General features: G+C 49.2%; 6 protein-coding genes and 1 long non-coding RNA gene across 18 annotated transcripts in view; 2 read left to right on the top strand and 5 right to left on the bottom strand.

Annotated features, from left to right (window-relative positions):
* The window catches only part of FLCN (folliculin), a 43,607-nt gene extending 4,593 nt beyond the window's left edge, over nucleotides 1-39,014 (bottom strand). Inside the window, exons 1-14 of one of the 4 annotated variants that reach the window (XR_014775797.1) lie at nucleotides 38,728-39,014; nucleotides 35,528-35,640; nucleotides 32,200-32,470; nucleotides 30,601-30,747; nucleotides 29,158-29,379; nucleotides 28,196-28,356; nucleotides 26,420-26,511; nucleotides 24,551-24,741; nucleotides 21,063-21,176; nucleotides 20,425-20,548; nucleotides 19,364-19,495; nucleotides 19,174-19,279; nucleotides 17,803-18,026; nucleotides 1,906-2,153 (exon numbers count right to left, since the gene is read on the bottom strand). Coding sequence is in view for 3 of the 4 variants with exons in the window: in XM_084763772.1 (XP_084619898.1) it covers nucleotides 17,825-18,026; nucleotides 19,174-19,279; nucleotides 19,364-19,495; nucleotides 20,425-20,548; nucleotides 21,063-21,176; nucleotides 24,551-24,741; nucleotides 26,420-26,511; nucleotides 28,196-28,356; nucleotides 29,158-29,379; nucleotides 30,601-30,747; nucleotides 32,200-32,448 (1,740 nt within the window). In the remaining variant the exon portion in view is untranslated. Of the gene's footprint in view, nucleotides 1-1,905; nucleotides 2,154-17,512; nucleotides 18,027-19,173; nucleotides 19,280-19,363; nucleotides 19,496-20,424; nucleotides 20,549-21,062; nucleotides 21,177-24,550; nucleotides 24,742-26,419; nucleotides 26,512-28,195; nucleotides 28,357-29,157; nucleotides 29,380-30,600; nucleotides 30,748-32,199; nucleotides 32,471-35,527; nucleotides 35,641-36,240; nucleotides 36,873-38,727 lie in introns of those variants that run through there. The other 3 variants (XM_084763772.1, XM_084763770.1, XM_084763771.1) reach the window with 3 other exon arrangements.
* A 4,354-nt stretch (nucleotides 39,015-43,368) lies between these two features.
* On the bottom strand, nucleotides 43,369-80,041 carry COPS3 (COP9 signalosome subunit 3). 3 transcript variants are annotated; one of them, XM_084763774.1, is made up of 12 exons: nucleotides 79,925-80,041; nucleotides 65,355-65,484; nucleotides 61,442-61,554; nucleotides 61,295-61,344; nucleotides 58,978-59,070; nucleotides 56,981-57,160; nucleotides 55,195-55,335; nucleotides 52,786-52,959; nucleotides 49,205-49,291; nucleotides 45,623-45,736; nucleotides 43,992-44,072; nucleotides 43,369-43,682 (listed from the first exon to the last, which is right to left on the bottom strand). In XM_084763774.1, exons 2-12 carry the CDS (start codon nucleotides 65,477-65,479, stop codon nucleotides 43,629-43,631), a joined length of 1,212 nt encoding a protein of 403 aa, XP_084619900.1. In that variant the 5' UTR covers nucleotides 65,480-65,484; nucleotides 79,925-80,041; the 3' UTR covers nucleotides 43,369-43,628. The 3 variants fall into 3 exon arrangements, with proteins under 3 accessions (XP_084619900.1, XP_084619899.1, XP_084619901.1); XM_084763773.1 differs by lacking the exon at nucleotides 79,925-80,041 and adding an exon at nucleotides 69,143-69,300; XM_084763775.1 differs by lacking the exons at nucleotides 65,355-65,484; nucleotides 79,925-80,041 and adding an exon at nucleotides 69,143-69,282.
* Nucleotides 80,024-102,492, top strand: NT5M (5',3'-nucleotidase, mitochondrial; the record flags this gene model as incomplete). Its single annotated transcript, XM_084763778.1, has 5 exons — nucleotides 80,024-80,437; nucleotides 85,144-85,244; nucleotides 94,794-94,854; nucleotides 100,513-100,627; nucleotides 101,750-102,492. The coding sequence occupies 5 exons, from the start codon at nucleotides 80,024-80,026 to the stop codon at nucleotides 101,890-101,892; spliced, it is 834 nt and encodes a 277-aa protein (XP_084619904.1). The 3' UTR covers nucleotides 101,893-102,492.
* Nucleotides 102,493-124,445: 21,953 nt separating this feature from the next.
* On the bottom strand, nucleotides 124,446-171,150 carry LOC311587242. Its single transcript, XR_014775801.1, has 3 exons — nucleotides 171,003-171,150; nucleotides 168,567-168,687; nucleotides 124,446-126,054 (listed from the first exon to the last, which is right to left on the bottom strand). It is a non-coding gene; the product is annotated as an uncharacterized lncRNA (long non-coding RNA).
* Nucleotides 171,151-171,236: 86 nt separating this feature from the next.
* Nucleotides 171,237-186,699, top strand: MED9 (mediator complex subunit 9). Of its 2 annotated transcripts, XM_084763792.1 has the most exons (3): nucleotides 171,237-171,496; nucleotides 179,446-179,556; nucleotides 185,085-186,699. In XM_084763792.1, exons 1-3 carry the CDS (start codon nucleotides 171,285-171,287, stop codon nucleotides 185,299-185,301), a joined length of 540 nt encoding a protein of 179 aa, XP_084619918.1. In that variant the 5' UTR covers nucleotides 171,237-171,284; the 3' UTR covers nucleotides 185,302-186,699. The 2 variants fall into 2 exon arrangements, with proteins under 2 accessions (XP_084619918.1, XP_084619919.1); XM_084763793.1 differs by lacking the exon at nucleotides 179,446-179,556 and having other exon boundaries at nucleotides 171,240-171,496.
* Nucleotides 186,700-187,628: 929 nt separating this feature from the next.
* Nucleotides 187,629-192,522, bottom strand: RASD1 (ras related dexamethasone induced 1). Of its 2 annotated transcripts, none has more exons than XM_084763776.1 (2): nucleotides 188,956-191,605; nucleotides 187,629-188,843 (listed from the first exon to the last, which is right to left on the bottom strand). In XM_084763776.1, the coding sequence occupies exons 1-2, from the start codon at nucleotides 189,239-189,241 to the stop codon at nucleotides 188,287-188,289; spliced, it is 843 nt and encodes a 280-aa protein (XP_084619902.1). In that variant the 5' UTR covers nucleotides 189,242-191,605; the 3' UTR covers nucleotides 187,629-188,286. The 2 variants fall into 2 exon arrangements, with proteins under 2 accessions (XP_084619902.1, XP_084619903.1); XM_084763777.1 differs by having other exon boundaries at nucleotides 188,510-188,769; nucleotides 188,956-192,522.
* A 2,992-nt stretch (nucleotides 192,523-195,514) lies between these two features.
* PEMT (phosphatidylethanolamine N-methyltransferase) lies at nucleotides 195,515-281,296 on the bottom strand. 5 transcript variants are annotated; one of them, XM_084763780.1, is made up of 7 exons: nucleotides 271,053-271,269; nucleotides 259,365-259,472; nucleotides 209,425-209,540; nucleotides 201,983-202,128; nucleotides 198,863-198,974; nucleotides 196,115-196,189; nucleotides 195,515-195,773 (listed from the first exon to the last, which is right to left on the bottom strand). In XM_084763780.1, the coding sequence occupies exons 1-7, from the start codon at nucleotides 271,146-271,148 to the stop codon at nucleotides 195,716-195,718; spliced, it is 711 nt and encodes a 236-aa protein (XP_084619906.1). In that variant the 5' UTR covers nucleotides 271,149-271,269; the 3' UTR covers nucleotides 195,515-195,715. The 5 variants fall into 5 exon arrangements, with proteins under 5 accessions (XP_084619906.1, XP_084619908.1, XP_084619905.1 ...); XM_084763782.1 differs by lacking the exons at nucleotides 198,863-198,974; nucleotides 271,053-271,269 and adding an exon at nucleotides 281,159-281,296; XM_084763779.1 differs by lacking the exon at nucleotides 198,863-198,974 and having other exon boundaries at nucleotides 271,053-271,271.
* Nucleotides 281,297-282,852: the final 1,556 nt, after the last annotated feature.

Below are 282,852 nucleotides of genomic sequence, written 5' to 3'. Positions count from 1 at the left end.
GATCCCCTAGAACAGGAATTATACAGTTGTGAGCTACCATGTGGTGCTGGGAATTGAACCCAGGTCCTCTGGAAGAGCAGCCAGTGCTCTTAACCCCTGAGCCATCTCTCCAGTCCAGTTTTTAAAGTTTATAATTGAGAGAAGTTTATATATAAAAGTTAAAATGGCTAAATGTAACCACAGATGTCTAACTCTCACAATACTTCCCTTTTTCTTGGTCCTGTTAAAAATGTGTCCACCTACCCCCCACACATACACACACACACACACACACACCACCACAACACCCCCATTCTAAATCATAGGTCTCTTCCAAGCTCTTTCTAAAATGTAAACTTACTTTCTCTCAGGATCTGTAAGACCATTGCAGGGGGTGGTACTAAAAGAAAAAAAAAACTGCTCCAAGAAGAAAGAAGTTAGCTTAAAACTTATAACAAAAGGCCGGGCAGTGGTAGGGCACGCCTTTAATCCCAGCACCTGGAGTTCGAGGCCAGCCTAGGAGTCCAGGACAGCCAAGGCTACACAGAGAAACTCTGTCTCGAAAAACAAAACATTATATTTTGTGGGCTGGAGAGATGGCTCAGAGGTTAAGGGTACTGTTGTTCTGGAGGTCCTGAGTTCAATTCCCAGCAACCACATGGTGGCTCACAGCCATCTATAATGTGATCTGATGCCCTCTTCTGGTAAATAAATAAATAAATAATTTTTTTTATTATATTTTGCTGGACATGGTGGCACAGGCCGTTAATCCCAGCACTCAGGAGGCAGAGGCAAGCAGATCTCATAAGTTTGAGGCCAGCCTGGTCTACAGAGCCAGTTCTGGGACAGCCAGGGTAACACAGAGAAACCCTGTGTCCAAAAACGTGTGTGTGTGTGTGTGTAGACCAGCCTGGTCTACAAAGCAAGTCCAGGACAGTCAAAGCTACACAGAGAAACCCTGTCTCAAAAAACAAAGCAAAAAAGACTAAAAGAAAAAAAAAAAAATCAATCATTCCTAAGTCCCATCTACTAGATATATAAAATAAAAGGATCAAGAAAATGAGGTTCCCATTCTCAACACTGACTATAACTACTGTTTAATTAAAAATTATAATTTTTAAAAGTTATTTATTATTATGTATACAGTGCTGCCTGCATGTACATTTGCAGGCCAGAAGAAGGCATCAAATCACATTATAGATGGTTGTGAGCCACCATGTGGTTGTTGGGAATTGAACTCAGGACCTCCAGAAGAACAGTCAGTGCCCTTAACCTCTGAGCCATCTCTCCATCTCAAAAACTTTTTGTTTGTTTGGGGGTTTTTTGTTTTTGTTTTTTGAGACAGGGTCTTAGCCTTGGCTGTCCTGGGCTCGCTTTGTAGACCAGGCTGGCCTCGAACTCACAGCGATCTGCTTGCCTCTGCCTCCTGAGTGCTGGAATTAATGTCTTAAAGATTTTTAATGTAAAATAATATTCAAGGTCTGGAGAGATGGCTCAGAGGTTAAGAGCACTGGCTGCTCTTTCAGAAGTCCTGAGTTCAATTCCCAGCAAACCACATGGTGGCTCACAACCATCTATAATGTGACCTACTACCCTTTTCTGGCATGCAAGCATACATGGTGGGGCACTGCATACATAATAAATAAATAAATTAAATAAATAAATATTCAAAATTAGGCATATTTTTAAAGTAGTTATTTTTTTTAAAGGTGAATGCTTGAATAAAATGGGTACATTTTAGACAGGCGTGGTGGCACACACCTTTAATCCTAGCACTCGGGAGGCAGAGGCACGTGGATCACTGTGAGTTCAAGGCCAGCCTGGTCTACAAAGCGAGTCCAGGACAGCCAAGGCTACACAGAGAAACCCTGGCGGGGGGGGGGGGGGGGGGGGGGGGGAGAAGGGTACATTTTACAATACACTTACATAGCAGGGCATCCCTAGGCTCAGGTAATCCACGTTCCCTTGCTGGGACACAGAGGCTAGCCTCGCTGCAGGGTGAGATGCAGGAAATAGGAGCTGCCAGAGGCCTGCGGCTCCTGTCCTGGCTGACCAGGAAAATCTCCCGCCACTCATCTCTGGTGAAGACGACGTACGCCACACGTCTCACACAACAGGAGGATGGATTCTGTGGCCAAGTGGAGGATCGTAGAGTGCACCCTCACCCTGAAGATCTAAGACAGAGAGACAAAGAGTGATTACCCGGCCCTTGATGGCTCCCACACTGACACACACCGATGCTATGCACAGACGAACCTGCACCGAAGCTGGCCCCTGATTGATATGGGGCCTTCAGGTATTTCAATTGGCTATGCCCTTTACCCTGGCTTTCAATCCTTCCTCGTAAACCAGGGGTGTGGTGTACATCGTTAATCCCAGGACTCAGGAGGCAGAGGCAGGTGTATCTCTCTGAGTCCGAGGCCAGCCTGGTCTACATAGTAAATTCCAGGACAGCCAAGGGCTATTTAGGGAGACCCTGTCTTTAAAAAAAAAAAAAAAACTACCTGTAGCAAAAGCTGGTCCCAGTGTCCATGGACTATTCAAAGTAGGCTGGCAGATTTGCTGTTATCAAACTCAAAGCTTCATTTAATTATTTAGGGCATCCAAGTGATATCCTTGGAAGATTGCTAGGCAATCCTATGAAAATGGCTGACTTAGCCGGGTGTGGTGGTGCACACCCTTAATCCCAGCACTCGGGAGGCAGAGGCAGGTGGATCTCTGTGAGTTCTAGGCCAGCCTAGTCTACAAAGCAAGTCCAGGACAGCCAGCCAAGGCTACACAGAGAAACTCTGTCTTGAAAAAAAAAGAAAGAAAGAAAGAGAAAGAAAGAAAGAAAGAAAGAAAGAAAGAAAATGGCTGACTTGACTGACAGAAGCTTCCTGGTGCTTGTCCCTCACGCAGGAATCTGATGTAACAAAGAGCTAATTACAGTCACCTGTCCTTCCACAGAGCTCTGGTGCATGGTCCAGCCATTTAACCTTACTAAACAAAACTTATGTCATCTCAATGTAAAAATAAAACATTTTTTTTTCTCGTTAACTTCTTAATGTTCCCTACAAAGGTGCAGAGTTACCACCCACCTTCCATAATACAGGCAAGAGTGCGCGTTACTACCAAGTGACTGGTTCATGCTCCAGGTCTCTTTGTCACTTGATAAGTTTCGCTGTGGCCCTTTGGAACGGTCCCTTTTCCGAGCCACTCTAAGGGCTGCCTTTTCTACATTGCCCCTTTGGTCAGCTGGAAGCAATTTAGAGAGCTCTGCACCCCAACCCACTCCAAGCAGTTAGGGTGACCTGTTTAGAAGGGACTAATAGGCCATGTACCAACCGAATCGCCATCCCAGGATTGTTTTCAGGGCTCAGAACCAAACAGCTGGGGCGAAGCCGACTCACCAGCTCTCAAAACAAAACCTTAAGGCTTTCTCAGATCAGCTGAACATCCTTCAGGACCGACTCAGTTCTTGGCTGCTGCAGTACTCCAGAATTAAAGACTTGACCTGACTACTGCCTAGCTCGGGGTCTGTGCCGTCCTCCACAATGCTGCTTCTGCACCAACAACGCCGATCTGGTTTTAGATGGGGCCCACAGGCTCAGGGACCAGACAAATCCAACCACCAGCTTCCTCCTCTGTTCCGGCTTTTGGTTCTTTCCGCCCCAGGCCCCTCCGCTCTTTACCCTGTCTCTTAGATGTTTTCCTTATGAAACACACCTCCCTTAAAATGCCCAGACCTCTCCCCGTACCCAAACAATGGCTCTCACCCCACAACAGCTGTTTGTTCCTGACACATCTACAAAAAGACTTTTTTAGACACTACAGGAAAAACCCTGCCTGCAAGTGACCTTCACTCCTTTCACCTCAGACCGGAAACAGTTGTTTCCTTTGACCGCCTATTTTCCCCCTGGGCCCCTCCCTTTGATGCTCCCCAGCTCTGCTGCTTCCGCCAGCTCTCTTCTGCTGCAGCATCATGGTGGTGGGACTGGTCACTGTTACCCTGAACGGACAGACCTGGAAGGAAAAATTTCTCCCTCCTACCATCCCCTCTTTTTTTCCACAATCTTGAACACAGAGCTATTGCTTCCCCCTCCCCCGACCCCACCCCCACCTCCCGTTCTGTCCTGACTCACCCCTGCCAATTACCGACGGCCCTTCAAGACGCAATACAAATGAGCCCCTCCCCTATATGGGTACACTTATCTATAGACACCCACTTCCTCCCACCCCCTCGTTCTGTCCCTCTCACTCCACCCCCCTTCCCTCCATCTTTCCGGCAAGCCCTGTTTCACCTGGTAACCAACTCATCTGTTTTTGGCCCTCTACCAATTATGTCTCCAGGAACGCATGACGGCCATCGCAGGATCCATGCAGAACCCATCAAGTTAAAACTCAGTTCCTGGCAAGTGGACCAAAGGACCTGCCTCTTCAACAGATTTACCCTCCCCCCCCCCCCCCCCGGAAGTGCCGCTCCAGGTGGCAGCCGTCCTCAGCTCAAAACAACTAAGAAAGAGACGATGTCTCTGCCCCTTTTTTTTATGTTTTTGGGGTCTGGAATGATAGAATTCCCAGCCACAGAAAAACACAAACCCCACTGCTGTCCGTCAACCACAACCCCACAACTCAACAGCCCTGGCAAAGTCACTAAAGATAATACAACTCTGTTGGGGAAACAGCCCCAAGAGGTCATTGCGGTCTGCACGTACCCTCCACTGCTGCATCAGCATCCTCCGACCGAAGCCCCTGGCCCACCCCAGTAAGAGCCTGACTCCCCTTCGGACCTCCTCATTCCTGCAGGAGAGAGGCTGGCCCTGTGTGTGTTCATAAACACAGCCTCCTCTGTGGAGGTCAGAGGCTGGTCTCTTTCCTGTCTTTTGTCTCTTTACTCTGCCCCACCAAAATCTAACACACAGACCTCCTGCTGGCATTACATTATAGCTCAAACCCAGGAAAGCTGGTCCCGCAATGATCTCTAGGAGCTCACACTCAGCCCTATAGCAGCCTGCTTACAGGAGCCCCCTTCTCCCACCACCTCTACTCCCCGGGGACTGCACCGCTTGGTGTGGACCCAGTCCACCCAGCTCTCAGCCCTCCTCAGGCTTTCCTCCTCCTCCATCTCCATCCTTTCAGACACCCATCGAACTATGGAGGCACTTTCTGCTAGGGACCCCATAGTGCTCTACCAGGGACCCCATAGCCACCATGCTTTGCCGACGATCCAGAGGGAGTAATAACAACCAAAGAACAGAACATCCGCCCAGCAAAGACAAGACCAGATATCAACATCTAGAAACACCTCAATAACCCTGACTCCAGATGCTTAGACCTCAGTGCAAAACACAAACATAGGTCGGGAGTGGTGGCGCACGCCTTTAATCCCAGGACTCCAGAGACAGAGGCAGGCGGATCACTGTGAATTCCAGGGCAGCCTGGTCTACAAAGCAAGTCCAGGACAGTCAAGGCTACCCAGATAAACCCTGTCTCAAAAAACCATAAAATTAAACCACAAACATAACCAGTCAAGACAAATATGCTTCCACCAGAACTCTGCATCCTGTCTGAGCGCTATGGATTAGAGAAAGTCCATGACGCCATAGAAACAAACAATACAAAGAGTCACTGAAAACGATAGGAAAAAAAAAGGTCCAAACTAATAAAATTAGAGATGACAAGGGACATTAAAACAGATACTGAGGAAGCTGGGCATGGTGGCACACGCCTTTAATCCCAGCATTCAGGAGGCAGAGGCAGGTGGATTGCTGTGAGTTCAAGGCGAGCCTGGTCTACAAAGTAAGTCCAGGACAGCCAAGGCTACACAGAGAAATCCTGTCTTGAAAAAACAAAAACAAAACAAAACAAAAAACCAACCAAACAAAAATAACAAATCCGGAGGGAATCTAGAGAATCATAAGAACATAATTTTTAAATCTATAACCAAACGAAAATCCAAAAGAAATGAATGGATTTCTTTATAAAACCTACTAAGGTTAAATCAAGATCAAACAAGCAATTTAAGCAGACCCATAACACCTAATGAATGAAAGCAGTATTTTAAAGTCTCCCAAGCCAAAAAAAAAAAAAAAAAAGGCCAGGGCCAGATGGATTCAGTGCAGAATTTTACCAGACCTAAGAATTGAAGGAACATTTTTCCTAATTCTTACAAGGCCACTAGTACCCTGGTATTTAAACCACAGGAATATCTAACAAAGAAAGAAAATTACAGACCATTTCCCTTATGAACACAGATGCCAAAATTCTCAATAGAATACTTGCAAGCAGAATCCAAGAACACATCAAAAAGATTGCCCACCATGGTAAGTTTGCTTCATGGCAGACATGCAGGATAGTTTGACATACAAAAATCAATAAATGTAGCTCACTGCATAAACAGACGAAAATCAAAAACCACAGGATCATCTCATTAGATGCAAAAACAGCCTCTGACAAAATCCCAACTCCCTTCATGACAGAAATCCTGGAGAGACTGGGGATAAGAGGTCATTTCCCAACGTAACCAAGGCAATTTACAGCAAGCCCTCTGCCAACATCAACCCAAATGGAGACAAACTCAAAGCGTTTCCGTTAAAATCAGAAGCAAGACAGGGACGTCCACTCTCCATGCCTATTCAATACAGCGCTGGAAGTCTTAGCTAAGGCAATAAGACAACTCAAGGAGGGCTGGAGAGGTGGCTCAGAGGTTAAGAGCACTGGCTGCTCTTCCAGAGGTCATGAGTTCAATTCCCAGCAACCACATGGTGGCTCACAACCATCTGTAATGAGATCTGGTGCCCTCTTCTGGCCTGCAGGCATACATGGAGGTAGAACACTGTATACATACATAATTAATAAATCTTTTTAAAAATCTGAGGTTGATAAGTGACAACCTCAGAACAGCATGAAGGTCCCAGCTGTGTATTGTATTTTCAGATTTCAACCAAAACTTACTAGACCTGGAAGCAAAAGGAAAATGTGGCCCATAAATGGAGAAAGTGCCAAGAAAACTTTTCTCTGCCCAGGTAGATTTAACAAAGATTTCAGAAAGTAAGTTCATATTACCCTCTCAGAATTTAAGAAAAAATATAATAGCACTGAGCTGACATTTTTCTGGGTGTCCAGACAGTCCTTGACTTAGGATGGCACTACATCCTGAAGCAAATATTACTAAAAATATTCCAAGGCAGAAACATTGAGCACTCTTAACCTACCGAACACCACAGGCTAAACAGGCCCAGAGCACTCCCACCGGCCCGGATGTGTGCAAAGAGCACATGGGTCTAACTTTTTGTGTAAACATTGAGAGCTGCCCCGAGCAAGCATCTGGACTGTTACGTGTCCTGGGCCATGGGGAAAGCAGAACCACAGTCAAGCAAAGGTCACTCAAATGACGTCTAGCCATAAGAGGTCTACATTTCCTTGTTCATTGCAGTACTTTTCCTAACAGCCAAGACATCAGAACAGTCTTGGCACCCATCAACAGACACCTAGTTACTTAATGTATTGGCTGACCTCATCAATAAAGTTATGATTCCTATCAATTAGCCAACAGAAATTAATCAGTCTGAAATGCAGGGAAAACGCATGAGGACACACAGATCAGTGACCTGGCAGGACAAATGTCAGAGTCACAGCACACACGTAATGAGGGACACTCCGGAAAGATAAGAAGGACAGAAAACTAAAAACAGTTTGATGAGAAACAAACTTACAGATTCAAAAAGCTCTGTACTCAAAGCAGGCCCATCAAAGAGAGATCATCCCTAGACATACTGTGTGTGTGGTATGGGCATGTGTGTGTGTGTGTGTGTGTGTGTGTGTGTGTGTGTATGTGTGTGTGTGTGTATGTTGTATACTCTGTGCGTGTGTGTGTGGTGTGTACTCTGTGTGTGTGTGTGGTGTGGTGGGTGGGGTGTGTGGTGTGTAGTGTGTGTGTGTGTATGTGGTGTGGTGGGTGGGGTGTGTGGTGTGTAGTGTGTGTGTGTGTGGTGTGGTGGGTGGGGTGTGTGGTGTGTAGTGTGTGTGTGTGTGTATGTGGTGTGGTGGGTGGGGTGTGTGGTGTGTAGTGTGTGTGTGTGTGTGTGTGTGGTGTGGTGGGTGGGGTGTGTGGTGTGTAGTGTGTGTGTATGTGTGTGTGTGGTGTGGTGTGGTGGGTGGGGTGTGTGGTATGTAGTGTGTGTGTGTGTGTGTGTGTGTGTGTGTGTGGTGTGGTGGGTGGGGTGGGTGGTGTGTAGTGTGTGTGTGTGTGTGTGTGGTGTGGTGTGGTGGGTGGGGTGTGTGGTGTGTAGTGTGTGTGTGGTGTGGTGGGTGGGGTGTGTGGTGTGTAGTGTGTGTGTGGTGTGGTGGGTGGGGTGTGTGGTGTGTAGTGTGTGTGTGGTGTGGTGGGTGGGGTGTGTGGTGTGTAGTGTGTGTGTGGTGTGGTGGGTGGGGTGTGTGGTGTGTAGTGTGTGCATACACATGGAGAGCAGAGATCTGAGTCTTTCCCAATTGCTCTCCACTTAAAATAAAATTGTATTACCTTTTAGCCTGGGCAAAAAAAAAAAAAAAAAAAAAAAGTGCCTGGGCTAAGCTGTAGAGATGGCTACTCTTCCAAAGGACCAGGGGTCAATTCCCAGCAACCACATGGCAGCTCACAACTGTCTGTAACTCCAAGATCAGACACCCTCACACAGACATGCAGGCAAAATACCAACGCACATAAAATTTAAGTGCCTGGGCCATCTGCATCATGGCACATGTGGGCCCTGGGCATGAATATCAGGGCATCAGGTTGACAGCAGGCTCTCCTGTCTCATCTGTGGAGACCTTTCCCTGGTCCTCCCCGCTTATATTCTGAGACAAGGTTTCTCTCCGAACCTGGACCTTGGCAGGTTAGGCTAGACAGCCTGTCCAGTGAGCTCAAGAGAGCCATCCTTCTCCACAGTGCTGGGGTTACAGATTTTCACCGCCACACCCATCGTTAATACAGGTGCTGGGCATCCAAACTGAGGTCCTCATGTTTGCACGGCAAGCACTTTAACTATGAGTCACCTCCCTGGCTCCAGATGGAGCGAACACTCCAAGAGTCAGCAAGGCGTGCACAGGTGAGCACAGGTGACAACAGAAAACATTCTGTGACTCCTTTGGAGTTTGTTTCCTGCCGCTTTGCAGGAATGGTTGATCATTTCTAGCTTTCTGGTGACTTTTTTTTGGGGGGGGGGAGGGACGTCTCATGTATACCTTATCTACTACAAAAAGAGACCGTTTGCCTTCTTTTCCTGTTTTCCCTTAATTTCTGTCTCTTGTCTGACAGCTCTAGCTAGAGTTCCAAGCATTATATTGAAAAGAAATGGGGCTAGGAATACCCTGTCCTGATATTAATGGGATTTTCTCCAATTAGCATATTGTTGCTTGTGGTCAACAGGAAGGAATTCATGCATTGGACTGTGAGCCTAGCCAACTACCCAGGGCTGGGAAGGTCATAGGCCCGAGGGAAGGACCTACTTACTGCTGATTTCCTAAGCCAATATAATTTCTGTTTTCTAGAAACCTCTATCGACAGAGGAGTGAAGCTCTCACCCTTTATTACCCCCCCTCCATTTTTTTAACAGATGAAGATGATTACAGTGATCCACAGCTGATCACACTGCACAGCATTAGTGACTGTGGGGACGGCATCATCAGCTCTCCAGATCCGGCGGCAAGCACTCTTGCCCATACCCCAACTGGAACATCTGCACTGTGGCCCCTACACCTAAGGCTAAGCATTATGGAAGAGGGTGTGGAGACCGTGTGAGCCTGGAGCTCAGGATACCCGATGTTAGACAGCGTGCCCCAGACAAGACAGGGGAGATGCACCCATGGACCCTCAGCCATGACCTGAACAAGACCAACAGAAAGATGAGAGCGTGAAATGCAAGCCAGCTGTGGTGGTGCATGCTTTTAATCCCGGCAGAGGCAGAGGCTCTCTGTGGGTTCGGAGGCCAGCCTGGTCTATAAAGTGAGTTTAGGATAGCTAGGGCTATTACACAGAGAAACCCTGTCTTGAAAAACAAAAAATAAAATAAAATAAAATAAAAACAAAAATGTAGCTGATACAATTATAAAAATAAATCTTTAAAAAACATTATTTTGGCTCACAGTTCTAGAGGCTGGGAAGACCCAGGGTAAAACAGAAGCTTCTGGAAAAGGCCCCTGTTACGGTGGAACCAGAGCAGCAAGTAGGTCCACATGGAAGAAGACAGACTTGGGAATCCAGACTCCCTTCTCTAACAGCTTGCTTTTGAAAACTCCCTTAAAGCATCCCTTCTTGCCGGGCATGGTGGCTCACACCTTTAATCCCAGCACTTGGGAGGCAGAGGCAGGCAGATCGCTGTGAGTTCAAGGCCAGCCTGGTCTACAAAGTGAGTCCAGGATAGCCAAAGCTAACACAGAGAGACCCTGTCTTGAAAAAAACAAAAACAAAACCAAAAGACAAACAAACAAACAAAAAACCCTTCACTGCCCAAAGACTTCACACACTGAAAGGACCTCCAAGGACACAAGATATCCCAAGACCAAGTTCTCGGCACAAGGGAGACTGATTTACCCTGAAGGGACAAAGGCAAGGACTGAGGGACACAGGAGATAGAGGACAGAGATAGAGACAAGGGGGTAGAGGACACGGGACTGCATCTGGACAGAGACAGATGTAGCCTGTAGGCAAATAGCTGTTTATAAAGGAAAAAGGGACCCGCCACACCCCCATCCCCACACCCCCCTCTCCCGTGTTAGGATAAGGTGTTTAATTCTGATTTGACAGGATAATTAGGTGAGCCTAAAAGGGGGCTTTTGATTGCTCAGCTTCAGTACGTCCAATAGCTGGACCTTCATAGTCAGCCTCAGAGGGAAGAAGTGGCCAAATAAAGGAATAGACCTTTGTGGCTAGCTTTAAGAATGTAACCTAGTGGAGCTGGAGAGATGGCTCAGAGGTTAAGGGCATTGACTGCTCTTCCAAAGGTCCTGAGTTCAATTCCCAGCAACCATATGATGGTTCACAACCATCTATAATGAGGATCTGGTGCCCTCTTCTGGCCCGCAGGTGTACATGCAAGCTAGACACAGTATACATAATAAATAAATAAATAAATAAATAAGAGATGGTTCAGTGGCTAAGAGTTTGACCTGCTCTTGCAGAAGACCATAGTTCAATTCCTAGAACCCACATCAGGTGGCTCACAAATACCTGAAGCTGCTGCTCCTAGGAGAGCTGATGTCTCTGACTCCCATGGGTGCTTACACTTATGCACACATACCAACAAATGTACACACAGTTAAACAATAAGAAAATAAAATCTTAAAATAATTAAAAAACAAGAAAATAAAATCTTTTTTGTTTTTTGTTTTTTCGAGACAGGGTTTCTCTGTGTAGCCTTGACTGTCCTGGACTCACTTTTGTAGACCAAGCTGGCCTCGAACTCACAGTGATCCACCTGCTTCTGCCTCCCAGAGTGCTGGGACTACAGGCGTGTGCCACCCAGGTCCTGCTATGACACTCAGGTTAAGAACAGCTTTCCTAAACAGCACTAGGCTGAAACATGGACTCTGAGGGGACACTTACTGTGTGACACTATTCTTTTTTGTTTTGTTTTGTTTTGTTTTGTTTTTCGAGACAAGGTCTCTCTGTGTAGCCTTAGCTGTCCTGGACTCGCTTTGTAGACCAGGCTGGCCTTGAACTCACAGAGAGTTCGAGGAGCCTGCCTCTGACTCCTGAGTGCTGGGATTAAAGGCGTGTGCCACCACGCCCGGCTGGTGACATTATTCTTGGGGGGGAGATACAAACATTTACTCAGCCCAAATACGTAACTGACAACAGGTCCAAGTATGGCTACCACCCAAGGCCATCCACTGGATACCATGCAGGGTGAAGCAGTGAGTTTTACTTATGGAGTTGCTTATGGAATATGGATGAAAGGTTCCTTACAGTAGCAGAAATGACTCAAAGTCAGCTGCATCGCCAAAGCCCAGCCCAGCATGGAAGACAGCTCACAAAAGCCAGAGCCTGGAGCACACTGCACAGCCTGCAGGCAGCTTAACACAAGCCCCCACAGCTGCTGGGGAGGCAGGAGCCTAGTGAGTCTGGTCGGCTCCGGGACTACCGGAAGCTACTCAGTGTTTACTGCTCACAGAGCATGCCTGCAGGATGGAACTTCTCTGTACACCTATTATTTCACCTCCCTGTATAAACATCCCATCTTAATGAGCTTTTCCCTTAAAACATCCTGTTTTGCTTCCTTTTAACATCCTGTCTTAAAATATTCTGCAGTTTGGAGCCAGAGAGATGGCTCAACAGTTTATAAGCACTGGCTGCTCCAAAAGACCTGGGTTCAATTCCCAGCAACTACACGGTGCTCACGACTGTCTACAACTTCAGCTCCAGGAGATCTGATGCGCAGGAGAGGATGTATGGTGAAAAAAAAAAATGCTGATGAGAAAAAAAAAATAAAGATTTAAAAAAAGATTTATTGGTTTTTATTTGTTTGTTTGTATATATTAGTGTTCTATCTGCATGTACACCTGCAGGCCAGAAGAGGGCAATGGAGGGCACAGATGGTTGTGAGCCACCAAGTGGTTGCTGGGAATTGAACTCAGGACCTCTGGAAGAGCAGACAGTGCTCTTAACTGCTGAGCCATCTTTCTGGCCCCATTTTAATTTTTATTATTTTATTTTTTTCATTTTTATTTGTATTGGTGTTTTGCCTGCACGTCTGTGTGAAAGGGCCAGATCCTTTGGAACTGGAGTTCTAAGTAGTTCTGAGCTGCCATGTGGGTGCTGAGAATTGAACTTGGGTCCTTTGGAAGGGCAGCCAGTGCTCTCCAGCCCCTCAAAAATTTTTCTTTTCAGCTGGGTGTGGTGGCGCACGCCTTTAATCCCAGCACTCGGGAGGCAGAGGCAGGTGGATCTCTGTGAGTTTGAGGCCAGCCTGGTCTACAAAGTGAGTCCAGGACAGCCAAGGCTACACAGAGAAACCCTGTATCAAAAAAAAATTTTTTAAATAAAAAAGAGCATCCAGGCATGATGGCACACACCTTTAATCTCAGCACTTGGGAGGCAGACACAGACAGATTGCTGAGTTCAAGGCCAGCATGATCTACAAACTAAGTCCAAGACAGCCAAGGATACACAGAGAAACCCTATTCTAGAAACATTAAAATAAAATAAAATAAAGAAGTTAGGTTCCAAGCAGAGCCAGGCAGTGGTGGCACATGCCTTTAGTGCCAGCATTCTGGAAGGGGAGGCAGGCGGATCTCTGAGTTTGAGACTAGCCTGGTCTACAGAGTTGAGTTCCAGGACAGATAATGAGACCCTGTCTCAATAAAGAAAGGAGAGAGAGAGGGGGGGGGGCAAAGCAAAACATTTTAGTTCCTTTAAAATATCCAAGTCTCAGAGCTGGAGAGATGGCTCCATGGGTAGGAGCACTGGCTGCTCTTTCATAGAACCCAGGCTCAATTCCCAGCAATTGTGAATGACAGCCCACAATTATCTGTAAGTTCAGTTCCTGGGGTCTAACCCCCTCACATAGACACATACACGGGCATGAACATAAAATTAAAACAAATAAAGTTATATATTTAAAAAGTCTGAACTGGGCGTGGTAGTGCATACCTTTAATCCCAGCACTCAGGAAGCAGAGGCAGGCGGATTGCTGAGTTCGAGGCTAGCCTGATCTACAAAGCGAGTCCAGGACAGCCAAGGCTACACAGAGAAACCCTGTCTTAAAAATCAAGGGCTGGAGAGATAGCTCAGCAGTTAAGAGCCCTGCCTGCTCTTCCAGAGGTCCTGAGTTCAATTCCCAGCAACCACATGGTGGCTCACAACCATCTATAATGTGATCTGATGCCCTCTTCTGGCCTATCGGTTTACATGTAGGCAGAACACCGTATACATAATAATGAATAAATAAATCTTAAAAAAAAAAAAGAAAAACAAAAACAAAAAACAAAACAAGTAAAAAAGAAAAAAGAAAAAGATCCACCTGTCCCTGCCTCCCAAGTGCTGGCATTAAAGGCGTGTGCCACTATACCCAGCCTAAGAAAAATCTCGGGGTTGGAGAGATGGCTCAGTGGTTGGGAGCACTGCCTGCTCTTCCAGAGGACCCTGGTTCAATTCCCAGCACCCACATGGCAGCTCACAGCTGTCTGTAACTCCAAGACCTGACACTCCTATACCAACACATGCACATAAATTAAAATTAAGTAAAATATTTTTTAAAAAAGTTCAGACTCTCTTAACTGTGGGCTCCTGTAAAAATCAACGGTTAAATACTTTCTTACTTCAAGAGGGAAGAACTAGGGCACAGTCACAACCTGAATAAAGCAAAACCAAACTCCAACCCAATGTCCAACATCTGGAATTCAGTGATCACCTGGGCTCCTCCAAAGCACTGGGTCACTTCTCAGCCCTGCCACCTTGCAGCACACACAGCTTGGGTTTCTGAGCTCAGGCCAGCTCTACTGCCTGCTACTGTCCTGGCCGTAGCCAGTACTGGCATCTCCAAAATGCTGGGGACCCTTGTTGCAACTGGGTTGCACTTTTATCAGTAGCCTCCCCTCGGATAACTCTAGCTTGTGTCAAGTTGACATAAAACTAGCCAGCACATACACGTTCTGATTGCTGAGTCAATCTTTAAGAATGAGACTTTCCAGGACTTGGGAGGCAGAGGCAGGCAGATCACTGTGAGTTCGAGGCCAGCCTGGTCTCCAAAGTGAGTCCAGGAATAGTCAAGGCTACACAGAGAAACCCTGTCTCAAAAAAACAAAAAAACAAAAATAAAGAGACTGTCACTTAGGAAGGCAGAGGCAGGCGAATGTCTGTGAGTTCGAGGCCAGCCTGTTCTATAAAGTGAGTCCAGGACAGCCAGGGACACACACATAGAAGCCCTGTCTCACCCCCCCCCCAAAAAAAACAACAAAAACAAAGAATCAGACTGTTTTCAAGGGGCAGGTCTACAGTGGATCACACTTAGCATCCTGTCCTTTGTCCCTACTGATGGGGCAGGTCTTACTCTCTGATGGGAACACAGGGTACATTCCTTCCTGTGAAGTGAATGCAGACCTACCTGGGGTTGAGTTCCTACTTACTAAGGGGCTCAGCAGCTGAACCGGCAGACAATCAGAGGCTTTGTTTGAACATAGGTCAGCGGTTCAGGGAATGCTACACTCGGGGAGAGAAGACCGCCTCATATCCAAAGCTGAAGTAACACACAGATGTCACAGATGTCACTTTGCCTCATCTATCCAGCACTCCCTAGGCCAGCATGACTTCCTACTGTGAGCTGGCTGGAGCAACTCCCTGTTCCAAGACTGCTCTCTCACACTGGTGCTTTAGACACCTCTTCCTCTCATCTGCCTTGGTCAGCCATTTCCTGAAACAGGGCAACATTAGACAAATGGGTCTTACTCTGTAGCGCAGCCTGGCTTACTGTGTGACCTATGCTGGCCTCAGCTCCCAAGTGTGGGGATTGCAGGACTGAGCTATCTGCTTAGTCAGTCAATCATGGCCCACATACACAACCCAAGCATGTAATTTTCTACCGTTCAGTGTCCGAATCCATCAGAATCTACAGGTGGACCCTACGATGCCTTCCTCAGCCCCTACTGGCACACAGTGGTACACAGTCCACACAGCTGCAGCTCCTTGATGGAAACGAGTTGATTAATAGCATCAAACTTAAAAACATGTAGGCAGGCCGGGCGTGGTGGCACACGCCTTTAATCCCAGCACTCGGGAGGCAGAGGCGGGCGGATCGCTGTGAGTTCGAGGCCAGCCTGGTCTACAAAGTGAGTCCAGGACAGCCAAGGCTAACACAGAGAGACCCTGTCTCGAAAAATCAAAAACAAAACAAAACAAAACAAAACAGAACAAAAACATGTAGTCAGGGGCTGGAAAGATGGCTCAGAGGTTAAGAGCACTGTCTGCTCTTCCAGAGGTCCTGAGCTCAATTCCCAGCAACCACATGGTGACTCACAACCATCTATAATGTGATCTGATGCCCTCTTCTGGCATTCAGGTGTACATGCAAATAGAGCACTCATAATTAATAAATAAATAAACAAACAAACAAAGTCTTTAATTTAGGGGGCTAGAGAGAGGGCTCAGAGGTTAAGAACACTGGCCGTTCTTCCAAAGGACCTGAGTTCAATTCCCAGCAACCACATGGTGGCTCACAACCATCTATAATGAGATCTGGTGCCTTCTTCTGGCATGCAGGCATACATGTAGGCAGAACAGTGTATACATAATAAATAAATAAATAAATAAATAAATAAATAAATCTTTTTAAAAAACCAACACATTCACTGGGTTGGGCATGATGGCATACACCTTTAATCCCAGCACTAGGGAGGCAGAGGCAGGCGGAGTACTCTGAGTTCAAAACCAGCCTGGTCTACAAATTGAGTCCAGGACAGCCAGGGCTACAGAGAAATCCTGTCTCAAAAAACAAACAAATAAACAAACAAAGAAAACAACAACAAAAAAACAAACGAAAGCCAAAAACAAACCTAAAACCCAAAGATGTAGTCGGCAATTTACAAAAATAGATTTATTACATTTCAATGTTCTTGCAACTGTACAAAGATCAAGACACATAAACTTAGTCTTCATGTTAAATATAAACAAACACCAAAAATATAAAAACAAACCCAGAAAGCTTTCAGGAAATCCAAGCCGTGTCCTTATTAAACCTGCAATGGTGGAATACGATCTGTCTTTTTTGTTGCTGTGTTGTTGGGGTTTTGTGTGTGTGTGTGTGTGTGTGTGTGTGTGTGTGTGTGTGTGTGTGTTTCTCTGTGTAGCCCTGGCTATCCTGGACTCGCTTTGTAGACCAGGCTGGTCTCGAACTCACAGCGCTCTCCTGCCTCTGCCTCCCGAGTGCTGGGATTAAAGGCGTGCGCCACCACACGCCCAGCACAGATGATCTGTTTTAAGACAGTCATGATCTACAGTCACTGGTTAATGCTGTAGCTACAATAGGGAAGAGAGCAATGTAAAGTTATGATAGCTCAGTTCTGTAACCTCAGCACTTGGGAAGCTGAGGCAGGAGGATTGCTGCGAGTCTGCAACTGGCATAGGCCACGCTCTGAGTTCTAAACCAGGTGTAATAAAACAGAATACAGAATACAGAATAAAACCCTGACTCAAAAACTAAAACAGGAGCCGGGCGTGGTGGAGCACACCTTTAATCCTAGCACTTGGGAGGCAGAAGCAGGCAGATCGCTGTGAGGCCAGCTTAGTCTACAAAGCGAGTCCAGGACAGCCAAGGCTACACAGAGAAACCTGTCTCAAAAAAACAAAAACAAAAACAAAAAACCCAAAACAAAAAAACCAACCCCTCCCCCCAAAAACAAACAAGAAACCTAAAACAAAACAAAACAAAACAAAACAAAACAAAACCAAAAACCCAGCCATGAACTTGATGCAGCTGCCAGCTGGCAAGCTGAGCAGAGGCCATGGGTGTGCACATGACCTGATGTCATCACGCCGAAGATAAGCAAGCTAGGATGCTTGCTGCCTTCCATGGTGGGCAGGGTTGTCCTAACACTGCCAGGACACGCTGCAGCAGGAACAACCTCAGAGGCAGGCCGACCTGACTCCCCTCAGTTCCCGGCCTGTATCCTCAAGAGGCATAGAGCACAGCTTGCCAGTCCCTGACTGGGCAGTGGGATGCAGAGGGACCACTGTCTTTTGTCCCCTATATTTCAACAGCTATGGGACGACAGAGCCTCACAAGAGGGCAAAGCCAAGCCCAGAAGCCTTCATTCCTCCAACAGTCAGAAAGCCAAGGGCGGTGTCCCGCACAGGCATGGGATGCCCAGTACCTTCCACAAGGTGCTGTCGGAGTCAGGTCCGCGCCTCTGAGGCCGTGGGGCTGCGGACTGTGGACATGAGGTGGGACTTGTAGGTTTTGCTCAGGCCAGTCATCCAGAACTTGAGCAGCTTGACGTTGTCCTCCTCTGACGCACCTAGGACGCTCAGCAGCCTCTGTGTGTCCTCCTTGGGACGACTGTCCACCTTGGTGAATTTAAACAGGACTTTGACTTTGCTGCAGAAAACAAAACCAACACTTAGACCTGGAGCCCAATAGACAAGCTCTACCCATGGGGCCCAAATTCCAGACCAGCGAGAGCTCTGCAGGCCCCGCTGGAGTTCCTCCACACAGAAGAAGGGCGCGGGGCTGCAGCATGGCCATGCTTAGGGCCTCACCTGAAGAAGGCCAGGCTATCACCATGGCGAAAGAAAACAATGTCCCACAGTCCCAGCTACTCAGGGGGCTGAAATGGGGGGTGGAGTGGGGGTTGGGTTGGGGGGGATTCCTTGAGCTCAGGAGTTCAAGGCCAGCTTGGGTAAGACGGGAGAACAACCTTCTCAGAAAAGGAGAGAAATGAAGAAATGCTGCTCCTCGTTTTGCTGCATTACTCGAAACCAGGAAAATGTTCAACTAGTTCAGTTAATGTGATAAAACTACTATTAAGGCTTAAGGCACAGGAAACAAGTAATGTTCATTTATAAAGCCGTAAGAGCGGCTGTCCGGCCGCACCAACTGAGCGTGTGCCTAGGTCGGCCGCCTAGTACCCTCCCGCCCTCCAAAACTAAAAGGGAATTAAGGAATTAAGAAAAGCTCTGTGGTTTCCATGCTCCTCTTTCACTTGCCCAGCATCAAACCTCAGCAGCTACTCCACCTGCTAGGACACAGGGTCCAGGGCAAGACATAGCAGATCATTTCCCAAGTCACCAAACTCCTGGGTAGCAGGGCTGGTGTCTGAACTCCACTCTCACAGGCTCCTATAGGTCACAGCCTGGCCTCTTTTGTTTGTTTTGTTTTGTTTTGTTTTTCCAGACAGGGTTTCTCGGTCTGCCTTGGAATTCTCTCTCTCTGTAGACCAGACTGGCCTAGAACTCACAGAGATCCACATCCTTTTGTCTCCTAAGTGCTGGGATTAAAGGTGTGTGTTACCGCTGCCTGGTACCTGGCCTCTTTAACAAACATCTGATTTTTGGCATGAGAGAACACTGACAGAGCTGTCCCCACCACACTCCTACAAATACACACATACCCACATACACACGCTCACACACACTCACTCACACATACACTCCCACACAAAGATACAGATACACACAATCATACTCATACACACACACACACACACACACACACACACAGCTGTCAAGGCAAGGCTGGGGCTTACTTCATCCACTCCTCCTTGAGACAGATGAGGCACTGGTCCACCACATCCACAGACAGGTTCTGGTTGGTCAGAGCTGCTTCGATCTTATTCAGGATGGTGGGCCCAACTGGGGATATGAACACTGGTGAGGAAGTGCTTTGGTGGCCCCAGCCCCACCCCTGTGAATGGGGACAGCGGCAGCAGCACCCACCTCTGTCTGCGGCCACAGGACTCCCACTGGTCACCACAAACTCATACTTGCTGAGGGACTGGTCATCCTCGCCCCCAGATGGGTGGAGGTTTGAGCGCGTGGCCGGGAGCACCTCCACAACAACTGCGAACTCTGTAGCAACAAGCGCACACTATCTTGTAAAGTGTTCCCGGACCCAATTGCAAGCCCCGCCCCCCAGGCATACACTGTCAGGGACAGGCCTCCCGTGAATGAAGATGCTTAATGCCTTTTGCAGCTTATCCATTAATTGAGTAAAGGGCTAATTCTCACCTCAGCTAAATTAGGAATAACTTTTACACTACAACTTAAGTTCATTCGTTCAAAGCAACCATCTGTGAAGGGTTCCACTATTACTCTATCCTTTATCAGTGGTTCTCAGCCTGTGGGGTGCGACCCCGTGGGATACAACAACTCTTTCACGAGGATTGCCTAAGACCATCAGAAAACACATATTTCTATTACGATTCATAACTATCAAAATTAGAGTTATGAAGTAACAATGAAAATAATTTTATGGCCGGGCGTGGTGGTGCACGCCTTTAATCCCAGCACTCGGGAGGCAGAGGCAGGCAGATCACTGTGAGTTTTAGGCTAGCCTGGTCTACAAAGTGAGTCCAAGACAGGCAAGACAGAGAACCCCTGTCTTGAAAAATCTAAAAAAAAAAAAAAAAAAAAAAGAAAGAAAGAAAAAGAAAAAGAAAAGGATTTCATGGTTGGGGAGGTCACCATAAGAGGAACTGTATTAAAGGGTGGCAGCATTAGGAGGGTTGAGAACCAGTCCTGTAGGTGGACACTGCCTTGAGGGTTCAGTGGCCACACAGACACACAGCTAGTGGCATGGGGACTTGACAGCCAACGCCTCTGCAGACTAGCGCCATGCAAACACAAGGCATTGCTCCAAGGGCTTAGTTCACCCCCAACCGGCCCATCTGGGACTGTCGTGCCCTAAAACTTGTGATTTGGATCTAGGTACACCCCCAGGCTGGATATAGGAGCCTTTCAGGGCAGCAGCCGGGACACATGTCAAAGCAGGTACTTGCCTGAGGCCAGCACATGAGCAGGGACGGTCACGGAAGGGCTGAGGCCCAGGAAGTTGCAGCGATAGGCCTCTTCATACTGGCCGCTGTATGGGATGATTCGGACACAGCCAACAGGCAGCATGGTCTGTGGAGAACAGGGCAGCTCAGAAAACACTACGAAGCGCCCTCTGCTCCTCAGCCTCCCTCCTTAGTGCGTCCCTGGTCCCTCAGTCCACATGTGGTCTCCCACCAGGATGCCCCCAGTTTTTCTGGCCCTGGCTCTCAGTCACATAGCAGTGCTGACATGCGCTGTCTCTTCCAGTCTCCTTGCCGGCTCAGATGCTCACTGCACAGAGAGGCACTTGTGAGTTCTGGCAGGCAGCAGGCTGTGAGTTGCTCCTACACCAGCACCCCAACTTGAGAACAGCCAGGCAGGATCAAGTGGCAGCATTTGCCCAGGTAACTTCTCAGAAGAATTTCCAGATGAAGGAAGGGGAGACAGTGTAGTTGTCAGTAGTGACAATACAGGTTCCTTCCACGGGAGCCCTGATGCCTGACCATTTTCACCAGGCAAAGAAAATTGATTTCTGGGGCTCTGCACTGGTACCCCTGATATTTTGCCCCAAGTCAAACATTAGCACATAGGGAAAGGGTCTCACCCGGAGGACTTCAAACGCTGAATGGACAAGGTTCACATCTCTGCTTTTCCAGATCACCTGATTTCCCATGAGGACATGCCAGGCCAACATGCGAAAAGATGGGGCACCCAAGACCTGAAATACAGAACACAGTTCCTTATGCATCATATGGGAGCCAATCAAAACTGTATGGTCGGAGACTATAATCTCCTTACAAAAGAAGATCAGAGTCAGCAAAGGGAAAGTCACTTTGCTTCCTAGGGAAATGGTGACCTGCCCAAGGCTGACAGAGGACCAGAGAAGCAGCCAGATTCCAAAGGTCTTAACATACCCCCCCCCCAACTCTACTTTGAAAAACATGAAGCAAGCCGAGCGAGTGGTGGTGGTACACACTTTTAATTCCAGCACTCAGGAGGCAGAGGTAGGTGGATCTCTGTGAGTTCGAGGTCAGCCTGGTCTACAGTGAGAGCTCCAGGGCAGCCAGGGTTATACTGAAGCAAATAGGTGTTTACCTTTTGTAGCTGTCACCCTCTCTAGACACGCTGTCCTGCTGGAGTGTTTGGAACTGACATCTGCCTCACCTGGCTGCACCAGGAAGAATGAGGACTCTGTCTCCACCACCAGGTGCACCCTCGTCCTGGCGCTCGCCCAGGCCAGCTGCCTGGGGACCTTGTTTAGAGCTACAGTTCCTCAGCTGCTGAGGCCTTCAAAGGATCAGGCCCGCTTTCTGGTTGTGGTATCTTTGTACTTTAATCCAAAACTCTCTCCTCTCTGCCTGCCACGCACTCCTGCAACCCTGACAGGTGGAGCCTGTTGTTTCTTGGGGCCAAACACTGACTCTGAAACAAACAAAACTAACAAAAATAGGCCACAGTACGGTATCTTACAGAACTCATGGCTGCCAAGTACTTCTGCCTGCAGTAGGAACTGCAATTCCTGCTTCTGTAACCTCATGAAGAATTAGCAAAACCAACTCAGCTCAGCACCAGGGAACAACTGTCTCCCAAACAGAAACCCTAGGGCTCAAGGCATTTGCCTGGGGATCGAACTTAGTCTTTATGGTTGTCAGCAGGCTCTCTACCCAGGGGGCCATCTCACTAGCCTCTCCACTAGCCAAAATGGAAATAATTTTTGGCTGGTCAAATTAATACTCATTTTAAAAAAGGGGGGGGGGGTTTGGGAAGAGTGAGAGAGATGACCCAGCAGGTTGAGAGAGGCTTTGCCATGAAAGCCTGGCAACCTGAGGTCAGCGTCCACACAGAACCTGCATAAAAAAACTGGCCTCTGAAGCCGGCCGTGGTGGCACATGTCCTTAATCCCAGCACACGGGAGGTAGAGGCAAGTGGATCGCTGTGAGTTCGAGGCCAGCCTGGTCTACAAAACAAGTCCAGGACAGCCAAGGCTACACAGAGAAATCCTGTCTAAAAAATCAAAACAAAACAAAACAAAAAGCAGGAAAAGTGTTTGCAGGCAGCGCCACAGCTCTCTAATGCCAGGGCCTCTGAGCTCCAGCCAAGGGAGAAGGGGATAAGTAAGGAGGTGCCCATAGCATGGCCTCTTCTTTCTTTCAGAGCTGAGGAGTGAACCCAGGGACACTGAGCTAAATCCTCAACCCCCACATCATGGCTTTTACAAAGCCGACTGCCGGCAAATCCAACAGAGGTAAAACACCCAGGAAACAACCAGCTACAAACGCCGCTCGCAAGAGTGCGCCCTCTACTGGAGAGGTGAAGAAACCTCACTGTTTCAAGCCAGGCACTGAGGTACTCCATGAAATCAGATGCTGTCACAAGTCCACTGAACTCATTCACAAGCTCCCCTTCCAACATCTGGTGCAAGAAATTGCTCAGGACGTTAAAACAGATCTGCACTTCCAGAGTGCAGCTATTGGTGTTTTGCAGGAGGCAAGTGAAGCCTATCTGGTTTGGCCTTTCTGACGGTACTAACCTGTGTGCTATCCATGCCAAACATGTTAACAATTATGCCAAAAGATACCCAGCCAGCATGCCACATACGCACAGAACGTGCTTAAGAGTCCACTATGAGGGGAAACATTTCATTCTCAAATGATTTTTCTTTCTCTCTTCTTCCTATTAGCTGTAGTTCTGAATGTCAGATATTTTTCCCATGGGGTCAAAAGGTACATAAGTATGGTTGTGAGAAATCAGGTATTGGCAGTTTCTCCATTTTCATTTGTGGGTGAATTTTTAATATAAATGCAACGTGTAAAGCATCAATGCAAGCAAAATGTTTCACTGAACACATTTCAACAGTTCAACTTTATACCAATTATAAATAAGCCTGTTAAAATTTTCTGGACAATGCCAGCATTTAGATTTATTTTTGTTTTGTTTTTCCTCTGTGTAGCCTTGGCTGTCCTGGACTCACTTTGTAGACTATGCTGGCCCCAAATTCACAGACGTCTACCTGCCTCCGTTTCCTGAGCTCTGGGATTACAGGCATGTGCCACCATGCCTGGCTTTGGCTTTTTTGGTTTTTCGAGACAAGGTTTCTTGCTTTGTAGATCAGGCTGGCCTTGAACTCACAGGGATACACCTGCCTCTGCCTCCAGAGTGCTGGGGGTTTTTTTTTTTTTGAAGGTTTATTTACTATTCATGCAGTGTTCTGCCTATATGTATACCTGCAGGCCAGAAGGCGGCACTAGATCTCATTATAGATGGTTGTGAGCCATCATGTGGTTGCTGGGAATTGAACTCAGGACAGAGCTCTTAACCTCTGAGCTGTCTCTCCAGCCCTTTGGATTTTTTTTTTTCTCAAATAAGTAAATCCCAGCACTTGGGAGGCAGAAGCAGGCAGATTGCTGTGAGTTTGAGGCCAGCCTGATTTACAAAGCAAGTCTAGGAAAGTGAAGGCTATACAGAGAAACCACCTCCCCAAAAAGTAAGTAAATTTCTTATTGCAGCATTTTTAATCATATAGCAGATTCCATCCATTCACTACACTTTTCTGACTTGTCCTACATGCAAGTCCATGTTGTCTGTCATCTGTGCTGTTCCTGTAAATACATTAATTATACATACACACACATACATATACACATATATATTTAATAATTGTATTTATATATGGCAAAGCATGGGGGCACATGCTTGTTATCCTACAGCTGGAAAGGCTCGGGAGGCAGATCCCTGGGGTACACAAGCCAGCCAACTAGCATATTTGACAAATCTCGGGCCAGTTAGGGACACTGTCTTAAAATATAATGTCAGCAGCACCCATAAGACTGACAATCTGGCCTCTGCACACATGCGTACAGGAACATGCACCCATGTATGTGAACATGTATGAGAACGCACAAAAGCACTGCCTATCCCGTCACTGAAAGGGTGCTGCTGCTGCAGTAAAGGCAGCCGGACATCCGCCCTGCCCTCAGCCACACGCCCACTGAGAAATGCCCAGTGTTACCCCTGCCTGTGGACGTGGAAGCTCACCTGGAGGTAAAGGTGTACTGGGCTCTTCACAGTTAGGACTGCGTCCTGTCTGCTTACCTGTCTCATGTGTCGAAGGGACTTGAAGACAGAAAGCTTTGGGGACTTCCAGCTCCCACAGGCTGAGAGAACGGCCGACTCCGTTGGGCAGCTGGGCAGCTCTCGCCCTTCAGCAGCATCGGGCATAGCAGGGGCTTTCTCCTCCTCCTCAGCCTCAGAATTGTCCCAACTTTCTGATTCTTCCTCTAAGTCTACAGGACAGGTACAGACAAACAGGTGCTACAGCCTACTTCTGTGACCATTTCTGCCTCAGGCACCACCAGCTACACACACCACTAATTCCTGCTGTATCCCAGAGAGGCCTGGTGACTGTGTCCTGGTGACTATGTGCTACTGACTGGGCATCTGGGGGTGGAGGGAGTTAGAGTTTGTCAGAAGAGACATTTAAAAAAAAAAAAGATTTATTTATTTATTTATTATGTATACAGTGCTCCGCCTGCTTGTACCCCTGCAGGCCAGAAGAGGGCATCAGATCACATTGTAGATGGTTCTGAGCCACCATGTGGGTACTGGGAATTGAACCTGGGTCCTTTGGAAGAGCAGTCAGTGCTCTTAACCGCTGAGCCATCTCTCCTTCCCCAGAAGAGACATCTTAGAAGCTCTTCCTGAAAGATGCTGGCCCTTCTCCACTGCCGGACATCTCGGTTATGCCGTGCAGAAAGCACACATGTATCGGCACTGCTCTGCCAGGGGCCAGTCCTTGTGCTCCACACTATTTCCTCCCATCTCCCCCGACCCAGACAAGACACAGACGTTTTGGTTCCGCTAGTCCTCACAGTGGAGCCTCACGGTAACCTCTGCTGCGTGCGCCCTAAGTGCAGAGCCGGATTCGAAGCCAGTGCTCCCTGACTCGGAAGCACACCTGAGCAGCCCACACTCAGATTCACCGCGACACGACTCAGCTTAAATATGGCTGAGACCCGTTTACGCCTCCACATCTCACTCTTCTCCCAGCAGGCACATCCTCCCAAGACCTGACTCTGACCGCCTCTGCAGAGCCTTCATATTTGTGAGCCACACTATGCTAAAACGTTCTATGACTGACTGATCCACGGGGACTGGAAAGCGACCCCAAGGTTCACACACTTTTGAGTGTGTCTTGCTTTCGAGACCTCACTCCTGAGTCTCTTCACCCCTGAGTACACAAAGACGTGCCAAGTGAGTGCTCAGCTAGTGACAACCTGGAAAGAGCTCCAGCTGCTCACGGGGGAGGAGTGGGTGGCCCTGTTAGTGACAAACTGTGTGCCATGTACACAAGCGACCACTGCGTTTCCACCTCTCAGCCGTAGGGGAGGGGAGGAGGGAGAACGGGACAGGACTATGAACTCCAGAACTCATAATCTCTATGGGAGCCTAGTCAGAGTTGAGGGCTGCAGCCCTGCACTGGGACCACCCTAGGAAGTCAAGTGCATAGGATTCTAAAGCCGAGGGGTAGAGATTCTAATCACGGTGTAGGGATGATGTCGTCCAGTGATTTCCTCTGAACTAAAACACTCCCTCTAAGGAGCAGAAGAGAAGCTCATGAGATACAAGTCTCAGGAAGTTCCTGAAACAAACAAGGTTCCCAAGGCTTTTCTCCAAGGTTAGAGAGGCAAAAAACAATTGCCGAGAAGACCCGCTGAGCAGAGCTGCCTGCAGGGGGCCCTCCAACCTGCTGAACCACCACAGGCAAGTCCTGCAGGGAGCTCCAGGGATCCCCAAGCCACTCGGGAACGGGCCACCAAGGTACCACCAAGGAAGATGAGACAGAATCGTAACAAAATCACCAAGAGCATGGGATTGGTTGTCACAAAGGCCATGGTGCTCACTCACACCCACTCACTGTGGCAGTCACAAGCCAGGGGCCCAGCGGAGCTAAGAGAGCCTTACCAGCAAGCTTCTCCATCTGGACCAGGGTATCCTCTGTGGGCGCACCTTCCAAGAGCTTTTCTGTCAGCCGGCTACCACATGCCTTCAGGAGCCTGGAGACGGATACAGTGCCAGCCATGAGGTGTCCCTGCCAAAGGGGAAACTGAACCCGAGGCTTACTGAGCCTTTGGCTCAACCCCAGCTCACAGAAAACGGCTTACACAAGCATACGTGGGGCACCCCCCAGCGCCCACCGCCGAGGACACCTTCTGCAACACATGAGCTTGCTCCTCCACTACAGGGGATGAGGAAGATAGGGCAGGGGAGCCTGAAGGAATGGGCCATTTAGTCCCAATTCAGAAGCCAACTCTGGACAGAAGGGGACACTGAACATAAGGAGGACACCAGGCCACACCTTAGTTCTGCTGGGTGAGATAACATCCTTATGGCTACATAATAGGTGGAAAAACACAACCCAAAACACTCTAGATAATTCTCAAAGGAAGAAACTACAAATGGCCAAGGAGCATGTGAGAAAAAAGTATTCAACATTTTTTATTCATTTTTTTTTATTATTCACATTACATCTCGATTGTAATCCCCTCGCTCTTATCTTCCTGTTCCCACCCCTCGCTTCCTCTTCTGCCCTATTCCCCTCCCCTGGACCTCTGACAGGTACTGTCCTCCTGCCCCACCGTCTGACCACAGCCTGTCAGGTCTCATCTGGGTAGCCTGCTTCCCTTTCCTCTGTGTGCCCATATGGCCTCTCTGCCAAGGGGCAGCAATCAAATCTCAGGCACCAGTTCATGTCCGAGGCAGTAACACCCTTAACTGTCAGGGAAACATAAACTAAAACTACCTTGAGATTCTGTTTCACCTCACTGAGCATGACTATCACCAAGAAAACCAAGGGCGGGGCTAAAGGCACAGCCCAGCAGTTAACGGCATTTGTAGCTTTTACAGAGGACCCAGGTTCAGGTCCCAGTACCCACACAGTGGCTCACAACCATCTGTAACTGCAGTTCCATAGGACCCAACTCCTAACCTCCACAGGCACCAGGCATACACGTAGTGTGTGTGTGTGTGTGTGTGTGTGTGTGTATATATATATATATATATATATATGTAGGCAAAACACTCATACACATATAATAAATCCAAAAACAAAACAAAACAAGGACAACAAATGCCGGCGAGGATGAGGGCGACAGGGTGAGCATGCTAACTGGTGCAGCCACCTTGGAAATCAGTGGGGCTGGTTCCTCCGCGATGATACCACTCCCCAGCATTCCCTGAAGGACTCTGAACGCCACACCAGAGCTCCTGCCATATCCCCAACGACTGCTGCACTAGTCACAGTGGCTAAGGAACAGACCCAGCCTAGATGCCCAGCAGTAACAGCAAATGCTAGAGGGGGAAGAAGTACATCCCTGCTAAGCTCAGGTCCTCTGGGCTCTGCAGGTTCCATGTCCCTAGACTACTTACTCAGTTTGGGGAACAGGAGCTCCCCGCTCACAGCACACCTGTCCATCAGGCCTTCACTCCAGACACCAGCTGACTGCTCCCCACCAGCAATACCTCCCAGACCCGAGCCCAAGGCGCCAGCTACCGGCTCAGGAGAGGCCTGTGCCGGAAACCTGCCGCCATCGCAGTTTGGTGGTCCTTGTTCAGACAGGAGAGGGGGCCTCTGAGTCACAGCGGACACAGAGGTGCACACCAGCCAGCCCCACCGGGAGGCAGGTGGTGACCCTGGGTTGTTCTAATGGCTGATGGGTGCCGAGACCCAGGATTCATTACCAGGCGAAGGAGGTGTGCAGACACGCCCACAAGTTGTCGTCACTGGTCAAGGAGGTCAGAGAGCGAGCAGCGTTGCCGTTCCTCTGGTGCAGGAAGGGTGTGAAGGCGGTGTTCATCCTCTGGGCACGCTGTGGACATCCAAACTGCTCTGCCTCAAACACCTGCACGCGAAGGGTGGAGAAGTGGGCCTCTTCAGTGGTGACTACCACCCCGTCTCCTCAGAGTCCCCCCACTCTGCTTTCCTGGCTCGGAACACACAGCCCATGCCAGCAGCCCGACTGACCGAGAGGGATCAGTGCGTTCTTCTCCTCCCGTCTCTTAGCCTACGTGGATTCTCAGACTCCCGCTGGGTCTTCCCACCATTCCCGCAGGCGGGAGATGGACACAAGACCACATCACGTGTCACCCCCTCCCCCCGCCCCCCTGTACCCTCCAGCCTCATTCTAACACGGTACAGCTGCCCCGCCTATCAAGACGAATGATGAACAAACAGCCTCCTCATCTACTGCGCATGCTCAGAGCATGGACGAGAAAAACAGGCCCCGGAATCTAGGGGTCTGTGACCAAAGCATGCCCGTGCCTATCAGCATGCCCTTTTACAGCTGGAGGGGGTGCCCTACTTGGAAGAGGGGGGCTAGACAAGACTAGCAGACAGCTTGGGTCCTGAAGGGCAAAAGGAGTAAAGAAGCCAAGCCAAGAGGCCAGAGGTTGAACAGCTGTTAACACGACAGGCTGGAGGAGTGTCGGAAAGGGGGGGGAGGGGGGGCGGGGGGGAGCAGGGGGGGGCACAGGTTGGTTAGAGGGCGACACTACAACTCAGGCCCCATAGCAGAGGCAGCGCCAAGAGGACCGTTGCTGCTTGGGCACTCAACACCCATGCGCGCCCCGCCCCCCCACCCCCCACCCCGCCCCCACTCCCCACCCCGCCCCCACTTCCCGCCCCGCCTCACTTCAAGCATCACCTTGAGGGCCTTGCCCTGGAGCTCACAGATGATCCCACGGATCTTCCCCAGCAGGAAGGGCCAGGAGTTGATGAGGTAGATTCGGTCCATCATGATGGCGATGATGCTGTACCAGCGCTGGAAGCCTCTGGCCAGGCTGTCTTTGATGAAAAAGGTGTGGCTGAACACAAAGCCATGTTGTTCATCACCAAAGAAGATGGGGCCTTCACGACCGGGGCATACCTTTGGAGGGAGCCACAGTAACTTTAGCGGAAGTCCTAACTGTACCTCAAGCCTCTTGGGGGCATCTTTTCCTGGTTTTGGTGGTGCTAGGGTGAGGGCTCGGGGCTGGGACAGAGCAGGCCAATGTCTGTCCTATCACTGGGCTGCACGAAATGTTCTAACTAGCTCTTCTGGACAGACTGGAGAGCCAGCAGATGCAATGGCTAACGCTGGGCCTGCGCAGTAAAACCGCACACTATTTTAAATCACAAGAATGTGGTGTGTAAAAAAAAAAAAAAAAGAATGTGGTGTGTGGGTGTGTGTGTGGGGTTACATATACAATGCAGGTGCTTGTGGAGGCAAAAGGTGCTCAATGCCCCGGATTTGGAGTCACAGGAAGCCATGAGGCAGCCAGTGTGGGTGTAAGGACTGAACTTAGGTCGTCTATAATGGCAATACACGGTCTCAAATGCTGAGCCATCCGCAGTCCCAGCACACCCTATTTCTGGAGAGTTCTTTGGTCTTCCCCTTTGCTGAACTTTGACTACTGTGCATGTGCCATCTGGCTGCTGCTAAGCATAGAACAGGAAATAGAAAGAGGTGGAAAGCAACAGTGAGAACACACAGCATGAGGTCCAGCGACCGTATGAGGTGGAGAGGGGCCATGAGCTCAGAAGCTGGTCTACATGCCGGTGTGACAGATCAAACCTAAGAGCGGAGACCTAATCTCCACAGCAGAAGTTGAGGAGCAAACTACTCTTTTTTGTTGTAGTTTTTGAACCTTTATTTTTATTTTCTGCTTATGAGTGTTTGCATGCAGTGTCCACAGAGGCCAGAAGAAAGGGTTGGATCCCCTGGGACTAGAGCTATAGACAGTTGTGAACCAACATGTGTGTGCTGGGATTGAACTCTGGTCTCTGCAAGGGCAGCAAGTGCTATTAACCACTGGGCCATCTCTCTGATGCATTCTTCAGAAGGTTCTAAGCAGAGTGGCTGTTGCTACAACATCGGGTGATCCTTGGTGCAACGAACTACACAGCCTAGGAGCTGCCATATCTTAGAAAAAAAGTGAGAAGTCAGCACCTATGAAGACAGGCAGAGTCCACAAGGACTCCCTCTTCAAGCTCTAACCCTTGCAGCCATCCTTACACTGCAGTGACAAGGGAGCCCCTTGCTTTCTACAAACAGCACTAGCCTTATATTCCTGTGCAGTTCCCACAGGCAGCCTGACCCCGGCCTTACCTCACAGCTCAGGCTCCGGACACAGGCCTGGCGGACAATGCTGAAGAGCTGCGGGTGGTTGGGGTGCTGGTGGCTGACATACTTAATAGAGGTTTCTTTGTCATGACTGATATAGCCTGGGTGCCCCACAGCAAGTGACCGGCAGCCCTGCACATGAAGAAAGACAGGAAATCTCTTAGCAGGTGACAAATCCAAACGCAGAAAACATGATCCTTCTTAATTAAAAAAAAAAAAATATATATATATATATATATTTATTTATTTATTATGTATACAAAGCGAGTCCAGGACAGTCAAGGCTACACAGAGAAACCCTGTCTCAAAAAACCAAAAAAAAAAAAAAAAAAAAAAAAAAAACCCTCTTAAATTTATACTTATCTAGATTGTAGTAGGAAGGAAACCAGGCCCCAGGGCTGAAAAGGCTATTGATAGCGCGCAATGACAGCTGGACCTTGGAGATTTACTAGTAGGTATAATGAGTTTTCCACTGCTTCTCTCAGCCAGTCCTGGCTGTGGCCCGAGAAGGGACTCTCAGGAGGAAGGCCCACTACTTTACTAGATAGCTGAGGCTTCCATGAGGAGACGCTGGACTCAGGGGACACAGCCACGACACTCTCCTCAGTCTTGCTGCCCATCATGAAGCAGGCCTCTCTGCTGGACCAGAATAAACTGCAGGCAAATTTGCAAGGGAACCTGAGCACGGGCAAGACAGGCTACAACTGCATCAGTGAGAGACTTCAGAGTGCCAGTGTAGCAAGCCGAGAACCCACCACCCTGACTTCCTGTTAGGAGTGGAAGTGGGGCAGGCAGGTGAGCCCTAAGCCCCCCCTCTGGAGCTGTCACACGCAGAGGCTGTGTACCCTGCAGGGGTCCCCACCTGGGACTACACCAGGTAGGCAATGAGGCAGGACCCTCCCCAGGAGACCCTCCGGGACCCTATACATCCCGGGCCTGCCCTTTAAGACAGTTCCTTCCTTAATCCCAGCACTCGGGAGGCAGAGGCAGGCGGATCTCTGTGAGTTCAAGGCCAGCCTGGTTACAAAGTGAGTCCAGGACAGCCAAGGTTACACAGAGAGACCCTGTCTCAGAAAACAAGAACAAACAAACAAACAAACAAACAAGACAGTTCCTTCTCTCTCACTCCTACCCAGGCCTAAACAGTCTTCCACATTTGTTCCTCTACCCAGTCTTGGTCCCTTACTTTCCCACAACGAAGGACTTCCTCGAGTGATGTCTGCGTCTCAGCAGAACCATGTGAATAACACTTGATGTCTGTCACCCCAGCCGCACCTGGAGCCCGGTGGCCAACCCCGGCAGTGCCTACATGACACTGCCCCTTCACCCCAACAAGGAGGTAATGTGCTCTTGAACTGAAGCAAGGTTCACTAGGACCCACAGAGAGGGGCTCCACTGGGAACCCAGAAAATGGGACAAGAGCCTGGGCCATATCAGCACTGAATAGGTTAAAAGGGCTGGTGCTGGGATGATGAGAAAACTGCTCTCAGGACCTGGGGTGAGGGTGGGGGGTGGAGGGCCTCCCATGTTCCCCCTCCCCCACCTCTCACAGAAAACCATCTCATGGTCCCAAAGGATACTTGCCTCACACATGTCCGATTTCTTGGGTCCCGGGCTGCTGGAGTCGGTGCTGGCACCCTCGGCTGGGCTGTGGGCACGGACCCGGCTGCTCATCTGGATGCCGCCCTCCTCTTCCTCAGCCTGCTCAACCTGGCCAGGACTGTCTCCACTTCCAGCACCCTGGGGCAGTGGAGCGTGCAGAACTTCCGTGCAGAAGAGTGTACGGGGGCCATGGAGCTCGCAGAAGTGGCAGAGAGCGACAATGGCATTCATGGTGCTTGGGAGTGCCAGAGGCCTGTAGGGCAGAGACACTTATATGTGGGTCCGCTCCTGTCCCATGCTGTGAAATCATGCCAAGGACTCTGACGTACTGAGGCTGCAAAGGCAGGCCTGATGGGCTTCTGCTTGGCAGAGGGACGGCCCCACCCGCCGGCACTGCTGAGCACCCAGTGTGTAACAGGCGCCACAAGAAGGGCAGGAGATGGGGCTGGAGAGATAGACGGCTCAGAGGTTAAGAGCACTGACTGCTCTTCCAGAGGACTGGGGTTCAATTCCCAGCACCCACATGGCAGCTCACAACTGTCTGTAACTCCAATATCTGACACCCACAGACATACATGCAGGCAAAACACAAATGCACATAAAATAAAAATAAATAAATTATTAAAAAAGAAAAAAAAAGGGCAGGAGATACACAAGTGGGACAGAAAGCTAGACAAGAGGAAGAAAAATATGAATAAATTACCACACAGAAAGTACTTGATGGGACTGCAACAGGTCCAGGAAGCAAACGCGTATTTGTAGGTGCCATTGGAACGACACTAAGAAACAGGACAGGCACCAAGGAGGGCCCTGCATCCATCATCTCCCACCTGCCAGGCAAGGTCTGAGTGCTGGGATGCTGGGATGCTTGGGATGCTTGGGATGGGTAGGTGGGGCTCATCTACAGAGATAAACACATCTCATTTCTGCACAGGGAGACTTGGCATGAGGCACTGCAGCACACACAGGAAACTCTGAGAGGAGGTAGGGTCAGAGGAGGGGTTGCCTACCTAGCTCCTGGTGGAGTGAAGGGAGCAGAGTTTGCCGGCCAAGCAAGTGGGCGGGGCCTGAGGGGGTTCAGAGATGGGCAGACCTGAGGGCAGAGGCTGATCTTGTGAACTCTTTGGCCACAGCCGGGCCCCTGTTTGCTTTAGAAATGGCAAGGCTTGCAGGGCTCTGGTGAAGGCAAGCAAGCTCTGATCTTCATCTCTGAAGACTCTTGTGCAGAAGCCAGAAGGTGGTGGATGCCAGGCCCACTGCCCACTGAAGAGAGACGGGGCACTGGCGGGAGACAGTGGTGACAGGTGGGGAGGCCAAACAGTACCAACGTTTCAAAAAAAGAAAAAAGAGTAGCAGACTCTACTGGAGGGAAGAGAGAATGTGGATCATAAAGGAAGGACCAGGGCTGGAGAGATGGCTCAGGGGTTAAGAGCACTGGCTGCTCTTCCAGAGGTCCTGAGTTCAATTCCCAGCACCCACATGGTAGCCCCCAACCATCTACTATGGGACCTGATGCCCTCTTCTGTCACGTAAACATATATGCAAATAGGGCATTCATATACATAAATAAATCTTTAAAAAGGACCAGGAAAAAAAGGAGGGGCAGGTGGAGGGCAGAGGCTCGGGTAGAGTCTGCAGAGATGGTTTCACCTTCATGTAGAACTGAGGGGAGCAGCCAGGGCCTGAGACACGGACAATGGGACTTCCAAAGATCACAGAGATGGTGACAGAAGCTCCATCTAAGCCATCCTGCTGCACCGCACAATACTTTATTTAGTAAGGAGAGAAACAACGTCACTCAGCCTTGAGAGAAAGGCAATCAATCCTACAACCCGCTGTAGCCTGGACAGAAGAAAACCAGGAAGAAGACATGGGACAAGCTCTGGCCGACCCACTCGAGAGATCTGGGCAAGCTGGACTTAGCCCAGTGAGGTGGTCAGAGTCTGAGGGAGACAGTTTCAGTTGGGTCATGACAGAGCTGAGGTGGATGATGGAGAAGGCTGTGGGAGTGCCCAACACCACAGAACTTCCACATGCCTAGAGAGTTAAATGTTATGTCTTAAGTATTTTATCTCAATGTTTATTTTTTATTGATTTTTCAGAGTTTCTCTGTGTAGCCCTGGCTGTCCTGGAACTCGCTCTGTAGACCAGGCTGGCCTCAACCTCATACAGCTTTGCCTGCCTCTGCCTCCCCAGTGCTGGGATTAAAGGCACGCACCACTACTGCCCAGTTTAATCACAATTTTTCAAGAGGAATAGCCAGGCATGATGGCACACGCCACAGAGGCAGAGGCCAGCAGTCTACAGAGCAAGTTCTAGGCTGGCCAGAGTTAAGACTAAAACAAACAAGAGACGGCTCAGAGGTTAAGAGCACTGGCTGCTCTTCCAGAGGTCCTTTCAATTCCCAGCAACCACATGGTGGCTCACAACCATCTATAGTGAGATCTGGTGCCCTCTTCTGGCCTGCAGGTGTATGTGCAGGCAGAGCACTGTATACATAATACCTAATCAATCTTTAAAAAAAAAAAAAAAAAGACTAAAACAAACAAACAAAAAAAAACAAAAAAACTCCCCAAACTGACCACCCGCAGAGCCATGTGAGGGTCACCTGACTAGCAATCGTGATTTCTAGAGGAGAAAGGCAAGAGTAGGTGCTGCTGCTCCAGTGGAAGGGGCAGGCCAAACCTGAAAGGGCTCTGGTGTCTGGGAAGTCCCAGCTGTGGGGCAGGCAGCTGCAGCCAGCTTGGGTGGCTACGGGGCACATGCTCCCTTCTTTACAGCTAACCAGAAAAGGTATAGCTGTAGCCTGCATACCTGACCCATGGACACTGCTGACGATACTGGCTAGCTGGCAAGAGGTTACAGTGGCTGGAGGGTTAGGGCGACCCTGTATTCGTCACACCCAGCATAGCCACAGTCATATGTGACGACTCAAGCTTTAAACTAACCAGAGGTAGCTGGGACGGTGGCCCACGTCTGTAATCCCAGCCCTTGGGAGGAGAATCAGCCAGCTTTAGCTGCACAGAATGTTCCAAGCCTGCCTGGGCTACATGATACATGAGGCACTGTCTCATAAACAGAGAACAGCCCATGGCGGAGGAGGAGATGAAGCAACCAATAACAGGATAAAGAGGCTGGGGAAAGAAGGGCATCAGGACCCAAGACAAAAATATGCATCCTGGGAAAGGGGCCGCATCCTCTATGTGGGAGGGACACACAAGGATGAGAAATACGCATCCTTCTGGCAAAGCATGCATGGGAAAGCAGCCCGTAGCCACGGGTCACCCAGGCATGGCGCATCAGTACCAACCTTTCGCTTAACGGATCACAATTCCACCATCCTGTTTAGACCAGAACATGTACAATTCCTGGCGGGTGAGTCAGGCGCGGCGACTGCACTCGAATTCAAAGACCTGCTGTTTTCTAGAGAAAGAAAAGAAAAATCAGACCTAATTCTGAGAACTGAAGTCTCCGTACAATGTATAAACACCTGAGCAAAGCCGGGCGTGGTGGTGCACACCTTTAATCCCAGCACTCGGGAGGCAGAGGCAGATGGATCTCTGAGTTCAAGGCCAGCCTGGTCAAAGTGAGTCCAGGACAGCCAAGGCTACACAGAGAAATCCTGTCTCAAAAACCAAAAATCTGAGCAGCTGACAGCCAACTTCAAATCAGGGCACTGGCAAAAGGAGCTGGAGACTGACCAGCTGGTATGCTTTGGATTTTTAGGAAAAAATGATTTAAGGTGGGCATGGTGGTGCACGCCTTTGAGCCTAGCACTTGTGGAGGCAGAGGCAGGTGGCTCTCTGTGAGATCTAAGCCAGCCAGCCAAGGCTACAGAGAGAAACCCTGTCTCAAAACACACACACACACACACACACACACACACACACACACACACACACACACACACTCACACTGTTGATGTGTGTGTGGGAGAGGTGGAGGGAGAGAAAGAAAAGGCAGGTGCACGGATCCCAGGACACGCTCTTGAGAGTCAGGAGACAGCCCGCATGTTGGACTTGCCTTTCCCCTCACTGCGTCAAGGTCCTCTTGTTCCTGCCACACGGTGGGTGTACTCAAGAGCTTCCCCAGCATTTCTGTCTCTGCCTCCTCTTGATGCAGGACTGCTGGGTTTTTTTTTTTACACGGGCTCCAGGGATGGGACCCAGGCTGCCAGCTGGGCCATCACACTGGCTAGGCTTTGGATCCTGTGCGTCCCCTCAATAAGGAAATCATATATTCAAGACTCGGTCCCCAGCGGGTGGTGCTGTTAGGCGTGGTGGTATCTTCTGAAGATGACTGGAGAGATGTCGGATCACCTGCCTCGTGCCCTTGAAGGGAGCACTGGAAGCCTGGCCTTGGTCCTCGCTTCTCAGCTGTCATGACGTATGAAGATGCGCACCACCAGGCACCCCTCACCATGTTATGCCACCAGCTCACAAACAAAAATACAATGAAGCAAATGAGTCCTTCCTTTAAGTAGATTATTTCAGGTTTGTTTTTTCACGACAGGAAGCTGACTAACACACTTGGGGGGTTCTGAATGGCTTAGGACCTCTATCTCCCATCAAATAGTAGCTGGGAGTAAGTTGACTGGGATTAAGTACCTGAAGCCTTCGGGTCTTTTTTTTTTTTTTTGGTTTTTCGAGACAGGGTTTCTCTGTGTAGCCTTGGCTGTCCTGGACTCACTTTGTAGACCAGGCTGGCCTCGAACTCACAGCGATCCGCCCGCCTCTGCCTCCCGAGTGCTGGGATTAAAGGCGTGCACCACCACGCCCAGCCTGCCTTCCGGTCTTATTACGTAGCCTTGGCTGGCCTGGAACTCATTACATAGACGAGGCTAGCCTTGATCTGCCTGCCTCCCGTGTGCTGAGGTGAAACGCATGCACCCCATGTCCAACTTCAAAAACATTTTTTGAATATTTTATTTTTTTGCCTGTACATATGCCTGTGTACCATGTGCATGCAGTTCCCGTGGAGGCCAGAAGGAGGCGACAGACCTCCTGGGATTGAAGTTATTGGCCATCGTTCGCCACCATGTGGATGCTGGGAATCAATCTAGAGCGCTCTGGAAGGGCAGCCAGTGCTCTTAACCAGCCAGTCATCTCTCCAGACCCCTGAACAGTTTTGGGGTTCAAATTTCCCATGCTTCCAGAAGCTGGCTATAAGGAGATCGATTTGTCAGCATGCCTGCCATGCCACTTTACCATACAGACCACACCCTTAGATTCTCTCTCCCAGTCTCAACTGTAGGGGAAACTGGAAAGAGGGTCACAACGCATCAGGAGCACACAGGATGTGTCCAACAAGAGGCTTGACCATTTGGATCACTCATGACAGGCAGCCACTCAGAGACAGTAAAGGAACCCTAGATGCCCCGAGTTCTCTAGTCACAGAGAAACCTACGAGTGACGTGGTGCCTGGGCCTTTAATCCTTATCAGCTTCCCCTCTGGGAATCCTCCTGGGCACGGACGGACGAACAGGCTCCTCAGACTGTGTTGCACGTGGATGGCACCTGAATACTGGGTCAGGAAGAGCCCAGTTCTCCAGTGGCTCCCCAATTCCAGTGGCTCCCACATTTTTACTGAGCTGGTTCCTGTGAATGTGCCTAACTACCCCCTCCCCGTAACTTTTAGCAACCGAAGGCCGGCTCTTCATCATTACACTTTCTTTAAGAGGCAGGCTGCACATGTATGCCACTTGCCCACACCACAGGCCTGGCAAACAATGCCCACACCATTCTTCCCTGGTTTTATCTCCTGTCTCTTACTTAGTTTCTCACAGCACCAGGCCACTAAGAGTGAGTGCCTTGTAGGCAAACAAGGGGTTACAAGGATCTCCACTGAAGTCAGCAGCAGCAACTGTCACTGTCTCCCACAGTAACATCAAGGCTCCCAGCTGCCACCCAGGCTAGTACAGAGTGGGTAAGAAATTCAGCAACAGACTTTACCTCCAACTCAGAACCACTCCCCACACTACGACTGCCAACGTCAGTAGGATGTCCTTTATAGCGCGCTCAGTCACTTGACACTAGCAGAGCAAACAGTGGTGTCACGTGCCACTGTTTAATGACAATTATAACCCAGCACCTCCAGCACTACACTGGCTGTAGCCTTTCGGTGCTGCAACGTGAGTGGTACCAGCACCACCCACACACACACACCGCCCTCCCCGAAGCTGGAAAGCCAGTTCGCAGTACTTAGCCCCCTACTGCCCAGGGCTACTACTTGTGACCTCCTGGCTAATGCCAGGGATAAATATTCCTTCCAGGGTAAGAGGTCGAGTTATCCAGCTATAGCAGAGAGAAGTGAGGTGTCCTGCAAGCCCCTGCCCTGCCATGTCCTCTGACGGCCGTCCTGCTAGAAAACGAGGGTGGACTGCCAGGAGACGCTGTCACCAGTGAAACTAAAGCAATGTCCCCGACCAGGGGTGGGGTAGAACCTGTCATCTCCCTTTCCCCGGTGTTTACCACCCTCGCCTTCCATTCAGCCCCATGGCCCAACACCAACCCAACTCGAGTGCTCGCCGTCTCCCGGACGCTGGACCGGAACCCGCTCGCGACCGCCGGAGCCCGCGAGGCTGTTACAGCCGCTCTGCCCCTCGCCGAGCGCTCGCTCGCCCGGTCCGCAGGCCCGCACCAAGCCCCAGCGCGTGACCCAGCCGGACCGAACCATCCGCAAGGCAGGCGGAGGGCAGAGAGCGCCAGCGACCAGCCCGAGTGAGCGGCGCCGCCTCCACGTGCAGGCGGCCAGGATGCGCCGAGCGACGCTGGGCCGCGTTGTGCTCCCACCGCCCGCCCCGCGCCAAAGGCCCAAACCCCCACGGCCACGCGTGCCCCTCGGAGCCGCTTGTCTCCCCGCGGAGAAGCGTAGATGGTTCCGGCCGCCGAGAGAGGCCATTCTACGGGGGTGACGTCAAGATTAACATTTCGAAATAGTCAGAGAGAATTAGTCAGCCTATTCCCCAGTCTCTACAGAAGAGGAAAGACAGTTGGAGAAATTTCCTCTGGACGCTGTGAGTTCTCCTGGCTCCACTCCTCGCCGGTTAAGTTGCCGATTAGAGCCAGCTCTTCCCCTTCGTGAGAAGTGGAAGATGCGGAGAGTTCCTAGGGACGCCGGACCGCGCATGTGCGCGGCTCAGCCACGGTCTGAGCTCAGCCTACTTTAGCAAACCAGCTTTCAAAACAGTTCAGGGTAGCCTGGCGGTGGTGCTGCGTGCCTTTATCCCCAGCACTAAGGAGGCAGAGACAGGTGGAACTCGCTGTGATTTCGAGGTGTACAAAGCGAGTCCAGGACAGCCAAGGCTACACAGAGAAACCCTGTCTCGAAAAAAACAAACCGAAACAAAAAAGCTCAGGGTTTGTGTTTGTATTGTTTGGCTACTTAAAACTGAACTTTAAAGCCATTTGTGCATAGCATGGGCTCTTCCTACGAAGATGAGACTACAGCTCTGGCCTTCCTGCGGCTTGGCCTTGTAGCCAGTGCTGCCAGTAGTGCGCAGTGGCCAGCCTCGGTCCAGAATGTAGCTATGAGGAGGTAGGGACGCTTCAGGTGGTCTGAGTGGAAGTAATTGGTATTTGTTTTTTTTTCACATCGCGGGGATCTGACTTATTTCTCCACATTTCAGCCTTCATGTTTTGGAGAGGGAGCAGGAGGAAAAAAAAATGGCATTGTGAACTTGTGTCTTGTACCTTTGTTTACTGCCTGGTGAAGATTAAGGAGTGCAGGGGGCTGGAGAGATGGCTTGGTGGTTAGGACACAGTCCTCTCTTTCAGAGGTCCTGAGTTCAATTCTTAGCTAACACATGGTGATAGTGGCTCACAACCACCTAGACTGGGATCTGATGCCCTCTTCTGGCGTGCAGGTGTACATGCAGGCAGAGCACTCCTATACATAAATTTTTTAAGTGCAGGGTAGAGTTACAATGTTAGGGTGCCTTGTTTGCTTGTTTGTTTGTTTGTTTGTTTTAACCGATCCGATTACAGCTAGTGGATTCTTGTCGAACCCTCCTCCAAGAATGGAATAAGCAGACAGCACAGTAAGAAAGGAGATTACATGTCAGTTTGGGGTTAACAATCTTAAACAGGATAAGACAACTTTGAGTCGTTTTTTGCTCAACTTCATTTGAGGCTGGCAGATCTTTTGTGAGTTCAAGGCCAGCCTGGTCTATAAAGTAATTCCAGGGCAGTCAGGGCTACGTAGAGAAACCGTCTCAAACACAAAACGAAACAACGAAGGGGGCTGGAGAGGTGGCTCAGTGGTGACGAGCACTGGCTGCTCTTCCAAAGGACCTAGGTTCAGTTCCCAGCACCCACATAGCAGCTCATAACTGTTTGTAATTGCAGTTCCAGGGGATCTGACACCTTCACACAGGCAGAACACTGATGTAAATACAAACAAATCACTTAGAAACAAACAAACCATCCCCAAATACGGCTCGATACACAAACAAAAGATAAATTCCCTTTAAATATGTCCTCGCTCTTTCCAAAATCCAGGTATACACAAACCTAAGATGCTAGCTACAAGCAATGCTAACCGAAGAGAATCTGAGTCAACTGTCAGTGTGGGTCCACTTTACAGGACGTTGAGAGTTCCATTTAAAAAACAAAACAAAACATTTTTACACTTAGGTGTGTGCATGTGCAAACATGCCGCTGTATGAGTGTGGCAGTCAGTGAACACACTCTTTCCTACCATGTGGGTTCTCAGATTGAACTCAGGTATCTTGACACGGAGGCAGCCCACTAGTTACAGGGCTTCCTTAAAAAAACCAGCCCACATTTATTATTTACTCTGTGTGTGTGTGTGTGTGCGCGCATGCATGTGCAGGTCATGACAACTAATGGGTGTCCGTTCTCTCCGTGTGTGGGATGAACTGAACTCAGGTAAGGAGCTTGGGGGGCAAATGCTTTTACCTGCTGAGCTTTTTCATTGGCCCTAAGTTTTTAAAATAATGGAAATGCAAACTGGGGTCCAGTTCAGTGCTAGGGTCCTTGCCTAGCTTTCGGGAGACCTTGGGTTCTATGCCCAGGACTAATAATGAATAAATAACAAAGATGCCATTGGCCACACAACTTCAGACATCTGGAAAGAATACTAATGAGCCAAGTGTGGTGACACATGCCTTTAATCCTAGAACATAGGAGACAGAGGCAAGATTTATGGCTCACAGGGTATTTCCCAAACAGCCAGGGTGACATAATGAGACCTTGACTCAAAAAAACATGCTAATGAAAAAAATACAAATGACGACGTGTCCTGGGGGAGGCACCTGACAGATGAACGTGTTCTTCAGAAGGCCGGCTGCAGGAGTCAGTGCTCTGTCTGTGTGGGTCCTGTGGTTTGAACTCGGTCCATCATGCTAGTCCAGAAGTACCTTTACCCACCGAGTCAGTTCAATGGCCTTATAGATATTCCTTTTTAAAGGATTTATTCATTATTTATACAGCTTTCTGGCCCCATGTGTGCCTGCAGGCTGAAAGAGCGCACCAGGTCTCACTATAGATGGTTGTGAGCCACCATGTGGTTCCTGAAATTGAACTCAGGACCTTTGTAAGAACAGACAGTGCTCTTAACCTCTGCGCCATCTCTCTAGCACTCACCCTACCCTTATAGGTATTTATAAAGAAAAAACAAATGTGTGTGTGTGTTTAGTGCTGGGGATGGAATCCAGGGCTTTATGCATGCTAGGTGAATGTTCTATCGTTGAGCTGCACCATAGCCTATAGAGAAATTATTGTACTTTCTCATTATTTAGCGAATACATTTCTATAATCAAAGCTATAAAATAACATTTAATAGTATTACTTCTGAGTGGGCATGGTGGCGCACACCTTTAATCCTAAGCACTCGGGAGGCAGAGGCAGATGGATCGCTGTGACAAAGTGAGTCCAGGACAGCCAAGACTCCAACAGAGAAATCCTGTCTCAGAAAAACAAGACAAACCAAACAAACAAACAAAAGTATTACTTCTGTATAAATCAAAGAGTTAACATGTATAGACCAATATGGTATATGTTTTTAAGCCTTTTATTGTATGGCATATGTAGGCATGCATGCACCACAGCACTCGTGTGGAGGACAGCTCTGGAGAGGCAGTTCTCCTTTTCCACTCTTCTGAGGGGTTAAAGCCACGGAACTAAGCTCAGGTAGTCAGACTACAGAGTGCTATCTGCTGAGCTACCCCATCAGTCTGAGAAACCGTTGTTAAAGACCACATGTGTGTGCTGCATGTGTATGTGTGTCCCTGTGGACATGTGTGGAAGCCCAAGGAAGATGCTGCGTATCTGTCTCCTCCATCTCTCTCTACTTTACCCTCCTGAGGTATTTGGCTGAAGCTTAAGCTCACCACTTTTGATTAGGTTGGTTGGCCAGTGAGCTCCTGGGAACCACTTGGTGTTCGCTGTGGTTACAGGGACATACAACAGTGCCCAGATTTTTACATGGATGCTGGGAATTTAAGCTTAGGTCTTTATGCTTGCTCTTATCCATTAAGCCGTGACCCTGTCCCTTAAAGACCAAATTTCCTGTGCTTTGATCTGACCACACTCTACCAATGCTCCCCACCACTGTAGAGGGTACTCAGTGACTTGCGGCCCAAAGTTTAATGGGCCTAGGAACAAAATCTGCAACAGTGCAGAGTACCTGAAGATGTTTCAGAAAGAAAGGGGGTGCCTACATGCCAAGCCTGAGCACCTGAGCACTTTCCAGACCCACAAGGTAGGATAACACTCTAGTACATAGGTATACACGATAAAATATAATTTAAAAAGAAAACTTAGAGCCAGGCAGTGGTGGTGCACACCTTTAATCCCAGAACTTGGGAAGCAGAGGCAAGAAAATCTGAATTCTAGAACAGCCAGGACTAAGCAAAAAACAAAAATCCTGTGTCAAAAATCAAAACAAAAAAATTAGAAATGGGAGGAAGTCTCAAGGTCGCAGAACTTATGCACATCAGGGATAGGAAGTGTTGAAGGAGACGCTCAGCACCCTAGTTTACAGAGCACTGCCACAGGGACACAGGAGCGCTCGTGCCTTGCTGTGGCTCTCACCGTTCTGCCGGCTACTGATCTCTATCACAATGAATGGACCACTGAAACCACTGCAGAGGGGAAAGAAAGGAGGGAACACACCTTGACATTCAAGGGATTAAAACAAAAGGTAACTTTTAATGCAATAATAACAATAATCTGAGGATAAATAAATCCACAACAGACTCTAAAGTTTGATTTTCTTCTTCTTTGTAGAGAATGGTTTTTTTGAAAGCAATAGGACTGAAGATGTTAAAACTGTATTTCTGAGCGTCCAGGTGGAACCGGTGTGGAGCCCGCATGGTAACTTCCTGCTGCCCTCTTCACACTCGCCAGGCCAAGATGACAGTTCTGTGACCTCAGGATAAGCGTTAAGTTTCAAGAGTAGCTGGAGGGCTTGTTTCCTGAGTCGTCTTCTTGTGAGCCCATACTCTGTGAGGGGAAGGGAAAGTGCTGTGTTTGTAATGGACTCTGTCAAGAGGACTCTGGGGAGAGCAGGCATGCCAGCTACCCGGCCTGGCTCTGCAGGAAGGCCCCACAGAACAACAGGCACCCGGGCCTTCCCTAAGCACACCTCAGACAGTTCCTGAGCACATCTCAACAAGCTGTCTCTGAGAATTTATGGCTACTGGTTTCAACAATAACGAGCAACTGTACATTTAATAAACGAACCAAGTTCTTGTGCCTGATGCAATATCCCCAACTCTCTTCCACCCATTTCAAATGAGAACTGTGTTTTACCTTTTGAACAAACTGGGGGTTCACTGTGATCTCCTGGTCCATGGCCTTCAGCCGCTCATCCAGCTCTATGCATTTTAGCATCTGTACAAGAACCATATCCCCATGTAAGTGGCTTCGGTCAGTCATACCTGTGACTGATTATTAGTAGGAAGCTAGAGACTCATCCTTGATCGGGAACCCCTCTACTAAGGAGTTCTGAAGTCAAAATATTTGGATTCAAGAGTAAATACACAAGCCATGTGGTGCATGCCTTTTATCTCAGCACTCCAGAGGCAGAGACAGGTGGATCTCTGTGAGTTCAAGCTAGCCTGGTCTACAGAACAAGTTCCAGGACAGCCATCTACACAGAGAAACCCTGTCTCAAAAACAAGACAAGGCCCAGGGGTGGCTGCGGCACATGGCTGTTATCCTAGCACTCAGGGAGGCAGAGGCAGTCGGATCTCTGTGAGTTCAAGGCCAGCCTGGTCTAAAAATGGAGTCTAGGACAGCCAAGGCTACACAGAGAGACCTTGTCTTGAAAAACCTAAATAAATAAATAAATAAATAAATAAATAAATAAATAAATAGATAAATAAATAGACCTTGTCTCGGAAAACCTAAATAAGTAAGTAAGTAAGTAAGTAAATCAAAGCATGTACTGTACACTACTCCAGAGGTGAAACAGTACTTGCAGTCAAACCCAGGGCAGCATCCTCATCACTGAAACCAATATATGTGTATACTTATTTATTTAGTGTGTTTGTCTATTTGTGCACACATGCAAGCACAAGCATATGTGAACTTCTAAGTGTCAGATTTTCTCCTTCAACTATGTAGGTCCCAGGAATTGAACTCCAGTCCTCAGGCTTGGCAGTGTGATGCCTTTACCTGCTGAGCCATCTTGTTAGTCCCCAAACTAAGGTAGCATTTTAGGTGACACTTTTTGTTATTGTTTTGTTTTTCAAGACAGGGTCTCTCTGTGTAGCCTCGGCTGTCCTGGACTCACTTTGTAGACCAGGCTGGTCTCAAACTCACAATCTGCCTGCCTCTGCCTCCTGAGTGCTGGGATTAAAGGCGTGCACCACCACACCTGGCGATTTTGGTGTTTTCAGACAGTCTTACTACTATGTAGTCCACCCAGGTTGGCCTCAGACTCAAGTCATTTGCCTCCCAAGCACCGGGATTGAAAGAACAGGCAACCACACAAGCCAGATGAACCAATTCATTATCAGAACCCGAAGCAAGACTCAAGAGCGGTGGGCCTGCGCACACATGGCTGTGGCCACACTGTCGACATGGCACTCCTCCTCTAGATGCCCAGGATACTGCTGCTGCTGGCATGGGAGATGCCTTCTAGTCTCCCACCCAGATGCCCACAGAAACAAGTCCACAGGCTGGCAGTTGAGCACAAGGAGACTACTACTAGAGCCTTTGACTGATTTTGGAGTTAAAAGTAGGTTTAGGTAATCCACTTGGGAAATCTAACCTCCCATTTAGTGCAGCCATCCAATCATTCTAGAAGAGTTTCCAGCAGCCCCTTTTGTGCTCACCAGCTGGGAACTACTTTAAACAGACAATCCTGGAGCACAGGAACATTTCCAGTACAGCAGCTCAATCACCTGTCAAGTGCCCAAGCCAAGTACCATGCTCACCTCCTGATCAATGTTATGAAGCATAGCTGGGTTATTATATTTTTCAGGGTTATCATGGAAACTGACCATACCGTCCTTTTGGTTAATACTTGCAAAAATTTCTCCATCTTCTATCTAAAAAAAAGAAAAGAGAAAGAAGGAATTAAAAAGAAGGAAATCATGAAAATTTAGCCCTGAACTCTGTAGACCAGTGGGTGGATATAAGCAAAGGTCTAAAGCAATGCTTAAGTCTTGCTGTATTGTTCACACACACCTCAAATGTGTGATTCTTCTGCCTCAGACACTGGAATCTGGGATCACAGGCCTGGCTACTAAAACAAACCAAACTAAAACAAACAACAACAATAAAAGGATGTTTTACAAAAAACGGATGTTTTGAATGTAGAGGGTAACTCTTGCAACTCTTGCATCTAGAGTTATGGGGGACTGTGAGCTACTGTGTGGGTGCCAAGACTCAAAGCCAGGTCCTTTGAAAGAGCAAATCTTCTTTACCTCTGAGCCATTTCTCCAGCTCAACTACATAAGTATTATCTATATATTCAGATATAAATGCTATATGCTATCATTATAGAGGCCAGTGAACCCACTGATGTGTTATCTACCTTAAAACCTCACACTTTCCCTCCCTCCCTATATTTATTGAGCTAGGGTCTCACTATGTAGCCCTGGCTGGCTTGGAACTAATCTTCTAGACCTGAATACCCTCATGCATGCAGAGATCTGCCTGCCTCTACCAGCCCTGGGAATAAAGTTATGCCCACCACCTCTGGATGTCTTTTCTTTATTTGGTTTTCTTTGAGTTTTCTTTGGAATCTGGCTTTAGCTTCTGCTTCAGCCTCTCAAGAGCTGGAATTATAACCACACGATGCCTCCATGCTGGTTTAACTTTTTTTCCCCCCTGAGAAGCGGTTTCTCAGTGCAGCTTTGGTTGTCCTGAACTCACTCTGTAGACCAGTATGGCCTAGAACTCACAGCGATCCACCTGCCTCTGGATCTCCAGTGCTGGGATTAAAGGCGTGCGCTGCCACAGCCCAGCTTTCTACTGCATTTTACTACAATTTGTTTTTCGTCAGTGGAAATTATGTTCTCTTTTTCTGGCAAACCCTTTCTACTACTGCTGGTTTCAAAATAATTTCACGGTCTGTCACTGTTCTATTTGTACTAGTGATTGGGGACTTATCTTACACAACCACATCCTGACCATCAGTTATAACAGCAGTAGCAAACACAGGACACAGATGGCTACATTTGTCCCTAAAAATTGTTCCATGATGATTATTTTGTTTTGAAAGAAGATATTCTATAGGCTGGGCTGACCCACAGCCCACTAGGAAACTACCACAACTAGAATACATAGCAATCCCCCTGCTTCAAGCTCCTGGTTGCCAGGACTACAGCAACAGCCACTCCGCCTCGATTTCCAGTGTAACTAATGTTTAGCCCACTTGTGAGCAATGGAACTGAGCTGCCTAAAATGGCCATTTCTTGCCTTGGAAGGGACAACAGATGATGTTAATGAGATAGCAGCTCCAGCCCAAAGCATACTAACTAGAATTCAGAGTTCTCTCACTATATATGTTATTGCAGACTCAAATTCTGTCTAGACTATGCTTCACAACATCACTTGTTTTAACAACCAGAATAGAAAGTGATCTAAAAGGCCAAACAGTCAGAATAGAAAGGTACAGTATAACACTACAGCCTGAAAATGGATGAACTAAAAATACATCTTACGTGCGTGGCTCTTAAAAAGGATGCAGTATAAACACAGCTAAACAAGTTGTTAGAATTCAGGGAGTAATAAAAAAAATGCAAAAAAATGTAAAAAAAAGCCAGGGAGTCACTGAACCTTCTTTCCAGGGACCCAGCTGGAAGCAAATACAAAGAAGTGCTGTCATGTTCTGTCCCTTCACGGATATCTGCATCTTCTGAAAATGTATGTGGTGGTTCAGTGGTTAAGAGCACTGTTAAGAGGCTGTTCTTCCAGAAAACCCAGGTTCAATGCCCAGAACCCACATGGTGGTTCACAATAGTATGTTTGTTTGTTTGTTTTGGTTTTTTGATACAGGGTTTCTCTTGTGTAGCCTTGGCTGTCCTAGACTTGCTTTGTAGACCAGGCTGGCCTTGAACTCACAGCGATCCGCCTGCCTTTGCCTCCCGAGTGCTGGGATTAAAGTCGTGCACCACCACACCCAGCTGACTCACAATAGTTTAATTGCAGTCCAAAGGGATCCAAAGCCCATTTTTGGCTTCCGGGAGGCGCTGCATGCATGTGCTGCAGGCAAAACATCCACATACAAAATAATAAATTGAAAAACAGAGAAAAAGTGTGCAGTGGAATACCTATTTAAGTGCACCTTTTTGCACATTACCTAGTGAAATGGTGACTTAAGAACCTCACCTCAGTCAGGCAGTGGTGGCACTCACCTTTAATCCCAGCACTCGGGAGGCAGAGGCAGGCGGATCGCTGTGAGTTCAAGGCCAGCCTGATGTACAAAGTGAGTCCAGGACAGCCAAGACTACACAGAGAAACCCTGTCTAAAAAAAAAAAAAAAAGAGCCTCGCCTCATCAACCTGTCACCCCATGGCTACGCAATGCTGTCTTTCTTTAAGGTTGGCTTTCTTTATATATGTATGTCTCCATGTGTGCCTTGAAGGCCAGCTAGAGTTGCAGGCAGTATGAGGCGCTAGACATGGGTGCTGAAAACTGAATTCAGTTCCTCTAGAAGAGCAAAGCACTCTTAACCATTGAGCCATTATCTCTAGCCCTAAATCTATGCTTTAAGCTGGTACCAAGTGTGCCAAAGTTTGTCCTATCACTTTGTAAGTGCTATTCCACGTGCAGCATACTGATACTGCCCACAATAAGATAATAAGGCTTGGAACTTGACTCAGAATGTAAGTCAACAACTTCAGAGCACACTGGTTCAGCTACCCGCCCCTCCTTTTTTTTTCCCATAAGACCTTGACTTTGAGGGTTGTTTCAGCATACATACTGAACAGTGGAATGAATGGTCCTATCATAGATCAACATAATAGCTCTACTTTATGCTTTGTATATGTGAAATAGTTTGGGGATCTTTCAAGTGACTTAATACAATAAACAGGGAACATTAACTGAGTACAACAATGATATATACTCGGCTGTTTGAGTGTCCTCAAGGACTCACTGTGACTGAAAACTTTATCTACAAGGTGGCACTATTTGGAGAGTAGCAACCTTAGGAGGCGAGGCCAGTGGGGAGATCGTGGGGTTACCGTCAGCGGGAGCTGCTCCTACATGTTCCTGTCATGATGTGCCACCATCACCCAAGGCCAGACAAACTAGACCACTTCATATCAGAACCAAAACGTGAGCTAAACCATTGTTTTCTCTTTGTAAAGCTGCTTGTCTCGTGTATTTCTCTTTGTAAAGTAGCCATGACTGGGAACTCTGACTACACATAAAGAAACAGACCAAAATGTCAATAGGGATTGACTCTGAATGTTTGCTTTTTTTAAACCTTACTTTTTCCGTAATGAACACCCTCCGCTTTTATAAAAACAAAACCCCACCTGTTAAAAATTAAAAAACACACTTACCATGTGTAGAACATATTTTTCTGCCTCCTGAGGTCCAGACAGCTGCACACGACTTGCCATATCTTGTAATGATAGTGTTAAAAAGGTCTGAAAGTCAGAAGTAAATTAATAACACTGGATGTGTTCAGCATTCTTTCCATTGCTACATAAAATAAAATTTTCTTTGTGAAAATGGCTTGGTGGTTGACAAAATTGCTCACCGAGTAAAAGTGACTGCAGCCAAGTCTGACAACCCAAGATCCATCCCTATACCTGAATGGTGGAAGGGGACAACTGGTTCCCATGTGGTGGTCTCTGCTCTACACCAATGTGCACAAGCACACACACGTGTGTGCACAATCTTCTCCCCCCCCCCAAACTAATGAAACCAAAGGTCTCAGCTCTCACCTTCTAGAGGAGTAATGAGAAATAGTTAATTCCCTATACATCGTGGCACTTTCGTAAGGAAGAAAAAGGTCAAGTCTCAGAAGTCAGAAGTCAAATCAAGGGCTACGCAAATGTAGAAAAGGAAACCAAAGGGACATCCACCATAGGGAAAATGCTCATTCTGTTATCATTAGGAAAACCTAAGTAAAACTATATTAAGATTGCACTTTCCACTGGGGCACAGCTAGTGGGATAGTGCTTGCAGTAAGTACCTATGATACACACTTAGGCTGCCATAGAGAGGTTCAGAACACACTGAGGAAAAGAAGTGGAGAGAACAGCATGCCTCTGATTACAAATAATTGTCTTCACAAACACACACAGAAGAGACATGAGAAGAATCTAACGTCCAGCCAGGATTGCTTGAACACACCTTTAGTCCCAGCACTTGGGAGGATGAGACAGATGGGTATCTCTGTGAGTTCAAGGCTAGCCTGGTCTGACTGGCAAGTTCTAGGCTAGAGAGAGCTATACAATGAGACCCCATCTCAAAAACCAACCAACCAACCAACCAATATCCAAACACTGACAGAAAACAACCCCTCTACAATGGATGTAGCAACGAGCTCTGTCCCTGGCCACCTTAGGACAGAGCTCCCATCACAAACATTAATACAATACAAGGTCTATATACTGAGGCGTCTATGAACAGCCTCTTTCATATCTTGACTAAAAACACATTTTACTATATTGCTACCTCAAAAGTACAAGCTGGTAACTAGTGCAAAATGTCAAACTGGGGCTGGAGAGATAGCTCAGCAGTTAAGAGCACTGGCTGCTTTTCCAGAGGACCCAGATTCAATTCCTAGAACCCACGTGACAGTTCACAACTGTCTGTAACTCCAGTTCCAGGGGATCTGACACCATCACACAGATGTATAACACCAATTCACATTAGATAAATGAAAATAAAATTTTTAAATGTTAAAGTGTGGCTGTTGATTTTCACAGCAATGCCTGCTTATGTTAGATTGATCTCACTATGTAGCCCTGGCTAGTCTGGAACTCTCCATGTATACTGGGCTGGCCTTGAACTTATGAGATCTGCTTACCTCTGCCTTCCTAATGCTGGGATGGCAGGCATGTGCTACCATACCCAACCACATTAGTTCTGAAATTGACTTGTCTAGGTGACAGGTTACATTTATTTTAGAACTTTTCTGAGTTGCTTTTCTTCGTTACATTCTTCATTTTCCTCTTACAAATGAACTTCTTACCAATTCTTTGCTCATTTCCTTTTGAGTCAGGAAGTGGTCATCATTCTAGACTACTGGGAGGGGCTCCTCTTGCTGACAGCTCCTCACTCCTCTTCTCTTTATAGACCCCATGTTCCCAACGGCGTGTCCACCTCCACCCATCCAATTCCCTACTCTGCTTCTTTAGCATCCATCATCACTTCCTGCTGTCAGATGGGCATCCTGGCTGCACCCTGATTTTGCTTCTACACTTTTCCTAGCATCAACTACTGATGATGTGGATCCCCATGTAATGAGAATTTTGGTGTTTTTTAAAAACCCAGTTATGAGCTGGGTGTAGTGGCGCACACCTTTAATCCCAGCACTCGGGAGACAGAGGCAAGTGGATCGATGTGAGTTCATGGCCAGCCTGGTCTACAAAGTGAGTTCAGGACAGCCAAGGCTACACAGAGAAACCCTGTCTTGGAAAATAAAAAAACAAAAAACAGAACAAAACCCCAGTTATGTTATGTGACTATGTTTTGTTTAATCCCAGGTGTGGGGTATGGGGCTGCTTCAGATTGACCACAGCTGCTATGACTGTCATGTGCTCTAGGAGGGGCATGATTTTTGCCAGCTGCAGGTAGTTTCTGCAAGTAAGTGATGCTTGGAATTCTGGCAACTTTTCAGAGGGGATAAATGCCAGAACCTCAAGAGGGGCCGGGAGTGCTCTGAAGAGAGACTGTTGCTGGTTGCTGTTGTTGAGGTTTGTCAAGTGGTCATGTGCAAAGAGAAGAAGAAATTGAATATCCTGACAATGAAGGTCAAACTTGCCCCCAAGGAACCTGATGCCCCTTACTTAGCAGGAAGTAGTCTAAAGAGGATTATGCCCTCTTTCCCCCCAACCTTTCTCAACTACTTAGTGTTAGGGGATTGGAAGGGATTAAAGCACAGAAGGGTGGTAGATGTAAGAACCCAATACTAACAAAGTAGCCCCCCAAAAGCACAGCCACATCCCCATCATCTCACCAGTGGTCACTGCCAGGCTGTTAGCAGATTCTTACCCAAAAGCCAAGTTCTATATAAGTCTCTTTTCGTAAAATTCCTATTACTTGCAGCATACACTTTAATAGTCCTGGCTGACCTGGACTCATTTTTGTGTGGTCTCAAACTTAAAGATCTGCCTGCCTCTGCCTCCCCGAGTGCTGGGACTGCAGGCATGCGCCATTGCACCTGCCTGTAGCATACATTTTCTAAATGAGATTTAAATTTATGTTTCTTTTCACAGTTCAAACCCTTAACAAAAAGTATATTTCTTCTTTTTTTCTTGAGTCAGAGTCTTGCTACACTGCTTGGACTAGCCTCAAAAAGTCCTCCGTCAGCGTATAGATGTCTAGGACTATATGCATACATTTTTATCATCAGAAACCTTGAACGAGAAAATGAAGCACAAGACTTGGTAGCGCACACCTGTAACTCCAGCCCTCTGGAGGATCAGGAGCTTGAGATCCGCTTGGGCAACATAGCAAGATGTGGTCTAAACAAAAACTTCCTTACCTCCTACAACTTAAGCACACGTGGCTCTCTAACTCTGGCCTAGATGGTAATGTCAGAACTCTTACGTCTCAGCAGAGAGCAGCACAGGCCGAGAAGTTCAAGGCCGGCCATCACTAGGCACCCACCACGCCCCACTTGGACCTGGTGACCCCTTCAGGGCTACGTCTCTGCCTCCCATGTAGCCGTATCTCCTACCTTTCCTCCTCTTCACCCGCTCCTCTTCTCAAATACCCTGCTCTAGCCCTGAAAAGACCAAAAGGTATCAATCAAACTCTTTCTAAGAACCCAGCTGCAACAGATTCTCCCTTAGTGTAGAAATCCTGCCATACTTTTTACCCTGTACCTGCTTCCTCTGTGCTCAAGAGGAAAAGAAAGGGAAGCTAGGTCCAAGAACGGCCGAGCTGCCCGCGGGCAGCACCTCACCTTTGTTAGCCGCTGAATGTTCTTCTTATACAGAGAAGAAAGGCACTGCTTCACCAGGCCCATGTTGTTATCGCGAGTGAAGGTCTCACTGTGCTTGTTCACCAGGTTCCGGAGTTCCGACGGGTTATTGGTTGAATAAACTTGTGCTAATTCATGGTAAGCGTTGCTGAGAGGCTAAAGGATTAAGGTGAGAAAAAAATTATAGCAGTGTATTTTGAGAAAGTACATTGCATATTATCATAGTTACACTTTATCCAAAGCAAATGCCTGGTTTTTAAGACCAAGGACAGAAATTCACTATGGAGTAATTTATATCAATAATTTAGTGAAGACACACGTCTTTTCTCTATCGGTGGTTGTTTCCTCTACCAGGGAAAATGGGACAATTTTAATTTCCATTTAGGAACCGGGCAGAGAGCCAAATGAATGTGAAAGGGCCTGAGCACCACCACCAGGCAGAAGCTGGCTGAAATGCACCTCTGACTAGTCTTGTTCCTAACATCCACGCTGGAAGTTACTAAGTCTTAGAGGTCATGTCTCTGAGCTATGAAGACAATCACCTTAAGAGTGTACTACCCCTACAGCAGGTCTACTGTCTGCCTGGGGACCACCAGGAAGAGCTGAGGAGCTTTCTATGGTGTCCTGAGGATGGCTGCCCTAAACAGATCTCACTCATCCCTTTCCCATGCGGCACTTTTAACTACCTCCCCGTCATGGGGGTACTAGGTAGCCTAGAGTATTGAAAGCCACGAGGGGCTCTCAGGCAAAGCTCAGGTGGCCACTTACTAACAAATAATAAGACATGAAACTTACAACCCCAGCCAGGCAGTGGTGGCACACACCTTTAATCCCAGCACTTGAGAGGCAGAGGCAGGTGGATCACTATGAGTTCAAGGCTAGCCTGGTCTACAAAGCAAGTCCAGGACAGTCAAGGCCTCACAGAGAAACCCTGTCTCAAAAAACAACAACAATGACAAAAACAAAACAAACAAAAAACCAACAACCCAGACTTACAGCCCTAAAATTCTGGGGGTACTTTCATTTTTCTCTGTGTAGCCCTGGTTGTCCTGGAACTCACTCTGTAGACCAGGCTACCCTCAAACTCAGAGATCTGCCTGCCTCTGCCTCCTGAGTACTGGAATTAAGGATGTTCACTACAACTAGGTATTAAAATTTTGAGTTTTTGATAGTCACATTATTATAAACTTTTGCAACTGCTCAACTTAAAAGTCATGATTATATGCTATTTATTTTGCAGTGCTGGGGACTGAACCTAGGGCCCTGAGCATAATTCATTTATGCATATGCACCCATATGCATCCAAATATCAGAGGTCTATCTTAATTGTAATTTCTCAGGAGCTGTCCATCTGTGGTTTTTTTGTTTCTTTGTTTGTTTTTGGCTTTTGAGACAGGGTTTCTTTGCGTAGCCCTGACTGTCCTGGGGCTCACTCTATAGACCAGGCCAAGCCCGAACTCACAGGTCTGCCTGCTACTGTCTCCCGAGTGCTGGAATTAAAGATGTGCTCAGCTAACACCACCTAGCTTCATCCACCTGTGTTTTGTTGTTGTTGTTGTTGCTGTTGTTTTCTTTTTTCGGTTTTTTGAGACAGGGTTTCTCTGTGTAGCTTGGTTGTCCTGGACTCCCTTTGTAGACCAGGCTCGCCTAGAACTCACAGCGATCCACCTGCCTCTGCGTCCCAAGTGCTGGAATTAAAGGCGTGCGCCACCACGCCCAGCCCCATCCACCTGTTTTTTGACACAAAATGTCTCAGCAGGACCTAAGGTTGGTGAGCCCCAGGATCCACTTGTTTTCATTCACTTTGCTCAGCCTTCCATATGGGGTTCTAGGAATCAAACTCAAGCAAGCATTTATCAACTAAGCTACCTGCCCAGCCCTCTTTCTATATGTACTTAATACAAACAACAACAACGAAAAACTTCATTATGTTGTGTTTTAAATGTTGTCCAAAGTCTGGCTGCCAAGGAGAACGAGAACAAGACCGCAGTCAAGTAGAGCTTCAGTAAGACACCCCTACAAGTGAATTAGTAAAGTTCAACCAAATCAGAACTGTTTCCAATAATTTGACTAAAATGTAATAAAGAATTCAACAACAACAACAACAACATTCATCCCCTACAAGAGCTTAAACACCTACAGTCCGAGTACCAGAGCAAGGGCTGGCAACCGGCTTGTGAGAAACAGCTCCTAACGAGGCTAGCAGGACGCATACAAACTAGAACTAGAGACTCTGACTGACCCACACTCCTGGACTCTCCTCACACTTCCTAATCTGAAGTAGCTGGGAAAGCTAAGCCACTATAAAATAAAATTACAAGACTGTATTGTTACAATGTCTTTACATACAAATAAATACAAAATGTAAGACAATCAGTTTTAAATACTTACCTTAATAAATCTACCCACAATTTGAGACGTGTATTTAGGCAGCTGTTGTACTTTGCCCAGTAATATCAAAGATACTAAAATATACTTTTTATATGCCTCCAGCATGATGTGACTGACTGCCATGGCAGGAGTAGTTATAGCCTGAGCAAGAGAAAAGTGAGGGGTGTGAAGATATTGTACAGCGTAGCAGGGAATACACACTGACCACACGTATCACTTTAATGTCCATTTTAATCAATATGCTCTATTTATTTACAGTGCGTGGGAGCCTATGCACACACCAGTGACTATCTGGAGTCGAAGAAAACATCCGTGTGAGTGGCTCTCTCTCTCCACCATGTGGGTTCCTAGAATCAAACTCCAGTCAAGAGGCCAGGCAATGCCTTTACCTGCTGAACCATTATTTTATGTTTTTATAAAATGGGGGGGGGGGGGCATGACCAATCCTCCACTACCACCTGGTGTGTTTCCTGCAGTTGGGGAGATAGCAGAGGTCAGCTCATCCCATGTGCAATGGAGAAGCCTCACTCTGGGGAAACTATCTTGCTCATGGTATCTCCCCTGCCAGGTAAGCATATAACACTTCTGTTTGTTTTTCTTTTTCCAGACAGTGTAGCTTTGGACCCATTTTGTAGACCTGGCCTCAAACTCACAGCAATCTGCCTGCTTCTCCCTTCCTGAGTGCACCACTAAACCCAGTGTTAGTTTTTGAGATAAACACTTGCTGTATAGGCCATGGCTACCCTGAACTCAAGAAGTGCCTACTGGGCTCCTGAGTATACGTCAGCATCCGCGGCTTGTGGCAGTTTATTGAAATATAACTCAGAGCACAAAATTTACACCTTTCAAGTATATACATTCAGCAATTTCCACTACATTTACTGGTTTGCAATACTATTATCATTATCTAATTTCCAGAACATTTCAATTCCTCCAAAAGAAACCCCTATGCACAAAACAGCCATTTTTCACTTTTTCTCCCACAACCTCAGGCAAACATACAGTACTTTCTGTCTCTGGACACTTGTATAAATGGCATCCTAAATATGTGAGCTCCTGTGACCAGTTGTTAAGGTAAAGCCTTAACAATCATTCCAATCCTGACATCAGTACCTCCCTTCTTTATGGCTGAAATGATCCCACTGTGTGCACACACTGTTATCCATTCCTCAGCTGCTGAGTGCTCTGGGCTGCTCCCACCTTTTGGTTCTACCTGTTTTTATGTAGATGGTGCTTTTATTTCTCTTTAGTATATTCTTAGGAGTAGAATTGCTAAGCCACGTGTTTAATGATGTAATTGTGTTGTGTTTGGTTTTTAGTGCTGGGACTCAACCTAAGACCAAGTCAGGCAGCAGGTTACCAAGAAGAGACTTGATACCCTATGAACATATACAGGGGGAGGTAATCCCCCTCAGGAACAGTCATAGGGGAGGGGAATAAGGGGAAAATGGGAAGGAGGGAAGAATGGGAGGATACAAGGGATGGGATAACCATTGAGATGTAACAAGAATAAATTAATAAAGGAGAAAAAAAAAAAAAAAGAACGAGTCAGGCAAACACTGCACTGCACCCCAGATCTTGAGCTTTTTCTTAACTCTTCTCCAAAGAGACTGTTGTTTTCAGTCCTATTTGCAGTTATGAGGGCTCTAAATCCCCACATCCTTGCTAACACTCACTGTCCCTGCCCATCTTTTGATCCTAGCTCTCCTAGGAACTTGTAACACTCTGTGACTGTTTGGATCACACACGTTCAGAACCACATCACAGCTGTAGAAAACTGGATTACCTGCTCATAAAAGTAGAGTGCCCTTTCGAAGTTCTTCAGCCCCGTGTAGATCATCCCTCCATAATAGTAGTAGCACAGGAAGTGTTTTGCATCATAGGCTCCGTTCTCTTTACAGATATCCATCATATCCACATCAAGATACGGAAGGGCAGGTTTAAAGCACTTCGCTAGTAAACAAAGCTGTAAACAATTTTGTATTAAATCAATTTGAATTTCACTATAGCAGGTTTTAGAAAAAAATTCAGATTAAAAAAATTTAAGACAGTACTATTTTGCTTTACAGTTGATTAATAACACAATATTAGCACATTATTCCATCTCTTCTAGAATAAGAGCATCTCCTGCTGGGTGTGGTCACTGACACCTGTAACCCTTGCCACTCAGGCTGCTGAAGCAGGACTGCTGCAAGTTCAAGGCCAGCCTGGCCATGGAGTAAGATTCTATAAAAACACAGGGAGATTTAAAAAAAAAAAAAAAAGGATAAAAATAAACCAAAGTAAAAATACAAATACTAAGGTGTCCACCCACCACTCAGGAGTCTCTGGATGAGTGAACAGATGTGTCCATTTACAACTCACTGGACTACTGAAACAAAACAGACCAGCACTAGGCAGGGCACGGTGGTGAACACCTTTAATCTTAGCACTGGGGGGTGATGCAGGTGGATCTGAGTTCTAAGCCTGCCTCGTTTTCAGAGCTGATTCCAGAACACTCAGGGCTACACAAAGAAACTCTGTCTTGAGGGAAAAACAAAACAAAAAATATAAATCAGACTAGGATGGTGAGCTCAAAAGTGAAGTTTTTTGTTTTTTGTTTTTTAAAGTGAATCCTTTCTCAAACTGAAACTTTCAGGTAAGTATAAAAAAAGTGTTAAAGTACAGACAGCAAGCACACAGGTAAATAATGAATTTAAACAGCACAACAGTGGAGATATTGGTAGATTCCTTGAACAGCTGATTTTGAAAAATTAGGTATAACCAGGCATTGTGGTGGAACACATCTTTTATTTCAGCACTTGTAGGCAGAGGCAGGCAGATCTCTTTGAGTTTGAGGCCAGCCTGGTCTACAGAGTAAGTTCTAGGACAGTTAGGGATTAAGTCCAGAAGTATTGTCTCAAAGAAACAAACAAACAACAATAATAATGAAGTAAAATAAAAATTAAGCACATGCTATCACTGTCACAAAAGCACTTTGAAAGACGAAAGATGTAAGACAAGAACAGGTATCCAACGTAGTCCATGTCACCAACACTGCACAGTCTAGCTCAGGCACGGCCTGCTCACAGTACAGAACACTATGCAGTGTAATACACATCACAGATTCATCGCCAAGAGGCATTACATAGGAAAAAGCAAGATACACAAAAATTCACATGTTACTGGGATTTGTGGGCTTTCTCTTTCCTCCCCTGGCTCCCCAGACATGGTTTCTCTGTGTAACAGCTCTGGCTGTTCTGTACTCTTTGTAGACCAGGCTGGCCTTGAACTCACAGTGATCCGCCTGCCTCTGCCTCTCGAGTGCTGGGATTAAAGGCATGCACCACCATGCCCGGCTTTTTTTTTTTTTAATTAAGAGAAAGTGTGCATATATAGTTGCTTTTATATGTAAACTGTCTTTAGAAGAGAGGCACAAAAAGGACTAATGTGGGTTTTCTCTGAAGAGCAGCACTGTTGCTGGCAACAGTGGCAGGGAGGCCTCATCATATATCTCCCCCTTTGGGGAATCTTTTGGATTTTGAGCTACTTACCATAAGAGAAATAAGTAAATAAATAAATGAATGTTTTGAAATATAAAAAGTTACCTGTATTTTTACTCTTGCATCATAATTTAACAGAAAATGACTTAAATTAAAAAAAAATTGCTACAACCATTACAAAGACCCCATTTAAGCCCCACCCTGTATCTCAGCCTGTATACACCCATTTATCTTGTGGACTAAGCCCATGAACAGCCGTACACCTCTGAGCGGGTGTGACTCCCATACTTTGGCTGCGTACCTGGCAGAGATCAGCGTGTACTGAGGTCAGCTGGTTTGTGTTCATCTGCATCTTGTCTATGGCTTGCTTAAGGATGCCAATTCCTCGAAGGGGCTGTCAGAAATGACATCTCTTTCAGATAAGTTCTCAAAGTTGGCAGCACATTGGATCTTATGTTGTCACTTACAAATAAAAAACAACACTAATTGATAGGTTCCTTACATAGCAATAAGGTTTCCATACTATGTCAGGAAATGTCTGCCTCTATTCAGACAGAAAGTGTTTTAATATGTTTCTTGGAATACTTAGATAATTTCAGTATCATACTTTAAATCAAAACCTTTCCCCTCTTTTACAATGACTCTGAAAAATAAGCTATGCTGCTTTCTTGAGGCTAGGGAGATGGCTCAGCTGGTAAAATGTCTGCCATGTAATCACCAGGATCCGAGTTCAGTCTCCAGAACCCATGTACAAGTGGATGTGGCAGTTAGCCCCAAAATTGCAGCACTGAAGAGCCAGAGATAGAGGATCTCTATGCTTGCTGGCTAGCCAGTCTAGGCAACAGAGCTAAATACATAGCTATTTAGCATGTCCCTAATAGTTAAACAAAGACAACCTTTCCATATAGTTTACCATAGATTAGTGGAGTAGCTTAGAAGCTAAACTTGTGGATGATGGTGCTGGGATGTTTTTCATAGTGGGGTATTCACCCTAAAGAACAAATTACCACCGAATCTATAAGCACATATCAGGTGCAGTTTCCTGCCCCCAGTTATAAAAGGCAGTACTCAGGCTCAAGTGAGGGACAATACTGGTCAGAAGACGAGGCTATAAAACACCTACTTATTTCTATGGCCTTTCAATAAAGAGACATGGTAACAGTTCTCTTCTCCTCAACTCAGGAAGAGACTGTAGCATCTCCCACCACAAGACAGGGCGTCATGTTTAACCTTGAACTCATGAACCTCCTGCCTCTATCTTCCAAGTGCTAGAATTACTATTCAGCTGTGTGTGTGTGTGTGTGTGTGTGTGTGTGTGTTTCTGCCTGCATGGATGTCTATGCATCACATGAGTGGCTGGTGTCCTCAGCCAGTGCGCCTAATCACTGAGCCAAGTCTTCAGCCCCATAGCTTTCTCCCTATCCACACCACCCCCAGGTTTTTGGAGACAGGGTTTCTCTGTGTAGCCTTGACTGTCCTGGACTCACTTTGTAGACCAGGTTGGCCTTGAACTCACAGGGATCTGCCTGCCTCTGCCTCTCAAGTGCTGGGATTAAAGGCGTGCGCCACCACGCCTGGCACTAGCTCCATAGCTTTTAACCAAACTGTTTAGTGCTCCTACAGAATGCCCAAGGCTCCTTCTGCCTTCAGTCTACAGCTTGAAAGTTCATTTCCCAATCAAAAAAACAAAACAAAACAAATACCCAAGTTAAAATTTGTGTCATCATCATCAAAGGCAAAGTCTAAGAACCTTTCCAGGTGGAAGAGAACAAAAGAGAAATAGCAGTGTATCCACCTCTGCGCTGACACCTGCTTTTCTAGAGAACACTGACTGACTATCTGGCCAGAGTCTGTGGTTTCGTGAGAGCATTTGCTCAGCATCCATTTCCAGATGCCAACTATCTCCACAGCGGTCTACAAGTGAATGCCTAGAAAGCACCCACTGGGGGCTAGACAAATGGCTCAGTGCATAAGAGAACTGCCTGTTCTTCCAAAGGACCCAGGTTCAATTCCCAGCACCCACATGGCAGCTCACAACTGACTGTAACTCCAAGATCTGACACTCTCATACTAAGGCACATTAAAATTAAATAATATATATATATAAAAAGAAAGAAAGGAAGCACCCACTGAAGTATTTAGGATAAGGAACAAATATCTACATTGACTTTCCAATGGTGGGAGAGAGAATAAACAAAGCTAACACTAACACTTGGAGTAAGTTAAGAGTGCACAAAAAGTCTTTATATTATCCTTTCAGCATTTCATAAGATGAAAATCATCATAATTAAAAGCTAAAAGGAAAAAACAAGAAATAGCATCATTATAATACAAAGGACACTAATTGGTAGTTTTGTATTTTTTTTCTTTCCTTTAGTGCTGGGCATGGAACCAAGTACCTCATACATGCCAAGCAACTGCTCTACCACTGAGCCACACCTCCAGCCCAGACTTGCAGTTTTAAAACTAACCATGGCTGCCAGTTGCCTCCCTGGGCCTCACATTAGGCAAAGGCTGCTCGCAAGGAAGCACACACATCTAAGAACTGGGATATAGAGTACTATATTAGCTCATGAGTCAAGCATACATTTTAACAGAACTTGAATAACATTTCTTACCTGTTTCCTTTCCACAAGTGCATTTGTTAGCTGATGGCATAGCCCAGCAACTAGATGTAACAACAACAAAAACAATAACAAAATATTAAAAATATAAACACTGCAAAGGAAAAACACATTCAGGAAGAGAGAGTATTATTAGCTTACATGTGTCTGTTGCATATCGAATGTGCTCGCCATTACAAGTACTAATGAAAAGCTGAACCTGTGAGAATAGTGTTTCGAAGTCAGGAACACTGGGCATCGAAAACTTCACAAACCTAGGAACAGGAGAAAAAGAATCAAATTACCTTACATTTCATATAGTAAAGAATAGAAACAACTTAAGCTTGCTGTCTACCCTGCCTCTGGGAAATTAAGCGCCGCAGCGCCAGAGAATTGGCTTGGTGGTCAAGAGCACTTGTTACCCTTGCAGAACCTACATGGTGGCTCCTAACTGTAACTTCATTTTTAGGGGATCTGAACTAATCTTTTGATCTCCATAGGAACCAAGTAAGAATATGAGGTAATATGTATATGCAAGCCGAACACTCATACACAATAAAAATAAAATAAACATCTTTTTAAAAAAACAAAGAGATGGCTTAGAGGTTTAAGAGCATTGGCTCTTCTTCCAAAGCTATTGAGTTCAATTCCAGCAACCACATGGTGGCTCACAACCATCTGTAATGAGAGCTGGTGCTGTCTGCTGGCCTGCTGGCTCACATGCAGGCAGAATACTATAAAACAATAAATATTTTTACAAAACCGAAAAGCAAAGATATAAGCCTGGCATGGTGGTGCACACCTTTAATCCCAGCACTTGGGAGGCAGAGGCAGGTGGATCTCTGTGAGTTCAAGGCCAGGCTGGTCTACAAAGTGAGTCCAGGACAGCCAAGGATACACAGAGAAACCCTGTCTCAAAAAAAAAAAAAAAAAAAAAAAAAAAAAAGAAACAAACGAACAAAAGAACTGGTTTCTCAGGACTGATGAAGCACTCAGGAGATTAAGCCAGGCCTTATAACCTGAGTTTGTGAGTTTGATCCCCACAAGTAACATGGTAGAAGGAAAACAATTCTAGCAAGTTGTCTTCTGGCCTCTAATCATGTGGGATATGTGTGCACCTCCTCCACATACAAACAAAATAAATATAATAACTAAGATTTAAAAATCTGTTGCTTTTCCTGTTTTAGGTAGAATGCACTCAAGTAAGGCAAACAGGGCGGTGTGGTGGGAGGCAAGGAAGCAGCTCAGGTTCAAGATGCTGTGGCTAGCTAGTTGGCTGTTGTTTCTATCTGGAATATTGAAAAAACTAGCTGACAGGCAAAATATGAAAGGAGGGGCAGACATAATAGGGAACACTGAGATGACCCATCTTGAGTAAGTGGGCAGACAGTGCCATCAGCTACCATGAGACTTTTAAGCAGGCTTGCAGAGAATTTCAGGAGAGAAAGCTGCCACCATTAGGACATTGCATTAAAGCAAACTTCATAACCTCTTAAAAACAATAACTACTGAAATTAACCTCCAGAAAAATGGTAGATTCTCCCACATCTTTTAGTTTGCCTACTTTCATCTATACCAGTGGTCCTCAATCTGTGGTTCTCCACCCCTCTGACAAACCTCTAGCTCCAAAAATACTTACATTATGATTCATAACAGTAGAAAATAAGAGTTATAAACTAGCAACAAAAATAATTTTATGTGTCACAACATAAAGAACTGTACTAGCCGAGCAGTGGTGGCGCACGCCTTTAATACTAGCACTTGGGAGGCAGAGGCAGGTGGATCTTCGTGAGTTCGAGGCCAGCCTGAACTACAGAGCGAGTTCCAGGACAGCCAGAACTGTTACACAGAGAAATCCTGTCTCAGAAAAAGAAAGAAAGAAAGAGAACCATATTAAAGGGTCACAGCATCAGGAAGGTTGAGAACCGCTGATCTATACAGCACTAGTTAACAATGTCACTTTACACTTTGTCATTATTAAGATGTGCCAGAAACAATGTCACAGTAGTCAATGAAGTGATGTGATTTCCACTTTATAAAAAGCAGCAGTTCAGGGCTCCACATTCTGTGCAAGAACGTGGATTTAAATGAGGCTTCAGACACACGTTCAGGGTCTTTCCACACAATATTTGCATATAACTAACTTACAATGGTAAGATACTATACAGTATCAAAATGTTTCCATAGTTACAGGTATTCACACTTAGGGAGGCTAAGAAGATGGTGAGTTCAGGACCTGCCTGTGTTGAATAATGAGATCCTGTCTCAGAGGGAAAAAGAGAAAAGCTTTATGGGCCAGGGAGCGGCTCACAGGGTAAGGGTGTTTACAGCCAAGGCTGATAACTGGGGCTTGATCCCTGAAACCCCGCATGGTGGGGAAGAACCAGCTCTCCCATGTTGTCTTTGACCTCCGCATATGCATGCAAACACACACAAATAAATACACGTAAAAGGTATGTTTTCACATACATCTTATTTGATATATGCATATGTGAGTTTATGTGTATACAAAATATGCACACTACCTGCTCTTTTTTGTATCAGTAAGAAAAAAATACAACTTTGTCTTAGAATTCCTAGTGACTGGGGCCAGATGTTTATTATTTTAAATGCCATGACAACATCCCCATTTATATATACAACAGCAAAACAAATTCTGCAAGACACTGTTACAAAGAACTGCAGTTACAATAGATTTGAAAATCTGTATCAGACACAAGACATGTAACTCACTGTAGCCCACCCTACCCTATTCTATCACTCTACATATTTTCTTTCTAAGTTAGAAAACATGGGCAAGCCTCTGGATAACATGAATTAATACTGAGAGAAATGCAAATTATAATGTCTAGTTATTTTTTAAAAGAAATTTCCAAGGGGCAAGATGGTTCAGAGATCAAGAACACTTGCTGTTCATGCCGAGGACCTGAGTTCAGTTCCCATCACCCTCGTCAGGTGGCTCACAGCTGTCTGTAACCGGAGCTCCTCTTCTGTCCTCTCAGAGTGTCCCCACAACAAGTACACATAAGTTAAAAAATTAAACCAGCCTGGTCCAGGACACCCAGGGCTACACAGAGAAACTCTGCCTTCAAAAACAAAGACAAGGGGCTGGAGAGATAGCTCAGTGGCTAAGAGCGCTGCCTGCTCTTCCAAAGGTCCTGAGTTCAATTCCCAGGAACCACGTGGTGGCTCACAACCATCTATAATGAGATCTGATGCCCTCTTCTGACCTACAGGTATTCATGCAGGCAGAACACTGTATATGTAATAATCAATACATAAATCTTTAAAACAAACAAACCAAAGACAAAACAAAACAACTTAAAGAAAAATGGAAATTTGTATAAAAACAAACAACGAATTAAGATGATAAAACTGAGAGCTGGAATGGTCACTGAGCAGTTAAGAGATCCTATCCCCACTGCTAGGCTCCCAGCACTCACATGGTGACTCACAACCACTAATAACTTGAGTTTCAGGGAGAATCCAACACCTTCTTCTGACTTTTTTGCACCAGGAATGCTTGAGGTACACATCCATACATGCAAGCAAAAAACACATACATAGCCGGGCGGTGGTGGCACACACCTTTAATCCCAGCACTTGGGCGGCAGAGGGAGGAGGATCGCTGTGAGTTCGAGGCCAGCCTGGTCTACAAAGCAAGTCCAGGGCAGTTAAGGATACACAGAGAAATCCTGCCTCAAAAAACAAAAAACAAACAAACAAACAAAAAAAACCCAAACAAACAAACAAACAAAACCCCCACAGATATATAAAATCAATAAGTCTTTCAAAAAAATGATAAAACTGGAGTCTGGTGTAGTGGTACACACCTTAACTCCAGCACTCAGAGGCAGAAGCAGGTGGACCACTTTAGTTTGAGGCCAACCTGGTCTACAAAATGAGTTTCATGAGGGCTACAGAGAGATCCTGTCTCCAAACAAACAAAAAGCATGAATTGAACAAAATGTAATAATAAGCAATGATTTGCTGGAAAACACATACACAAACAGGCACCCTAGAAAGCACTGACTACAACAAGCACAAAACTATGAAAGAAAAAAAAGCCCCTTACAAAACAGCAAGGACGCCCAAGGAATGTTCTTGAACATCTAGAGCCCCAAGCACAGTGTCCAAGTGGGACAAGTTCTTCGCAAGGAGTTCTCCGCTCTTGTTGATCAGTTCACAGAGCTGGGTCATTTGCCCTGCAAAACAGAACAACACTAGCATTCAGTTAGGGCACTAACCAAACTAAAGAACTCTAGCCAGACATCCCTCTCAAAGCTGAAGTTTTAAAGATGATCTGTTTTGTCTTCCTGTAAGACTAGGAACAGAACAAGCAACTTGCTCACACCTCAACGCTGGTTAGAGAAAACATTAGACCTCCAATTCCCTCTGGTCCCCAGAAAGCATCTCCAGTTCCTAAAGCCAGAAGTACACGTATTACTGTCACCACCTTTCTCATAACCAGCAGTACTTACTTTTATTCTGTAAGTTTCTCAGCTCTACTCCTTTCCCTTCCATGTCTTTTTTAAAAAATATTTTTATTACATTTACTTATTCTTTTCTTTTCTTTTCTTTTTGGTTTTTTGAGACAGGGTTTCTCTGTGTAGCTTTGGCTGTCCTGGACTCACTTTGTAGACTAGGCTGGCCTTGAACTCACAGCGATCCACCTGCCTCTGCCTCCCGGGTGCTGGGATTAAAGGCGTGCGCCACCAAAGCCTGGCTCCCTTCCATGTCTTAATCTGGAACTCTATCATTTCTTGTATGGACTGCATACAAGAAATGGTATGCCTACTTAGATTATTATTCCAAATCCTACTTCATATTGTGTAGAGGAATTTTAATTCAGAACTTGGCTGCTCTGGCAAGAGATCACTTCTAAAAAACCTTCTAGATCTGTGTGATCGGGCTGGAATGCAAACATGCCTTTAATCTAGGAGACAAAGGTAAGCAGATCAAGGCCAGCCTGGGATAGAGCAAGTTTCAGGTAAAGAAAAGCTGAGGTCCAGGCATGGTGGTACTTGCCTTTAATCCTAAGTAATAAAGGTAAAGTTAATTTGTAGAAGAAAGCATCCATGTTTTAAAGTGATGTTTAATTGAATGGCAGAAAATATGACAAATCTGAGAAAGACTTGACAGAATAGGATACACCAAACTCTCACAAGAACTCGAGAGGAAAGGGAAGCTACTGAAGGGGCAGTGTAGAGAGAGAGGAGGCAGTTTCACAGTAACAGTCATAGTCATGTTGCAGAGAGCGAACTCAGGTGAAGACCAAGTGAGAGCCAGAGAATGAGAAGGAGCCAGAAGACTAGAAAAGACTGCTGGAGTTAGTCAGAGGCCAAGCAGTGCAATTCAGGGGCAGACTGAATAAGTCAGCTGGGAGAGACGTTTGAGCCAGAACAGCTGAGTTGAACCAGCCAGCCCCAGAAGCTGAAAACATTCTAAGCCCAGTTTAGAGTGTACGTAGGCTAGAAGCATCCAGGACTGGGCCCAGGTTAGTAGACAAGAAGCAGAAATCCTCCTAGACAACAAATGAAACAGGCGAGTAAAAGTTCTTTTACAATAGTGTGCAAATTCAGTCAAACTACACCGAAGGCTTTGAGAAATCCAAAGACTTCAGCTCAGTTTCCAGAGCTCAGCTGGTTTCTACAGCTTCTCGAGCCGTGGCTCCTACTATCCCCCACAATCCACTCTGGTCACACCAAGCAGAGAAAAATCAATATTCCACATCCTCTCTGTTTGTGCCTCTTAAAAAAATAATGTATTTAATTTTATGTGCATGGGTGTGGGGGCAAGGGTGTCAGATCCCTTGGAACTGGAATCAGACAGATGTGAACTGCCATGTGGGTGCTGGGAACTGAACCCGAGTCCTTGGGAAGAGCAGACAGTGCTGTTAACCACTGAGCCATCTTTCCAGCCCCCTTTTCTGCTTCTATATATATGGTCTTCTATAGGCTACCTGACTTCCTTCAATTCAACCATCAGTTTAGTCCCTCTGAGCCCTCACCATATTCCATTCCCCATGATTAAACTATGTGCCCTCATTGCACAACAAGGGGTTATGGTAGCCAGGTAATTCAAAGTAAGGGACTAAAATGCCTAGCAACGGCTTGTTGAATTAATCTCCAAACTGTTGAAAACAAAAAACAAAAAAACAAATCCCACTTAATATTATGGCTGAGTATGGTGACAAATCCAAGAACTTTAATGCAAGCACTCAGGAGGCAAAGGCAGGTGGGTCTCTGTAAATTCCAGGCTAGCCCAGATTACATGGTAAGACTTGTCTCCAAAGCAAACAAAAAGCACGAGTTTGTGTTTATGGACAAGCCAATGCTACCAACGAACGCCTTCCGTATCCTCCTAGAGACAGTCTACATGTACAGAGATGCTCACCCGTGTACACACGCAGCCCTTCTCTTCACTCACACAGACGTGTGTCCTGTACACTATTAAGCATCTTTCTTTCTGCTATTTAACGATGACCTCAGACTCCCTTCAGTTCATAAAGAAAAAATATATGCACTTTTCTTTCTACAGCTGTATAGGAGCCTTTTTGTATGGTTGTGTTATAATTAACTTTATTGTATTTGTTAATTGTGTGTGCATGAAGTGAAGGTGCCCGAGGAGACCAAAGACACTGGGTTTTGGAACCTCTAAAGCTGGTGATACAGGTGATTGGGAGTCCACTAGCAATGCTGGGAACTCAACGCAGGTCCTCTGGAAGACCAGTGTTTGCCGAGCTGTTCTCCAGCCCCACTTAATTAACTTAGAGATGGGGGTCTCAGAGATGTGTAGTGAAGGCTGGCCTGGAACTCACCTACCTCTGCCTCCAGAGTACTGGGATTAAAGGAGTACTCTGCCACATTTACATTTTTCTTAACTTTAATCCTGCTTGTGTGGTCTATTGTGATCTATTAAAAACAAACAAACAAAAAAAAAAAACCCTACAAAACTCACAGGTATGTAAATGTCGTGTGAGCTTAATTTTATCAATAATAAGGAAAACGAGAATTACTATTTATTGTGCATGGTTTCATCATTTAAGCTGTAAGATAAGTAGGTGAACATCGCCCTTGACACACCTGATATCTTTTACAAATGAAAATGTGAGCCAGACCCCACGGAACTTGCAGGAGATGTCAACAGTAGCTTGTAGCCTATCCGTACTTCCTGTATTCCCATGAGAAGCATTGTCGCAAGCATTTTTTACTCTATTAGGAGAAATATTCTGGCTCAAGATTATGTGTGCTCAAGAGATGAATGAAACAGACAGTATGTAAATTAAAGGGAACATAAAGTAACAATTCTACGTCCTAGAAATGGATTCGGACAAGTGAAAGCTCCCTTGAACTTGGGTACGACCAAAATAGGGGCGGAGGATTCCGAGCCTTTGCTGCCAGCCAGCTAAGGCTCAAGCCTTCCAGCCAAGGAGCCCAGAAAAGATTCCCCCCCCCCCAACCCCGCTAGAGAGGCCGGGGGGGGGGGGGGAGGTGGCCAGATGGATAGGGTGCTAAACCAATCACCGAAAACAAGGGGTGGTCAAGGGACCAATGGGCGCTCGAGAGTGCTCCTAGCGGAAGTCACGCCCCCAAACTGTCAAGCAGCGCACGGTGGCAGGGGCCCGAACGGGGGAGGGGGTGCGGGGGGAGGGGAAGGAAAGTCCTCAGAGCCCGAGACAGGGCAAGGCGACGGCAGGGACTACGGCGCCCGACAGCACGAGCAGTGCTCCTCGCAGCCGGGCGCGCCTCCCTAACCACCGGGCCCGAGCAGGTCCAGGAGGAGAGGCTAGAGCTAAGGGCGGTCCCAACATCCGCACCGGCACCAAGGCATGCAGGTCCAGCCCTGTGGCCCAGGCCTCACCTTGAGCTGAAAGCTGTCGGACACTATTCACGAACTGCTCCAGGGCAGACGCCATGTTTCCCCGCCGGTGGCCCAAGCAACAGAGGTAGCTCGCGCGGGAAAAGGCGGCCGCTCTAGGAGGAGGGGCCCGGTGACCCACCTAAGCCTAGGGAGGCTACGTCACTTCCTCCAGCCAAGCACCGCGAGATCTCACCTGGCTCAGGGCCCCTCCTGTCTCCATGGAAACAGTTCCGCTAATCGCCGGAAATTAGTTTCCCTTCGTCTTTCACAGTGTGGTTCTTGTGAAATCTCGTCTCACATTAAATGGAAATAATGAAGAGAGGAAAGAGTAATATTTAAGCATAATATTTCTGGGCCCAGTTTTGCTAAGAATGGCCTAACATTTTTTTTCACCTAGTCGAACTTTCCCCCCCCCACATATTTCGGACACGGCTCCATTGTCACTTCCAGAAGCAAGGAGAATAACTGATTTTGGAAGGAGGGAAACTCATTTCTCGAGTTTCAGAGGAATTCTGGCTTTTATCTAACCACCAGAAATCCTAAGGTCAAGGTTGTGCTCATTTCTGAACATACGCACTGCCTGAAGACCTAACAGATTGGTGCCGGGAAGTCACCCAAATCAAAAGTATAACATTTAAGAAGGTTTTGAATTCTCCTAAAGCTGAAAATCAAACCTCCCGCAATTCCCCGGAGTTCTGGCTTCTCCATGTCTAGGCTGCCAGCGATTTTTCTTCTTCCATTTTTTACATTTAATTTTTTTTAAATGACCCCTCATCATCTGTCTGTAAGCAGCAGTTGCTTGGGTTAAATTTTCCACAAACTTCTCCCACTGAAGCAAACAAGCAATCTAAGGCTAAGGGGTTCCGATAAATAGCCCTGCACATTTTTGAGTTCTTGTTTGGCTAGGAACCAATTTCTGTCTTACTTTGGGTTTCTATTGCTGTAGCAAAGATGCGGAAAATGCTAACTTTATATCTTCATAAAATGAACGAAAGTGAGACTGTGACTTGAAATGCAATAGGGATCCATGGTGTAAGTGTTATAGGTCCGAGGAGCAAAATGTTAGTAATCTGCTTCAGTCTGCCTACCTGTGATGTCACTGCTTACCTGCCACGGGGGCGTGGCCCTGCCCTATATAAAAGACAGGCCCTCCACCTGGCGCTCTGAGAGGTATCCTGGCAGACTGGAGCCAAGGAACACCACCAAGTCACATGGCACAACAAACCTCCCACGAGATTTACTGGGAGAGAGTCAAGAGGGTGGCTGCCTCTGCTTGTGAGAAGCAACAGGGAACTGAGCAGGGGACAGGGCTATGTAGATCGTCTTAGGGGAGGAGCTTTCCAGGGTGGGGGGATTGGTGAATTTCAAGCCACGCCCAGAGATTGGTGGGATTTTGTGCTCAGGGAATGATGGGTTTTTGGACTGAGGGGTGGGTGGGTTTTGGTAGGTTTTGTAGCCTGCAAGTGAGCTCAGACCTTTTACCCAACACAGGGTCTTGGTTATACCCAAAATAAAAACCAATTTTGTGGCCATTCTTCCACCTCCAATCTTTTGGATGTAGGATTGTTGTGTGACAAAACTTTTCCTGGGAAGATGCTGTGCCCACAGTGTCCCCAGATACAGAGTCCATAACAGACCAAAAAGTATGGATACCACCAAAGTCCAACTATGTAGAATCAATGAGTTTTATTGGGGTTATTTACACAAGTGTAGGTGAGGAGTTACTTACAGGTGCAGAAATGACTAAAAGACAGCTGCTTCGCCAAAGCCTACCCCAGTATCGGCGATGGCTCACAAAAGTTGGAACCTGGCGCACACTGCACAGTCTGCAGGCAGCTCAACAGGCTGGATAGCATCCTTTCTAGCTGACTAAACCTCTTTCAGGCGGCTTGGCTGGTTTCTGCTTCTTCCAGACAGCTGGTCTGGCCTTAGAGTCTTCTTTTCAGCTTGGTCGCATACAAGTCTTTACTGCTTACTCAGCAAGAGAGGGGCCTAGTGAATCCAGTTTGAGATGTTTACCTTCCTATTTAAGAAGCTTCCTTGAGGGCTAAAGAGATGGCTCAGAGGTTAAGAGTACTGTCTGCTCTTCTAGAGGGCCTGAGTTCAATTCCCAGCAACCACATGGCGGCTCATAACCATCTACAATGTAATCTGATGCCCTCTTCTGGCATGTGGGTGTACATGAGACACAACACTGTATACATTCTTAAAAAAAGAAAAAGAAAAAAAAAAAAAAGAAAAAGAAAAAGAACAGAAGCTTCCTTGCGGGATGGACTGTTTCATCCTTGAAAGAAGCTGTTATAGGTTCCTGAGTTACAGTCGGAGGTGGCAACTCCCTTTGGAGGAGTGCTGCTTTACCTTTATCCTTCCAAGTGGTCCATGAAGGACAGCTCCAGAAGGGGCAGTAACATCAGTGTGGGAAGGCATATCAGACATAACTAGAATTCCTCACACACATACTTACCATTAAACCTGTACGCTGGTTCCCAGTATAGACCCACACATGATTCACTGTAAGTTGAGCAGGTATTACTTATGGCATCACACAAGTTTGGGGTCAATAACTTGGACTTGGTTAGTCTGGTCCCTCTGGATTGTTTCCATGCTTCTATCTACTTCTCAATGGGGGACACTGTGGGCTGAAACGGGTATATTGGTCTTCCCAGTTGGTAGATGGAATAGGTGTTCTTATGCCTTCGGGCCCCTAAGACCTTTTCTTGGCAGGTGAAATGGATGTGATAGAGTCATGTCACTTGCTATAGATAGAGTCACATGACCTCCCTGGTCATGTGAATAGTACAGACTGCATGAGACAGACTTAAGCCTGGAAATTAAGGCTCAGATGGGTTGCGACCAATAGCGATGAATTATCCTGCCCACAAGAGGAAAAAGAACACAAGGAGAAGCCATTTGCCACTCTCTAGTTGACTAGCGCAGCCTCTGCCAATCTTTTGGTAAAGATTAAGGCAAGGATCACTGTCCCGGGTGTTGTCAGGGATTAGGGATGCTGTTTGTTTTGGAACGATGTTTTTGGTTTCTCAAGACAGGGTTTCTCTGCATAACCCTGGCTGTTCTGAACTCCCTCTATAGACCAGGCCAGCCTTGAACTCATGGAAATCCACCTGTCTTACCTCCCGAGTGCTGGGATTATAGGCCGCCAACACCCAGCTTCCCCACACAGTTTTTGTCCTGCTGTGGCTTCATTTATTCCATCTCCCCAGAGCTCTGCGGACAGCTGGTGGTGTGTGCACAGCTTCCAGGTGATCTTCAGTCCCTTTGCCACCAATTGTGCCACCCCTACCCCCGACCACAAACAGCCCATTATAGATCCCTTACCAATTGAGGACCCAAGGCTGGGTATAATTTCCTTTAGAGGCTTTGAGCCTTCTCTTTGGTAGTAGGGAAAGGCCTCTACCAAGCCAGAGAAAGCACACTCAAAGAGTAACATATGTGGAGGCACAGACTGGGGGACGCTCAGTGAAGTCCACAACTATGTTTTCAAGTGGAGCTCCTCTAACACTTTGTACCCTACAAGAGACCTTAGGACCCCAATACAGGTTATCTCCGACACACATCTCACATTGTCTGTATACCACCTGGGCTATGCTGGAGAGTTGGAATGTCAGCCCACTGGGGCTGCAAGAGCTGTCCAGCTGAGGTGGGTCTTCTGGTGCAACTCTGGCCTCAAGAATTGCTACTTAGCCATTCCCAAGTTCCCACCATCCACCTGGGAGATAGCTCACACTTTCACTCTTAAACTGAATGTTCACGCTGTGAGTCACTAGACTCCCAACTTGCCAATGGCCTAGGAGTCAGTACATAGGGCAGAGCTAATGGTCCTATCGTCCCCTTGAAGGCTGCAAGCTTCACTTCTCAGTCTTTATAGTTTTCCCCCTTGATGCACCCCAAAGCATACAGCTGTCACCTGTTCAGGTGGCATACAGCATATAAGGGTTCAATAATTTCCTCTTATGCTAGTTTTGTTTTTGTTTTTTAAGTACTTATTGCATCTTTTTTTTAAAGATGTTTTTGTTTGTTTTTGAGACAGGGTCTCACATTGCAGCCCTGGTTGTCCTGGAACTTACTATGTAGACAAGGCAGATCTCAAAGTCACAGAAGCCTGCCTGCCTCTGCCTGAGTGCACGAGTCAAAGGTGTGCATCACCACTCCTGGCTTGAGTTCATGGATTTCTTTTTTTTTTTTGGTTTTTTGAGACAGGATTTCCGTGTATAACAGCCCTGCCTGTCCTAGAATTCTGTTTGTAGACCAGGCTGGCCTCAAACTCACAGAGATGTGCCTGCCTCTGCCTTCGAGTTCAAGGACTTCTTGGCTGTAGTTTGTCTTTTTCTTCCTGAGCTGGTTAGATGCTTTTTGTTCTACAAAGCCTCATGTAGGCAGAGGGCAGAGGGCATATTTAAGAGCTCATGTATGTAAGCACACACACACACACACACACACACACACACACACACACACACACACCAGCTGCCAGGAGCAGGGCTGAGGTCAGTGAGGCGAGTTCTGCTGTTTGTGCTCAGGCTCTCTTTGGTAGAAATATTACCTCAGTGATGGAATTCAAGTGGACCATGGTACCCTGAAAGATAGTCTCCATCTTCCACAAAACTGCCACCATCAGGGAAGTACTCAGCACGCAGGGTCCTTGAGAGTTAAGTCCATTTGGTTAGAAAATTCCTCATCCATGACTTTGACATAGTCATGGTCCTGCTGGTCTAGACCAACAAACACTAGGGCCTTGGGGTGTGAGGTCCACACTGCTTCTGGGTTAATGTGCAGGTTCTCATGCATTTGCTGGTATTTGATCACCCAGGCATGACTTAGCCAGTATTGCCCCTTGTACTAATGTCAGCACTGAGTGTGGCCCTAAGAGTATTAATTCTTTCCCCATAATCAGGTTGTCAGTCTCTGACACTAAGGTGGCAATGGCAGTGAGTGCCTGGAGCCAGGTGGCCAGCCTTGGGCAATGGAGTTGCTTGGAAAGGAATGCCACTGGACAATGCCAGGACATCAACATTTGGATCAGGACCCCGTCCCTAATGGCAGCATGCTGGTGCATGCATGAGAGTGTGGACAGGTCTGATGTCCCAAGGCCAGGCTATTGGTGAGGGCTTTCCAGATCTCTTCAAAAGCCTTCTTGTTGTCTTTGTTCCCTTGGCAGAGAGTCTTGCTGTCCTCCTTTGTGGCCTCATAAAGTCATGTTGACAAGACAAGAAATTAGGTATTCAGAAGTTACAGAACCCCGAGGCCCTGAGGAACTCCCAAACCTAGCATTGGGTTTTGAAACAGGGTAACCAGATAGCCTGCTTTCTCTCTGGGCTGAGTCAGTACTCTTCTTGGGAGAGGTGAAAACCAAGGCATTTGACTTTTTCTTGACCGATTTCGGTCTTATTTCCTTTTCAACCACGTAGCTACCGCTCACAGCAGGGTAATAAGAGGTTGCACTCATTTCCTATGATCCTCCTGCACCTATCTGGCCAGCAGTAGTTACCTACATACTGGAGCAGTGGTCAGCCACCTTGGGCTGCTGGGAAAGCTGCTAAATCAGATGCCAACTCACTGCCAAAAATGCTCCAAGAATCTCTGAGCCCTTGAGGTAGTTTAGTCTATGTTAACTAGCCCCTGCCACCATTTTCAGAATTCTTCTACTGTAAGGTAGATTGGTGAAGATTGGTTGGCTCTTAGGGACTATGTGGATACAGAAAAGGGTGGGTTTTTTTCCCCTTTTGGTTTTTCATGACAAGGTTTCTCTGCATAGCCTTGGCTGTACTGGACTCACTTTGTAGACCAGGCTGGCCTCACACTCACAGGGATTCACCTGCCTCTGCCTCCCTGAGTGCCCAGCTGAAAAGGGCATTCTTAAGGTCCAGCCATGTGATGAATACGAGCTGTGGTGGGGATGAGACCCAGGAGAGGGTAGGGGTTATGGACAGCTGGGTGGAGGGTAACAGTGGCCTTGTTTACTGCTCGCAGGTCCTGACCTGGCTGACAAGCATCTGTTCCTGTTTATAGCCAGGCAGGAGAGTTGGGTTCCCGGATGACTGGCAGGGTCAGAGGATTCATAATTAGAGCAAAAGTCTCAAGACCCAAACAAACGTGGCGTTTCAGAAAAGAACATGCCACCTCCATTTTTGCTAGAATATAGTCTGCGAGGGAAAGCTTGCTTCTCTGTAGCATGTGTAATACTCTTAGATTTGTCCAGCTTTTAACAAGCAACACATTTGGTAATGTATGCAGGTTCACTGCAATGGCTTCAAAGGGCAAATAGTTAATCCTAGAGGAGGAGGCAAGAGCAGTGTGGTGCTGGTGGGAGCCCCCCCCAAACCCTACTTCTCCTCAGAAATGTGTCTGGGAAACCAGACTCGGCACTTACAGACCACATAGATAAGATCAATGAGAGTTCAGGCTCCTGCGCACAAAGAAGTCTTGGCCCCAAATCAAGGCAGGGTTAGGGTTTATAAAATAAAAAAAAAAAATCACAATTACATCCTCCCAGAGGCAGGCAGGTGGGCCAAAAGCCTTAAAGGTTTCAGCTCAATTGATTAAAACAATTTGTTTGATGTTGTACACAAGGGGCTGGGGAGTGGGTGGGTGAGCCAAAATTAGGACAAAATCAAGTTACTATGGGCAGCTCAATATGAGATGCTGAAGTGTTTGAATGTGACAGATACACGTCCTCCCTCAGACTTCCAGCCATCCCTAGGTTACTGTTAATACCAGTACAATGTAATTGCCATCAATAGTTTATGCTGTATGCTGTAAGGGAAAAGCACACATATGTCCACTACAAATGAAATTTTTATTTGCTTACTATTTATTTCTTTGGTCATTTGTTTTTGAGAACATGTCTCACAATGTAGCCCCTGCTGTCATGGATTTGTCGACTGGGCTGGCCTTAAACTGACTGAGCTCAGCCTGCCTGTGCTCTGTTTCCGAAGTGCTTGGCATTAAAGGCTTGTGCCACCATGCCTGTCTCAGAAGATTTTTTTTGGGGGGGGAGGGTTTTCAGACAGGGTTTCTCTGTGTAGCCTTGGCTGTCCTGGACTCACTTTGTAGAACAGGCTAGCCTCGAACTCACAGAGATCTGCTTGCCTCTGCCTCCTGAGTGCTGGGATTACAGGTGTGCGCCACCATGCCCGGCTTCAGAAGAAAAATTTAAAGAATATTTTGGATCTATGGTTAATTGATTCTTCAAATGCAAAAACCTGGTGGTACCAGAGCCAGTAGTACCTCAAAACACAGGGACAAAGAAGTGAGTCCTGTGACATTCTTAAGTCATTAGAGCCAGCCTTGTGTGAAACAATCCTATTCTGGACCCTTAAGCCAAAACATGTGACCCAACAGATTCCCCTTGTAATAGTCCACTGAAGGTACACACAGTCACTCTGATTAAGCCAAATAAAAGTGTGTGTGAGTTCTTTATCAGCCAGCAGCCAAGAATGTCTCAAAGTTTCTTGGTGCCACAGAGCTCAGGAGTGCAGTGTTTTTAAAGGCACAGCCCACAAAGACCATTAGTTTACATCAAAGTTAAATAAGGGTCAGAGTGACCTTGAAACATTCATTTCTGGCAGAGCAGAGTAACTATTTTAGATATAATATGACAATTACTTTTGACTTGTACCTTCAGTTATTTTAGTTTATGCTATGTTTGTATAAGTATTAATTATTTTAGTTAATACATCTGGACCATGGTTAACGTCACAGGAATCTCAGTAGTGTTGCCAAGGCAGATGTGACTGCTCAGAGTGCAGGGGGCTGAGGACTTTTAAAGAAAACACCAACTAGGGCTGGAGAGATGGCTCAGAGGTTAAGAGCACTGACTGCTCTTCCAAAGGTCATGAGTTCAATTCCCAGCAACCACATGTTGGCTCACAACCATCTATAACAAGATCTGTATCCATAATAAATAAATAAATTTAAAAAAAAAACACCAACTAGGATCAGAACAAGATGGTTTACCGTTGTCACTTCGCCTTCATCATTTCATTGTTTAAATCTGCGTTGTGTTTCCCCCATATGATCCTTTTAGGCAGGTGTTAGTGTGTCACATGACTTTCTTGGGGAGACATTGTTCACCCCAAATAAGGAAGGTACAGACAGACTGAAGAAAACTTTTAAGTTCCACTTGGCAAAATAAATGAGTTTAATTAATAGGTTAACTATAGGACCATGAAAAAGCCCCAAACCCCTAAGCTCCAACTTTATCTAGGGCTAAGTCTACAAACACACATGCACACACGTATGTGCGCGCACACACACACACACACACACACACACACACACACACACACAAGCACCAGCAGTAGCAGTACACTTCACTATATCATTTATATGGTGCTAGGAATTGGACGCAGGACTTAGTAGGCAGTTGATTCTATCTACTGAGGTACTGTGGTCAGCAGTGTCAATGCCAACCCGGGCTCAGAGCGCCACCTTGTGTTAAAATGGCAGATGTGACTACAGGCTCAGCAAGTGCGAGACAAGCAAAAGCAGACTCTGGGAAACTGATAGGCTTACGTGTGCTCACTCCATCTGAGCTCATATCAGGGTTCTGCTGGTCTCAGCAAACACTGTCCACCATGGGAAAGATAGCCTTTCCTGCTACAAGCATAAGGACACTAAATGACATCTTACTGAAAGACAGTTACTCTGGCTAGGATTTCACGGATGATTGACACTGCAGTGGGAGTCACCCAGGCAAATCACAACTAGTCCACTTCTTTTCATTCCATCATTTTTGAAGTTGGGCTTGACTATGCTACTTTGTCTGGCCAACAAAGCACAGCATGTTTTATGGATTGTGCTGTGTGACTTTTCCTGGGGAAACATGACAGACCGAAGAAAATATCTCACCCAGGCTGGCTTGGTGAACCGATGAGTTTACTGAGATTACCAACATGCACATGTCTGAGGGGTTAGAGGCACACGGACGACTCAGGCAGCCACACCACTATAAGCACCACCACAGTTTAACGGCTCTTGAAAACCACATCCCTGCTGCTCCCTGCCCAACTTGCAGGGAGCTCCTACCAAAGAATCTCTTCTCCCTAGCCCTTGTTTTTTGCCTCTGAAACCTTGTGAAATAGGCAGATGTGGGGTCCTTGACTGTGACAAGCTCTCTAGCCTCAGGTGGGTCTAACTCCGGAGTTAGGGTTCAGGAAGCTTGTAGTCACATGAAGCTTTCACAGAGTCAATGGCTCCAGACTCTTCTCTCATGACTTTGAAGAATGCATTTCATAGACAATATGAAGGGTGAGTTTTAAAGACGTGCGTATTTTTGTTTTGTACATATAAAGGTTTTGCCTGAATATATGCATGGGTTCCACACACAGGCCTGGTGCCCGAGGAGGCCAGAAGAGGGTTGTTGAATCTCCTGGAACTGGAGTTACAGACTATTGTGAGCCACCGTGTGGGTGTCCAGTGACATTTCTGTCTCCCATGATGAGCATATCTGTTGCTGGTGTCCTTATCTGGTCTCGTTTAGGCAGCCATGCTCTGGATGTGCCATGGGTGAAGCTCCCGTATCAGTTCTAGGAAACACAATCCCACAGCAGATTGCCTGGTCCTCTGGTTACTCTCGAGGTTTATAAGCCTCATGTAAGTTGCGCAGGCCTTCTGTGATATGAGTTTCTAGCTTTGTCTTTATCTTACTCATTTTGGAAAAATCCAGACATCCCACTTTAGGACAAATTTTTAAAAAATGATTATTTTTTTAATGAAAAAACATTTATTTATATTTTTATGTGTATGGATATTTTGCCTGCATGTAGAGTTGTGCGACATGTGTATGCAATGTCTAAGGAGGCCCCAAGAGGGAGCTGCATCATCTGGGATCAGAGTTTGAGAGGGTTGCGAGCTGCCACGAGGGTGCTGGGAATCCAGACCAGGAAGGATAAAATCTTAATATACAGAGATCTTTCTTATTTTTTCTTTTTTAAAAAATAATTTTTATTTAATTAATTTTATGTGCATTGGTGTTTTGCCTGCATGTATGTCTGTGTGATGATGTCAGATCTTGGAGTTACAAACAGTTGTGAGCTGTCAGGTGGGATTTGAACACTGGTCCTCTGGAAGAGCAGTCAGTGCTCTTAACCACTGAGCCACCTCTCCAGTCCCCAGAGACCTTTCATTAATAAAAATATCTCCATATTTGCATCTTTTGAAATATTTATTCTACTTATTAGTTTCTTTTTTACTATCATGAGGTACGGTGACAATTAGCAAGCTTATAGACAAATTTGAAGACTCAGTGTTGAATCCCGTGATGTCAGGCTGGACACAGAACATCTGTACTTAGAGCCTTGGTAGATTTGAAGGCTTACTCTCTGAGACCTTTACATTTTATGAGATCATGGGTGCAAACAGTCAGCATCTATGATCAGAGGGATCACCTACAACAGGTGTATCTGCCTTTACCTGTGCCCGTAACTTGAAAATCTTCCTGGCTATACCCGAGGATGAAGGGCTGTCTAAAAACCTGTACCCCATGGGCTGGAAAGATGGCTCAGAGGTTAAGGGTGCTAACTGCTTCTCCTAGAGGGCCTGAGAAAATTCCCAGCAACCACATAGTGGCTCACAGCCATCTATAATATGATCTAATGCCCTCTTCTGGCCTGCAGGTGTACAAGCAGTCAGAGCATTGTATACATAATAATAGATTTTCTTTAAATCTTAAAAAAACAAAACCAAACCTGTACCCACAATCCAGGATGGCTGAAACTTTGTCTTTTGGTTCAGAACCTAACGAATTAAGTGCTCAGTAAATACCTAGGATTCAGGTTTGTTCCTCCGGGTGATGGGCTCCTCCATCCTTCATCGCCACAGTTAGAGAAGGGCGCCAGCCTGGATCTCGCAGACTGGGACTGGATGTCCCAGGGCGATCAGCACCCACGTTCGCCTTCATCTTCTCCAGGCGCATATGCCTTTAAGGGCGGCGGGGCTGCGCGCGGGCCTCGCTCTGGGCTGGAGCCTGCGCGTCGGTGTCGGCGGCGGAGGCTGCGTCTGCCAAGGGTCCAGGGCGCCGAGACCAGCGGGGCGATGCTCAGGCTGCGCGGCTGCTGCGCGCGTCCCCGCGGCGCCCCGCAACGGGTCGAGCGGAGCCGGGCGAGCAGCCGCGCCCTGCGGGTGCTGGTGGACATGGACGGCGTGCTGGCGGACTTCGAGGGCGGCTTCCTCCGGAAGTTCCGCGCGCGCTTCCCGGACCTGCCCTTCGTGGCGCTGGAGGACCGGCGCGGCTTCTGGGTGTCGGAGCAGTACGGACGTCTGCAGCCTGGGCTGAGCGTGAGCACCTGCGGGAGGGGAAACTGAGGCCGCAGCTGTGCAGCCCCAAGCCAGCCGGACTCCTCATTGACCTTTGGCGGGTCCTTTTGTACAACAGGGCCCCCCCCGGGGAGGAGCAGGACCACAGGGCAGCTGCTGCTGCTGGCTGTCACCTGGGCTTCTAGCAGTCTTTTATTCTCCTGTCCGTCTTGACAGACTCCTTCCCTGTCTTCCTCTTTCCACCTTACCCCTGCCACTGCCCCTCACTATCCACTTCCCCCCAGTATTGGAGAGTGAACCCAGAGCCTCCTGTAGACTAGACAAGCTCTATACACTGACCTACATCCCCGGTCCTCTTAGGCTTTTACTTTGTCTTGGGCTCTCACGAGCTTCCCTGCGCTACCCTTGAACTAACTCACTGTGTAACCTGGGAGACCTTGAAATGCTGATCCTCCCCCTCCAGCCTCTCAAGAAGCTGAGAACACAAGCCTGTAACACCAGGCTGGGCTTGAATTTTAAATTTACATTTTATTTATATATTTATTATTTTGATTTTTTTTGATTTTTTTTTCGAGACAGGGTTTCACTGTGTAGCCTTGATTGTCCTGGAACTCGATCTGTAGACCAGGCTGTCCTGGAACTCACAGAGAGATCCGCCTGCCTCTGCTTCCTGAGTGCTGGGATCAAAGGCGTGTGAATTTTAAATTCTTGGTCTATTTGGCCTCAGATAATTTGTTACATTAAAAAAAAAATAGTCTAAGCATTCTAAATCTCCTTGCTCTTACACAGACATGGCTATTTCTTCCTCCTGATGAATTTGACAGGTGTCTTTGCCCTACTCTTTTGCCTCAATCGATTCACCATCCACCGAAGCATGACTTCCAGGGGTACCGAATGCCAGAGGGTGTGATTTACACGGAGCGTCATATGGGGAGTCAGGGTCTAGGTAGAGTAAATCTTTTCTCTTGACCACATAAGGTCTTTGCTGAGTCCTTGGGCTACCCCTCCCCGTGGCTAGACAAATATCCAGGGGTTTTGGTAGAGAGTGTGTCATTTGGAGACTTACACTGTTTTTATGAGAGGAACGGGGAATTTTCGAAGCATAGGCTTAGAAGATGAGTTCTCTGGCGTCTCAGTTGGCTGCCTAGGGGCCATAGCTAGAGGGCTCCAGCAGGGTTTTTTGTTTTTGTTTTTGTTTTTTTGGTTTTTTTGAGACAGGGTTTCTCTGTGTAGCCTTGGCTGTCCTGGACTCACTTTGTAGACCAGGCTGGCCCCGAACTCACAGCGACCCACCTGCCTCTGCCTACCGAGTGCTGGGATTAAAGGCGTGCGCCACCATGCCTGGCTGGGGTTTTTGTTTTGTTTGTTCTTTGTTTTTTATTTACCAGGTTTGTTTTATCTTGTTCTTCACAGTTCCCAGGACTGATGGAAGTGAGGTAAAGAAGAAAAAGATACAGAGAGAGGCTCTTGGCTCTTGGTCTTCTCCTTCTTCTCCTTGCTCTCTGGGTCTTTGTTTCTCTCTCTCCCTCCCTCTCTCTTTCTCTCCCCGCCCCCCCTCCACTCCCTGCCCCCTTCCTTTCATGGTCCAGTTCAGTCTGGATTCTTCCAGATGCCTGTACTCTCCCTTGTATCTACACTAACACTTCCTTCTCAACCATTAAAAAAAAAAAAAAAACAGAAACAGAAACAGAAAGCTGGGGGGGGTGAGGGGGCCGGGGTCGGAAAGCTGGCTCTGGACAGGAGCAGTGTGCAGGTGGTAAACACCCAAGGGAGAAAGCTAGGGTGGACATTTTCTGCACACACTGTCAAAATCTGCACTTGGACCAGGGGACGGTTTTATACCATGCTTCTGAGCCTCGTGCCAGGGTTGGGGTAGGGACTTTGCCCTTCTTCCATGGGTCTGAGGCTCTGGGGTTCTTGACATGGCTCTGCCTATGTCAGCAACATGCATCCACTCAGGACTTCACTCAGGGCTCTCTCCTGTCCTCATCCTACTGCCTCCACTTTGCACGAGAGGGTTAGTAAAGAGTGACGATGCAACGGACTCAAGCCCCAGCAATATGTCTGTCTGCATCTCTCTCTCTCTCTCTCTCTCTCTCTCTCTCTCTCTCTCTCTCTCCCTCTCTCTCTCTCTCTCTTACCACTCTGGCATTCTGGTCTCCGTTCTGTTTTCTCTTTTGATTTCAACAAGGTGTGCAGAGCTGGTAACACAGCTGGATGGTAGAGGATTGCCTAGCAAGTGTAAGACTCCAGGGTTCGAGCTTAGCACTGCAATGCCCCCCGACCCAGCTCCTAGACCCCCACATAATAAATAAGGCACCTCCACAATAATGTGGTTTACTGAGGGACAGGTATTTAAAAGGGACGTGGGGTACCATTTCTGTTCATTTTCAGATGGTGCTTCTGCAAGCAGCTTTCACAAGGCCCGGGTAACTGACATCTCCCAGTGCTGAGCACTACAAAAAACTTTAAGCCAAAGGAAATATTCTCTGTTAAGTCTGTAACCTCAGCAATCAACTACCGCACTGCTTGGGGTTCACTTGTAAATGACCGACCAACGTTCAGACTGGGGGGGGGCATAATTTCCTTGTAGGAATATATTAAATGTATTTATTTAGTATTACGTGTGTGAGTGTTTTGCCTGCATACACACGCATGTATAGATATGTATACATGTGCACTATGTGCAGTCCTAGTGTACAAAGATCAGAAGAGGGTATCCAAATCCTTAAAACTGGAGTTACTGTGCTGGCTGATGGTGGCTCACGCCTTTAATCCCAGCACTTGGGAGGCAGAGGCAGGCGGATCTCTGTGGGTTCGAGGCCAGCCTGGTCTACAAAGCAAGTCCAGTACAGTCAGGGCTGTTACCCTGTGAAACCCTGTCTCAAAAACAAAAAACAAACAAAAAACTGGAGTTACTCCCAGATGGTTGTGAGCTACCATGTGGGTGCTGGGATTGAACTCAGGCCCTCTGCAAGGGCAACAAATGTTCCTCACCTCTGAGACATCACTCCAGCCCTGGGAATATGTTAATGGGATAAAATGAAGTCTACCCAGACTCTGCAAATGAGCTTGCTTCAAAACCCACCCTAAAGAAGAGGAGGAGGAGAAGAAAAAGAAGAACAGGATGAAAGTTTAGGGGTTTAGCTGAGGGGTAGTGTTTGCCTAGGATGCATGAGGCCCTGGGTTTTATCTTCAGCACTATAAAACAAAGAAAAGGTACAGCGATTGACCGGCTCCTTGTATAGCTAGGTGTAACGTGAGCAAGCAAGAGGAAGAAGGGGCTGCTGAGATGGGAGGAACCTACTGGTTTCCACTCATGCCTTTTTCACACCTCAGCTCTCTGAAGGATGCCCCAGAGCCTCCCTGTGGCCTGGCTGTCAAAGTATCTGGTTAAACCAAACAGATATAATAGATGTAGCTATTTTTACTTTGTATTCTTGCCTCTTGGTATTGGGGAGACTCGTTCCAGGACCCCCCCCCCAGGGTACCAAAATGTACAGATGCCCAAACCCTTCATGTAAAGTGGCACGGTATTTGTGTATGGCCCGTGTAATCCTGTGTAGCTCTAGGTGGCTTATAATATGGAGTGCAGTGTAAATGCCATGAGGATGGTTTAGAATGCTGATAGTAAGGGAGCCAAGACACAGAAAAGGGCCTCTTGAGTATTAAGTACAGACAGTAATTTTTCACTGAGGGTTTTCTGTCTGTGGTCGTTTGAATCCGTGGATGTGGATGCCACGGCTCCTGAGGGCTGGCTACGTCTTTGTCTTCAGTCCCTTTGGTTTCCATAGTACTCTTGGAGGGGGATGTGGCAAAGGTGGAAAGGAAAGCTCATTTCAGGTGACTTAGACTCCTCAGCTGCTAGGGCAGAGAAGAAATGACCTCTGTCAGTGCTTCACAGAGAACAAGTGACGGGAGGAAAGGACACAAAGGACAGGGAGCCGAGAAGCTGACACTTATAGGCTTGGTGTTGGAACTCCCTGTCTGCTCTGTCTCACCAAGACTCCGGGAGGGATGGGTCTTGTCTTCCTGCTGTTGGAGAGAAACTCTACAAGGGTGGTGGCCAGTCCAGAGTTGACTCACAGTAAGGGTCATACTGCCTCCATATGTGAGTTCAAGTCCTGGTGGTGTTACCCCCTAAGTGGCCTTGAAGAAAACCCTCCTTAAGTTGTGGACCAGCCATCCTTGGTCCTTGTAGATTGCAAGGATGGAATTTGGCAATGTGTCTTAGTAAGTGTGTCTTTGCTCAACCTCGTGTAGTTGACACGGTATTGGTGCTCTCATAACCAGGCAGAGGTGTTTCCTGTGTTTACATCTACAGCACTGAGAAGCTGTCTTCTGCCTCCAACTCTACTGACTCTTTTGTTGTGACCATGAATGCTTTCAGCCCCACTGTGTGCTGGCTGTAGGCAAGCCTGGCAAATGCACACTTTGTAGGACTGTCCTCAACCTGAGAGCACTGGCCCTCCCCGAACTGACATCTTAGCCTGCCTCTGCTAGGTCCTAACAGAAGTCACACCCCTCCTGATAGAGGGGCCCGAGCACGTGGAACTCTTATGATTGTCTCCAGGAAATAGGTCTAGGGTGAGTGTAGGTGAACCTTGAACCCCCTTCCTACCCAGCAGCAGCCCTGTCCAGCCATGTATGCTTCCAAGAGGAGGGGGGTGAGATAGTGGGGACCTGGAGGTGACTTTTTTTTTTTTTTTTTTTTTTTGGCTTCTCAGGAGAAAGCCATCAGCATCTGGGAGTCAAAGGATTTCTTCTTTGAACTTGAGCCTCTTCCAGGAGCTGTGGAAGCTGTGAAGCAGATGGCCAGTCTGCAGAAGTAAGTATATCTTCCTCCCTTGGGATGCTGCCATCCAGGCCTGTACCTTTTATCTTGCTGTCTTGCCCTCCCTCCTCAGCCCTGCAGAGGCCCATTACCTTCTCATTTCTGACCCTGGTGAAAGCCCTGCTGGGCACGTGCCGTGGGCACCAGCATGCCTGTGACACACTGCGTGGGCTTTGCCCACCGGGACAGCCCAGGTAGCAGTTGTGAAGCAGTCACGCAGGGCATAGCATCCGAGTCTTCCAAGTGCTGAAGGGGGTGAGCAGCAGGCCTCACTGGGCAAAAGGGGGCTTCAGAAAGGACAAGGATGTCATCTTGCTCTGGTGAACTGAGAATGTGTGGTCCGAAGCCCTCACTGTATACCCTCTATGGTCCTCTGCCTGTGGGGACTTGTGGACAGTGTGCCACCCTGAGAGCTTTTACAACCACAGGGTTATTGGCATGTGCCCCACACCTCAAAGCCTACCCATTTTAAGTGTATAGTCTAGTGGGTTTTAGAACACTTAAGAGTTATGGAGCCATTGCTACTGTCCATTTCAGATTTTTTTTTCATCACCCCCTAAAAGAAAATGTCAAACCCATTAGCACACTGCTCATTCCTGCCTTTCTGTGAGTCCTAAGAACCACTAATCCATGTTCTGCTTCCAGGGCTTTGTTCATGCAAGCACCACTCTCTAGTATGTGGTCTGGCTCCTTATACTTAATAATTTTTAAGGCCTATCCATTTTGTAGTATCTGTCAATACTCACTCTTTTCCTCTGTGAGTGAGAGTGTGTGACTGGAGATGGATCTTTGTATGACTTTTGTATGATAGACAAGTGCTGTAACCATTAAGCTATACCCCCAACCATGTACTTAGGCTTTTGACAACAGAAGAGTCATTCGTACAGATAGACTGCACATTTTGTGTGTTCATTCATTAGGTGATGAACATTTGGACTGTTTTCATCTTTTGACTTTGCAAGTAGCGCTGCCATAAACTTTTGTGTTGGCATTTGTTTGAACACCGCTGTATTCTTTGGGGGGCATATACCTCAGTGTAAAACTGTGAGGTCACAGGGTAATTCTATATTTAAGGCTTTAAAGAATCATCAAGCTGTTTCCATTAATCTTTGGGAAGCCTGCAGTTTCTTGACATGTCATTGACTTATATTTTCTAGCCATGTTGGTCGTGGATGTAACCATGGGCACACATTGTGGTTTTTCTTTTTCAGATGTTTTAAGATTTAACTTTAGTCCTAAAACAAATCATTTTATTTTATGTCTGTGGATGTTTTATCTGAATGTGTGTCTGTGCACCACACGCATGCCTGGTGCTTGTAGAGGCAAGAAGAAGGTGTGACTCCCTGGGACTGGAGTCACAGATGGTTCTAAGCCATCATGTGAGTGCTGGGAGTCAAACCTGGATCCTCTGGAAAAGTAACTAGTGTTTTTAACTACTGAGATACCTCTCCAGCTTTTATATCATAATCCTGTCTATCTACCTATCTATTGTCTGTCTGTCTGTCTATCTTTGTACTGCAGAGGATTGAACCAAGAGTTTTATGCATAGTAGGTGTCTTAGTTACTTTTCTGTTGTTGTGAAGAGACACCATAACCAAGGCAACTAATAAAAGAAAGCATTTGGCTCGGGGTTTGCTTAGAGTTTCAGGGGGTTAGTCTACAGCCATCATGGTGGGGAACATGGTGGCAGGCAGGCAGGCGTGGCACTAGAGCAGTAGTTGAGAGCTTATATGTCATCTACAAGATAGAGGCAGAGAGACTAAAATGCGACTTAGAGTGGGTTTTTGAAACTCTTCCTTCAGCAAGGCTGCACCTCCTAATCCTTAATAAACACTCCACCAGCGGGAACCAAACCCCTATGGGGGCCACTGTGATTAAAACCACTAGACTAGGTAAATGCTCTGTTATGCCCCAGCCCCTCTAGTCCTTTCTTTTTTCTTTTCTTTCTTTTTCAGAAAGGCTCACACTACGTAGCTCCGGCTGGCCTGGAGCTTGCTATGTATAGACCAAGCTGGTCTTGAAATAATGGAGATCCACTTGCCTCTGCCTCGTGAGTGCTGGGATTAACGGCAGGTACCGCCACGCACAACTTCCTCCATGAGCTTTGGGTCCAGCTGAATGATTCTTGTGTGTGAGTGTCTAATTAGCCCAGTGCCTTTTGTTGCAAAGACTATTATTTCTCCCATTGCCTTGGCACACAGTTTAAAGTCAATTGTCCCCAAATGTAACGGTTTGCTTTGAGATTTGCCCACGATTTTGCTTAAAATTAGCAAACTGGATGACATAAGTGTGATGCGGTCTTCATTGGGCTATATATAAATGCCTCTAAAACTATCCACTCTAAAATCCACATAGTAGAAAGAGAGAACTGATTCTTGCAAATTGTTCTCTGACCTCCACACCTCTCCCTTCCTCTCTCTCCCTCTCCAGCTGCACCCCCTCCCCTTACACACAACACACAGACACACACACACACACACCGTGTAAATTCAAATCTGACTAGACAGGCACAAGGAAAACACAACATGCTTACAGTCTGAGTTGAGTTGTAGGCCTTGTTTGGTTAGTACTTTATCTTAGGGCTTGAGCTCAGGTCCTGAAGAGCAGTGTATTTTATTATGTTTTATGGTATGAATTTGATTTATAAAGATCTATGGTGAGTCCAGATGAGACCTGATAGGCTCTGATCATATGGTGGGGGAGGAGGTCCCCTTCTGTCACAGGTCTAAGGGAGGGGAGTAGGGTGAGAGAGGGGATGAACAGGAAGATACAAGTGAGGGGATAACAATCGGGACATAATCTGAATAAATGATTTTTTAAAAATCTGTGGTGAGGTTTGAGAGATGGCTCGTTACTTACGAACACTGCCTGCTCTTCCAGAGGACCCAGGTTCAATTTCAGCACCCACCTGGCAGCTCACAACTGTCTGTAACTCCTGTTCCAAGTGATCTGACACCTTCACACAGACATACATGTAGTCAAAACACCAATGTACATGGGAAAAAAAAGTCATTAATAAAAAGATCTGTGGCAAGAGTTTGGGAAGCAGGCATGGTTGAACTTCTGTGCTCATGCGTTCCTCACCCTTGGAATCAACCTATTTTATTATTTCTTTCATTTTCTGAGATTGTATATAAGTATATCATACCTCCCTTCCCTTTCCTCCCCCCAAACCTTCCCATATACCACTCCTTGCCTTCTTTCAAATTTATGACCTTTTAAAAAAATTGTTACACACACCACACACACACACACACACACACACACACACACACACACACACACACACACACACGTCAGTCAGCAGAGGGCTGAGGTAGAAGCTCTGTTCGCTTCAAATTGCCTCAGTCTATATAATGTTACTTGTAGGTATATTTTCAGGGGTATCCGGTATTGGATAACCAGTTCCTCTTCCCTGGGGAAGGCCATTTTTACCCACTCTCAGCATTCCTTAGTCACCTGGGGCTCTCTGTGTAGGGTCCAGGCCTCCTGGGCTTTCACCCATCCACTTTAGCAAGTCTATAGTTGGCCTCCTTGCTCAGCCCCCATTTAGGCAGGCACGGTGGCGAGACTTTATGGGTGTCGCTTCAGACATTAGTAGGTGACCCAGTTTCACAGCCAACTCCCTATGCCCCTAGCTCTTAAAACCTTTCTGCTCCCTAAGGCACAGGAGCATTGTTGTGGGTGTCTCCCCTGGGACAGGACTTCATAACTTTTGATCAGTTGTGGAATTCTGGGATGGTCTCCATCTGTTGCAATGAGAAGTTCCTTGATGAGGAGTGAGGTCTGCACTTAGCTGGGAGTGTAAGGACACTATTTAGCATGCAGTTAGGGACGTTGCTGGCTTAGTAAAGTAGTGGTTACAGGTTCGTCGCCAAGAGTACGTACCTTCCCTTGCCCTGGGTAGTTGGCTTGATTTCCAGTACCAGGTATGGTTTCATCTTGTTGAGTGGTCGTCTTAAGTCCAAGCAGAGAGTTGTTGGTCCCCACCAATGCAGGGTGCCACTAGTGCACTTTAGGGCTCTGGTGCCAGGCTGGTCATTGTTGTGGTTCACAGGTGTCATAGCTGGGAAGGACTGGTGGCTGCTTCTCTCCTTTGGAAGCTTTCGAGGTCCCTTGTGGTGCCATGAAAGCTAGTCCTCAGGGATGTGGCTTTCAGGTCACTTCCAACTCAGCGTTTCTGGGCCCTGTTTCTGAAATGCATGGTGTCTTCAGTACTTGGAGTTATCTCCCACCAAAGGCAGGAGCTGTAGCTATTTGGGAGTCTCTTGGAAAGCCCTCACCAACAGCTCAAAAGACAGCTTCTTATGCCCAGGCTTTTGCTCAGTGGCCTTTAGCTCTTGGAGGGGGAGGTCAGTTGGGATGGAAAGATTTCACCTAAGCTGTGTATGTATTTGTAAACCAACTTACAGCTTTTCAGACATTTTTATTGTTATTTTACTCTTCTCCTCCTTTGAACCTATTTTGAATAAAAAGTACTCTAAAGCTGGGCATGGTGGCACATGTCTGTAATCTTAGCACTCGGGGAGGCAAAGGCAGGCAAATCTCTGTGAGGTTAAGGTCAGCCTGGTCTACAAAGTGAATCTAGGACAGCCAGGGCTACACAGAGAAGCCCTGTCTCAAGACAAAAACAAAAACCAAAAATCAAACTTCTGAAAGAAAAGTTACATTTGGGGCCGGAGAGATGGCTCAGTGGTTAAGAACACTGAATGCTCCTCCAGAGGTCCTGGGTTCAGTTCCCAGCAACAACATGGCAGCTCTCACTTGTCAGTAACTCTTGTTCCAGGGGATCTGACACCCTCACACAGATAAACATGCAGTCAAAACACCAATGTACATGACATAAAAATAAGTAAAAATTTTAAAAAATGTTATACTGGGAGATTTTTTTAAAAAGCTGGAGAGGAGAGTGATGAGATGGCTCAGTAGATAAAAATACTGGACACCAAGCCTACCTGAGTTAGAGTCCTGGGACCCACACAGTGGACAGAGAGAACTGACCCCTGGAAGTTGTCCTCGAGCTCCACATGTATGCTGCGACACCCCCCTACAAAACAAGTAAGTAGCCGGGAGGTGGTGGCGCACGCCTTTAATCCCAGCACTTGGGAGGCAGAGGCAGGTGGATCGCTGTGAGTTCAAGGCCAGCCTGGTCTACAAAGTAAGTCCAGGACAACCAGGGCTACACAGAGAAACCCTGTCTCGAAAAAAAAAAACAACAAAAAACCCAAAAACCAAAACAAAAAAAACAAAACAAGTAAGTAAATGTAACTTTAAAAAAGTTATGTGAGAGTAATCAGAATACATTATATACATACATAAAACTGTCGAAGAACAAATTTAATCAATAAAAAGTTACATTCATGGTAAACGTGTATTTTTAGTATAGCCAATATACGATTAGTCCTCTCGTATTAGTCAGCTTTGCGCTACTAATATATAAAACAGCCGAGATAATCAGCTTAGGAAAGAAAAGGAGTTGGGAGCTTGAGAGGTAACTTAGCAGTTACAAGCACTTGTAACTGGATCTGGGTTCGATTCCAAGCACCCACATGGCTGCTTACAATGGTCCATAATTTCAGAACTATTGGATTTGGTGCCCCCTTCTGACCTCCCTGGGCACAAAGCAGGCACATTGTGCACATACATTCATACAGGCAAAACACTTATAAATATATATATTTAGGACACACACATGCACACACATATATATTTTACTTTTAAAGAAAAAGGTTTGTCTTGGCTCATGACCATGGAGATTGTGGTTAATGGTCACTTGCCCTGTTTTTTGAGCCTTGGTGGCACAGAACATAGCATCAGGGACCATGTGGTAGAGAGGGCATTTATAATGAGATCTGGCTAGGAACTGAAGAAAGAGACGGGAAGAGATAGAATCTCAGTGTCTTTTCTGAGGGCACACCACTTTCCTCCCATAATTCCCAAGGCTGGCCAAGCCTGGGGACCTTTGGGGAGTGCTCGAGATCCAGACCACAGGACCTATGATGCAAGCTGTGTTTGCAATGAGCATGTACCGGTTCTCCCCTTGTGCAACCAAGTAGTGCAGTATAAATAAGAATTCACAGTGTAAGGCTGGAGAGATAGCTTAGAGGTCAAGAGCAATGTCTGCTCTTCCAGAGGTCCTGAGTTCAATACCCAGCAACTACATGGTGGCTCACAACTATCTATAATGAGATCTGGTGCCCTCTTCTGGCAGGTAATCACACACATGCAAGCAGAATGTTGTATACATGATAAATAAATACATCTTTTAAAAAAATTCACAGTGTAAATGACTATACTGCAGTGGCACTGTTGTAGGCATCAGTCCCTGGAGTTAGTGAAAGGCACACAGAGGATATATGAGGGTCTCATAAGGGACCAGAGCATCCTTAGAGGTTGGTGCCCATAGGGGCTTGCAGCCAACACCTGTGGAGGCTAAAGGAAAGCTATGCCAGCACCTGTGCTTTTCAAAATTCTCCTTATTGTCTCAGGGGTAGGCTCCCTCTCATGGCATGGGTCTCAGGCTGGGCCAATCATTGGTTGGCCCCTCCCTCAAATTCTTTTACCCCTGCACATCTTGTAAGCGGGACAAATTGTGGATCTAAGGTTTTGTGGCTAGGTTGGTGTCTCAGTACATCCACTGAAAGCCTTTTCCAGTCACAGGAGAAGGCCTGTTCAGCCTCCATTTCCCCATTGCTAGGGGTCTTAGCTAGGGTCACCCTCATAGGTTCTTGGGCGTTTCTAGTGTCCTAGGTTTAAACTGTTTAAGCCCAAGCTAACAGGAAAGTGCACACCGGGGCTCCTGGCCCAGAGTGAGGTGCTCAGCAGAGGCAGCAGCTGCTGCTGTTACCCATGGGAGTCAGTAGATGTGCACACAGAGGTATCCAAGAGGTGACTGTGCCGCATTCATACTGCAGTGTGGGTGAGCCTTGGAGCCCTGATGCCTTGTGGAGGAATCCAGACACGGAGGCCACATCCTGTATGATCCCAGACTCTAGGACTGGTTAATCCTCGAGACAAGATGCAGATCAGTTGTGTCCAGGGGTCAGGGCAGGTGGGAATGGGGACTGGATGGTTAATAGGTTTCTTTTGTGGGTGCTGGAAATATCCTAAAAATTAAGTTGCAGCTGTGCTTGGTAAAAACCCTGCAGTTATACTAACATTTATTTAATTATATACTTTAAATGGATAAAAATTATAGAGATTATATCTCAGTACAACTTAAACTCAGGCCAGGAGTAGTGGCATACACCTTTAATCCCAGCAGTTAAGAGGCAGAAGTGGGTGAATTTCTGTGAGCTCAAGCTCCAGGCCAGCCAGGACAATACGGTGAGACTCTGTCTCAAAAACAAAACAATAGCAAACCCAAAACAAAACAAAAACCTTAAAAATCAGTTTGCTTGATTTTTTTTTTAAAGAAGATACAAACTGCTGACATGTTTCACAATGATTTTCTGCTCCTCAATAAGGAAAGCCCGTTTGATCCTGTCATGGACATACTTGGCACACAGGAGCCACCGTAGGCCCTGCTGACTTGTTTCTTTGTCTTACACAGTCTCACAAGGATTTTAGGCCTCGCAGCACGAACCCCTCCTCACAGGGTTAGGGTTAGGGTTAGGGTTAGGGTTAGGGTTAGGGTTAGGGTTAGGGTTAGGGTATACAGGTAAACAATCCTGTTGCCAGGGGTTCGAGATGGCCTAGTTTTGTTAGAGGCTGCATTGACGGAATGTCAACCGCTGGACCATTCTGGGTGCCTCTAAGCACTGCCCCGGAAGAGGGCCCATGTGTTTATTTAGCAATGTGGGGGAATAGTTTACTGAGTGAAGGAAGACAGAAAAACAACTCCAGATGAAGTTCAGTGACATATAAAGCCATCTGTAGCAGGAGAAAACAGTTTGATGGTTGCTACGGTTCCGGGGTCAGGAGGTCAGCCAGGGGCAGGTGGGTGTGCTTCACTCTTGACTATGGTGATCTGCTGTGTGGGTGTATGCACCACAGCTTAGCAGATCTTTCCCTTTTAATAAGTGCAGTTTTCAAAATTTTGCATTTTATGCTTATGTGTGTTTACCTCTGTGTGTGTGTGTGTGTGTGTGTGCATTATATGCATGCTTGCATGCCAAATGTATCTCAATACAACTGTTTAAAAATGATAAGTTTGAGCCAGATGGTGCCCTGTGTATACCCATCTACTCAGAAGGCCGAGACAGCGGGATTAGATGAACACGGGGTCGGGGGCAGGGGGGGCCGCCATAATAAAAGGCTCTGTCCTGTGAGTCCTCCTCCCATAGCGGTTTAGTTTAGATGAAGGAGGGGGGCATGGAGGAGTCAGGACTGACCAGGCTGTCTGCTTTGAGACAGAAGAGTTGAGTCCAGCAAAGCTGGGGACTGAGACTTGGCCAGAGCTCTGGGGGTAGGCCACATGTGGTTGGTAGCAAGGCAGGGTGGGTGAAGGCTGTCTGGCCGGATCCAGAGCAGTTAAAGAGTAGGGAAGGGCCGCTCGCTTGCCTTCCTTCCCTCTGAGGTTTGGGGTGTGAGGAAAAGCCAGCCTAAGCTCAGACCTTCAGGTGAGGCAGCGTCCACAGAGGCTGGGGCCGATACTGCCGCTCTGCCAACCGTGTTGTCTCTTTGCCTGAACACTGAGAGGGTACAAGCAAAACTCCCCAGAGACCACCAGACAGGCTCCCACAGAACTCTCCAGGGACTAATTTACCAAAGAGAGTTGGAGAAACACGGCTCCTACAGCCCGGATGGATAGGCAAGCTCATCCAGCGGCCAGAGTAGAAACAATGTTATGACTGTTTGAAGCTGGTGGGGGTGGTCGGGGATCGATCCTGTGGGTGTAGGGAGCAGCAGGGCACCTGGGAAGCCTTCTTGGTCAGGGTCCGTAAGCATGAGTTGTGACAGTGCATTTATCATGCAAAACCCATGTGTCCCTCTTGAGGCCACATATCCGGAGAGACTGTCTCATGGGAGCCTGGCTCCCTCCCTGTGCAGCCCGGCAGCCAGGGAGTGGAAGATAGCTTCTGCCCAAGTAGCTGGGCATGCAGTTCTCTTTCAACTGTTTATAGGCTCTACAGTATTTTTTTTCCCCCTTCAGTTTCTCCCTCCTCTCTTTTTGGTGCCGGAGATGGTACCCAAGGCCTTGTGTTTGGGGCACACCGTCTCTACCACTGAGCCCCCAGCCTTCCGCATCTGTTCAGCACTGTGCTTGTTGTAGAAAACATATTTCTTCCCCCCCCCCCACCCCAACCCCTGGCCCCATTTGCATATTCAGCTGTATTATGTGCTCAGCCCAGCTAACCTTCTGGGTCTAGCCCTGCGAAAATCACCCTGCCTCAGAGTTTGTTGCCTGTAGCCAGGGCAGATCATTTGTGGCTGCCTAGGACCTTTGAGCGGTTGTAGCCTCTCGTGTGGAAAGGCACAGAGCAGCCCGTTTCCCCCTGACAGGTGCAGGCTCAGCCCCTGGCAGGGCTCAGCGGGCAGAGGTGGGTGGTGCACAGCGGCATGGAGACAGCTGCCGGCTCATTGTCCTTTCTCTCCTGGCAGCACCGATGTCTTCATCTGTACGAGCCCCATCAAGAAATTCAAGTACTGTCCCTATGAGAAGGTAGGTAAGGAGTACATCCCAGGCAAGGTCTGCCGTGTGGGGCAGGGCCCTAGCCTGGTGCTCCCTGCCTCTCTGCGCTGGCCTCAGCCTCTACCTCACGAGCTGGACCAGAAGGGGCTAGAAGCTCAAGGACATCCCTGCATGGACAGCCTCCTTTCATTGGTTCTCACACTCTCCCTCGTGGGTACAGGGATGGGAACTCAGGGCATCCCACATGCCAGGCAAGCGCTCTGACCCTCAGCCACACCCTCAGGCTTACACTGAAAAGTCTGACCAACAGCGGGGCGTGGTAGCGAACACCTGTGGCCCCAACACTCAGTAGGTTGAGACAGGGGGATTGCGCGTTCCAGGCCAGCCTGAGCTACATAGTGATTTCAAGGCCAGCTTAGGCTACAGTGAGATCTGTCATGCCCCTACCCCACCCCCAAAACACAAAGAAAGTCTAAGCAAGGACGTGTTAGTTTGCTTTTCTGGGTGCTCTTTGGTCTTACTGAAAGAGGTAGAACTGTCGCAGTGGGGAGCTTTCTGTGCGGTGAGGGTTGGGGCGCCACACCTCGCAGGTTTCTCAGACGCTCCTGTGGACCCGGAAGGCTGGCTTCCCAGTCGGGTTTCCCCCCACGCAGCCTTCAAATCGTCATGCTCCAATGCGCTGTTCCTGTGCCTCACACTCACGGCAGTCACTGGGGATTATGTGAGCCTGCTGTGCCCGCAGGTGGCCAACCCCAACCCTTTGATCTGCCAAGGCTGAGTTCATTTCAGCCCCAGGGAGTGGGTGTTGGATCCACAGCTCCTGGCGGTGGAGTTGAGGAAGAAAGGCTGGGTCCTCACTTTGAGTCGGGGGACCCGTCCCCAAAGGATCTGCCCTGCTGGAGTCAACACCCCTGCGGACTGGTCATAAGCAGACATTTTCAGAAACACTGATCTTTTGAATGAAAACCTCTAGGAGGGCTAGTGTGGTCTCTGCCAGTTTGGCAGGCTGGACCCCTAAACTTGTGCCGTGAAGGGCAGGGGACTGACTTTATCTGGCTCAAACAACTGAACAGGTGCCATGGGTGGCTGTCAAAATCTGCAGGCACATGAGTTCCTTGCAGTAACCAGCATAGTCTGTACACATCCTCCCCCTGAGCTTGGGGACTTAAGCCATCTCAGGTGACCGCAATACAGTGTGAATGCCTTTGCTGCAGCTGCTCAATAGCCTTGTGTAGGAAATGATGATAAGAAAGTCCGTACAGTTGGGGGCGTGGTGGCGCACGCCTTTAATCCCAGCACTCGGGAGGCAGAGGCAGGCGGATCGCTGTGAGTTCGAGGCCAGCCTGGTCTACAAAGCAAATCCAGGATAGCCAAGGCTACACAGGGAACATACAGGTTCAGTTCCGCTGCAGCTGCTGGTTTCCATTGCTGTGACGAGCCTACTGTCGTATGCTGGTTCTGTGGGAGTGACCCATCCTGCTGCCGCCCTCCCACCCCCAACATCTAATGAAATGGGTCATGTTTCCTTTGGATTCTCTTTCTGATACATACCTGGCCTCTGTCTGCTTCCCTTCTTATCACTGCCACTTTTAAACCTCTTTGTAGGGTTAGTGTTACCCCTGAAACTTCATAAGGCGGGTCACACCAGCCCCATGTTAATTACTTCCCTGTAAAAACAAGCCTGGCCCAGCCTCAAAGCCTGCCTGACACTTTCCATCTGAGGTGCTCCCACCATTCCGTGCTTTATGCTGCTGCCCTTGACTTGACTTTGACGGCAAAGGTGAACCGCGCTCCATAGACTCATGTGAACCCTTAGCCCCAGTGTGTGGTGCTGCGGTGGGAGGTTGTGGAACCTTTAAGAGGTGGGGCCTGAGTGGGTTACCAAGGGACCAGTTTATGGGCTGGAACCCCCCCCTTCCAACCTAAGAGTCTCTGTCTCTGTTTCCTGATCCACCCAGACAAGCTCCCCCCATGCCTTTCCTGCCATACTAGATTTGCCCCCTTAGCCCATGAGCCAGGACCGATCCTCTCTTCCTTAACTTTGTTCTTTCAGGCTCTTTATTGCACTGACAAGCAAAGTAACTAATGCGGTTGGTGGTGGCCCTCTCCTGTGTGCCTTTGTTCAGAGGGCCATCACGTTTGCCGAGCACCACATCTAACGTCTATTCACCCTCTGCCGTGTCCAGCCTGTCTGGACCCTGGTTTCCTGTAAAACACCACCACTCAGAATGGCTCTGTTTCTTTGTTTCTGGAGTATCTTCTGTCTCTTACCAGACTGAGGTCTGCAAAGGTGCCAACTACCATCTTTGCAGTGTAGAGCTAGGCATGCTGGGAACTCTTGAATAGGTCTATTGTTCAACAGAGAACTGTCAAGAACATTCTAAAATTATTTTGGGGGAACTTTATACATGAGTAGTGTATTTACACCATCTCTACCCATCCTCCCTCTCCAACTCACGAGCACTCTCTCTCCCTCTCCCCTCCCTCCCTCCTTCCCTCCCTTTCTGTGTGTGTGTGTGTGTGTGTGTGTTTGTCTGTCTGTCTATCTGTCTTTTTCTCACTCTTTCCCTCCCCACCCATCTCCTGAGTCCATTTAGTGTTGCTTGTATGTACATGTGCCTGAGTCAGCCTCTTGGTGTAGGATAACCTATCAGGGCTCATCCCTGGAGAAAAGTGATTCTCCCACGCTTAACAGCCATTGGTTCCCTGTAGCTCTTCCTTTAAGGGTGGGTAAAGCGTCTTTGTCATGTCGTGAAGATACTATTTTGAAGCAAGCATCCCAGTCTTCTGGTTCTTCCTTTTTTTTTTTTCCTTTTTTTTTTTTTTTGGTTTTCTAGACAGGGCTTCTCTGTGTAGCCTTGGCTGTCCTGGACTTGCTTTGTAGACTAGGCTGGCCTCGAACTCACAGAGGTCCGCCTGCCTCTGCCTCCTGAGTGCTGGGATTACAGGCGTGCGCCACCACGCCTGGCTCATTCTTACACTCTTTCTGGCCCCTCTTCTGTTGTTTTTCCTGAGCCGTAGTTGGAGGGGTTGTGTAGTAGATGGGGTTGGGGCTGTGCACGCTATTGCTCTTTGCACTTTGACTAGCTGTGGCTCTCTGTAATAGCCCTCATCTGCTGCTGAAGCTTCTTTGGTGGCTGTAAGAGCTGCACTTATTGTTAAATATTAAAAATGCGCCATGCAACACGTATGCTATTAGATTTATTGTAGAAACGTGGGAGAGGAGGAAATGGGAAAGGGGTAACCCAGGGGAACAGGGAGACAGAGTGGTTTCTATTGCTGTAGAAGTTCTTGGCCTTATTAACCATCTCAGGTATGGGTTCCATCTCATGGAGCCCACAGCCAATCAAAAGCTGGTGGGTTACTTCCATAACATTAGTGCCACTGCAGCACCGGTGGGTAGAGTCTGTAGCAGGTCGCTGCTGTAGTTCTCAGGGTTCGTAGCTGGGCGAGGGTGATGACCGGTTATTCTTCTCCTCAGGTAATATGTGCATTGCCTTCTGGCACCATAAGCACCAGTCAGCAGCAGTGACGCTTCTAGATGAGCACCAACTTCAACTTCTTCGTGTTTGATGACATAAGTATGCAGTGTCTTCAGCAACAGGGCCTTAGCACCAGCATCTTCTAGCTACCAATCCTCTGACGTACATGCAGCTTATAATTTTTTTCCCATTCTGTGAGCTGTCTCTGCTTCATCGATGGTGTCCTTTGCTGTAAGAAGCTTTCTATCTTTTAATTGAGTTGTTTTCTTGATGTCCAGTTTTGTTTTTTTTTTGAGTACTTTATATATTTTAGATGTCAGCCCTCTGCCAGATGTGCAGTTGGTAAATATCTTTCCCCTTTTGGTAGGCTGCCGTTTTGCCTGAACGATGGTGTCCTTTGCCATACAGAAGCTTCTCGGTGTCACGAGGTTCTATTTATTAACCGTTGATCTTAGAGTCTGTGCTAACGGAGTTCTGTTCAGAAAAGCCTTTCCTGTGCCCGTGAGGTCAGGGCTACTCCCCACTTTCTCGTCTATCAGATTCAGCATTCTGGTCTTAGGTTGAGGTCCTTGATGCCCCTGGAGTGGGGTTCGCGCAGGGCGGCGGATGCAGGTCCATCTCCATTCTTCTGCATGCTGCTATCCTGCTTTAATTTTTTTTGAAGTGCAGAGGTTTTATACATTTAGCTCGTATATGTAGGCTATGATCCATTTTGAGTTTATTTTTCACATGAAAAAAAGAGAGAGTAGAGAATATCCCACCAAATGAAAAATAAACTCAAAATGGACCTCAACATAAGACCTTTTTTACCCTACTCCAAGTCTGACATTCTGAATGGGTTCCTTCATCCATGTCCCTCTTGCACTGCCTTGAATACTAGAGTTTGATAGTAACTTTAAAATGGCCGTGTGCAACACAGCTTTCTGCACAGGAGGGGCAGAGCCCTGATCCGTCCTGACCCACCATCCCATAACCCTGCTAAGCTAGTATTATGAGCCAATAGGAGCCCTATTATCTCTGTAGGCTCCGCTCTATTCTCCAAGCCCTTCCTGTGCTAGAGGTCACTTGGGGCCACATGCAGTCTGCTCATGTCACATAGACCACAGCTGGGACTAAAAGGACCTGCCTGAGGCTTCACTGTGGGACCATCGGCGACTACACAGCCTTTCCCTCTGGAGGTCATTCCATATGAGCCAGTGCCACGCTTGGCAGCCATCTTCTTCTGGCTGCTCTTTGCTCTCCAGGTGGGGCCAGAGGAATCTGGACAAAAGCTCCTGTTCCCTAATGCTGGAAGCTTCCTTGATTAAAGTCCGTACCTGTCTTGGTCTGTGGGCAGATCAGGGCAGATGTAGAATGTTGGCCAATGGCTGGACGCAGCTGCACCTAGGGCAGCACGGCAGAGCTGGGAACCTCAGGCCCAGGGCCCACTCTCCCCTCTCCAGATTCTCCCGAACAAACCAGACCCAGTGGGTAGTCAGGCCATATCTGCTGCCGGTTTCACTAGGGTGGTGAAGAAGGGAAGGCTGTTTTCCCAGTCCCCAAAAGTGTCCTATGAAAGGCTGAGGATGCCCAGAGCCCCACACTGGCAGAGGAAAGTGTGGCCTGCTAGATTGGAGACTGTTTTGTCAGTGATGGCTGTTACGCTGCTCTCACAGTTGAACTTTCTGTCTCGATCCTGCAGATGCATGCACTCTGCCTGTGTGCCCGGGACGCCAGCTGTCTGCAGCACCCCACTTGGCAGTGGTGTGACAATCAAGTTCCCTGTAACTCTCCTCTCTCCCACACTACTGCTCTGTCACCTCCTCCCCCAGTATCATGTCACACATGGTTGGAATGCACCTGTCTCTGCTTTAAAGTCCTAGCAGACACTGGGCAGATCTGCTGGTTGTTTCTCTTGTGAGTCAGCCATCTTAGGAAGTCACTAAGCCCCCAGGACACAGTGGCAGCCAGTGTGACTGACCTTTGAGAGAGTGCCGAGAGCATTCTCTGTAGCTCTGGGGATGTCATGTCCTCGTCTTGAGTTGCAACCCTTCTGTAGTGTAAGGGATGGGTGTGCAGGTCACACAGCTTCTAAGTCCAAATTCCTGGGCACGGAGCTGTCTGAGTTTGTCCCCAATATCAGCTTCCTTCCCTTCTGAGTGCCAGGGTCCTAGGCGAGCCATCTCCCAGCTCCATCTAATGCCATCTTCTCCTCTGTTACCCGCAGTATGCATGGGTGGAGAAGCACTTTGGCCCCGACTTTCTGGAGCAAATTGTGTTGACCAGAGACAAGACCGTGGTCTCTGCCGACCTCCTCATAGATGACCGGCCGGACATCACAGGCAAGTGGCCTATAGCAGGGGTGGGGGTGGCAGGGGGGATGGGAAGCCCTAGTTGTATTCTTCCTTCTCCCAAGTACCTCCCCCTGCCGTCCCCTCAGCCCACTTCCCACCATCACCAGGTGCTTATCAGCACCCAGCCAGGAGCTTCCTCCTGTCTGCACCCTAGGGACCCAGCCAGTGCCACTGGAAGCCAGAAAGTCTGTGCCTTATCCAGATTGAGTGTGGCCTATTATTGGCTTTCCTGAGGCAAGCGAAGACCCAGCTTTGGTTTTCAAACCGTTATATTTAGTAGCTTCCCGCCCTCTTCCTCCCTCAAAGGTAGTTTAGGATAAGTCCATTATAAAACAAGAAGTCACAGTATGGCGCCTATGACTGACAGTGGCTTGGGCATTGTATTTGTCCTCTTTTAGTTCCAGCTGATGACCCCCTTCCCAGAAAACAAGCAAACCAGTAACTTGGCTCACTTAGATGACAAGGCAGGGTGGAGGAGGTGGGGCTTCAGGCATGGTGAGATTTGAGAGTTCTGTCAGTCGGTCCATACAGTTTCCTGACTCCTGGAAGCAGTCTATTCTAGACACATCGGGAGGACGACACAGCTTCTTTCCTAAAGTTGCTGGATGCCAGGGGAAAGAAACATGCCTGTCTGCCCAGTCCCTCCAGAGGGACATCTAGTCTGTCTGTGTGAGTGGGGCCAGCCTCTCTCAAACCTCAGTCTTCCAGAGGCTTAGGGTGAGGTGACCCACAGGGCTTCAGCCACAGGAGCCGGAGGCTCACAACCCCAAGGAGCTTTACCAGTTGCTGCACAGCGTGGGAGGACCGTGGTACCCATAATGGCAGGGCATGCTGGCTCGGGCTTGAGGTAGCCCAGGATGGGCATAGAGATGGCTGACAACAGAGCCCCCACTGAAAGCCTCGCTGTGTGGACCACTTCTGGAGTGTTGCACAGAGCACCCTGTGCACAGTACCTCGGTTTGCCCTCATGCCTTCTGTAGGGCAGGCCAATAGAGTATTACTGTGCAGGCAAACTGAGTTGGGTGAGCATACCACCTGCTTGTGACTTGGTCCTAAGTGGCTGCACCTGGGCGCCCGGTCTCTGGTCTGAGCTACTGCTTCCCTCCACAGGGGCCGAGCCACACCCCAGCTGGGAGCACATCCTCTTTACCTCCTGCCACAACCACCACCTGCAGCTGCAGCCCCCTCGCCGCAGGCTGCACTCATGGGCAGATGACTGGAAGGCCATCTTGGACAGCAAGCGGCCCTGCTGAGGGCTGTGCTATCTTGTGGTCCAGCGTGGGGCTCGCGGCTCATGACTGGATAGGAAACAGCCCACTGAGTGCTGTGCTGCAGTTCCCTGGTACTTCCTGGAGGACCCCAACGAATACTTCTGTCAAAACAACTTCTTGACACACTTCCCTTTCTTCCCCTAGCCCAGCGAGGCCTTAACCTGATATTGGGGCGGGGCTGGAAGAAAGGCATATGCTCCCAGGCATCTTGGTCTGACCTCAAGCAGTGGCCCAATGCCAATCCCTCTCACTGCGTACACTAGGGGTATTCTCTAAGATGTGGGGGTACCCTGGTCCAGGATCTGCAAGGTAAGGAGTGCCGGGGGGCAGATGACAGAGATTCCCCTGGCAGGCTTGTACCCTTCCACAGCTACCATGGAATCTTGTTCAACGTACCCACTCGGTCTGTTGTGGCTTTCCGTGGCCACCGGGCTCTTCTGGAGACCAACAGTGACCCTGCCTATGGCCAGTGCTGCAGTCTCTTGCTCTGGTGGCCCTGATCCCATTCATGGCCAAGAAAGGAGTCAGCGGGCTCGAACATTTGTTCATTTGGCAACATGAGAAATAAATGCTACTCACATATAGCCTGTGCTGTGGCCTTCTTTAGAACCTGCCCCAGGGTCATCTAGCATGCCATTTTCTCGTGATGTAAGCACATGGGAGTTCCACACAGAGATGAACAGGACAGAAGTGGGCATAGCTCTCCTATGTGTGTGCCTCACACACCATACAGGGGAGAGGCAAAGGCAAGATGGTGGCATTGCTGGCAGCCTGATGGTTTCTTTTGGTCCCATTCGTCTGAGGGAGGTACTGCTTCCCTCAAGCACCTCCCCCACCACCTTACCACAGACTCCTAACCCTGCAGGTAGGCACGGGGCCCTTCTCTACTCTTCTCCCAAAGCCACGTTCTCACAAGACCTAGAAACTGCTGCCACTGCCTCAGCATTTGTTCCCTTTCAGCTAAACCCCTGGGAGGTGACACCTGACCAGCCACAACCCAGCTGTCCTTTGAAGACTCTGGAAAACAGTGCCCCTGAATGCCATTTGCATTCCCTAAACCCTGATTTGAGATGAGCTTGGTGACACACATCTGTTTGCCCAGCGCTTAGGCTGAGGTGAGAGCTACCTCCTGCTCAGGGAGTTTCTGGTCCCTGGGGCCCTTCACGGAGACACCTAGTGTCCAGTCTTGATTCATCCTCCTCTTTGTGCTGGAGATGCTAAGAGCAGTATCTGACCAACCCCGCTGTGATCTGGGAGGGCCAGGAGTCCCTCCCCACAAGTTAGGGACACTCGAGAAAGTCGCCCTTAGGCAAACTCCTTTACGGCCTGAAGCTCTGATACCCTCCCAACAAATGGTGCTCGTTACCTAGGAGGCCCCGAGCTTCCTGTCTGTCCTCAAAGAGCCATGGTAAGAGCTCTGGACCCCAGGGGTCTGAAAGCATCCCTGAAACCCAGGCATCAGTGGATACGCTTATCTACTGGGATTCTGTACCCAAGGAGTGCAGTGGCTGGAGCTGCCCCATCAGTGTGAGATGGTCATCAGACAAGCAGCCGTGGCTGAGGACTAGAAAGGGAAGTGGAAGCCCTCGAGGGCAGTTGGAGAGGCTGGGGAGCCACGCTCCAGGATGGCCCCCGTGCAGCAGTGTTACAGATTGGGCCAGTGAGACGCTCTGTCTGTCCCGGATGCTCAGCCAAATGGCTGCCCTGCCTGGGAAGGGGAGGGAATTATATTAGGGTTTTCTAGAGAGACAGAACGGATAGATGAATATGTATAGACAGGGGACCATCAGAGTAGCTCACAGACCATGGTCCATCTTGTCCAACAATGACTGTCTTCCTATGGGTAGTTGTTCCATCCACAAGGCTGGATGTCCCGGCTGGTCTTCAGCCTATGTTGGAATCCCAAAGAAGTAGGTTCTAACGCCAGTGATGGCATGCCACAGCGGCAGATGAACTTGGTCCTGTTCCATAGGCTGCCACCTGAAGGTATGGCCCAGATTTAGCGTGGGTCTTCATACCTCAGATGATCCAGTCAGGAAGAACCCCTTATAGGTTTGGCCAGCCACGTAAGATTTAACTGATTCCAGATGTAGTTGTCGACTTTGACAACCAAGGTTAGACATCACAAATCCACCCCTTGTCAACTTGACACACAACCACATCTCCTTACGTCACACTTAATTTCCAAGTGAAAATGATAACCAGGTCATAGCTACACCCAACATAACTACCCATGTGCAATCTCAAATGCATTATATATTTAGAATAGGTGGGATTGTCCCTTGGGGGACATTCTTCTAGTGTCTCATATTTTTTTTTTTGTTTCTTTGTTTGTTTTTTTTGAGACAGAGTTTCTCTGTGTAGCCTTGGCTGTCCTGGACTCACAGTGTAGACCAGGCTGGCCTCGAATTCACAGTGATCTGCCTGCCTCTGCCTCCCGAGTGCTGGGATTAAAGGCGTGTGCCACCACGTCCGGCTCGTGTCTCATATCTTAAGTATAACTACTGATATTATCTCAGTTGATACTACATTATATGAGCCTGACACAGTGGCGCACACCTATAATCCCAGCACTGAAGGAGGCAGAGGCAGGTGGATCTCTGAGTTCGAGGCCAGCCTGGTCTACAAAGCCAATCCAGGACAGCCAAGGCTACACAGAGAGACCCTGTCTCAAAAAACAAAACAAAACCAAAAAGAGTTATTGCATTATATGATAAGTTGACGAAATAACACACACACATGTATAATTTATGTGCACAAACAAAATAGGAAACACTCGTGTCAATTATAGCCCTTATTTCTGCATCTGGTGTTTATAATTATTTTCTTCTACTGTCAATTCTGCATTTCTTCCACTCTCAGCAAGCACCTCTTCTCCTAGAGGAGTGACCCACACCTTCATTCCTGAAGGGTCTGGACCCTTATCATCCTGCTGGGTTTGGGCTGTTGCAGTTTCCCATTGACTTTAATCACAGGACATGGTGGCACCAAGGGACGCCCTAAAGGCTCTCCTGTACTCTAGACACAATCATTTTACCGCCACTGTGGAGCAGCAATCCAATTTCCCCACGGTAATTGAGGGGTGGTTGTTTCTTAGCCTCTTGCCTTAAGGGCATCAGAAGCCCAATGTGGCTTCCCGCTCAAGTGTCTCCTGATAGGGGAGCACCCCCTTGTGGAACTTCTAGGACAGCAGAACTAAGGTCACAGGACAGGGGAGCAATTTTTTTTTCTAGTTGGTCACTAGGGGTGATAGTGAGTGGAACCATGCCCCTTTGCGTCCCTTGACTCCTGGACCCATGAATCCTGGCTATGGGATATTTTGGACACTGACTCAAAGCATATACCTCTTTCTGAAGACCTCTACCTCAGGCCTCCAGCCTTCTGGAACCTAATTGGCTCTGCAACTGTGTCCTCAAAAAGCCATTCACTCTGTCAGGCCAACTGCTTCAGGATGATGAGGCACATGGTTAAGACCAGAGGGCCGGCCAAGGCTACACAGAAAAACCCTGTCTCGAAAAAACAAAAACAAAAAAAACAAAAACAAAAAACAAGACCAGTGGGCCGCGATGGATTGTGGGCCCATGGTTGTACTTCTCAGGCTGTGAAGTGAGTCCCTTGGTCAGAAACAATACTATGTGGACTGCTGTGACAGTGGAAATGGCATTCTGTAAGACAGGAGCTGGTAGTTTTGGAAGAACCATTATGTACAGAAAAGGCAGACCCATAACCAAGATAAGCACACACTCCAATAAGGACAAAGTCTTGTTCTTCCTACAAAGGAAGTGGTCCAGTGTAGCCAACCTGACACCAGGTCGTTGGTTGGTCTCCCCAGGGAATGGTGCCATATTGGGGCTCAGTGCTGGTCTCTGCTGTGGTGGTGCCTGCATAATATGCAGAGCCATCAGTAACTAAGCTCTTGTCTTCCTCAGTGAACCAGTCATAGGACACACCCCATGAGGCTGTAGGTGCATGCTTGCGAGCAGACGGCATTGTAATGGGAGCAGAAACCATAGGCATTTGGGCAACCTAGTCGTAGAAGCTGCTTGCACCCCCAGGACCTGCTTGGGCCTGATTATATACTGCTTCAATTTGGTGATAGGCTGATACTGTACACATTTTACTTTATGACTCGATGGGTCAGATAACACCCAGCTCCTGACGGACAGTTCAGGTCATATGGTAACTTGGTACCCACTGTCAAACGTTCAGTCTCCATTAAGGCCCAACAGCTGTCTCTCAAAGGGAGGATAGTTGTCTGCAGATGACGGTTGAGCCTTGCTCCAAAACCCCAAGGGTCTCCTCTGATTTATCCAAAGGGACCAACCAAAGGCTCCAAACAGTATCCCTATCTGCCACTGCCACCTCAAGTACCAAGTGTGGTATTGTAGCCTATATAGCAACCTCTACTGGTTGAGAAGCCTTCTCCTGGCCAAGGCCCCACTCAGAGTCACTTGCTATATGGGCCGGAGTAACATACCCAAGTAAGGAACGTGCTGTTCCAGAACCCAAGTAGGCCCACTGAAGACCGTGCTGCTTTCTTGGTGACGGTCCAGGTACTAACCTTTCCCCTCCCCTTGGAAGGACCGTCTCTGAATGCCCCACACTACTTGACCTCTAAGAATTTCACTGAGGTAGAAAGGACCTTGGGTTTTTGGTTGGATTTATTTCCCATCCTTGTATGTGTTACGGGTCCAAAGTGGTGGTTACCTCCTGCTCACTTGGTACGGTCAGCATCCATCCCTCCCTTTCCTGCCCAAAGTTATGCCTTTAAAAAAAGACTCTAAGTATAAAAATGCATGGAAACCATATACAAACAACCTTCCCAGTGAACGTATCTGCTGTTTGGTTGACAAATCCTTGATTAGATTTGCTGTAGCCACCTTGAATGTACAGACCGCGAGGCCCAGTAGGCCAGCAACGGTCAAGCTACTCACCCCTTCACAGAGGGGCTCCACAGAGGAGCTGTGATCATAATGCAAACTCCAAGCAATCTCCTAATGAGTGCTGTGGCTGGGCAAACTCCCAGTGGTTCTCAACCTGTGGGTCTTGACCCTGGACAGCACATCAGGTATTTGCATTATGACTCGTAGCAAAATTACAGTTATGAAATAGCAACAGAGTAACTTTATGGTGGTAGTGGTGGTGGTGGTGGGTTAGCATTAGGAGAGTTGAGAACCATTGAGTGAAGCCGATCTGATGGAGGAACTACAGTTTGTAGAGATGGCCACTTGATGGCACCAGAGGACTGGCTCTGGGACCTTGGAGCCCTCTCTGCCAACCCGGAGCCTGCAGTCGTCCCTGAACCAGACCTGCCCTCTCTTGGAAGTCTCCTCCTGTTGTTCCCAAACACCAGCATTTCTCTCTGAACACACCAGCTGTCACCCCCACTGGGAAGAGCTAGTCACTATGGGGCATGCCAGCCTCCAGGCTAGGCAAAGTGGAGGCCTCCTTCCTGCACAGGCTGCACCTCCAGCCTGGGGCCTCTGCTTTCTTCTCCCACGCGCCTCCGGTGCTTCCTGAGCATATGCCACGGGCTGTGATAGCTTTAATTTTCCCAAGTGACTATGAGGCAAGGCTAAGGTAGTCTGGGTTTAATTTTGTTGAGACTGATGTAGAGATAGTGGAGCCCAGCTACAGCTGAGTGATGCTCCACACCCCAAGGTTGTTTGGCTTGTAGACCAGGAGCCTGAAGTGACGGCTCAGTGGTTAAGGACACCTGCTGCTTGCCGTAGTTAGGGTTACAATCCTGTGATGGAAACACCATGACCAAAGCAGCCTGGGGAGGAAAGGGTTTACTCGGCTTACCTTTTTACATCACAGATGGTCATCAAAGGCAGGAGACCATGGAGGGGTGCTGAGTGCTGGCCTGCTTCTTGTGCTCAGCCTGCTTTCTTATAGAATCCAAGACCACCAGCCCAGGCAGAGCCCCACCTATAATGGGCTGGGCCCTTCCCCCCTTCAATCACTAATTAAGAAAATGCGCTACAGGCTTGCCCGCAGCAGCCTGATCCTATGGAGGTATTTATCAGTTGAAACTTCCCCTTTTCCAGGGACTCAAGCTTGTGTCAAGCTGACATAAACCCAGCCAGCACAACGAACCTCTTGTCAACTTGACACAAACATGTCACCCTTAAGCCACAGCCTTTCCTTTCTTCTTTATCCCCTGGATCTCACATTAAAAACATAAATACATTTAAAAGTCCCACAATTTTTGCAGATTTAAAACACATTTAAACTTTCGGTCTCCTTAAAATATCTAGTCTCTTTAAAAATCCAAAATCTCTCTTTTAGACATTTGAAATCTCCCAACTGTGGATTCCTGTTTAAAAAAAAAAAAATCAAAATTAAGTTAAATGCTTTCTTACGTCAAGAGGGAAGAACCAGGTCACAGTCATAATCAGATCAAAGCAAAACCAAACTCCACCAGTGTAAATAACACAATGTCCAACATCTGGGATCTGCTTATGATCCTCCAGGGTTCTTAAAAGGGCCGGAGCCACCCCTCCAGCTCTGCCCTCTGCAGCACACCCAGCTTGCCCTGTAGGCCCCCCGGCTGGCTCCACTGCTGCCACTCCTCTTAGTGCTCCTCCCATAGAGAAAGTGGGCATCTCCAAAATGCTGCCATCTTCTGCTGGCATCGGGCTGAGTTTTTACCAGTAGCCTTTCCTGGGCTCTCGTCAGGGATGCCAACCCTGCCACGCAGTGCCAAGCTTCAGCTGCTCTCTGTGACCACCTCATGCCTTCACCACCTGGTGACTCTTAGCACTGCTGAGCTGCCAGCACAAGGTACAACCCTGGACACGGCTAGAACCCAGCTTCCCTGTGCTGACTCTCAGGAAACACTTTCCCCAGAAGATTCCACCTCATTGAGGCTGTTCTCCTCTTCCTCCTCTTCCGGCACCTCCTCTTCCTTTTTCTACTGCCCCGCCCCCATCACTTTACAGCCTGATCCCAGCCCCCTCCTTCCTCTCCTCCCACTCCCATCCTCATGCCCTCCTCCCCCAAGTGCTGAGACTAAAGGCAGGCACACCGACACCACCATCCAATGACCCACAGAGTATTATTATTATTATTATTATTATTATTATTATTATTATTATTATTATTATTATTATTATTATTATTAAATACAATGTTCTTCCTGCATGTGTGTCTGCCCACCAGAAGAGGGCACCAGATCTCACTATAGATGGTTATCAGCCACCATGTGGTTGCTGGGAATTGAACTCAGGTCCTTTAGAAGAGCAGCCTTAACCTCTTAACCTTTGAGCCATCTCTCCAGCCCCAACCCATAGAGTCTTAATTCAAAATAACAAATGGCCCTGACAGTCTCTAAACCTCTCTGGAACCTCACAAGCCAGGCCTCCACTGTCCACCCTGCCCTTAACATTCTTATCTTCCAAGATCCTACAGACTGAGATCGCAACATCCGATGACTTTTCTAGTCCAGAGCGCCAGTCCTTCCACAGTCCTCCCCAAAAGCCCCGGTCAGGTGTCTCGCACCTACACCTCACTCATGATACCAACCTTTGTATTAGTCGGGGTTCTCTAGAGCAACAGAACTTATAGATTTAATCCCTCCATTTATAGAGAGGGGGGATTTACTATCCAGCTAATCCAAGAATGGCTGCCCAATAATCAGAGGGTCCTAGAATCCAGATGTGCAGTCCATGAGGCTGGATGTCTCAGCTGGTCTTCAGTACATGCGGAAAGCCAGAAGAAGTAAGCTCTAATGCCAGTGAGGAAGGGTCTTGCCCGTGAGAGCAAGCAGGCAAAGAGGAGAGAGCATCCTTCTTCCCTGTCCTTTATGCAGCCTGCCAGCAGAAGCTGTGGTCCAAATTAAAGATGGATTAGAACTTGGTCTTCTCACTTCAGACGGTGTGCCCAGCCATTTGGGTTGTAGTTAACTCCAGCAGCAGTCAGGTTGATAGCCAAGAACAGCCATCATGCCGCCCTTGCACAAGACTCAGAGTTTGTTCCCGACACCCACATCAGACAGCTCACAACCACCTACGGCTTCAGGAGAGCCAACGCCCTTGCAGGCACCTGCATGCACATGGTATACACACAGCCTCCCCTGGGCCTCCCCCGTCACCCCCAAATCCTTTCAAAATACATAGATTCTTTAAATTCACAATCATACTGGAAGACAAGAAAGTTGATAAGCCAGCGATGCCAACCAAAAATGTGTAGACAGCAGCCTGGACTGTGAGAAGGAGAGGACTGTGGGGGAAAGGTAGCTGCTGTAGACAGGGCCCCAGGCCCCAGGCCCCAGTGTGGGCTTGGAGATCAAGAGGGCCTGGTGGGACGCCTGTTACAGCTTTTTGTTACTGTTACAAAGTACACCAGGCTAGGCTTGACTCCAGAGAGATCTGCCTGCTCTGAGCACAACACCCAGCACAAAGGCTGTTTCCTGGGGTAGAAAGAAGGGGTACTCAGCTTGAAGAAGCAGGCAGTGTCTCAGAAGGCTGGTGAGGTGCGGGGACAATGGTAGTTTGAGCACAGAGGCCTAGGTACTGTCGGCAGAATGCTGGCTGGCCTACAATATGACACTGTGGTGTGAGCCATAAGCATACTTAAGCCTGGGTAATTTGTGGTGTGTGTGTGTGTGTGTGTGTGTGTGTGTGTGTGTGTGTGTGTGTGTGTGTGTGTCTTAGGGAAGCACTGCTGTTATGGATTCTTGGAGTGAGACATGGTCATCTAGGGACCATTGAGTTCATCCTATGGGAAAAAAGGTTTGGGCACCCTGGGAAGCGAAGAACCAAAACACAAATGGAGCAACATTGCCAGGTGCCAAGAAAGTGACGTAACAGAGGCAGAGGACCTGCAAGCGACAGTCCCAAGGAATGGCAAGCAGCTTATGGTGAGGCAAAGTGGAGGTGACCAGAGGGAGCATGAGGTGAGAGCCAAGGCCAAGGTAGAGGCCACAGACGAGGGGAAGGAGAATCAGCTCCCACAGAGAAAGAACGAGACTGGCCCGGTGGTTCCCCAGGGAAGCCAGGCCACTGCCCCTGGGGTGGGAGGGGCGCTCCCCTTCCTGGACTCCCCCCCATTCTCCCTCATGGGTCCCACCTGGGACTCCTCCTTTGGCTGGGCGCTTTTCCTCTCAGCCTCTGTGGGCTTTTCTTCCTACAGTTTGTAGTAATTTGTAAACCTACTTAAGGTTCCCAGAGCAGGGGTAGGGGGGAAGGGGGGAACCCCCCAGGAGCAAGAAACAGCCCCTCTCACAGGCTCTTGTCCCCGCTTTCCTGACAGATTTCAATTCCCCAAATCCCTGCTTTACCTCCTGCTAAGAACGCTGAGTCAACAAGCACATTTCAGCAAGAGTGGTGGTGGGAACAAAACACATTAGAACCAAACCAGGGACTTACCATAGTGCAGGTTCTTATTTGGGGGGGGGGGTTGGGAGGAAGGGGGGTCCTTGTGAGCATCAGAAAGCACTCGGGGTGGAAGGTTGTCTGAGCTTTCCCTTTTGGCCTGCAATAGGCCACTGCTAAGGGTAACCAGTAAGGCAGATGATCCATAAACAAGCATCTCAGAGGGGAGGGTGGTTATAACCAAAATACAGCGCCTGAAATCTCAAAGAATTAATAAAATACTATTTTAAAATAGATTGCCATCTCTTCTGGGTTGGGGATGGGAATCAGGCAAGCAAGTTGCTTTAGTTTTGGAATACTAATTATGGCGGTTAGACGGAATAAATCATCACTACCAAAATGAAGGAGTTTTGTTGTTGTTGTTGTTTGTTTTGTTTTGTTTTTAAAGGCTTGATCTTGGCTAACAACCACAGTAGGTGATAGGCAGCTTGGCTCCAAAGCAAGAGAAAGGGACCCAAGGCCAGGAGTTAATGTGACCAGAGTAAGAATCCAGAGCAGGTGTAATGAGCCCCCCCCCCCTCCATTGAGAAATGCCAGGAACAGTGTCCTCAAAAGATCAAGTGGAGGCTGGGGCGATTAAAACCTGCTCACTAAAAGGCCTCAGGAAATGGGCTGAGCAGCCCCAGGAACACTTCTGAAGAGACAGAACAGCCAGGGACCTGAGCAAGGACTTCTAAAATGCAACACAAAGCAGGGGTGGTAAGAGGGAGACACCAGGGACAGAGCGGAAGAGTCTGTCTCTCTCCAGGAGGACAGGCCCAAAAGAACACTGAGCTGACCCCCAGCACCCTGGCCAGGGTTGATGCAAGAACAGATATTTTGTAACGCATAGAGAGGTTAAATATTTAAAAACCTGGGGTACAAATTAATTCTAAATCTTTCTAGACAAATTAATTCTAAATCTTTCTAGACCTCCCCCCAAGAGAAGTAATTATCTTCAAAATCTGAAGGAAAATAATTTCAAACTCAAATGGAGCCAAATATAAGGGGACGACTCCCTGATGGGGGGGGGCTGAAGAGATGGCTCAGCTTGTTTGTTTGTTTGTTTGTTTGTTTGTTTTTCCAAGACAGAGTTTCTCTGTATAGCACTGGCTGTCCTGGAACTTGCTCTGGAGTCCAGGCTAGCCTGGAACTCATAGAAATCCACCTGTCTCTGCCTCTGGAGTGTTGGGATTAAAGGCATGCACCACTACACCTGGCCTGGTTGCTTCTATTTTATGAAGCAGTATGAACTCAGCACCCATGTCAGATGGTTTACCACCTCCTGTAACCCCAGCTCCAGGGGTGTCTCAGTCCTCTGGCCTTTGTGGGCACCTGTACTCTCATGAACACACACACACACACACACACACACACACACACACACACACACACACACACACACACACCCCTAAAAGTAATAAAATACAATAAAAAGTAAATCTTTAGAAAAACATGAGAGTGAAAATGCACGATGTCAGAAATTTATCAGTTCCTTTTTTCGTTTTAAAATGTTATGTGTGCCGAGTGTTTTGCCTGCATGCATGTCTGTGCACTCCATGTGTGCCTGGTGCCCACCAAGGCCAGAATTAAATTCCCTGGGACTGGAGTTATATGTGGTTGTCTTATGGGTGCCTAGAATTGAATCCAGGTCCTCTGGAAGAGCCCCACAGGGTGTTCTTAGCCACTGAGCTGTCTCCTCAGCTCCTGATAAAGCTTCTTTTTGAAAGGCTGACCAGGCTACGCATTCTACCAGGAAGGAAAAGAAGCTGTAAGGCATCCTGCCCCTTTGTGAATTCAACCATTATGGGTTGTCCAGTCCCCATACGTCCAGTCCTAGGGAATTTACTACTTTGCATAGTCTCTGGGTGCATAGTCTCAATACTGTTTATTGAGCCCCAGATGCCAGAGGCTTACATGTGAAGGGACCAGATGCATCCACTGGGCCTGAACGGCCCATCATAGTACTCCCTGTGAGTGCCTGGCTTCAGTTCTGTCCCCACGGACCCTTGAGAAACACCTTCTAGACTCTTGAGGCCGAAGACCAGGCCCCTGATGGAGGACACCTTGTCATACAGCGACTATTCTGTGAGTTTTGTGATGCCATGGGCTCCCTTCCCTCTAGTTACAACTCGATACCTTCAGCTGCCCATGTGTGCGGTTGTTTGCTCTATAGAGGTTTGCTGGTCACCCCATAGACAGGCCTGGCCCCAGTATCCCCACATGTGCCTGCAGCCCCCACACCCCACCAGCCATCTCTGCTGAGTTAGGCTCTGGGGCAGGATGAGGACCAGCGTGTGGTTCCTGCGGCTGAGGGAGGGCTGTGTGGTGTGGTGACATCCATCGACTGGGTTGTGGACTTTGCTCCTGCTTAATGCCAGGGAGCCAGGGAACCAGTGGGGGAGGAGTGGGACTTCCCTGAGGAGGACTGTGACCTCAGTTCCCATCACTCGCTCAGCCTGTTTCCTGACACTGTCTGATGCCAGGTTCTACCAGCTCTAGCTCCCAGCCTCTCTGTTGTCACTGGTTGTTGTCGGGTCAGCTCAGTGCTGGGCAACTGCTCAGCCTATCCCCAGGGTCACAGCTGAGGCAGATACCCCTTGTGTGCTCAAAGCCCTTCATGACTGCCAAGCCCCTGTCAGCTTCCTGCCTAGGCCAGCTTCTCTCGCCACCTCCTTGGAGCTTGGTCCCCCCCAGCCTCTGCTCCACTCTTCCCTCCCCCCGGCCCCCAAGAGGCTGAGCTGGGCAAATGCTGCCATTTACCAGTGTCCAGTACCAAGTCTTTCTCAAATGGCACCCTCTGCCTAAACTTGGACCTCTCCACCTCTGGCTTCTGGGCCACCACTTGCCAACTTTCTTTCTTTATTTGTTGGGAAATGCTACTCGCTTAACCCCTAAAGCCCCAAAGTGCAGAGATGGAGAAGAAGAAGAAGAAGAAGAAGAAGAAGAAGAAGAAGAAGAAGAAGAAGAAGAAGAAGAAGAAGAAGAAGAAGAAGAGGACAGATATTTAAATAGGACACAGAGGAGAAGGGGGATTTGCAGAGCAGGGGAGGTGACATGAAGGACCTCGAGGGAAGGGCCCCCGTGCAGGAAGCTGAAGACCTGGGAGGCACTGAGACAAGGTGCACACAGCCATGGGCAGATGAATGGGGCCAATGGGAGAGGAGAGAGGAACAGGGTGATGGCGCCTCCAGCCTCCATGATAGCGATGCCCGCTTCCCTTGTAACTATAAACATCCCGAGGGCATCGCTCCCAGCCTCCTGCAGCCACACAGAGATGTCCTTGTGATAGCACAGGACAGCGTTTAAGCAGCTGCAGATGTTGGCAGCTGGTCTCATTTGGAGGGAGACCCAAAGCCACACGAAGCCAGGAGCCTTGCTTAGCACTGCACTCTTGAAAAAGGCTTGTAGCGGGGAAGGAGTGAGGCAGGTGGGTGGAGGGCACAGGTCCTCCGGGCTCTCCTGGGAGATCTGGCGCCGGAAATATGAGGGGTTCCAGAAGCATGGAAGGCTTCCGGTAGAGGCAACTGCTCAGAGGTAGGTGCAGCCTCTCCTGGAGCTTCTGACCCTCCGTCAGAGCCTGCAGCTGGAATATCAGCTCCTGTTGCCCTCCTTGTGGGTTTTTCTCCCCCTGGGGCCCCAGGAAGTAGCTGGTGGTTCTGCCTGGCCATGAATTCACCCATTTTGCCCTTCCCGAGGCTCTGAACCCCGGGCTGAATATTCAGGCTGGCTGCCTGATTTACCCCTGCCTGCGTTTGAGTTGGTTCTATTTATAAAGCCCCAAGGATGGCTGACGAAAATGGTGAAGAAGAAACAAAATTTTCAGAGTTTAAAGGCACCATGCCAGCTGTTCTGTTTGGAAAACAGAATGACGTCTATGCTCAGTCCCCCTGCCTTCCCCCCGGGGGACTTGGGAAGACAGATTAGACTCAGGCTTTGCTGCTGACCCACATGAACAGGGCCACACACCATGCCCTTCTACGCCCACAAGCGACCTCAGAAACATTGTTTCTCCCTGCTGGCCTTGGTGACAGAGGACGTTCTCCCTGCTGAGCACAGTAGATCCAATCTGTGTTCTCCGGCTCCACCCATCTCTCTCTTTGGCTAAGCCACCATGGTTTAGTGTTTTACTGCTGTGAGGAGACACCGTGGCCACTGCAACTCTTACAGAGGGAAGCATTTAGGCCAGGCAGTGGTGGCGCACGCCTTGAATCCTAGCACTCGGGAGGCAGAGGCAGGTGGATCGCTGTGAGTTCGAGGCCAGCCTGGTCTACAAAGCGAGTCCAGGACAGCCAAGGCTACACAGAAAGACCCTGTCTCGAAACCACCTCCCCCAAAAGGGAAGCATTTCATTAGGGCTGGCTTACAGTATCAGAAGTTTAGCCCTTTATCATCATGGCAGGGAGCATGGGAGTGCACAGGCAGACACGGTGCTGGAGAGGTAGCTGAGAGTTCTACATCCAAATCCACATGTAGCAGAGAGAGACACAGACACACGGACACACAGACAGACAGACAGACAGACAGACAGACAGACAGACACACACACACACACACACACACACACACACACACACACACACCTACAGAGAGAGAGAGAGAGAGAGAGGGAGGGAGAGATAGAGACAGACAGAGACAGAGAAACAGTGACAGAGACAGACAGAGACAGAGAGAGACAGAACTGAATCATTGGGCTTGGTTTGAGCATTTGAAACCCCAAAGCCCACCGCTAGTGACACACTTCCTCCAACAAGACCACATCTACTCCAACAGGCCACACCTCCTAATTCTTCTCAAGTGGTGGCACTCCCTGACGACTAAAGCATTCAAATATATGAGCCTACGAGGCCGTTCTTATTTACAACCCCGCCCCCAAGGAAACTCTGCTTTTTCCTGGAGGAGTGTCTTGCCAGGTCATTTGTTTTGGTTTGGGGAGGGCTTGAAGGTGAGAGCCTGCAGCTCAGGCACCGTGCGATGCCGTGTAAAGCTTTATGCTCGTGTCTGGGGAAGGAGTTTTGACGCCTTCCACAGATGATCCATGACTTGCTGCTGCAGGGTGTGTTATTTTTACTTTATATAACTGGGCGACTTTCAAGTGTCCGTTTGGTTTTTCCCAGTCCCTGAGTATCTTGAGATGAGTGGTCCACAGCACTATGATAACCAAGGCGATCAACCAGTTGTGTGTGGCTGCACATGGGATGTAGATAGATTGTGGTGGTTTAAGTGTTCCATGTGGCTCATGTGTTCCATAGTTTGTGGAACTTTGGGGGAAGAATTAGGAAGTGTGGCCTTGTTGGAGGAGGTGTGTTGCTAGGGATGGGCTTGAGGTTTCCAAAGATTCCCAATGAGGCTTCTCTCTCTCTCTCTCTCTCTCTCTCTCTCTCTCTCTCTCTCTCTCTCTCTCTCCCTTTCTCTCTCTCTCTCTCTCTCCCACCCCTCTTTCTCTCCCTACTTGTGGAACAGGATGTGAGCTCTTAGCTGTTCCTCCTCTCTGCAATCATGAACACTAACTCTCAGAAACCGTAAGCCCAACTAAACACTTTCTTCTATAAGTGGCCTTGGTCATGGGGTTTTATCACAGCAATAGAAAAGTAACTAAGACGTTGGTACCAGGGAATGGGCTATTATTGAGATGGTCCTGGCCATGCTGTTTATTAAGGGGATGTGGAAGACTTTGGGACTTTGGACTCAGAAAGTACTTGGTGATGTAAGTGGGGCTCAATGGGCCATCTTAGTAGGAACTTGGAAAGACAGCAGTGCTAAGAGACACGCTGAGTATGAAGGCTCGGCTCCAGGGTTCAGAGGGAACACTGTTAGCAACTGGGATGGAGACCATTCTTGTGATATTTTGGCAAACGTGGCTTTCTGCCTTGCCCTAACAATTTTCCAGAGGCTAAATTGAAAGCTTTAGACTAATTTCCTTAGTGGGGGAGATTTCAAGACAGCCTAATATTAACTCTGTCACATGGTTATTAGTGATCACTATTATGCAAGCCTACAATGAAAGAACCAATGGGGGCAAAAAAGAAATACAAAATGTACAGTTTGAGGAGAAAAATAACACCAGGAAATATAATATTGGAGCCAAAGCTTGTTCTGAAAGAGGTGAAAAAGATTAAAGGCCTGACTCAACATGGAATAAGGGGAGGGGTGTCCTCAGGGCAAGGACTCACCCAGCTAGGCTTCCAACTTGGGGAAAAAAGAAAGTCCCGAGGGATTTTATGCTCTTAGACAACCCAGGAAAGCTGCTACACAGTGATTCAAGGGGCCCCGGCTCTACTTAAAGGCGCCAGTCAAACCTGGCTCTGCCATCCAAGTGGTTGTGGAACCTTTTTCTGCAGCTAAGGAAAGTCATCAAGGCCCTAGGATGTTGGAGGTTCCAGAGCCAAGGGATGGCTGTCAGGGAGAGCTGCACACACAGAGTGGAACCATCCCAGGAGAGAAGAGTGAACTGTGGGGTAGCAAAGCTGCAAGAGCGGAGCCCTCTAAGTCCTTTGCTGTCAGACATGGAGCTCCAGGATTTGGAGTCTGCCCTGCTAAGTGTCAGTCTTGCTTTGATCTGCTATTCTCAGCCGTCTCCTCTTTGAAATGGTAATGCATATTCTGTGCCATAGCATGTTGAAAGTTGTGATTTGCTTCTGGATTTTATAGGGGATTACAATTAAGAGATCGCCTTGAGTTGCAGAAGAGACTTTGAACTTTTTTGTTTTTGTTTTTGTTTTCGAGACAGGGTTTCTCTGTGTAGCCTTGGCTGTCCTGGACTCACTTTGTAGAACAGGCTGGCCTCAAACTCACATCGATCTACCTGCCTCTACCTCCTGAGTGCTGGGATTAAAGACGTGCGCCACTACACTCGGCCATAAGGAGGTTCTTTGATGCTCATCATCTTCTTTGGGGTAGGCTGGGTGTTGCCAGGAGTTAACCTGCCTTGTCATCAAAGAATCTTTAAAATAATTAAAACATCTTCAAATGCTACATTCTGTAGGTCTCTGAGGTTTTTGAAGACCTTATCTAATGAGTTTTAATTTTTTAAATTAATTTATTTATGTGGATGTGTGGATGTGTACACACATGTGTGTATTCATGCTACAGAACACATGCAGAAATCAGAGGGAAACTTAAAGGTGCCATTGTTGCACAAAGACTGGAAAAGCTGATGGTGTCTGTGTGGCCCTAGAGAATTCCTCTATTGGCCCTTTTGGCCTGTCTGCTTTCCTGTTCCTCTAGAATCTTTACCGCCTCCCTGGCTTCCCGTTTTTCTCCGCCCCCTTCGGCATGCTGGCACTCTGGACACCTGGCATGTGGAGCCGAGTGAGGCAGCAATTGTGAGAAACACTGGCCCTCGGTTACCAGGTGTTTTCCCTTTACCAACAGCGCCTTTTGCTTTCCAAATGTTTCAACCTCTACCTGCAAATTCTCTACTTACACAGCCAGCTCTGCAGTCCTTTCCAGAAGAATAGAATTTACTGACCCTTCTGGTTGTCATCTCTTTTTTTTTTTTTAACTGTATACTGTTCTGCCTGCATGTACACCTGTAGACCAGAAGAGGGCACCAGATCACATTACAGATGGTTGTGAACCACCATGTGGTTGCTGGGAATTGAACTCAGGACCTTTGGAAGAGCAGGCGGTGCTCTTCACCGCACTGAGCCATCTCACCAGCCTGTGGTTTTCGTATCTTAATGCTCTTTCTTCCAATCTTTTAGAAAAATGTAATACAGTAAAAAGACAAAGAAAAAACAAAAAATTCCCTCTGAGTATAAAGCAGGAAAGAACTTTGCAACAGCAGCGGTGATTTTGCTGACACCCTGAAACAGCATCTCTGCATCTTCAAACCTGTGTCTTCCTCCACAGCATTAGAAATTAAGTTACCCATTATGCCCAAAGCACATTGGGTGCCACCTGTAGACTTCAACTTTTTCCAAACCTACTTTATTTGAGGTTCTTTAATGTTTATACTTCCCTTCCAACCCACCTACCGTAGCTATGAGAGAAAAGAGGTTAATGGGAACAGGAGAAGTAGACCTTTTTGGACTCAGTTCCTGGGAGCGGTTCCCCTGGTGTAGTCGGCAGGATTTCAGCAGAGCAGCAATTCCATCAAAGTTGCTGCTGGGACCTGGAACAGCAGCCAGAACTGGAGCCCCAAAGCGTTCTCTGGAGCGGTTCTCTCTAGGAGCGTCTCTAAGTGGAGTGATGAACAGCCAAACAATACCAAGACCCAAAAAGCCCCACCTCCTGTTTTGGGCTCACACACATATATCTCCTCTCAGAGTCTGTACTAAGATGTGTTTCAGCTGGCAGAAACCAAGCCCCCGCATGAGGTGGTTCATCTTCTAGTGGATAAACATCACCTGTTCTCTCACAAGTCCGTTCCCCATCCCACACTTGGGATCAAAACAAAAACATGTGTACATCCACTACAGGTCATTTTTCTCTGTCGAGCATCTTGGTGGGCCACCGAGTTGTTGGCTTACTTACAGGGCACAGGTGAGGGGGTGCTTACAGGAGTATGGGTGACCCCAGAACATCTGCATCACTTGAAGTCTCACCCCATTATGGATGATGACCTCAGGAGAGCTGCATCATGGAGTCCTGCCTTCAGTTTACCTCTCACGTCCTGAATACTCCAGCACATTCCAAGGTTGTTATCTGTAAGGGGGCAGAGACAGAAAAGAACAGTGCCTGGACTCCCAGTGCAGATTTTTGTCCGTCCAACCCTCTTCCTACTTAGGAGCGCTGTTTCATTACCGACAATAAACCCAACTACCAATGTATCATTTTTGTTCATTTAGTTGCCACACCTACCAGGCAGGAGTTATCTTTACCCCAAGGAAGAGATAGGCTCATCATGTTATGGCCAGGAAAAAAAATTCACAACACACTACCACCCATCCCACAAAGAAATCTGGAAAGTTTGGAGCTTCCTCGGGGAGAGAGAATAATGGTGGGTTTTGAGGTAGCCAGCAGCAGCATCCTGCCCAGCCAATTAGAGTGATGAAGGAATTAAACTGAGTCACTGTGGGGCTGGAGAGATGGCTCAGAAGTTAAGGGTACCGACTGTTCCTCCAGAGGTCCTCAGTTCAATTCCCAGTAACCACATGGTGGCTCACAACCCTGTATATAATGTGATCTGATGCCCTCTTCTGGCCTGCAGGTGTACATGCAGGCAGAGCACTGTATACATTTTTCATTTTTTAAAAAAATGAGTCGGTGTGATGGTTAAGCTGATTGTCGGTTTGGTAGAACCTTGAGTCACTTCGGACAAGCCTCTGGGAATACCCACTTAGGTTAACTGAAGTGAAAAGACACGCCTCGACTGTGAGCATCTCCACTCTGTGGATTAGAGCCCCAGACTAAAGAAAGAGGAATTGCTATGAGAAACGGCTTTTGTTGTTCTCGGCTCCCCAACTATGGATCAGTGTGACAGGCTGTCCAAGCCGCGTCAAACTCCTGCCATCTTGGGGACTGTACCCTTGAACTCTGAGCCACAACTTTCCCCTTGGGCTGCTTTTGTCAGACGATCACAGGAAGAGAAGCACGGTTGCACATGCCTTTGCTAGTGTCACTTTAAATCATGGTGTCATCTGGCAGCTCGGCACTTCCACCTTATCGTCTCACTCTCGTTGTATGCCAACAGTAGGCATGGGTGCCCGAGGAGACACGGACATCGAAGAAGTTACCCAGGTGGCATGGGGGGTAGACCTGGAGCCCAAAACCAGACCTGCCATTCCCAGGGTCTTGCTCCATATCACTCTGTTTAGCTGCTTAGAGCACCCATGGCGGGTAGAGGGCAGGTAACAGGAGGAGAGTGGCCCGGCTTCTTTATCTGAAAAATAGGGTCATGACTCTCCATGGAGGGTCCTTGTGGGGATCAAGTCTTCAATAGTCCCTGGGATCCATGACCTAACACCTGTCATGATGCTGCATGCTCTAAAGTCATTGTAACTCTTAATCTATGGAGAGTCAGAGTTCTGGGTGAGCTGTCCCCAGGGTAGGCTACTAGGTTTGAGGGGGGGCTCTCTTTGCTGTGATAGGGCTGGTCTGAGAGAAGAGCCAGGGTGGACTCCTGGATGGACCAAGGAAAGACTGGGGCTGCTTCTCCAGACTCGGTACCCTAGGATTTTGTGTACACAGCATGTGTTATCTGTTCCATAATGAATTATTAAAAAACAAAACAAAACAAAACAAATAAACAAACCAAGGACCAGGCTGGCAAGAAAGCTCAGAGCGTAAAGATGTTTACCACCAAGTTTACAGGCGGAGTTTGATTCCGAGGACCCACGTTTGTTGGCTATCCATGCCACCTCAAACAGCAGGAAAGGCAGGCCTCACTTTGTAAACTCTATATATTTTATAAACCTCCAAGGTAGGAAAGTGGCCAGGGCCCCTCCTGAGGAGCTCCAGCAGCCAGGCCCCTCCCCCAGACTTACTTAACAACCCCAACTTTCATTTTCTAATGCTAACTGTCATTCATATGCCCAAGGTGGGAGAGTGCCCAGACCCCACCCTACAAGAAAACCCCACCAATCCCTAAGGTCCCCCAAGCTCAGGACTTGAAATCCCACCAATCCTCACCCTGGAAATCTCTGCCCCTGGAAAGCTCCACCCACTAAGAAATCCTACATAAACTCTGCCTGTTGGCCTTCCTTCTCAGATGGAATGGTATCTTGGGACTCAGAAGCCCAGGAATTGACTACACAGCTCTGAGGTGGGACAGTGTCCCGGTGCAAGTCCCAGTCCCCTGAGACACAGGAGCTCAAGAACCACACAGCTCCGAGAGCTAGCCTCCTCAGCAGAGGCACTGTAGCAGGGCGGGGAATTGGGGTGGTAATCCCCAGCGGAGCTGAGGAGTTCAGGAAACCTCAGCCCTACTCCATTCCGTCATTTCTTTCCTTCTCTCATTGCTTCTTGGTTTCTTCCAATGAGTCATGCCAGGCAGCAAATCTCATAAAAGAGATTTATTGGGAGGGTCCAGGGTGTGAAGGGACAAAGACAGGGTTGGTTGCCTCTGTTTCCTGAAGAGGGCAGCAGGGAAGGGCAGGACTTATATAGGATTTCTTAGGGGGCAGAACTTTCAGGGCAGAGATTTCCAGAGTAAGGATTGGCGGGATTTCAAGTCCCTGAGCTTGGAGAGCTCAATGATTGGTGGGGGTTTTTTGTGGGAAGCTCAGGGATTGGTGGCCTTTTCCATCCCCCCCTTTTCCTACATCGGACCCATGGGTTAGGATAGAAAGACTTCCCTATCGCATGCGGCTTTAGCTGAGGCACCTTTGCTGCAGAGCTGCTCAGGGAGGCTGGAGAGGAGCCGCCGCCACTGTGGACAGCTCCTGCAGTATCTCACAATGGCAGCAGGCTGAGGAGGTGTCACTGTTTTGACAGGTGGCACCATTTTGACAGCCCCTGTGGTGCTACCTCACAGTGGCACAGGCTGGGAGTGGGAACCAGGGGCTGCCGCTTTGACAGCTCTTGCAGCATGCCGCTCAGGGACAACACTGGGTGCTGTTCAGTTTCCTACCGTCTCCTGGGAGCAGAGGCAGCCATCCCTGGATTCGTCCCTCCAAACCCTGGATTTATCCCTCCTGATAAGTCTCTTTAATGAGATCTACTAGCGTGACTCTCTCAAGGGAAGAAGCGAAGAAGCAAAGAAACAGAGGCGGGCTGAGGCTCTTGCGGGCTGAGGCTCAGCTTGGGATCCCCTCCCCTGGGAGGAAGCATAGAAGTTACATTGTAGCACTCCAGCTCAGCCGGGGATATCCTCCCTCCCAGCTGCAACGCCTCTGCTGAGGAGGCCTTCTCACCGCGCAGTGCGGTTCAGGAAGTCCTGTGTCTCAGGATACCCTTGCATTGGGACACTGTCCCACCTCAGCTGTGTGGTTCCTGGGATCCCAGGTCCCAGGATACATTTCCCTCCAAACAGGAACACCAACCAAGCCGAACTGACCACCATTAGTTATTTTCTGACCTGACTTAACCACAGCAGGTGCCCGCCCCAAATTATTATTTTTTTCCCTTTTTTTTAAAAGATATTTTTACTTAACTTGAATTTATGTGCATTGGTGTGAGGGTGTCAGGTCTTGGAGTTACAGATAGTTGTGAGCTGCTATGTGGGTGCTGGGAATTGAACCCGGGACCTTTGGAAGAGCAGACAGTGCTCTTAATCACTGGGCCAACTCTCCAGCCCATCTCCAAATTATTTTCACATCCACATAATATATATTGTGGTACTTTATATTTATATACATGTGAGATAAAGATAAGCAAACAAAACCCACCCATGACCTCAAAAGTATCTGTATACAAGTACTCAGAGCTGCGCTGATCCAGCAGCCACATGACCATCCTTAGCTAGTAGCTGCACAGCAAGGCAAGGAGAGTCAGGACAACTCCACTCATGAAGGAGGGAGATGCTGTCACATGTCCCAACGTGAGTGAACCTTGAGGACACTGCTGAGTAAAATGTGCCTGTCATGAAAGGAGAGACCCTGCAAAATTCCATCCATACGAAGCACAGGGTGATGGCTCATCTTACGGAAGCACATCTCTGGGTGTGTCTGTGACGGCATTTTTCACAACTGTCCGCCCCTCTCCAGCCTTTCAGAAGGCCCCTCCCCAGGCCCCCACCTCCGACAGCCAGGGCAGGTGTGTCACGGAGAGCATAGAAAGGTAGCACTGCAGAAAGCCTGTGGTCAATGTATCTAATATGCCACCCCCAAAAGGGCTGAGGCCTGCAGACTGAGAACCTGGGCTCTACGCCATAGCAGAAGGGCTAGAGAGCCTCTTTCCGATGGTGTTACTGGGCCTCTTTGCAATTTCTCTCTCTGGTATAACAGGCTGAGCAGCAACACTAGAAGCTGCTGACAGCACTGAGGGCTGTGAGCAGTCTGAGCAACAGAGGACAGTGAGAAGAGTTGCCTGGAGCTGTAAACCAGTTGAGGGATCCATAGAGTTGCCATGGCTGCTGCGCCAGCTGCCTGGAGAGCTGTATACACTTCCGGCTGAGGGCTGGTGACTCTCACGGCTCAGGGCGGCTAGCGTGACTTCAGCTTTTGTGATTTCTGTGGCAGTTGAGCGGGAAAGCCCTCTGCTAACTGACAATAGTCCCTCTACTCATTTGTTCCAACCTCTCTCCTTCTCCCCCTCCCTCCCTCCCTCTCCCTCTCTCTCTCCCCCTCTCACTCCCTCTATGTCTCTCTGTCTCTTTCCCTCTCTCTGCCTCTCCCCAGCCGTACTCATTTGCCCAGCACAGATGTTGAGATGTTGTTAGACGTTAGATCTGAGGTTGATGATCCCTCATAGGGGTCTGGATGCCAAGAACCATCGTCTGATACACTTGCCTAGGGCAGCCTCCCACAGACCTGTGTGGCTGCCATTGTGAACCCCGCGCAATAGCCTGGTCTGGTAGCATCCGTCCTGGACTGTGTCTCAAATAATAATATCAGCAGAGCTCCAGAGGAAGTAACTGACAGGGAGAGGCTGAAGGGCAGCCATACCCTGGTTTCCCTTCGGTGGCAGAGGTCCAGGCTTGTGGGGACATCCAGTCCACCCTCAGCAGGCCTCCGTTGGGAGTGACTGTCAGCTCATCTCCTCATCCCTGTCGACTCACTCACTGGCTGTAGTGGCTGTGCCTCCAAAGGTCTAGTTGCCTGGGGGACTAGAACTTTATTGTCCCAGTCTTTACTTTGTTTTGGACAGCTGTGGTGACAATGGTTGGTTGTCAACCTGACTATTTCTGGAATGAACTACAATCCGGAAACGGAGGGCACACCTGTGATCTGGATCTTGAGGCAGGAAGACAACAGGCCTTTCATCCAGATCTTGAGGTGAGAAGGGTCACACCATCTGCTGGGAGCCCATATAAGGAAAAGGAAGAAGGAAGGGCTTGTTCTCTGCCTGCTGGCCCTCACCTTTGCTAGCACATGCATTCCTTCGCTAGCACTGGAGCCTACTTCTTCAGGATTCCAGCACATACAGAGATACTCAGCCCCATGGGACTGAGCAGCTACTAGATTCGGGATCTTCCCGCTCACAGCTAGCCCCTGCTGGCCCTAGTTGGACTGCAGCCTGTAAGTCATGCCATTAAATTCACTCTTTAAATAGAGGGAGATTTATTCCATAAATTCTGTGACTCTAGAGACCCTTGATTAATACACCAACCTTGCCCGCCTGTCTACAACAAAACTCCTGCCAAAACCCACTTTCTCCTTGCCCCTAGGAGTCTTTGAGCCCCAGGACTAGGGGCTGTTGCAGGGTATAGCTACTCATCTCAGGGCCCCGGGAAAGTGTCTCCAGTTTTCTCTCAGACGGGAGAATGTTTGTGGAATCTCAGGGAGGCTGCAGAAGTGTGGCCCGAGTGTCAAAGCCTAAATATCTGTAAGAAGAAGGCTGGTAGCTGAGCCAGGAGCCCGGGCCACAGAGACAGAAAGGAGTCATAAATCCAGAGGACAAAGCCCATAGAATCCTGAGGGGCTGTTTTTTGGTTTTACCATAGGGCCTGGACTAGGCTCCTCCCACAGGCAGGAGCACAGGCCACACCCACTCCGTGTGAGGGAGGGAGGCCCCGGGGTCACTACTCAGTTGCAGCCTAGCCCTCAATCCAGGTTTTACCACTTGGAGAAATGGCTCCCTCCGGACACAGGGGAAGACCCAAGCTAAAGCAGTTCGTTGGACCACTACGATGACTAGACGAATGCTGTGCCGGAGCAGGGCAGGACCACCCTGACGCAGATTCTGCCAGCCAAATCGCGGATCCTGTGCGCATACAGATAAACACTTCCGATTATAGCCTGCCCTGGAAGAGAGAAGTGCAAGGCTTGTCAGATGGAGTCAGGAGTGAATATTGAACTGTCGTGAGCAATTACATCATCCCCAGGACATTTCCCCCATATTCTCATCCACAACAAAGGGAAAGGGAACAACAATTTCTGTGGGAGAAGGTTAAGGACACATCTACTCAAGCAATTCCTCCCTGAGAACCACTTTTCTCCACCTCTACTCTCCTGGGCTGGGGGCTTTGCCCTCCTCGGCCTCTCTACCCACCGCTTGGCAACTTTGGCTCTCCGTCCACGTGTTTCATGCCTTCTCCATTACTCTACCCACGTGGCTTAGAACCACGCTCCATTTCTTTACCCAAGGCTGTTATGGCCCCCCCCTCCCCCGTCCTGAGGAGGAGGGTAACACTGGGGACCCAGTGGCATCAGTTAACTCTCCAAGCTGCCAGGGAGAGCGGGTATGTAATCCTCCAGAGAGAAACCCTTCTGGCTTTTGTAGGGGGTGCTGGTCCTGAGGCCAGGTGAGAGTGAGGTATTTCAGGTAGGTGTGGCAAGGTGGGGACAGAGATGAGGGATGATAGAGTTGACTGTTCTACATAAGGAGAGATATTCCAGCGTCTGCAAGTCACCAAATGCTCCCCTAGAAACCAAGTCATGCGTGGTGCCGGGAAGCCAGTCTGCCCCCTCAGCTGCTTGAAGGAACCAGCAGGACAATTTGAGCTTCCATTATCTATTTTCACGTGTCAGAAGGGGCTGGTTTGGACAGTGTGGGTAAATTGAGCCCTGAATTCCACCTCTGAAAGGAAGTACAACTGGCTGAGTCAAATTCAAGTTAGGGTCAGCCGGGCGTGATCCTAACACTCAGGGAGGTAGAGGCTGGCAGACGCCTGGCTGGAAGCAGAGCTGACGCTGAGAAGGAAGGCCAGTAGAGCCAGGCTGAGGGGCTGCCTGTGGAAAAGACCTGCATCAAGTGGCTGACTGGTTTTTGTTTTTGTTTTTGTTTTTGTTTTTTAAAGCAAAGTTACATGACCAGAAGCCAAGCCCACTGAACTGGGAAACGGACGTCAGCACCTGAGAACCGTAGCCTTACTTTCCTCATGGAAATGTTGAACAAGCACAAAGCAGGGGCGACAGCTAACATCACACAGTTGCAGTGACTGTCACGCTCCCGCTAGCTAACCTTGCTTCATGTGGATTTTTACCCACTTCCCCCCACCACAGGTACTAGGCAAGCCTCCCCCCCCCCCCAACCAAGCTCTCTCCTAGCCACTTTTGCCCTTACTGGGTTACTGAGTTAAACAAAACAATACCAACCAAGTCCAGGAGCTTAGCAGTTTGGCCAAACAATAGCATCTATGGATCAAGAAGTTTGCACTTTTGGATCCTAGGACTCCAGACAGACCCCAAGGCTGGAGTGCTGTAGGGAGGGGCTCCCAGGGCTTCTGAGGGTCCCACAGGAGGAAGCTGCTGTCAAGCCCCTGCATGACTTGGGCCATGGCAGGCTGGTGACCAGACGCCTCACACACATGCTTGCCCAAATGGCTTCTGCAAAGAGCCAAACCTTTTAGCCAACCAGTGAGAGTACAGGGACTGGGCCACTCAAGTGGGGCATCACAACCTTCCATAGCTGTGTCTTGGAAGGGCCTCTGTCATCTTTGTGGTACTCTGTTCACTGGAAGCAAGTCGCTAGGTGCGGGCCTACATGGAACAGACTGCACAAGGGTAGTGACCAGGACATAGGCTCACTGGGAGCAATTCTAGCGACGGCATATTAGTGTAGCCTAAAGTCTGTTCGTGGACACAGGCCTGTGAGGCAAAGGTTGGCACAACCTTCTGTAAGGCAGAGGCCTTTGAATACCCCTTAGCTCAGCTTGATCCTGCCTATTCCATATGTGCCTGTGGTGGCCCGCACATCCCTCTGTGTTCAGAAGTGCCTGGTCCTTATCCTCAGGGCAGCCTCTACCCATGGGAGTGGGTGTGTCGAAGCCCTTGGCCTCTGTCTTTGCATTCTGTGGACTTCTTTATTAGACGTTGGAGGTGTGTGAGTTGCAGGGGTCCAGTGGCCAGCTTCCGATGTGACCCTCTGCAGGTCTCTCCTCCTGGTCATCACTGTCTGCACTGGATCAGGACAGTCTACTCTCCTGAGGAGGAAAATGGAGGTGAAGGCTGAGATTCCTGAGCCCTTCTCTTGTGTGCCCCTCACTCTGAAGAGCCAGATGCCATACCCTGAGGATGCTGAGCCTTGCGGAAGTGGACCACACAAGTGAGTGAGAAACAAGTTCCCTAGCCATAGGTGAGTCCTCAGGTGTCAGTGGTCCCCCAACCAGACTAGCTGCTGCCTCAAGGATACCAAGCCAGAAACTAGTCAAACTCTCAAGGGACAAACACAGGGTAACTAACTTTATTTGAGACAATGGCAAGGCACTTCCCTTTGGCTAAGTCCGTATTCCAGCTGCTGAGAGCAACCCTAAACCAACTGCGCATGCCCTGCCGCAGCACTTCTTTTGGGGAACCAGACCCATCAGCTCTGACAGTGTTATACTGCTCAGTGTTCTCTCACTGAACCAAACAACTTAGGTGGAGGTGAGACTGGTTTGGACTCAAACCGCAGAGCCTGTTGTCTGTGGGGCCCCTGTGGCCAAACGGCACACACAGTAGGGGCGCACAGTGGAGGGAGCTGCCCAGTTCCTAGCAGCTGGAAAGAAAAGGAAAAGGAGAGGATGGGGTCTCATAATTGCTTCAAGGACTTGCCCTCAGGGGCTGGCCGTGAGTGTCACCTCCTAAAGAACCCCCCACCTCACAATGGCACCAAGCCTTAGGAGGACATGCAAGAGCCAAACCACGGTATGGTGACAACTTGGGGACAAGCTAATGCCTAGCCATAAGACAGACAGACGTACAGTCACTCCACTGCCTCTCAGACAGTAATGAACAAGAACAAACAAGCACTATCTAGACCCTTTTCACAGGGAGAGATCCTGAAAATCCAGGATGAAATGGAGGAGGCAGGGCTCCAGGACCCCTACGCAAGCACGCACGCACGCACGCACGCATGCAGTGGGAAGCCCTACAGGGCCTGTGGACACCTAGCACACTTGGACAGAGTCCAGTCGCCAGAACACCGTAGCAGAGGAGCCAGCATTACTGGGGGGAGGGGCTGGATACTGAGGTCAAGGGTGGGGCTGCAGGCCCATAGGCCTCTGCTGTGTTTATTATCTTAGTGTGTGCTGGAAGGATGGGGGCAGAGCACTTCCCTGAGTTGTGCAAAACTCTGTATTAACTCCCGGGGGTGGGGGGAGGGAAGGCAGCGGGAGGATATTAAGGAGAAATCTGCCTTAGGCTCTGGTTAAGGGGCCTGTGGGAGTGCTCTGTCCTGTTCTTGCTTTGATATCCAGAACACCACAGCCTCAGTCTCCCCCCCTGCCCCCAAAACACTCTCAATGCCCTTGGCCAAAATGCAGGCCAAATGACAAGGGTCTCAAGCATGCATAGGGCACGGCCCAACCCCAGCTGTCTGCTGCATCAGTTACAACAGCCCCCAAGTCGGTCCTAGTGATTACTCTCCCTTCAGGGTGACAAGGACCACCATTAGTCCTGTGGGTGCAGGCGGGCAGCTGAGCTTCTGCCTCTCTGAATTGCTCTCACACTTGATAAGTCTCCTTCTGCCTAGAAGCCTTCTGGGGACGGTGCGGGGGGGCGGGGGGCAGGCTCAGCTCTCTGCGCTCTCGTGTTAGAGAGGTTATCGAGGTACAGCTAAAAGGGGGTAACCCCACACCAAGCCAGGATCATGCTGTACTTCAGCCATATGCCTCACCTTGCCCGGGACGCCGTCCTGAGAGCATGAGTGACCTTTGGGCAGGGAAGAGCTCTGCTTATCACGTCATGTGGGGACAGCATTGCCGTGTCTGCCCAGGCTCTGATGTTGGAAGCACTCACTGCCAGGCTCCTCCACGGAAAGCCATTGACCTTTCCATGGGGGCCCTGGAGAGGTTGCCAGGCCCGTGTGTGGCATCCTCTGCAACAGCAAGCAGCAGCCAGTGTGCATGGTACAGTGGGGTTATTTCCCAAAAAGCACACGAGAAGGTGTGCAAACAGAAGCAAGAAAACAGGCCAGAAGAGTCGAGTCGAGGTGCCACAATAGACCACAAGGTAAGTGCAAGGCAAAAAAAAAAAAAAAAAAAAAAGTCTGTATAGTAAAACCAGCAGGCAGAGCTCAGAGCCCAGTATGGTGTGTGATAGTAAGCAAACATGTTTCCATTTTATCCCCCAGCTTACCAGAGGATGGCTGTCCAATGAGAAACAGAACATAAGCACAGTAATGTGGCCTGGGGGACCCAGCAGGCCTCAGCTCACAGGCAGTGGGACTGGAAGATGACAGAGGGCCAGAGATGCCACTCCCAGGGCCTGTCAAACCATCTCTCTCTGCCGGAATATTCACTTTAGAACCAGACCAACTTCCAGAGGCCTTTGCAGAGCCTGCTTACTATGACTGTCTTTTAACAAGTAGGAATCTGAGACCCCTGAAGATATACCAGGGTGCCCCATTACTGGTTGGGGGCTGTAGGACATAAGCACATAGAGTTAAACGTGTAACCTGGGTTCCACCATCACCTTAACTTCCTGCATGGATCTGGCCCACACACTGACCCCCCAGGGTGCCACCCACTACCTACCGCCCCTTGCCAGAGCCTGAGGCTCCACCTCCAAGTAAAGAGAGAATGGATCCCATAGCAAGATTGGCTTCAGGATGTTAGACAGTTTGACGTCACCCCCACCCAGCCTGATGTCTACTCAGACCACAAACCAGGAGTCCAGACAGAAGTGTCTTACAACAGCTGCAACAGCAATGCTCATCAGAGCCAGAGAGAGAGGGATCATCTGTCCCACTGTCCCCCGTGAGATGCAGGACTAGACAGAACTTGAGAAAGGATGCCAGGGAGCAGGCCCCCGCTGAAGTTGCAGCCTAGAGGATGGCTGAGCGGTTGAGCAGTGACTTGCAGGAACTGGGCAGAATCATGACAGCAACGGAATTCAGACTGTCAGGAACCAGCTACCTAAAAGAAAGGGGCTTTCTTTGCAGGGGAAGGGGGAGCTGATGGAATGTTCTGGAAATAGACTGTGATGGTGGTAGGAGTTCTTTCTCCGCCTCAGTTTCTGTACCAGGTGAATGGAGCCAGTGATTTTTCCAGGGTGGGGAGGAAACACGCCTCCAGAAAGCAGCAGGCCGGGCCACTGGGCAGGTGGAGGTCCCGCTGGGCCATTCTCTAAAGACTGTTTGTCCACAGCAGCTGGAAAATAAGGCCGGAGCACCAAATGGCAACTGCTGCCAGCCCAGCCAGCTTTTAAAAATAGGACAGGGAAAAATCAACTTCCTTGTGTTATACTCGACCTCAGGGGCGTTGGTAGGGAACTAGCCAGAGCTGGGTGGGTGGCTGAGACAGGAGGTTGTTTGTGCTGGCCTCACACCGTGGCTGCTCTGGGCTGCACTCCCCACCCAGCAGGGCAGCTGAGGACCCAGCCTACAGCTGCCTCCGCTGTACCCTCCCTGCTCAGCTTGCCTCCAAGGACAATTTAGCATCCAGAACTTCAATTAACACTGCATCCTTGGGATGTGGGAAAGGCTGGAGCAGAGGAGGACGAAGAGGCAGGCAAGTTGGCAGCTGCGTGAAGCCACCTGAGTACATGACAGAGAACTTAAAGGACCCCGAGGCAGGGAGGGAGGGGGCAGGGTGCCACTCGTGAGACTTATGTCCACTCCTAAAGGGCTCTGGCCTGCACAGAGGCCCTCAAGCCTGCTGGAAACAAGGAAACAACATCCCACTGTCACCATCCCAAGTGGGGACCGCAGAGTTGCATCCCTCACTGAACCTTCTCAGGTACCTCCTGTATGTTCCTGGCTGTCCCTAGAGGCCACTGCCAGGGGCCATTCTGGTACCTGAGAAGCAGCTACCTCTGGGCCATACTGCTGATTCCCTAGGCTCTTCCAGGCCTGTCCCTGTCAGGCATAGTCTTTGAGGAGGACACTTGTGTCTGACTTAGAGAATGGCACAGACTATAGTCCTGCTCAGCACCCACAGGTCACCTGACTTCATGTATATAGGGTTTAATATTCCAGGGCCCAGTTTCTAGATAAAGTGTCCAAGGGGCTGAGAAGCCAGGATACTTGCTTGCTCACTGTCTGAAAGGTAGGAAGCAAGTGTTTTGGGCATCCCGAGTTTGTTGGAAGTTTCCATATATACCATGGAGGGTTGTTACATTCCCCTCTCCCAGCCTCAGTTTCTCCACTTTAATATGAGCCAGGAAGAGCTCCCAATGGGATTGATGTGGAGGTAAATGGACACAGGCCACCCAGTGAAGGATCCTTCCTACTTCCCCTGCTCCCTGCTCCCTGCTCCCTGCCTCTCTGATCCCTGATCCCTATTATTTGGTTGGAAGGAAGGCCTTGGGACTCTTGGGTAGCATGAGGAATTTTGTCTTGAGAGAGTGGAAGCCAGCTCACACAGCGGGCCTGCTCCAGGTTCATTCTGTATGATGGAATGGTAAAAACCACAGCAAAGTGGGGGTGTACTTGTTCTGTTCTGTTCTGGACGTTTCTTAAGACCGTGTGGGAAAGAAAGCCGGGAAGTAGAAGGCCTGGGTTTTCTGGCAATGCAGGGGAGGCTGTGGCCCAGGCCTCTTCTTCAGGGTGGTTCAGGAAACGCTATGTTCTCTATAAACATTTCAACCCCTGACCTCATGTCTTTTCTTTATGAGACATCACAAATCACCCAAGGTCAGTATCAGCAGTATCAGCCAGGACCCAAAAGAGCCTGGAGAAACCATGTGAACCTGTCTGTTGTCCTGGAGTGAGTATTTGGACAGCAGGCACCGTACCCCAGCCTGAGGCCCACTTTCTGGGCCTTCCTTCTTTCCTTCCTTCCTTCCTCCCTCCCTCCCTTCCTTTTCTTCTTTCTTTTGAGAAAGTCTCACCATGTAACCTTAGGGCAATTCTGAATTAAAAGTGTCTCAGATTGTATACTTGAACTTGTGAACTTCCTGCCTCAGACTCCAGAGTTTTGAGATCACAGACCTGTGGTATGCCACCTGGCACTGAGGCCCAAAGTCCAAGTGACCAGCCCCCTCTCTGGGCGTATTCTTGTCAAGTAGATTGTAGGAATGACATAGGACCCTTTGTATCCACCCATAAAGACCCATCCCTTCCAATTTCAGCATTTGGAGCCCGTCGTGGAGACTGTGTGAAGACAAAGGCTAAGGACGCAGAGCCCTGCCTCCCCTGCCCCCAGAGACAGCAAGCCCCAGTAGAGCTATCTTTTCCGGGTGTCTCAAAAGCCTGTGCTGCCTAGCTAGTGCCTGACCTGTACTAGTGACGTCATTTCTGACGGTGTCAAAGAAGGTTTTGTGTCCGGACTCAGACCAGAGCTAAAGCCAGCCTTGCATATGTTTGGTGACCTTTGGTGTCCTTGGGGACAAGCTGTGCTGAGGGGCAGGCTGGAGGGAGGATTACACAGCTCATAGGCTGTTGCCCAACACATCTTGGATAAAAGAAAAAGCAAACACTCAGCGCTATCTTCCCTTCCCCACACTCTGGTAAAGAAGCTGTTCCTGAAATAGCTCCCTTACAGGGCCTGGTGGAAATGTCCAAGGAATGGGGAGACACACTTCCCTGTCCCCTGTGGAGAAAGAACCCTTCCCTGCCCCAGGCCTCTGTGGGCCCCCAGGGAAGTGGCTGGCTGAGACTTCTGGGAACAGAGAGGGTCTTGTGCAAGAGGAAAGTACAATTAATATGACACCATCGGGGAAAAATAAAAAGTGCCCAGTCTCATCACTGGCTCTGGCTGCCTGGATATGGGATGCAGGTACCTAGACTTGTGGGTTTACCCCAGGATGGGGAGAGGATGGAAGCAAGGTCTGCCCCCTCAACAGTGCAGAAGCCACGTGCCACAGGAGGACCGCTTAGAAGTGATGCCAGGGGTCTGCAGGGGACCAATAACATCCTCTCTAGCACCCCCCGTTTCTTAGGGATCACAATTCCCCTGAGACAGGATAGGAAGACATGGAGAATCTTCAGGGTGTGAGAAGGGAGGAGCCCCTTCCCCAGGGGTCTGGTTGAAGCCCCCTGCCAGGGGCAAAGAAAGAACTTGCACACAGTTAACAGCTGCTCAGGGCCAGCTCTGGCTCGCCAGCTTTACTCAGGGTTAGGCTCTATGGATGGCTCACGGAGAGGACACATACTAACTCCTTATGTGTCCCCAGATGCTTCTCGCTTCCCAGATTATAATTCCTTTGAGAACATTTCCAGAGCCACCACTGTAATTTCATTTTATCAAAATAGAAAATAGAGGAGAGTCCTTAGCAAGCTTCTGTTGTCAAAGAAACAGCGCTTTACCTCAAAGGAATAAATTGAAAGGCCTTTCTGAGAAAAACTGTAATACCCGTGACTGTGGCCTCAGATACCATGTTCCAATGAGGAAGCAGTTTCATGGAGATTTTATAGTTACAGAACAAAGAAAGTTATACATCAAGACATTTAGAAAGCATATTAGTGGCAATATGGGAGAGCTGGTGTCTTGACCCCTTGTCAATGTGACACACAGCACTGTTTAAGAAATAAGTTTCCTTTTTGTGATTCATTCCCAAGACTTCAGGTTAATAAATACCACAAATATAAAACATATCACAGTCAGAAGTGGTGGTGCATGCCTTTGATCCCAGCATACAAGGAAGCAGAGGCAGGTGGATTGCTGTGAGTTCAAGGCCGGCCTGGTCTACAAAGTGAGTTCCATGACAACCAGGGCTGTTACACAGAGAAACCCTATCTGAAAAAACAAACAAACAAACAAACAAAAAACACAAACAAAAAATCCAAAACAAACAAACAAAAATATCAAGCAAAAACATTACAAACTTAAAAGTTCTACACTCTTTACCAATTGAAACACTTTAAAGGTTCAGTCTCTATAAACATCCAAAGTCTCTTTTTATTTTTATTTTTGTTTTTTGGTTTTTCGACAGGGTTTCTCTGTGTATCCTTGGCTGTCCTGGACTCACTTTGTAGAGCAGGCTGGCCTCGAACTCGCAGTGATTCTCCTACCTCTGCCTCCCGAGTGCTGGGATTAAAGGCGTGCGCCACCACTGCCCGGCTGATGTTGGTCTCTTCTTAATCACAGCTGATTCTTCAGCCTCAGCTGACCAGACACCACAGACTCTTGACACAAAAGGTCCTCTGAAACTTTACAAACCAGGCCTCCATTGTCTGAACTGCTCTCAACAGTCTTATCTTCCAGGCTCCTACAGACCAGCTCAATGAGGTCTCGCCACTCCACGGTTTTTCTCGCCCAAAGTTTCAGAGACCTTCCACAATCCTCCCCAAAGCAACGTGGCCAGGTCTGTTACAGCAATACCCCACTCCTGGTACCAACTTGTTAGGATTACTATTGCTGTGATGAAACACCATGACCAAAGCAAGTTGGAGAAAAATTGTTTATTTGGCTTACACTTCCATACTGAATGAAAAAAATAAATAAAAAGGAGGACATGAGTGTTCCTAGGTATGGTGGAAAAGAAAGTTTATTGTAAATAAAAGGGAGAGCATAGGCAGAGGCAGGGTGGACAAGACCCTGAGTCAAGCGAGGGGAAGGGAGAGGAGCGAGAGGAGAAACAGGTGCAACAGCCAAGAGGGCAAAGGTACAAAAGAGGAGGGTAACCAAAATGGCTGGATTATATAAAGAAGATGCATCAGGGGATGAGCATCCCAGGCCCTTGGCTGGATAGTCAAGGGTAGAGGGCAAGGGTGGAAGCTATGCCAGCCATACACTGTAACAGGTAGGGACTGAGGGATGCTGGGAGAAGCTGGTAGCTAGGTCCACTTTGATTTGTTAAAGAGGCACCTTAGCCATCTGTCTTAGGGTTCGAGACCTAACACATATCACTGTTCTTCATCAAAGAAAGTCAGGACAGGAACTGGAACAGGGCAAGAACCTGGAGGCTGGAGCTGACGCAGAGGTCACTGAGTGGTGCTACATATTGGTTTGTTCCCCATGGCTTGCTCAGCCTGCCTCACCAATGACTCCACCCACAATGGGCGGGGCTCTCCCGGGCCCTCCCACATCAATCACTAAGAAAATGCTCTTGTAGGCTCACCTACGGTGTTCCAGTGTTAAGGAGGCGTTTTTCTCAATTGGGATTCCCTCCTCTGATATGACTCTAGCCTGTGTCATATGATGTAAAATTATCCAGCACAATTGGGTTCTAGCAAGATGGGGGAGGGGGAGAATCACTCCTGTTCCCTCCAGTGTTATCTGACTACAGCCTTGGCCCTTCCATCAGCGGGAGAGTTTTGTTAAGTTACTACATTCCAAAGTTCACGTCTGTATGTTAGCTCTGATGCAGAGGTGGGCAAGAATTGGCTTGCTAGGGAGTTGTCAATAGCCTAGAAGTAACTGTGATGAAGGCGATCAGATCAGCAGCATTCCTGCCTCCCCATAGTCATCAAAGTGTTGATCAGTTAGTCAGCAGCCCCTTACAGGGGCTTCTTTCTAGGAACTTTCATTCACACTTCTGAGATACGCTCTGAGAGCCACCACAGTGGTCTAGATGGCCAATGCTAAGGTGTTAACTGCATCTCTCCCTCGAGGAAGCCACACCCACACTTGGGCGTTCCTTTCTCCTGTGCTCCCTAAAGAAGGTGTCCTGAGCAAGAAGGAAGATGCAAGTAGCTGGTTATGTTGTATCATGCTGAGGGTCATCACCCAGAGTTCACACTCCAGCTCCCAGCTCTTGTCCTAAGCCTGTCTGCTCAAGGCCGCTCACCTGTGTGATATGCCTTAGCTGAAGGTCAGGTCCAGTTCTAACAGAAATCTTCATTTCAAGGGTCAGCAGCCTGGAGGAGACTCTCCAAGCTGCAGGGCAGATTGAGGCGTTGTCTCTCCAGATGTGCAGAGCAGAGCGTTGTCCTTGATTTCTGCTTATATACTGTCTAGTGGGTATCATGGGGTTCCAGGACTGTCCTGTTATCTTTTATTTAAAAATATTTTTTATTAATTTATTCATATTACATCTAAATTGTTATCCCATCCCTTGTATCCTCCCATTCCTCCCTCCCTCCCATTTCCCCCTTACTCCCTTCCGCTATGACTGTGACTGAGGGGAGCCTCCTCCCCCTGTATATGCTCATAGGGTATCAAGTCTCTTCTTGGCTGTCCTGTTATCTTGAGTGAGTCATGTCACTGACATAAAGATGCTGAGGCCTTGTCAGGAAAACAGCTTTGAGCCATGCAGGCCGACTCAGACAAACTGCTGCTTGAAAGAACCGGGAGAGGAGGACAGTGAAACAGGGCTTTCGAGATAATTTTTGTTTCTTTGTTTTTCATACACGGTAACTTATAATTTCATCGGCTATTTTAAAACACTAAGGTGGGATTCTAAAGGTGGCCTGGATGTGGAGGACGGAGGAGCTGCTTAGAGGACACAGCAAGATTTCATGTAGGCTCTGGCAGAGACCGAACTGCACAGCTTCCTCTGTCTCTCCTTCAAGGTCGCCGAGAAGGCTTACCAGACAAGGAGGGGCTTGCGGGGAGATGTGAAGAAGTCAAGGTGGTTGCTGAACCTGCATAGCTATTTTCTCCTTTTCTTGTCCTTATCTCCCAGGGGCTCCCCAGGCAGTGCACAGTGGCTTCTCGGGAGTGCTGGGTTTCAGCCTCGGCCAGTTGCCTCCTGAAGGCCGGGGTCTCTCCAGCCAGCAGTGCCCAGTGAAGGACAGCATCACTTTGGTTGCACTTAGTCTCTTCCAGAAGGAATCAGCTGAAACATTTGTTCTCTTGATCTCTCTGGGATCAAAGCAAACAGGAGCTGAGGGGAGGGACGGAGGAGGCTGGGCTTGAGGGAGCCAGGTTCTCACTCAGCAGGAGGTCTGTTTTCACTTGCTGCACTCAGCCCTAAAATCATATACAGGCATTTGGCCTAAGGAGCTCTGGGGACTTCCGACCAGCACAGGCTGCCCTTCTGACACAGAAAGCACAATTTGACGCGTGCAAGTAGCCTGGGAAATGCCGTGCCATACAGTGTTCTCTATCGTCTCCTGCCTCAACCCCTCCTTCCAGAGGCAAAGAGGGAGAGGGCGGCCATGGGCAACAGTGGCCAATAACCCAGAATGAACACAGCAGCGTGGTTTCAAGCCCTTAAAAAAGGAAGTGACAACAAGTGCAGTTGGTAGTGGTGACAGTGTGCCATCGATCTCCGTTATAAAGGACCAAAGTCCCTTGGAGTGCTGGCAGTGTCACTGTGGGTGAAGAGACTGCAGTAAAGCCCAGCACTGCTAGATCAATGTCCCATTGCAGCCCATGACCTTGAGACAATTCCCGAGGCTCTGGAGGATAATAGACTGCCCTCGGTGGTGATCTAATGAGATACAGCCACAGGCAAAGGCTTCTGGCCCATTTGCTGGAGAAGAGTCAAAGAAAACTCTCTGTGCATTTAAATACATTTAGGGACCCACTTCTGAAAGCCTGTGCAGAAACTGGCTGTAGAAACACTGCCTGGGGACAGCTGTGACAATGGGAGCCACTCTGGGGTGAGGTCAGCTCCCTGCTGGTGGGAACGCTTGGACAGCAGCAGTGGCTGGTGTTCTAATCTGTTTGGTCTCCTGGGTTTCGTTTGGTTGCTATGCTGAGGCAGAGGAAGAGGGCTCTTTGGGAAGACTACAGGGGGCAAGGTCTGCAACACTGGTCTCCCTGAAGTTGCAGCCAAAGAAATTAGACATTTTGGGATGAGACAGTGCTCACATCTGACATATTGATAATGCCGACATTTTGGGGAGGTGAAGATTGGGAGGGTGGCTTGAGCCAGGATGTCATCACTAGGCTGGATGGGATCCCATCTCAAAAGCAATGGGAATGTACTCTTAAAAAGATAAAAGCCTAGCAGGATGGTTCATCTGCCACGAAGCCTAAGGACTTGAGTTTAAACCCTGGACCCCACAGGGTAGAAAGAGAGACTCGATTCCCGCTGGCTCACGTGCACTCTCACACACTCGCACAAAGTAAAAACCCAAAATTAAAGATAAACAAACAAATAAAAAAGATGACATTTGCTCTTCATTTGTTTATTACTGTTCCCCTCCCCAAAGACAGGTCACTAGAGAAGGCAATATTCGCATGATGGATTCCACCCAAGTTGACTTAAGCAAAAGTAAAGACGTAAGAACCCAGAAGGTTGTTTACTCTCTGGTCATTCAGGACTTGTTTTGTTATTGCGACAAAACACCCGAGAAATGTAGCTTCAAGGAAGTAAGTGCTGATCCCACAGTTCTGAGGAATGCCTTCCATCGTGGTGGGCTAAACATGGCAGCAGGGGGCAGCTGTCACACGTGTCCACACTCAGCACACAGTAAGAGATGAACACTGGTGCGCAACGCCCTTTCTTCTTTGTATTGAGGCCGGAACCTCAGTTCACAGAATGAGATTGTCCATATATAAGGTCGTTCCTCCCAGTTCAGTTAATCTAATCAGTTTTTTTTCTTTTTTCATTTTTCTTTTTTTTTGGGGGGAGGGGGTTCGAGACAGGGTCTCTCTGTGTAGCCTTGGCTATCCTGGACTAATTTTGTAGATCAGGCTGGCCTCGAACTCACAGAGATCCGCCTGCCTCTGTCTCCCGAGTGCCGGGATTTAAGGCGTGCACCACCACTGCCCAGCTTCAATTTGTTTTCTTGGCGAGTCTAAGTCCCATCAAGATTAGCCTCATCTGTTTCTTAGGATTGGAGACAGCAAGATGGGGAGGTTTCAGTTACAGCCGTCTCTGAGCAGTCAAATCCCCCTGCCCCATCTCCACATTGAGCTATTTCCAGCTCTGGTTTCTTCAGTTCTAGCCTTATTATCAGTTGACCTTGACAGGCTCAGGCAAAGTGGGCAGGGCCACAGGATGCTTGGGAAAGAAAATATCCAAAGGAAGCGACACTGTTGGAGGCTAACATGGAAACGGTCGTCCGTCGCATCCGTCAGACACACCTGGTGGCCCTAACATGAAAACAGTTACCCATCACATCCATCAGACACACTTGGTGACACTTGCACTGTTGGACTCCCTCCTCCCTGTAGAGTAAACAGATAGCTTCGGCTTGTATGCCTCTGTGACAGGGTGTTGGTTATTTCAGAAATAATTCCTTGCAGACCTGGTCTCTGCCACCCACAGGGCCCACTCTGCTGGAAAGCAGAGAACACTGATTGCCACCACCAGGTATCTCCCCCGCCATCTCTTTCCCCTCTTTTCCTGGGAGCCGTCAACAGATGGGCTGGGTGGATGGGGCAGTCTGTTCACTGTCTGAAACAGCACCAATCAAGTATGACAGCCTTATGGGAAATTCCTTCCACCTTCTCTCCCTTGCCTAAAATAGCCATTTCCTTCTAGGTTGTGTGAGCGGGGGAGGGGGCAGAGCAGTGAGAGCGGTGGTGTTAGCGTCTACGGGTGCCTGGTTTAGAAGTATTCTTGGAAAGGTCAGTGTGGGTATGGTGACCACTGAGCCAGGCACTTCCAGCTGGCCACTCACCAGAGGTCAGTCTGGAGCCCTTGAGCGTGTAGCCGTGAGTAAGCATGCGCTGCATGGTAACTGCCTTCATTTTCAGCTTCATTAGGAATCTGCGGCTGTTTGGACATGACATCCGTGCCACAGATCCAAGGAGCTTCGATCTCAAGCCATGGCCACTAGGCTGCTGGGGTCACACTGGAAGGTGGGGGGTGACTCTTAAGATAATAACTAAGTCCTGGTTACAACTGAATGAGAAATCTCAAGACAGAAGTGTGAGGTGCAATTGGGGTGTGCGTGTCAGCTGGCCTTAGGAGTGTCTTGCTGGCCTGTCCCACTGCTGTGATAGATGGGAGGCTCTGACCAAGGGTGGCAGTTGGACCCTGCCACAGCTTTCTCCAGTGTGCGTTTCTTGACCACCATACAGAGTTGTTACGTTGGCAGAGGAGGCTTTGTCTCTCCACAAGGCCTCCTTCCCTTTCTTTTGTAATCTACCGGCATAGTCGTCTCCATTTGTCCCACTGCTGGCTGCCACTACTGAAGGACTAGCCTGCTTGGCTGGGAGCCGCTTACCATAACCAACAGGGTCCTCCCCAGTCTCCATTGCCTCCCAGTCTTGAGCTGGCTGTCCTGGAAGGAGGGGTGCGGATGTTCAGGCCTGTCTCCACCAAATGGTGAGGACTGCTTGGGGACCATCCAGTTAGAGGCAGCTGGCACGCCCAGGGTGTATCTGAAAAGTCCACGGAAGGAGGGCTGGTGGAGAGCACAAGAAGGAAGGCCTCAGAGAATACAGGTTTCCTAAGCGCTCCTTGACTCCTACTTCCTACCCCTTGGCCTCCAGGACACAGAAGGACCCATGTAGACGCAGCTGGTGCTCTGTCTTGGTTTTCTAGCCTTGCTCCTGGGTACTATCAGGGGCTGCCAGGAGAGGTCTCAGACTATGCTCAAAGCTTTCCACCTGCTTCATCAGCCCTGAGAGACGGGCTGCTCACCTCCCCTCACCAGCCCAGCGAAGGTCTGCCTTTTTCCATTCACCAAGCCAGAGAGGGTTTCTGGGGCTGGGTCCTGGGTCCTAGTTGCCTGTCACTTGGTTCATATGTTGCTGTTTGTACCATGTACTTCATACAGAGCTGGGTGGACATGCAGAATTCCAACCTCCACCTCCGCTGTTCAACTGTAGAATCTTCAATCTTCAGAATCTCTGAGAATGGTACCCCTCAGCTTTGGAGGGTCAGAGGCCCAGAGGGTGAGGACATCAACGCTGATGCAGCAGAGGCCAGCTCTGTGGAGGGCTATTCACAAGGAGACATTTCGCCAAATCTGAGACTCAGAACTGGGCCAGAGTGTACTGTTGAAATGACAGCCTTGAGCCAATCTACGTTAAAGGCAGAAATAGTAGGTTTGGGTTGTGTAGGTGGTACAGTTGGCAGGCATGAGTACTGATAGTCCAACCCCCGCACTGCAATACAAACAAAACAACAACAACAACAGAAACGCTTTGGGCAAAGAGTATGGGGAGCTGCATTGTGGCAACACTCTGTCACAGTCAAAAGAAGTCTATAGCTCAGAATGTGATGTTCTTTGAAATGGGTCATGGCAGTTAAGAAATCGGAGAGTGTGACTATCTGTATGGGTCCTAAACCAAATGATGAGTGTCCTTGGAGGAGACTGGAGCAGAAAGACAGACACTGAGGGAGGGTGTTGGGAAGCCAGAAGCAGAGGCTGATGGGAACACAGTCCTTAGAACTTCCTGTTTCCCTTTCCAGAACAGTGGCCCGTCAGACACCTTGATTTGAACCTCTGGCTCCTGCAGCTTGTTATAAGCTGCTTGGTGGTGAGGATGAGGTAGCTTTTCAGGCTGCCAAGGAAGGGACTGAGGAAAGAGGTGACCTGCCAGCCCTACTCACAGATCTCAGCTCAGCTCCCAGAATAGCTGGATTTCTCTAGCCCATTTCCTTATTCCTTTTAGTTATTTGTTTTTTTTTTTAATGCTCCATAAAACTCAGTGACAGTTGGGACCCAGGGCACCTGGTCTTGCATGATCACCAGACTGCCAAAGGCTCCTGAATGGTGCTTTCAGGTTCCCAGAAGTAATTTAGTTATTTATTTTAAACCAACCTTGTTTGGAAATTGTTGAAAGCGATTACAATAAAGCAAAACTAAATTGTATTTCAGCTGCTTAAGTATCACTTAAAAACAGATGACAGAAAGCCCTTTGGCAAATGACTTCAGAGCAGCCTGTTTTATCTGAGTTTAGACAACCACCCAGTAGGTTAATTTAAAACTATTTTTTATTACATTTCATTTATTCTGTGTGCCATGTTTACATGTGGGCATGAGTGTGCCACAGCATTTGTGTGCCACAGCGTATGCCCTGAATGAGAGAACTGACTCTTGCAAGTCCTTTTCCAACCTCCACATGAACAAGATGGCACAGATGTGCGCGCGCACACACACACACACACACACACACACACACACACACACACAAATACATGTAATAAAAATAAATTAGGCACAGTAAGAGATTAGCTTTAATAAGTAACCATGAAAGAGATCGATTATAATATGCTGTCACACAGCAGCAGCACTCCTCTTGCACTGAGGGAACATTACTAAATGAAATAACAGCTTGCTTAGTAATGGAGGGAGCCACTGAATGACTAAGGGTGAACAGCAATGAAGAAATGACTCACGTCTCAGGCAGCACAGACAGGAACAGTGCCAGTCACGCTTCTCAGAATAGCATGCAGTCTGAACCTTACAGATTATTTCTTTCTACAATATTCTGTCTAAGGTTTTCAGGGCTTCCGTGGGTTCAGAGAACATCTGATGGCCAGGTCTCCAGCTTCCACAAAGCCAGAGTGCACTTTGTGACCAGACAAGTTACCTCAGAGGTCAGTGAAGAGCTGAGCTTTGGGGTCCCCTGAGAGATGGAGCTTTGGTCTTAGAGGTCTCTGAGGTCAATATGGGGTGGGGCTCTGATGTCTGAGATGCTAAACATCATTGCAGGACCCAGAGTCTATATTTCTGTGGTCTCAGGGGTTACTTTGGGCCTTTGGTTCTAACCATGGCCCCTTGGTAGTAGACTGGCCTCACTGGGTCTAAACTTTGCTATTCTGTCTTTGGCAGGTTCATAGAGTCCAGGGATGACCAAGGTTCAGTCTCCATCTGCTCACCTCAGTGAGCTTATTCAGCCCACTGTAGATAGATTGACTCCCTTGTGTACTGTATGGATTCTTCACCTGTCAATAAACATCTGATTGGCCTATAGCTGAGTCATGAAATAGGAGGGGAAAGTTTCTGTAGAGAGAGTGAATGCTGGGACAGAGTGAAGTAGGCAGGAGATTCACCCTGGGACACTGAAGAGGACAGGCACATGAAACCTGAGTAGAGGTAACCAGCCATATGGTAGAACTTAGAAAGAATAAACAAGATATTAGTTATAAGCAAGCCAGGGAACATGCCTAGCTGTATTGTCTAAGGCTTTTGTAAGTATATTTAAGTCTCAGAGTCTTATTTCTGAGAAAAAGAGTGAGGGTGAAAAACACAAGTTACAGAAAACCCCCTTCATCAACCTATCCTTGGTTCTGTTGGCACATAGCCAAGACCAGATTGATTCAGCAACTCATTCCATAATCAACGCCAAGTTTCTCCAGTCCCTGTCGATGAATTTCATGAAGATATTACTCTGAAAGACACATAAACCAGACTATCCAAGCAGAAGAGGATGTCACAACAATCCCACTCCAACAGATACTAAATTACAATAGTCATATAAGAAATATGATACAACTGTCCATGACCCATCCCCAACCAACCAACCCCCCCCATTAGAGAAACACAAATTGGACAAGTGGTCAAAATGCCTGAGAAAGACGTTAAGAGTCCCACTGTTCAAAAGCATCAGTGATCATTCCCTGGGGACTCTGCCTCTTGGTGCAGACCCAGGTCCCCTAGGCCTTTTATCCCTGTCTCTCTAGACATATTCTTTGCCCTAGTGAAGCCTGCTTGCAGGTGTCCCCCCACCACCACCACACCTGCAGGTGCCATGACGCCTCAGCGCTTTGCTATGGACAGGATCTCCTAGCCCTTGCCTTTAACTCCCCTCAGCCTTTACTTGTAGCCCATTCCTCGCTGCCACCCACAGACCTGCAGAAGCTCTCTACCAGGGAGCCACAGGCACCACGCTTCCATAAGATCCAGAGAGGACAACAGAAACGAAGGAATGGAATAACTGTCCTTGCCCAACAAAAACAACACCTAGAATCACCTCAGACATCAACACTCCAAATGCCTAGACCCCAGCACAGAGACAGAAACACTAACAGCTAAGACAACATGCCCCTACCAAAACCCAGCAGCCCTCCTAAGAAGCAACACAGCTGAAGCACAAGAGAAGGACGTCAAAATAGCAACTGTGAAGATGCTCAAGAGCCTTAAAGAGATATGAATACATCACCTAATGAAGACTGTGAAATCAGAAATCAGTTGAATGAGACAATGAAAACAATTTAAGGCATGAAAGTAGAATTTAACAAAGAAATAGAATCACTTAGAGAGCATCCAAATTGAAATAAAACTGGAAATGAAAAATTTGGCAAGTCAAACAAAAACTTCAGAGGTAGGCATCACCAACAGAGTACAAGACATGGTAGAGAGAATCTGGGGTGTTGAAGACAAGATAGAAGAAATGGATACATCAGCCAAAGAAAATGTTAAATCTAAAAAAAGAAAAAAAAAATCAGGCACAGAACATGCCAGGAAATCTAGGACACCATAAAAAAGACCAAATCTAAGACTAATAAAAATAGAGGAAAGAGAAGAAATCCAGGTCAAAGACACAGAAAATATTCTCAACAAAATCAAAGAAGAAAAATTCCCTAACATAAAGAAGGAGATGACTATCAAGGCACAAGAAGCACACAGAACACCAGGCTGGACCAGAAAAGAAATCTCCACGACATATAATAACCAAACACTAAATGTACAGAACAAAGACAACGTATTAAAAGCTAAAACAAATTTTGAAGAACTGCTGGAGGTTCACCACTCTCAACCTCAAGTTGTACTGAACACAGCTATTGTTATATAAATGTGGAATTGACATAAATAAAAATAAAATCATGGTATTGACTTAAGTGAAAACAAACATGTTGACCAATGCAACAGAATGAAGACTCAGAGACTCACACACCTATAGACACCTGATTTTTTGACAAATAAGCCAACTATATACAGACTGGGAAAAAGAACAGCATGATGCTATCAAACGGTGCTGGTCAAATTGGATGGCAGCATGTTGAAGAGGGAAAATACATCTATATCACTCTGCCCAAAACTCAACTCCAAGAGCATCAAGGACATCAACATACTGGATACCCTGAATCAGAAAAGAGACAGTAAGGGATAGGCTTGAACTAGTGGCCCAGGAAGGGACTTTCTGAGCAAGACACCAAAAGCACAGGCACAAAACCCAACAGTTAACAAACAGGACAGATGATGCCAACATTCAGGCAAAGTGGCACACCACAGGATGGGAAACGATCTTTACACATCTGACAGAGGATTAGTATCTCAAATACATAAAGAATTTTTAAAAACTGAACAATAAGCTAAAATGGCGTACAGAACTAAACAAAGGCTTCTCCAAAGATAACTCATACGTGGCTGAGAAACACTTTAAGAAATGTCCAACATCAGTGTGGTGGTTCCTCAGGAAGTTGGGAATAGATCTAATGCAAGATCCAGCTATGCCGCTCTTGGCCACCCACCCAAAGGACTCTGGGTCCTACTACAGAGAAGCTTGCTCATTCTCGCTCATAATAGCCAGAAACTGGAAAGAGCCTAGATGCCCATCATGATGAATGGTTAATGAAAATGAGATACATACTATTTTTCAGCAACTAAAAAATTAAATTTCTGGGTAAATGGATGGAGCTAGAAGAAAATAATACTGAGTGAGGTAACGCAGACCCCTCCCCCAAGACAAATATTGTTTGTTTTCTCTTATATGTGGTTATTAGCTTTTAAGCCTTGGATATGCAGGCTGCAATCTGTATAACCAAAGCAGTGGTACTGAGTAAGGAATGAGGGGGAGGAAAGGGTCATACAAGGAAGTGGACATAGGATATATAGCTATGGAGAGACTGTAGTGCACAGATTAAATGGAGAAGGGGCTGAGAGGGAGGAGTAAGGGAGGGGATATGAGGAGAGACAATTTATACTAAGGGCCACTTGAGAGGCCATATGGAAACCATAATATTTATGAAAAAACTCTAAATGGAGTTACCAAATAACAGGGCAGACAAGCCCCCAACTAGACATCTTTTGCCATGAAGTGAAATCTCCAGAACCAGGAATGGATTACATCTAGTTGAGGTATTGGTCAAAGGCGCCCTATGGAAGCACCCCAAACATCTCAGGCTATTACCAAACTAATGATCAGGGGCTATTGCTGAAGACAACACTTACACAACTCATTGAACATGGAGTCGTGGAGCTGGTGTCTAGCTAGAGGTTTCACCCCTACTGACCTGTGTTCATGGTACTGGAAGACACTCTGCACAGTACCCGAGGAGAAAGGTACTCAACAAGCCAGCTACGAGCCTACAATGATCTGCAAACCACTGCAGTCTACAAGGGTGACTTACTTGCAAGATATGCTAGTTTAGTAGTAGCCCGATTGTAGGAGTAACCAACCCTTCTCTGGCTGGATTTATGGCCCAGTGCAAGAGGTGGAACCCATGCAAAGCACTTCGTAGGTGGCCGAGACCCTGAGACTGGATAGGCCAGTGGCCTAGGGGAAAAGAAAAGACTTCTGTCCTGCTGAAGGAGTATAGCAATAAAATGACTCCGAATGACATATTGCTGTACCCATGGACCTGGGCCTCACTCAGTCTGCATCGGAAAAACCTCTTCTTGAAGTTAATAGGAGCCAACACAGAGGCCCACAGCTAGACCATGTGCAGAGAGTGAGATTTTGGAACACTCAGGCCTAAAGAGGATGTCCTCATCAAACCCCTCTCCTCAGAGGTCAGGGAACTAGGCAGAAGAGGAGGGAAAAGCCAGAGGTGGTGGGGGATTCCAAGGAAACTGTCTTCCAGGCACAACATATTAATGCAGATATGAATTCACAGACACTGTGGCAGCCTGCACAGAGCCTGTACAAGTTCAAGACAGCTAGGGTCCCACTGCTGAGATGTGGGCATGGACTCCCACCCTGAACCAAGAAGCTGCCTGCAATTGGCACGGGCTTGCAAGGGAAAAACTACCTTTCTTCAAAAGAGTTTCACTGAGTATATTAAGCACACTTAAGGATAGCCCCTGTGCCTGGCAGTACATGGCCAACACACAACAAACTCAACAGTATTTTTGTGGATATTTTGTGTCTTATTGCTTAACTTGGGTGCTTTTTGTCTTAATTTATATATTATGGCTTCCAGTTTTGTGAGTTATTGTTTGTTTGTTGGTTTGTTTTGTAGTGTGTGTGTGTGTGTGTGTGTGTGTGTGTGTGTGTGTGTGTGAGATGGGGGGGATGAGGGCAAAGAGACACAGAAAGACAGGGAGACAGAGAGATTCTTTAGGTTTTTTTCCCATTGGCTTTTTAAAGGTTTGTTTGTTTACCTGTTGTTTGTTTTCTAATGAGCAAAAGAAATAAAGGTTATGTAGTTGGGTGGGTGGAGAGGTGGGAAGGACTTTCAAGAGGGAAAGGCATGACCAGAATATATGGTGTGAAAAAATTCAATAATTAAAAAAAGAATTCATGATCACATGAAAAAAAAGCCAAACAGACAAGTGAACAAATTAAGAAAATTTATGTAAGACATTGACAAGACAATCTCCAAAGTGAACAAAACAGTTCATAAATTTTAGGCAGGATGTAAAAAAATATATAGGTGAATTTAGCAAGGAGATTAAAAATTGAAAAACAATCAAACACAAATGCTTGAAATGAGGGAGGTGGCCAATCAAATGCAAACTACAGCAGATGTTACAGTGAACAGAGAGGACCATGGGGAAGAGTGAACTTCAGGGATAGAGAACAAGGTTGTTATAAGACACACACACACACACACACACACACACACACAGAGAGAGAGAGAGAGAGAGAGAGAGAGAGAGAGAGAGAGAGAGAGAGAAATTAATGAGCCAAATAATATTTGCAAAAGCCTAGGACACATCCAGGAGGCCAATCCTGAGAGTCTGTGGTGTAGAAGAAAGATCAAAAGTAAAATAGGATGGAACAGGCACACCATTTAGTGAAACGATAGTTTAAAAAAAAAGTCTCAAACTTACAGAAAGCAGTAGGCTCCTACACACATATGGAACTCCAAATAGACATGAGCAGAGAAGCAATTTGCCACGACATATTGCAGTCAGGATGTCAAGAGTATAAAGCAAAAAGTAAGCTTAATTGTAACACAAGAAAAAACAAACAAACAAACAACAATAACAACAAAAAAAACCTGACAGCTTACACACCACACACAAAGGCAGAAATGCCGGAATTGCCAAGGCTGCTCACCAGCAACCGGAAAAGCATGGAACAAAACATTTCAAGCTCTGAAAGTAAACAGCTGTGACCCAGGAATGCTATATGCTGCAAAAAGATCTTTTGAAACTGGTGCAGGAATAAAGGTGTTTTAGGACAGACGCAAATTAAGGCAATTCGTGATGACAAGCCAGCACTGCAGAAAGTCCTCGGTGGGGGTGCCTCACAGAGAGGAAGCTTAAAGAAGGCCTGGCGGAAGATAAACAAGCCAGACTTGGGAAAGAAGCAACTGTGTCTGACATGGCAGCTCGGCAAAACCTCAGAACTATAATGGGAGCAGGAAGAAATGCCTGTAATCCAGCAAAACAGAATGTCAACTAACGCATTTACACTGATAGAAAACCCCTTTCTACGATAACCTTAAATGTAAATGGCCTCTACTCACCACTGAAAAGATGTAGACTAATGGACTAGCTAGAAAGACAAGAGCCAACTAAACACTGTCTCCAAGAAACACGCTTAGCCAGCAATGACACCCAAAAACTTACTGTCAAGGGATGGAGAACAAAGTAGGACGTGGGGGGCACACCCCTGTGAGTTTGAGGCCAGCCTGGTCTACAAAGGGAGTCCAGGGTAGCCAAGGCTACACGGAGAAGCTCTGTCTCTAAAAACCAAAAACCAAAAACCAAAAACCAACTCCTGACAAAACAGAACAACCCCAAACACCAAGCAAATAGAAAATGTCAAACCAAAAGAGATAGAAAAGGAGCACTGCATTAGGAGACCTTTTTTTTTTTCTGTGTTTTTATTTGTTTGTTTTTGCATGGTAACTTTCCAGGCCGGCGAGCTGCCCCCAATAAACCTGCCTTCGTATACTCTAATTTGGCTTAAATGAGCTCATTTCACTGGTGGAGAGAACCCATCAGGTGGAAGTCACTGAACTGGCTGGTGGGGAAAGGATCTGTGGTGGTAAATCCTGGCCAAATGCATTGAATAGAAAGAATCCTAGAAAATTAACCCGAAGCAACACAAACTTGCACATGGCTGTCCCTCTGAGGTTGAAGGCTAGTCCCTATTGCCGAAGGCTCTGGGCTCTGGGGGTGTGAACTCAGATCCTTAAGACTGGTTTTACTCGCTGCGCCATCTCCCCAGCCTTAACAACCACTTGTGCATTCTGTTGGTTCTGTTCCTGTTCATCAATGCCGAACATGGGAACGGGGCTTCCACTGCCTACAGTGCCTGTCCACTGGTCATCCTGCTTCTCCCAGACTTGGGGACTGTCCCAGCCACTTAGCACTACAACTGGCAGGTGGCGGGTGGCGGGTGGTGGCAGAAGGGAGGGCCCAGAAGGAGCCTCAGCGATGAATCCCCATGGCACATGGGCACAGGGCTGTGTCCTTTTAGATAGAGAACTGGACTTAGCGATGGCCTCCCCTGCAGCTCTCTGCAGACGGCTCTGAGTCAGGTTTCCATGTCCAGAAGTGAAGGACCAGGATCCCGGAGACATGCCTAGTGTAAGCACAGAGGGGTGCCTGTTTCGGTTGGGGGTGCCTGGCTCCATGTTTTTAGCAGGACCCTGAGGCTAACAAGGAAGCAATCAAGTGTACTGGAAAGTACGGACACAGTCAAGCCCCCTTATGTCCCGAGGGGGTGCTCTTCCCCTATATGCTCTTTGGCTGGTAATAGCAGCGGCGGCGGCAGCAGCAGCAGCAGCAGCAGGAGAAACAGCTAAAAACCTGTTTAGAATGCACGTGTCAGGCTCAGTCTGAATCAGAAGTTGGACACGCGGGGCTCAGCACTACCCGGTTAAATAAGCTCCGTGGAAGTAAGACACACGTGCTCAGGTATGCAGGCAGACACACGTGCTCAGGCATGCAGGCCGGGAAGCAGAGATTGTCATCAGCCAGCCCCAGATCCAGGGAATCATACTCAGAGAGGTCTGGGCCTGCGGGCCAGGGTTACAGTTGAGTGGGAAGGGACTTGGTTAAGAGTAGGAAGGAAGAAATGGGAAAATGGGGAGGGGGGTTTAATTGAGGGTGGTGGTGGGAAGTTAACTTGGGATATATAACATATATAATATACATTCAGTGTGTGGTGTGTGGTGTGTGTGTGTGTGTGTGTGTGTGTGTGTGTGTGTCTGTGTGTGTGTGTGTGTGTCTGTGTAGTTAAATGAGGTTAAGCCACTTAGACTGATAATGCTCCCCCTAAGATCCACAGAGTATCTAACAACTACCCCAGTACCAAGCATGAGAAGCCCCCCCCCCGCCCCCTTCAAGTTGTTGGTTGGAGGAATCCAAGAGACTTCCCGAAGCAACACAAACTTGCACATGGCTGTCCCTCTGAGGTTGAAGGTAAGTCCCTATTGCCGAAGGCACCATGTATTTAGGACAAAGGACTTGGAGGAGCTGGGCTGGATCTTACCTGAAAGCCTCCTCTCAAAGGACCACCTTCCATAGTCGTGGAAGGTGCTAAGGGAACAGTCCTACCCAGCTGCAGTGCCCATCAACAATAGCAACAACCAACATGGCGGGGTAATAGTGCAGCAGTGGCGCTCATATTTTGGCAGAAACCAACAGAAAACAGCTGGATTCAAGGCTTGCTCAACAGGAGGGAAGTCGTACCTGGTGCTGTAAACCTAGCCAACTACCCTCAGGACAGTGAGGTCATGGGTTATAGGGGAGAACCTACTGCCAGCACTTTATTAAACCAGCATAGTTCCTAACGGCATTCTAAATAGTTACTCACCGGTAAGCGTGGCTACCAGCCCTCACCACAGAAGCTTTTTGTTGTAGCAAGAAGTGACTCAACCATACAGCTGCCTAAACAGGACCTGAGCAAGTACACCACCAACAGGCACGCTGACATGGAAGCACCAGCACCGCCATAGACAAACAACTACAGGCGGGTAAGGGATACTGAGGATGGAAGAAATAGTTTTCCCCAGGGATGAGCCCCTTGTTGGCCGGCCCTGAAATCACGTAAGCGACTGTGCAAGCTGTATTTATATTTACGCATATGTTTGTAGCAATAAGAATTAAAGGAGGCTGGGAATCGAGAAGGATTGGGGAGGGGGTTTGGGAAGAGTTGGAGGAAGGAAAAGAAATGGAGAGAAATGATACAATTGTATTTTAACTAATAAAAACATATTGCTTACAGACTGAAGAAACCCAGTTGTCATGTTCCGTCTCCTCCAGTCTTAGGAATTAAGGGGTGTCTTTACCCCCACAACACTGAGTGCTCCTCACATGCTGCATCGGTTTTTTAAATCGATACGGATTTGAATAGAGGGGAAGTTCTTTAATTACTATTGATTAGCACGGGGAACTATTTGTTCACAAGCGTTAGCAGTTGCTAACGTGACGCTATGATCAGAAAGCAAGCTGCTTGAAGAACCAAGCAGTGAACATTCTGTCTCTGGATGCTGAGCATGCAGTGTGAACCTTAGCTTTCAGGTCTCTAATGCAAAAAAGAAAGAGAAATAATAAAGATATTTGTCAATGTTAAAGAAGAGATTAGGTACAGCTGTGGGTAGCAGAACTGTATCCTCAGAGAATCCTGAGCTAAGGAAAGTGGCTCATGTTTCCTCCATGGCCCGAAACAGCTGCTGGAGCCCCAGCCTTCTCTCTATAGTCTAAGCAGTGGAAAGGAAGAGGAAGATGACACCTGCTCCTCTAAGGACATTTCCTACAGTTGTGTACAACTTGAGTTTGTGATTCATGAGCCACACTTCACCTGGTGGAGAGTGGCTAGGACAGTTGACTTTGTTCTAGGTAAACAAGTAAAATGTGGATTTCTACCACATGGAAGAATCTTGATACCACGACACAGTAAGACGGTCTCCACCACAGGGGTGCACCTGGGACTCAAGCTTCTAGCCAGGAATTCAGTATCTGAAGTCACGCTTTCATTCACGCCCTTTTTCCCTTCCACACAGAGGCTCCACAGAGACCATGCGTTCTTAGAAGGCTTCCATGTAAGAGTCCAGCAAAAGCCAGTGAGGCAGCCATGCTGGCTTTCGCCGCGGTCGGGTTTCATCTGTGCACAGCACGGTGGCCGCTCTTGATTGCGGCGCCTGCTGAAGCTCCGCTGCTGCAGCTTAGGGCAGGCAGCCCCGTCTCACAGCTACTCCTGCCTTCAGGATGTGGGTCGGCCAACGCGTTGTAGAGAAGCCACCAGCGAGATGGAGAAAACTGTAGCGGTGATTCCGCTCGGAACGCAGCCTGGCGTCTAGCCCTGCTTGGCTGCTGTGCAAGCCAGGCTTTCATGGTGAGCATTTCAGTCGCTCCTGCTTGCCGTTCTTGGTTCTGGCTGTTTGTTCAGGGTTCCAGAAGCAGAGGGGCACACCCTGGCTCCCATTCTCCCTCTCATTTGGCCTGGTTTTGCCGAACTGGGTCAGGCTGGATGAGGACAGGAGAGTGGTTGGAATTGGCTGCTTTGCTGTGCCAAGTGGCTTAGTCTCTAAAATACAATTTAACATACATCTTGACATTTGGACTAAGGTAAATGGGCTTTATTCAACAGCAAACAGTCTGTGTGTGTGAGGCTGAGGAGCAAGCAGGGGCAAGCATTGTTCCAGAACAATTGTTCTAATTACAGAGAAACTCTAATTTTACAGCAGGGTAACACAAACTTTTAGAAAGAATTGCCTCTGTCATTTTAAAATGCAGAGATGGTGAGAGTTCATTTTATTCACTGATAGAATGAACCAGATCAATTCCTGAATGTCATGTAGTCTCACATCCACAGGCCCTACCACCCCAGGAGCAAAAAAGGAGGAGGAGGGGGGCTAGAGAGATGGTTCAGGGGATGGGAGCACTTAGTGATCTCCCAGAGTGCCTGAGTTCAGTCCCCAACACCACAGCGCCAGGGGACCTAAAGCCTCTGGCCTCCATGGGCACCTGCGCTTATGTGCACATAGCCACATGACCATAATTTAAAATAATAAAAATAAATTCATAAAGGAGAGAAATAAAAAGGAAATGAGGTGATGTTTGGGGACTTCCTCAGAGGGGCAGCAAAATAACCGTTAAAGAAAAACCAAACCAAACCAAACCCTTTACAGTAGAGAGGCGGGGGATGGTTTAGTTCATAAATTACTCACCCTAGAAGCGTGAGTCCCTGACTTTGATGCTGTGCTGACACCCAGTTCCTTGGAATCCTAGTGCTGGGGAGGCAGAGATGGGTGCATCTCTGGAACTTGGTGGCCAGCCAGCCAAGCTCAGTGAACTCAGGGTATCAGTGAAGACCTACTCTCAAAAAACACGGCGAAAGGCTCCTGAAGAATACCAGAAGTTGCGCTCTGCCTCCACAGACATGTACATACACACACACACCTGCACGAACAAGCATGTGTACACACACACACACACACACACACACAATCTTAAAGTGTGTTCCATATTCCAGCTCCCACGTGGATCATGGATTACCTACCCTCTGATGCTGTTTTCCACGGCCCCTGCTCTGCTCGCCCCTTGACAATCAGGGGCTTCTCAACCTTCAGATGGAAGAAGAAATGCCACTGTATAGAGTGAGGACACGACCACTCCAAGGGATGGTTGAGGAGAAGGTTTTTTTTTTTTTTAATTGTAGATACTAGGGAGAGTACAGCCAGAGGCATCTGGAAGAGTCCAGAGCAGAGAAAGTAGTCGATTGACCATGGCCAGCTGACTGACTGAGTCATGAGGAGAAAGAGAGAGGGAGGGAGGGAGGAGAGAGACAGAGATATAGACAGAGACAGAGAGAGAACCAAGACAGCAAAGAAGTGGCCGAAATAGCATGGTTATATAGGAAGAAGAAGCTGGGGGGCAGGGAAGCCCATAGGCTGGACAAGTTTAGGGGTACTGTTGGTGAGAGGGGCCACAGCTATTGAGTGAGCCTGGAGGCCAGCATGCGCTGTTATACTAATAGGCACCACAGTTAGCCATTAGTCCCCAGGTTTTTTTTTTTTTGTTTTGTTTTTTGTTTTTTGTTTTTGTTTTTGTTTTTGTTTTTGTTTTTTGATATGATAACTGTGTCCTTCAGGAGGAGGGACAGTTCCTTTCCAGAGCTCCTTTAAGATCCAGTTCCCATCAGATCGGATGCTGTGTGCAGCTTGTCCCGTTCATGCTGCTGTTTGCAGGGTGTGTCAGCTCTAGGGGAGACTCGATCCTGTACTGTTTAGTGCTGCACACTCAGGGAAGCAGTGTGGCCACCGAGTGTTCGTGCAGACAACTCTGGGTTCAAAGACGCTAGAGGGTGATCAGAACGGGGACTGGCTAACGCGTTCAGTATTATTTGAGCACAGAGAGCAGTGGCCAGAGTGCCATGATCCAGAAGACTCTAGAGCAGCAGTTGTGTGTAGAGCAATGTTTGGGGTCCCTGATCCTTAAGGACCCGGATCAGGTTGTTGTTGGCTTGGAGCTTGCTGGGTAGACCAGGCTGGCCTTGAACTCACAGCGAGCCACTTGGCTCTGCCTCCCAAGTACTAGGGTTAACGCCTATGATCTCTGGTCTTTAAGTGCCTAAAGCAGCTGTTTAGTGCAGTGGCTGGAGTCCCTGGTCCCAAGGTGCATAGAGGCCCTGATCCCTAAGTGCCTGGGTCCCTGATGTCCTTAAGCGGCCTGTGGATCCCTGCCTGATGTCCAGGCTCTGTAATGTCTTGTAGCAGTTGTGTGCCACCTCCCTTTAAGTAGCTGGGTCACCCTAGCTTTCATCGTAACAGCTTCTAAAGCAGGTGCGATGAACGTTTCTTTTTCTTTCTCTTAAAACAGAATTTTATTTCCTGTGAATGCTTAGCAAGTGTGTATGTAAATGTATTATGTGTAAACCTTCTCTGGACTTCCTTGGACTTGGGTCCCTCCCTGGACTTTCTAAGCCTCCACCCCTCTGCTTGGGGACCTGGCCTTGTGTAGCTGTGGCTTAAGTGCACCGCTGAAGTACTGCACAGATCCTACAGTGACTGGCCAGGCCCAGGAGAGAGCCAGCACGGTGTCCTCCACAAGGACCTTCCAGGAAGGCTGGCAGCATTGGTGGCAGGAGGGACGCGGAAGCGGGGAGCCCCTCAGGATGCTGTCCCTTGGCCGTCCTTTGTGGACACGGGGCTGCCCTCTTCCCTCAGCAGCCTCCCTCTGGAAACAGGTTCCACACACACCTGGCCAGCTAATAGGCTCTCAGTGTCCTCTTGCAGGGAACCTTGGTGATTGTGTTTGAATAAGAACCCCAACCTTCTGCCCAGCTGGGTCCAACGAGCAGGTTATTAAAGTGTATTTGGATTGAGGCCTAGTTTTTATAGCTACATTATAGGAAAGAAAAAAAAAAGAGCCTGTTGTAGCTACTGGCTTGGACTTCTTGCACAGATGTGCCTAACAGCTATCTCCTTCTTTGGCCTTGTTTTGACAGGCCACTTCTCTGCAAAGGGAACTGTGTCAATGTCTCTAGGTAGACAAACAGGAAGGGAAGGGAAGGGTGCCAAAGGCAAAGCAGATGTCTCTGTACCATTACTCAGGCTTAGCTCACTCAGCACAAATGTCCCTGCTTCCAGGGGAGGACATTGCTGACTTAAGACAGCCGTGCACCTAAGATCAGGGGCTCGCTGACATGCTGGCTGTCTTCACCTCAGCCCACGGGCCCACCTGCTCCCCAGGCCAGAGTGTTGCTCTTGCTTCCCAGGCCAGAGAGAGGCCAACTCAGAAGGCAGCAGTAGCTGCAGGACTCCCTTTCCCAGAAGCATCTACAGGCAAGACTACATCCGGCTGCGCTGCCTCCGCCATCAGGAAAATCTGGAGTCATAGCTGTGGCCAGACAATAGCCATTGAGAACTGAGCATTTACACCATGGCAGATCACTGGCATGTGCTGGGCAGAAGCCACCATGAACTATCATGTGACCAGCACTGGGTCATACACACACACACACACACACACATATATATAACCCTCCAAATCTCAGGCTTCCACTGGAGAGCCAAGATCATCACCCACACATGTGTATGTATGTGTACACACATGCACATACACCCTGACCCTGTAGCATTGTTGTGGGAATTGTGGGGAAATGTTCCTGTCCAGTGCAGAGATAGCACCTGGGTTCCAGGTGGCCCACCTCTTTGTACAGGAGCAAGGACACTTATAAAACTCAGTGACTGACACAGACAAGATCCGAACCTTTTGAAGTCACCCTCCATAGTTGCCTGGCCTCTCTTTTTGCCCCCTCCCGCTGCCCCCTGCCCGTGTATCAGTTCCCTCTACTGAGAAAATGTGGCTGAGACCCTCACTCCTGGGACAGTGGACTTAAACAAAAAGCTGTCCACCCGCCCCCCCCCAAGCTGCCATCTAATGCAGTGGGGTCCCCAGCAAGGGAAGAGGTATTTTAGTGATAGCCTTCTTCTCCAGGCAACTAGGAACGCCCTGGCAGAGGCTGGCATGGGCTGGCAAAGAGCAATTTGAGAGTAAGGACAGTTGTGGCTGTTTGCTCTGAGGGGAGCAGAGCTGCAGATGTGACCCACAACTCGCGCCTCCCAGGTGACTGTGAAACAGGACTTCCGTTGCCTCTCACAAAATGTCCCAGAAAGAACCAGCAAAGGCTAAGCTTGTGCGGTGTGGACTTCTACACCTATTCGACCTGCTGTTGCCAGCCGCACATCACACTGGCAGTGGCTGTGCAGAATCCCTTTGCTACCCTGTGGCTCCTGCATGCCAGCGCTGAGACAGTCACAAAGGGTCGGCTTGCCTGCCCCACCGTGATTGGATCCAGCTGCGAAGCCTCGAAGACAAGGTACCACTCTGCCTCCGGCGTGTGTTTTCTAGGGTTCCAGGTGCATTGCCACTCAGAACCCTGGCCTGGACGAGTGGGAGGGGACACCTCAGCCACAGCTCCCAGGTTCTCAGAAGGAGGGTCCTAAGAGGGCCAGGGAGAGAGAGGCCATCTTGCTTTTTTCATTTTGTTAGTCTGTGTCACTTGGCAGCGACATGATACAAACACCTGAGCTACCTGTGAGCTTACATTTCTGGAGGGGGTCAGCCTGTGACCTGCTGGCCCACTGCTGTTAAGCCTGAGGCACTGGGCGCACTGGGCCAAAGCTGCTCAGCTCATGGCTAAACAGCCAAACAGAAGAAGAGACTGCAGTCCCACAGTCTACAGTGATTGGAGACACCCCAGTGATAGCGCCTGCCACCTCCGAAGAGGGCCAGGCTGTGGATGGAAACTACACCTTCTGGGCTATTTTTAGGTCTAGGTCTGTAGGGTAGAGCCTGCTCACATCACTGTGAAACAGATCTCTGGGACTTCGCCTTGCAGATCTGAACTCTGGACTCATAAACATTCTCCATCTCCCTCTGGGCCCTGGCAACCACCGCTCTACTTTCTGACTCTATGACCTTGACAGCAGGACACCTCCACCCCCATCCCATCTCTCCCCTTGGCTGTACTGGAAATGAAACCCATGCCTTGTCCGGGCCAGAAAAGTACTCTACCGCTGAGCTATGTATCTTTCCACATTTTTTTTAAAAGCATTACGACAAGGTCTCATTAACTTGTCTAGTCTCTTGAACTTGCTGTACAGCATAGACAAGCCTGGAGCTTCCCATCTTCTTGGTTAGGCCTTCCTAGTAGCTGAGATTACAGACCCTGGTTGCCAGGAACTGACGCTTGCCCCGCTCCTGCCTGTGCGCATGCGCAGTCCTGTCGCCCAAATTTAGTTATATAATCAGAAGTAGGGTTGTTGATGGGGAACCCCATGTTTCAATAAAATGTTTTGAGAGAGAGAGAGAGAGAGGAAGAGGGAGAGGGAGAGGGAGAGGGAGAGGGAGGGAGGTCAGAGGACAACTTCTCTCTTTGCACCTTTTCACGGGTTTTGGAGATGGAACGACGAAGCAGGTCAACAGGCATTTGCAGTGAGTGCCTTACTCACTCAGCCATCTCACAGCCCATTTTTGTTGTCGTTTTATTTTGTTTTTTAATACAGGGTTTCTCTGTGTAAGCCAGGCTGGCCTTGAACTCACAGAGATCCACCTGCCTCTGCCACCTGAGCGCTGGGATGGGACTAAAGGCGTGCACTACCGCCGCCGCATGGCCCCAGTTTTTAACTTTGTGAAGGACCTCCGAGCCATGTTCCAGCAAGTCTGCTCCACAGGCATCCGGAACAGTGCAGAAAGGTCCTGATTTCGCCATAGCTTCAGTCAAGCATGAGTACCGCTCTCTGGAGAAGGCTGCAGCTTTGTTTTGGGTCTGCTTTGATGTTAATGCACTCCACACAGGCTCAGTTTTTTGTTTTTTGTTTTAACAGCAGCTGTGCTTCCGTTTGATCTGAGTTTCTCTGTAGCTGGTGACACTGAACTGGATTCATATGCCACTCCACTTGCGCACCGTTTCTGGAGCTATCCCAGCCCTTTGCTGTTATTTGTTTTTACTTTGTCATTGCTGAGGATAGAAATCAGGGCCTATCATCTGCTGGGTGAGTGTTCCACCACTGGGCTATGCCCCCTTTTTCAAATCAAATCAGATTTGGTCTCTACTGTTGTAGTTTGTTTGTCTGTTCTCAATATTCAGTTATCTCTTAGACTATTTGCAAGTATCCCGGCCATGCACAGACTGCCAGCAGGCTTGAGCTCTGCAGATGCCCTTGGGTCAAGTGCTCTCTTCCCCACCTCACTTTGGGACTGGCAAGCCAGCTCCCCATGCCAAATAGAACTAGCCCTCTTCATCACTTCAGTGGTGGCTCTGTCTGCCAGATGGCTCCTTGCCATGAAAGCCAAAGAGCAAGCGCTGGCAGTGGGAGCTTCAGGCCAAGTGTCAGCCTCATGGCAGCTCCTTCCCGCCTTTCTTCAGGAGCCAGGACCTCTGCTTCAACAGGGCACGGACTGGAGATGGGATGCGTGCATATAGTTATCCTGTGGGCCCACAGACAATGCTGGGAGGGCTATTGCATTTCCATGCGCTGGATTTGGGGAGCTTGTGTCCCAACATTAGAAGATAGGACCATTTGCCTTGGCCTCATATTATATACCAGGTGCTTCTGGTGGTGAGGGTGGGGGTGGGGGCGCTGGGGGGTTGTGAGAGAAAACTAGTGACCTCTGGGGCCCTGGCTTAGCCCGTTTGCTGGATTTGCCTCTGAGATGGTCCCCCAAAAGCTCACATGCTAGAGACTTGGTCACCAGCCTGTGGCACTATTTGGAGGCATAGTGTGGTGGGAGGAAGTTTGGTCTTTGGACACGTACCCTTGATGGGGATACGGAGACCCTGCCCTTTCCACTTTCCTGGCTCCCTGCCCAGCGTGAACCTACAGCGTCTTCCACCCAGGTTCCCTGCCATGATGCTGTGCCTTAACTCAGAGACAGATATGCCCATGCTCAGAGACGCCAATGCTAGGTGGCCATCGACTAACACCTCTGAAACCACAGACCAAAATAAACTTTCCCTCCTTTGAACTTGACCCTCTGAGGTTTGCCACAGAGATGAGACAGTCCATCACTGTTCTTCACAGCCTTGGCCCAGCTGTGAACAGCCCTTCAAATAGCTCTAGTACCACTGCTAGGGGAGCCATGACAAAGAACCTGACACTGTGTGTTCCTCAGGATGGTATCAGAGGCTGGAGAGATGGCTCAGTGGTAAAGAGTGTACCAATCTGGCATGGGTGAGGGAGAGATGCCCTTGTCCTTCACCACCTAAGGCATGCAGGAGAGCTAGGCCCAGGGTCATGAGAGCAGGAGAGCTGGCCCTGCTCCTCACCAGCTGCAGGACTCGGGACATCGGGCCCTGCATCTTGCCTGGGCAGCACAGTAGAACTGGTGGCAGGGGTAATCTGGACCCTAGGGTGTGAGTGTGAGAGAGCTGGCCCTGCCGCTTGTCTGCCATGTGGTGGTGTGGGTGAGAGAGGAGGGCCTCCCTCCCTCCCTCCTCACCATCTATAGCAGGCTGGAGAGCTGGCCCTTGGGGTCATGAGAACCAGAGTTGTCCCTGCCGCTCACAGATAGCAGCATTCTGGAGAGTGGGCCCTGCAACTCACCTGGGCAGCACAATAGAGCTGAGTCTACTGGTGTAGGCATAGATGAGCCAGCACAAGAGTGGGAGATCTGGCTCTGCTCCTTTCTGGGTACAGAACTGGATGAACTAGCTGGGCAGTGCTGGAGAGCTTGCCCTGGTGGCATGGGTGCAGGAGAGCCAACAGGCTGTCCAACTTACTTACCAACCAGGCCCAGATCCAGGGCTTTGAGTTGGCCCATCTCAACATCTACCTCATCGATGAACTGCTGGGCCTCGTGAAGGGGCCAGTTGTACAGATACAAAGAAAGCTGCAGGATTTCCATGGCACAGGGCAACAATAGGATACCCAAGAAAAGTTCCCGTGGGGATCCAGAATATTAATAGTGTAGCAGAAGCCAGAGGCCTCAAACCAGACCAATTTCCAGTGACAACAAACATTTGCAAGTAAAGAACTGTGGACAAAAGAAAGAGCATACAGCGGTGTACACTGTGACATACTACAGCTTCCACAGCCAGGTGACAAAAGAGCATCCAGCGGTGTACACTGTGACATACTACAGCTTCCACAGTGAGGTGACAAAAGAGCATCCAGCGGTGTACACTGTGACATACTACAGCTTCCACAGCGAGGTGACAAAAGAGCATCCAGCGGTGTACACTGTGACATACTACAGCTTCCACAGCCAGGTGACAAAAGAGCATACAGCGGTGTACACTGTGACATACTACAGCTTCCACAGCCAGGTGACAAAAGAGCATCCAGCGTGTACACTGTGACATACTACAGCTTCCACAGCCAGGTGACAAAAGAGCATCCAGCGTGTACACTGTGACATACTACAGCTTCCACAGCGAGGTGACAAAAGAGCATCCAGCGGTGTACACTGTGACATACTACAGCTTCCACAGCCAGGTGACAAAAGAGCATCCAGCGGTGTACACTGTGACATACTACAGCTTCCACAGCGAGGTGACAAAAGAGCATCCAGCATGTACACTGTGACATACTACAGCTTCCACAGCGAGGTGACAAAAGAACATACAGCAGTGTACACTGTGGCATACTACAGCTTCCACTGCCAGGTGACAAAAGAGCATACAGCGGTGTACACTGTGACATACTACAGCTTCCACAGCGAGGTGACAAAAGAGCATCCAGCGTGTACACTGTGGCATACTACAGCTTCCATAACGAGGTCGATTTTTATTTCTTTGGGGGAGGGGAGGTTACAAGGGTGGAGGACCAGGAAGACGAATGGGATTGGGTGCATGATGTGAAAGACACAAAGAATCAATAAGTTTAAAAAAATGAAGAGAGTGCTGCTCTTACAGAAGACCTGAGTTAAATTCCCAGTACCCACATCTGGTGGCTCACAACAGCCTAGAGCTCCAACTCCAGTGGATCCATGGACCCCTGCTTGCATGTGTTGTATGCATACACTGACACACAAATACAGACTCACCGGACGGCAGCATAGTGGGCAAAGGCATCCATCCTGATACTAGCAAACTGGGGTATGCCTTCATACGCATACCCATCCCAGGCATGGCCCGCTTACCACTACATGCCATGCCTGTGTCCACAGCTCTGTTGTTCTGTGGAGTGTGGGTGGGATTGGTGACTTAGGATGTGTTTATGGAGACCAAGAACAGAAGGGAGAGGCTTTTCTTGTTGATGTTGCTTTTGGGGCTTTTGCTTGTTTGGTGTGTGTGTGTGTGTGTGTGTGTGTGTGTGTGTGTGTGTGTGTGTGTGTTCTGCTTTGTACAACTGTGCACCATGTGCATGCCTGGCCAGAAGAAGGTATCAGATCTGCTGCGACTGGAATTACAGATAGCTATAAGCCACCATGTGGGTGCTGGGAATCAAACCCAGGTCCTCTGGAAGAGCAGCCAGTGGTCTTAAGCACTAAACCTTCGTCATTCCAGCCCCAGGAATAAGTTTTTGTTGAGCCAATTAGCATGTGCCTTTGTCCCAGTGTGTGAGCTCCACGGGGACAAGGGCTGCACTGCTGTTGTTACATCACAGCATCAGGGACTTTCAGTGTTAAGACCTAGGGGTGTGGCTTGGGGGTAGTGAACTTGCTCTTCTTATATAAAACTTACTTCTAACCAGTAGTAGCGCGTTGCCCCGAACCCTCCCCCAACCCATCCCGTGTGTGTCTGTCTGTCTGTCTGCCTGCCTGTGTCTCTGTGTCTGTCTTTCTCTGCCTCTCCTCCTCTCCCCCTTCTGTCTATGTTTCTGTCTGCCTGCCTGTCATCTGTGTGTTTGTTTCTGTGTATGTATGTCTCTCTGTCCCACTCCATTGGTCTTTATTTTCCCGTTTTAAGACTTAGAGCTTCAATAATTCTGAAACTATTTAGTACTTTTAAAGGCTTGATTTTTTTTTTTTACTTGAAAGACTTTTTTCTAGCCAGGTGTGGTGGTACATGCCTTTAATCCCAGCACTAGGGAGGCAGAGGCAGGTGGATCGCTGTGAGTTCGAGGCCAGCTTGGTCTATAAAGCAAGTCCAGGACAGCCAAGGCTACACAGAGAGACCCTGTCTCAAAAAACAAACAAACAAACAAAAAACAAAAAAACAAAACAAAGAAACAAATAAAAAACCCAAAAAAACAAAAAACAAAAAAAAAATTTTTTTTTCTTCTAAAACCTTGGTTTTAATTCTAGGAAGAGAACACAAGCTATGTCCCTGAGCGTCATTGCTGACCTTCCTTCCCTTCCTTATGTTTGCCTCTCTGGGCTTTTGGGAGCAGTGCTCAGATGTCTATCTGGAACAGTGTGTGAGAGTGTGAGGAGGTGCCCTTGACAGGCCTTCTTGGGCTCCCAGGCCCTCCCTCCCTGCAGTAAGGGCTTGCATTGTCTGCCCATTACCAGGGTTTCACCAAGGTTCCTGTTTCCAGAAAAGCAAACAAAGCTACAACTGTGACCAGGGAGGAGCCCAGTGGGCTGGCCTGTGTTACTTGTTCAGACTGTGATAAAGCCAGGCTAGCGTGGTTGGCGAGATGGGTCTGTCACCTTGCCCTAGCTAAACAGGAAGAGCCCAGGAGGCAGTAGGCAAGGCTGTCAAGGGTGGTCCTTTCCCTGCCGTGCCTTTTATATTTAATAAAAATAAGATATAAGATACCAGACAACAGATATCAGATAGTAGATGAGTTTATTACGTGAGCTTGGGGGGAGGAGAGAAGGGAAGGGGGAGGGGTACCGCAGAGAGAGAGGCAGAGGAAGAGAGAAAGGGGGAAGGGGACAAGAGAGGGAGGGGTGAGGTAGGTCTGTCCTTTTATATACTGGGCAGGGCCACGCCCCCATGGCAGGTAGGCAATGACATCACAGGTAGGCAGACTGAAGCAGAATCCTAACAATGCCCTTCCACCAATCAGCATGCAGAACTCAAATTCAGATCTGGGCCTGATAGTCTTGCACGGGTTAATTTTCAGAGCTGAATTGTTTTTCCTTTTGGCAAAAAGAGATCACCAATAACAAATAACTTTTAATTTTTGTTTCGTAGACTGAAATGGGGTTGCGAAACAGGGTGCAGAATGGAAATCCCAACCAGTATGGCGGAAGGGGTGCTGTAACCTCATGGTCTCAATATGACGGCGTATCCTCTAACCATCGCTTACACATTCCATCAAGAAAAGGAAAACAGGAAGGATGCAGCAGCCCTAGTCATGTTGGAGGAGGGAGGAGAAAGGAAAGGGGGAGGGATGAAAGGAGGAGGAAGGGGAGAAGGGAAAGCCAAGGCTCACATAATAAAGGCATGGTCCTAGACCTGGTGTGCAAATGGCAGCCTAGTGAGAGAATGTTGAGTCATCAGTGCCCTTCCCAGCAGCCATGAAGTGAGCAGGTTCGTCCATTCCACGGCCCTGCTCGGATGCTCAGCACCACCGCAGGCCTAGAGCAACTGGGAGCCAAAATGAATTCTGCTCCCAAGCTGGTTCTCAGCTGCTGGTCACACTCACCGCAGGTGGTCAGCACAGCCACCAGCTGTGTCCGGCAGGTGTGTGTGTGTGTGCACCTTGTAATCTCTCCTCCTGACTTGTGCTTAGGGAGCCTGGCCCAGCCCAGTGCTCTCCACCACCAGAGACCAAGTGACAGGCTTTCCCATGTGGCTTCCTGCCTCCTCTCTTTCCTTACCCCACCCCCACCTGAGCTACTCTTAGTCTTTCCGGGCAGCTGGGGCACGTGCTGAACGCTTAGGGACAGTAACAGTTTGTGGCTTACAACTCTGAGGGCTGATAGTCCAAGGTCAAGATAGGCTGGCAGATTGGCTGTCTAGCACAGCGCCTGAGTACAGACACTCTCTCACATTCTGAAAGGGGTGGGGGGAAAGAGCTCCCTGGGGCCTCCTGGATGAGGACACTTAGCTTCTTTTCTTGTTGCTGTGATAAGAGATTCTGACAAAGCAACTTAAAGGAAAAGGAGTCTTATTCCAGAAGTCCGAGCGCCCATCCTTCATGGTGAGAAAGTTGAGGTGGCCGAGCTTGAGGTCACCATTCATACGCACAGTCAGGAAACAAACGTGAGTGCATGCCCCGGCACTCATCTCTTTTCACACATTCAGTCCAGGATCCCACTGGGGATGGCCACCCACAATGGGAAGGGCCCCTCACCTCAGTCAACACAATCAAGATAATCCCCACAGATATGCTGAGGGGAGCATTTCCTGGGTGGTTCCAGATTCCAGTCAAGCTGACAGCACCAATGATCACTTGGAATACTCCTGGTTTGAGGACTCTACCGTTTTGACCAATTACCTCCCAACACTACGGTTAGGAGGTCAGGATTCCACCTCGGCGGTGCAGGCATCAGACAACAACCACTAGCCACTGTCCCCGACATACAGTCTCCATCAACCTGCAGGAGGGTGACCCACAGGGGCACAAGCTGAGGCTAGCTTTTAGAGCGACCGGCTACTGCGAAACTTGACAGTCACCATAGGCCTTGCCTTGTGCTTGGCTGTGGTGAATGTCCCAGGCAGGAAGCTACTCCAGCCCCTGAACTGAGGATGCCTCTTCACATACTTTCTTCTCCCTTTGCGATTGCAACTGCCCTTGCCAGGTGGTTACATAAGAGTCCCCCTCACCAACTGTCACCAAGGCCACTTAGAAAACTCAAGATGTCCACGCGCCAGTGTTAGCTGGCTGCAGGCTGGCTGAAGCTCCCTTTACTTCTTTCTAGTAGTCCTGAATTTTTTCAAACACCGAAAACCAACAACATGCATTTCCTGAAAAAGTAAGACGAGTTAGGAGGTCAGGGAGCACGGAGGGCAACAAGTGCCGAGGAGGAGTGGAGGGGCTATGGCAGCTGCTGGGAGGAATCAGTTTCCCTTGCAGGTGTGACCCCCAGCAGTCCCGCCTGCTCCAGAGCAGGCACCATACCCGAGAGTGTTTGGGCATCACACATTCGACTTAATGGGTTTAAAGAGAGAAAGAGAAGCGTTAAGTTCGGTTGGTAGGAAGGAGGGGGTGGAACTGGGAGGTGTTGGGAGAGGCACGCGAACATGCTCAAAATACATTGTATGAAGTTCTTGAAGAATTAATAAGAAGATTCTGAAAATGAAAATGAGGCCGGGAGGAAGGATCCAGTTTGGAAACATCACCAGTGCCGACACCATCTGTGCTGCATTTCATCCAAGGACAGGATCACACAGGTGTCCTCTTTCTGTGTCTGCCCTCTCTCTCTCTCTCTGTGGACTGCGTGACCTCAAGTGACTCATTTGGTCTTTGGGAGCTTTTGTTTCTTTATCTGCAGGGTGACACGGAGGCCCCAGGGCACACCTAACCCCACGGAATCCTCAGAGACACCTCGCCTTGCCATTTGCTCCCTCCACAAGCAAGGATTGGCCAGGCTTGAAACTGAGTGCCAAGGGACCAGCACAAGGCGTGTCTTTATCCGGCCCAGGGGCACCCACCTTGGCAACTACAGGGTGCTCCCAGTGCCCCCATCCTTCACCATTCCTCCTGCCCCATCCATTTTCACTTTGTTTTTAATGTAATTCACTTTTGGAGGTGCTGGGGGCGGGGCTAAGCCATGGACCCCTCCATATGAAGTGTGTGCACTATCATTTCTTTACTATCATTTCAAAACTGGAGTTAATAGCCAAGGGGAAATATTTACAGTGAGTCCAATGGGGAAAATTCTTTCTAGAAGAGGGGTGACAAATGAGAAGAGACAAAAAAAAAAAAAAGACAAACTAGAGTATTTTTTTAAAGGGTTAACAGAAGGGAGAAGGGATGGAGGCTGACGCTTTAGAGCGGCTGGCATACAGAATAAAAGCTCAGCTAACCGATAATTTGAATGAAAATGACTTGGTGAAAAGCTCAGGAGTGTGGCCTCGGAACAGTAAGGAACCACTTTAGACACAGTTGGTTCCTGGAAGGATTTGCCCCGCTTGTATTCTATCAAAAGCTGTTTGGTGATTTACAGGGAAACTGGTAGGAAATTAGTAAAAAAGAGAACAAGGGATTAAAAGAAAAATTTCTGAGCCTTCAAGAAACAGAGTCTGATTTCTGTGTTGCAAGGCAACATGAGGGCTTCCGGGAACAGTCCAGGTGTGGGGTCTCTTTGGTAAGGAGAGGTGATTGTAAGGAAGAGAAAGGAAGAAAATCAAATGGCCTTCGGAGGACCTCATTAATGATTTTTTCCATTAATGATTTTAATATTCTTTTTTCTTGAAATGATAATAGTTTTATACTGTCTTAAGCAAAATATGCTATTAACGTCACTTGTTTTTATTTTCATTAGACCACTAAAAGCCTGAAAGGATCCATGCCTTACTGCTGTTTCTACTGGAGAGTGCTGATGGAGACCACTTTCTCTTTTTAAAATGAAATCTTAGTTGAATAACTAAGATGATGTCTTAGGAGCATTAATTTTGGGTATATTTTATATTTTATTTAAAATTTTATTTTATTTTGCCTGTTAGGTGTATGGGTGTTTTGCCCGCGGTATGTCTGTACATCCTAGTGACCGTGGGTGGCAGAAGAGGGCATCGGATCTCCCAGAAGTGGAGTTACACACAGTAGTGAGCTGCCCACGTGGGTGCTGGGACTCAAATCAGTGTCATCTGGAAGAAGCGCGCTCTTAAGCAATGAGCCCCCAAGGATATTTTAATCTGCTGTCAGTCTAGGTTTTGTTAACAGGAAAAGGAAGAAAGCCCCACATGCAAGTGAGAATATATTTTACATTACTCACACAGATAATTATCCCAAGTCTTTGTAGTACATTTTGTATCCTAGCAGAAGACCACAGGCAGCATCACTGAGAGTGAACGGAGACTTCGTACACAGTCGCAGAGGCCGAGAAGGGGCCGTGTTTGGCAAGGGGTTTATGGTTCTGTCATAATATGTCAATAGGTGTGGTAACTATAGAGCGAGAGAGGCCAGAGCTTGCTTTTACAGCAAACCTCCTCCCTTCACAGGGATTCACTCCCAAAGACGCACGAATCCACCCATGTTTGTTACTCAACCTAATGGCTATAAAGGTGCTGCCCCTTAACCCTGGGATTGTTTCTCATACATGAACTTTGGCTACACATTCCCACTATGGCAAAACGTTAAAAACCTGCTCGGATGTCCTCTGACGCCTCAGTAAAGCAACGGTCCAAAGGCATGCCACTCCCAAGAGGTAGGTCCCGGCTTGAAGGCAGGCAGGTTGGCTCAGGACTGGCCTTTCAGTCACAGACCTGATGGACCAAGAGAACCCATGTAAACCTGCCCAAAGACGGTACAGCTGCGGCTTAATTGGACGAAGCCTCCGACACAGTTTCCCTCTGTCTCAGTGGAACCATCCTTTTCTGACTCTGATCAGCACGGCTGTACAGACACACACAATTCGCAGCGATTTCAGCTTTAATGAAGCCAGGATTGGGAACATTTTTTTTTTCTGACATCTGTTTGCCATGTTGTGAAGTCAGCTGTATTCTTTACCACTAATTATATTAACTATTTTTAGGGCAAACTGTCAATGCACCATACTTATTCATGCTTCCTACATTTCCAATTTGTTTTCTTTGGCCACGGTTATTTATATCCGAAGTGCTTTTTAAAGAGATGCCCTCATTCTGCCAATGATAAATTTGGGGCTTGTAATTAAGTTGGGGGGGGGAAGGATGAAATTTGGTTGTCACGAGGATATTACTGATGGCTACTAGATGCCTTTTGAATTCTGAATTAAAACTCACATTAACATTTTGAATAAAAAAAAAGTTACAGATCGGGGAGGAAACTCAGAGCCCCTAGCTGTAGACCTTAGACGTAGACTTGGTGTCAAGAAAGTTCTATGACCTTGTGACCCTGGGGCTGCTGCTATCGCCCTTGTAAACTTCAGTGTCCTTCTCTATAAATTGAAGAACTGAGATGGATCTTCCAGAGTTTCCTCAGTGGATTATTATTTATTTGTTTATTTTTGTTTGGTTTCCTTTGGTTTTGGCTTTTTGAGACAGGGTTTCTCTGTGTAGCCCTGGCTGCCCTGGACTTGCTTTGCAGACCAGGATGGACTCGAACTCACAGTGATCCTCCTGCCTCTGCCTCCCAGAGTGCTGGGATTAAAGGCATGAGCCACCATGGCCGGCTGTTTCTCAGTGGATTAAATGAGCATTTAACATGTTTCTGGTCACTTTCATTCCACAGTTGTAGTGATAAGTGATTTACCAGCACTGCTACTTTACCATAAATTTCCCAGATGTTTCCAAAGTCATCAACACTCTTCTGGCACACCTGGTTTGATTTCAACAGGCCACTCTCCCCTCCATTCTCCCCCAAGATTCATGAACTCTCTCCTTAGATGGAGAGGTCCTGGCTTAGAAGAAAACCCTACGGTTTCCTGCAGTGAGAGACATCTTTTCTACCAAAGACACTTTGTCCCACAAAGGGCCTATATTTCCTGAATGTCCCTTTTCCTTTTGGGTGATTAGCCCATCCTGTCAAATTGTGAAATTGTGTTCCCACCAATGGGATGAAATGCAGCCAGAAATGAAAGAAAATGGGCATTTTGTTGAGTGTTTTGCTATCTTGGTTTGGGTTCTGGTGCACCCTTCTTCTTTCTTCCTTCCTTTCTCTTCTTTTTCTTTCTTTCTTTTTTCTTTTTCTCTTTGAGACAGGGTTTCTCTGTGTAGCCTTGGCTGTCCTAGACCAGGCTGGCCTCAAACTCACAGAGATCTGCCTGCCTCTGCTTCCCCCAGTGCTGGGATTACAGGTGTGCACCACTACCACACTGGCTTTGTGGCACCCTTTTTCAAAAACCACCTTGCTAAATATCACTTTGTTCTGTGTTCCTTTGTCCAACTCTGCATTTTTTTCTTTTCCTAACACTGCACTCAACTTTTTCTGTTTAGGGCGCTATCTGCAGCTCTGAAGAAAACAATGCTGAAACCTGTAACTAAAAACCAAACACACCCCCAACTCCGTTTCTGGAAAATCTGGCTACACATGCCCTTCCTAATATAGCTGGAATCAGCAATGTCCCTGCTTCACTTGGGATTGGCCATTGTGAACTTCCACATTCCGGTTCCTTTTTTTTTTTTTTTTTTTTTTTTTTGCTTCTGGGATGCGAGCTCCTTGCCTCTCTTTGCTGACACGGGAATTAACCAAGGACAGATGCGCTCTCCTAGCTAACAGCGTTCCTAATTCCTATTTTTTGTTAGCCAAGATTAGGATTTCTGCTACTCTTGTCCCGGAATTTATAACACAGCTTCCATGTCATATTTGCAGTGAGAAGGATAAATACAAGCCTATCAAAGTCCACCTATTTGATCCAAGATCTTAGTCTTACATACATAGGTAGTCTGGCACCTGCTAGACGCACACTAAATGCGTGAAGAACGGTTAGTGTCTCCCTCGGCAGCCATGTAGAACCTGGAGAGACAATGTGTTTGTATGGTGTGTTTTGCTGTCGCCACTCAGGGGCCCTCCTAAAGGCCGGCGTGACACAAAGAAGTGTCGGTCCTTGTCATCTGGGTTGCTCGCTGCCGCAGAGTCCCAGTTTTCACATGGTGCTCACCAGCGTCATCCGTTCTTCCTGCCAGTCCCGGGGGGGTCCTCGTTGGCGTTTTGACCCCTCTCTGTCATGCGAACTGGAGAAAGATGACCGAAATAGTCCCCTACTCCTGACGACTTAATATAGCAGGCTTGACACCCGTCGCCTAGCAACATCCCTCCCCGCCCCTCCTACCACACCTACGCTCAGGCGCAGGCTCGGAGCCTTTTCCCGCCCGGCCGACCGGGCGCGCAGCTGTGACGTAATCATCTTGCGCCTCTCGGCAGCCGCCGGACTCCTGGAGCCATGGCTTCCTCCGGGGTGGCGGGTGGGAGGCAGAATGAAGATACGCTGCAACCGCCGCCGGAGCTGCTGCCGGAGTCCAAGCCGCCACCGCCGCCTCAGCCTCTGCAGGTCGCCGCGCTACCGCCACCGCCGGCTCCGCAGCCTCAGTCCCCAGCAGGCGTGAAGGAGGAGAATTACTCCTTTTTGCCGTTGGTTCACAATGTCATCAAATGGTAAGGGTCTAGGAGAAGTCAAGACATCACCTTTGCCAGCCTCTGGTGTTACTGGTCAGGAGCCCCCCACAGCCTGGGCGCTCTGGGCCACGCCCCATTTTCCCAGCGTGGACCACTTAGTCTCCTTTCGAGTTCAACAACTTCCCAGGCCTTTGAGAGTCACCCTGCTCCCAAGTGAAGCCCACATACTGATCAAATGCATAAGTTCTGCGGTGCACTGTACTTGTTCGCACCCCAGATCCCGTAGCGGCTTGGGGGCATGGGTCTCAAGTCCTTACATAGCCTGAAGGCATTTTTATACAGCAGTTTTCATTCACCTGCGTTTTTGACTGTTCATATGAAACCTAGTGTGGAATTTCCCACTGGTAACGTTATGTGAACCCTGAGAAGTTTCCGAACGCTGGTGGATTTCAGATGTTCAGACTCGAGATTCTCACTTGTACAGAGGTTCCCATTTCAATGTGAAGCACATCTTACCTGTGTGGCACTGTTAAGTACTGTGGACCAGACAGGCTTACCTGCTATAAGCAACAAACAAACAAACAAACGAAAATCCAAACAGAATAAAAACATGTTTAAAACTAGAGAGGGAAGTGGTGATGCTAGAAAACATTTGAAACAAAGACACAGAAGTTGTTCCAAATGATTATGTCCCACTGTTAACTTGATTCTAGCAGAATATCCAAGGATGTGCGTGTCATCCTTTAAGCCTAAAGTCTCCAATATCCTTGATGGCCTACATTTTTGTTGTTACTTCCATTTATACTCGTGTCACTTCCAAGAGGTACACTACTGTGTACAAGCATTCTCATCCCCAGTGTACTGTGGTAAACTGAGGTGATACCGCACAGCCACTACCTGGGGCCTCTGTCTCAAGGCAAGACTGTGCAGAGTGACGTCCAGCCCTGCATGCCCACCTGTACACTCAGGCATGTGCAATCTGTGTAACACGCCCCATACACACACACACACACACACACACACACACACACACACGACATACAGCTCATACGTGATAAACAAAAAGGAGTTTTGGCAACATGGGATGTATGAAAGTTGCTGCTGGTGTATTAGTACATTCTGTTAAGGGGGGGGGTGTTATTTATATACTTGTTTGAGACAAGGTTTTGCCTTAGAACTTTTGATCCTCCTATCTCAGCTTCCTGAGTGCTGCGGCTACAGTTAGGTGTGTGCCACAACACCTAGCAACTGTGACTTGCTTCCAGAAGAAAGCAGTGTGCTTTTAAGTCACAGCAAAATGTTCAGTATAATAAATGCATAAGCTAGTGACATCATTATTTATTACCATTGCAAGCATTAAGCTCCCTCTGTAATGTATATGCTATACTTTTATACATCCGGCTTTATAATTGGTTTTTCACACTAGCATGAGTGGCGCACTCTGCTGCAGCATTACCACAGCTACTATGGCATTAGGCAAAGGAAGTTTTTGGTTACACTACAACCATCAGATTATCACTGTATATATGATCAGGCATTGGCCAGGTTATTTAGCACGTGACCATATACCCATAGGATACTGGGTGCAGACTCCTGAACTTGCAACTTCTGCTAAACCATTAAATACTAAAAGTAAATTAGGACAGGATTACAATCCCAGTCATGTTTGTGAACATTGCTGTGCCCTTTCGTTGGATAAGGAGCCTAGGTCCCTTGCTGTATGGTGGCTTAGTGCTTGTCTTAGTTAGGGCTGCCATTGCTGTGATGAAACACTCTGATCAAAAGCAAATTGTGGAGGAAAAGGGTTTACACTTCCATATCACTGTTTATCGTTGGAGGAAGTCAGGGCACCAACCTGGGGATAGGAGCTGATGGAGAGGCCATGGGGATAGGAGCTGATGGAGAGGCCATGGGGGTAGGAGCTGATGGAGAGGCCATGGGGATAGGAGCTGATGGAGAGGCCATGGGGGTAGGAGATGATGGAGAGGCCATGGGGGTAGGAGATGATGGAGAGGCCATGGGGATAGGAGCTGATGGAGAGGCCATGGGGGTAGGAGATGAGGCCATGGGGTAGGAGATGATGGAGAGGCCATGGGGGTAGGAGATGATGGAGAGACCATGGGGGTAGGAGCTGATGGAGAGGCCGTGGGGGAGTACTGCCTACTGGCTTGCTTCATATGCCTTCCTTGGCTCGTTTTTTTCTCTCTCTCCCTTTCTTTCTTTCTTTCTTTCTTTCTTTCTTTCTTTCTTTCTTGTTTTTTGTTTTGTTGTTGATATTACTTATTTTTGGAGACAGGGTGTATTCTTGGCTGTTTTGGAATTATTTCTAGGCCAGATTGGCTGCAAATTCATAGATCTGCCTGCCTCTGCCTCCCAAGTGCTGGGATTAATGACATGGCCCACCTCTGACTGGTCAGTGTGCTTTCTTACTGGAACCCTGGACCACCAGCCTGGGGTGGCTTACCCACAATGGGCTGGGCCCTCCCACATCGCTCACTAATCCAGAAAATGCTGTACAGGCTTGCCCACAGCTCGATCTTATGGAAGCAGTTTCTCAATTGAGTCTCCCTCCTCTCAGATGACTCCGGCTTGTGTCAAGTTGACATAAAACTGGCCAGAGCAGTGACCATGAACATGCTGTATATGGGGTAAGGTAGACTGTTCCTTTCTGTTAGCTGTTGGCAGATGATTTAGTGAGGCGGAAGGGAGGTCAATAAACACTTCACCATCTCAGGGCTGTGCTGGAGTATTGGGGTTATCCAGGGTAACCCAAATATACATGGAAAAATTAAAACACAAATTGGTACACATTCACCCATACCTCAGGGAGGATGCTCCCGAGTCAGGAGAGCAGTTGGGTTGGGCCATTCTTAGTGACAGGAAGTGAGATGTACCAAGAACGTGCTATGAAGTCAGAGGGTCTGAGTTCGAGTCTGTGTGCCAAGGCTTGCCTAATCATTTTGGTATACTTAACTTTCCCAGGCAGAAATTTTCCCATCTCTGTACATCAGGAGTATATCTCAATGGTGATGCACACCTTTAATTCCAACACTCAGGAGACTGAGGCGGATCTCTGAATTTGAGGCCAGCCTTGTCTACCTGTCTAGTTCTAGCCAGCCAGCAACAGTAGGTTCAAACTACAGTGCTGTGATTTACAGCTAGGGAGCCTTGGGCCGGCAACTCTGCACCTCAGAACTGGGAGATACTCTAAGGTGCACACGTGTGAACGATGAGCTGATCACATGGGCTTGTCTGAAAGGACACACGAGGGATTTTGTTCTTTGTTTAGCATAAGAATAGGAAGGACAAGCAATGATTGCCAGAAGACAGCTGGCAAGGGTTAACCCACTACTGACCCTGAAGCTGCCTTGACCGTGGCACCTCCACCCTCCACGTGGCACCTCCACACCTCAGGGCCTGGCAGTGATAAAGACCTCCGTAAGCAGTGTGAAAGAAGGCGGTCTAAGAGGGAGAAGTCTTAAGAAGGATGTGCCCACAGGCCTGACTCATTCCCCTGCCTGAAGCACCCAGATAGCTACCCTCCTCCACCGTGGCAAACAATGAAAGCCTTGCTCTGCTCACTACGGATCTTCTAGAACACTGGTTCTCACCCTTCTTAACGCTGTGACCCTTTGATACGGCTCCTCATGTTGTGGTGACACCCTCCCCCCAGCCATAAAATTATTTTGTTGCTACTTCATAACTGTAATTTTGCTACTGTTATGAATCATCATTTAAATATCTGATATGCCGCCCCAAAGGGGTTGTGAGCCACAGGTTGAGAACCACTGCTTTAGCAGGACTAAGCCAGAGTCAGTGTGGGACATATACTTTGGGGCTGGGAAGGGAAAGCAGTGAAAACAGGGGTTATGAGCCTCCAGGCCACCTCTGGGAGTGTGGCTGCTAGCCCAACACAGAGTGGCAAGCACCAGCAAGGGAGAGAACACTTCTTTCTTCAAGAAAAGCCAGGGCCATTCATCCTTCAAGAGTGACGATGTGGCACTCGTACTCAGAGCCTATAGGAGGTCACTTGTAAGTATGTGACTGGCAATGCTGGCCACCAGTCATGTAAAAGAAATTGCAGTAAGAAAGGCAGGACCCAAGATAAAGCCGTGTGCTCCATTTGGTACTGTGTGCATGAAAAAAGGTGGGTCCAACTGGAAAGCTCTGGGATGGTGTGTGAATGTGTAAGCCAGCGAGGGAAAGAGATGAGGACTGTGGCGAGGGCAGAGGAGGAAGGGACGGAGGAAGCCTGGAGCCACAGGTCATGGTGGATGCCACTTGTGAGTCTGACGTGCTAAGAGGAAGGAGGGAAGAAAAGCTGTAACTCATATTGACTCAGCACAAATTCAAGGAAGCAGGGAGATTGTAGAGGAGCCAGGAAATTGAGGGCAGCATCTTTTGGAGGGTAAGCCTTTATTCTTGGAGTACTAAGCTGCCAGCAAATCTTATAGGCTTGGGGAGGGAGGTGCTGCGGGACAGGCCTGGTGGTCCAGGGTGGTGGCTTGGCCACTCCGACGCCTTGCTCTGTGCTTTCCTCAGCAGTCCTTGAGCTTTGTGCCCTTCTTTCCCAGGAGGAGTAAGGAAGCAAAGTAGCCTTGTCCTAAAAAGCTCACGCTAGTACAAGACGTCTTTAACAGAGGAACACCTGCTGAGTGCAGCAAGTGTGGCTGCTGGGAAGACCTCCTCAGTTTCTTCTCTGTGTTTGTGTATGTGTCTCTTTTCAGAAAGGGATTGTCATAGAAATGGGGACCAGGCCGTCGCGTGCCGTTCCCTTAGGCTGCCGCAGATCCCATTCTGTGCACATGCGAAGTCTGTCTCCTTTAGGGAGCCGTAGAGAATTGTCTGAGATGCAGCTGCTCTTCACAGGTAGGCGTTTTGGTGTTTAAATTTGCAGCAGGCACCCTGCTGGGATGAGCAGCCCTTTGCTCGGGTTTATAGTGAGGTAAATCCTTGCCGCGGAACCACTGAAGCAGGGGGCGTGCAGGCAGTGTCATCCTGACAGCTATTGCTCCTTTCAGCTTTTTAGCTGACTCTTCCAAACTTCAGCTCAGGCTGCTTCAGTTAACTTGGAAACTCTATTAACCTAAAGTGGCCCATAAATCTGCCCCCTAAGCAGCACTAAGACGAATTACAGATAGGTTGCACAGATAGAAGGTGGGGTGTCAGCTGTCTCCCACGCCTCCCCACTGTACATAAATCCACATAGGACGGAGTCATCAGTTGTTGCAACTTCCCACCCAGCGACTCTTGGTGCACATGTGCTCTGCTCCTGGGGTTGGCGGTGAAATGAGTAGCAGGCTCTGCACTGTCTCAGTGAGTTCTCTAGAGTCCCCAGGAGGAATGTCAATATAAGATCCCAGTCACTAGTAGCAGAGTTGGAAGGAAAGCATCAATTTATGCTTCCACTACCAATGTATCTCTTTTCCTTGTATCTCTGCTGCTACCATTATACTTTTAACTGGCAATTCTAGGTTAGAAATGATAGTTGATTGGTGTATTTTATTATTTTCAGTATATCATGTTTTCGTATGCAATTAATTTGTTTGTTTTTGAGACAGTGTCTTACTGTGTAGCTCTTGCTGGCCTGGAACTCATTCTGTAGACCAGGCTGGCCTTGAATTCAGAGAGCCAGGTGCCTCTGCCTCCTGAGTGCTGGATTAAAAGATAGGTACTCTTCTTTAAGTCTGTGTATTGTGGTGTAGTTATCCTGTATTATGTGGCTAACATCCACTTATAAGTGAGTATATACCATGAGTGTCTTTCTGAGTCTGGGTTACCTCACTCAGTTCCATCCATTTGCCTGCAAATTTCAAGATTTTCTTGTTTCAGTTTTTATTTATTTATTTATTTTGAGACAGGGTTTCTCTGTGTAGCCTTGGCTATCCTGGACTCACTTTGTAGACTAGACAAGCCTCGAATTCACAGCGATCCACCTGCCTCTTCCTCCCAAGTGCTGGGATTAAAGGCATGAGCTATCACCGCCCAGCCAAGATTTCCTTGTTTTTAATAGCTGAGTAGTATTCCATTGTGTAAATGTACCACAATTTCTTTATACAGTCTTCGTTTGAGGAGCATCTACATTGTTTCCAGATTCTGGCTATTATGAATAAAGGTGCTATGAACGTAGTTGAGCAAATGTCCTTGTATGGTGGAGCATCTTTCAGGTATATGGCCAGGAGTGGTATAGCTGGGTCTTAAGGTAGGACTATTCCCAATTTTCTGAGGACGCGCCAGATTGACTTCCAGAGTGGTCGTAAGGAAGCTAAATAACAAGGACCGTACGGACGATGCTTGATTCTCATTCAGAAGTTCAACTAGAACAGACCCTGGAAGCAGCTGAAGGGAAGGAAGAGGACGGGAGCCCGCCATAGAGGTCCCTGAGAGACTCCACCCAGCAGGGGATCCAGGCGGATGCTGAGCCTCAACAGCCAAACCCTGGGGTGGAGCGCAGGGAGTGTTTGGAAGAGTTGGGGAATAGAGGGACCTGGAGGGGACAGGAGCCCCACCAGAAGACCAGTGGAGCCAACAAATCTGGGCAGAGGAGGGGGGCGCTGCAGGGACTGATGCACCAACCACGGACCATGCATGGTGAGGACCTGGACCCTCTGCTCAGATGTCGTAAACAGGCTGCACAGTCTCCTGATGGATCCCATAATGTGGGGAGTAGGAGCTACTTCTGACGCGGACTCTGGTGCCCACTCGTTGATCGCTTCCCCCTGGCAGGGCGGCCTTGCCAGGCCACAGAGGAAGCTTAGACTTGATAGGCTGAGGTCAGATGATAGGGGAGGAGGGCTCCTCCTTTCTGAGGACTAGGGGAGGAGGGAGGGAGGAGCAACTGGGAGGAGATGAGGGAGGGGGCTACAATCAGGATGTAAAAGGAACAAATTATTAATAAGAAAAGGTGTGTGCCCTCAGCCTGGCTTGCAGTTTTAATTTTTTGTTTTTATTTTATGTCGTCTTCTGTGCTAGCCTCCTGTGTTCTGTTGAGCCATGCTTCTTGTCCCTTCCTTTCCGATGTGATTCCCAGGCTGTTGACTGTCATGGTGGTTTTTTCCTACGTAAAATTGTGGTTTCATAGGGTCAGATTTGCTCAGCTTTTCCTTCATAGCTTCTGAGTGTGAGTCTGTGTTTGTTCCTTTTCTTGTCATGTGACAAAAACACTTGGTAGAAAACCCTGTGGGAGGATGTCTGTTTTACCTCACTGAGTGTTAGCCCATCGTGATGGAGAGTTGGGTAAAACACAGTCGCATCCATGCATCATGGTGGCCAGGAAGAAGGAAGGGAGGGGGTCAGGGTCAAAACAGTCCCCAAGGACATGCCCCAGTGCTCTAATTCCTTCAGCTTTGTCCCTGCTCCTAAAGTTTCTAGAACTTCCCATTACTAATGTCAGCAAGTGTTTAAAGTACGAGTCTGTGGGAGACATTTTGTATCAAAACATAAAGAGATTCTTGCTTAGCAAGGCCTTGAGACTAGGATGGACTCAGGGTTGGAGTCCATGCCTAGCCTGAGCTGCAAAACAACAGTAAAACAAGGTGTTTGGTTTGCTTTTGGGTTTTTGAAACAGGGTTTCTGTATGAGTGTTGGCCAGCTGTCCTGGAACTTCATATGTAGACCAAGCTGGCCTTGAACGCATAGAGATCCTCCTGCCTCTGCCTCCTGAGTGCTGGAATTGAAGGTGTGGCACACCCAGCTCGAAACATCTTAAATAGTGATCTCCTTTTTCTAGAACTTTGTGCTTCCATTTTTGTTTGTTTGTTCATTTTTAGATGTTTCCAGGAAATACTTTGTGGAGAGTAAAGGGCCACCACTTCCCGCTACCAGTTATTAAGTAGTTACTGTTGTTCATGTCTGAATTGCTGCCTTCAAAATCATGTGCTGAATCTCCAAATGTTTTCTGATCTTCTAGACACTGTAGTCTCCAATAGCAAGGTATTTTATCCCCAGTTCTTTATGGTTTATGTATTTTCCTTGTTCTTGCTCGTCAGTTCTTCCCTGTGGCGTCCTACCTTTGCTGCCCAGCTTCCTCGTGGTCATATGCTTAGTGGACCATTCCTTCTAACCTGCACTGTACTTCCAAGCTTGTTGGATACATCCAGGTCTGTAACTTCAGTTTTGGATCATGCAGTCATTTTCTCCACCCCCCACCCCCCATCCCCCCACCCCCACACCCCCCTCCCTCCCACCCCTGCTGCCCAGACAGAGTTTCTCTGTGTAGTTTTGGCTGTCCTCAAACTCACTCTAGACCAGGTGGCCCCAAACTCACAGAGTTCTGCCTGCCTCTGCTCTCAAGTGCTGGGATTACAGGTGTGCACTGCCACTGCCCAGCTTACAGTCTCTTCTTAACCAGGCCTTTTGCCTTTTAAGTCTCTCAAATTCATTCTCTGGATACTGTCAGGTTCGTTCCCTCTGTCTGAAATCCTGTAGAGGATTATTGTACAGTATAGCACCTCTGTACTGGCATGCAGGAGGCTAAGATAGGAGCATCTCATTTGAGGCTAGCCTGGGCTATGTGGTGAGACTCTCTTTAAACCAAAAAACTCCTGTAGGGCTCCCCTTTTCTCCTAAATTGAGCTTAGATGTTTAGTCTTTTATTCGGGAGTCACAGCGACCACATCACATGCCCTGTGTGGACAAACCACCACTGCAGAGCCCAGCAGCTGTAAGTGTCTGTGAGTGGGCGGAGTGCTCATGGAACCTGCGTGTCTTCAGGGACTCAGCTACAGCCTGAACCTTCCCCTGTGGCCCCCCTGGAACCTGGAGACCACACACTGGCTCCCCTCCCATCATCGTTGCCGCAGTGGGATGAACAGCTGTGTGAACTACATGTTTGCCGAGCCTGATGGTGCAGCCGTGTAAGCCGGCTCCTGGGCAGGCGTGGTAAGAGGACTGTGAGTTCAAGGCCTGCCTGGGCAAGAGCGACTGGAAAGCGACTGGGGATGTAACCCAGCGGCTTGGTGCTTGCCTGTCAGTCATGAAACCCTGGACTTAATTCCAGTATAGGGATTTACAGGCTTTCCATTTATTTATTTTCTGAGTGTGTGTGTGTTTATTTTGAGATAGGGTCTCTCAGCCGGGCGTGGTGGCGCACGCCTTTAATCCCAGCACTCGGGAGGCAGAGGCAGGTGGATCGCTGTGAGTCCGAGGCCAGCCTGGTCTACAAAGTGAGTCCAGGACAGCCAGGGCTACACAGAGAAACCCTGTCTCGGAAAAAAAAAAAAAAAAAGAAGAGAGGGAGGCTTGGTGGTGGGGGAGGGAGAGAGATAGGGTCTCTCTCTATAGCCCTGGCTGTCCTGGAGCTACTATGTAGACTAGGCTGGCCTTGAACCCATAGAGAAATACCTGTCTCAGCTTCAAGTGCCACGTGCTACCACATCTGGCCTGAGGGGAGGCCTTTTTTTTTTTTTTAAATATAGTAGCTACAAGGAACGTAGACAAGAAAGGACAAATAAACAAGACCTTCAAATTCAGCTTATCTGAGTTTGGAACCAAGTGTCCCAGTCTACCAGCTCTGAAGTGCGGTATCCCTGCCTGTCTGCCGCTTTTTGGCCCACCCAGTTAGTAGTCTTGTCGATTTGGGTACTTAAGCAGTGTGGTTTTAATTAAATGTCATACTTTCTCCAGATGTCTGAGGTTGCTAGTGGGTACAAGAGAGCCATCCTTGTTGACCTGGCACAGGGAGTTCAAGTGATGAGCGCAGGCATCCCTCCTGCCTGCTCCTGGCAGGTCAGCAAGACCTCTTTTATGGGAACAGGGTGTTGCTGACCTGCCTCTTCCCACACACAGGCTCCTTGCCAGCTGAGCCCTGCTGGGCTGTGCAGGAAGTGCCCCAACAGGCCATGCCTGGATTCTGCTTCCTTGTGGCCACCCTGCAGCCACTGTCTCCCTCAGCTGTGTCCTGGAGCAGACAGGGTACCTTTGGGCCTGTCTGGAGACTGTCTGGACCAGCAGCTTCCCAGTCCCTGCTTCTGTGTCAAGTCTTTCCAGACTCACAGTAGAAGTGACCCAGCCCCTGATGGCTTCTATGAGGGCCGCCTCCTTGCCAGCAGAAAACAGTAAGAGAAAAGCTGCCAGGGAAGGGGTCCTGGGCAGAGTAAGTTTAGAGTACTTGGAATCCCCTTCCCCCTCTTCAGTTCTTAAGTGGCAAAGTGGGCTGCTCAGACTTGGATTTCTAAAGGTGCATAGGACAGAGGGCTCCGGAGGAGGGGAGGACTCTGTATATCTAAGAAGCAGTGGCAGTGGGTGGTCTGAGGTACTCTGGGGGAGGGGAGCTGGCTGGACACAAAGCTGGGGAAATTGGAGGGGCAGCCTTAGTGGGTGAGGGCCGTTGGCCCCCTATGGACGTCCACAGGCCTGCAGATGGCAGTTCCACTGTGGATGCTCGCAGGCTCCCAGACTCCAGGGAGAAAAGCCGGCTGCTGGAGGAGGAGCTAGACTGAGGAAAGGGGGCTGTGGGAGTTGCTGGGAGTGAGCAAGCAAGCCCAAAGGCAAGCTGTAGGCAGTTTTCTCAAACTTCTTTAAGTAGCAGAACCTTCTGTAACTGCTCGCTGAAGAGAATGAAAATACAAGCAATCCTGTGGCAGATGAAAGCTAATGACCTGGTGGGTGCTGGCAGAACTACAGAGAAAACCAGATCACTCTGGGCCAGGAGTAGCCACTAACACCCAGGCCAGATTGCCCACAGTCGGGGGAGAGACATCTGTGAGTTTTGCAGAGATGTATGTTGACATTTGGGATGGAATCTTACTGTGTTCCCTAGATGGCCTTAACTTGGTCTTCCTGCCTCAGTCTCCCAAGAAACTGGGATTATAGGTATCACTGTGCCACGCTCAGAGGGCATTCTGGCAGTATCTGTCAAAATATATATAAAGGCTTTGGTCCAGAATTCCCCCCTGGTATGACATTATCTTTCCTGAAAACTTGCATAGTTATGTAAAGATGCAGGCACACGATGTCCGTTGCCATTCTGATGGATTGCAGACTTTCCAGATGATGATTTATAAATCATTTCACTTAGTAGTCAAATGCATATTAATGTGGAAGGACAAGAATGAGAGCCAGCTTTGATACGCTTCTGTCTGAGTAACAGAAGTAAGCACATGGCTGGCTGCTGTTACTGCATATCTTGAGATGGTTTACAACAGTTTACGTCATACGCTAACGCAGGTGTCGCTGGGATTGGGGACAAACAGGACTCCCCCTTTCTACCATCGCCATCACTTTGAGTTTCCTCCCTCCAGCATCTACTAATATTTAAGAGGAAAATTGCTCTGGGGAAAGTGTAAGCCACTGGAGCCCGTACAGGGGGAGGAGAGGCTGTGAGCAGAGGAGACTGGGGGGCGCTAGTGCCAGGGTGGGTGAGCAAGTAGGGAGCATGCTTCTGAGGAGGGAGGGTGAGCAGGGGCAAGTAGGAGCATGCTTCTGAGGAGGGTGGGTGAGCAGGGGCAAGTAGGAGCATGCTTCTGAGGAGGGTGGGTGAGCAGGGGCAAGTAGGAGCATGCTTCTGAGGAGGGTGGGTGAGCAGGGGCAAGTAGGAGCATGCTTCTGAGGAGGGTGGGTGAGCAGGGGCAAGTAGGAGCATGCTTCTGAGGAGGGTGGGTGTTGGGTGGAGTCAGGTTGTCAGGGTGAGGAGAGCGACGGGGCTGCTGAGCCGTGGCCTTCCCTGGCTTGTGTACTGCTGCAGCACACACCGATCACCTGTTGCCTGTTTGCTTCTTTGCAAAAAAGAAATTGGGAAGAACCAGGCCTGTTCTTAGATGGCCCATCTTTCCCAGGCTTTTGTCCGAGAGCCTGGAGACACATGTCTAAATGCTTGTGCTAGCTGCTGGGAGGATGCTCTGCCCTTCGTGCCCCATGGCTGTATCTCTGCCGGCTCCTTAAGAAAGCACAGTAGATGGAACCATGGTGCTCTAACTTTGTCCTTGTTTGTATGATTTCCATCTTTCCTGACCTAGTCTCTCTCTCTTTTTCCCTTCTAAAGTTGGGTGGTGACTAATGTTGAACACAAAGGCAGGCCCATTTAGAGCTTTCGACTTTTATTCCCTCACGATCAAGCCTGACCCCTTTCTTTAGGCCTGGGGATTTCACTATTTCACAGTCATCCTGGCATAACAGGTTCCCTCTTGGGTTGAGCAGGTTCCTGAATAGAGTATTTTCCTCACTCCAGGACTTCTGTGCTATTTACCGCTACCAACTAGGCCAGGTGAACAGCCCACTGCAGAGGCCTGGAGCCCAGCTCCCCTCCGGGCGGCATTCCCTACGGCTTGTTTCTTTTCTGAAGGCTAACCTCTTTATCCAAGTTCACCTGTAAAGAACAGGCATCTGGAGTCCGGAGGGCTTCAGAAATGAGCATCTGAAACATGGCCCATGCTTTGCTTTCTCTATTAGAATTTCTTTGGGGCCTGGGGTTTGCTTCAGGAACTATATTACTCTTAACCTCTTTACATTTTAATTTTGTGGGGTTTTTTCCTTGTTTGTTTTTTACTGTATCCTTCTAGACTCATGATGTGAATCAGTTTTCTTAAAAGTGTACTTTAAGTCCTGACACCAGCGCAGTGGCGGTCCTCAGTGTGTGTGCTCTGAGCTGGAGCTGGCTTCGAAGCTCCTCTGTTTCCTGACTTCGGGTGACCCCTTTGTTCTTTAGGGTTTTGGATCGTTTGCTTTTAGTTTGATGACGGGAGTGGGGATCTCTGCCTTGGACCATACTGGGAAAGGACATGAATGGTCTGCCTTCAAAATGAACTTGACCCAGAAGAAGGCATCTGTACAACTGTGGTAGAAGAGAGCCCGAGTCCGCTGAGAACTTTCCAGTAGTTGTAGCTGATTTAAAATTTATGACTAGCTCTATGGGAATTCATCTTTGTGTCAACAGACCTAAGCAAGCATCACACCTCAGTGAAATAAAGGAAGGTCCTGCTAACTGACAAAGCTTTCTGATTGGCCTAGAAATGGCTCAGGTCAGGTAGACTGGAGTATTTGAGCAAGTGTGTTTTTGTTCTTTGTTTTGGGTACCAGTTAGCTGATAATTGGTATTGCATATCCACTTAGCATGGCTGTGGCCTTGGTTTCCAAACACTCATTCTTTTGACAGGTGGTGTTTTGAAAACTCAGTTTGGTTTATGTGTGGTGTGGGGAGGCCATAGGAGGGCACGGTGGGTCCCAGCTTTATCTCTTTCACTGTGTTCTGCACAGTGAGGAACCCGAGGCTTATGTCCCCACCCCACCCCACCCTGTGTGTGTCCCTGCTTTTACGTGAGTGGTGGCGCTCCAAACTCAGGTTGTCACACGTGTGTAAGTGTTCTTTATCCACAGTTGTTTCTTGAGCATGTTTCTAGGGCTGGGATGGTGAGACACTTGTGATGAAGCAAGCTCAGTCTCTGCTCTCACCGGGGCAGAGAGTTTAAGTGTCTGACTTATCAAGTGTGCTAGTCAAGGCCTAGCTGAAAGCTAAAGGAAAAACCCCAAACAAACAAAAAGACCAATTTCTGTCTTCTGGAGTGGGCAACCCAGGGGACAGACATGTCAACCAGAGCATTCTAAACAGTACCAGAGGGTGTAGAACAAGGAGGCCATTGTGGAGATAAGCTACACATGCTGTAATAACTGACTGCCCTCTCCTTGCCCGCAGCATGGACAAGGACAGCCCTGATCTCCACCAGGACCTGAACGCCCTCAAAACAAAGTTCCAGGAGATGCGGAAGCTCATAGGCACCATGCCCGGCATCCACGTGAGCCCTGAGCAGCAACAGCAGCAGCTACACAGCCTCCGAGAGCAAGTCAGGACCAAGAACGAGCTTCTCCAGAAGTACAAGAGCCTCTGCATGTTTGAGATCCCCAAGGAGTAGGGCCAGCTCCCAGGAAAGCTGCCAAGAGACCTGTGGCTTCAGACCTGTGGGAGCCCGGCTCTAACTGTGAGGCCACGTGTGGCTGTATTCGGCCTTGAGGAGCTATGCCCAGGCCCCATCAGCAGATCTAGAGGGCACAGAGGGAGAGGAGGGAGCTGTTGCCTTCTTTCCCTCCGCTCCTCCCACTCCTGATACCATCAGCACGTATCAGGTACATACTGTTCCCGTTAACAGCAGTTTCATGAGGCATTTGCATAGAACTCATGGGGTAAATTAGGCCTGCACTCAGATGGCATGGAGTTAATATAATTAAAGAAGGCCGTGAGAGCATGAGCATTGTTTTGAAAGGCCAGAGGGTGGGTGGCTTCTCCCCCAAAACAATTCTCTTCCTTTTTTGTTTGGACTACTGAATGAAACTGTCTCTGGGGGCGTCAGCCCAGAGCCCTGCCAGCCATCCACCAACCTGTTTCCAGCCTCCTGCCTGCTAGCCTTGTTGGCTCTTGCTGCCTTTATCTCCATCACTCCAGGCAGTGCTCAGAATAGCCAAAGCACTGCTTGCCTGGGGCCCTTTGTCCTTCCCACACCGGCTCAAAGAGGCTGCTAAGCCAGCGGCCCTGCCCTGATTCATAGGCTTACCCTGCGTCATCTCCCCTCTGGCCAAGGAGTCAGCCACATTTGCTCCCCTGCACATGGTCCCTGCACACTTTGGGTTTGGAGCAGAATGGCTGGAAGGGGCAGTTAGGGTGTGGTGTGGTTTGAGTCAGGTCTGAAGGGCAGGGGGAGCTAAGCCTGGGGGTTCTGTACCCCTGTTGTGGTTGTGGAGTGTGCCAGCTAGTCCCGGGCAGGACGCTGTGTTCTCCCCAGCGGCTGTCACACTGGCCTTTTCCCTCTCTTGGGAGTAAGGTGAGAAGTACTCAGGATTGTTTGGGTCTTAAAATGGGCACAGCCTGGGCAGACCAGGTTAGGACTTAGCAGGTGCCTGCCAACTGGCCTTGCTGGCAGGAGTGCTGGCCGGGGACGTTTCTAGCAAGGGTTCTGGTCGCATTGTCTATCTAAGATGCCTCACAGTTGAGACCTGGGATGTGTGAAGGAGGGTTTGAGTTCCAGTGGTTTGGGCAGAAAAGTGGGCTCCAAGTTTGCGTTGAGGGCGCCAGTTAATCCACCTCCCCTTGGGACTGTTCTTTAACTGAATCAGTTATGTTCTGGGAAGCTGAAGCAGGGGCGGAGCCAGTTTTAAGGCTCTGCGCAGTTCCTGTGAGGCATGGAGCACATGAAGTGCAGGAGCTTGAGATCTTCCTGACGGGAGAGAGAGGGCTACAGGGACATGGCGTCTTCTCTTTTAGTGTGTTGACCTGTCACATTTTCAAATATGTAATTAAAAGTATGCTGTTCACTCAGGACACATGGTTTGTCTGGTCTGTCTTTCTGTCTGTTCTCTCTCTCTCTCTCTCTCTCTCTCTCTCTCTCTCTCTCTCTCATGAAGAATTAAAATGGTATATTGAGTAGGTAATGTAGAGGCAAAATGTTCACTGTGCCCTTCACACCCAGCATGTGCATCCATTAAGCTAGCATAACAGCTGACATGTCTCCTACAGAGGACCCTGGGCAGCCCAGCCATCAAATGTTGAGAAGTAATGCCTTTCTGTGATTTGAGGAGATGCAGTTCTTTGGAAGTGACCCTTCCCAAAGCAGGGTTGACATCCCACCCCCAAGACAACTTTGAGCATCCCTCTGGGGAAAAAAAAAAACAAAAACCACCAAATATTTGGCTCGGTAGGTGTAACAGCTATGCTACCTCTTTAGATGCCCTGCTGAACCCTGCACAGCACGCCTGTCTCAGCTGCAGAATTGGAGGCTTAGAAGGTGACACTAGCCCCAGGTTGACAGTACGAGTGGCAAGGAGATCTGGGGTGACAAGCCAGGAGCCCTCAGCCGCAGAGGGAGAGAGCAAAGTGCAGAGGAGATGGCCCTCACCTGCTTGAGTGCTTGGGGAGCTACACTGAAGGCTGACAGCCCCAGGGCTGAGCATCTGGCACTGGCGTCTTCCCAGGTTCCCCTCTCCAGCTCCGGCTCCCTATTTGTGGTAGTCAGGGTCAGTTTCAAATGTGACCGCTTCCTGTAGCCTGCCGTGTGGAAGGGGGGATATGAATAGTCTCCAAAACCAAGTCTCTGTGACAGGCCAAAGGTAGACAGAGAAATCCAGAAAGGCCTAGAGCATGTCCCACTTGGAAGCTGGAAGGCCATTTTCAGAAGGTGAGGACCCTCCCAGTTCTGCTTGGCCACTACACTGAAGCAGCCCCCAAAAAGCAAGAGCAAAGAATGCACAGTTTTTCATTTTTTAAATTATTTTATTTTAAATTAAAAAAATAATAAAGACCTCACACAATAGAAATGCAGAGATTTTGTTCATGTCACGTTGACACTGAAACCATTAAAGTGCAAGTTTTGTGTTTTGTTTTTCTTTCTGGCAATTCCACACACACAAACACACATGTGTAAACAGGTTACTTGGCGATGATTGAATCCCCCCACCTCTGTTTGAAGAGGGCAGAGGTGGCGGACAGCTGTCATAGCAACACCAATCACAGACAAGATAATGCCCGGTTGGTCCCAGCCTTCTAGCAGGCAGGACAGTCACTTGAAGTCCTCACAGGCTGATGAACTATACACACTCTGGATCTCAAGTCTTTGAGAAGAATGTCAAATACGCCTCTACTGGGCCCTAGCATCCCAGAAGTGGGGGCAGTATAGGCGGCCCAGAGTCCCGGTCTTAGCCAGTTCTCTTTCCTTTCCCAGAAGATGACTGTCCCCTTACTGGCCAGTATCTCCCTGGTGCTCAGGGCTGGCTGGGTCGCAGGGAGGGAGGAGGCCGATTGGCACCCTCATGGCATGGAGCGCGCGGGCTAGCCTGGGAATTCTATTTGACTTTTGAACAAAAAGGTCCTCAGGTTGTGTGGCTGACGCTGGGGGATGGGGGGGGGGGTCCTAACTGATGACACAGCGTTCCTTGTCTTTGGCCTGGCTGCCAACACTGGTTTTTTCACGAATGTACATGAGGTCGCTGTGCACGCTGGGTCTGCGCGCAAAGGGCGCCAAGATGCCGAAGGCATCGCCGTGGTCACCACCACCACCGCTACCGGCACGCAGAAGCTTCTTGTTCCTCAGAGCCTTTTTGTGTAGCACGTCGCAGTACTGCACAGACACTTTGCGGTGCAAGTCCGGGCTCATTTCGCTCGGCAGCTTGGCCATGGCAAAGAGCGCACGGAACATCTGGTCCAGGCTGCTGTTCTTCTTGGCCGAGATCTCGAAGTAGGCACAACGCTGGGGGTCGTCGCCTACCAGCTGCTCAATTTCCCGCTGCTCCACTTCGCGGTAGAAGTCCCGGTCCCCTTTGTTGCCGCAGATGACCAGGGGCACGTCCACATTCTCTTTGGTTTTGTTCTTGAGACAAGACTTTGTGTCTAGGATCTGCTGTTTGAGCCTTTGCACCTCCTCGAATGAGTCCCGGTTGTCCAAGCTGAACACTAGAATGAAAACGTCTCCTACAAGGGAAGGAGTGGAAAAGGTGAGGGCGCTGCCAGATGCGGAACAGCAGACAGCTCGCGCGATACACCACCCCCTCCGCGCCCCGCAAGACTCCAGCCCACTACTCACCTGTGAGGATGGAGAGGCGCCGCATGGCGGGAAACGGATGATTGCCGGATGTGTCCAGTATATCCAACTGGTAGACCTCCCCGCGGATCGAGTAAAACTTTCGGTGGAAGTCCTCTATGGTAGGGGTGTAGGCGTCCTCGAAGCGGCCCGTGAGGAAGCGCGACACGATGGCCGTCTTACCCACTTTGGATGAGCCTAGGATGACCATCCGATAGCAGTTCTTGGCAGGGATACTCAGCTCAGAGTCGCTGGGACACATCTTCTTGATCATTGCTGCCAGTTTCATTGCCCCGGGGGCAGATGCCGGGCAGTGAGAAGGCAGAAGGCTGCAGAGAGCTCGAGAGTGGAAGAAGAGCTTGGCTTCGGAACAGTTCGCTCGCGCTGAGCTGGGCTCTTGGGTACGGACAGCGGGCTCTGGCTTTCCGTGCCCTACACCGCCCTTATATGCAGCTGGCCCAAGCGCCCGGGCTAGCGCCTCCCAGCCAAGGTACGTCACGTCCCGCCCCCGGGCGCGCCCAGCTCCTCCTAGACTCAGCGTGCTCCGCCTTGGAGCCTGCGCTCTATCCCTACTTGCGCTGGAAGGAAAACTAAGTGCGGGCGACCACCCAGGCGAGGATCCCGCACTTCCCCCAACATCCACAGGGGTCTTGGCTGTGCTATTGACTCTGACCTCTGGGATCCCCAATTCTCTCAAGACCAGTGCAAGGACAGTCGCTTTCTTTGGGCTTCAGTTTCCCAGAAAATATGATCTGGTGTTAGTAACAGGTTTGCTAGGCATTTGCCCCAGTGCCCAATCCTTAAGTCCCCAGGCCCTGGCTGCTTTTCTAGGCACAGCGTCCGGCCGGTGTTAGTGGGTTTCCTACGCTATAGTCTGTTCTTTGTGCTTCCGCCACCAGAGGGAAGCAGGGAGCCCCATGGGCACACTGGGTGGCTGAGGAGTGTGGCCCAACTGCAGAAGGACACGAAGCCCTAAAGGGGGGTTGGAAGCTGGAAAGCCAGACTCCGGCTTTGCGCCTGCGCTCATACTCCTGTGCTCCCAACTAGAGACACTCTGCTGTGGGGAGATGAGCAAAGGACAGCTGCCATCCCCTGTCCTAACGCTATACTTAGAGACACTCCCTTTTTAAACAGTCAAAACAGGCCAGCGTCCCCTACAGTCTTCTACGGTTTCTGGACTTCATTTGCATTGAGAGAGCTAAGGAGGAGGCCTGGGAGCACAGCCTTCCCTGTAGCTCAGTTTCCCTTTCTGGAAAACAACACTGGTTCCTTGATTGTGAAAGAGTAAGTGCAAACACTTTCCAAGACCAGCGCCTGGTCAGAACAATGAGAGTGTAGCACCAGGGAGGCTGCCCCAGGAGGAAGCCAGAGGCAGGTTGATCAGTAACTGGGACTGAGTAAGGCTTGGGGAGAAATAGGATGTGTCTGCTCCGAAGTCAAGCTGTGTTTTCATTCCTCTTTGCCCTTGTCTGCTTTAGAAGCCCAGAGACCCAGCAGCTGACAGATGCCACTCACCCATCCGGGCAGTCTCGGTGCCCCACAGGCAAGGCTAAGGACATTCCCACCCACTGAAATGTTTGCACAGCGCCCCCAAGGTTTCATCCCTTCCTAGGGACCCAGGATCTCAGCAGAAGCCCCGACTATAGATCAGCAGTGGCCATCCCTGCCTGGGGCACACACAGCCCAGGTGTATTGATTTGGCAGTCCCTGTGCTAAGGGATAATGCCCTTCCTGGAGTGAGCACTGGAGGCAAAGAAGTCGCACTGTGCACAGGGAAGCAGGCTGACTGCCTGGTAAGTAGGCCACCTGGCTCTCAATCATCCCATCTTCACCTCTGCCTGTGGCCCGCACAACATGCAGAGGCTGTTGCAATTGTCTGGCCCATTTCAGGCTAGCAGGGCAGCCACAGTCACTCCCCTTCCTGCCCAGGCTGCTTCTACATCCATATCAATTGTGTAACGGGGGCAGGGGTGGGCGCCGTGGGGCTCATGAGCTAGATCTAGGACAGGCTAGTTGGGGTGAGTACTCCACCACTCTTGGTTCTTGCTCCTATTGTTGCTTCCCTCCCTTCTACATTGGGGGTGCCTGCCTTCATCTGTGGGAAGGGCCTGAGCTGGAGCCAAACCCAGGACTGCTTTGCACAGTATGTGGTGCGGAGTGTTCACTGTGGGAAGGGACCGCTCAAGGGTGCAATCAAGAGCTGCTTACTCCAGACTGAGGCCCGTTGCCTCTGCCTCCTGAAGGCACTGTGTGGAAAGCTGGGGCTCTGACTCAGGATGGCCGGAGCCAATGTCACCATCCCCCTGGGTCTCCAGTCCCAGGAAGATCAAAGGGACAGTAATACAGGGATGGCAGGATCAAAAATGTGGTCCAGCTCTACTTACTGACATCCAGAGGGCCAAGGCTTCGCTTAGATTCATGGTCTTCTCCTACCATGGTCAGTGTCGCCAGTGTTGCGGCTGGACCTGACATCCCACCTCAGTCCCTTCTAGGTGCAAGGCGACAGTAGTGACTTCCTGACACCTTTCAGGCTCATTTACCCAGCCCAAATGCCTTGTTATGCAGGCTCCATCCCCTGGGCACAAGTTCACAGGGCCTCTGCTACCAAGTATCCAGTCATATGAATTCTGAGGGTCTGAAGTCAGGTGATGCAGTCCCACAGAATACCAACTACTGCCTGTTCTCAGGACACTGCCCCACCCAGGGATAACATGTGCATCCCATTCCCAGAAACTCTGGCACTCAGGTTGTAGCAGTGTCATGCTTGCTGCTCAGGACAGAACTGTTACCACCTGATCAAATGCTGAGGGGACTCTAACAGAAGACAGGGGTCTGTAAGCCGAAGATACCAGCCATGCAGCCCCATCCGGAGGCAAAGAGGATCCAGAAGATTCTTTGAAGTTTGTTCAGAGAAGGGCACCTGGTACTAGTGTGTTACCCACAGGGGCCACGCCCACTCCTGCCAACAAGAGGACCCTGCAGCTTCTCTCTGCTCCACTTCCTGTTGTCTATGACCCTAGTCCACCGCCACCTGTGGAAGAGGAAGAGAGCTGACCAGAGCTCCACTGGGAGCTCTCCCATCTGTGACTCAGGGGCCCTGGGCAACAAGGCCCAGAGTTGTGTGGTCCTGCGTCCCAGGCTTCAGAGATGCTGGTGAGGAAAGTAAGTTTCCCAGTTCATAGTGGAATGCAGAGAGGCAGAGACTGGTGCCCTGGATGATGCAGCTTTGGTGGCCCCTCAGGCTCTGAGACAGACAGATTCCAGAAACAAAGCAAGACCTTCAAGGAGCCCCTGGCAACAGGAGAGGCATGCCTGAGTGGTGTCTGCAGTACAGTCACTGACCTGAGGAGCAGAGGGAGGGAGCTGGGACTGGGTCTGTCTTCTCACCCAACAGGTACTGGTACCCGGACTCTCTTCTCTAGCGCTCCTCACCCTTGCTGGGGCAGAGGCAGGAGGCAGGGATGGAAGCACACCTGGTCCTGATGCTTTCATTCTCTCATGGGCCACTAGTATCTATCACCCACATATCTGCTCCCCAAGCAGGACTCCAGCCATGAGAGAGCAATGGGGTTCACAGTATCCCTCCCCAACCCCAGCCCCATGCCCTCCCTCCCCATGCCCTCCCTCCCCATGCCCTCCCTCCCCATACCCGCAGTCCTACTAGCTAGCTTGGAGAGGCAGTTAGCCTCTGCTTCCACCAACCTTCCTACAGCCTCCCACATCAGCCTTCAGGGTCCTTCGGAGGCCTAATCGGAACGAAGGGTGTGTTAGGCACAGGGCCAGGCAGTAGGAAAGGGACAGTTCGACTTCATACCCTACAAGGGAGATTCTGTCTTTAAGGCCAGTTCATTTGGGCTGGACAGGGAGCCTAGGGCTCAGTGAAACAAGAATGTCATAGGCCGGAATTTTCCAGTGGCGAGGTGCTCATGGTCACTACCGTGAGAGCTCCGTCCCTTAGAGCGCTCACCTCTGGGCCTTGGCACACATCACTCCTGAAGCCTGGAACAACTGGCCTTCAGTTTGTTTCCTTTTCCTTGTTGTTCTCAACTTCAATGTCATCCTGTCAGACAAGTACCATCTGACCAAGCAGAGAACTGGGGATGTACCTGAGTGGAAGAGCAGGTACAAAGCCCCGGGTTCAGTCCCCACCACCACAAAAAAACAAAAACGTGTCTGACTGCATAGAGACTCCATCTCAGTAAAGAAAAAGCATCACTGAAAGAGGAGCACATAATGAAGACACCGTAAAAACAAAACAAAACAACAACAACAAAAATCTCTCAAGCACGCCCTGCTTGTGACCTGGTAACTCCATTCCTAAGCATACTCCCCAAAGCAAAGGAAACATCTATGTGTGTGAAGATGTACACACGTGTTCACAATGGTAGGTTATCCACAATAGTCCTGAAGTGAAAGCCACGCACTGTCCATCCACAGAATGGTTCTGTAATCAAGACACAGTCAACCTACAGTGGAGTGTTCAGCAAGGAAAAGGAAAAGGGTCCACTATGGCTTGAGTGACCCCATCAAAGCACCCACTGAAACCTGAGCCCCTGAAAGTGTCAGAGAACAGAACTTAGTCACCTGTGAGTGTGGTAGTGGGAGCTCCCTCTGGGAGTGATCATGGTTCAGAGAAGGCGTAGGGTAGGGCACAGCCTACTGGGACTGGGGCTTCAGTAGAAGAGCATCAGAGCAGTGAGCTAGGATGTGACTTCTTCATGCAGTGCCCCAAGTCTCTACCAGGCTGACCTTGAACTGCTGGGATTTAAGGCATGCACCACTGCACCGGCCTGCCTGGTGGGCTATAGTGAGCGTGTCTTTTAATGTGGTTGTGGGACCCCAGCCCCCTTCTCATTTACTCTTTACTTCTTGGCCATCAGCTGAGCAGCTTGCCCTACTATGGGCTCCCACCACGATACAGATACATTGTCTTGGCCCGGGCTCAGAGCAAAATGGCTGCTAACCAGGAGGCAGTCCCAGCTTTCTGGCAGCCAGCCCACCTCAGCCTGCTGAGCCATCCCTGTCTGCTCCTGGACTCTGGCTGACACATTGGGGCTCAGACACATGTGCCCAAGCCTGCTGAGTATATGACGAGGACACCCATGACCCTCTGTCCTCAGAAAGATATTTAGGTCTCGTTCCTTCTCACCTCTGAGATCGGGTCACCTCCATGTCTGCCTTGGCTGTTGCCTCCAGCCAGCTGTCAGTGAGCTGGAGCTGCCTCTTCCCTCTGCCCATACCTACAACCTAGCAACTGGGCCAGCAGGTACATGCAGGGGTACAGGGGATCAGAGCTGAGCCTCCTTGGTGCAGAGGACTGCATAAGGGGTGCAAAGGGGTGGGGATCTTAGCTCCATTTGGCACCAAGGGTACCACTGTTTCCCCAGCTCAGCCTTACCAGGACACCTGCCTAAGCTGTGGGCTCAGACCTGTGTGCGACTATATGCAGTGAGGACACAGGTAAAGACTGCTTGCTTCAGTGGCCTTTGCACCGTCCACCCACCAGAGGTGTATGAGGGAGGGGCATGGCTCCGGATGACAGTCCTAGATTCTGTCAAGGGCCCAGGGCAACAAGGTTCTGAAGTTACACTAATAAAAGGTGTAGTCCTGGTCTGCCCAACGGGGGACTCTAGCCGATGCTCTGGCCTGGGGCTGTCAAGGGAAACCCAGGTCTCCTCAGAGGGCCTGGAAATGTGAACAGTGAGATGGTAGGCCCAGGGCACTTGTAAAAGCTCATGCAAGCCTTGGCCAGGGTCCTGGGTGACAATAACAGGATGTCAGGGCAGGGCAGCCCATGAGCTGGGCTTACATGCTGTCCCATGAGCCCTCAAGGCTAGACAGCCTTGGGCTAGACTAGACATGGGCTGATCCTCAGGACCCCCAAATCTCATATGGTTTTCTGGGCCATTGATGAGCCCTGTCAAAGCAATGTAGCTGAGACTAAAGGGAAAAGGGTCTTTGGTGAGTTGGGATGATCACCCCAAAATCCAGCAAGCTTAGGTGCCCCTTAGCCATCTATCAGGAGTCTGGAGTCCTGGGGGTCAAGGTGGGCCCAGCTGCTAATGGCCACACAGAGCCAGGAGGAGCAGAGGAAGACTGTCCTTTGGCCCCCTCTGATGCTCCAGTTATCAATTTCTGACCCCACCTTCTTGGTCACTTGTGCCCTGCCTACACATCCTATCTCTCCAGCTGAATTTTACCCTGCTCTAATGGACACAGGGGTGTCCACTAGATCCTGCTTTTGGGTAGCAATCTTAGTGCAATGGCAGTGCCATTTAATCTGATAAGCCTCCACCCTCAAGTTGGAGGATATTGAACTGGGTTCCTGGCAGCAAGGGCATGTCCTGGGAATGCTGGGGCATGGATGGCAGGTGACCCAGGTGTCCAATGCTTAGGAAGGGCTGTGGCTGCAGCCGGTTCTACTGCTGAGGGCTTCTGAGAATCCTAGACAGCACCAGGAGGCTGCACAGGAAAGAAAGGGCCAAACCAATCTGGCTCAGAAGCCCATCCCCCACACAGCTCCCCGCCTGGACCAGGATGGGAAGGGGGACCAGAGAGGTGCTGAGGTCACAAAGCCTTTATTAGTGTGTCGAGGCATGGTGGAGATGGGGGTCTCAGCGGTTACACGGCGTAATGCCTGAGGCCCCCAGGAATGGTTTCCAAGGCACTGGTGTAGTGGCCAGCGCTGCTCTCCCCAAGAAGGATTGTTGCTTGGGGCAGCCGGGAGGCCAGTCCGGCTTTCCACAGATCCCTCATGGCCCTGTCAGCTCCTTTTGTGCAACCTGGTGGCTTTCTGTCGGTAGATCTCAGCGGTGAAGGGCCTGTGGGCAGGGAAAGGCTCCAGTGGGCTGGTCCAGCAGACTACCGCACCCCAGCACCGAAATCTCTGCCCCTCCCCACCACCCAGGGAGGACAGGATCACATTCCCACAATTCCCCAGAGCTTGCCTAGAGGCTTCAAAGAGCAGGAGGGACCTGGAGCGACAAGGGCAACATACTTGCCTGCCTAGGCCTCAGGTGCCAGGTGTACCCTCCTTACCCCCAGCCTTCCAAGCCAGGCCAGCGTCAGCCTGGTGAAGCTTGCCAGGCCACATGGAGGAGAGGCTCGCTCTAACTCGGTCAGCATCACGTCCATCCCCCACCCGGCCCCAGGTCCTACTCACTCTTCATACAGGAGTGCCACCGCGTAGACAAGTGCAACCAGCCCTGCCAGCAGCAGGCCCGTGGGACTGGCGTGCCTGCAGACAGACAGACCATCAGTCGGAAGGACTTAGTCACTCCCGCCAGCAGAGCGGGTTGGTCCTCAGCTGATGCTGGGACCCCTCTGGTGGATGAGCTAAGCCTGCTGGTGCCCCTTCCTACATCTGACTCTCTAGAGAGGCCCAGGGAGATGGGAGGGGAGGAAGGACACCTTGTGAGGCCATCCCTGCTTCCTCACCTGCTGAGACCCAGGCTAAGGACAGGGAACGTTTCCACTGTCCACCAGATCATGTTCTTAGGAAATAAGTCCCTTGTGAAAAAGCCAACCCAGGGCTGCCATGAGCACATGGCCTCATTTGCTATCTGAGCTCTGGCCCACATACAAGCACAGCCCATAGCCACTGTCCCTGGTGGCCCTGGCTGTAGGAAGGATCTTCCCACAGTAAGGCCTTCCCCTCAGAGCCAGCAGTCTCACACTGGCCCTCTGTCAGCCTCACTGGTCCCACCTGGACCTCACACTAGCCAGTTTGTCTGAGTCTGCCTGGGAGGGGCGCAGGACCCCTCCACTGCACAGCACAGCACACACAAGGCCCACCTGTCTTTGCCATCCACTTGTCACTGCCCCAGGCCCTGAGCTGAGCTTCCAGCATCCTAGCCCAAGGAGTCCTTGGCAGAATGCGCACAGCATTATCTGTCATGGCTCTCTGCAGGTGACCAGACTCTGACCTCACTCTGCCAATGAATGCACGTAGCTTGTTAGTGACAGCAGGGAGGAGTCCAAGCAGGTCTGCCTCAGGCTTCCAGAAATAGCTGCTGCCGAGCTGCCCCTTAGTCTATTTCTATGGTTACCTCTGGCTCCTCTGGCTTCTGCAGCCTGGGCTACTGCATCCACCTCAGCAGGAAGGAATGAACCAGAAGGGACAAGAACAGGCCTCGGGTAACCAGGGGATCTGCTCGCCTTGAATGACCCCATTATGTATCTAGCCATCCGAGAGCAGAGGGCACAAGAGTGTGTATCTCCTACAGGGCCCCTCTCTGCCTTGCTCACTCCTTAAGGCTCACTTGGACCTCACATTGGCCGGTGTGTCCATGCGTCTGTCTGGGAGGGGCAGGGACACAGAACACAAGGCTCATCCACCCTTCCACTCCAGCCATCACCTCTGCCACTGCCCCAGGCCCTGAGCTGAAGTTCTCTTCCAACTCCGTAAGGTCTGAACTTGTGCCTTCCCCAGAGCTTTGCCAGACTCTAAATGGGTAGGTTTGTCCTTGCTGTCCCTTTCAACTTGGAACCTGGAACAGCTCTTGATGTCTACGTCCTGACCTGAGTGGGACTGTGGCCATGATGTTCTCCCACCGCCCTCCCCCCGCCTGGCTAAATAAGCACTTTGTCCCCAGACAGGGTTCAGCTGAGGTTCTGGTGACATGGGTTCTGTGGGTCAGGAAAGGCCTTGGGAGACATCTGGTTAATAAAACTTTTGGCTGGTGTGTGGGGCTTGCTCCTTAGAGAGAGCCCCACCACCAAGCTGGCTGTGAGCATCCCCCACAGTTCACTACCACACAAAAAGCAAGCAGCGCTGAAGGGAATGTGCTTTGGGAGCCAGGAGCCTGTGCAACAAGAAGACCGCCTCTGCCCCAGATTACTACATGGCCTGAGGCAAGCTCCATCTCCAACCTCAGTTTCCCTACCTGTCATGGGACCTTGAGCTTCTGGCATGATTCCTAAGTGAAGCAAATCTTCAATTGCTTACAGCAGTCACTGATGTGGCCCCCAGACAAAGGCTTGTGGGAGGCCTTGAAAGAACTTCCCCTGCCTTGATCTGAGATGATGGGGTGGGTGACAGTGCTCCCAGCTGCTCTGGGCAGCCAGCTGTCTGGCAGGGGTTAGGTGCTGTGAACAAATACCCCTTCCCCTGCCTCAGCTAGGAACACGAGGCCCATGGTCAATGCAAGTTCAAAGACCTGCTGGGAGGGGCTGCTATGGGCATGAGCAGTCCTGCAGCTGTTCCCTGACATGTGTCGTCTCCTCCAAGAAAACCTGGCCACTTACTGTCACCTTGGTCCATCTTGACTTCCGAACAACCAAGGATAGGTAAGACAGTCACACTGAGCCCAGAGCCCAGAGTACCCCACTTCTTGCTGTAGGGTTTTGGCAGAGGAATGGAGAAAGCAGGGGCCCAGGGCCTGTGTCAGCCTGTCTGCTACGGATTCATATCTGGGAGTGGGACTTGAGAAGCAGACAGGCTGTGGGAGGCCTGCTGGGTCAGTGTCTGCTGCCAGGTAATGGTAATAGCCATCTCAAAAAAGCCCTCAGGTGAAGGCCCCGTCGCTGGGCCTCTGCATGCCAGTATCCTCAGGAGGCAGCTGGTAGGTGTCACATGTTCCTGAGAGCCCTGACCTGATAACGCCTTCACTCTCGGGCACCAGGTACCACTGGTGATACCGAGGGACATGTGTAGTGGCTCTGCCATAAGAGAGGAGACATGTCACTGGTCACTGACTCCAGTCCAGGGCATACTGCACTCGCTGCCACAGGAGGCAGGAGGAACCTCGTGGAGGAGGGGTTTGCAAGAATGGGCCAGGGAGGGATGCAGGCATAGTCCAGGCAAAGGGACAACACACATGAAGCACGGCAGAGGAACTGGGTGTGCTGGGCGATCAGGAGGGTTCTGTTGGGTCTGGACATGTAGGGGTCCAGGGTAATAAGTACTCACATAAGTGCCCAGCCTAGGTAATTGGCTGTACTCCCCCAGTACATAGGGTTGTCTAGCACGCTGAAGGGAAATGTGGTCACTCTGGCCTCCTTGAGGATCCCAAAGTAGTCACCTGTAGATGAGACAGGGTAGGATGTGGGGGTCACTTAACCCTTTGTGACGTTTGCTATTGCTGAAGGAAATCCCAGAGGCCTTGGACGATCAGCAGGTGAGGTGAGGTCTGTGCCCCTGGAGGCTCCCAGTCCGTAGTGGGATCAGAGCACACAGCACCCAGGATCGGAGCCTTCCTGTAAGCTCTGCAAGCGAGCAGGGCACTGAGGTTCCTAGCTGGGTCCTCTTCTCTTCTGTGCTCTAGCATACTGGTCTCCCGTTTCTCCCCACCCGGTGCCTCTGCGTCTGCCTGTCCCTCTCCTGAGAAGCCTTACTCTGCTCCTTCCCACATGTCTGTCCCCGCCCCCTTAGCTGCAGGCTCCGCCCTCCTCCCACCCTGGCTCCCCTCCCCCTTTCCCCCCTAGGCCTCTTGGCCTGGCCAGATGCTCAGGGCGTGTGCTAATTTGTTTTGGTAGCCTGACACAAACTCGAGTCACCTGGGAGGGAACCTAACTAAGAAAATGCCTCCATGAGGTTGGCCTGTGGGCACGTCTGTGGGGCATTTTCTTGATTAATGATCTGTGTGGAGGAGCCAAGGCCCAGCTCACTGTGAGTGGTGCCATCGCTGGGCAGATGTTGGCCCTGGGTTGTACATGAAAGGTAGCTGAGCAAGGCACAGAAAGCAAGGCAGTGGGCAGTGGTCCTGCCTTCAGGTTCCTGCCTAACTTCTAGCCTTGGCCTCCATCAGTGACAGGACTGTACTATGTAAACCCTTCCGTCCCACGTTGCTTTTGGTCATGGTGTTTATCACAGCAACAAACTAGGGCAGGTTAGCCGTGGCTCCAGTCTGCCCACCACATGCCTCCTGTAGCTCACCCCAGGGGAGCTGACTTAGGGAGAGACCACCAGATGGCCAGTCGTCGCCCCCTCCACCATAACCAGGCCACGCTCACAGAACAAAGCATCTAGTCCAGGCCTCTATGTGGTGGTGAGTGTCTCTGCTGGGCCAGGGCGGCTTTTCCCAGCAGCCTCTCCTTTGTCGCCCACTAAACCTGTAGAACAATGCAGCTTCATCCCAGGCAGGAAGTAGGGCAGCCAGGCCAACAAGGGGAGCCCCTGCAGGAGGGGCCTGCTGGAAAACAGTGCTGTCATTGTCAGGGACAAAAGGTACAGGAGTCCAAAAGGCTGTCCAGGGACCACTGGAGGGGAAGCAGGAAGCGGGGCAGTGGGGCCTGACGGTGGGTGGCACAGAAACCTGCTTCAGGCTGAGTCACAGGAGAGGGACCATTCTGCTCTACTTCCAAAGCCTGCAGGGCTCTCTGCTTTCTAGGCCATTTCTACCAAGAGCCATGTCAGAGCTGCCTGCACCCCTCAACTCACTTCTGCTCATTTTCCCCAAGGGCCCTGACCACCATGGTGGGCGCTCCAGTGTATCTTCCAACACCCAGGTACCTGCATACGTTCCTTCCCCGCAGCCCTCCCTGCCCCACCCCTCAGCTCTGTTCGCCATCTTCCTGGACTTGACATTACCTCACCTCTTTCTTAGGTGGCCACAGCCCTTTTCTACCCACAAGTCCTAGGGGGACCCTCTTGCTGCTCCTTGGCCCCTATCTCTGTGAGGAGGGCCAGTTTCTATACAAGGCTCCTTCCTGTCTTGGCCCCACCATTACCCCTCCCCAACTCTTTTTGTTTGGGTTTGGTTTTTCAAGACAGGGTTTCTCTGTGTAGTCTTGGCTGTCCTGGTCTCGCTTTGTAGACCAGGCTGGCCTCGAACTCACAGAGATCCACCTGCCTCTGCCTCCCTGGGTGCTTCCTTGGCTCCTACCTCCTTGGGAAGGAAGCTTCAGTCCTTCAGGTGGTCTTCAGGGTCTCTATCTGCTCCCTAACCCTGCCACACCTTTCCAGCACCATTGCCTGCAGCCTCCACTCTGACCTGCTCCTCCTCCGCCTTGCACTCTGCATCCTCTCTCACCAGCCTGGCCTTGCTCTCTCCCAGGGTGGCTCCCAGCAGCTCCTGCCTGAGCAGAGCAGCAAGCACTGATTCTCCAGCGACAGTACTGGCATATGCTTCCTTGTTCCTTGTGGCATTGTCATTCCAAAGCACACACACTTCAGAGCTCCTCTGAGTCTGCTGCTGTGCAGCCTGACCCAGGCAGCCAGCAGGCCAATGTATATGTCCTGGAGGCTAGGTGACAGTAAGGCTATGAAGATCACCAGAGGCCCTGGTGGAGGTTAAGGGCCAGCCAGAGTTTGGCCTGGTCTTTGCATGACAAGAAGCCAGGAGGGGCCAAATCTGGTGGCCCCTGTACAGAGCTAGCTGTCCTATAGCTGTGCTAGCCCCAGAGACATCCTGGGGCTCCCATTTTCCATGCCTCTATGTTTTGAAGGCCTCTTACCCTCGACCTCCTCTACAGACTCTCTCTTGAGTTTGTCCTTTCTTGCTTTCAAGATGGCAGAAGTCACTGTTGTCATGAGTTGAGAAGGCCAGACCAGACCACTTTGGGTTCCTAAGCCCAAAACACCAGAGCCTCAGGGAGTAGAGGATGGAGAAGAGACACATCCCTTGCCCTGTGCGAGCTTTGTCTGTAGCTACCATAGGCAAGATCTGGAAGCCAAGTGCGCTAAGCAAGCCCAAGAGTGGTCATGAAGTGGAGGGTCTTGGCCCTGTCTGCCCCTCATCCAAGTCCCAGATGCATTCTGTGCACCCTGTCTGCCTGAGCAACCTACTACCTCACTGCCCGCCCCCCAATACAGACAAGGACTAAGCACCTTCTTCAAGGAGAGCTGAGCCCAGGAGAGCACTCTGGGGCCCATCAAACAGGACTAAGGTCTTTCTTGTCTTCCAGGAAGTAGCTTGGTGTCCTGGAGTCCGATGAGCTAGCAAAAACTGAATCTGTCCTCACCATGACAGGTGGGGTCCCCCAGTGCTTCTCAAGGCACATTAGGGGCAGCAGGTGGCAATCACTCGGCTCTGCTCCTCCCTGCACCTGGTATAACCACCCAAGAGCAGCCCATTCCTCAGGGTCTTACCTAGAAAGGTCCCAGTGAACCCCAGCGCACAGAAGCTGGACAGCACAAACACGAGGCCCCAGCCCAGCAGTGCAAGGCCCAGGAAGTAGGTGGTGTGGTTCTCCAGGCCCTCCATCTTGGGCTGGCTCATCATGGCCTGCGTAAAGCTGTGGAGCAGGGCACAAGGAGAGACAGCAAGCATGTCAGAGCACGCATGGCAAGTGCCCTGCCTTTCTCAAAGTTGTCAGCCCCAGGGACATATGCTCAACAGCCACATCTGCACTACAGGTGGGGCCCTGGCTCCTGCATGAATTATCTAGTCTGTAGTGCCATGAGGACTGGGCGAGACCAAAGAGCGAGAACTACCCGAGTTTTTTATCTTTTCAACAAGAAGCCACAAATTCTGACATGTATGTGTGTATGTATGCATGTACGTATATATATATAAACTACCCTAAATTACAGCAATAGGTGACTCATAAAAGCCATTTATGGCTTCATGCATGTTAGCAGGGTTTAGTCCAAGGCCATCAGTTTGTACACTCAGGCCCCCATCAGCTTGCACTATGGATGAGAATCCAGCTCACAGAAGAATGGGTACATATATGCAGTGCACGGTAAGCAGCAGGCCCAGCACATAGAGACCAGAGACTGGCATGTGCCATGTGTGGTCATGGGCACCATTCTCCTTGCAGATCCAGGCCTGAGGCTGGCTTGCCCCATACTGCTTATTTGCTTGCCATGGCTTCTGCATAGGCCAAGCCACACCTGGCCTACGTTTTAAGTCCCTTCAAAAGCCCTTTATGTCCTCCCCTCAACTAGGCTTTGTGACCATGTGTTTGCAGGCCCCACTAAGAAGGGTCTGAGCACAGTGGTCAGTGGGCCTGGAGGGTCAGGTTCTTGGCACCTGGCCCGGGAGAGGGTGGGGGGGTTCAGGGAAGCAGCTGGTAATGGGTCTGGGCCTCAGTGGGAGCATGCACTGACAAGAGGAAGGGACTGCATATACAGGGGGCACAAGAGGGGGATGTGTAAGGCAAGCACTCGTGTACACGCACATTTCCACTCTGTCCACAATCGTGATGTTTAGAGGAGACACGGAGATTTGCTGTTCACACACAGCAACTACAGGTTCACCCACCCATCTGTCTGTCCATCCATCTATCCACCCACTCACCCACCCACCCATCCATCCATCCCTCCCTCAATAGCCACCAACACACCCACGCTTCCTTCTCCTTGTACTCACTAACCTAGCCGAGAGAGACCCAGCTACCCGCCCAGCCACCCACCGTCACCCAGAAGCCTTTTCTCTTTCAACAGAACACATCCATCACCTCTCATCACTGGCTCCCTGAGAAGGGGGTTGTAAATCTATTCCTGGGCCACACTAAACCTTGCCTCCTTAGGATTCTCCCTACTAATCTCATATGCAGCTCTTGGAGACAAGTCACTTTGTCCTCACCACAGGCCAGGAGGTAGATCAGAGGAGGACAAAGGCAGAGGCTGGCAGGTGACCTGCCACCAGCAGTGAGTGCATGGTGTCAGGGCAAACCCACACGTGACCTGTGACCAACAATGCATAATGTCACGGCGAACTCAGCTGTCAGTTCAGCTGCCCTGGATCAGAGTCCTACAACTCCAGGCTGAACTATTAAGATGGGTTTGAGACTGTAGCTGCTGTGGGGCCAGGTAGTGTTACTCACAGCCTGTGTTCTGAGAAGTGGAAGCACCCACAGCCCACTCTCTGGACAGCACAGTGCCCGCCCCCCCCCCACCCTGCAGGTCCTGCTGCTGAGGCCACAAAACGGTAGACTCCCAGCCTCATACCCCCTGCTCTCCCTTGCACGGATGTGCAGTAAGAGAGGCAATGTAGACCAGACCTTGAGGCTGAGCCTGGCTACCTGCCTGTATCTGCTTCTTGGCTACACTGCATGAGAGCTCATGGCACAGAGAAGAGGGCTGACTCTTCAATAGGCTGGGTGACACCAACTGCCTGGTGGCCTCTGCGCTCCATCTACCTGACTAGAGGACAGAGAGCCTGTGGGGCTCTTTCTGGCAAGTCCTAGCCCATGTGTTTTGAGTTCTTAGGGAACATCATCAGTGGCCAGCTCCCGGAAAAAAAGGAGAAGGATGCTTCAAACAGACCTGGAAGCTTGTGTTGGTCCCTCCTTTAAGACATAGTGGTGACTGCCCTCCCTTCCCCCTCACTGCAACACTGCTGCTGAAGGGCTGTACACACTGAACAGTCCAAAGCTCCAGACTATAGAGAGGGGAAGGACAGCAGAGGCCAACCCTGTGACAAACTCTGGAAAGAGGCAAAGCATCTGGGACACTGTGCTAGCCGGGCGATAATATGGGTACTGAGCAAGGACCTCATACTTCAGCTGAGATCTGAAGGAAGAACTTACATGGTGTGTTTTACCGAAAAGACTATTCCAGAATGAGGAATGGCCAGGGCTAGACGCCTTGAGGCTCTCAGAAGAAGTGCAGTACCAGAGGTGTCTGGAAGGGGCTGTACAGCTGTGATGTGCACACACTGGGTGGAGCAGAGGGCCAGAAAACAGTGGGTCTCTTTAGAGGGAGACTCTGTAGGAAATGACCCTCATGCCAGTGATTCCTGGCCCAGCTGGGAAGAAAGGAGTTCGCAGACTCCTGTCAGTGTGCACAGGGTGGCCTGGACTCTCCCCTCAGGCTTCTCTTCAGCTGCCCCTCACAGTTGAGCCTGCTCACGTAAGATGGGGAAGCAGGCATCTGGTGGGTTTATCTTCCTAGACAGGATAGAGAGCACAGCAAATCACCTCAGTCTTGTTATCCCCATAGCAAGGGCTGGAATGCATGGCTACCTGCTGCACTAACCAAGGCACCGTCTCAGAGTTTCCCTAAGCCTGGCAGCACTGGTCCTGCCATGTGGAAGTTTACAGACACACAGCACTGTCCCTTAGCCTGGTCATGTGAAAGGTGACAGACAAACAGTGCTGTCACTCAGCCTCATCAAGTGAAAGGTGACAAACAGCACTGTCCCTCGGCCTCACCAAGTGAAAGGTGACAGACAAACAGTGTTGTCACTCTGCCTCATCAAGTGAAAGGTGACAAACAGCACTGTCCCTCGGCCTCATCATGTGAAAGGTGACAGACACATAGCACTGTCACTCAGCTTTATCATGTGAGAGATGACACACATGACTGTCACTCAGAACTCCAGGCTGTGTTGGAGCCTCAGCTGAAAGGACAGATACAGCTCTGTCTGGGACCATTCTGGCTGCTCTTCTTCCTCCCTTCCTGGGATCAAGGAAACCCAACTCAAGAGTCCATCCAGCCACACTCAGGGAGAAAAAGTCCAGTGATTCCTTGTGCCTGGCAACCCCAGTCATCCACACTGTGCCCAGGGCCCTTGATTTAGCCTGTGGCCCATGAGAGGGCTGCAGCTCAGGCAGGCTGCAGTTAAGGGAGCAGCTGGGGAAGGGGTTTCAATGGATGCCTCTCAATCCAGCAGGCTCCTCCTCACTCAAGGCACAGCCAGAGCTAGCCAGAGCAAACAGGTTTTCACTAATTGCTCTCTTGAGTCTAGACTTTGCTTTAACCTCCAAATAACAAGTTAGCTTATGCCGCCTGGTCTCTTCCTAGACCCCCAGCTAGTGCGGGCTGGCTGGTGCTCAGTGAGTCCTGGGGATCTGCCAGCCACTGCGGCTCGAGCACACATGTGTTCTCCTACCATGCTGACTCAGTAGGGCACACACCATTTGGGGTCACATCATCTCCATGATGAGGACAAAACCAGGGGAAACCTCTGGAACAAGAGTTGGAATGTGGCTGGACAGTGCATAGGGCCCACGAGGTGGTTAGCACTGCCTGTCAGCTTCTGCAATGCTGACCTCTCCAGGGGTCAGCCTGTTGCCTGTTTCTGTTTGTGGTGTTGGAGACCCAGCCCAAGCTTCAAACTGCTAAACAAGGGGTACACTAGGATGGAGAAAAAGGTTGGGAACCAAACAAAAGCGGGGGCTTCTCAAGGCTAGGGCCCACCAAAGGTCACCAAATTGTGTGCTAGATCTTAGTTTGTGTGTGCTTTAGCATATGTGCAGAACTTATACCTATATATTGGCTACAGTGAGATACTAGGTGGGGACTAGATTAAAGCCAAGGAGCCAGGGAGCCAAGGGACAGGGTCTTCCCAGCTTTCTGCTGGAGTCCAGTGCTTGAGAAGGCATCTAGTCCAGGGACAGAAGTGCCCTCTACCTACTCTTGCTTGGGGTCCCTGCACCAGCTGGGTAATTTTTTTATGTGACCCAAGCAGGCTTTGAACTCTTGGGTTCAATCATTATTTCCTCCTTACCCTCTCAGGTAGCTGGGACCATAGGCAAGTACCACTGTACCTTCCACTGGCTCCTCTCCCCATGATGGCCTCGCTCAGACCAAGCTGGGCTGTGATAACATTCCCCTGGCACCACCATCTTGGCTCAATAAGGTCCCCTCACCCACAGGCATCCATGCCAACGGCCCCACCCTGGCTCCTGCTTTCCCACCAACAGCCTCCTAGAAGAGGCTACCAATCCACATCAGAGGAGGAAGTCAAAGGTCATAGAGGTAACCTGCTCGGGGCCACCAGCATTAAGGGACAGAACTGAGGCTGACTGGGGACTTTCCCCAGGCTGGCTTTGATTCACACTAGAATCCAGAGAAGGCTCTTGAGCCGGGGACGCTTAGAAGACCTTCCTATCACAATCAGAGCAAGACGCTACCCTGCTATTATGAGGGCTACTGGCAAAAAGACAGGGAGCTCTGTATTGTCAGCGGTGTAGAACTGGACCGCTCACGAGCTGCTGGCAGAGTAGAGCAGCCACTGTTGGTCCTTAACACATGAACAGAGTGGCTCTGTGATGCAAAACTTCACTCCCAGCAACACTCTAGAAGGAACTAAGGAGATACTTGGATACCTGCACGCCATGTCCACAGCTGCACTTTCCTAGGGGAGCTGCAAGTGGCACAGGAGGCTGGATGGGCAGAACCAGGTTAACCCACACAGCGGGGATGCTACTGTGACTTGGGAAGGAGAAAGTTCTCCATTGTGCTGAGTGCAGTGAACTGGTGACACACCCTGATCCCTCCTACACAACCCTCCTGGAGAAGTGACAGGAGAGGCAGAGGCAGAATGGGGGAAGCAGGGCCAGCACATGGGAGGGGCTAGTGCTTAAAAGGTGCAGAGTTTCAGCTTTGTAAAATCAGAAGGTTCTGGAGATGGGATGGCAGCAGCAGTTATACACATCATGGACCAAAACCCTTGAAAATGGGTAGAGGCCCAGTGCTTCCCTGAGCTGTCCTTGGGCAGCAGCAGGTCTGCAGCTCTGAGCTGCAGCAGCTTCTTCCCTAGGGGTCCTGCGTTATGGGAAGGAAAGCAGAGCCCGCCTGAAGGCCTGGCTACCAAGAGTTCTCAAAGCGTGGCAAGGAAGCTACATGTTTAGCTCTTGCCTGTAATCCCAGCTCAGGAGATAGGACTGCTACAAACACAGGGCCAGCCTGGCCTATAAAAAAAAGTAAGTTCCAGATTGCCTGGGCTACACAGCGAGACTCTGTCCTAAAACAAATAAAAGAAGCCAGAGAGAGGTTTGGGAAGCCAAGGAGAGCCCAGAGCAACTAAATGGCCTGTCTACAGCTGGGAGATTCCAGAGAGCAGAGAAATCAGAGCAGGGCTGGCTTGTCACAGACTCCGTTTATCTTGGTCTGTCAGTAAACCTCATCCTAAAGAAGCCACTTAAGTACAAAACCCACAAAAGGACTGAATAAGCACCAAGTGAGAGGTGTACCCAGGAAGGGCGTCTCACAGCTGAGGAGGACACTGGGCCCAGTCAGCAGGGCTCCTGCACTAGGGATAGGCAGAGCTGGGTGGAACTCGTAAAAGATGGAGTAAGAGCTCAAATGACCCTTCGAGGTTGCTGGGTTGGAAATGCCTGAGCTGAGGAACAGCTACGGATGCGATGGTATCCCTTAAGGGTTAGCATATCCATGGACCCTCTAGGTTATCTGAGGAGCCTAAAAAATGCCTCCCGGCCAGGTACCTAGTGGCACCCATTTCTAAAGGAGCCTAGGAAGGGAGCGGCTGATTGCCCGAGCCCACAGACCAGACTGACTGCATCATGCTGGGGAACAGCAAGCAGAACAAAGGCCCAGTCACGTGGCATGGGGAAATCAGAGGGGCAGCTTTCAGGTACATTTTTACCCTGCTGTGGTAAAAGTGAACAAGGCCACCCCACAGAAGAGTCTTCAGGTGCCAACTAACCCAGGATAGGTGTCATAGGACCCGCTCCCTCTAAGGGTGACGGCTTTTTTTTTAAATAGTACTTGTCCAACCTGGAGATGTTGAGCAGCCTAAACTTCAGGGCCAGGAGGCGTAGACAATCTTCTAACAGAGAGACAAGCTGAGTGGGACCTTTGCCTCACCCCACACTCCTGGCCCATAGGAGGAGGAAAAAATCCCAAGGGTCTTCTGTCTGGGTGTCCTGCCATGGGGACACTTGGGCCAAATGCTTATAGAATTTGAGTGTGAGGGACTGGGGTCCACCACTCATAGCCCTGCCTGGCTTCCTACACACCAGACACTGGGTGACTGGACGGCCACGTCATGGTGCATCCTGTACCCACAGAGCCAAGCCAGGACAAGTGGAGTGGGCAGGCCAGGTGTGCATGCCCTATCTGAGGGCTTCTCCTCAGTGCCCAATCAGTCCACACAGGGTACTTTTTCAGCTTAAACACTCTCAACATCTAAACTGCAACATCATGTCAGGGATGAGGATTCCCCATACCACCTTCTGTGTTTCCTAAAGCAGACACAGGCTTCCTCCAGCCTACGTCCATACAAGGCCTGTGATGAAATCCATGTGTGGAGATGTGGACCCAAGACTCAGAAGTGGCCACGTTAAGTCTTGAGCCGCATCTGAAGAAGAGATCCCACTGCCCTCCCGCCCAGACTGAGACTCCATGGTCAGGGCTCAGCTCAGCTGGCCCCATCCAGGGGAGGGAGGTCTATGCAGAAGCTCTGTTTCCTACCTTCCCCATCTACACCATCAACTGCTCTGGCCATATTCCTTGATGGCAGGAAGACAATATCTCGCCCACAGATGGGCTAATGGCTCTCTAATGATGGTCTAAGTGTGATTCCTGGCCCCTAAGAACTCCTGGCCAGAGTGTCTATGACCTTTCTTGGTATAAAGTAGTGGGAGCTCTGGGGATGTGAGCAAGGGCAAATCTTCCCAGGTACAGTCCCCTCTGTCCAAGCTGTCCCTTTCATTGAGCAACGAAATGTCACATCCAAATATACAAGGATGGCTCTGCCGGCAGAGACCCGGGTGGCTGACAATGGCCTGAGGCCATTCTGATGCAGACCTCCCAAACACTGATGGCCCTGTTGGCCCTCCCTCTCCTGACCGTGACTTTCACATGGCCAACAGCCTTCGTGGTGGCCCATGGCTTACCAGTGGGAGCGGAGGACGTTCAGAAGCAGGATGGCGCTGCCCAGGGAATAGCAGGCTAGGTAGGGAGACCCGAAGGCCCTGCTCAACTTGCGAGTTCTCTGCTCCCACCTTGCTACCTGCATGAAGGGCCAAGAATAAGAGCGAGAGGTGAGGTGTTTGCTGGGGTACAGGAAGGAGGATGCAGGTCTGAGTGCCCAGGCCCAGTCCTAAGGGAGATGAACTGCAGGGGCTGCACCTGTGGTCAGTTGGGAGTCTGCTATATCTCAAGGCTGTAGGCAAGGCAGGGTGGTGTGCGTAAATGTGGGGGCTCAGTTCTCAGACCACCTTGGAAGCTGGTGCTCTAATTACGGGCGCAAGTTATCCCTCCTCCGTGTCCTAAATATAAATATGTATGCACATGTGCCTGTCCATGTGTTCATGCACATGTGTGCATATATGTCTGTGTGTGCCCATGTATCTTTGTGTCTTTGTGTGTGTGTGTGTGTGTGTGTGTGTGTGTGTATGCGTGTGTGCAGATGGCCTTTAACTCGATGTTTGCAGTGGAAACCACATTTTCCAGACTAGTGGCATGTGGTCTTCTCACAAGGCTGAGCAGTGTAAGAGGTACAGCTCCATCAGCCTCAGGACCATAAGAGAATTGACTGCTTCTCTACAGTGGGCTATGCAGGCAGCATTTGGGTGGGGGAGAATACATAGTCAACAAATGACACGAACTAGTGAACAATTTACCATAAAATAGGCTGCACTTCTGCCTGGCTCAGCCAGATAAAGCAGAAGAGGCTGACCGGGGATACCTATTTGGCTAGATGTATTAAATGCATTCATTCAGTGGGGTTTCTGTTTATTTTTGTGGGATGTGAAACTGCCTTTAGTTTATCCACAGTTGATAACAATGGCTTGAGAGGGCATGTGGTCTTTGTCAGCTGGAAACTGCCTTGCAGGGGGTGGGGTGGGCGGTTCTCTTTGCCAGCTGGAAAACATTCTGATTCCTACTCTGAGAGGATATAAATAGGACGAGAGAGAGAGAGAGAGAGAGAGAGAGAGAGAGAGAGAGAGAGAGAGAGAGAGAGAGAGACTACTCTGAGAGGATATAAATAGGACGAGAGAGAGAGAGAGAGAGAGAGAGAGAGAGAGAGAGAGAGAGAGAGAGAGAGAGAGAGAGATGGCTTTGAACCGCTCCAGAGAATTCTTGGAGAAGGCTATTGCTGATTTGTTGTGCTGCTGCCTGCTGCTGTTGGCTGTTTATCTGGACTGCTGGAATCCCCAAGGAACTGAGTCTTAAAAGTCTATATGCCCTGTCCCTACTAACCTTCTTTCTCTTCTACCCAGGGTCTGCGGGTTGGAAGGGAGGTAGAGGCATTAAGGAACCCCAAATAAAGTAGGTTTTAAAAATTCAAAGTTTACATTCTATTATGTTTGTGTATATGTATGTAAACCTGTACACATACACACACACACACACACACACACACACACACACACACACGCATGTGCACACAGGTACCATGGAATGCACGTGGAAGTCAGAGGACAAGCATCCCTCCTTCTGCCAGGTGGGTGGGTTCCAGACATCCAGCTCAGGTTATCAGGCTTGGCAGCAAGTGTCTTAACTTTCTGAGCCAACTCACAAGCCCCAAATAAAAGTTGTATTTATTATATTTGATATTTTCAGTTTACTATAGCTCTCCCATACCAGACCCTCACTATAAGCAGAATATGTCCATTAGGGGTTCCAAAGCCCCCCACATTGCTGACACTGCCAGCAATTTTAATTTGCCGAGGAAAGATTGAACCGTTTCTCATAGCAGCAGCAACTTTTTGGGAGGAAAGGGTTTTATTTCACTCACAGTTCCATATAACAGTTCACCATCAAAAGCATCAAGGGTATGGGAGGAACCTGGAGGCAGGAACAGACGCAGAGACCATGGAGGATGCTGCTTATAGGCTTGTTCATCAAAGCTTGATAAGTTTGCTTTCTTATAGAACCCAGGACCATCAGTCCAGGCTGGTCCCACCCACAATGGGCTAGGGCCTCCCCCACTAATTACTAATTACAGCCAGATCTTATGGAAGCATTTCCTCAATTGAAGTTCCCTACTCTCAGATAACTCTTGCTTGTGTCAAGTTGACACACAATTAGCCAGCACACTTGTGGTCACTGGGTTACCCATCTTCTGGTCTGCTGATATTTCTTCTTCCGGTCAATAAACGTCTCAGGACATGAGGGATCAAACAGTAACATATCTCTATCCCTAATGGACCATCCCATAGCCTGCATCACACAGAGGCTCTAGATGGAGAATCACAGTTTGTGGGACTTCCTTTAGGGAGGTAGGGAAGGAGGGAGGGAAAGGAAGAAGAAGGGAGGAAGGAGGAAGGGATGGAGGTACCCAGTATCTGTTGAATGGAACCAGCGGACAAGGTATTGAGAACGGCCTAGGAAGAGGCCAAAAGGGTATGGGAGTGTTCTAACGTTGGTGGGGGCTGTGATGACATCTGTCAAGCCTAAGAAAGTTGTGCACTTAGAGTATGTATGCTTCACTGTATGCACAATGTATGCACATACTCTACTTTAAGAAGTTGTAGAAATCACATCCTTGTTGGACCTGACCTCTAGGGTCAGGGCTGGCTGCTAATGACGGGGATCCTGCAGGCCCTCCCTCATCCCCTGAAGCCAGTTCTTTCTTCCTGGACTAATGAGGCCTTCCGTATGCACCCCTAAACACCCAAGAGTACAGGGCAGGCCAGCCGAAGCCCATATTGCAAGGACACCCTCGTGCAGAAGGAGGGAGGCCACCCTGTGGCCAAGCAGCCTAAACTTGGAAAAGCCCATCAGGCCTTGGTCCCTGACACTCAAGCTCTGCTCTGCTCCCAGCCTTTGGTGTTCTGGAGACAAGAGGAATTACCCTTGACCACTGTGACACCTTGGCCTTTCTCACATTGCCAGCCCCACTTGTCACTTAGCCTGTGACAGAGCAAGGGAGGAATGTAAATTTTGAACAGAATGACAGCCAAAGGCCACACAGGAATGAAAAAAAGTAACCAGCAAGTAACCCGAACAACCCCACTGTTGTGGAAGTTTTGGTTTATATGTAAACATGTTTTTGTTTTAATACCAGGTATGGAATATGGGGGCTGCTCCAGTTTGTCCATAGCTGATAACTACCTCATGAGAGGGCACGTGATATTTGTCAGCTGGGAACTACCTCATTTGGGGGAGTGGTCTTTGCCAGTGGGAATTAAAGCCAGACCCAGAGGGAGACTGAGAGCTCCAAGAAAGAAGGCTGCTGGTGCTTCCCCCGGCTGCTCCTGGGTGCTGTTGATACAGTTGGATGAGAAAAAGCTGGAGCTATTCTGAAACAAGGATTGGACTTTCCCCCAAAGATCCCAAAGACTCTAAAAAGCAGGAAGTAGCTAAAGAAAACTATGCCCTCTCTCCCCACTAACCTTCTTTCTCTCCTACCTGGTGTTGGGGTGTTGGAAGGGACCGGGGTGGAGTAAGGAGAAAGATTTAAAGGAATCCAAAATAAACATACACTTGAAAAGTACACCAACACCCCACCACTTAGATGCAAAGCCTGTTATTTCAAGCCATTCAAATCGCAGCCCATGATACTCCCAGATCCCAGGGTGACTCTGATCTGTCTTTTTCTGGATGCCGAACCATACACTCCATCCAAGTAAGAGTAGAGAAAGGCGCCAGGGCTGCAGAGATTGCTGCTAACACAGGAAATCCTGCAGACACTTTAGAAGCAACCCATTAGCATGCATGAGATCATTCACCCAGGGGAGATGCCCAGGGATGCCATCCTAGCAGTGACTGCCAGAGGTCCGCTATCACACTGAGGCAGCTTCCTCTCTGTTGGGGGGAGGGTCGGACCAGGTGATGGACAGGACCATTCTGGCACAAAGCGTCTCTCCCAGGGTGTGTGAATGCTATCTCCTCCCTGGGTCTATGGTTCCCTCACCAAGGACAGCATTCTGTTTCTCCCTGGTCCTCCTCAGGTGGAGAAGGCATTCTGGCTGTGGTAATGGTGCCAGCCTGGCCATGGAGGTAGCAGGGGGAGGGGCACACACCTGTCATTCCAGACAACAGTGATGATCCCCCCTGGAAGTCTCCAGCGCTCTGTTCTTGGTGTCACCAGGCACTCATGACCGGCCTCAGACAGGGGTCTTAATTAGTAGTCCATTATGAGTTTTGGTCAAACTCAAATCACTAAAATATGTGTGGTAAGGAGTGGAGCTCAGTGGTAGAATACTTGCCTACCATGAACAGAGTGCTGGGTCCCTCTCTTTAGCAATGCCAAGAAGAGAGAAAAAAGGATGAACTATATTCTATCCAACAATGAAACATTCTGAATTTTGATATTAACACTCTGGCTCCCAGTCTGTGATGAAAAGTCTTTACAATGAGACCTCTGTCAACGGCCACTCTATGCAGCCCCAGCAGCTCAGATGGGGCAGCCTTCCCTGTTGTTCAAACATACTGAAAGCTCACATATCCTCCAGCAGGCCTCCAGTGACCTCATACTCCCCAGATCCTTAGCATGTGAACCTGGTCTGTTCTCAGATCCCTTGCAATGTGTAGTCTCCGTCAGTGTCCACTGGAAAGAAAACTGTCTTCATGAAGTTCCCTATGGGATGCAAACTTGTGATGTCAGAACCAGAAGCTTTCAGAATGCCAGGGTGACATGTCCCTGCCACACAGACGCTGGGACTGCTAGATGTAGGAAAAGACTCCAGGAGGAACCAACCAGGGTGAGCAAGTCCCTGCCTGTTTATGTTCTTGACTTGCAGCTCAGATCATCAAGCCAGGTGGTTGGTTTGTTTGTTTGTTTGTTTGGGGGGGGGCATTTTGAGACAGAGTCTGACTATTCCTTGACTGTCCTTGACTCACCCTGTAGACCAGGCTGGCCTCAAATTCACAAAGATCCACCTGCCTCTGCCTCCCGAGTGCTGGGATTAAAGGTGTGAGTTCCATGACTTGTTCATTAAGTCAGTCTTTACAAACCAAGTGACCTTGGGCCATTTCCCAGGCTGAAATATCTGTACCTTTCACAGTTACTGAGGGATTCCAGATCTGTAAATGTGCTTAGCTCAGAACCAGGCAAGTGCTTGGAAAAGGGAGATGCTTCTATTCATTTTAATGTCACATAGAATTGTGTCCTCCCAGGCCCTTTCCCAGGGATGCTGTCAGGAGTAGCACCAAGGAAGGTCAGGGTCTGCAGGGTATCCTGTGACTGTGCTCATAGCCCAAAGCACCGAGTCAGTCTCCAGCTCAAGAAGCCCAGGAGAGAGATCCTCCCACACAACCTATCCATTTACTCATCCACTCACTTACTAATCTATTCAATTGGCTGATATAGAACCTGTCCATTTACCTTGTCAGTACATTCATACCCACCCATCCATCCATCCATCCACCCGTCCATCCTTCCTTCCATCCATCCTTCCTTCCATCCATCCATCCACCCGTCCATCCTTCCTTCCATCCATCCATCCATCCATGTATGCCCCCATTCATCCATCTATCCACCTACCTGTCTGTCCACCTACCCATCTACCTGTTCGCACTCACGCACATTCCACCCCAACCTTTACTTGAGGTCTGTTATAGGTCAGTAACTGTTAGAAAGTAATGTACTTTGAAGCAAAAACAAAAGCCTAGCATATCAGTGGCGCTCTTGGTTTTATCCCATGCATGTAATTAAAGCCAAATGTGCCTCATTTACTGAAAACACCAGCATGAGCTTGTCCCCCAGGGAGCTGCTGGGCACAGTGGAATTGACTAATGAGAACAGGCAGAGGCCTTGGCTGGCACTCCCAACTCAAAGGAAGGTAGGAAGGCAGAAGAGCTGCTTCTGGGGACTAGACTGTTTTCTGGAAACATCCTCTTGCTTGCTTTTCACAGCTCTAAGAAATCCTGGAAGTAAGGGCTAATTTTTTTTTTCATTTGAGTTTTTTTTTTTCATTTGTGGTTGTGAGTAAATGTGATGTGTGTAGATGGCAGGAAGAGAGTATCGGAGTCCTTGGAACTGGAATTCCAGGTGGTTGTGAGCCTCTTGATGTGGTTGCTGGGAACCACACTTGGGTCCTCTGGAAGAGCAGCAAGTGCTCTTAACTGCTGAGCCATCGCTCCTGCCATAGGGTGGATATTTTAAATGCCCCATTGGAAAGGAGGCAGGCTCTCTGCGCTCACTGAAGAACTAGCTACTAAGCATCTGGGTGGGGCCCAGCAGAACGTCAGGCTCTAGCTTGGGCTCGTGAACCATCCGCTTCATACTGCCTTGGCAGGTGATTTGTTGCCTCTCTACTTAGTTGCCTCATCTGTGAAATGGAACTGATAATCTGTGCAAGGAATAAGGAAATCACCGCAGTGGGAATTCCTGGAGTATATGTTGGGAGTAAGGCATTCACTCGGGGAGTTGACATTTGCTTCATTTTGGTCTCTGAGAGTAAGGGTGCAGTCTTGCCCCACATGGAGCAAGATGACAATATGCGAGAGAAGTTCAGAGGACACGTGGCTCCTGTCTCCCTCATCCCAAGACAGGCTCCAGGGAAACACAGACTCCCAATGGGGGACTTTCTTCCACCAGATACTCAAGGCTCTATAGCAGGGGTAGGATCTGGAACCCCTCTGGCTCAGAGGGGTTGAAGGCACAGCTGAGGCTGCCAAAGCTACCAGGTGTCCCTTGTCCCAACAGGCCTCTGGGGCCTGGGCCAGAAGCACAAGAAAGCTCACCCCAGGCGTGCATACTTCCTAGGACAAGACAGAGGGTGGAACACACCTGTGCATTCCTAGCTGGCGCACACAGAGCGCACACACTGGCAGGGTCTGAACCTTCACCCCACTCTCCCTGCATGGTGTAGGAGATCAGTGGCACCCAGCAGTGCCCTTCACCACACTCATGAGGCTCCTGATGCAGGGAGCAAGCTCTCACCCAGACCTCCCTACCCAACATACCTCCCTGCTGCTTTCACCCTGATGTGGCCTTGCTCTTGGTCGCCACACCCAACACTCAGCACTGCCTGTCATTCAGGTACTGACAGCCTAGCTCCTTACAGAGGCCTCTGTGTCTTTCCCAGAGACATTTTCCTCCTTGGAGCTATGAACCCCCTAAGAGCTACTGTCATGAAACACAGCCGGTATCTCTGCTGGCATTATCCTCTGCTTCCAGCAGTCTGATGAGAGAGTGTGACAGCTGTTCTCAGTTGTCAGCTTGGCTATATCTGGAATGGACTATAATCCAGAAATGGAGGGCACATTTGTGACCTGGATCTTGAGGCAGGAAGACAACAGGCCTTTGATCCAGATCTTGAGATGGGATGACTCTTAATCTGGATCGATTCACACCTTTAGTCCAGATCTTGAGGCACACCTTTAATCAGGGCCATACCTTCTTCTGGAGGCCTAGCTAAGGATACTGAAAGAAGGAAGGGTTCTTTTCCTGCTTGCACTTACTTTGCCAGCAAGTCCAGTGGAGCCTACGTCTTCACGATTCCAGCTTATACAGAAGACCGGCGGAAACACCCAGCCCCATGGGATTAGGCAACTATTAGATATATGGACTTTCCATTCACAGCCGCCCACTGTTGGTTAGTTGGGCTGCAGCCTGTAAGTCGGTCCAATAAATTCCCTTTCTATGTACAGATTCATTCTGTAAGTTCTGTGACTCTAGAGAACCCTGACTGTCCGGGGAGCCAGCCCCTCCCGCTGTGCAGAGTCACAAGTGCACTGGAGTGCCTGGGGAGAGTCCCAGTCACATCTGGCAACCAGGGCACAGAACCCTGTCTAATCTAGTATTGGCTGCCATTTCCAACCAGCCCATTGCATGAGCTCACTTTCTACCTAAAGGGCTGTGACAGGAGGCAAGGGGAGCAGGCCTCCTAGGGCCCTGGAAGGCAGGGAGACAGCCGTCGTGTCCTCCTCCTCCTCCTCCTCCTCCTCCTCCTCCTCCTCCTCCTCTTCTCTCTCTCTCTCCATCTCTCTCTCTCTTCCTCTCTCTCACACACACACACACACACACACACACAGCAGTAGGCAAAACCCTAAAGAAGTCCAGCAGATTGCTGATTCAATCTGGATTCTAATTTTAGCTACAGAACTGCCTGCAGCATTCTACCAGTCCACTCCCAGAGTCTATCAAGAGGGGATGGGCAGCCTCACCCTTGAGAATGACTCTGGCAACAAGCGGGGAGGGAAATGTCTACACAATTATTGTAGGAACACTCCAGGATGTAGCGTCCAGTGAAAAAGCACACGTAGGAGGATCTCAGCTGCCTTTTTTGCAGAAGTTAGTAGGGTAATCCTACCACTCATATGGATAACCAAGGGACCCAAATAGCCAACACAGTCTTGAGAGAGAGGACTTGGAGAGCACATACTTCCTGACTCCAAACTTACTGCAAGCAACAGTGATCAGGGCAGTGTGCTGCTGGCACAAAAACAAACATACCGAACCCAGGGAGGAACCTCTTATGCCCATCAACTGCTTTTGCACCACGCACCAGACCAAACAAACAGGGAAAGAGGAATCAGGTCAACAAAGTGCTGAGGCAATGAGAAGACAGGGCCAGACAGCAAGGCAGTGACAACTAAGGGGCCATGGGAAGAGAATGAACGAAACCTTTCATCGTGGGAGCTATTTGGGTTTCCTGCTGGCTTAGTCAAGCATCCTCAACAGAGCTAATGAAGCCAGCAGGGACAGTGTTTTCCTAGACACCTCAAACTAGGTTGCTAGAAATAGCAAAGTGCTCATCAGGCCAGAGTGCCGTGGCCTTGAGTCTACTACGTCAGCTCTCCTATCCTGCGTGTAAACAACGTGTTACCAAAGCCACGGTCACAGCTGTACTTACAAGAGGAGATTCTGTAAGATAAAAGAAATAGCTAAGTCAGTTCGTGTATAGTGACTGAACTTTTGCTTAAACTTTCAACCTTGTTGTAAATTACATCCTTTAAGCAATGTGACCTTAAAAGCCATAGAATCCTATAGAGTTATTTCTAAGAAAAAAATTGCCAGCTTGCTTTTTAAAAGACCTTTTTACGTTTTAATGTTTATATGTGTGAGTATTTGCCTGCATGTACCCTGTACATGCCATGGAAGCCAGAAGAGGGCACCGGATCCCCTAGGGCTACTGTCATAGACTCTTGTGAGCCACCATGTGGGTGCGGGAATCAAACCCAGGTATGTTGAAAGAGCAGCCAGTGTTCTTAACCACCAGGTCATCTCTCCAGCCTCTACATAGCCAGTGTGAAGACACCCACGTGTGTCTCTCTCCTGAGAACCTATGTCCTTGTCCTAAATGTGGCTTTTATCATAGAACTATCTCTCCCAGCCTCCTCTCATCTTCCCCTTCTCTCCACGCACACCTGCCCTTCAAGCTTATCTCTATTTAGCAAACTCACTAACTTGCCTTGTCCTAAAATTCCTTTCTGTGGTGCAGCTGAGAATTCAGCTTCACCTGAGTGGAGGTCCTAAGGAGAGGGGAACACCTCAGCCTGCTGACAGCACACACCACCACCGACAAGTGCACATACACCACCGACAAGCACGCATACACCACCGACAAGCACACATACACCACCGACAAGCACACATACCACCACTGACAAGCACGCATACACACTGACAAGCACGCATACACACTAACAAGCACGCATACACCACTGACAAGCATGCATACACCACTGACAAGCACGCATACACCACTGACAAGCATGCATACACCACTGACAAGCATGCATACACCACTGACAAGCACGCATACACACTGACAAGCACGCATACACACTGACAAGCACGCATACACCACTGACAAGCATGCATACACACTGACAAGCACGCATACACCACTGACAAGCATGCATACACACTGACAAGCACGCATACACACTGACAAGCACGCATACACCACTGACAAGCACGCATACACACTGACAAGCACGCATACACCACTGGCAAGCACGCATACACCACTGGCAAGCACGCATACACCACTGACAAGCACGCATACACCACTGACAAGCACGCATACACACTGACAAGCACGCATACACCACTGACAAGCACGCATACACCACTGACAAGCACGCATACACTACTGGCAAGCACGCATACACCACTGACAAGCACGCATACACCACTGACAAGCACGCATACACACTGACAAGCACGCATACACCACTGACAAGCACGCATACACCACTGACAAGCACGCATACACCACTGACAAGCACGCATACACCACTGGCAAGCACGCATACACCACTGACAAGCACGCATACACCACTGGCAAGCATGCATACACCACTGGCAAGCACGCATACACCACTGACAAGCACGCATACACCACTGGCAAGCACGCATACACCACCGACAAGCACGCATACACCACCGACAAGCACGCATACACCACCGACAAGCATGCATACACCACCGACAAGCACGCATACACCACCGACAAGCCAATGCCAAAAAATAAAGCAGGAAGCTTGCTCTGCATCCTCTACACATTCAGCTCAAAATAGTGAAATAATAGAGATTAGAAAGAACAATGTAACTCTTAGAGGAAAACACTGATATAAAGCCTCATGATTTTGAACTAAGGGACAGTTGCTCAGAATAATTCTAAAAGGACTAGCAACATAAGGAAAACAATAAAGAAACTGGATGGCTGAGCACAGAAGAATGCAGATTTTTTAAATTGCCCTTCACAAAACACAACTCCAAAGGAGTCAAGGACCTCAAAATAAGGCCAGATGCCCTGAATCTGACAGAAGAGAAAGCAGGCGATAAGTATGAACACGGCACAGGAAAAGACTTCCTGAACAGTATACTGATAGCACAGGCATTATAAGCAACAACAATTAATAAATGTGACCTCATGAAACTGAGAAGCCTCTATACGGTAAAGGGCACCATCACTTGGGCAAAGTTTAGCCTATAGAGCAGAAAAATATCTTTACCAATTACACATTTGATAAAGCATTAACATCTAAAATTTATAAAGAACTAAAAGAGCAAGCCAGGCAGTGGTGGCACACACCTTTAGTCCCAGCACTTGGGAGGCAGAAGCAGGCGGCTCTCTGAGGCCAGCCTGGTCTACAGAGTGAGTCCAAAACAGGCAGGGCAACACAGAGGAACCCTGTCTCAACCCCCCCACCCCCCCACCCCCCACCCCCGTCTCAACCAGCCCAATAAAAGAAAACTAAAAGAGCAGAACAGAAGAAAACAAATAACCCACTTTTAAAATTGTGGCACAGAACTCAGCAGAGTTCTCAAGAGATGAAACACAAATGGCTGAGAAACCCTTTTAAAAAAATGTTCAACACCCTTAGTCATCAAGGAAATGCAAATTAAAACTACTTTGAGATTTCATCTTACACCAGTCACAAATGGCTAAGATCAATAAAACAAATGACGGCTCATGCTGGTGAGGTTGTAGAGTAGGGCGAACACTCATCCTCTGCTGGTGGGAGTGCAAACTTGTACAGCCACTACGGAAATCAGTATGGCAGTTCCTCAGGAAGCTGGGAACAGATCTACCTCAAGGTCCAGCTATTGCACTCTTGGGCATAGAAAGGACTCAACATCCTACTACAGAAACGCCTGCTCAACCATGTCCTTTGCTGCTCTATTCATAATAGCCAGAAATTGGACATTGCCAATTTCAAAACAGATGAATGGATAAAGAAAATATGGTACATTTACACAATAGAATAGTATTCAGCTGTTAAAAATGAAATCATGAAAATTTCAAGCAAATTGATGGAGCTAGAAAAAAATCATACTGAGGTAACCCAGATCCAGACCCTAAAAGACAAATATTGTATATTTTCTCTTGTATGTGGATGTTAGCTCTTAAGCCTTCAGTATGTGTGCTACAATATAAATAGCCACAGAGGTTAGGTACCTAATAAAGGACTAAAAGGAGAGGAGAAAAATCTCTTAAAGAAGGGGAAATAGAAAATATTGTTAGACAAAGGAGAAACTAGCCTAGGAGGATTAAATAGGGAGGGTGGGAGGCTAGGGTAAAGAAGAGACCATGAGGAGGGACAGCTAACACTCAGCCATATGGAAACCTACTATTGTCAAGGCTTCCTAGAATGTACACATGTAGGAAAGGAATCTAAATGGCACTAGCAAATAACTGGGGTGACAATGCCCCAATCAGACATCTTATGCTATCAAAACCTCCAGTGCCAAGAATGGTTTACATCTTTTTGACTTGCTTGCCAAACATCACAGCCAAGGCTATTGGTTACTCCCCACAACCTGATGGTAAGGATCTATTGCTGAAGACAACACATGTGGAGCTGACCCAACTAAAACCTTCACCCCTACTGACTGGAAGCTACTCAGCATCAGAGGAGAAAAAAAAATCATCAATATCTTCCATCTACAAAGTTACCTGCCTGCAAGAGATGCTGGTGTAAGAGTGGCACAGATGTTGTGAGAATAACCAACCACTTTATGATTGGATTTAAGACCCAGTCCATGAGATGGAATCTATCCCTATCATTGTTAAAGTGTCCAAGAACCTGAGACTAGAAAGGCCATGGGCCTAGGGGGAAACCTAATACTATGTTCTGCTAGAGGAACATAGCAGTAAAACCCCCAATGGCATACTGCCATACCCATAGGGCAGTGCCTTGCTCTGACATACCTTGCAGTAGATGGGAAATAACACAGAGACCCACGCCTGGACAATGTGCATACAATAGCAGACTTTGGAGAATGCAGTCCCAAATGGAATGTCCTCATCAAACCCCTCAAGCCTCATGAACCTAGAACCAGTGACAGCATGCAGTTTGTGCACACGTGACAGTACTGTGCAGTAAGGATCAGTGACAGAGCAGGGTCTGGTAGCACACGCCTGGAATCCCAGCACTCAGGGAGGCAGAGACAGGTGGAGCTCTGTGAGTTCGAGGCCAGCCTAGTCTACAAAGTGAGTCCAGGACAGCCAAGGCTACACAGAGAAATCCTGTCTCAAGAAAGGAAAAAGAACCAGTGGCAGAGTGAAGTGTGCACACAGATTTGACAGTACTGTGCAGTAGGAACTGGAGAAGCACACAAAATGCCCACCACACACTACCACAGAGTAAAAGAAACTGGGCCAAAACCATGCTGGATAATTACACTTATAAAAAATTTTCTGGAAATACAAAGTGCTGTCTGCTGATAGAAGACAGCTGGATGGGGAGGGGGCAGGATCTCATTTTTAAAAAAAAAATGCTCAGGGAGACTTGGGGGAAATGGCTTTGCTCACAGCCCGAGCAGAAGGCACAAGTCAGTTGGTAAAGTGCTTGCCATGCGAACATGAAGACCTTAGTTTGGATCCCCAGGATCCACATTATAAAGGAAACCAGCTGAGCATGGCTGTGTCCCAGTGCACCTGTAGTCCCAGTGCTGTGAAAGGTGGAGCCGTGGGGAGCCCTGGGGTGTGGGAATCAGCTACAATTGCCGTAACAGTGAGCTGCAGCTTCAGTGAGAAAGCCTTTCTCCAAAAATAAGGTGAGAGTGGAGGACACCCAGTGCTGACCCCGGCCACTGCACACACAACACATAAACCACATGCACAGAGAAGTGGAGATGAGTCCCCTAGTTCTGCCACACTGATCTATGTCACCACACTCTGTCTGTGGCAGGAGACCTGATGACATGGGTACAGCCTCCTTGAAACGCCCACAGTGTCACTATACTTACTACAAACTACACATGTACACTCGGTTGAGTTCATGCCCACAAAGGAGAGCCTAGGCTCACTAATTAGTTAGGCTGGGTAGCCAGTGAGCCTGTCTCTGCCTCCCCAGAGCTAGGATGGCAAGGGTGCTTCACCATCCCTAACTTCTCACAGGGGACCTGGGGATCTAACTCAGGCCCTTGTGCTTGTGTGGCAGGCACTTTCTGGACCGAGCTAGCTCTCCAGCGCATGCTCTTTTAAAGGTTCACGCTAAATCCGTTGGAAAGGAAAGGAAAGGCCAAAAGGTTTACGCTGAGATTCACCTGCACCTGTGGCTTTTCTAGCACAATGACCTTGAGTTCTGAAGAGCTGTTCTCTTTATTCTAAATAAAACACAGCCCACCCATGCGGAGCTGCTGGAAAATAACCTAGAGATGACTCTTCAACTGTTAACCAAATATGGTGAAACCCCACGGCCTCCACAGTCAATATTTACGTGGACTTCAGCCTGCCGTGGGGAGGAAACGTGCAAGTATCTGGTGAACAGTGGAGTGGTTTTTCTGATAAGCAGCCAGGTCCTGGCCCCAAGAGGCCTGTCACAGGTATCCCAGGGGGCAGGCAGAAACATAGGCGTCACCGTCAAGCCAGTGGTGCCTACTGACAACTCTTGCAGGCTGTCTTTGTTTTTTTTTTAATTACAGGCATTTTTTTTTTTAATGAAGAAAGATAGGTAGATTTTCCAAGAGGATTTTGTTTTGTTTTGCTTTGTTTTTTTAACTTAAGGTCAGACAAACTTCAGTTTTTAAAGATAGAGTCTTGCAATACAGTCCAGGCTGGTCTCTAATTCTGGATCCTTCTGCTTCAGCCTCCCGAGAGATTTGGCTACAGGAACGTGCCACATGTCCACTCTTTTATACATACAATCTATAAATTCTGACAAATAAATGTAGTCATATACACACTGCGAAGACAGGGACTGGCTTGTCCACTCCTTGAAAAATCCTTGGACTAACCAGGTCATCCCTACCTATCTCTGCCTTATGTGCTACCTACCCTTTTTTGTTTTGTGTACCGCAGAAATGTAGTCATGTGATCTGTGGCTCCAAGCATCACACAATGTCCCTGTGATGTGTGAGTAGATTTGTGACTCAGTCCCTGGGTATCTACAAAGGGTCCCCTAGTGTAGATACACAGCTGGCTGAGCCGGCAGCTGGCTACTCAGCCTGAACGTAGGATGCTGTCCTGCAGCAGACAACTGCACACCCAAGGAGCAGCGAGACTATGGAGTGTCATCCAAGTACAACCATGGAACCAAAGCTGCTAAAAGGCTTGCTCAGCAGCGGAGGTGAGGCTCTTCCTCTAGGACAGGGAAACACCACACGAAGGACTCTGTGCCCTTCTCTCTGCCAGGGTTCCTGTGTCCCACTTACTCACAACTGTCCAACTCCCCCAGCAGGGGAGACAGGAAGTTCCCAGATAGTTACACAGGAAAGACTGATCTCTGACCTGGCAGGCAAGACACGCCACACTCCTCACCTTGAGAGACTCAAAGGAAAACAGCAGATAATTCCCCCAGGCCAGAGGCTGCCTAGGGACAATGCTGCCACAGTATTCTAAGTAGACTGCCCAGAAGCTCTGGGCTAACACATGGGCTCACCAACTAGGTGAGTTTGTGGTATGGAAGAGGAGGGCAGGTGGCACACCAATGGACCTGTCACAGAGGGCCCAGAGGAGCTGACACCCCTGATGATCCATTAATCAGGAAGGTGTCAGGAAACATTGGCTGGGCCTCAGTTGACCAGCCGCCCAGAACCAGGGGCTGGGGACAGAGCTATCTGAGCGCACTGTAGCCCTATCATACGAAGTACCCAGGCTAAACAGGGGCTAAGTCCACTTCCAGGGAACCAAACATTTAGTCAGATAAAGATATGGTGCCTGTTCCCACTGTCCCTACACTGTGCTTACACAGAACCTGCAGCATCTCTTCCTCCGGGCAGGCTGGGCAGGCAGAAGGCCCTGTGAGACGGCTTCTGGACACTCCCTCCCACCACCACGGGCACCTGACGTGTATTCACATCAAGTAAGTGGGAGTCTCCAGATAATTGCCTCTGAAGACCTCAAAGCATAAAGCAGGTATCCCATAATTGTCCACTGAATATAAAGACACACGAAGAACAGGACGTGGACCCACTGCGGGGTGGGAGGAGGAGCAACTTTCTTCTCCTCCTTGATGGACTGTGGTTCCTCCTTTCCATGCATAGCAACCACTGAGAGCTCAAGGCTTGGCTGAGCTGGAGGCAAAACCAGCTGAGATGACTCTGGGGTTACAGGGGTAGCAGAATGGCTTTTCCTACCCAGAGTAGCTATTGCTGTCAACAGCACTGTGTACAGGCCCGCAGCCATATGTAGCTCTGTCGAAAGCAGGTGCCAGGCACCAGGCTAAATGTTACCTCCAAGAACCCCCCAGAAAAGAGCTTCTGATACTTCTACAGGTACAGTGGCTTATACAAAATACCTCAAGTCAGCTGAGGACCCTAATCAAACCTATGCTCTTCTCATAATCCTTGCTGTCTATGGGAGATATTCCCATAACCCAGGATACTCACTAGAAATTTGAGGGAGCAGGGAGCCTTCTGTAAGGCCAGGGCCAGTAGCAAACTGAGGGTCACTGGTCTCCACAAGCAAGGCCTGGCTCCCAAGAGGTGCTGGAGTCAACAGTGGCAGCTGCAGCATAAGACTTGGATACTGTGAGCCTTCAATCCCTGGAAGGCCATTCATTGTCTCAAGAGTCTTCTGAAACTAGGGATGCTGGAGTAGCAACATGGGGTCTCAAGGAGCAAATACTGTGATGATTGTTTCCCAGGGGTGGATTCTGGCCTTCAGAGGGAGTAAAGAACCTGCCAAGGAATATACAGGCCTAGACACCAAGGGCTGTTACTCAGATGCCTGAGATATCTGCTCCAGCTTGGTCCAGAGAAGCCAGAGTCTCTGCCATATGGAAAGGGTTCCCCAGAGGACTGAGCTGCTGGGCCTGACTCTGGTTAAGCAGCCTGGCCATGGCCTCCTGGACTAGCCCTAAGCACTGCCTGCTTGGTGCTGCCTCTGAGAAGGTCCTTCCAGGGCCAGTGAAGTTCCCTGGCAGTCAGAAGGGCACAGCTAATCCTCTTATTAAGGTGAAAGCAGTGTGAATTAATGGAACTCCTGCAGTTAATCTAGAAATGGGCGGGGTAGGGCAGTATCCATGAGTTCCCATGTCACAGCCAGAAGGACGATGGCCTCAGATAAAGAGGGCCACCTCAGGTACGCTGAGGCATTTGCCTGGCACTCTTGGGCCTCTGCAGTTTCCCAGAATTACCCCATACCTCACCTGCTGTAACCTCTCTGCACCTATCTGGCCCCTGCTGCCTGTTCTGAGCACCAGGAGCCAGAAGAGGCCTTCTATGGAAAGCTAGCTGAGAAAGACAGACCACAGCAAGGACACAGGGCCACAGATCAGGGTCAGTTGAGAAAGCTGGACCACAGCAAGGACACAGGGCCACAGAGCAGCGTCAGCTGGGAGCCAGACCACAGCAAGGACACAGGGCCACAGATCAGGGTCAGTTGAGAAAGCTGGACCACAGCAAGGACACAGGGCCACAGATCAGGGTCAGCTGGGAGCCAGACCACAGTAAGGACACAGGGCCACAGATCAGGGTCAGCTGAGAGAGCTGGGCCACATCAAGGACACAGGGCACAGACCAGGGTCAGCTGAGAGAGCTGGGCCACAGCAAGGACACAGGGCACAGACCAGGGTCAGCTGAGAGAGCTGGACCACAGCAAGGACACAGGGCACAGACCAGGGTCAGCTGAGAGAGCTGGACCACAGCAAGGACACAGGGTACAGAGCACGGCTTCCTATGCTTTCACAGGATCATCTTTCATAGAAGATAAGGGGATGGTCTGGACTTTGCAGCAAGACAGCAGCCACAATTCTGGCCCTTCCAGGACCTCTCAGGGTCCTGGGGTTTTACCACATACACAAGTCTGTCAGGCTCTGGCAGCTGCAAACATTTGAGAGCAATGCTCATCTTCCTACTGCGATACAGAGGCTGCAGCAGCCTGCAGCAGCCATGGAGAAGGGTAAAATGGAGGCCACCCCCTGGATGTCATCCCCACAGGCCACCCAGGCTGGAACATCTTGATACTGAGAGAACCTTTGGTCACAGCTCTGCTCTTTGCAGCTGCTCCGCCCTCAGGGGCTGGCCTTCTCCCTTCTCAAAACCTGTTACACGCAGAGTGATTCCCATGTTGGCATCACCACAGAGCCTCTTAGAATGCAGACTCTCAGGCCCTTCTAGAGTGAGGCCTCAGGACTTGCATTTGCACACGCCCCCTGCCAGGGGTTGATGGGAAGAGCTGGCTCTTCCACCTTGCTCTAAGGGCCCTCACATACATCCTCCATGACCCTCTCAATCCTGTAACCATTTCCATGGCTGGAAGCTCATCGCTCAAATGTCCACATCACTCGAGGCTGCTCTTCCCTCTTCTAGCTTCCTCTGTCCAGAGACATGTGAGCACACTGTCATACTCTGTGCAAAGCTATAACAATGTCAGTACAGAACGGGTCCCTTCACTACTGCGGCCTGACACCCTACTGTGGGTAGACCTCTCCCACCAAAGGGGTAAGTTTGTATATGGTGCCTGTTCAGGGTCACTGAAGGAACAACACTATTTATGAACCAAGCTGCTGCTCAGCACACAGCTACAGAGCTGTGTGTGTGTGTATGTGTGTGTGTGTGTGTGTGAGAGAGAGGGGGGTGGGGGGACACCTGCATGACCAGACTATGTGCAGCAAAGGGCAAACCCAGCTCATGAATTTCTGAGATTTGCTTGTGGCTTGCAGCTACTAATGGCAGCACAAAGTCTTTTCACTGGAGGAGAGGAGAATTTCAAGATGGGGCTCCTATCTTGAGGCACCTCAACAACACAGCCTTGCTATCAGTCCTGTGTGGGGGTACCACAGGGGGCAGGCACAGCTCCTACGAGTCTGTAAAGGTCCCTAATGGCTGCAGACAGGCATCTCACAGAATCCTCTGCCAAATATGAAAATGTATACAAGAAGAGACAAAGGCGCTGGGGACTAAGCAACTTGCCAGAAGCCATACAGCTGGGAAGTGAGAAAGGACAGCCTCATCCCACACCTCTAAGTCCTGTGGCCCCCTCCTACTGCAGCTAGCTCTGCCAGACTAGCTGAACAGATCGCAGGGTGGCCTCCTGTGAGGAGCGGGGAGAGTGCAGTTGACAGCTGACTCCACACCTGAGCCGGTCAGAGCTATTCCACACTTCCATAACTCTCAGTTGGAGGCCCAAAACCATTTTCCTACAGGATGTGACACCTCAGACCATCCTCCACACACACAAAATTGGTGCAGAAACAAGTACTTGAGCCACCACACTCCAAGCCAACACCCAATTTGCAGTGTTTCCACCAAGCGATACAGAGCTGTACGTTGGGAGGGTTAGTCCCAGGGCTGCCTTCCTCCTGAGCTTGGCCAGCATGGAGCCCAGTCCTCATGCCCTGAGGTAAGGCTTTTCCTATTCCACAAAGCTACCCAGTGTCTTCAGTTTCCCACAGGGGCAGCCACCACGTGGGACCTGTGTCCCTATGGCGTGTAGCCCTGCTGTGTTAAGTAGTTTCCTGTCATTGTCACAAACACCAGAGATGACTGATTGCAGGGGCAAGATTGGGGGGTCACCTCACAGTTCCAGGATTTCTGTCGGTCGTCACTCTCACCTCACAGTTGCCATCCATGATCAGGCGAGCCTGTTGCTTCGGGTCTATGGTACATTACATCAGCCATGAGCGGCTGAACAAAGCCACTCACAAGGCCGGGACAGAGGGAGAGGAGGGGGCTAAAGTCCCACTTAGAGGACTGATTTTCTCCTGCTGGAACATGCCCTTGAAATATCCCACCACATCCAATAGTGACACAGGCTGGGGGCCACACCTTCAACACACGGGCCTTTGGGTGGCATCTATCTAAACCTCTATACTTGTTTAAAGCCAGATCTCCGTGTCCTGTAGCCTGGTGGGCATGAAGACACCTGTGTCTCTCCTTTTGGCTATCAGACTGTGACACAAGACCTCAGGGAGCTGGGATTTCCCTTCAAGAATCTTACTCTGGGAGAAGGAGAAAGCTGAAACCTTGTGCCAGCCACAGGGAGAACTTGTCTCTGGAAAACAGGTGTCATGTGCTGATAAATTTTCAGGCTGGCTTTTTTTTTTAAGCGTGATTTTTTTCCTTTTTTTAAAAAAAATTCATTCATTCATATTACATCTCAATTGTTATCCCGTCCCTTGTATCCTCCCATTCCTCCCTCTCTCCTGCTTTTACCCTATTCCCCTCCCCCTATGACTGTGACTGAGGGGGCCCTCCTCCCCCTGTATATGATCATAGGGTATCAAGTCAGGCTGGCTTCTTACAGGAGACTGGAACAAAGACAGTGAAGGGCCACATGCATGGCCAGGACAGCTTAGCTGCGCAGTCGGCTGGCCTTCTACCTAACCCTCATCCCTCACATGAGGGCCAACGGACTGGTCTGGAAAGGACCACTGGACCTCTCTGTCCCTCTTCCCAGTGTGGTCACATTAAATATTTCTTCTTTTTGTACTTTTTACTATTACTTACTTGTTAAATTAAGGACAGGCAGTTGAACCTGGCTTATTGGAGCTGTCAGGGCCCAGGCTCTGATTCTGTAAACAATCTAGGCAACCCGGATGGGAGACAAGACACATTTCAGGGTGTCTGCACCTGTAACAGGCTGACCCTGGAGGATGTAAAGACAGAACATTTCAAGCAGCTGCTGGAATCACTTTATTCTGGGATATATTTTAATCTCCACTTTTGCCAGTATCAGCTGCTTTTTAAATCTCGATTTAGTGAGGCAGAAAAATGAGGCCTTGGACTTTGTTTTGGATTCTTGAGAAGGTCTGGCTGCTGACGGGCCACTTCCCCATAAGTGTGACTCAGGCTTTGGGAACTCAACTGAGCTGCTGGGGTTCTGCTGTGGAACCATTTGGCCACGGTGTCATTTGTAAGGCATTCCTTGACACTTTGGGTTTTTCTCCCAAGCAAAGTTGTAATTCTGCTGAGCTGTTTGGACATCCTCTATGTGACAAAAGACTTTTGAGCCTCTAAGTCTGAGCCATTGAGATCTGTAGACAGTTCATTTGAGACAGAGAAACAAGGGCATTTGTGTGCCTCCATGACTGCTCCCCAGGGACAGTTGTACCTAACTAGTCTGTCACAAACTTAAGATGGCTTCCTAATGACAGCAATGGGGCAAAGCCAATCTCTGCAACAGAGTTCCTGGAAATAAAAATTCTCTCTGGCCACTTGCATTTCTTTGAACTCATTGTGCACTGAAAATTGGGATTACAATTACTGCCTCATGGGGTGGGGGCTTTATAATCAACTTATAGGAGACAAGTCATACATTTCAATAATTGCTTGAATTCTGGTATCCAGATGTGACTCTATACATACAATTAAAGCTACTCATAACTTGCTGTGCAATTAACATTAAATTACACTTACTTTGAAGCCTAAGCCGTGTGTGTGTGTGTGTGTGTGTGTGTGTGTGTGTGTGTGTGTGTGTGTGTAGATGGTTACCACAGAAGGAATGCAGCTTAGAAGTTCAAGCCCTTAAGAACAGCTTATGATTACACATATCTTTAGGACAGTTTCATTTCTACGTTATTTTGTATTGTGCCACCTTCAAACAATAGCTAAGGCAATACAAGACAGAAGCGTCACAGTGAGTCCACTTCATATTACTAGACAGCCTGACAACTCTCTACTAATTTTTTTCTGATTGCCAGTTAAAGAATTTTAATTCATAGCTTAACAATGAAGAGACAATGAAGTCAACACATGCACCTAGAATGTCAATCTAAGCTTTTCTTCATGCACAACCGAGTCAGTTACAAGGTGTAACTAACAGACACTGGGGAGCTCCTTGCTTGGTTGTTTTTTGTTTTGCTTTGTTTTGTTTTTGAGACAGGATTTCTCTGTGTAGCCTTGGCTGTCCTGGACTCGCATTGTAGACCAGGCTGGCCTCGAACTCACAGGGATCCACCTGCCTCTGCCTCCCGAGTGCTGGGATTAAAGGTATGCACCACCACCCTGCTCACTGGGGAGCTTTTAAAACCATTAGGCTTCCTCTTGCACACTGAAATCCACATACATAAGGGCAAAGTCAAAGCTGAGAGTTCTCTGTCCAGATCCATCGGCAGCAGGAAGAAACAGAGGCACTGGGGCTGGGTTGGGCTTCTGAAACTCCATAGCTCACCCCCAGTGACACACTTTATCCTAAAAACCCACACCCATCCAGCAAGGCCACACCCCCTAACCCTCTCAAGTAGCGCCATTCCCTAATGACCAAGAATTCAAATATATGAACTTGTGAGGGCCACTTTTATTCAAACCACCGTGCCTGGGTAGGGAGCCTAGAAATTTGTCCTGTCTTGATTCATGCAGGAAGATCCTCCCTCAATGTGGGCAGCGCCTTCCATTAGCAGTAGAGATAAAAAGAGCCATGGCAGATGGAGGATGACTTGCCTTTTGCTCACCTGACCTCTCTCTCTCCGCCGAGTTATGTTTCCAGGCTTCCATCATTGACTACAAACCAGGAGCAGCTCTCCAGGAGCCTGCCAGGTTTTCTGTGCTAGAATGGAAGTGGCATGGCTCTTAGCCTGGAGAACTAAGCAACTACTAAGTTGTTGGCCTCACCAGTGTGAGACTGCCACCTGCCGGGGCACCTAGCCTCAGGGACCCAGCAACTACTAGGTTCTCAGCTTCTAAGGTGTGAGACAACTGCTGCTACTGTTTTAAGGCATGCTAAATTATTAAATAAATTCATGGTATAAGTTCTGTTCTCTAGAGAATTCAGACTATATATCTGTCATTCATACACACACACACATATATAATAGGAATGAGTGTCTGGGGGGGCTGTTGCTTTTCTATTTTTATTTGTTTGTTTCTTTAAAGAGAAGACAGACACTGATGCAAATTTTACAGAATTTGAATTCGAGACTAAAAAGGCCTGTGTAAAATGTTAACAACTGAAGTGTTAATTTTGAGTGTCTTTGTTGTAGAAATTTTAGATCTTGGTACTTTTAAATATTGTGGAACATGAGGCAGCAAGAAAAATTTTTTGGTAAGATTATTGCTTTTTTTTTGGTTTTTTGTTTGTTTGTTTGTTTGTTTGTTTGTTTGTTTTTCGAGACAAGGTTTCTCTGTGTAGCCTTGGCTGTCCTGGACTCACTTTGTAGACCAGGCTGGCCTCGAATTCACAGAGATCCAACTGCCTCTGCCTTCCAAGTGCTAGGATTAAAGGTGTGTGCCACCACCACCCAGCTTTTAGGAATATTCTTAATATAAAAGTGATAAATTTAAGATATTCACTAAGCTGTGACATAACATGATGCTTGTCAAAAACATCGACACATTTCCCTTTTACAATAAGAATTCCAGAAGAATTGCCGGGCGTGGTGGCGCATGCCTTTAATCCCAGCACTCGGGAGGCAGAGGCAGGCGGATCGCTGTGAGTTCGAGGCCAGCCTGGTCTACAAAGTGAGTCCAGGATGGCCAAGGCTACATAGAGAAACCCTGTCTCGAAAAACCAAAAAAAAAAAAAAAAAAAAAAAAAAAAAAAAAAGAATTCCAGAAGAAATGATGCCACAAGGAATAGCTTTGAGGATCCAGGCCAGCTTCTCTGTATATAACAGATAAAGGCCACCTAAGTCTTATCAAAAGGAGATGAACTAAGATCTTACTTAGTTAAAAAGAGTTAAAATGTTTCACTAGATGGTCAGAAAAATATGTAAACTACTTTTTGCTAGCAAACCTAGAAAGTAAAATTTACTTAGGATTGGTATGTGCGCGCGTGCGTGCGTAATTTCTGGACATTGATCCATATGAAATATGCATATATTTTGCCAGTGTTGAAATGAGTTAATTTTGCTACTAGGATAATTACTAGTATATAACACATCTTATAGGATTTAAAATTGGGCATCATGATATGTGAATACGTTACCAGGAATCAGAGTTTCCCTTTGAAGGTTCTTAAGCTCATTGATGGGAAGTCCGGATAGGGACGCAGAAGGAAGCGCGAAGGCTGTTTTGATGATGTTTAAGACAGACTCAACAGCGGAAGCTTGCGGAGGGTGTAGGCTCAGAGAGTGCGAGAAAGTCACTGTCAGCACCCAAGAGATGGAAAGCGGGGAGGGACAGTGTTCTGTTTGCCTAGAGCCCAAAACTAGAAAAGCAGGTGAGGCTGGAGGCTCGGCTCGGCAGGAACTCCAGGAAGAGGATGAGACTGCTTCAGCGGGTGCAAAGCAATGTGGGAAGGGAAATGGCGACATCGCTGCTGTCCGCAGCTGCTGGACTCGGAGCAGCAATGACCTGGATTCCTCACTAGCTTTTAGTCTATTGCCACAGAAGACGCTCATCCTCAAGCTTCCCTCCTATTAATGCTTCTCTCCTGTCTAGCTACCTAACAATTTGATTCAATGTATACTGTAAAACAATCAAGATAGAACTAGTACTGTTCACGGGAGGACCAGTCTGTGTTTATTAGACTACTGAACACAGTATTATTCATGTTTGTAAGAAGGCTGTTCTTGTGAGAGATGCAATATGTTATGTAACTGCTACATCACAGACCTTCTAGTGGCCTCTCTCTCCCGGAAATGGGGCACTGCCCCCACAGTCTGTCCCCTAGGACAAAGGGCGGGGATGTGGCCTCCCTTCCGCTGCCTAGGATGAAGGCAACTCTTAGCTGTGGTCCCATCTAAAGCTTGCCTCCATGCCAGGAGGCTTGACCAAGAAGTAGAAAGGTTGCCCACCCACTCTAGAAACCCGTAGAAACCGTCTTTATTCTCTGGTTTTGAAGGCTCCAAATTGCTGCCTATATCCATGATACTTTATTTCTCTTGACATTTAGGGATTTGAAGGCTCTCTCTCCCTTGGGACCCGTGTCATCTATACACAGCCATTGCCTCTCTTAATGCAGCTCCTTTGGGGATTTTGTAAGGAAGGCTCTCTCTCCCTTCAACCCCGCCCCTAACCCACGCCACTACTGCATAATACTGTCTCTCTCTCCTAATCGTCTCCCTGCTAACAAAGCTTTCCTGAGGGTAAGCCCACAACTGCTCCTTCCCACAAACCTGCTTCTGAACAGACACAACATGATAGACACGATGCCAAAAGCTCCATTTTGAGTTTGGTTCCCTCTGCTTCTCTGTGTATTGTTTACTGTTACCAACAGCATATGACAGCTTCAATACCCAAAGTCTATTCGGGGGCTTTTCCTTTTCAGCCTTGGACAGTGGCGAGCCTCCTCCTCCTCCTCCTTAGGTGGAGTCAGCGTTCCTTTCTCCGGCCTCACCTGAACAGTTCTTCCACTTCCCTTTGTTCTCATGGTTTCATTTCCATGGTAGTCTGGAACTTGTCCACTTGAACACTGGGCTGTGCTCCAGTCTACACTGACAGTTATGTTTCAAGCTCCCTCCTGCTGTGTCCTGTGAACTTACTGGATACTGGATAGGCCATGCGGGGACTCTCCTAGAAGGAGGCTACTTTTGGAGGGGGCAGTTTTCGAGACAGCCTCTCTGTGTAGGCTTAGCTGTCCCATACTCGCTTTGTAGACCAGGCTGGCCTTGAACTCACAAAGATCTGCTTGCCTCTGCCTCCCAGAGTACTAGGATTAAAGGTGTGCGCCACCTGCAGTTTAACTATTTGTCAGTTTTTCCTTTTATATTGGGTAGCAGACCCTCATCCCTTTTGACTCAGCACCAGTCAAAAGAAATATCTGGGGTAGCTAGGAAACAAACATCTTAGAGAAAAAGCCAGAACTTCTCCGCAAAACCTAATTTCATACTGGCTATTTAAAGTTTTTTAAAAAATTAATCATCAGTGTGTGTGTGTGTGTGTGTGTGTGTGTGTGTGTGTGTGTGTGTGATTTTCTCCCACCACTGTGTTCCAGAGATCAAGTGCAAGTCATCAGCTTGCAAATGTCTTTTTCCTTGATAAAACATTTAGAGTTTTGACCTAGTAAATGATTTAGAAATGTAACTATGCCGTGACTTCTCATTTCAAAGTGTTTATAATTTCTGCAGATTTCAGTTCAGATTTCAAAGTAAATAATTAACCACTTTCTTAAGTTTCCAGTTCTGGTTGCCAAAATTATATGACTATTATTAATTAAGAACATCATGTGATTTAAAAAAATTTTTTGGTCTTCATATAAACTGTAAAATACTTGGAGTTAAAAACTAAATGAGCCAGCCAGGTGTGGTGCATGTCTGTAATCCCAGCACTCAGACAAGCCAGAGAGATCTGAGTTCAAGGCCAGCCTGGTCTACAAAGAGAGTCCAGGACAGCAAAGGGGGAAGGAGAAGGAGGGTGGGGCAGAGAGAGAAAAAAGGGGGGTAGAGAGAGAGAAAGAAAGAGGCTAGAGAGAGAGAAAAAAGAGGTTAAATGTGCTAGCTAGTGGCAGCACACACCTTTAATCCTAGCACTTGGGAGGCAGAGGCAGGCAGATTTCTGGGTTCAAGGCCAGGCCCTGGCTGTTCCAGAACAGCCAGGGCTACACAGAGAAACTTTGTCTCGAAAAACAAAACAACTCCCCCCTAAGAAAAACTAAATGCAATCCAACATTTGAAAATTTCCAAATATAAGTGATACACGCTGAGAACACATTTAAAATTTGGCTCGTCGTTCTTGTCATCACAGCTTCATAAACACTGGAGAGGCACGAGGATGCTGGGAAAGGAGATGGAGCAGTTGCTTGGTTCTTACAATGCACAGTGAGTAGATATGGGTGATGGCTTCAGAAGTGGCATGTGTGTTTGGTACCCTTGTCTACTGGAGACCTGGAAAGCTGTGAGACAGTCTGCAGCCATGTGCTACCTGCCATCCTCTCATACCCTAAAGCTTAGGCATCATTTAGCTGATGCTGTTGAGTCTTTTTGTATTTATTTGGATAATTGGGTCTGTTTTTACCTCAGGTATAGACCAGGGCTAAGAAAAATATGAGAGAAATTAATATTGCCTAATTAGTACCCCCTAATTATAAAAATCTACAGTTTAGAAGTTAGTAAAGTAAGATTCACCTATTTTCAAAAGTCTTAATGTTCTAATATAAAGATACCAATATGAAACTAGAATTTAACTATGTCTAAAATAAGACTTTCTTCAGGATATTTTCTGCTCTTGGTGCCACTTCCACAATTGACCAAAACCACAAGATTTTATGTTTTATTAAAATTATTCATGTGTTCTGATGTTTATGTTTCAGGCTATCAGCTACTTATGAGATTGCTTTAACAAACTCAGCGTTCATATAAGCATCTCTGTTAAATTAAGGCGATACCTAGGCTGCAGGAGCCTTTTCCAATGGGTAAAAGCTCTTGCTGTCAAGTTGGCCAACCTGTGTTCAATCCCTGGGGTTCATGTGGTGGAAGGAGAAAAAGCAACTCTTGAAAACTGTCCTCCACATACACTCTGTGATGCATACTTGTCTCTTACCAAAACACACACACACACACACACACACACACACACACACACACACACGGCATGGATACACACAAATAAACAGCCAGGACAAATCTCAGCAACTACAGACAAGAAGGACAGACCACCAGATGGTTCATCAACTGTGTCTTCAGAGACACGGGGGAACTTGTCAGACTGGAAATGAAGTCACCGGGGCACGGTCGCACCTGCCTGAGATCCCAGCACTGGGGAACCCGGCCCTGGCTGCACTTACTTCTGAGAATCCAATGAAGACAGCCCTGCTGCTCCTTTGAGTCTGCACCTGAAGAGGACCAGGATGTGGGAAGAGCGGACGTCGACACAATGAGGTAGAGTGCTGTCCATCCAATGGCCCCCATCCTGCCCTGCCCGCACACACGTTTTCTCAGGTAGAAGGGGGTTTCTTTTCATTGACAGGTTTTTTTTTTAATCTAATGTAAGTAGAAAGAACCAACCTCCAGGCTGTGGCATCAAAATCCTAGAACATTCTGTATCTGTTGCCATCACAGACTCCAGGACATGCCCTCCTCTCCTCCATCATCGTAACATTTCTAAAACTAAGGGCATTTCCTACATCACCAAAAGTTCATTATCACAAAAGAGAACATTCTGAGCAAAAATTTTGTTCTGGAATGGAATGAAGTAATCAAGAATGCACCAGGCCCTCGAGAGGACAAGAGGAGTGCAAGAGGTTTGTTGTCAGCAGGGTAAGTCTAGTGCTGTAGTTCTCCACCTGAGGGATGCAACTTCTTTGGGGTCAAATGACCCTTTCACAGGGGTCGCATCACAGGTATTTACACTATGATTTTTCTTTTGTTTTGTTTTGTTTTTCAAGACCGAGTTTCTCTGTGTAGCCTTGGCTGTCCTGGACTCACTTTATAGACCAGGCTGGCCTGGAACTTACAGAGATCCACCTGCCTCTGCCTCCTGAGTGCTGGATTAAAGGTGAGCACCACCACGCCCAGCTACACTATGATTCTTTTTTTTTTTTTCCGGTTTTTTTGAGACAGGGTTTCCCTGTGTAGCCTTGGCTGTCCTAGACTTTCTTTGTAGACCAGGCTGGCCTTGAACTCACAGCGATCCGCCTGCCTCTGCCTCCCGAGTGCTGGGATTAAAGGCGTGCACCACCACGCCGGCTACACTATCATTCTTAACAGTAGCAAGATTACAGTTTATGAAGTAGCAACAGAATAATTTTTATCTATTTTTACTTCATGTACATTGGTGTTTTGGCAGCATGTATATCTGTGTGAGGGTGTGAGAGTCCCCTAAACAGGAGTTACAGACAATTGTGAGCTGCCATGTGGTGCTCTTAACCACTGAGCCATCTCTCCAGCCCTTCCTTCATGCATGTGAAACTAGTGCCCAGCGGACGCTGCTGTCAAGTTCTGCTGCCAGCTGAGGACAGAGCCTGATCCCTACCCCAGATCTCAGTTGCATTGGCCTTCGTGTGGTGACCCTGGGGAAACACTTTCCCAGGTAGTGGTTTCCAGTGGTGGTCTGTTTAGCCTCTCACAAACAAATTTGCACACTAACAAGATGGAGCCTTGGGTGGTTCGGGTTCTTGCCGTCAGGTGCTGTACTGCTGGCCTAGTTCTGAGCCCCGGTTTGTCTCTAGCAGTTATGAGGTCTCTGTTGTCAACACTCTCCTTATGCTATGCTTCAAACTCACCTTCCCTCACCAAACTTCACGTTTTCTTACCTTTCTGCTCCACTTTATTTCGGTCTCTCACAATAGATCCAAATGAGAGCACTGAGCAGTAACCATAGTAACCATGATGCAGCCTGAATGCTCAGCTTCGACTTGAAATTTCCTCCACCAAACAAATCAGTCCATTTCCTTTAAATCTGGCCTCACTCAAATTCTCAGCACGTGGACAGATACTTCCAGATTCCTTACCCATCATGCTAATAACCTTCACCCCAGGTCCTAATTCTTAGCTCTCTGCTCTCCTATAACCTTATGAGCATCTCTCAGCAATCTCATCTTACAAGCCTCCATCAGAAGGCCCATTAAACTCTGTAGCTTTTCAAGGGCGTTATTAGCCCAAAGTTCCAAACCTGTCTATAGCCCTCCCACAGACCGGTTCCGAAGGCCTAAGAACCCTGTCAGGTTTATTACAGCAATTATCCCACTCCCAGTACTGACGTTCTGTATCAGTCCCTTTCTTCATTGCTGGGATAAAATACTTGACAAATGTAACTCAAGGAATGATGGTGTATTCTGGGCCTCAGTTCGAAGAAATGGTCTATAGTGACGAGCAGGCGCTTAAGTCAGCTGTTCACCTTGCATTCACAGCCAGGAAGTGCAGAGAGATGAGTGCTTAGGTTCTCTCTCTCTCTCTCTCTCTCTCTCTCTCTCTCTCTCTCTCTCTCTCTCTCTCTCTCTCTCTCTCTTCAGTTGAGGATCTCAGCCCACGGAATGATGCTACCCACACACAGATGGCTCTATGGCTCTTCCCAACTCAACCTCCCTACCCAAGAAACCCCGTCAAACATCTCACAGACATGCCTAGAGGTTTGTTTTCTATGCCCATCAAGTTGGCAATCAAGATCAATCACCATAGTGAGCACTGGAATTGCTGTGGGTTTACAGCAGCATGGACTAAGCCTGCTGCCAAATAGGCAGCTTTCGGACCATAAGATGCTCAAGCCCTGTGCAAATGTCCAAAGGTAGCATAGCCAGTTCTGGCCTCCTGCAGTGGACTCTGCCAAGCCATGGTCTCAACCATCTGCAGTGACAAACACCTTATAAAAGCAGCCTCTTGGGTCAAGGACACACAAGAGAACCTACAGAGCCAACTATCAGGGCTCACAGCAGCTCAGAGACTGAACTGACATCAGGGAGCCTGTGTGGGTCTGACCTGGGTCCGCTGCATATATGTTACAGTTGTGTAACTCGGTGTTCTCACTGGACTCCTAACAGTGGTGGTGAGGGCTCACTTGGACTCTTTTGCCTGCTTTGGGGACCCTTTTGCTCCTACTGGGTTGCCTCACCCAGCCTTAATATAAGGGGGTGTGCCTAGTGTTACTGCAACTTGAAATGCCATGTTTGGTTGATACCCCAGGAGGCCTGCCCTTTTCTGAAGGGAAGCAGAATGACGTGGACCTGGAGTAGAGGGGAGGGGGGGGGAGAGGAAACTATAGTTGGGATATAATATGTGAGAGAGAAAAAAACCCTTTTATTCTAGAATTTTTGAGATCTCCAAAACATACCAGAAACAGTATGGACTATTCTCACACCTGCTCCCAGCTTCCTACAGCCCACCTCACAGAGGCGCAGGCCAGAGGTTACAGCAGTGACATGCTGCCGAGGCTTGGGCACAGCAGTGCTCTTTTGCTGTACCTTAGCTTCAAGGCCGTAGCTCTCGTGTCCACAGGCTCAGCTGTGTACATCTATGCCATGCTCGCATGCCCACTGGTGCCCGTGTATCCACGCCATGCCCATGATCTTCCCTCTAGAGCAGTGGCTTTCATCCTTCCTGATGCTGCCACCCTTTTATACAGTTCCTCACGTGCTGGTGACTCCCCGCCCATAACATTATTTTCATTGTTACTTCATAATGCAGTTTTGCCACTGTTATGAATGGCAGTGTAACTATCTGTGTTTTCTGATGGTCTTAGGCAACCCCTGTGAAAGGGTCATTTGACTTCCAAAGGGGTCGCAACCCACAGGCTGAGAACCACCGCTCTGGAGACTGCGCACTCATGGAGGAGGGTGGGGGCATGAGTGTGGGGAGGTATGTACCCTGGCCCACAGCCATGGGGAACAACAGACAGGTGCTCACAGAAAGCCAATCTCCACCCCACTTCACAGAGTGGTGTGACTGTCCCTGAAAGCAGTGTCTGACAGCTAGCGGCCAGCAGCGGCTGAGCACGGGGACTCTCTCTCCTCACTGGGTACAATCTAAATTCAAAATATCATGTTCTGTGCTGATCAGTACCCCCCACTAACCACACACACACACACACACACACACCCCAAAACGTCTCAGAGGACAAGGATGCTCAGGCATGTCACCCAGGGAGTGGGGCGGGGGGGGGGGGGGGGGCACACAACGTGACAGAACAACATGCTCTTTGCCTATTCACAGCCTGCTGCAGCCCAGGCTCTCTGGGGGATGGTCCAGCATAAGTCTTCTGTATCACTTATCAAGTCAGGTTTAAGCAGCCCCACAATGCTTTACAAATAGACAGCTAGGACAGAGTTTGGAGACCCCTGTGACACTTAGTATGCACAAGCCACAATGAGGCAGCCCACAGGGTCCCCATCCTTCACAAACACAGTCCCCTCCTTGCAGATGTCACTGTCATACATCAGCTCCGTGTCTCCTGGAGACCCATCATGGGCCTGCCCACGGGGCCCATGAGTAGCATGAGGCGGTTCCCATCGGCACTGTTTGCAGTAGTAAGTGTCAGAACCAGTCAGACAGCCACCAACCAGTCGGGGGATAATGCAATAAATAGAGGGCACCTTTGTGACAGAGTATTGATTGGGCAGCTATGAAAAAGAACAAGAGGCAATATAGATGCCAAATGAACAACATCCAAAGCCCATTGAGCTATAAGAATGCCTGAGGAGGGGCACCAGGGCTCGGCTAGCACTTCAACACACTCAAGTGTATGCACAGGACAAGACCCACAGTGACCCATGGGACTCTGCCACACCAAGAGGGAGGTCTTAGCTGGCCGGATATGGGGGTACACACCTTTAGTCCCAGTAATGGCAGGCAGAGGCAGCTGAATCTCTCTCTGAGTTTGAGACCAACTTGGTCTATACAGTAAGTTCCAGAGCAGCCAAGACTATACAGAGAAACCCTGTCTCAAAAAACAAATAAAATAAAAAATATTTTAAATTAGTTCTTATTGGCCCTTGAGATATTCATGTACAAGAAGCCTAAGAAGGATCCCCAGAAAATGGCAACAGGGTGCAGAGGAAAGATTCAAAGGAGACATGTTCACCTACACCTTGAGGTATTGGGGAAAGAGGGTATTGTTATCACACACAGGCATTACTTTAAAATGTTAAATGAAGTTACTGTAGAAAAAACAGAACCAACAAACTATTCCTGATGGTGAGTGGCAGATAGCCAAATAAGGTGCCAGGGCAGCTCTGAGGGCTGCCACATGTCCCGGTGCTCTCAGTCCTGCCAAGGGTACCAATGAGGGTGAACACTGCTGTAGGGACGGTGGTCCTACACAGGTCCTGTGGCTCCTCACGGCATTCTAACAAGCAATCACGCTGAGGTGAGACACGTGGTACAGAGCACCTGACGGGAGGGGTCAGAAATGCTGAGCACAAACAGGGACTGGGCTCACCAACACAGAGCCATGTCCAATAGCATCTGACATAGCTCGGGGCAGTAACTGGGAGCCGCTGGTGACCTTCCACCTCTGCGACACGTAGGACTGAGAAGGGCAGGGAGTCTGTGTAATCTTGAAAGAGTGCCAGCAACAAAACAGAGAGGACCGAATGGGCTGGCAGTTCACTGAAAGCTGGGAGCTCTCAGATGTGAAATAGGCCCTTGTGTAGCAGCCCTAGCTGACAAGTGGCCTCATTTGCCTATTCAGATTTCTTGTCCTTTTTGTCCCCTCACAATGAAGAACTTGACCCCAAAGGGCTACCATAGTCACTTCTGATATTTCCATGCTCCTCCACTGTAGGAAAATACCTTCTGAAACTCATACTCGCTGGTTGTCTTTAGGGACCGTAGGCTAATCTTGGTGTCTATAGAGTCACCCCAGGCCAGGCTACTGAGACACTCAGGTGCCCAGGAGGGTCCCATTGGCAACATGCAGTCATGATGGACCCGTTTCTCTCATGGAAATGTGCCTGACCCACAATTAACAAGGGACATGGCCATGCCGTCATTCTTTTTTTCTAAATATCCTGCTGCCATTTTGACATGGAGACCAAAGGTCTAAAATTAGCATCTCGCACCTCATTTTCCTAGCTCCCAGTGGAAGAGGTGTAAATCCACCTGAGAACATTGTCTTCTGAACAGAGAACATGCTGCTCCCCCAGCGGCTGCTCCCCCAGCGGCTGCTCCCCCAGCGGCCTCTCCACTCCAGCAGGAGCCACAGGTGGGGTAATCTGCTTTGGTGGGCCTAGGGCAACACTGGAGCAGGAGCCTCTGCTACGACCCTCCCTGCAGGGAAACACTTCAGTGTCAAGAGCACCTGTGCAGCTGGGTTTCAGAAGGCTCTCACGTGCTGCATTCTTCACAGATATAGTACCCAAGGCCAGAAAGGAGTTCATGTTGCTGCCTCCAGGCAACAAACTCAGATGCAAGGACAAAGAAAGAGTGCAGGACAGGATGCTCACAGCGTGGAAGCTTGCACCTCCGGCCCAGGAAAGGAGACTCAAGCTATGCCATCTGCCTATCACCAGGCTAGCAAGCAGGAATACAACATACCCTTGCGGTAGCCATCCTAGGCTAGGCTGTGGACATGGGAGACATCACACAGCAGGGCTCCCTGTGTTCTCGCCTGTCTGTGACCCTTCCTGCTCCCTTGGGGGGGTTGTGAGGACTCAAGAGACTGAAGAAGGAAGGTGAACACTCATGGGTACCCATCATCAATAGCCATGTGGTAGGCTGCTGGTCCCTTTGTCTCAGAGAGATCCCTCAGATAAAATTGCAGGCCAGCCCCGCCCCCCCACTCTAAAGCACCTGTATCCTCTCAGCACACTGAAGAGCCTCATGCCTACCTGACCTCCAGTACCAAACTGACTCAGAGACCTCCCGAGTGTGGCCCCCTTCCTGGAGAGGCACTTACAGAGACTTTGGGTCATTCATACACTTGTGTGAGGCCCCAGGCTCCTTCAAATGATACCAGAGCCCCGAGCAGTCTCTAGAAACTTGCACAATAACTCTCCATGAGTCCCCTGACATCACTGCCATCTCCAAAGATCCAGGCCCTGGCCATGACAGGTGAACACACTGCATTTGGAGGAAGCACCCCTCCCTCCCACCTGGCACAGCACAGGCAGCAGGTGAGGAACATCAGACTGAGTGTGTAAGCATATCTGTGGGCTTTGGATCTGTAGCTTGGTCCATGCGCAGGAGCTATCCTGGATTAGAGTCAGGAAGCCAGATCCGGACCTTGTAGAAAGCACCCTGGTGCTATCAGAGCCCTCAGCACCGCCTTAGCTCTCCCCTGTATCCACATTGCTTCTCTCCAAAGCGCCTCACACAGAAGAGGCTAGGTTTCAGAGGAAAGGAGGTCTGCGCATTGGGGCCTGCCCTCTGGAGCCAGAGGCTATGGAGTCTGACCCTATCCTTTGGCATACAGTGTGAAGTTATTGACAGTCCACAAAGGAGCAAAAGATGTCAACATGCCACTGTTTATGAATATTCCAACCACGTCCCACTTCGGGGAAAGCTGTCCACTTCAGAGGCATTTGCAGGACATTTTAAGCATACCCCAGCTCTCCTGGCAGGGGTGGGTGGGGCAGCTTGCTTCCCCTGGTTCTGGCCACAGTCAAAGCCAGCAGCCATATGCAGTGAGTCTTGTGGGCCCTCTACCAAACAGCCCTCGAATTGCAGCGTTTCACCAGTTAACAGCCAGTGAGGGTTCATTAGATTTTTAAAAATACATACAACACAGAGTGAAAGGCCAGGAAGGAAGGGCGGAGCCTTTCCATGGGTTCACATGTGCAGGCACCCACCCTCAGGCACCAACCCTCTCTGAAAGCAGATGAGGCACATGCAGGAGCCACAAATGGCAAGCTAGGAACAATCTAGGCATGAGGATAAGGAAAAAGAACAGAGTTCAGAAGCAAATAAGGAGACCCTGTCCAAACCACAGGCTCCCTAAAGCATGGCCGGCTCCGATCAGTTTCACATCCCTAAAACTTAGAACAACCACTGACACTCAGCATGATGGCCCAGTGCCCAAGAGGGCGTGGACCAGGTGCCTAACGCATCAGACACTCTGGCCATGCTGAAGCGGCTAAGGGTCAATGCCCACTCCGGGCGGGTTCCTGTGGGCCTCTAAACCCTTGCAGGGGCCACTGAAGCATGCCTTCTCTTCCAACAGAGACTAGACGAGCCACACAAAGCAGGGCGAGTTGAGAAGGTGAGAGACACACTTTGCTGGAAAGACTCCCACAGCAGGCACTCTGCTGCTAATGGGAGAATCGGATACACCCAGAGACAGTCCAGTGGCACCGTGCAGTACCTCGGGCTCTAATCTTCCGCCAAAGAGCAGGATGGGGAAGGAGCAAGATCACAGATCCTGACGCCCGCAGGGGCTCAAGGAAGGCATAATTTACCTCTGGTACCCTAAGCTCCCATTCACCTCCCCCGAATCCTTCGTTCCATACGTCTATCCTTGCAGTCACTGCAGCCTCTCGCTGACCTGACCCAGGCTACCTGCCCAGCCATATTCCACTTAAGACACAGCCAGCAAGAGCCATGCTGCTCTCTCAGCTTCCCTAAGTGGGTCAGGCACAAGCCCAACCACTTGCACTAAAGTTCTGATGCTTTTGTTTCTTGGTCCCACTGTTCATTATGAAAAGTGGGGAGCTTACAAAAGCACACACATTAAACAGGAGGGAAACGGAAATGGGGCGTGGAAGATGAAACGCTGGTGCCCACAGAGCTATGGCCAGATAGCTGGCAGCCTCAGGGGCCAAAACCCTCATCTTGCTTTGAACTCGGTGACCATGGAAGCCAATGAGCAGACTCCCTGGATAGGCTAGCTTCCTGTCCACTTCTAATATCCACAACTCCTACCAGAACAGTGTTTTCCACAGGGAAATGCCCCGGAAATGGGCACTGAATGAGCTAAACCATGAGCCAGGCTCAGGCTGCCTCTACAGTCCCAGCGCACAGAATGAAGAGGCCAGCCTGCGGGACATAGCAAGGCTGCCTGAAAAACAAAGCCACGCGAGACAAATGAATGTCAGCAGGACTGCAGAGTCCTGTAGAGGGCTTCACAGAGAGCTAGTGGGGGACAGGGCAGGAATGCAGGCAGCAACAGATGACACCCCTACTTCTTGGCAGAGGCAAGTATTTCCTGAGGCCTGGGCAGCTGTGGGAGTCAGCCCTTGGAGAATGCTCTGGGTCCCTAGAAAAAGGAATATCAAGGTGAGCTGAGAGCCAGCCCTGCTCCTCCTGAGGGTTTGCAGGGGAAACAGTACCTCTGATGGCCAGAGAAAAGCAAAACCTAGCAAAGGGTCAGCCAGGGAGGCCAATCAACAGATGGAACAGTGCCTGGTGGGCTGGGCTAGAAACCAGAGGCCCAAATGGCTGATGCTGTTGGTTTCGGTACCCAGCTGGTACCAAAATGACTTCCCACCCATCTGGTCCTTGCATCCTTCACACAACTGCATAAGCCATCCCTCAAAGATAGCCACCTCTCAGTCTTGCCCTTGACACAAATAATCTGGCTTTTAATACCAAAGAAATGTCCAGGTAGAGGTCATCTGAGGAAGAAACTGGGGCCCTGAAAAAGCAAAGAACTCCCCCAAATACACAGAGAAAATCAGTAACAGATGCTGTCCCAAATGTCTGCACAGTCTATGGGAGGCCACAGCTCTACACACTGCCACAGAGGGCCCAGAAGGCTGGGAGGAAGATCAGGAAAAAGAGGGCACAGAAGCCACGACAGAAGGAATCCAGTCAACATAAATGTCAGCACTGTTAACCAAGCAGGCCCATGATGAAAAGTATCAGAGGCGAGGGGCAGCGTGTGTACACACACACACACATACACACACACACACACACACACACACACACACTCTCTCTCTCTCTCTCTCTCTCTCTCTCTCTCTCTCTCTCTCTCTCTCTCTCTCTCTCTCTCCCACCTTATTAATGTGTACAAGGCAGCACCTGGCTCCCAACCCACCATATCTGTGCAACTCCACCTTGCCCTGCTCTCACCTGTACGCTGCCCACAGCTGCCTTCCCCCTAGCCTGGCATGAGTGATGTGTGATTTGGGGGGACAGCACTCAGACCACTTCAAAGCCTTTTTGTCCACGTTCTCCCCAACTTTCCTACCCTTCCTCTGAACCCTGTAGTTAAAACTTATTTGCTCCCACGGCCCAGGGGACCTATGCACCCCACAGTTACCAATTCTTTACTAGCACCAGTGAGACAGGACAAGTGACACTCACAGTGGACATGCTGAGGCCTGCCCAGCACTGTCATGGGTTCTCGCCTCAGGGAATTTCATTAGCTTTCCCCACAGGCTGGGTGGGATGTTGAGTAGCAGTTTTCTCCAAGATTAAAACCTTCCACCTGGGAGAGACACTCCTTTACTCCGTAAGGCATGGGATGTTAAAGGGGAGGTAAAGCAACAGGATACTTTAAGATGGTGTTTATGGGGAGATAAAACTGCAAGGTGTTCTAAGGGAGGTGAAGCATTGCTCCCTGCAGGGGGGCTCCTGATGCCCAGGAAGTCCCTAAAACTGAGCAACTTCCCTAGGCCTCTCCCTCCCCACATGTACATAAGCTATAAGGATTGCTGGGAGACTCTCAGACGAGCCTTTACGAGAGGCTCAGCAGCAGAGCTGACTGGAAGAGCCAGGACAGGTTGAACTGCTAGAGGGAACAGACTGCCTGAAAAACATCCAGGCCAAGAAAAGATGCTCTCCAACCTGCTGAGCTGCCCACAGGTCCCCAACATTCATGAGCTGTCGCCCATGTGTGGTGGGCTTTGGCCATGCAGCTGTCTTTGAGTCATTTCTGCTCCGGTAAGTAACCCCTTGTCCATCTTCCATAAGCAATCCCAGTAAAGCTTGCTGGTTCACCAAGCTGGACTTTTAGTGGTGCCGGTACTTTAATCTGTCATCAGTTCCCTCTCTCCCCAGGAATAATGTCATACAATACCAGAGTGGGCAGAAAGCATCCCCTAATGCTGTTTCACAAGTAAGGAAACCAAGGCGCAGGCCCCGGGCACAGGTCTTGCTGGCAGATACTCAGCAAACACCCAGACCCATGAGTAGACCCCAGGGTGCTGCTCTGTGAACACATTCTACAGGAGCCTGGGTGGACCCCACAGGCAAGATGATGGGCCAGTTTTGTAAAACCCAGCGCGGCCAACTGTGAGAGAGGGGCCAGAGATAAGAAGAAACAGCCCAACACCAGGACTCCTGTCCCCCACTTACAGAGGCGAACCCCAAGGCTGTGTGAAGCCCGGAATCCTGCCCAGGCCCAAGTACTAAGAAGCAGATGGGAATTAAATGGTCTGAATATGCTCAGCGACCCAGTAAAGCAGGAAGACACACTGAGCAGCGCTCCGGAGGATGGCCAGGAAAGGTGGCAGGCTGGAGGCCACAGAAATGTCACTTCCACATGACTGCCTCACGTGGCTGGCCCATGTGAAGCCCTGCCCACAGGAAGACCTGCATATACTCAAAACATTGACACAGGCAAGCATACACTAGCCCAGAAATAAGACCGCAGAGAAATCCCTGCAGGGCTGCAGGGCGCACGTGGCCCCACCCAGGCTTTAACAGGCATTGGTGACAGATACGTGGAGGATCTTTCCCTGCTGGCAGGGCCTAGTACTCAGCACTTGTGGGACAGGACAGGCCATGCTGCCACTCCAGGCTGTCTTTATCCCTCCTCAACAAGGCTCACCATGTGGAGTGTGTGCTGAGCTGTGGCTGAGGATAAGGGCAGGTGGAGAAAAGCACACAAACAGGCAGGCCCAGCACCATACTTGTTGCTGGGTGACTCAGGCCCGGGAACTCCTTTGACTCTCAGCAGTTATTTTTGTAAAATCTACGGTGGAGTCCTCAGTGGCCTAGTGGAATGGGCTCAGAAGGACAGTGTGCTAGCCAACCTTGGTTGCCACATTGACTGCATCTGGAATCGACTAGAACATACGCTGCTGGCACTCTTGTGAGGGATTTCCCTGATCAGATTATTAAAGCAGGAAGCCCCGCCCCATATGTGAGTTACACCTTCTGGTGGGAGTCTACGTGACAGGACATGGAATGGGGAAACTTGCCTTTTGCCCGCTTGCTCGCTCTCACTGGCGAATTCATCTACTCTGCTGCTATGGCATTCTTTCAGTAATGTGAGAACTAAGGTTTGGGGGGATTCCAACATAGACTTAAGACCAGAAGCTCCCCAAGAATCCTCCAGGCCTCCAGCACCATATTGGAACTGCCCAGACATCTGGCCTCATGTGCGAAACTACTAGACTCTCAGCCTCTCCAGTGTGAGACACTGTTGTTAGACTGCCTGGATCATCTAGCAAATCCCCTGTAGTATATATTCAGTCTATCAGCTTCGTTCCTTGAGAATATGCTAGGGACACAAAGGGGGCCCATTATGGTGACCGTAATTACCATACTAGTGCTGTGGTTGTGGGACACTGGGAAAGCCACTGACCCCATCCCTCATCATTAGGTTTTGTCACTGCCACTGACCCCATCCCTTATTTATCTGGTTAGGTTTTGTCAACACAACCAAGAGTCCCTAAAAAGAGGGAGCCTCAGCTGAGGAACTGCTGCATCAGACTGCCCTGTGGTAATGTGTGTGGGGAATTTTCTTGGTTAGTGAGTAGGAGGGCTCACCACTGTGGGCGGAGCTGACCCTAGGCTGGTGGGCTCACCACTGTGGGTGGAGCTGACCCTAGGCTGGTGGGCTCACCACTGTGGGTGGAGCTGACCCTAGGCTGGTGGGCTCACCACTGTGGGCGGTGCTGACCCTAGGCTGGTGGGCTCACCACTGTGGGCGGTACTGACCCTAGGCTGGTGGCTCACCACTGTGGGTGGTGCTGACCCTAGGCTGGTGGCTCACCACTGTGGGTGGTGCTGACCCTAGGCTGGTGGGCTCACCACTGCCCCTGCCTTCTGAATACTGGGATTCCAGGAGTGCGGTACCACACCCAGATCCGGTTCTAGTTAAGGAATACTTACTGTTAACCTCTTGATGTGCCTGGTTTACAAAATAATTTCTTTTGTAGGTACATGTATATTAGAACAGCAACAGTATAACACACATACACACACACACGCTCACAAATGGAATCCTCTTATAGACATATGCATGGTTTTATGCAAGTGACGCTAAAGCAGACAGGGTCAGAGAAGGGGGGGGAGAGAGGAAGGACATACAGATGAAAGGGGCGGCTGGGAATGGCTGCCTAATGTAAAGGACTGTCATTGCATGCGCTTACTACAAGTGTGTAAAGAAGCAGAAGACAGTGGGGCTCTCAGCATGAAGCAATGGTAAGTACTTAAGGAGAGCAAATGCTGCTTAAACCCAGTGTGTTCAACACATGATGCTGTAGACACATGTGGAACTGTCACTCTATACACATACTCAGTTCTGCTGTGCCAAACGGAGGGCCCAAGGAACAGCAGCCAGGCTGCCTCTAGGCTTGCAAAGGCCCATAAGTAACTTTGTGGGATCCACTGAAGTAGTTGCAAGTTCCTTTTACAGATGGAGAACGATGTGAGAAAATGGCCAGCAGACGTCTGTGTGATCCCAGTAGAGTAGGGGCTGATCGTCCTGGCCCCACGCCTCCCAGGGCCACCACAGGTTCACTCTTCAGGAAGGAGGGAGGCCTGGATCCATCTCTCCTTTCCAATCCTAGGCTCAGCCCTGGGTATCCCTGGAAGGCTTCAACCTTTTCTCTGAGCTTTCAGGAACTCAGCCTGGGAGAAAGCCGAACCCACATCTACCATTAACAGTTCCCATGGCCAGGGCTCAGCTCCACAATGGGCAGGAAGACCTAAAGGAGGATGCTTAGCCATGTTTGCTTAGGGCCAGATTTGGGGGTGTCTAGCTAGGGTAGCAAACAAGGACATGGTGGAAGAGGGACTAGAACAGGCAAAGGCCCAGAGGCACACGGAGAATCGTCTGTCTGTAGAATGGTATTAAGTCAAGTGGCCAAGGCTCCAGAAGATGTCACGGGAACCGTGCTCCCTTGGAACATCTGGATCACAAAAGTACCTCTCAGGCCAGTGGTTCTCAATCTGCGAGTCACGACTCCTTTGGTGGTCAAATGACCCTTTCATAGGGGGTCACATATCAGATATCCTGCATCTCAGATATTTACATTACCGTTCAGAACAGTAACAAAATTACAGTTATGAAGTAGCAATGAAAATAATATTATGGTTGGGGGTCACCACAACATGAGGAACTGTACGAAGGGGCCGCAGCACTAGGAAGGGTGAGAACCATTACTCTCAGACCATGCTACAGCAGCCAGGATCTATAAAGGGCATGCGAGGGCACGGCTCAGGGGAGGAACGCCAGCACATGTAAGTCCCTGGGCTCAGTCTTCAGAGAAGGAACAAGAGGAAGGAAGGAGGGAGGGAGGGAGGGAGGGAGGGAGGGAGGGAGGGAGGGAGGGCATTGCAGTACAACAGCCCAGTCTGCCAGGGATACATTAAAGTACTGAGACCCCACTTCCTGTGTCCATGAGCTCATCTGTATCAAACCACACATCCAAGCATCCTGTATACTGATGTCATCCATGCTTTGTGTAGGACAGCCTTGAAACATCAAACTAGTCACATACGCCAAAATAGCCGTGGAGGGAAGACGCCCTCAGCCCCACCCAGCTGGCATACTCTAAGACGTCTGAAGGCAGTGCCTAGACCCATGGCACAGTGCTGCCACAGGGACAGCCCTCAGCAAGATTCCCCGACCCACCTTCCTTCCTTTTTTTTTTCTGTTTGTTTGGTTGTTTAGTTTTTTTTGTTTTGTTTTGTTTTTCAAGACAGGGTTTCCCTGTGTAGTCTTGGCTGTCCTGGACTCACTTTGTAGACCAGGCTGGCCTCGAACTCAGTGATCTGCCTGTCTTTCCCTCCCAAGTGCCGGGATTAAAGGCTTGCGCCACCACACCCGGTCCTCCTTCCTTTCATTCTTTGCTGTGTGTCTCTGAGCTGTCCTAGCAGCCCTGTGTGAGACACTGTGCTGGACCCTTCACCCCATGTTGCTGGGGTGCTGGGTTCTAAGGTAACCCTGCTGCTGGAGGCACCAGCTCAGCTGCCACCAGTGGGTAGATGGGGTCAGGGAGGCTAGGTGCTTCCACCTAAACACACATCCACTCCACCTGAGCCAACACTGAAGCGCTAATGGTGATGCCGCATCACAGTTAACAGAAGGGCTCATCCTCGATCCAGTATGAGGCTGGGCCTGCACTGGGCCTGGAGGAATGCAGCCGTGAGAACAGCTGAGACGGAGCCAGGGAGACTCAGGAGTGCCGTGCTTCATCAGGTGGCATCAGTCAAGATTAGTGGTTGGCTGATGTGACCCTGGTGCGCCCATAACCAAGGTCCCCTGCTCCGTGAGCCAGCTGGCTCTGCTTAAAGAATGCTTTGAGCCACAGCAACTAGCCAGGCCAGCTTCTGCAGCACAAGACAAAACATATTCTGATCCCCAGATCCCGCTCTGAGCCTAATGGGTACAAGGCCATACCCCAAGTCACAGATCTCTTTTTTTCGAGACAGGGTCTCTCTGTGTGGCCTTGGCTGTCCTGGACTCACTTTGTAGACCAAGCTGGCCTTGAACTCACAGCAATCCTGCCTCTGCCTCCCAAGTGCTATGCCCGGCTACATGTGACCCAGCCTAGGTCACAGATTTCTAAGCCAGATGGGGCAAGAATCCCTAAGCGCCCATTGATGTCACTGTCCTGTCACACTCATACAAGCTTACCTACCTAGCCAAGCGCTCCCTCCAGGAGTGCAGTATAATATCCCAAGACAATCAATCCACCAGAGGCCAGGCCTGAGTAAGAGGCAGGTTTCCACAGCAGGACGAGACCGAGACCTCCTTGCATTGACCTTACCTGACCAGTGGAGTCAGCAAGGCCAGAGCCAGACTGCAAACCAAGGCTGCCCCCAGAGGAGGCACAGGGAAAGCTTCTCTGGCTCCAGAGAGGATCCCTCACACAGAGAAATGAGGCAGACAGCAGGCTGGGAGCAAAAACAGAAGGTGTGGTGACAGAGGAAAGAAGGGCAGAGGGGCCAGGGCTCTTGCTGGCTACCATGGGAACAAAGCACACCTCCACACCCAGTTATCCACTCCAGTTCTAAGTAACTTCCTCCCTGCCACCTTTTCCTCCCTGTCACCTCTTCATCCCCTGTCACCTCTTCCTCCCTACTACCATTCCCCCCCTCAGTATCACTTCACCACCTCTGTATCACCTCCCCCCTCGGTATATCACCTCCACCCACTCCTCAGTGTCACCTCTTTATCCCTCACTGTCACCTCATCCCTCACCATCACCTCCCCATCCTTCATTGTCACCTCCTCTTCCCTCATTGTCCCTAGCCACTGTTAATTCCACTCTGTCACCTTCCCCCCTGTAATTGTCACCTCCCCTCCCTCACTACCATCACCTTTCACACTGTCACCTCCTTTCCCCTCATTTTACTGTTACCGCCCCTCTCTGTCACCCCCTCCCTCAATGGCATCTCTTTCCTGTCAAATCCCTCCCTATCATTATCTCCTTGTCTTGGTTAGGGTTTCTACTGCTGTGACAAAACACCATGGCCAAAAAGCTAGTTGGGAAGGAAATGGCTTTTTTTTTGCTTACATTCCATATTGCTGTTCATCACTGAAGGAAGTCAGGGCAGGAACTGCAGCAGAGCAGGGACCTGGAGGCAGGAGCTGATGCAGAGGCCATGGAAGGCTGCTGCTTACTGGCTTGCCCCTCATGGCTTACTCAGCCTACTTTCTTATAGAGCCCAGGACCATCAGCCCAGGGAATGGCTCCACCCACAGTGGGCTGGGCCCTCCCCCATCAATCACTAATTAAGAAAATACCCTACCGACAGATCCTATGGAGGCATTTCCTCAAGTGAGACTCCTTCCTCTCTGATGACTCTAGCTGATGTCAAGTAGACAAAAAACAAAGCAGTTCCCTCCTCCTCGCCGTTAGCACCTCCCAGTCAGCACCCTCTCCTACACTATCACCTTCTCTTCTCTCAGTGTCTCCTGTCACTGTTACTGCCTCCTTGTTCACTGTCACCTTCTCCTCCCTTACTGTCCCCTCTTCCCTCGTGTGACTTCCTCTGTCCTCACTGTGCCCCCTCCCATCTTCCCTTCCTCAGCTGTCTTTCTCACCTCTTCTCCCCTGGGGCCGGGGAAGCAGGCCTCCTCTAGTCCACAGTGCCACCTACTGCCCAGCTGCCTGTTGCACCAGGCCACAGGCCCAGAACTCAAACACCCCACTGTGGACAGACAGCACAGCAAGTTCTTCCCAAGTCCTGAAAGCACCTCTCTCAAACTAGCTCCCCAAACACAGTGACCACTTCTAGGCCCTCCTGGGGGCCTTCAGGGCAGCCTCTGTTTTACAGGAAATCACCTCCTGAGCGGACCCAGGGTTGCTTTCGCTGGTATCTGCCTGCAGCTAGGCAGATGGTGGTGGTGAGGCCCAGGTTGCTTGTGGAGAGCTGGTCCAACCAACACTGCCTCAGAAGGGCCAGGGCAAGCCCCTCACCCCTTAGGGAAGAGAAGCTGCTCTCTGACCTGATGGTGTGCCTGGATCTACAGCAACAAGAGGGAATCCGTGAGGAGCTATGCCCTCTTCACTAAGCTGTCCTGACAAGAATCTTAACAGCAGCCTCTCCTGCTCACTCCAGATACAGGGCCCTGGGATGGACTGGTCCCAGGCCATGCTCTATGATCCATCGCAGTCTGCCCTGGTGTCCAAACAGACTGTCTCCATTGGCTGCTGCCTACTCTCGGCAATCTGTTCCATCTAGCTGAGGGTAATAAAGCATGGGTGACATTTCCTTAAGGAAATAGGCAAGCTCAGGGCCACTGCTGGGGTCCAGGCCCTGGCCTTTCAGGGCTCTGACTAGGCAAAACATAGCCACTGGAGCATCATAGAGCATGTACCCCATCTCTCCTAGGATCTGTCATAGGCCCTGCAGTGCTGTACTGCGGGGATTGCCATAGGGAATGAGTGTCCATGTCAGACGGATATGTTCACTGGATGCTACACAGAAGGTGAGTGGTGAGCCAGGGCACACTCATGAAAACAGCAGCGCTTCCGGCCATTGACTACACCAGGCACAGGGCCGTGAGCACCAAAAGGGTCCATGGCTGGATCCCTCAGATGCAGGCCAAGCAGCAGCTGCTACCCAGAACACAATGTGTGGCAAGTCAGACAAGATGGAAAATCAAGCACTTTGGAGCACTCTGGGACAGACAGGACCAGTGTTCCCAGCAGCTGTGCTAAGGGATGTGTGAGATACAGAGTGGGCATTCGGGCCACTTGGGCCACTGCATCAGTGTCCAGAGATAGCATTAGTGACCTCTGCTGGGCAGAAGCTAGGCCTGGGGGGTCCTCCTACAGTGTAGGATAGCTGGCCCCCGGTGTCTGCAACCTAGAGCCAGAGAAGGCAGGAAGAGAGGAAGAAAGACCTGGGAGGTAACCTGACAAAGGTCATCACAGGCCACAGGGACGAAAGCCTTCTGGAAGTCCTGGAAAAGTAGGGGCCATACATCCAGTAAGGGGGTAGGACCCAGGGTAACCAGGGATGAGAGTAAGAAGCGTCCCGATGCGAAGGCCCCTGCCCAGGCTCAGCGCTGCTCGCTGCCTTCTCTGACGGCCCTGAGCCTGTAACGTCCACCGTCTCAGAAGCTAGAGGGCTGCAGGTGCCTGCTAAAGACCCAGGGTCTGATACCACAGGATGATGGCTCCTACTGACAGCTGCAGTCTGTGAATAGACACCCAGGTGACAAAGCAGAGGATACATACAGGCCAGGCCTCCCTCTGGCATCTCCCCTATGGGGACAGAGAGAAGAGAGTACAGTGGGAAAACCTTGGACCACCTCCCACGGGGCCTGGAGACACTCAGGTGGGCTGCAGACACTGGACTCTTAGACCTCTGGGCGGACTCTAGGTCACATAGATCCACATGTCTAGGGACCCAGGCAGAGAAGGGCTGAGAAGGCTCCATCTGAGCTGACCAACCGAGAGCCCTGAGAGGCCTCAAGGACAAGGGTCCCCAAGGGTACAGGACACAAATCAGCTGTGAGGAGAAAGCGAGAGGAGGCTAGGGTCAGACAGGGAGAGTAGAGGGCTGAGACAGACGTGGACAAGGAAGGATGGCCCAAATGCGGGTACTCAACGCTGCCGACATATTTCCTCCAGCTAAAGCCCAGCAGACAGATGGTGAGCCTGAGAGCAGGTCTGTGTGCCAGGCAGGCTCAGCAGAGGGCACTGCCCACACTGACCCACACACAGCCTCTGCAGTGGTTTGACTCCATCCCCAGTTGGTGGTGGTGCTGTTTGAGAAGTCTAGGTGCTCCAGCCTGGCTGGAGGAAGTATGTCATCACTGGGGCTGGGCTTTGAGAGGTTAATGTCTCCTGGCACTTTCAGTCAGCTCTGTGCTTGTGGTTACAAGTGTGGGCTGTCAGCTTCCTGCTCCCACCACCATGCTCGCCCCTTGTTGCCAGGCCTCCCACCACGATGGGCTCTTAGCCCGCTGGAACCGTCAGTCCAATAAACTCTTCTAAAAGTTGCTTTTGCTCACGCTATTTATCACAGCGACAGGGAAGTGACTAACGGCCTCCTCTCCTGAAGCTCATGGGCATCACTGATCTTCCCTGAGGCAAGCCAAGTTCATCCTTCAGCCCTTACCTTCCTCAGCTGCCCAGCTCGGCCCAGAAGCAGCCTTGCTGGCCACAGAGGTCCACAGCAGACTGGCTGCACTGCTGCAGTCCTGCCAGGCTTTCTCTGGCCACTTCTTTCATTTCCAGGGCTCACATTCTGCTGTATTCGCGCCGTCTGGGCCTCTACAGCGGGCTGGCCTCCCAGCTCACCCTGGCTGCCTCTTTTTTAAAAAAAAAATACAACTTTTCCCCAGAAACCCAGGACTTTCTTATGCAAGTATTCGGTCTGGGTTAAAGGCCACCCCTTCAAATAGGCCTTTCCTGACTACCCTTCCTGTCTCTCCCTCTTACCTGCTTTGTCCCTAAGGGGTTGGTCGATCTGTATGTTTATTCCTAGGGTGCCACCGGGACCCTCGATAACTATCTGAATAATAAATGAATAAATTTCTTTAATGTGTTTGAAACATGATTCCAATATGTCCACTACAGCTGATGTGCTAAAGGCTTGGCCCCCAGCATGATGGTGTTGGGACCCTTGAGAGGGGTCAGTGGGAGGTGATCAGATCATGGTAGGCCACCTGGGAGGGGGGCAGCTGGTCTCAGAGGATTTTTACTTCTCTTGAGGGTGGCGTCTTGTAAGTGAAACTGCACACACACACACACCTGGCCTCTTGTGCACGTGGCCATTTTCCTTTCTGGTTCCTCATTATATTTTGACTTCTCTAGGGAGCCGTGGCCAGCATGCTGGCCCCACCCTGTTGGTATCTTCCGGCAATCAGGAGCTGAACACTCGTCTATCTTCTATACAGTCCTCAGCACCAGTCATTCTGTTAAGGCAGCAGTTCTCAACCTTCAATAAAGTCCCTCATCCATGTCGTGGCGAACCCCAAACATAAAATAATTTTTGTTGCTACCTTATAACCATAACTTTGCTAGCTATGAATCATAATGTATATATCTGATGTACAGAATATCAGATATACAACCTCTATGAAAGGGCTGTTCAACCACCACAGGGGTTGTGACCCACAGGTTGCGAACTGCCGTGTTAAAGCAACAGAAAGGGGCTAAAACCCTCCTCTCACCCATTTCCTAGGTTAATAATGACAGCACCTTATAGTGCCACCTCGCTGAATTGCCAGGCCCAGAGCCTGCACACAGCAAGCCAGGCCCAGCTGCAGTCAGCAGGACACCTCACTACTCTCCCAGCATGCCCCTGCTCACAGCGAGGCTCCTCAGCAAGCAGCAGCCAGGCTCCCAGCCTCCTGTCCTCCTGCCTCCAGACGCCGCCAATCCAGCTCCTGTGAGCTGCAGATGGCCCGACCACAGCGCTGTGTCATTTTTCTCATTCTGAACTGACTCTAAAGAGGCCGCTCGTCCCTCCACTAATGACTAGACACTCTTCCAATGAATAATGCTTCTCAGAATGAGGCAAACCAAAAACTTAAGGCCAAAAAAGGGACCCACTTATGACAAATGCACGGACCCAAGGCACTCACCTCCAAATCTTGGCTGTTTGGGCTCTTCCTATGGACCAAACTCAGTTTCAAAATTAAGTGTACAAAAGCATACTGCTTCAAGGGTCAGTGGGAAATGAACAAAGGAGATTTGGACACCAAGCCGGGTGGTGGTCATGCAGGCCTGTATGCCAACATTCAGAGGCAGAGGCAGGTGGATCTCTGTGAGTTCAAGGCCAGCCTAGTCTACAAAGTGAGTCCAGGACAGCCAAGGTTACGCAGAGAAACCCTGTCTAGAAAAGAAAAGGGGGGGTTGAGTACTCCCAATATCCACTGTGCATTTGGCCAACTGTTCTCCCTGCACTGGGCACCAATCTACACTCAGGCAATTGCTAATCAGCCAAGGCCTACCAGAAAGAGAGAACACAGGCTCCATCCAGCTACGGAGCCCAGCAGCCACCTGCAGCAGAGTCTTGTGTGCATCATCTCTAACGGCGAGAGATAGGACTGAGGTATATCCTAGCCAGGCCAGAAGTCTCTTTAATGCCCTGTACTAGTTTCCTTTGACTACTTTAAAACATCAGAAACACTCTTGTGGCTTAAGATCAGTATTTGTCCCCTATAGTGTCCTGGCATGCTGGCTCTGAGGTTGAGCGCTGTGTATCCACAGGTAGGGTGGAGAAAGCACACAGGAAGTATGAGATACAAGTAGGGCAGTCTAAGGGCACAGAGTACATGGGTCTGGCCTCGCCAGCAGGCTGTCATAACACAGGGCCAGTACCGGCACACTCTAGCCGTACACTCCAAGGCCATGGCTTCTCAGGAGCAAGAGGAAGTCACAGTGGTCTCTGGACTCCTCCCAGAAGCCCCCTTCTAGGGCAGGTTCAGCATGTTCAGGACTTCAGGGACAAAACATTCAGATGGTGGTGGCTCTGAGCCAAGCACCTCTGCCTCCACCCACCCTGCTATCCTCTCTCCAGGTGGGAAAAAAAAAGGCCAAGCCATAAGCCAGATAAAAAGAATACAGTGTTCCACCCTGGTACAGCTGAGCTGACGACAGTCTAGGAACAGTGTGCTGCTGACAGCAAGCACAGCCTTCTATAGACTAGCTCCAGGGCAATCACAGGGTGTCCCAACGCTCTGTCACAGCCAGCACTCTGGCCTCCATTACTCATTGTCTCATAATGAATTGGGGTCGGGGGCCACTGTCTTCAGGTTTCAGTCCCTATCTTCCATCACCCACCCAGAGTGGGGGCTGCTTTCAGGGACTTCCTGTAAGAAAAACAATGTTGCCATAGAGCAGCCCAGGGAGGGGTATGGCAAGAACCAGGACCGCCCAGGCTCTCCGGTGAGAAGGCTAGCGAGAAGGCCAGCGGCAGGTGGAACACCCCATCCCCCACCCCGTGCAGTTGTCCACTGTAGGCTCTGGGGTACTAGATCACCCTGGCATTGGCCCAGGGCCCCCACAAAGGCAAGACTCTCCCTTCGGTGTACATTCACTGAGTGCCACCTCTGGGGGGAAGAAGGGAAGAGGAGAGTGACCAGCATAGGAAGGCAGAGAACAGGGCCACTGTTTGCCCCACTGTCCATGTATCTGGCTTGCTGGTAGCAGTGAGCCCCACCACAGCAGGCTCACCAGCCAGCCGGTGTCAGCGCACTGGTACTTACCACATTCCAGAAGAGCGGATTGAACACAATAGTGAGCACAGCAACCACAAAGCTGGGCTCTGTGGGGTCCACGTAACGCAGCAGCCACGTCATAACGAAGAGATCTGCCTGCAAGGACAGAGCTGCCATGAGCAGGAGGCCTGTCTAGCAACACCCAGAAACTGCCAGGATCTAAGACGCCCCCAGGATGCTAAGACCTCTGGGAAGATAAAAGAAGCTTGAGATATCCAAGTCCAGGCAGTCACTGCACTAAAGTCTCATAAAAACAGAAGATAAAAGGCTGGAAACTAGTCGGCCGTGCCAAACTGTCATAAGGGTGCTGGGCTAATGGTTGCGGAGGTGCTCATGGGCACTGTCTGCAGAGATTTGTGGCTCTGAAGACAGATTCCCAAAAAGGACACTAACCCTTGATGTGACTGAAATCCTCAGCCCCAGGCGATAGCTGGAAAAGCTAGCAACCACAGGTAATGGCCACCCCTCCCAGAACCTCAGGAGGAGCGGGTGACTGCAGCTGAGGAAGGAGGTGATTCTACACATGGCGTGAAGCTCACGCTGACAATGACCAGAAGTCATAAGGGACAACCTAGGGCTATGGGTATGGCTCATGGCAGGGCACTTGCCTAATACGTACAAAACTTTGCATTCTATGGGCAACAACACCACCAGAACAAAACCATAAGTCTAGGTCCCCAACCTAGAAAATAAGATGTGGTCCATGTGTGTACCCACATGACTCAAAGGCTTGGCATGTGGAGCAAGTTGTCAGCACTGGGCTGTGCTATGTGTTCTAGGATGCCTGGCAGCCCCGATCCTGGCTTCTACCCACTGGAGGATGGCCACTCCTCCTGACTGAGGCAACTGGAGATGTCTCCAGATGTCCCGTGGAAACATACTCCCTGAGTGGGAGGGAGCGTCTGCCACAGGAGAGGAGAAGAGCAGCCAGCCTCTGTCTGCACCAACTTTTCTTCTGACAGTGAGTTTTGGCGCTGGGTGTGAGCATTGCTGGGGCCTTGCGCTCTTCCCTAAACATCTCTAGTTTCCATTTTAGGAAGGATCTTAAAGGACCAGGGCACTGATGACATCGTGTTGTCTCCCCACGTGCAACTAAAAAGTCACACTAACTTGTAAATAAAGCTCCCTGCAACTGGGCCTAAGGCCTTTCTCAGACTCGGCTCTCAGGGAAAGCTTCACTGTTTCATTTCTGGATAGAATAATCTCTTTCAAAGAGTGCTTCTATCCTCCACATTAGGGGAGGAGAGGACATAAGGTGATCCATTTGCTAGTAACACACACACACACACACACACACACACACACACACACACACACACACACACACGTTCTCCCAGGATTGCCCATCCCCAGGGAGAAACCAGCATCTTCTGCCCAGGTTCTTACTTCACCCAGTAACTACCTCCTGGGGAGACTCAGCCTGCCATCCAGGCCACACTGCCCAGTGTGACACAGGGGACACTGGAAAGTCACTAGGCATGTAAGGTCTTCCACTGTGGCCTCCTTGCCCAATTAGACCACATTTCTCACCAGGATATGGGGCTGAGGGTGAGCTAAGCAGATGCTACATGTTCAAACCACCCATTTCCACAAGGGGTACACCAAGAGCCCTGTGGATGCCTAAACTGCACCAAAAAGTACATACATCATACTGTTGCTGTTCTAATATACATGTACCTCCAATAGAAATTATTTTGTAAACCAGGCACATCAAGAGGTTAACAGTAAGTATTCACTAACTAGAACCGGATCTGGGTGTGGTGCTGCACTCCTGGAATCCCAGTACTCAGAAGGCAGGGGCAGGTTGAGCCTATGAACTAGTCTAGTCTAAAAAGTGAGTTCCAGGTCAGCCAAGATTTAAAAAGTGAGACCCTGTCTCAAAAAAAAAACAAAAACAAGGGAGGAAGAGGGGGATGGAACAAAACCAGACAGAAATAAGTGGTGTGAACTCTCCCTCTCTGCTCTGTGCTTGGCTCACCATCCTGCTTGTGGAGACCACAGACACAGGACCTGGTGCAGGGTCGTCCTGCTCAGCAGAAAATAAAGCAGTAGTAGGTGTACTAGTGCAGGAGCAAGGATGAGACGCACCTCAGGGAGCACATCAGGGTGAGGATAAATAGACGACAGAGGACATGCCCAGGAACCCTCAAGGACAATGAGCCTGAGGGCACAGGCTTATTCCAGGCTGCAGACAGCAGGCAAACCTGCGCCCGTCTTCCAGAGCCCCTGAGCAAAGCCTCAGGAAGCCCTGGAGATCAGGGCCGCTCAGCACAACCTTGGGCTGTGGAAGGTAAGGTCATGTGCTCCTGGGGCACACACTGCTCGTGCAGGATGAAGCCACAGGATCAGACCTCACACTAGACCAGGTGCCTTACAGGAAAAGGAGGGGAGTGAAGCTCTGTAGCCCTAAAGTTTCTAAAATCTGAGCCCAACAAGAGAGCAGTCTTTCTTCTCTTTGATGACATGTATTAATCCCTGAACAATCCCTGATCACAAGGCCCTGTGAGCTGGCAGGGTGGGGGTGGGAGGTGGGGGTGGAGGAGGGGATGGAGGAGGGGATGGAGGAGGGGGTTGGGGGAGCAGCAGAAAAAGGAGAGAAGGGGCCGGGTGTGGTGGCGCACGCCTTTAATCCCAGCACTTGGGAGGCAGAGGCTGGTGGATCGCTGTGAGTTCGAGGCCAGCCTGGTCTACGAAGTGAGTCCAGGACAGCCAAGGCTACACAGAGAGACCCTGTCTCGAAAAACCAAAAAAAAAAAAAAAGAAAAAGGAGAGAGGAAGGGAAGATGTCCAAGATTTAAAAAGTGAGATCCTGTCTCAAAAAAACAAAAACAGGAGTCCAGACTTTGCCTGACCACTCCCAGAGCAAGCTGATGTTACTTCCATCAGCTGGACCACATACCCTTAACCCAGCAGGAAGTCCTTACACATCCCAACCCCCTCCTTCCTAGACTGCATTTCAAGCCTCAGCTTAGGCACCCACACCCCTGTCTCATTCTGTCCTGTCTGTTCTGCCATTCCTCCCATAATCACTCAATCCATTCCCTACCCTCACCACCCAGGAACTCATGGCTCCCCCGGGGCATAGCAAAGGACCTCCTATCCTTTGGTTTCCTTCTGAGCCATCCTGGTTGGCTCCTCACATCCTGCCGGCCACCCTCCCTCAGACCTCCACTCCTACACTCGGCCCGTTCATCACAGCACACCAGCAGGTGAGCCCTACACCTCCCCATAGAGTGGACCTTCCCAGGCTGCGGCCCCTCACCTTTCACAGAGGCTCTGTGCATGCAGGGAATGCCATCTGTCCCTGTACACACTGTGAACAAACTCTTGCACATCCCTCAAGACCCAGATGGAGCAGTTCCCTACTTCTTACCACGGCATTCTATTGTATTCCTGGGGTTCGGCCTTTGTGAGTATCTAACTACCATCCCTAACTTGCAACAGCTCCTCCAGCTAAGGACCACGTTTTTATTGATCTTTGTGTCTCCATTTTCTGACTGCCAAGGCTAGCAGAAAGTAAATATTTGCTAAATGAGCAGAAGCCCTTGTTTCGTCATCAATAAAATTAGAAGGCTAACGGTCAGTGGCTGAGCCACCCTGTGGGTTCTGCCACTCTGGCTTTAGAGTGAAACAAGAAATTGCCAAAGCAGCCCCCGGAGGGAGTTTTGCAAGCAGCCAGGCAGCTGGGCAGCCCACATGACTAACAGGCCAGCCCTTCTGGACACAGAAGCATGGCTTCTCGTAAGGCCACAAGACCTGGAACCACCGGTTGCCCAGGCACTCTGCTTCATAAGCATGCATTTCTGCCTCGCTCAAAGATGGAGCAATGCTTAACGAGAGTTGGCAGAGGTGAAATGCCAAGCCAGAGGGAGAGGAGGGACTTCCCAAAGCACCGCAAAGTCCCCAGGTGGGGCATGTTTCTCCTCGGGAGGAAAGTGAGGGGTGTAGGAGGGCAGAGAGGATGAAGCTCTGGGCCTGGCCTGAATCCACCGCCCACTTTCCTTTGCAGACTCAACTCTTCTACTTGTGTCCTCCACTGGCTAGGCGCCCTGCAGCTCCCACAGAAGGACATTCTGGGCCTATAAGACCCTAAGTGCGCTACATGTGAATGCACTCCCACACATATGCAAATCAAACAACAATGATTTTTTTTTTTTTTTTTTTTGGCTTTTTTCAAGACAGAGTTTCTCTGTGGAACCTTAGCTGTCCCTGGGCTCACTCTGTAGACCAGGCTGGTCTCGAACTCACAGAGATCTGCCTGCCTCTGCCTCTCTGGGTGCTGGGGTTACAGGCATGGGAAGTAAGCTCACAATATTATGAAAGGAAGGTGGAGGCGGGATCCCTGGTGGAGACAGCATTTTGCCCTTGCAGTGGGAACCCTCCCCTCCCTCCCCATGAGCTCCAGAGAGAAAAGTGTTCCCTCAATCTTTAAGGGATTGTCAAGAGTTCATCTCAATGTCATCCTCCCAGGACTGAGCACCGTGAAGGGAGCCAGTCCTAGTATAGGGTATTAAAGCCCAAAGAGTGACCAGACCTGAGAGCATTGCTGGGCCCATCGCCAAGCTCAGCAATCTGAGGTTCGAAAGAAGACTTATTGACCCCACCTGAGACAAACAGGAGCTTGGAGAAACCTGCAGAGCCCAGGCGTGAGGGCCAACACCAGTGCTGACCAGCCTGGCCCTTGTGGATCCTAGGCAGGAAACCATGTGGACTTCAACCACCAGGTGTGGACTCAGCTGCCACAGCAGACAAGAATAAAATACGTTTCTAGATCCTGGATCCCCACCATGAGATGGGTAACATGAGTGAAAACCATGCTTTTTCCTCCCCTTTGTGAGAGCTAAGACAAAAGAAAAAAACTGAGGCACTCAAACACGAGCTAGTTAACATGGCTGACCCCAGCAAAAAACTGGCATCCATCTGCCTCTCAGTTAAAACCAAAGTGATCCAAACCAGAATATGGCCACACAGCCAGGTCCCAGTGCCCCGGTCAGCCTGCCTCAGCACGTAAGGAGAGTTCATCTGGAAGCCGGCTCACCTTGAGGGTTAGTGTTGCCTAGAGAAGTAGCTGCTTCTCAGGAGAGAGTGACTAATGCTGAACAGAAAACCATAGGCAGAGGGCCACGCTCCTAGCTCTCCAACTCAAGACACGGGGCTCACCTCCCAAGCCCACTCAAAACTGGATTGGCCAAAATTAACCCCAGATCCATCTGACATGAGCAGGGAAGCCATAGCTCTCTGGCCTAGCCTCTGCCTCCCAGGCAGTGTCAGAGGCCCCACGCAGGCCACCTAAGTAAAGGACAGGGTCCCCTTCCCACTTTCAACCTCCTTCAAATAGGAGGCCCAGCTCTTTAGAACGGACTTTCCCTGGAGGTCGCAGGTCTACTGAAGGCTAACGAGAGAATCCACCTACCAGAACCAGGAGGAAATGGGAGTTGGGCTCCAGGGACAGCTCAGGTCACCTGTCCCTGGTGATGAAGTCAGCTGCAGAGCCCCCACAGGCCAGCAGGAAAGAGGCACATAGCAATTCCACCGCACCGGGGAGCTGGACACACTTCAGAGCAATGTCCTGTGGCTAGGGAATGATTTCCAGGGGGTCAACAGCACCCAGGGTGTAAGCTGCATTGTGACATCCAAACAAACAGCAAGAACACAGGACGACCAACGCTGCATTGATCACCTGAAAGTAATGGGCCACTCTGTGCCGTGGGCCGTACACATCAAAGGATAAAAGGGCTGAGTGGGGCTGGCTCAGAAAAGGGACAGGATCCATCATCCACACAGAGGGCCTCTGCAGTTGCATACCCTCCGCCCTCTTCCCAGCTGTTCCAGTGTCCAGGTATTGCCAGCAGATCCAAGGCCATTGGCTGGGAAATTCCACAAGGGCCCTGAGCCCAGAAAGAGAGAAACAAGGTCCTAGGCTTTCCGACCTAAGTCTATCCCCCGAGAAGAGCAGGCACCACATTTACTATTAAGGCACCCATCCCTTCCTCCCCATTCGCTACACTGAGTCCTGCCTGGGTCTGAGGAAGGACCCGGTAAAGGGCAGAGCTCTACCCTCCTCCTGATGCCCACAGAGCTCACAGTAGCCACAAGGACCAATCTGAGGCCCGCTTCCCTTGCTGAAGTGGCTTAGTAAGAATGGTCACCCACAGAGAGATGGCTCAGCGGGTAAGAGCACTCGCTGCTCTTCAAGAGGACCCAGGTTCAACTCCCAGCACCCGCAACTGTCTGTAGCTGTAGTTCTAGGGGATCTGGCACCTCCAGACATACCTGCAGGCGTAACACTAATGCACATAAAACCAAACAAATAATTTAAAAAAAAAAAAAGAATGGCCCAGGACTACCCACGGGCAGGGTGAAGAGCAGATGTGAAGCATCTGTGGCGGAGCAGGTACATAGGGCTGCCCCCGTCTCAAGCCACATGGACTCTTTCTTCTGCTGCACCTTAAGAAATACAGATGTGTCACCTCTCAGCCTCTTTGGAAAGCATATATCCTAAAGCAAGAACCAGAAGACCCTGAACCAGAGCTTGCCCTGGACGGTAGGGGTCATCCTGTGACAGAATGTGAACTGTGACAATACCTTAAACCTGATGCTCCCCAGGGATCTCCCCAAATCCCATAGTAACATGATATGGTCCAATAACACATTCAGTACAAATAAATAAATAAATGCTGGTTTCAGGCTGTCAGGCATGGCTCAGTGGTGGAGCACTCACCCGGCATGTATGAGGGTCCTAGGTCCATCCCCAGTAACAAGCAGAGGGAGCTGCAGCTGTGCCTTCCCTCTAACCTTTTCAGAAAGGTGACCGTTCAATGATTGATTCTTCATTCAGCAAGCCACATGGGTTTGGTGCCGAGTGGCATGCTGGCTCCTTTATGGCAACACAGTCTTCCCTGATGGGGCCCGTGAGTGGGACCTGACCCCACCTCCTAGGCCACCTCTCCTCAGTCCCTCTGGAGTAGCAGACCTGGTGCTTCCTCACAGATGTACCCTGCCGCACCACACCAGCTTAGAGGTAGAGAAAAGGGAACAGGGGGGGGGGCAGGAAAAATGATTCCAGGATGGATGAGGGAGGGCACGGAAAGCCTTGACCTTGTCTGAAGATCTGCTGTCAGATGGTGCTGCAGAAGAAGGGAGCGCCACTCTCCTTTGAAGACATGGCCACTGGAGACGGCCCCGGGGGATGGCCATACACCATGTGCATATAGACAGCATGGAAGGTCTTATTAATAATAATATAAAAAGAAGACATAAAAGGGGAAGATATGGGAGGCATTGCAGCGAGCGGAAGTGAAACAGTGAAAATCTTGTACAAAATAATGCCAAACCAATCCAGCAATTCATTCAAAGGATAACATGGCAAGACCAAGTGGCAGCCACCCTGCAGCTCAAAGCTCTTGAACATTCAGCATCAATGCTATTGATTTGCCACGCTAGTAGTCACACGTCAGGTCAACAGAAGCAGAGGTGCCATCTGAGCTTTACAGAGACGATAAAACTTACCCAACGTTACAAAGAGCACCAAAGAAAGCTCCCATCCTGGTCTGTTTTAAATGGAGGCAAAAACAAAACAAAACAAAACAAAACAAAAAACAAAACCCTAAAGACAAAGTGTATGTCCTTAAAAAGATCACAAAATAAGCCATTGAAAAGTAAGGCCTGATATTCATTTAAAAAGTAATTAAGCTGAAAGGTATCTTGGTTTGGCTTAGTTTGGTTTAGTTTTTGGAGAAGGCTTTACTATGTAGCTCAGGCTATCCTAAAATTCAAAAATTCTCCCGCCTCAGCCTCTGAAGTGCTGGATTAGAGGTGTGCACTGACATGCCCAGCTTTTAAAAATCATTTAATCCCTGCATGGTGGAACACTCCTTTAATCCCAGCAGCCAAGAGGCAGAGACAGGAGGATCTCTGTGAGGCCAACCTCATCTACATAACAAGCTCCAGGTCAGCTAGGGGTTATATAGTGGAGCCCTGCCTTAAAAAAAAAAAAATCCCAGGATGCTGTCTGTGGCACATGTTACCACGAAGGGCCATGCAGATGTCGGTGGTCTGTGCTGTAACCTGCAGCCACGCTGCTGTCCATGGGCCATGCTTCACCAAGGGCCATACAGATCCAAGTGGCCTGCGAAGGCTTTCTCTGGGTCCATGGTCCTACTGCAGCAGGGAGCTTTTTGAAGATAGATTTTTTAAAAAACAAAAAGCTGGAGCCCATTTTGTGACACCTCTGCTGAATTGGTGATGTTGCCACCCATTTTCTCTCCTTAGCAGGAACATCCTCATGAAACAGGAGATGATGGCTGGACATGAAACAGGACCACCTAGACCCTAGTGCCTGGCTCTGAGTGTCCCAGGGTGATCTACCAATCTGGGTACCCTAAGAAAACAGCACCCTGAGACTTAGAAGTGTGCCCACATGTGGGCAGGCCCTTCTCAGCTTGCTTCATACTGCTGCCAGGCAGAGGAACAGAAGGGAGTCAGTCTATGAACTACGACAGGCCCACCTCTTGCCCCAACCAATGACTTTTTAAAGGTCATTTTCGAAAAATGAGACTGCAGTTAACAGGCGAGCAAGCTGCCGGGTGTCTGGCTAAGAGCCTGCTTCTCAGCAGCTGGGCTATTCAGTACAGCCCTGCAGCCACCAGCAGCAGGCATCTGTGAGTGCTGTAACACCACACGGTGAAATGTCCATATGTACAGGTAATAATCAAACACAGACATCCCTCAGTGTCCATGGAGGACTGGTCCCAGCATCCCTGCAGGACACCCTAGGAAGCTGAAGTTCTTCGTGTTAAATGGCACAGTGTCTGCATAGGCTCTGTGCATCCTCGCCTGCTCTGAGTCATATCCCAACGCAGCAGAGATGCTGTATACATAGTTACTGCTATAGGTTTAGGGAATGGTATCATGAAGAAAAATCAGTCCATGTGGGCACACAATTTTTTTTCAACCTAGAGAAGGTAATATGCAGATAAGAAAACTGCAGATATGGAAGGAAATACACAGATATTGTATTTTGAGGAAATTATTGTTTCCCCCCCAAAAAATTTTATTTTTTGTCTCGTGTGTTCAAGGTGGTGCACATGGAGGCCACAGACTGACATTAAATGTCTTCCTCTGTGCTCTCCACTTGGCTACACTGGCTGGCCAGAAGTGCTCGGAGATTCTCTTGTCTCCCTCTTCCCAGCAGGGGGTTACAAGTGCACATGCTGCGCCCGGCTAGGCTGGCAGGGCAGTGAGCCCCCAAGGCTCACCCTGTGGCTGCCTCTCTAGCACTGGGATGGCAGGCGCTGCAGCCAACTTTTATATGGATGGATCTGAACTCAGGTCCTCACGTGCACAGCGAGCGAGCACTCTACCAAATAAGCCATCTATTCAGCCACACCTCCCTTACATTTCTCTTTAAGTAATGTGGTTATTTTAAAAATTATTGTTTGTTTGTTGAGATGATGGGGATCAAATTCAGGGCCTTGAACATGTTAGGCAACGGCTCTGTCTCTGAGTACCTTCCCCCATCCCTAGCACCGAACTCTCAATAATACAGGGGACACACAACCCTTCCATTAGCCAGCACTGAGAACCTCAGCTCAGGTGTTGACAGGTGAAGAAAAACCTGGAAGTTCTCTTAGGCCAGGGAATAGCATATCTAATCTCCTGCATTGGAGAGACTTAATGTATAATGGCTGCAGTGGTCTGAAGGAGAGCGGCCACCCTAGGCCCATGTGTCTGCGTGCTTATCCACAGCCTGTGGAACTGCTTGTGAAGGCTCAGGAGGCGTGTCCTTGTTAGAGGAAGTGTGTCAGTGAGGGCTTTGAGCCCATCCCATTTCCGGTTAATTCCCTCTGCCTCCTACTCGTGGATCAAGATGTAAGCGCTCAGCTACTGCTCCAGGGCCATGCCTGCCTGCCTGCTGCCACACCTTCCCAACACACACACACACACACACACACACACACACACACACACACCATGCTGGTCATGGTGTTTTATCAAAGCAATAACAAAGTAACTAAGTTGGTGACGGGACTACTTTTATTTTATTAAGAAAAATCCCTTGGAAATAGGAAGCTTAACTGTGCTGACCAGGCTGTGGTGGGGAAAAAAACACAATGCATGTCAACAAGAGTCACCCTGACCTAACTCCTGACACGCCCCCGGCTCTCCAGATGTGGGACCGTGCAGCACGTGGAAACTCACTAGATCTGAGAAAGGAAGGAGGAGGACAGGAAGGCGTCACACCCAAGGAGCGACCCCACCCATGAAGACTTGCCTCTCAACACGGGCCTTATCTCTATAGGCCTGGGGTAAGCCAGGGACCCTTGGACTGGGCTAGAAGTCTACAATACGCCACTGCCCCCTGCATTCTAGCCTGTTGCCTCACAGCTCCCTCATTCCCAAGTTCAAGGTTACCCACCACTTCAGCCAGTATTCTTGGCCGTACGCGATGCACACTGGGTTAGAGAGCATGACTCACAGGGGCTGAGGGTCGTGTAACACTTGTCTCTTGTGCCCAAGAAATAAAAGTGGGGGGTGTGAAGAGAGAGTAGGGGAGAGTTTGGGGAAGGGGGGTCTGCTTACACAAAGGCTGGAGATGCACTTAGGATTCACCATTCACCTAGCAGGATGGAGGATATGGTTCAATAACAAATAATCCAAAGGAGAAAACTAGTCTCCAGCATCCACTGCCACTCATCCATCTCAACTGTCCTTCGTGCTCTTAACACCGGTGGGGAACTGTCTCCTGTTCCCTGCTGTGTGCCTGCGTTCCCGTCACCAGGAACGCCCCAGTCAACGGTTTGTCACTTATGGCTTACATTTCCATCCCGTCCCTCACACACAAGGCAAATCTTCACAGGCTACTGAAAAAGACTGATCAGTTTCCTCCCTTTTCAAGAACTACTTGTAGCCAGGTGTGGTGGCGCACGCCTTTAATCCCAGCAGTCAGGAGGAAGAGGCAGGTGGATCACTGTGAGTTCGAGGCTAGCCTGGGCTACAGAGTGAGTCCAGGACAGCCAAGGCTACTGTCTCGAAAAAAGAAAGAAAAACGAAAAGAAAAGAAAGAAAGGAGGGAAGGAGGGAGGGAACACGCAGGGGTGGAGAACCAGAATCAGGAGCTGGGGAGACGCCCTTGAGTTTGCAGGAATAGTCAGGGCGTCGAAGCAGGTCCTAAGGTCGCACAAGGGACCCAACAGTCCTGTCCTGACTGGGAACTGCGTTGGAGACACAGTTGGAGACTGATCAGGAGACGAAAGAGGAGGCCAGAAGTGTGGAGCCAGGGACAAAGAGGGCCGCCACACATCATCACAGCAGGCACCCAAATGCAGTTAGCCGCCTTCTCTCTGCACGCACTCACACACACTCTGGACACCCCACGCAACTCTGTCTACACAACTCCAGGAACTCTTATGCAGAACCCTAAACTCACACCTTCCCAGAGACTGTCACAGTTTCCCAGCCCTACATAATCACAGGAACGAGGGGGTACCCAACACTACATCAAACTGAGAGGACACGATTCGCGCATGATCCCACAAACCCCACCACTACCACCAATCGCGCGAGTCCCTCTCCTCCAGGCCCCGCCCCATCCATCGTTGGTTTGTAACAGGGTAGTCCCGCCCATCAAACGTTGAAGGCCGCGCCCGCCAACTCTGGTAGGTTGAGGAGCCGTACCTGCCTGAGGTCGAGATTGCCGAGGCCTCCGCAGCAGTCGTGCCCCGCCACCGAGATGCTCATAAGTGCGGCTCTAGGGCTCGTATTTTCTTCCATCCCACGAGCCCCCTCAGGAGGTGCCACGTAAGGATCTCACCCAGCCGCTTGGCCCGAGAGCCGGCCCCTTAGCATTTAGGGAAACGCGGCCAGCCGGGAGTCTTTTCTGGTACCCCCAACGCCCTCTGGCCTTCTGGGAAATGTAGTTTCAAGACACTGCCTCGTGGGGCGCACTTCCCAGTCTCAAGAAGCAGAGGACTACAAGAGACAGAGTGGATGATAGATGGATAGATTAGATAGATAGATAGATAGATAGATAGATAGATAGATAGGTAGGTAGGTAGGTAGGTAGGTAGGTAGGTAGGTAGGTAGGTAGGTAGATAGATAGATATGATAGGTGTCAGGCCATGGTGGTGCAGGCCTTTAATCCCAGCCCTCAGGAGGCAGAGGCAGGCGGATCGCTGTGAGTTCAAGGCCAGCCTGGTCTACAAAGCGAGTCCAGGACAGCCAAGGCTACACAGAGAGACCCTGTCTCCAAAAAAAAAAAAGAGAGAGAGAGAGAGAGAGAGAGAGAGAGAGAGAGAGGACAGGGGGCGGGGAGAGAGAGTGGAACTGGGGCAGTGTTTCCTCAGATTGAGACGCCTACCCTTCTATTTTGGATCTCATGTCTATACCCCACCCTCCAGCCTACCACGCTTCCCCCTGAGATAGGATAAAAAGACATGGGCATTTACAGGTCTCTATGGGATAGGAAACTAGCTCCTTCTGTAGGCAGGACTAGAGACAGCAGCAATGGCCCGGGGATATAAGTAACTTTATGTACAGCCTTCCACCATCTTGCCTTTAGCCCAGGCCGGTATCGCTCACCTCAACCCAAAGGTACTGCCAGGCCAACCACAGCTTCTCTGCATCAACTCCTCTGGGAGCCCCAAAGCCCTCAAAGCCTTTGACTCAACCAGCGAGCCCCTCCTCCCCTCGTTCCTTTATAGATTTCCTTATTCATTTATAAGTGTTGGCTGAACATGCCTCATGCTGGTGATGCTATGATATGCAGAAATAGAATCCAAAATTCAAATATTTGCTCAGGCACTCAGTCAGCCCAAGGCTAGGCAGGACATCAGCCACCTCACTTGCCTCCTAATGCTTTGGTTACCAGTTCTCTGCACCCTGTCCCCGCACAGCATCCCCAACCCCTTTTCCTCCCCACCTTACCCCCCTGTACCAAGTACCAAGTATCCCCTGAGAAGCTTGCCTGGCTTGGTTCTGTCAGACCACTTCACAGATGGTCCCAGTCTTCACAAAATGGCTAGGACTGGACAAGCAGACCAAGGAGACAGGAGGAACTCTGGCTTTGGAGGACGCACACTGGCTTTTCCTTGCTTAAGAATAACAGGATAATGCCAGGTGTGGTGGTGCACACCTTCAATCCCAGCACTCGGGAGGCAGAGGCAGGTGAATCACTATGAGTTCAAGACCAGCCTGGTCTACAAAGCGAGTCTAGGACAGCCAAGGCTACACAGAGAAACCCTGTCTCAGGGGAAAAAAAAAAAGAATAAAGCCAGGCATGGTGGCACACGCCTTTAATCCCAGCACTTGGGAGGCAGAGGCAGGTGGATCACTGTGAGTTCAAGGCTAGCCTAGTCTACAAAGCGAGTCCAGGACAGCCAAGGCTACACAGAGAAACCTTGTCTCAAAAAAAAAAAAAAAAGAATAACAATATACACATATTGGTAAGAATCATCATAAAGGAACTGACCTGGGCTGAGTGGTTAAGAGCACTGTCTGCTCTTCCAGAGGTTCCGAGTTCAATTCCCAGCAACCACATGGTGGCTCACAACCATCTATAATGAGATCTGGGGCCCTCTTCTGGCCTGCAGGCATGTACATATATGTAATAAATAAATAAATCTTAAAAAACAAAACAAAAAAAACAAAGGAACTGACCTATGAGAAGCAGCATAGGCCACTGCTGGACTGGGCACAAAGGCCTAAATAGCTGGTCCCTGAATGACCACTGCTGCTCACAAGGATCCATGTCCTGGCCCTGCTCAGTGTCACAAGAAGGCCTTCTAGTCAGCAGAGCGACTCTATCTGGAGATCTCCTAGCTGGCATCTCCCACATATACCAGACATGCTCTACACTAACCGTCTGGTCTTCTCAACTCCTGAGCACTTTCAGCTATTTTTTATTGAGCTGTGATTGTGAATTTATGTGTGTTTGCTTTTTCAGGGGACAGAGAAAGGTAAAGGTTAAAGGTCACGTCAGAACTGATGCAACCTAGTCCCTCCCCCTACTCTCAAATCACCCCACCAAGGTGGCTCTTCTCTGGTGCCATCGAAGCCCAGCTTGCTGCTTAGAGTGCAACTGGGGCTCAAGCCACAAGCCAAAGGATGATATGGTGATATTTTAAGGCAGAAGCTTTTTGCCTGGGGCCTTTGGAAGCCTCTTCAGCTGAGCTTGCAGAGGACTCATCCAGCTAGCCTCCAATAGTGGAGATTTTCTTCCATGGCTTCTTTGATGAAGAACACTCTGCTTACTCGCCAGCTCACAGTAGTCTGCCTCTCCGCTGGGATGTTCATTCATGACGCCTGACTACTACGCTCTCTGTTTTTCTTTTTCTTTTTCTTTTTTTTCCCCCCTTTGTTTTTTTGAGACAGAGTTTCTCTGTGTAGCCTTTGGCTGTCCTAGACTCACTTTGTAGACCAGGCTGGCCTCGAACTCACAGCGATCCGCCTCCCTCTGCCTTCCGAGTGCTGGGATTAAAGGCGTGCGCCACCACCGCCCCCGCATGCTCTCCATTTTCATTCCAGTTGAAAACTAAATCTCTGCCCCATCACATTCTGGCTGTGAAACACGGGCAAAGTGACCTGCTCCTGACCTCAAATTCCTAACCGTGGAAATCTAATCTGAGCTCTTAAAGGCTGCAAACCCTGGGATCAGCACATCAAAGGCCCCTTGCTTCCTGGAAACCACCCAGCAGGGCTGGGGGAGTGGGGAGCAGGGGGAGGGCAGAAGCTGTACTCAGTCATGGGGAAAGTGACTCCACAGTCACTGAGTAAGGGACAGGCTTGAAACCTACTACTCAAAGCCAAGGCCAGGAGTGCTGCTCGCCCACCACTGAAACCCGCCTCCCTGGGAATAGAAGCTTAAAACCCTTCATGGTTCTGCCCCCTTCTCCGCTGCTGCTCATCTCTCCCCCAGCCTCAGGGTCCCACTGTAGCTCAGTCTAACAGGGTGGACATTCCTTCTGCTCTTCAGGCTGGACATACTGTCACCTCACTGGCCTCTTCTCGTGTTCCTGGGACCTTTGTGTGTCTTGTTCCCGCAAGCAGACTCTCTCTTCCCTCCTCAGGACGTGGCTTTGGCTCCCCTTGAATCTCAGGCCCACACACACCCGGTGCCTCCTCAGGACTCATTGCCTATTTGCTGAGTGAGTGGGATCAAGGCTCTATTTTGGTTGAGTAAAATTATTCTTCAGAAATGAAGGCCCAAAGCTGGCATGGTGACATGCTCTTCTCTAGTCTACAAAGAAAGCTGAGGCAGGAGGATGATCCCTTGAGCCACGAGTTCAGTGCCAGGCCAGGCAACACAGCAAGACTTCGTTTTTTTAGTTTTTAAAATATATATCTCTAACTGTTTGGCCTGTAATATATGCATGTATACCACATGGGGGGCCGGTGCCCACAGAGGTAAGAAGAGGGCATCAGATTCCCTATGACTGGAGTTACGATGGAGTTGTAAGGCGCCATGTAGATGCTGGGAACGAAACCTGGCTCCTCTGCAAGAGCAACTAGTACTCTTGTTGTTGTTGTTGTTGTTGTTGTTGTTGTTGTTGTTGTTGTTTAAGATGGGATTTCTGTGTAGCCTTGGCTGTCCTGGACTCACTTTGTAGACCAGGCTGACCTCGAACTCACCACGATCCACCTGCCTCTGCCTCCCGAGTGCTGGGATTAAAGGCGTGCGCCACCACGCCCGGCTGCCACTAGTACTCATAAGCCCTCTTCAGCCCCAAGGCTCCGGCTTTTAAAAAAGAAAAAGAGGCAAAGCAAAGATGTTTTCAAAGAGACAAAAGCTGGAAGGGGGAAAAAAAAAAGCTGAAAGCAGATTCAACCAGAAAAACAACACCAGGGGCCTTTCTTCCAGCAAACAGAAGACTACCCCACCAAAGTTGGCATGCAGGACACAGTGAAAGGGACAAAAGGTCTGTGTGAGAGGTGGATGCTGATAACCATAAATCTATCTTGTAGGCTTGAAAATGTTTATCTCGGTAACGAAGAGCTAGTACAGGAAAACTCTGCAGATTCATGCTACATGCTACCTATCCACGGCCCAGCCCCACCAGAGCTGCTTTTCCGAGTCCCAGGGAGCATCATCCAGAAGGGACCCTGAATTAAGCATGAGACAGACTCTCTTTGGTCTCATGACATGACTCATGGCATGACTCACTCTCACACACAGTGGAACTACAAAGAGGGAGCTACCATGCTTTCTTTAGTGTTTTTGTTCCATAGAGTTGCATTGCGTGTGGCCGGTTGGTTTGGGGGTGCTGTTTGGTTTGGTACACAGAGCTGGAAGTCAAATCCATGGTCTCTGTTAGGCAAGAGTGCTATCATAGAACTACATGCCAGACATAAGAAATTTTTCTTTTTTCTTTCTTTTTTTTTTTTTCTTCAGAAAACTCATACCCTAAGGATTTTCTATCTCAAAGTTTTTCAAGTCACAAAAAAAAATCCGAGAGTTATCCAATGGGCTCCTTGCACTTCTCATCTGGATTTGCCTCTGCACACCTTAGCATATGCTCCATCTGCTTCTGATTGTTAACAAAGATTCATTTATGGATTTTATGTACATGAGTGCTCTGCCTTCATGAACACCAGAAGAGGACGTCCGCTCCATTACAGATAGTTGTGAGCCACCACGCAGGTGCTGGGAATTGAACTCAGGACTTCTGGACGAACAGCTAGTGCTCCTAACTGCTGAGCCATCTCTCCGGCCACCCCCACCCCCCACTTCTGATTTTGAGTTCTGTTTTCTTGTCAACTGTTTGAGGGGGGAGTGTAGAGTTCACTGGGATTCCAGGAACAGACACTGTCGATTCATAGCACAGTGCTCAGGACTGGACTTTACAGAGACAGGGTGTTGTCAGCTGACATCCAGCCAGATCCACACTTAGAGAGTCCTGATTATGTGCCATTCTGAGAGCCACAGTACTGGCCACATATAGCCTGCTTGTTCTGTCTTTGTTCCTTAGAAACGTACTAGGGGGCTGGGCATAGTGGCACATACGTTTAATCCCATCACGCAAGAACAGAGGTGGCAGATCTCTGTTACAGGCCAGCCTGGGCAACATAGCGAGTTCTAGGACAGCCAGGACTACATGGTGAGACCTTGTCTCAAAAGGAAAGAAAGAAAGAAACATGACTGGGGGAGGGGAGCAGTGAGAAAGTTCAGCAAAGGTATTTGCCACCAAGTGTGAGGACCTGAGAGCAATCCCTAAGATTCACAAAGTGGAAAGAGAGGACCAGATCACAAGAGTTGTCACCTGACCTCCACATGTGCCCTGTGGCATGTGTACACACACACACACACACACACACACACACACTAATTAACCAAATTTTTAAAAGGAAAGAAAGATGTCAAGGACAGGCGTGGTGGCACAGGCCTATAAGCCAGCCCTTGGGAAGCTTGAAGCAGGACGGTCCCGTGTTCCAGGCTAGCTTCCACTGAAGAGTGAGAGCCTGCCTCAAAAATAATTATTTTAGAACTTAAGGACATTGGCAGCTTTGGAGAGCTCCAGCCAAGGTTTCTGAGGTTTGTCACATCACTGACTCTCTAATCAGAGTGTCCCCACAGCAGCCCTGTCACAGGCTAGGAATGTGCCATTTCTCTGCTGTGTTGTGTTTTTTTGTTTTGTTTTGGGAATTGGGTTGGGTTGGGTTGTTTTTGTTGTTGTTGCTTTCTTTTGCTTTGCTTTGTTTTGAGACAGGGTCTCACTCTAGCCCTGGCTGCCATAGAATGCCCTATTTAGCCAGCTTGGCTTTGGATTCTTGGTAATCCTCCTGCCCCGGGAGCTGGGACCTCAGGCCACATACCCCACACCCCTGTCCCATTCCTCGGATCTCAGACACAGTGAGTGGGGGGCAGCCCTCCCGAGCCCTCCCGGGCCCACACTTAGCGGGCACACATTAATGCTAGCACAAGGTGCTAGCAGGAGAAAGGAGATCACATGTCCTGGGGCTGAAGAGACGTCTCTGCAACTTAGCCAATAACATCAGGCTGCTGGGTTCGTGGGTGACTACAGGGATGACTGCGAGGCAAGGTGCGAGGCCTCAGCCACTGCAGGCATGGGCCCACCTGCTCTTAGCCTACCCGTCCTGGTCCTCACCCCTGCCTGATTCCCCTGGGCCCTACCTCTTCACCTGTAAGTTAAGTGACCAGCTAGAGTCTGTTCAAGGCTGAGCATGGAGTTCAGCATCCCTAAGCTCAAGACCCAGCACTGGAGTGGAAAAGGTGTGGTCGGGCTCAGGGGACTTGGCCTAAGGCAGGGCAACTTCCCTGTGGTTTGGGTATAGCCTGGCAAAGGGTAGGATATTAAATACCGCTGGCCCTCACCCGTGAAATAAGTCTTTTTTGTTTTGTTTTGTTGTTGTTTTGTTTTGTTTTTTGAGACAAGAGTCTCTTTGTGTATCCCTGGCTGTCCTGGACTTGCTTTGTAGACCAGGCTGGCCTCGAACTCACAGAAGTCCGCCTGCCTCTGCTTCCCAAGTACTGGGATTAAAGGCGTGCACTACCACCGCCCTGCCTCTTTTTTTTTTTTTTTTTTTTTTTGTTTGTTTGTTTGTTTTTTGAAACAAGGTCTCACTATATAGCTCTGACTGTCCTGAAACTCACTATGTAGACCAGGCTGGCCTTGAACTCACAGAGATCAGCCTGCTTCTACCACCTGAGTGCTGTGATTAAAGGAGTGTGCCAACATGCCTGGCTCAGGACTTTGAGGAGCACATGTTTTGGGTTCTGAGCTAACAAAGTTCCTTGCTGTATTCATGTCCAGGTGTACCTCCTCCTGGCTGATGATGTCAAAGGACAAAACTGCTTAAAGGTTCTGATGGGACTGGCTGCACAAGAAGCCACCAGGAGGTCAGGTCCCCAGCACATGTACCTTCTGCCTTTAATTTAATTTAATATTTATTTATTTAGTCCTGAGGGGCGGGGTACATCTGGTGCCTACCCTGTGTGGTAAGTCTGTCCCACCTGTATCTTCTGGCTCTTGGCTCTGCCCCTTGACCTCCCCAGTATGAGGTGTAGCTAACATCGTGGGGAGTCTTCCTGTGCCATCAGCCACCCTTTGTCTTTGTAGAAGAGTTTGTTTGATGCCCTGATGACTTGTACTTGAGTGGCCTGCCTCTTGATGAGTAGATTCCAAGAAGCGGGTGACCATACCTCCGGCTCATCTATAATGGAACAAGACATCTCACAGCTTCTCAGGGCATCTCCTTCTACTGGCTGTGCTTTCTACCCATGGTCACGCCAGGCCCTATCTGCAGGGAGCTAAGAATTCCATCCCCCTTCAGGGTGGCTTCCAGGCAACCCCAACACCCACACTTTACCTAATCATTGCAACCAGCATGTGTTGGGGGGGGGGGGGAAACAGCAACGTCTACCCGACAGCCGCTCCTAAGTTCCCGTTTACAACTTGGATTTCTCCTCTTTCCTGAAGGCTCTACGCATCTGTAATCCCAGGTTCCAGGCATCTGAACCAGACACTCTTGTCCCTCCCAGACCTCCCTGACACAACTAAAACTCATCAGTCAGAAATGGTTCTTCTATGGACTCCTCAACCCAGTCTAGGCAATTGACTGCTGGTCTCCTCAGCCACCCTTGGAGACCATGCCCCCCTCCCACACGTCTCCACCACTTACACCAGGTCCCATGTTCTAAGGCTGCTTAGAGAAGACTTCCATCTTCCCAAACTGCTGTCTGATGGCCATCCAGGTCCCGTCTTCTAAGGCTGGTATCTCAGCACCCCTCTGAGGGAGAGTTAGGGGACCATAAGCCTATCAGGAAGGCAAGGACCAACCCTTTTCTTGTTCCTTTTCTGTACATGGGTATTTTGCCTGAATTTCTGAGAGACTGGATCCACTAAAACAGGGGTTACAGATAGTTGTGAGGCGCCGTGTGGACACCGGGAATCGAACTCGGGTTCTCTGGTTCTCTGGAAGAACAACCGATGTTCTTACCGCTGAGCCATCACCCCAGCCAAGGACTAATCCTTTTCAAAGAGGCTGCTTCTCACTCCCAGGGCTTCCTTCTCGTTCCTTGAGTACCTTGCAACTGTTGAAACTGCTAATGGGCTAAAGGAAAAAACCCACTGGCAAGTCAAAAATCCCATCCAAGAGAAGATACATAGGCAGGGCCAGTCAGCTGAAGGAGACAGAATCAGCAAAGAGGAGGGCTGGAGACCCTACAAAACATCCAACCGGGAGTAGCCCAGGAGACTCCCTGCCCTGCACCCCTCCCATCCTGACAGGATCAGTTTGCTGTTTTCATGTTCCTAACTCTCTCTCTCCAGGTCTGTTACTTCTTTCTTTCTTTGTTCCTTTGGCCTTCTAATTCTCCAAGTCCACAGCAGAGTGACCAGCAGGGAAAATAAATAATAAGTAAAGCAATGGGGGAAATGGGATCAGGAAGGAGACAGAAACTAATGTGAAATAAACTTGTGGAACCAGTCATAAAGAAATACTTCTGGGTACACCCACCGGAAACCATTTCCACAGCCCTGTCCAACAAATTCCTCTGTTCCTCTGCCACCAAGAGGATTTCTGGTCCTCTGAAAAGCTCAAGAAGCAGAGGTGGCCTACTGTCCACCTTGGAGGGCCCAGCACTGCAGAGGCCCCTTCAGTGCCAGTCTACCTGCGCCCAGAAGGAAATGGGTCCCAGGGATACAGCCGGCCACCTTTGTTTGATCCTTGTCAAAGGGATGAGAGGTTTTCTCTCAACACTCCTACTTCAGAGCTCCTGCAACCTGGCAGCCACGGAGGTCACAGAGCACCATGTCCCCGCCCCAGAGAAGCTGGACATTACCTGCAAACTTTCTCAGTTGTCAGCACCACTGAGGCTGCTGTGGCCTTCTGGTGGCTTCTAGTGGCCAAGGAAGAACAGAAGTCATGCAGTGTTACAGGATCACTTCCGCAAAGCTGGGCCCACGTACTGCAGAAGCCTGCTCATCCCAATGGGTCACACAGTAGGATGTGCTTCTCCAAAGAGTAACATCCCAGGTACTGAGGGGCTCTGGGGACATAAATGTTAGCAGGGCCTAGATATGCTGAAAGTAGTCATGGGTATGGCCTTAGGGTGATGAAGAGGAAGATGCCCAAATCTGTGCTCTGTCCCTACCCCCAGCTGTGTGGCTTCCCTAAGAGGAAGATTTGCCGTATTAGGTTGAGAGATAGCAGAATGCCTTCTGCTTCAGAGGGACCAAATAGTCACACAGTGTCTGGATTTGCTTCTCATCCTGGGTGCACTCCATTTGAGGAGACCCCATTTCTCGGTACCCCATTACAGTTAGATGTGTATAAAACTCTAGCTAGTGGAATGTGAGAAAAAAAATGATAAAACCACTTCGGACCTAGCCCAGGAATCCTGCTAGCACTACTTTTGCCCTCTTGTGCCCCTCTCTCAGCTGAAAAAACCTTAATGGTTTGATTATGAATTATATCTCACTAGGTGCAGTGGCACATGCCTGTAATCCCTGCACTCATGGAGGCAGAGGCAGGCAGATTTCTGAGTTCAAGGCCAGCCTGGTCTACAGAATGAGTTCCAGGACAGCCAGGCCTACATAGAGAAACCCTGTCTCAAAAAACAAACAACAAAAACAACAAATATATATTTGTATACACACACACACACACACACACACACACACACACACACACACACACTAAGGAAGCCCCTTTGAGACCATTAGCTGAAGTTCTCAGTACAAAGTCCTGGTCAGAGCAGAGTGTTCCCTTCCAGGAACAAATAGCAGCAGACAGATGACATCATCAAATCAGATACGAAGGTTTACCTTCTCCCAGGTCTCAAGGATGTAATGCTTCCACTTTGGGATTGTTTGTTCTGTTCTCTTCTCTGAGGCCCTGAAGGGCACTTTGAGATAAGCATGCTTAGGTCTGAAGCGGTAAGAGGCGTTGTCTGCCTCCAGAGCCGGCCTCTCAGGGAAGGCAAACAGCACGTGACAACTTCCAATAAACTGCTGCCCATTACAACAAGGTCTGAAGAATTCTTGGAGGCATGAGTCACGCCATCTGGGAGGCAGTGGGTTGGAGAAGAGGACCTTCCTCTTCCTCACTCGCAGGGCCCTGATCTCCCTCTCACTGGAACCTATAAGATTAAAAGGACTCATTTCCCAAGCACCCTGCAGCCTGGGCAGCCAAAGAGCTTGAGCTGGAAGCCCCAGCATGACAAATAAAAATGGAGCTGGGAGAGAGGCTTGATTTTATTTATTTATTTATTTATTTATTTATTTATTTATTCCTTCTCTTTTCTTCTTCTTGTCTGGAAACCATGTGAAGTAACTGAAGCCTTTGAAGCCACTGTGGACAGTGAGGGGATTTTTGAAGTTGACAACCATCCTCTGAAGATGATGGCGTCTGGGCTTCTAATCATTCTGTGCAGTTGCCAAACGATCCCTGGACCCACCATTGGTTATCTTGGACACGAGGATAAAACCCTGATTGCCTCAAGAGCCACATCTCCACCTGAAGTGGACACATCCAAAAGGCGGAACGTCAGGTGGACTCAAACGCAGCATCAACCGACTGGATGAAGTGACGTCTCTAACCCACATCACTCAGCAACAGAATGCAAACACTGAGCTGAGCTGGGCTGGGCACTGTGCCACACGTCTTCAATCCCAGCAGTTTAGAGGCAGAGGCAGGGGAATCTCTGTGAGTTTAAAGCCAGCCTGGTCTACACAGAGAGTTCTTGGTTAGCCAGGGCTATGTAGAGAGACCCTATGTCAAAAAACAAAACTGCTGGGCTGGCAGGATGATGCCAGCAGATGAAGGCACTTGCTGAAAGCCTGACAGCCTGAGTTGGATCCTCAGGAAGAACCAACTCCTGCAAGTTGGCCTCTGATCTCCCCTTTGCACTGTGGTATGCTCCCACAGTTATAAGTAAGGATGTGAATTAAATAAATAAGCATTTTAAAAATTAAAAAAAATAGCTGGGCATGGTGGTGCACACCTTTAATCCCAGCACTTGGGAGGCAGAGGCAGGCGGATCGTTGTGAGTTCGAGGCCAGCCTGGTCTACAAAGCAAGTCCAGGACAGCCAAGGCTACACAGAGAAACCCTGTCTCAAAAAACCAAAAATTAAAAAAAGTTGTACAATGCATAAAAAACAGAAGGTACATATGAAAAATGATGAAAGATCCTAACTAGTCATGTAAAGTTCTACTTCAGAAAGCCACAGAGAGAAAAGCAAAGCACCCTCTTCCCACCCCCCCAACAACAATGAAATTAAGCACACAAAACGAACAAAATCCAAAGCGCATTTCTTCAGAGGGAAATCAACAAAATTACTATATCCTAACAACAGATAACCAGGCTAACTACAGATAACATGATGCATGTGATTTATACCTGAAGCAAAACAGGAGACATCACTACAGAGCCCGTGCACATCAAAAACACAGCCAATGAACACAGTGAACAGCCCTGGCCACACATGTGCTAACCTAGGTGAAATAGACTAAGTCCTT

This window comes from Acomys minous, assembly GCF_964271855.1.
Source record: "Acomys minous genome assembly, chromosome: 16".
Taxonomy (NCBI): domain Eukaryota; kingdom Metazoa; phylum Chordata; class Mammalia; order Rodentia; family Muridae; genus Acomys; species Acomys minous.
Note: the sequence above shows the minus strand (reverse complement) of the source record. Positions and strands in the feature narration are given on the sequence as shown.

Coding starts and splice junctions, on each gene's coding strand:
- COPS3 (XM_084763773.1), bottom strand. CDS start 69,197: ATGGCGTCTGCCCTGGAGCAGTTCGTGAATAGTGTCCGACAGCTTTCA. Junction 59,071..61,294: donor CACTTGTGGAAAGGAAACAG/GTAAGAAATGTT, acceptor CATTTCTGACAG/CCCCTTCGAGGAATTGGCAT. Junction 55,336..56,980: donor CACTCTACTTTTATGAGCAG/GTAATCCAGTTT, acceptor TCTCTTGCTCAG/GCTATAACTACTCCTGCCAT.
- MED9 (XM_084763792.1), top strand. CDS start 171,285: ATGGCTTCCTCCGGGGTGGCGGGTGGGAGGCAGAATGAAGATACGCTG. Junction 171,497..179,445: donor GTTCACAATGTCATCAAATG/GTAAGGGTCTAG, acceptor CTTGCTCGTCAG/TTCTTCCCTGTGGCGTCCTA. Junction 179,557..185,084: donor AGCTTGTTGGATACATCCAG/GTCTGTAACTTC, acceptor CCTTGCCCGCAG/CATGGACAAGGACAGCCCTG.
- RASD1 (XM_084763776.1), bottom strand. CDS start 189,241: ATGAAACTGGCAGCAATGATCAAGAAGATGTGTCCCAGCGACTCTGAG. Junction 188,844..188,955: donor GCGCCTCTCCATCCTCACAG/GTGAGTAGTGGG, acceptor CTTCCCTTGTAG/GAGACGTTTTCATTCTAGTG.
- PEMT (XM_084763779.1), bottom strand. CDS start 271,148: ATGGAAGAAAATACGAGCCCTAGAGCCGCACTTATGAGCATCTCGGTG. Junction 209,541..259,364: donor ATCCGCTCTTCTGGAATGTG/GTAAGTACCAGT, acceptor CCCTTCATGCAG/GTAGCAAGGTGGGAGCAGAG. Junction 195,774..196,114: donor GTGGCACTCCTGTATGAAGA/GTGAGTAGGACC, acceptor CCCTGCCCACAG/GCCCTTCACCGCTGAGATCT.